The 288,358-nt window shown below is 40.7% G+C and overlaps 2 protein-coding genes and 1 long non-coding RNA gene across 14 annotated transcripts in view; 2 read left to right on the forward strand and 1 right to left on the reverse strand.

Annotated features, from left to right (window-relative positions):
- The first annotated feature begins 1,532 nt into the window (after window positions 1–1,532).
- MAP3K20 (mitogen-activated protein kinase kinase kinase 20) lies at window positions 1,533–169,301 on the forward strand. 5 transcript variants are annotated; one of them, XM_070580211.1, is made up of 20 exons: window positions 1,541–1,834; window positions 14,146–14,338; window positions 75,400–75,487; window positions 90,169–90,270; window positions 94,312–94,377; window positions 97,558–97,586; window positions 97,709–97,846; window positions 105,247–105,333; window positions 110,724–110,798; window positions 115,532–115,638; window positions 123,114–123,249; window positions 134,711–134,755; window positions 136,558–136,588; window positions 136,686–136,825; window positions 141,549–141,611; window positions 142,582–142,674; window positions 158,546–158,662; window positions 160,726–160,800; window positions 162,488–162,638; window positions 167,058–169,301. In XM_070580211.1, exons 2-20 carry the CDS (start codon window positions 14,180–14,182, stop codon window positions 167,756–167,758), a joined length of 2,403 nt encoding a protein of 800 aa, XP_070436312.1. In that variant the 5' UTR covers window positions 1,541–1,834; window positions 14,146–14,179; the 3' UTR covers window positions 167,759–169,301. The 5 variants fall into 5 exon arrangements, with proteins under 5 accessions (XP_070436315.1, XP_070436314.1, XP_070436312.1 ...); XM_008533255.2 differs by lacking the exon at window positions 1,541–1,834 and adding an exon at window positions 13,510–13,975; XM_070580214.1 differs by lacking the exons at window positions 134,711–134,755; window positions 136,558–136,588; window positions 136,686–136,825; ... (4 more) ...; window positions 162,488–162,638; window positions 167,058–169,301 and adding an exon at window positions 126,790–132,083 and having other exon boundaries at window positions 1,533–1,572; window positions 1,618–1,834.
- A 44,048-nt stretch (window positions 169,302–213,349) lies between these two features.
- On the forward strand, window positions 213,350–224,707 carry CDCA7 (cell division cycle associated 7). 8 transcript variants are annotated; one of them, XM_070581560.1, is made up of 10 exons: window positions 213,360–213,515; window positions 216,314–216,439; window positions 216,859–217,095; window positions 219,129–219,374; window positions 219,672–219,755; window positions 220,664–220,870; window positions 221,266–221,403; window positions 222,304–222,453; window positions 222,893–223,029; window positions 223,349–224,707. In XM_070581560.1, the coding sequence occupies exons 1-10, from the start codon at window positions 213,495–213,497 to the stop codon at window positions 223,377–223,379; spliced, it is 1,377 nt and encodes a 458-aa protein (XP_070437661.1). In that variant the 5' UTR covers window positions 213,360–213,494; the 3' UTR covers window positions 223,380–224,707. The 8 variants fall into 8 exon arrangements, with proteins under 8 accessions (XP_070437668.1, XP_070437661.1, XP_070437662.1 ...); XM_070581561.1 differs by having other exon boundaries at window positions 213,374–213,515; window positions 219,672–219,749; XM_070581563.1 differs by lacking the exon at window positions 213,360–213,515 and adding an exon at window positions 213,738–214,064.
- Window positions 224,708–282,611: 57,904 nt separating this feature from the next.
- LOC139076708 (uncharacterized) overlaps window positions 282,612–288,358 on the reverse strand; it is a 9,399-nt gene continuing 3,652 nt past the window's right edge. The window contains exons 2-3 of the long non-coding RNA XR_011528596.1: window positions 287,607–287,796; window positions 282,612–283,238 (exon numbers count right to left, since the gene is read on the reverse strand). This is a non-coding gene — a long non-coding RNA (uncharacterized lncRNA). The remainder of the gene's footprint in view (window positions 283,239–287,606; window positions 287,797–288,358) is intronic.

Here is a 288,358-nt window from a genome sequence, read left to right on the forward strand (position 1 = left end):
ATGTAGCTAAAAATATTAAGGCTCTTAGGCATGTGCTTTGAATTTAAAGCATTCATAGTTTTAAAGCTGGAACTTGTAGCTAAATATCTAATTGGGCCCTCTTATTTTGCAGAGGAGGAAACTGAGGCCTGTCTAGCAAAGTACCCCAGCTGATAAGAGGCAGGACTAAGACTAGAAGCCAGGTGCTCTGACTTCCTGTCCAGTGTCCTTGCCATCACAATCTAGTGCCTTTGAAGGTGAGGTGAAATGACTGGAGTTGCCTTACGCCTGGGTCTATATGCTAAAGTGCCTTAGCTATCCCTTTAATGGTTAGATGGTTTTTAGATTATTTGATTACCTCTACGAGGAATTTCTTTTTAGCATGACAGTTTTCATCAATCCTAATTTCTCAGTTCCCAGACTAGAAAGTTGGTTTTTTTTAAACCTATCTTCACCCATCCCTCCACTTTCATCTCTTTATATGAATGATTTACGGATTTTATATTTCCCTCCTGACCTCTTTTCTGAATCTGTTTCCTATTTCAACGGCTGCATCTCTACCTGTTTTACCTCCCATGACCTCAAACTCAACAGGAAGCCAGCTTCTTCTCAACATATCCTATTTCTGTCAATGACACCATCGTTCTTTCAGTCACCCAGATCTGAAATCTTGGCATCATCTCTGACTCTTCCTCTTCCACATGTAGCGGGTCATCAGTTTCTGTGGCCTCTTCCTGAACATGTCTTTGAATTCCATTTCTTCTTTTTTAATTCCATTTTGTACTCTCTAACTCAAGTCGTCACAATCCCATAACCAGGTAGTGAACAATATCTACCACTCATACTGCTTCCCAGTTTTCCCCTAGCAACTCATCCTGCTGCCGCTGTGGACTGCTCTCTCCAAATCACCATGAAAACAAAACCACAAACGCCTATTTTAGCCCCTTGATTCTAACTTTCCACAGCTCCCCAGTGTCCCTAGATGATGAAATTCAAACTCAAAGCCCTGGACAATGCTGCCCATCCCTTTGTAACCTCGTCTAGCTTTCCCTCCACAGAACCATCCTCCCCAGTCAATTACCTTTCTTCCCAGTGCCTAGTCCCACCTTTGGTCCCACCTAGAATGGATTCTAGTCTCCTCATCTGAATTTGGCTTTGTTAATGTCACCAACCAGGGCAGCAGACCACGACGCCTCCTCAAAATTCCGGAGGGATCTACTGATGGTTCCACTGAGGCAGCCTTCAGCCCTATCTCCGCAGAAATATCTTTACACTCCATCCCCTTCCCAACTAGATAATTCACTCCCATAGGGCTCGAAGCAGCCTCCCATCATTTTGTACCCACAGCGCCTAATTCAGAGTGTTTGTTGATAAGGATGAGTTGATGCAATAGGTGGTGGTAACCTGTTAAGAAGCTGTGAAGGTACAAAGGCGCAGAGCCGTACCGCCCTCTCCCCTGCCCCCGCGGGAGAGCAGGTGCCGTTTGAGGACAGGCGCGCCCCGCACAGCGCCCCCGGGCGGCGGCCTGGGTGGGTTCCGGGGCGCGGGGGCGCACGGGGCCCCTCGGCGGCGCCGGCCCGCTGGCCGGCTCGTGTGCGCCGCGGCGGGGCCGGCGGGCGTGCGGGCGCGGGCAGGCAGGCCCCGCCGTTCCGCGCTCGGAGGTAGGTGGTGCTGTTGCCGCGACTGTCTTCCTCATTGGCGCGGGGCGCAGAGGCGGAATGTTCAACTCCTGACTCGGCGGAAGCGTGGGAGCGCGCGGGCCGCCGTCCTCCTGACCCCCGCTCGCCGTCCCTGCCCTCGCCGCGCGCGGGGCCCCGGCGCCCCCGGCTGCTGCTCGCGCCCGGCCCGGAGCCAGGTAAGGGGCCAGGCCCGACGCCGCGGGGGGACGGGGGGACGGAGGGCCGCGCGCTCGCGAGGCGCCCGGCGTCTCGGGACCGAGGCCCCGCGGGGGCCGGAGCCCGGGAGCCCCGCCGGCCTGCGGAGGGGGCCCCGCTGGGCGCCCTCCCCGACCCGGGCCCTCCGGGCGGCGGAGGCCGGAGCGAGCGTCCGGGCTCCCGCGGAGCTCCGCGCCGGCCCTTGGCCGCGGCCCGGCCCGGCGCGGCTCGGCTTTTTGGGGCCGGTCCCGCGCAGCAGTTGGCGCCCGGAAGAGCGGGGCGCAGCCCGGACCGGCTCCGGCTTTCTGGGCCCCGGGCGGGCGGCGCGGGTGTGAGCGCCTCCCGGGCTGGGCCGCGCCGCTTCCCCTCCCCGGACGCGGGGCCCCCGCCGGCCGAGCCCGCGGCCCCGAGCACCGCTGGGGAGGCGAGCGCGAGTCTTCCAAATCAGGGCAGGGTGCCGGGCGCTTCCCAGCAGCGGGCTGCGCGTGCGAGTGGAAACCACGAACTTCTGCTTTCTGCCGCCCCGCGGCCGCGCCCTGCCCGGCTGGGGCGAGCGCCCCCCTGCCCCTTCCCCGGGAGCCTAGGGGTCCCCTTGGCCCTCCGGGTGGCGCTGCCCGGTGCGTGGGCTCTGAACCCTGGGCCAGGCCCCGAGGTGAGCGCTGGGGCCGCCGGCGCGCCTCGCTTTGCTCCTGACAGCTTGCGGAAAAACTTCGGTACAGAACTGGCGAGACGCTATGGAATTGGCAAAAAAAAAAAAAAAGGGGGGAGGGGGCAGTCATTGTCAGATTGTTGAAAATGCCTGTTTCTGATGCGCCTCGAGATCTTTCATAAGCACCGTTGATGGGGGAACTTAATTACTACTTTTGTTAGTTTCTTTGATAGTGAAAGCAGTACCGTGTAGTGCCCTTTCCACTGATATTACAATAAGCGGTTCTCTCCTTCGTAATGGTGCGTTCGAATCGGCTTACAGAATTATTTCGAGGATATTTGAGGCAAGATAGTTGTTAAAGGATAGTCTAAAGCCGTTTTAGGAGAGGCTTCTTGCTTTCCTGACCTCAGTGGAAGTGAACAGCCAGGATCCAGTGGATCCAAACCTACAAACACGTAGAAAGACAAAAAGAGTTGATGTCTTCTTGGTAGGAGGCCCATCTCCACAGCGAAATTTCTTGTCGGTTTTTGATTTTCAAAACAGTATGTGATGGCTGCATTTTAATTATGCTTTTGGTCATTTGAAGAGCCTTTGTTTTAAATTCCTGCTACAATAGTGAGAGATTTGAGAGATTGTAAATGAGTATGGATTTAGTTTGTTTGCAAAGAGAGAATTAAGAAAGAGAAAAATGGTCTTTTAGAGCAATGTGTACTGTTTATTTTAATCTTTCACAGCTTAATTCCTACTATAACTTTTTTGAGATTATTTTTGGAAGTTTTTTTTTTAAGTGGAAAATATTATTGTTTAAATAAAAAATTCAGTGGTAATGATTCCAGAGTAAATGACCAAAATGCAATGGCAAGGACATTTTTTCTTGTCTAGGAAAGCAAGTAGATGATTGATGGCTTTTTGTTATTCTTTTAGGGAACACATAAGGACACATTAAAAAGAGAGAGAGAGAAATATCCAAATATTAAGCACAAGGACTTGGATCTAAAAATGGATGGTCAAAGATCTTGGGAACTAAGGGACCTTCTTGCCAAATAAGGAAACTTGGCAAGTTGCACTGTGTATTTTAAGCTAGCACAAGAGTGAGTGTTATTGGCAATATATTGGCTGAGAGCCTATCTGGAACGAGCAGCAAAACTGACTTTGACAGGGGTGCAAAATTATAAACAGGAGTTATGAGGGGCGTGGAGTGAATAATCTAGTCATCAAAGAAAACGTGGAGAAATTACAGTGATGTTTTGTGAAAGGAGATCAACATAGAGTGAAGCTGATGGTGTGGAGTGAAAGAGAAAAATAGACAGTTGATTTTAGAAATTGATAGATTCAGAGAAAAGAGAGGAGAGAATCAATGATCTTTTTTTTAAAACCAGAAAAAGAGGTGTTTGTGGTGAAATAGTGCTTCTTGGAATAACATAGCCTTATGTTTGTATCCAGAGATGTTGGAATAAAAATCCATTTGGATCATTTGTTTTCCATTTTATTCTACCCAGGACGTATTGACAAGGGCGGGGGGGTGGGGGGGTGGGGGGGGGTGTCTCGTCTGTCTAAATGTAATGGGAACAGCTAAGGCACCGTTTGGTCTTACTGCCAGAAGGATTTAGGTTGCTTCTTTTGTGGCTATTAACCTTGCCCCACTACACACAAATAAGCAGAGTTCCAGCTGTGACCAGAAAACTGTACCTGTTAAGGAAAGAGAGCTCTAAATGCTAGAGCTTAGATTGGCTTCCCTGATACATGGGTGCTTTTGTGTCAGACGCTCCTGCGGACAGCTGAAGCATCGATTATGCCCTAAGAGCAGTTAAATAATCCCAACAGAGAAGAGGATTCTGTGGGAACAAAGCAGCCACACATTTGACACAATAACCCCTGTGTCACAACTGAGGAAATTAAAGCCTCCAATGGAACTGTAGGTGGATGGTAAGCCATCTAGTAATTACTATAATAAGAAAAGGATCTGTTTAAAGAAAAAAAAGGCAAATTAGAAGAAGGAGGCAGGATGATATAGTGGGAAAAAGACATACGATGTGGTGGAAAAAATGATATGACTGTGAGGTCAGACCTGGGTTTGAATCCCAGTTGTGTCACTTGTAAGTTAGGTAGTTGCCTTGGGCAACGTTCACACCCTTGATCCTGTTTCCTCACATGTAAATTGGGGACAGTAATACCTGCTTCATAAGCATATGAGACAGCACTTGGAAGTGCTGGAACCAGTGCCTGAAACTTTGGCCATCGCAACTGAATGATAGAGAAGGGCGTTTTTTTCATATTCTCACGTTAGACTAGGGGAAAGCTACTTGTCTCACCAGTATGTGGCCAGTGCTTGCCCTGGTCCTCTGCCCTGTTCCCAAGTCATCCTTAGGGGAGAATCTGAAAAGGAATGCATTTAAATATCTATATGAGGAACGTGAAGAATTTGGAAGTTGTATGATAGGGGAAGGTTGTGACCTAGAAGACCAAAACTGAAATTACTCGGAACCATTCTTACCCCTGATTTTGAGCCCAGGTTATTTTCAGGGACCAAGATCCTTCTTTCTGGACTCGTCTCTGGACTTCTTTATAGGAAAACTAAAAAGAGAAGACAAGAATCGCTGTCTGAAGGTCCTGGAGTGAATCTTCGCTTATTAAACTTTTCTACCAAAGTACCCCGTTGTGGGGAAGAGTGTATTCCTTCAGGGATCTGTACACATAGCCATAAATACCCCCAATGCGAGCACTTTCTGTAAAATCCTGTATTTTTTTTTTTTTTTGAAGCTTGGCACCTGGGCTCACAACTGTTGCCAATCTTTTTTTTTTTCCTTCTTCTCCCCAAAGCCCCCCAGCACATAGCTATATATTCTAGTTGTGAGTGCCTCCGGTTGTGCTATGTGGGATGCCGCCTCAGCGTGGCTTGATGAGTGGTGCCGTGTGCACAGCCAGGATCCGAACTGGCGAAACCCTGGGCCGCCCAGAGCGGAGCATGGGAACTTAACCACTCGGTCATGGGGCCAGCCCCCTAAAACCTTATATTTAATCTTAAAAATTCATGTGAATGTTGCACTCTTCTCTGTTTGACTTCATTGAACAAATCAATACAAACACACAGTAACAATGTTTATTCCCCCGAATCTTCAAGTCAAGTCGATGCTGTAGGAAGTGTGTTTATTCACACACCTTCTGCATAGTGCGGGGTACTCTGTCTACGGGAGTACCCACGTTTGTGGAGCATGGCCCTGGTTCTGATAGATGGTGTTTGCACCATTCAGCTTCGCAGCCCAGCCCACTGTATGGGGTACTGCGATTCCATTTTGCTGAGAAAAGGGTAGGGGTAGATAATCTTCCAAAGAGTTTTCATTTTCTGGAGTTATACTGTGGCTTTCAGGGTGAGCAGAGCTCTTTGCTTTGGAAGTAGAAGAGCAGGGAGGGGGGAGAGGTTAGTTGTAGGATAGAAATCTGGAATATGACTCTCACCTTCCCAGCCAGTTTAGGGGGAGAAATTTAGGAGGGTGGCCCAGTCATCTCCGTTATTCCTATCACTGACATTGATCACTGTGCTCCTCCGTAATGTCAGGAGCTCTTAGTGTCAGGTTCAAGACTGGATCCTCAAGAAGAGAAGAGAGACCATCCATTCTTTATAGTGGATTATTTAGTCATGCAGTACTCATAGCGTTAGAGGTGCTCTTCAAAAGCATTCATTCTGCTCTCCCTGCTATTGGGGGAGCCTCCTACTCCACGTGTCCGCCTCCCATTGAACACTCTCGGTGATGGGGAACTCACTGCTAAACAGGGTGGCGTAATAAGCAGGAATTCTTTCTGTGACTTTTGTCTGCAGATGGCTTTGCCTCTGGACCAGTGATGCGTAATAGAGGGTCTTCCTTTGGTCTTCTCTAGTTTGAACATCTCCCTTTCCTTTCATCTTACATTGAGGTGACCAGGTTTTAACCCTCTTATTTCCCCTTCTCAGGAACATTCATTCTGAGTAATTAGTCCAAAAGTGTAGCTGTTTCTTAGCAGCCAGGATGATCAGATACTTTCTGTTTGACAGCAATTCAAGGGTGGAAACAAGAGCTGAGAGCGGCAGGATCTAGGGGTGGGTGGGCCTGCTGCTTTCTCCCCCACCCGCACCCTCGCCCCACCCCCACACACCTGTGAATCCCTCTTCTGGCCAACCCATACAAGTGTGCCCTCTCAGTGCTCCTTTATTCAAATTCTGGCCCGCTTGCTGTCCTCCTGCCTCCAGTCGTGCAACACAGAAAGCCCCTGCAGTGACCCCTGTCATGGATTGTACCTACTTCTCTTTTCCTACTGTAAGCAGAGACACATTTCCACACAGCAGTTCTGCAGCATAAGTGCCTGTCTCCCCCCGATGTTCCTGTTCCTCCTGTGTTTTAGCCTCTGGTAACATTTCTGGCAAGGAAGTTTGTTGTGGAATTCTATTTCATTAATAGAAATATTAAAGTGCAAAGAAGAATGTTTCATTTAACTAGCTCGTTTTTATTTTAACCTTTGCTTTGACTAGAGAGTTATGTTACTTACATGGTAAAGCATAGAGAAAAAAGAAAAAGGAAACAATAGCTGTTCTATTTTTTAGAATCTTATTCCTGGCTTCTCTCAGCTATCCATGACTGAAGATCTTGTTCACTGAGCCCGACCTGTCCTATACAAGCTATGCTGCGTGCTAGGGGCAGCCTTGGAGGAAGGAAAGAATATCTATGGTAGACACAGGACTAGTTAGTTCTATTTGCCTACCTACTCTACTCTAGCTAGTCTTACAGATCTTATCTTTTTTGAGTGATTTAAAAACAAAAACATAGTAGAACAGCAGTGCTGTTCAGGAATAGAATCTTTGACCTTGGTGTGGGAACAAATACACCCAACCAGAGCTTTCCCCATTTTGTGAAGATAAGACTCATAGGAAAAAAAATAATTACAGACCCATAATCTAAGTGGTATTGTTTTAATACACATGATGATAAGGCACATTTTTGTTAGTTTATTCACTGATCTATGCTAAGGAGGCTGAAATAATACTAGCGTAAATAAATAGTAGGGCAGCAGGGTTGGCAAAAGAATTTTTGAGGGCTGTTTTCTAAAAGTTGTTTTTTGTCATATTCAGGTCATGATAAACAAATTAGTTTTTCTTCCCATATTGCATCAAAAATAAACTTGTAACTCTTGTGAAGAAGAGAAAAAGGAAAGTGTAAATCAAGGATAGACAAAGAGGGAAGATCTGAATTCAGAAATTATAGGCCCATGTAAACCTAAAAGATAGAAAAATCAGAAAAAGTCCAAAGACCTATTTCTAGTAAAGTTAATTCTTGTATAAAAAATTATGATTTGCAGTTATTTAATGAAGCTGGTTGCAGTATTTCCTGAGGCCATTTGATATGTAGTAGATATAATCTAGAAGAAGACAGTGGCTGCCATGGAGAGTAGGTACACTCCAGGACCCTACCAAAGGGAGGACCATAATTGGATAAATAGGTCCCAGAAACTCTAGTATCTAAAACGTGAAGGCAAAAAAAGTATTTTAATAACTTAAATATTCTCCTTATGAAAAAACATGTTTACAAGGAAATGATAATTATTACTAATAGGATAGATCTTTCAAAAATGGCCAAAACCAAAATCAGCAGAGTGAGAAAAAATTAAAACATATGCAAAGAAACACAGATAAAAAGGATTTAGAGGTCAGTAGTACATTTATCTATTAATAATTGCTCTGCAAAACTAATGAAGATGTAAAACAATTCTGAAAATGAGGAGAGGAAAGCTATCGAGGAAAGCATACTCAACCCTGAAGGCTGAGGAAGTAGATGGCTAAATGTAATACCAAGATTGTTAAATAATTAGACAACCATCATTTCCGTTCATTGAGTATTGGATACTAGGTGCTGGGCACTGTGCAGGGGACGTTCACAGCATCTCCCACTTCCCAACAACCACGCAGAATGGGTGCTATTGCCAGTGAGAAAACAGATCAGAGGCACGGTGCCTTGGCCAGGGTCTAACAGCTAGTAAGTTAGATTCGCTACTGGCTCTGTAACTGGAGTCCTTCCTCTGGCCCATGCTGCTGCTGTGTTGAAGTATCTGTTATTTGGAAGTAAAGACTTGTCAAAGAAGCTAAACTATACTGTGCAACTTCGGGCTGTCAACTTGTAGACTTTTGGTAACAGAATGGAAGAGATTTTAAATTTTTTATTTATTGGGTCTGGAAATGGCATAGTCTGAGAAAATGTGTTTGGTTCAAGGTTACCGAGCAGTAGAGGCAGAGTTCAAACTCCTATCCATCTAATTCTAAACTTTTTTTTTATGTTAGAACGTTAACAGGGTCTTTTTTGTTTTGTTGTTGTTTTTAATTCAGGACAAAAGTCCATTTTTTTGGACTAGAAGGCTGAAAACTTTAAGAAGTAAAGTAATACTCCCTTTATAGTTTTCTACCTCCATATGGTTTCATTTTTGATAATTAGCTGATGGTGCTAAATATATATATGTATATTTAAGGAAATTAAACTTTAAAAGGAATTGTTAACTATTAACTAAATTAAAAAAAATTAGCTTACTACTCAAGTACTCAAATGATTGGATTCAACCACCAATTTAGTGATTTTCAACATTTTCAGAGTTGTGGCTCCTTGTTCTGCTTTGATTTTTGTGATAGCACTGCTCTAGCCTGCCCTTCAGTGCTGTGTGGCAGATAGTTACCATTAATATTTAAGACAGCTTTGAAGAGTTTATGAAACAAAAGTTAGAATGTTACAAAATTAAGACTGGGAATTGTTGCATGGAGAAAAATTGCCTTTCTTGTGTAAAAGTAATTATTTTAACATGGTGGGATGAAAACATCGTTTGATTGGGTTTGCTATGTAAATATATTTATATAGAGGACTCATGTTAAGTTCTGGTGTATTCACTGGAGAACACGTCTGAAAAATTAGAACATAATTTGATCAGGTACCAGTCTCCTCCGGAATGCTCTAGTATGATTAATCAGCAACTGATATTTTCCATTCTTCTGATCGTAAGTTGATCCTCTTAGAATAATGATTTTTAAATTAAAGGAGAGAAAGCTGAAGGAGAAAAGGAAATCTGTATGGTCTGACACTCGTGTAGATGGCAGGGGGAATCTCAATCTGGTTTGTCAGCTAAGTCCATGATGCTTTGCCAAGCTTGCTGGAGTTAGAACCTGTACTTGTACACCCTAGAATTGTTAGTCTGTGTGGTAATCAGACGGGACTTAATTTTTTATGGTCTCAATAAAACATTCAAGTAATTACATAGTTCCATTCATACATAGCCAGTTTCCAAATGGCAGGATGTATCACAAAGTGAGTAACAGTGATTCTGGGAAGAATGTGACTAGTTGCCTCATCTCAAGGGACGAAGATCCTGGAGAATTCTGCTTCTCAGAGGTCAGCCTTCCTCTGGCGCCCTTAGGGCAGTTTCAGATGTGACTGATCTTGCCTCAGCTGTCCGTATTCCCTGGACTTGCTCTGCATCGGAGGGTTTAGATTTATTCATATATATATGTGTGTGTATATATATATATACACACATATTTTTTTTCCTCCTCCCCAAAGCCCCAGTACATAGTTGTATATCCTAGTTGTAAGTCATTCTAGTTCTTCTATGTGGGAAGCTGCCACAGCATGGCTTGATGAGCAGTGTGTGGGTCCACACCCAGGATCCGAACTGGTGAACCCTGAGCCAATGAAGTGGAGTGCACAAACTCAACCACTCGGCCCTGAGGCCAGCCCCCAGATTTATTCATACTATCTCATCCTGGTTCCCATTTCTACGTTTTTTTGGGAAAAGATTTCCCTCCTTTTCCTCCTATTCCTCTTCCTCTTCTTCTTCCTTTTCCTCCCCTTCCTTGTCTTCTTTTTCCTCTTCCGTTGGACTCAGAGACGCCCACTCCTGGAAGTCCCAGACTTGTTCTCCTCAGTCTCCGAAGAAGCCTAGGCAACAGTTTCCAAATCAGGATTTGCTTCAGAATCCTCTGGGGGCACTTGTAAAAACTACAAGTCTCGGATTTTACTTAATCTGATTGGACTCTTTCCAGCTGCAAAATGTATAATGGAAGAATAGCCAGATACTATTTATTCATTTATTTCTTCATTCATCCAACAAATATTTTTGAATGGAAAAGGTGCAATGTGCCTGGCTATGTACTAGGTGCTGAAGATCCGGATGTAAATAGAAATGAGTTTTGCCTTTTTGGAGTTTATAGTCTGATAGGAAGTAAGTGGGAAAGATGAGTGGGTAAAGAAAGGTGCTGTGGCACAGAAGAAAGAGAATTTAACTCTGCTCTTGAGGCTCAAAGGAGGTGGTCGGGGACAGGAGTGTGCTGAGCAGAGAGAGGCATTTGAAGCAGAGACAGTACCCCGTGCAAAGGTATGGAGATGTGAGAGAGGTCAGCAGGTACTGGGAGCTGTGAGTAGTTCCTTGCCTATGTGGGGGAGTCAGAAGATGAGAAGCTGTAAGTGGTAAAGGAATTTCCCAGAATTAAAGGAAATGAGTTATGACTGAGAGAGTTCACTGAGTGTCCTAGCAATGAATGAAAAGACTCATCCCTAAGCATAGTCTATTAATTTCAGGATTCCAGAGATGAATACAGGATCCTAAAAGCTTTCAGAGAGGAAAAAATAATGTGAAAAGGATTAGTAACCAGAGTAGCATCAGACTGCTTTACAGCCACATTAGAAACTAGGAGACTATTGGAGTAATTGTTTTGAAATTGTAAGGAAAATTATTTCCTACCTAGAATTGCATACCCAGGCAGGCTACCAATCAAGACATTTTAAGACACACAGATTTTCAGAAGAATTACATTCTAGGCACTCTGTTGAGGCGGCTAATGGGAGATGTGCACTGTCAGAACAAGGGAATGAATCAAGAAAGAGAGCCAGGAGATCCAAGGACAGGGGTTCCCTCAGAGGAAAGGTGAAGGAGAGTCTTAGGATGATGGTGAAGGGAAGTCCCAGTCCCAGTCAGGCCTGGAGGGCAGACGCTGCAGCTGCACTGAGTCAGACGAAGGGTGCAGGAGGAGTGTCTCCAAGGAGAAGAAATAGACACCCCCCCCCCCCATTATCTGATGTTTTTTACTTTGTTGAGAAGAGTTTTGCAGTTCTTGGAAGAGTTTGATGAGGTGAATAAGTGTTAGGTGTATAAAAAGCTAAGCAAACAAGAAAACAACAGCAGAGCAACTACTAACTGTAGGAGAAACAAAAAGTTATCCAAGAAAGGAAAAAGCCATTGAACACAGCACCCCTGGGAATAAAATTTATTTTGTCAGACTACTGTAAGCCCTGAATATTGACTTAACCAAATGTTACGATATAGTTGGAAGTTGGGAGGATTGAGCAAGTGTGACATGTTTGTGGGCAAGGAGGTAAAGGGTGGTATATGAGAATTAAATCTTTATCTTCCACAGGGAGAAGTTAACAGATAATATCTAAAATGGAGCCATCAAGAAATAGCAATATAAACACATTTTTTGGAAATATGGAAATAAATACCGGAAGAAATGCTAGAGGAGTTGAAATTAGTTCCCTCTGGAAAGAGAATTGGGTGTGAGGAGGGGGGCGGGAGCAGGGAAGTTCTATCTTTTATTATAAGCTTTGTAGTCCTATTTTATTTTTTGTGCCTTGATAAAAATAAAAAGGATTAATAAAAATATAGACCTAGCACCTGTATCCCTGAGGGAATCTTGCAAGTGGTGTTTTGCATTTTGTTGAGCAGACTTTTTAGCTTGCATATTCTATGTACCAACCTTTGGCACTTTTGTAAGTTTTAGCCAACCTGTCTTCTTTTCCATGATTAACTGAATATAAATTGAAGCAAAAGTTAGTAAGGTAGATTGTTGACTCAAATATGTGTGTAGCCTGTGCCTGGATACTAGAGTTTCCCCCCTGTATTTTTATGTAGACTCTAAACTTTAGAGGATAAACAAACAATCGTCTCTCTTGCCTTCTCCCCAAGTAGAGCAGAGTTTGACTTCGCGTAAGAAATCAGCATTCTTCAGTGACCTCCTGTTCCTGAAATGGGATTCCTTGTAGCTGCACATTAAGATCTCTGAGCTGACTGTGTACATCACTCAGCAAAGCTTCAAGTTGTTGATGAGGAAATTTTGTCAATTTAGGTAGATACAAACTGCCTCTCCACCTTTTTATTTTGAAAATAATCCAGCCCCACAGAAAAATGGAAAGAGTAGTGAAACACCCATGTAACTTTCACCTACATTGGCCAGTTCCTAACATTTTGCCACATTTGCTTTCTCTCTCTCTATACCTACTCCTGTTTTTGGGAGGGGGGTGGGGAATTGAACCATTTTAAATTAAGTTGTGGATAATCATACCTTAATACATCTCCCAATATATCTCCCAAGAACAAGGACATCCTCCTACAAAACCAAAATACCATTATTTGCCATGGATAAAATAATATTATCTAATATATAGTTAATATTCAGATTTCCCTGAAATCCCAGCAATACCTTCTATAGATTTGTTTTTGATCCAGAATCCAGTCAATGATCGTGCATTACATTTAGTCATCCTATTTCTTTAAAGCCTCCTTATGCTAGAATTTTCCCTGTTTTTTTTTTTTTTTTTCTCAGTTTTTTGTGACATTGACAATTATGAGGAGCCTGGGCCAGTTGTTTTGTAGAATGTCCTATGCATATGGATTTGCCTTTTTGTTCCCTCCGTATAAGATTCTGGCTTACAATTTTGGCAAGAAAACGTATACAAACCTTTTTATCCACCTGCTTTTTATGCAGTTCAAAATTTTAGTCCTTTGTCTTCTTGTTTGTTTTTGTTTTGTTTTTCCTGCTATTCCATGGTTTGGCATGGGGTTTGAAGAATGACCACTTACCTGGAGAATATTAAAACTCCTTAGACTGCAAAAAATATCACTATAATAATCTCTGGGAGGGGTAATCTGTTCCTCTGGAAACAAGCATAATATTTTTTCTAACATTCTTGGCAGAGTTCTTTGAATGACTTAATATATTGTAATCAAGGGCAAATTTTCTACTCTTTAATTAAGTTCTGCCACAGTATGCAGTCCAGGGAGCCACTTCTGGAAAACGGTCGGCCTGTTTCTGTCATCCTCGGGCTGAACGTTTGCTTTTGGAATCTAAACACTGAACGCGTGTTCAGTTTGCAGCATTTTGGCTCTCCTCGTGCCAGGATGCTCAGTTGCTTAGGTTATGTATATTTTGTGTGAAGTGAGCACAACATGGAGAGATGGCGTGCCTCAGATGCCAGAAGAGCTATGCAAGCTTGCTGTTGAAAGCACGCTTCCCGTTTGTCAGGGCTTTGTGATAGCAGACCTGGTGACACAGTAGCCTTTAGGCAGAGCTCCGCTGGATGTGCAGGAAGTGCTGCTACAGGTTTGTCCGGGGGAAACCCGAGCCATTTCTCTGTGGACAGCTGCCTTTCAAAGTCTGGACAAGTTGCTGCTCAATTTTGCACGGGCTGCCAGAGTAAGTGTTTTCATTTTGATTTGTTTATAGTCCTGCTTTTCTTGCTCCTAAGTCATCAAGGTTCTTTCTGGAAGTTTCACAGGACTTGTTACACATTCTCTAAAGTCAGATTCAGAGGATTCATTCTAATATGTTTATAATCAAACTTTCCTTTTTCTTTCTCTCTGCAGATTTTGTGGGAGTATAATACTTTGTCATTATGAGATGTCGTCTCTCGGTACCTCCTTTGTGCAAATTAAATTTGATGACTTGCAGTTTTTTGAAAACTGCGGTGGAGGAAGTTTTGGGAGTGTGTATCGAGCCAAATGGATATCACAGGACAAGGAGGTGGCTGTAAAGAAGCTACTCAAAATAGAGAAAGAGGTAAGGTCTTTTCCTGCTGTAAGAAATCACGATAGCACTTCTGTGAGCTTTTCAACCTAGAGTCGGAGGTCACAGGCTGCCAGAAACCTAGCAAGGCCTCTGGGGCCGTTTCCCAATTTCCATTCTGGGAACCCCATAAATAGAAATCATTGTCACGTGTGGTTTAGGGTTGAGTTTTACTAGGGGTCATCTGAACTGAGAGGATTTCTTTCCATGGTGTGAACGACCTAATGTTCTCTGAGCTCTCCTGGAAGGGAGGTGAGCTTTCAGACCTTCGCAGGCTCCAGACTTTTCTCTCCCCCAGGTCAGCCAAGAGGGGTCAGGTAAAGAGTAAAGTGTGACATTTTCACCCCCTTTGCATTTTCTGCCTGTGAATTTGTGGTCATCAAGAGTTGTCTTTTAAAAAATAGAAAAACATTACTTTTCTACCGAAATATAAGCAATACCACCTTCTTGGATTTCACCTCTACTTGAAGCCAGAAGTGCAGGACTTTGTTGAATGAAGGATTCACAGACACTGGACAGAGAGCTGCCCTGCTTGGTTTTCAGAGTCTGGGATTGGTGCTGGTCCTTGCTGAGCTCAAAACGCACACACTGGCCCTTCATCTCCCTTAGGAAGGTGACACAGCGTGTCCCCACATTCACTTTGGCCCCTGGAGAGTGAAGCTGATTGTGGGGCTGACCTGCAGGGCTCAGTGGCGTTGGCCACTTTTAATAGCTGCCCGCTGGAGCTTGTTTTGGTCATTTGTATTTATGGCCTGTTTTGCCTAATTACTGTTCTTTTCAATTTGTCTTTAAAGTGAACTTTTCCATAAATATCTTTTAATCTCCCTGAATGATTTGATTTTTTTCATTAACTGCTGCCGGTGAACTGTAGCAATTGGTTGGAGAAGGAAACCCGAGTGGCAGCACGTTGTGGCGTTGCCTCCCAGCAGTGCTTGTGATTGTGTGATCACCAGCTGTGTTTGCAGTTGTTGAAGCCAGGTTGAAGGACTAAGATAGCTCTGCCGAGCCGGCCCAGTGGTTAAGTTCCCACACTCCACTTCAGCAGCCCAGGGTTCATGGGTTCAGATCCCTGGTGCAGACTCACATACCACTTGTCAAGCCATGCTGTGGCAGGCATCCCACATATAAAGTAGAGGAAGATGGGCACGGATGTTAGCTCAGGGCTAATCTTCCTTGGAACGGAAAAAACAAGATAGCTTTTTTTTTTACTGCCTTGGGGTATCTGTAACTTGTGGAAAGCATTAAGAAGTGATAACTTTTAAAGCCAATGTGTGTGCAAAACAGAAGGTACTATGTAGAGAAAGTTTCCTCCTCCTCATTTCTTTGTCAACAAAATTTTTAATTGTAGCCAAATAATAAAACCATTTCTTACTCTGGACTGAACCCAGCTCCTTTCATGTAGCGAACTCCTAAGTCCTTTATAGGCAAGAATTATTGGACCCATTTTATAGATTGGGAAATAGAGCTTTGAGAAATGTATTAAGCTACCCGAGAGGGGCAAGTGAAATCCACATCAGACCCTCTGTTCTTTAGTTTTTAACTCTGAAACTTCTAATTGACCAGGTAAGAATAGGAAATAAACCAGTTCCATCAAATTTATATTCAAAATATGCTAATATTTCTGAGCTAAATTAGGTCATGCAACTTCAGTACAACCAATATATTCTTATATTATTGTTGGATGTGAGTAAGACTTTATGAGACATAAAACAGATTTTGATAGGAAAACAATAATTGCAACCCATTCACCCCACCCCCCACCCATACGTAATACATCTTTTACTGTCTAAGAGAGCAGGAAAGTGACACAGGACAGCGCAGGAGTGAAAGCAGGAATTGGAAACTGCCAAGTCCTCCTCTTGTAGATGTTTACCTGAGGGGTTATCATTCAGAAATTAAGTTGATTACAGTAAAATGCAGGAGCATAACTCATACACATGTAAGTCGGAAAAACAGAAGCTCAGTTTCTGCTTTGGGGCTTGATTTAGTCCGTGATTGTCAGTGATAAAGAGACGTGGTAAATTACTGCGAAGCAGCCCCGTACTTACTGAATCAACAGGAGTTTAAGATGTAAACAATTTTGGCTAGGAGTTGGCAATTGTTGGAAAGGAAATCTGTGTTTCTTCTGTACGTTTTTGTTAGACTTTATGAACTACATATTGGCTTGCTGGCTAGGTGTTTTCTAAGTGATAAGATAAAGGTAATAAGCTCTGGATTTTTTCCACTTTATAGATTCAGTCCTATGTCACTTGGTCATTTTTGTCAATGAGTGTTAGAAGCAATGGAACATTTAATAATATGTTTGTAGCTCACTCATGTAGCTCTTTAAGAATGACCTGATATCTGATTAAATATGTGCTTTTTGAACTTAGTGAAAGGTGGAGAAAATATACACCAAACTCTTTAACTTTGCTTATGTGAGAAGATAGAGGAAACCTTTATTTTCACTTTATTTGTAGACCTCTAGCTTAGTGAGTATGTATTACTTTCCTCTGCTTTCATGAGTATGTATTACTTTTTTGATTTAGGAAAATAGAAAAATGGCATTTAAAATCTCATTAGTTCTTTAAAACTTTATATTTTAAAAACTTCCACGGCTAGGGAAAAACTATAAGCGTAATACCATGGCCTCTGGCATATCCTTCCGCTAGAATCACCACTATTAACATTTTGCAAGTTTGCTTTCTCTATATTATTGATTTATATGTGTTCACACATATTGTATTATTTTTTACCAGCCATGAAAGTAAATCACTGATGCTGTGTACTTTATCCGTAAATACTTTAGCATCTTCCAAGAGTGCAACCGTAATGCAGCTATCAAATTCAGAAAATTTATCGTTGATACAATACTATTACCTGTTATATAGTCTATATTTGAATTTTGCCAGTTGTCTCAGTGATGGCTTTTTATGGCAATTTTTTCCTAGCCCAGGATCCAGTCGAGAATGACATATTGCATTTAGTTGATATATCTGTTTAGTCTGCTTTAATCTGTAATAGTTTCTCTGCCTTTGTCTTTTTTTTTAATGAGTTCAATTTCTTTTTAGATTCTAGTGTGCCTTTGTCTTTTAAATTTTGACGTGAGTGCAGGACAGTTTTGTAGAATGTCACTCATTTTGGGTTATCTGATTTTTCCTCCCTCTTGCCTTGTTTGAAGTTCTGTAGTTTGGTAGGAATGCTGCATAGGTCATGTGTTCTTGGCGTATCTTAATGGGAGACCTATGATGTCAGTTTGTCCCATTATTGGTGATACTAATTTTGAACCCTTGATTAAGAGGGGCTCACCCAGTTTCTCCTCAGTAAAAACACCTATTTTCACTTTGTAATTAATAATTAAGTTCTTGGTAGATACTTGGAGGCGATGTAAGTATCTTCCCTCAACAAACATTGCCCAATGTTTTTAGCATCAATTGATGATTCTTGTTTGAATCAAACATCATTATGACAGTTACTGTATATGAAGCAAAAAGTTCTAGTATAAATGAGAGTTTTTCTTCCTCCACTTATTTATTCATCCATTCCTTTATTCATAAATTATTTAATTATATCTAATATACAATATATTCATAGTATGAGTTTATACCAAGGAACACTTAGACCACTAATTTGACATACGATTAAAACTGCCTTGTGACTCTAGTAATACTGTAAGCTGTTGCCGCTTCACTTTTACTGTGCATATGCCATGCCTTCTCCTCTGGAAAGCGGGGCTAATCATAGTGCCTGCGTCACAGGGTTGTTGTGAGAGGACTCGATGAGATAATGCGTGTAAAATATCTGGAAGGGTGCTTGACACATAGGGGGTCTTGGAGAACTGGAACTCTCAGTTGTATCTTCACAACCGTAGTCCAAACTCAGGATAGCAGATAGGTGTCATCTTTTGTGAAAATTTTACTTTGTTGGTTCCTGGAAGCTTTGCTGAGAAGGGCTCAGAGGCCACGTTTACAGGCTGCAGGAAAGAGCCCTGGCAAGCTCAGCGTGACTGTGGAATGGCAAACACATATGCGGTCTATTTGACATCCCTGTTGTCAGCTCTCTGAGGGCAAAGACTTCCATTGCCTTTGTCGCTGATGCTGCCACCATCCTTGTCATCATCACTGTACCAAGTACAGCTCCTACTGTGAGCTGATCACTTGTTTAAGAGCTTTACATGATTGCCCTCTTCTTCTTCACAGTCGCTTTACAAGATTATAATCTTTTTTTGACAGATCAGAAATTAAGGCTCAGAGAGGTTAAGCAACCTGGTTAGTATAAACAGCACCATTCATGTGGATCTTCCTTGCCTGCCTCACAGCATCCAGCACTGGGCCTGGCTCACAGTAGGCATTAAAGTAGTTCTTCCTTCTTACTTGGTATCGTGTCACAATAGACTTCCCTCTCATTCACATCCAGGAAACACAACCCGTCTTGACGTACCTACATTTTCTTCATTTACGTTCTCTGAGCTGTGACAAGGAGAGAACACATCCGTCTTTCCTGTGTGGCTAGTTGTGACTCACATCCAGCTACATAGGAATGGAACCTTTAGTTGTTACCTTTGCTTTAAGGTGCCTGTGTTTGATTTTTGTAAATGCCCTTGCTTTTGTACCTTTTGGACTGGCATGCCATTTTTACTTGCATGTGGAGGTTATTTTTGATTTGCCATGTGAGAAACATTATGGCAACTGTTCTTTCAGTTTTTCATTAAGTATTATTGATCTTGGTGATATTAAGCAATAAACATTTCAGTTAGTTAATATTTGTTTTCCAGCCATGCTCTAAATATTGTGCTGAAATCAAACCAGTGAATGTATTCCAATAAAAATGTTATATCCTGATTAACTGGTGTTATACAAAGCTAGGCTCTTGCTACCAGAAGAAAATTAGTAAAAAGCATGAACTGAATTTCTGAGAAGCGCAAAGCCTAACAGAGAAGAACTGAAAAACTGGAGGAGAGGAAGAGCCATCCATGAGTATTTCAGATAGTTTCAAAATACATATGGTAGGCTCTCAGTCTTCAGAATGGAATTATCTCATTTGGTATTAAAAAGAGGCCTAGAATTTTCTTCTCAGCTTTCTAGTGAAGACAGGAAGTCACTGACATGAAATTACCCGAGATAGAGACCTTCTTATCAGTTTTTTTTTCCCATACTGCCATTGATAGCATGTGAGATGCAAGTTGTTCAGTTTTGGAGGAGTTTAATTCTTAGAAAGGTCTTTAAAATGTAACTTCCAGCCATTGATTCTTAGTCTCTGTCTCTGGGGCCACACAGAACGAATCTTAACTTCTTCCATATGTCAGCTTCTTGGGCACAGGTCTGTATCTTACTGATCTTTGTATTTTCTGAGCTCTGCTTAGTACTTGTCCCACTATAGGCAATCAGTAAATGCATAGGGCATAAATCAACAAAATACTAGACATAGTGATCACATCTCAGGTTTCTCTTCTTTTGTAAGATTTATAGAAAGATTTTGCTATTCCTGAATCTACACAAAATAACACAACTTGCCATTTGTAGTCTACTTCTTAGCCTTTTCTTCTCCGTGTTTGGCTGATTTTTTGAGTTCTTAATAAATTAGTTTGTCTTTGAATGAAAGGTTCTGTTCTATAGCAGCTAGAAAGGATTTTACTGGTGATGGTTCTTATCTGTTTGTTTTTTTAACGTTTTCAAAGAGGAATCCAAGATGCTTTTTCTTGGCTCTGTTCATATCAGATGTTCACTGATTCATGACCTGAGAAAAATGAAGGTGTCCTAAATGAAATGAGACTGCTGGAATCTTAGTGACTTGAAGCTATGATTCCTGTCCCTGATACTGTTCTTCAGGAAAATAGCGTGCAGTAGAATTAGCGACAGGAGAGCAGCCACACTGCTAAGGATGAAAATGGTAAGTGTTGGTGCAGGCTCTGTCACCGGAGGGGATTATATGGCTGCTCTGCTTTTGAAGAGAGATATTAAGCAGTTAATGAACAAAATCAGTTTAACTCACTAAATTTTAAAAACATGCCAGACAGTGCTTCCTTTAGTGGGAAAATGAATTGCTTCTGTTATCGGAACTACAGTCATAGAGTCTACCTTAAGAAATATGTATTCAGGGGCTGGCCCCGTGACCAAGTGGTTAAGTTGGCGCACTCCACTTGGGCAGCCCAAGGTTTTGCCAGTTCGGGTCCTGGGTGCGGACGTGGCACCGCTCATCAGGCCATGCTGAGGCGGCGTCCCACATGGCACAGCCAGAGGGACCTAGAACTAGAATATATAACTATGTACTGGGGGGCTTTGGGGAGAAGGTAAAAAAAAAGATTAGCAATAAATGTTAGCTTAGGGCCAATCCTTAAAAAAACAAAAAAGAAATATGTCTTCATTTTTATTTAATCATTGGATGGGTATTTTAAAATATAATACATAGTTTAGTTAGCATCTAAACTAACTTCCCTTAAACCAATTAGCTGCTGACCAAATCTTTAAAGTTGTGAGGGAGAACTTTTTCCTTTAGAATCTCAGGATAGTTTGGTAACCACAAAATAAGGCCCATAAGTGTAACCTACATTATTCTCTGGGAAAAACTTTATACTCAAAGAACCTGGGAAGTTGTGGCTAAGGCCAGGGTACCTCTCAGAACAGTGGGGATATGTGGAGAATTCTGATTCTGGATAGATTACTTCAAGAGCTGATCACACCAAGAACAGATTTTAGTAAGAGATCAAGAAATTAATGTTAACTGAATTTGGGGGTGTGGAGTGCTAAAAATTTATACTCTGCCTTATTTTGAAAATGATTTAAGGTTGTTAGCAGGTGAATAAGTATATTTTTGAGGTTCCAGGGAAGACCCTCTGTACCCCAGAATCTCTCTCATCTGAATGTAGGGTAAAGAAATAAAAGGAAATTAACATTTCTTGAGTTCCTGTTATTTGCAGCCACTGTTCTAAGCAGTTTACAGATATTCTCTATTTAATCCTCTTGCTAATGTCTCAAATTTTAGCATTGTAATTTCATTCTTTAGGATAGTTTCCCCTGATAAAACTGCAAATACCACTGAGAAAGGTAACTGCACATGTGAGTAACACCTCAGAGAGAAGGACAGATGTGATTTTTTTTTTTCCTACACACACATTTCTAGGTGGAGAGATGGGTAATTGATGCTGTAGGAGACTATGACCTGGACAGATTACTCAGAATCCTCCTCCTCTGTGTTCTCTCATCTAACAAATATTGAGTACTTGAGTACTTATTACATGCTGGCACTATTCTCGATACAGGAGCCAATCGGTAAATAAAACAGGCAAAAACTCGTGTCTTTTCAGAGCTCACTTTCAAATGTGGGAAATAAAAAAAATTAATTAAATAATACATTAAAACCTTGTAAAGACTCTTACCCCTCTTAAATTTGGGCTGAACTTAGTGACTCACTTCTAAAGATTATAGAAAAGGAAAAATCAGTAACTTTCCAGTAGATGAACCTGGCAGACGCTGCCTTAACCAGGTGATCAGGGCTAACATCACGAGTGATGTCATGTTGATAGCCTGTATCTCCAATATGAGGTGCTGAGAAACGCGCTTCATCTCTGTGGTCCTCTTCCCCACAACCCATAGCCCCAGTCTAGTCATGAGGAAAACATCGGATAAACCCAAATTGTTGGACATTCTACAAAACCCCTGGCTAGCACTCCTCAAGGGTATTAAGGTCTTGAGAAACAAAAAAGGACTGAGCACTGTCACAGTCCAGAGGACACTGAGGAGGCATGCTGACCAAACACAGTGTGGTATACTCAGTCGAATTTCAGAACAGAAAACAGGGACATTGGTGGAAAAAATGTGAAATCCAGATAGAGTCTGGAGTTTAGTTACTAGTAATGTACCAATGATGCTTTCTTAATTTTGACAGATTTACCTTGGTGATGCCACATATTGAAATTAGGGAAAACAGGGTGAGAGGAACTGTCTGTGTTATCTTTTCAACTTTTCTGTAAATCAAAAATTATTCCAAAATAAAAATGTTGTATAAAAAACATAAGGAAAAACATAGAGCAGAGTAAGGGAGATCAGGAGCGCCAGCGTGGGGCTCGAGTTGCAAATTTAAATGGGTTGGTCAGGGTGGGCCTCACTGAGAAGGTGACATTTGGGTAAAAACTTGAAGGCACTAAGGGAGGGAGCCATGTGTTTATCTGAGGGTAAAACATTCCAGGCAGAGGGGACCGGCAGCTGCCAGGCGGGAGCGTGCCTGGTGTGCTGGAGGAATAGCAGGGAGGCCATTGTGGTGGGAAGGGGAGTAGTGAGAGGAGGAGAAACGGGAAATGGGGCCAGAGAGGTACCAGGGCCAAGTGGTACAGGGCTGTAGACAATTGTAAGACCTTCTGATTTAAATTGAGAGGAAATGGTGAACAACTGAATGCTTTGGAGTAGAGAAGTGAAATTATTTGACTTAGGTTTGAATATGACTGCTCTGGATCCTCTGTTGAGAAAAGACTCTTTTCTGCAGGGGCAGAAAGACCAGTTAGGACTGTAATCCTGGTGAGCAGTGTTTGTAGCCAGGGCCGGGAAGGTTGCAATGGAGACAGTGAGAAGTGGTTGAATTCGGGGTGTACTTTAAAGGGATATCTAACCAGATTTGCTCCCTCATTGGACTTGCTGTGCTCAAAGGTTTTGCACCGAGGAGATGGAAAGATGTATTTGCCATCATGTGAGATGGGGAATATCATGGGTGGAGCAGGTTTGTGAGAGCAGATCAAGAGTTTATTTTTGGTACGAGCAATTAACAGTTGGAATTAGCCATCTAAGAAAATATTATGTGCAGTGCAACAAAAATATAAGATAGTTAGAAACAACCCAAATGTCCGTTAAAAGATGAGTGGATAGTGGCCAGTGCGGTGGCGTAGTGGTTAAGTTCATGTGCTCTGCTTTGGTGGCCCAGAGTTTGTGGATTTGGATCCTAGGCGTGGACCTACACACTGCTCATCAAGCCATGCTGACAAGGCATCCCACATATAAAATAGAGGAAGATGGGCACAGACATTAGCTCAGTGACAGTCTTCCTCAAGCAAAAAAAGGAAGATTGGTGACAGATATTAGCTCAGGGCCAATCTTCCTCACTAAAAAAAAAAAAAAAAAGATGATTGGATAAAATATATACACATACAGTGGAATAGTGTTCATTCTTTAAAAAGGAATGAAATTCTGATACACGTCCCAACATGGATCAGTCTTGAAAACAGTATGCTAAGTGAAAGAAACCAAACACAAGAGGACAAATATTGTATGATTTTACTTATATGAGGTACATAGAATAGGCAAATTCAGATACAGAAGTCAGAATAGTGGTTCCTAGGGGTTGAGGGGAAGGGGAGTTATTCAGTTGGCGCAGAGTTTCTGTTTGGGATGGTGAACAAATTGTGAAAATGGATAGTGGAGATGGTTGCGCAACAATGTGAATGTACTTAATGCTTTGTGCACTTAAAATGGTTAAAAGGGTAAGTTTTTTATTACGTACCACAACTAAAATAGAAAGTTCTATTTTTTAAAAAATATGAAATACTAAGGGATAAATTTAACAAAAGAACTGTGAGATCTTTACACTGAAAACTGTAACACGTTCCTGAGAGAAACGAAAAAAGCCATTAATAAATGGAGCGATATACTATGCTCCTAGGTCAGAATGTATGCTATTAAGATGTCAGTTCTGAAATTGATTTGTAGATTCAATACAGCCTCAATGATAACACCAGCCAATTTTTGGTAGAAATTGTTAAGCAGATTGTAAAACATATATGGAAATGCAAAGGACCTGGGATAGCCAAAACAATTTTGAAAAAGAACAACGTTAGAGGACTTATTACTACCTTATTCATTACTTACTATAAAGCTACAGTTGTCAAGATTGTGTGGTCTTCATGTCCAGATAGACCAGTGGAACAGAGCAGAGTCGAGAAATAGACCCACATGTATTTGGTTCATAGATTTTTGACAGAGGTACCCAGGCAGTTCAGTGAGGAAAGGATAATCTTTTCAACAAATGGTGCTGGAACAATTAGTGTCTACGTGCAAAAAACTGAGGACCCCTGCACTAGGGGAATGTGGTATGGCTGCTGAGCAGCGATCGTGGTGTGCGTTTTCTCCAGCCACACTCGGTTCAACACACGCTAGAGCAGACAGACAGATGGATTTATTCTGAGTCGTGGTTTTCCTGCGTGCAGTGAAGTAAAAGCAGAACGAAGGAGTTAAGGTGGGATGCAAGGGGAGGATTCTGTGATGTGCCGTGGAACGTGAGCCAGGTGAGGAGGGAAGGGAAGACCTCAGGGAAGGGAGTGGCACTAAAAAAGTATAGGGACTGGTGGTTGTGGGTCAAGGGCTTGTTGGAGTTCAGGTAGTGGGAGGAGGGAGCTGGAAATATGGGAAGTGGTGGGGGATGGATGGGGTTTAGGATTATGGAGGGGCACAGGGTCTGGCGTGTGACCAAAGGAATGCACAACTGAGGTGTGGGGAAGGATTAAATTGTTGCAGGGGAGTTCAGGGACTCCAGAGGACGAGTGTCAGAGGGTCATTTATGTGCATGTAAACACTCCCACACTATGAGACAGGAATAGTATTTGCAGAAAATGACAGTGAGCTAGGAGCTAAAATCATCAAGAAATAAAGGGGAGCTATCTAGAATTGGTATCTATTGGTAACTATGAAGGATAATGGGGGATGCAATCTAATGACATAGGATTTCGCTTTTAGGGAGGCGGGAGGGACAGCTGTCTGGAAATGGCAGTGAGGAGCAAGGAGGACACCTTACTCACCTCCAGGCCCAGTGGAGCAAGTGCTGAGACAGAGTAGCTGCCAGGGAGAGGCCTGCGTCTGTCACAGGAGAGGAGGGAAAGTTTAGGGGAGTTTAGACTTGCAGTGGAAGGGCAGTTTAGGAGGCTGAGAAAAAGCTTAAAAGGAAATGCCATTTGACCCATCACCCTCACTTTTAAGAATTTGTTCTAAGGAAATAATTGGAAAAGTTCTCATGCATATGCATTAAGAGTTGTGTATGGCCGTGAAAAATTGGAAACAGTGAGCATATGGTACTTTTATAGTCAGAAAAAAACAACAAAGCTAACCAAATGCATGGAATCTTACTTAGAGGATGGAGACGGAAAAACATCTTTATAATGTGTTTGTTTTGTACACATTGGCAATTCACCCCCATGTAGTTTTGGATCATGCAAAGTACCTTGGAAGTATACTCATGCGCTTTTGATATTTTCTGCTTCAACTCTCCTAGAATATTGTTGATGGCCCAGAATTTTAATCTCGTTATTTATCTTATTCTTTTCCCCAATTTCTTTGCTGTCATGAAGCTCTACATACATGTGGTATAAAGAAAACATGAATTCTCCTTAAGAGTGTCTCCAAGTCTTAGTTGAAAGCTGAAGAAACACTGCAGACATTTTCAGTTAAATGTAATTTGTGTTTATCTGGGCACTAGGCACCTTCTTGTAGTGTTCTTTAGGAATACAGATAGAATATTTGGTTAGTAACCAATAAGGCTTTAGAATTTTGCCTTTATTTCTAGCTTGCTGCAGAACTGGTAATTGTAAGGCGAGAAATCTGTATTTGCTCTGTAGGTGAAAACAGATCAAGCACACATAACCCAGTACTTGGGTGGTATTTGAAATACGTCTTTTCCTTTACTATGGTGAATTTTTTTTCCTTTTTGTTTCAGCAAACACATAAAGGTTCTGGAATGTTTACCCACAGCCATTTGTCAGGATGAGTTAGGAAGAAAATTTCCTTTTTAAGAACTGTATATAAACAGAGAAAAACACTTCACACCTGTTTATCTTAGCAGGGCCCACTGCCGGGGAGGGAGTAGGTTTTCCATTAACTCTTCCATTCAGAGAGGAGTTTAGAAAAGACACAGGGTATCCCGTGGTCTTGTCATCTTTGGATAAGAAGACTGAGAGCCAGATGGAGGGGCCCACCATTTGTGTCTACAAACAAAGACCTTTCCTGAATTTGTCATTTCTTTCTTTGAGCCCATCTGTACAGTTCTTTTAGTTCACCTTGCTGAATTGTCTATGTTCATAAGATAGTTGTTCAATATATTTTCAAAAACACACTTTAGGGTTTAGAATTTTTTTCTTAATGAAAACTGCCTTTCAGTTTTGATCCCCATTTGAGTCAATAAAAGTCTCTCGTCCTAGTATATCAGGAAATCTAGTTGAGGGGTGGGGAGTGACATATTTGTCTCCCTCAAAGGAATGTTCGATGATCCTCTTCCTTTGAAAATGTTATTAATTCAATTCAGTAATAAGTAAGACATAAAATTAATATCTTTTTAACTTTAAAAAGAAACAAAGTCCTTTTTTGTATAACTTCTAAATCAAAACGAGTAGTGTCCTCTTTGACTGAATCAGTTCATAAGTCATATAAGAAAAGTAGACTTCTTTCATTTGCTCCCGCCCCTCATCACTGACTTCCTTTCCACTCAACTCCTTAAACCACTTTGGCTGCAGCCTCATTTCTTCATCTTACAAACACTCCCAAATTCCCTGATTTCAGTAGCCGCCTCAGTCAGCGTCTCCATCCTGTCTTTGGCCATCATCCTGAGTGAATTTGCTATCCACTTTAAGGCCCTCTGAGCTGACTGCAGACTTCGATTACTGTGACTTCTATGACTTTCAGCTCCACTTCCTTTCACTCACTAACAGGTAAAACCTTCAACATCTCATAGCTTAGAACTGCTCTACCTTCAAAATAGCCAGCCTGAGCGTCCCTTCTCTGCCCACAATTTATCCTACCCACTCTTCCAACAGCTCTGCTTTTCTTCACCCTTATCGTGGCATCTAGCTTCTGTTCTCCAAACTCAGCTCTCCCTTTGGATTCACTTGCCTCCAAGCCTGCAGATTTCCTGCCATGCACTTATTTCAGTGCTCATCTCTTAACCCTGTTAAATCCCTTTCTGTCTCCTTGAGCTTCTACTCCTTGAAGACAAAGACAGTGGCTTCGTGTGTCTGTGCACCACCTCACTCAGTGTTCCTTATTTCCTTAATGGGCAAATGGATGTTAACGTATCTATTCGCAGGTTTAGTTTTAGTAACTTTTGGCTGTCTCAAAAATTAAACCTACCATCAAAGGACAAATGTTTGTAACACTGAGGAACCCAACTAATGGAATTGCAGGGTCTGTAGTTTTAAATCAGAGCTGCAGTCTTCCAGTGTCTACATACTATAATCGAAAGGAGTAAAGTCTGCCAGCTTCGCCCAATGGGAAGAGGCGAGCGCTGCGGGGAAGTGGAGAGGGCAGCCTCCGCTGTGTGTAGCTGTGTGCTGGTCCACTAGGATTGTCATTGTTTAAAACATGATGCAGACTGGTGGCTCATGGGTGTATCTGTCCTGCAGATACGTTCTGTTTGCTCCACACAGTATTTTAATAAAAAAAAATTGTTGTCAACATTTAAAACCTAGATGGTTTTACATAAAAGTCCAGATTTCTAGCTAGCTTGAAAAAGAAGCAAACTGAATCCCTGTGTTTGAGTGATGACACTGGTGACTTCAGTGATGAAGGCGAGGCTTATTTGGAAGTAGCAGTTCTAAAAGATTTAGTAAAGATCAGTACTATAATTTTATAATTGTCTCATATAACGATGCAGTTTTTCTTAGTATTTAACAATGCAGTCAATAAAATAAATAAAAGAATTTATCTTTAAAAAAACTTTATGTGTTAAGTATATCTGAAACACTAAGGAATGTCAAGCTGAAACTCTTAAGATGCCAAAGGTGTTCCTTTTATAAAGTAGGGATATGTTCTTGTAAACTTCTTCCTTAATTTTTTCTCTAATAAAACATGCTGAAATTTATTCTTGAAATGGGCTTTTAGCATAAAAATTTGAAGAACTAATACAAAAACACAAAACATATAAAACATGAGCTGAAATGTATGTTTAAGCAAGAAGCAGCTTTCTAAGCTACAATATCATGTCCATATTTCCTGCATTATTTCTGATTCTATAGCAGTACATTCCTCACCTCCATTCATTTTCCCAAACTATAGACACGGATGATTATTTTTATGTGGCAAAGTGTTAATGCAATGATTCTTTTGTTCCAGTCCTACAGTGGCGAAAAAGGAATGAGACAAAACCCAAGAACAGTGATAATGAAAAGATCACTGTCTCTTTCCCACATTAAGCTCTTTTCTTCTGTCCTCACTTTTCTCTGTGAGGAAGGCTACTCTAAAAAGAAAATCTTCCTTTGAATATTCTGGAATGATCAGACTGTGCATATTCCTCTTGTTTTTACTTCTTTTGCTTCTATAATAACGAAAGAAAGAAGACACATAACATTTTATACATAGTAGAATATTATATCAGCAGACATTTCCATTCCATTTAAAGGCTTCTCCCATCCCCATCTCTTTTGGAGGTTTTTCCAAAAATATAAGGAGTGTTAAGTGCATTGGTATATTTAATTTTTGTTTTATTGAAGAGAGAGTTTTTGAAAAATGATGATGATTGTAACAAAAACCAGAATTTTACGTGAATTGGCTCTTTGATGATTTACCCATGAATGAAAATAGTACCAAGTGTCTTAGACACCTCATCATTTTGCTATTTATTTTCTTAATAAAATTTCACTTTTCAGGTTGTAACCTAAATATCCTTAATTGCACAAGAAGAATTGGCTAATAATACCCAAGGTTACGCAATACTTAGTAGAACAGATATTAGGATAGTCTAGAGGAGTGTTCACCTAGAAAATGCATCTGAATGAGGCAAACTGACATAAATCATTTTATTACAGAAATTTTTGTTACTCTCTTCTGGCACCTGACACCAGAAACACTGTCCTCTTTCCCGCTGAGGTATATTAGAAAAATACCTAAGTTACATAAAGGCCTTCTCTGTTCAGTTAGAGTGATATACCTGCTGTTTGTCAAGGGTAAGGAGGGTGTGAAGGGGGTAGCGGATGCTTGGGAGTGTGGTCAATGGAGAGATATGACAAGAACACAGTATCTAAATCTCTGGTCTGGCAGGAGACTTGCCCCAAGGGAGTTTCTGTTCTTCATACACTTATGGTAAGAAAACTGGACCTGAAAGCATATTATGTGAGGCCAGCTATTTTTGCTTCCATTGTTTTACAAATGGAGAAATCTAGCCATTTAGTAGACCTTAAGATTAATTATGTTTCATCTCTTTTCTCTTTATAATTCCATTTTCCTCCAATAAAGTCAGATTATTTCTTAGTTTATTGTATTGTTTACATTTAAGGAGATAAGAATCTTTCTTTAAATAAATGTGCCCAAAAGAATGAGGTCTGAAGTTAGTCAGTCACGTTAACGAGTCTAGTTTGGGGAGTAAGAACTAACCACAGAGTTTTATGGACCCATTAATTTTTTGAAATTATTTCTGGATTCTTGTCTCTGTGTTATAGGTTTGTGGTGGGGAAGAAATTTGGAAAAGCAGCAGGTAAAAAATGTAACATATAAATATTTCATGTACTGGTTTCTTGGATTGATTGTCTAATTTTGATCTCTGTGGACGTGAACACTCAGAAGCCACAAGCGTATGCATATACATACAAACACACCCACACATTTTCCCCCTTAGGTTTTCACGAGACTCTGTTGTGGATAAAGTGATTTTACACTGTACAGCATGGAATGGAGAGTGTATTTGACAAAGAACCTGACTGGACTCCTTGAAGGTGAGAGAGTCCTTAATGGCAAGGCTTGACTCAGGAGTTGGTAGTAATTCTATCAGTTCACCATCATTTTTTGCATCTATAGCATCATGGTATATTGGACTTGATTTCAAACTATCTTCTTTCATTCAAGAAATTACACCTTTTCCCTGTTATTTACTTAAAATATTATCAAAATAATGGTTCTAGAAGTAGCCGTAATTAAGCTTTGAAAGTGTACAGTTTGTACAGTTAGTGTATCCCATCCATGGGTAATACCACGCTATGGGAGAGGCTTCATTGTGAAACAGTGGGTTATATCAGTCAGGGTCCAATCAGGGGACAGAAACCACATCAATAATGTGAACAGTGAAGCCTCAAGATTACCAACTAGCAAAAGATCAGCTATTATTTAACTAGTAAAAGCCTCCCAAGAATATAGGAACAACAAATGTAGGGGCAGCTACCACTCTAGAGCTTAGGGAGAACACCAAAGGAAGGAACAGACTTGGAAGAGGGCCCCCGCTGGCTGAAATTTAGACCCCCATTGGGGAGCGTGTGGCTGCAGCCTACTGGATGGTGAGGGGTTTGCTGTGGTGTCACAGACTGGAACAGGTTCCCAAGAAGCTGTCTGCTGGGTTTCCTGAGAAGTTCCTGTGGGTGCCATGGGCTGGTGCTGCCCTACAGGGAGCCACCTTCTGGGATGCTGGCAGGCTGAAGCTGGTCCACAAGAATCTTCCCACTGAGGTGCCAATAAAACGCTTGAGGGTGAGTAACATCGGGTCTCATACGTGCTTCTGGCAACCACAGATTCTGGCAGAAAAATCACCAAGGCAACAGGAAGAGAAGTCTCCTCCTCTGCTATGCTTTTTTTATTTTTTATTTTTTTTATTATTTTTTTTTTATTTTAAAGATTTTATTTTTTTCCTTTTTCTTCCCAAAGCCCCCCGGTACATAGTTGTATATTCTTAGTTGTGGGTCCTTCTAGTTGTGGCATGTGGGACACTGCCTCAGCGTGGTTTGATGAGCTGTGCCATGTCTGCGCCCAGGATTCGAACTAATGAAACGGAGCTCCAGCGGAGTGCAGGAACTTAACCACTCAGCCACGGGGCCAGCCCCTCCTCTGCTATGCTTTGAATGTCCCTCCAGTGTCCTTTGTTGACTTAGCCTGACATTGTGCCAGCTGGCAAAGGAAGGTGTTTATAGAGTCTAGCTCCAGTATCACAGGCAGGGCAAAAAACAGTAGACACAGTGCTGAGAGGCAATAAAATTGTTAACTAGTACAGTTCACCCCTTTGGCTACTCAGCTTCTATATACACCCTCTAAACACTTTGAACTTCCATATAATAAAGAAACAACTCTATATTTTTACTAATCAAGATCAGCTGTCCTTCATATAAGTGAAGAAGTTTTCATCTTTTCCCCAAAATAGAGAGACACACAGTCCCAACAGTCATTGGATCCATTGCTGGCTTTCTTAATTTCTCCTCAAATTCCGTCCCAGTCCCACTGAATATTCTGTTACCTGAAGACTAAATCATAAAGTTAACCTCAACTTGTGTATAAGATATGGGGAAATAGACATCTTTCCAAAGAAGACATGCAAATAGCCAACAGGTATATGAAAAGATGCTCAACATCACTAATCGTCAGGGAAATGCAAATCACAACCACAATGAGATATCATCTCATACCTGTTAGGATGGCTGTTATCATAAAGACTGGATAACAAGTCTTGGCAAAGTTGTGGAGAAAAGGGAACTCTTATACACTAATGTTGGAGATGTAGATTGGTGTGGCCACTATGCAAAACAGTATGGGGGCTCCTCAAAAAATTAAAAATAGAATTACTATATGACCCAGCAATCCCACCTCTGGGAGTATATCCAAAGGAAATAAAATCACTATCTCAAAGAGATATCTGCACTCCCATGCTCATTGCAGCATTATTCACAGTAGCTAAGGAGACAACCTGCGTGTCGATTGGCAGATGAATGGGTAAAGAAAATGTGTTGTGTAAGGTACAAACTTTTGGTTATCAGATGAATAAGTCCTGGAGACCTAATGTACAGCATGGTGACCATAGTTGATGATAATGTGAAATTTGGCTGAGAGAGTAGGTCTCGAGTGTGCTCATCACACACACAAAAGGGTAAGTAACTACGTGAGGTGATGTGATAAATGTTAATTAGCATGATTTTGGTAATCATTTCACAATATGTACGTATATCAAAACATGTTGTGTACCTTAAATATATACAATTCTTATTTGTCAATCATACCTAAATAAAGCTAGGAAAAAAATAAGAGGAGAGATACGAAATAAATAGTTGATGTACACAAATGAGTGTATATATATTATATAGATATAAATATATAGATATCAAGCAAAGGGAAAAATGCACAAAGCTACTACAGTTCTCATTTACAGTCCTCATTTCTATAATTAGTCATGACTTCTGGCTTCCTTCTTCCACTAATTATTCCATATTTCCTTTTTCCCTCAGCCAAAACCTCAGCTGGTCCGCACTCTTTACCTGGTAGGGTGACCTGAACTTTCATTCCTGAAGGTCTGAGTCCTCAGTAGTCTTCCTGTGATTAGTTGTCGTAGTGTTTCATTAACGTTTATTACTGGGCATGGAACTACTAGGATTCGTCCCACAGAATCCCCTGGGTTTCACACAGACTTCCTCGCCATCCTATTCTGCAACAACCCAGTTTTCCTTCGGTAATTGGGATCAACTGCTCCAGTCAGTAGAGGAACCTTTTTTTCTGCTTGTTGGTTCAGTAGCATAAAAAAACTAAAATAGCCAAGCGGCAGTCTCATATTCCAATTGAATTGAATCATTATTGTCTCCTCTGGTGGAAAAATTTCATCCTTGAGGACTAAGACCTCTAAACCAGCAGAGCTCAAACTTGCTGGGATGGGGAACCATAATTCTATGAGTAGATTATTAGATGTAATAGTGATGGGAGCCACTCCCACTTCTGTCTTGTGATTCCCAGACCTGTGTATTCTGTTATAGGGGAGACAGTGGTCTCTGATTCAAAGCATATACTTCATCCTCTAAGTCAGAAATGCTTTTAGGATGTTGTCTCTCAACTGATGACATACCTAAGACTTCTGTAAGCCATTCTACGTATCCATTAGGGTAGCTGCTTCTGAGTGAAGGGATATGTGGTGAGACCAGTTAATTCCATGGGGCTGAGCCTGTTGTGCACTTCCTTTGCTGTGAAATCTTCCTTCATCAGAAGCAATGCAGTATGGAATACTATAATGGTGAATAAAGCATGCCATAAGACAACTGATGAAGATGCTGTCAGAAACATTACAGGCATTACTGCTACTCAGCAGGAGCAGCAGACAGTTCAGCCGTGATAAGGGGAAGTCCATGTTGCCAAGCTCACATAGTTTCTGTCTCTGCCACCATAGCCACTTTGTTCGTGGCTCATTGAGCTAGCATTGAGGTGGCTGGGAAAGAGGCTGAATGACATCTACAGCACATATAATTTTGTTCATCTGATTATTGAGCACCTTCTCTGCAGCGGATGCCCTTTGGTGAACATTAACCTGGGACACAATCTGTGTCCTCTCTGAGAGGTCCGTATACATACCTCTTTCCCCAAATTCTTTGTCGTCAGTCTTCTAATCCTGTTCCTTTCAAGTCCATGAGCATCAGACAAACTGAAAGCAATTACCCATGAATTCGTGTAAATTCATACTTCTGGCCATCTCTCATTCCAGACAACGTCGATCACTAAATGTACTTACTGCCCAAGTCCTGCCCACTGGGAGGATTTTCCTTAAAAGTTGTTCTTTGGGGATCACCTCCGACTGGAACGGCAGGCATCTGCTTTTAGTTGGTACCAACGTATCACACAGAACTGTTTATGAATTGAGCTCATGTTTTTTCTCTCTCAGTCGTCTTGTTGTAGGGAACTTAGCATCGATTCAGAGCTGGTGTCTAGTAATCCCTGAAACTACTGGGACTGTGTCCTTTTCCCCAGTGCACTGTCTGTTTAGTAAGTGGCAGCAGGTCCCTTTGGTGAATGCTTGGAGGAGGATTTTCTATCCCTGTGGCAGTACTGCAGTTTTCCTCGAGGAAACCTGGCCTGCTGTTCAATCAGAGGATTCTGGGTCTGTAAACTGGCGTAGGCCTAGAAACTGGGTGTGATGCTGGGACGCTCCCTGGTGGTGACTTAATGGCCACCAGACCTAGAATTTTTTCTGTTTTGTAGATTGTGTAATATTCTAGTAGGCTACTTGCTGATTTCATTCCTAGGGACACCAAGATAAATTACCTACCACCAGAGATTCCTGTGGGCCAAAGCACTGCCTTTTATGGTAAATGCGCCAATCTCATCTTTGGCATTAGGTGCTGCTATTCGGCCTCTGTTGCTCTTGTATCCCTTCATCCTCAAGGAAATCAGAAAGCCTGTCTCACTGGTGGCATCGCCTGTGGTCAAACCCGGTCTACAAATGAGAATAACCACAGTTTTTCAGAGATGCAGTGTTCCGCTCACGAGTGTATTTTTCAATGTCCTAGTGAAGCGAGTGTCTCTGGTCCTTCTCAGGAGATGTAGTTGGGGTGGGTGGGTATGCAGTTTGCACTTGATAAATTCACTCCAACATTCCTTTCTCTATAAGCCTTTGGATTCCTTCCTCCATGTCATGCCAGGGAAGTTCTGGCGTCTCACCCTCATTAGATGTAGGCTACCTTTGGGTTCAAGTTTCAGTCAACCAACAAGTAAGCTATTAGAGATACTTCCGGCTTCATGGACTAACACCTTAAATCTGGAATCTCTAGTAAATGCACCCATACCTGTGAAATCAGCCTGATCTGTATATTCCCACCCTCCTCTATCTAACACCTTTGATATCTACACCCACGCACGTTCTCTGGGTTTTTCCAATACAAACAAAAATTTTGCAGTTTTTTGGCCTGTAAGCTGTTTCTTTCTGGGTGATACTGTGCACCCGACCCCCTGGAGCATGTTGAAATTTGGGGACAATGCATGCTTATGGTAGACCTTGAGGATGAGCATCCCCTTGCAAGGTATCTACTCCGGGTGAGGCTGTCCAGCAAGTTTCCAGCAAAAGAAGACGTCTCCTGAGACGCAGGAGTGCAGGCTACTTCCAGAGACAAGGGAGCCTCAGAGTGACTTTGAGGTTTGAAATCGTCAGTTTCATCTTGAATCCAACCAGATGTACCCCTTTCCAGGCTTCAGGTCCCGTTCTTTCCTAATCAGTACCCTAACTTTCACGGGAGGAACTTTGCAAAAGTTGTGAATTCAACTGATGTTGTAATTCAGCAACACACACAATAAATTTGGTTTTTGATTTTGGAAATATTAGCCCTGTGGCTACAGGAAATAAAAGGTCCTTTTAGAGCTGCTACGAAAGCTCTCTAGTTCTTAGACTGTGACTTGGGCTAGGGGTTAAAGGACTTGAACTTGTCGTTTTCTTTCTGTAAGCACCTCATTGCTCTCGAAAGAATCCGGCCCACCCTACAATCCTTATATTCATCATTACTGCCAGAATGGTCAAGGACAGCGGCCACTTTGACTTCGAGGCCTTATTTCAGATGTCACGTCACCACAATTAATCACAGATGATAACGTGATTAATTTTGATGCCACTTAATCACTTAATGCCATGGATCACTAACATCCCATTTGCCATTAACTGGGAACTTAGCACTGCACCCAGCCCAAGCTCATGACCAAACTAGCGATAAAATCCTATTTTTGAGGGTCTGTAACCTGGGACCACACCTGGTACTAATTCTGTATCAGTCAGGAAAATTAATGTAGAGACTTATGAACTAATAAAAGGTGGTTAACTACTAAATGGGATAAAAGAGACTTAGGAGTTCAGGAATAACAAATACAGAGAGCAGCTACCAACCCTGGAGCTGAGGGGAGAGTATTCAGGGAAGGAACAGTCTTGGAAGAGGGTCTGTCCCCCAGGCTGAGACTCAGACCCACTGGAGAGGCTGTAGCTGTGAACAGTGATAGACGAGTTTGTTGCGGTTCGGGGGGCTGGAGCTGGTTCACGAGAAGCTCCCTGCTGGGGTGCTGGTAAAGTTTTAGTGCCATAGGTTAGAGTTCTTCCATAGGCAGCCACTCTCTGGGCTACCTGTGGGCCGGAGCTGGTGGACATAAAGCCACCTACTTGGGTGCCAGTGGGCCAGAGCTGGCAGGCAGGAAGCTGCCCATGATGGTGTGGCAAGCCAGAGCTGGTTCACAAGAATCCAGCTGCTGGGGCACCAGAGACACTTGCTGCCGGATGAGCACCCCTGGATCTCCTCCTGCACACGACTGGCAGCCGTGTTGTAAGAGGAAGAAAAAGCACCAAGGAGCAAGAAAGAGAAGCCCCTTCCTCTGCTGTGCTTGGCAGTGACCCCCCAGTGCCTCTGTTAACAAAGCCTAAAATTCACCCGCTGACTAAGGAGAAACGTTCACAGGGTCCAGCTCAAGTATTACAAAGGAGGGAACAGTGTGGGTTGGGAACCGAGAGGCAATTCATTCATAACTGGCACATATTTATAAAGTATTATTCTGAGAAGAAATGGATAGACCATTTTTCCTTCCTCCGTTGAAAATCAACTCCTTAGTCATTAGTTTATATATTTTGTGGAAGATGTGTATGGTTAATTCGCCTTTAAATATATCCTTTGTAGAATCTCATGTATATTACCTCCTAAGAGAAAGCACTTTCTCAGTGCAATAAATTCTTGCTAATGTATTTCATTCTTAAGATCACTAATATTTCCATGAGTCCTGGAACTACAACTAAAACTGTGTATTGTTTTATGGCTTTTTAGCTTGGTGAGAGCTCTCCTCACAGCAAAACAAGGACCGTCGATTGCCTTTATAGCAACCTCACTTACATATGTTTTTCTGCTTAGAAGCCTCTACCTCATAGTTTGAAAATCGAAAATGAAGTTAAATTTCAGATATGTTCTTTGAAAATAGAACCTTACATTATTGAATATACTGGGTGTTTTGTCTAACACTAAAAATGTCAGTACCCTGGGAAACGGGAGAGAAGATGCATTTCATTCCAGGAGAAGTTTTCTCAGAAGGCTTTCTTTTCTTTATTTCCTTTTAATTTTCTAAATTGAGGGATGTATACTTTCCAATTTTGTTTTGCAGTAATCTGTACATTATAAATGAGCAGAAGATTATACCACTAGAATGATTAAAAACAAATGCTTTGAAGCAATGCAATTAAATTTCTTTATGGAACTTTAATATGTTTAATCCAAAGAATGAGACATTGTCTCTCTGTCTATATATATTAAAAGCACTTTGTGTGATGTTCTTGCCTGTGGCACTTTCATAGGTTTTATATAAATTAGAGGGGGTATAGAATTTGGGCTTTCACACTGTATAGTTGGGCAGGGAAAAGAATGACTGGCATGGGGCAAGAGGGAGATACTGCCCTAGTATTCCAGTGAGGGGATGGAGAGGAGGGTGGTGTCCAAAGTAACAAAACATGCTTCTTTACAGAAAGACCATTCATTTCCTATTTTTATTGTCAGTCCAGAAGGAAGGAGAGTGAGAACTGCCCGAATTACAGAAGCTCTCAGACATTCTGGCAGTAAGGTTTGCTTAGAAAGCAGGATAAATGTTCACATAGGCAGCATCCACACGTTTAACTCTGATGTTGGCCACTGCAACAAGTAGGAGGTTTCAGTTTTCTGGATTTTAGAAAATGAAATGGAGCCTGCAAGTATTGTTCACTTATGTGACAGCCGTGTGGTTTTGAAATGGTCATTTTATTTTCTCGCCAAACCACAATCCTGTCTGGGTTGGTTTTGTGGTTTTCTTCAAACATACAACAGGAAGTAGGGACTAGCATTATGACCACTCAGTAAACATCAGGATTTTGATCACAAAATGAATAAAACAAGGAGTAAGAAAGCAAACTTCCATCGGAGAGGACCACTCAATGGTCGTTTCTTTCCAATTACGTCAGTGAGTTTACGAAAGAATGAAAAGATGGATGGATGGACATACACTAAGTATAAAATCTCCTGAGCTTAGGCTCCCATTCCTCCATTCCATGTCCTTCCTCAATGAAACGTTCTATTAATATTTGATTTAAATAACTATTTACTACTCTTTCACCCCTTCTCTTAAGACTTGCTCTGCTATTCATAATGGAGGGAAGAGAAGAAAAATACTTCTATAAATAATTTGTTTAGAAACATAAATTTTTCTTTTCTGAGGATTCTGTTAAAAAGGTGATTTTTAGAATCAGCAGCATCTTTCAAATTTAGGATCCCAGCTCAAAACAAGAATGTTTACATTTTGAAGAGTTGTTGATGGAGAAGAAAGAAGTGGGGAACGGTATAAGATATTAGAAAAAGTTAAAATATACTACATTTTCAGTAAACAAACCAGACTTTCTTTCTTGGGGAAGCTTCTAAAACAATTGCCTGATTCCTAAATGAGATGAACATGGGGATGGGGAGGAAGCTGCTAATCTCAGAAATGTGTGTGTTGGTTTGGAATATAATATTAGTAAAATTTATCCTAAATTAGGGCAAAAGGAGTAAGAGACATATCAACTAATAATTATACCTGCAATCCTTTATTGCAGTCTTCTGGCATGCCAGTGCTCTGGGTGCATAGGTAGCACCCCAGGGAGTTAGGTATTAGCACCAATATACAGGTGAGAAACGGAGACACGTGAACTTACATGCTCAGAGACACATAGTTAGTAAGAGCTGTATCTAAAATTTGAATCCACACCTTCCTGGCTCCCATCTACACATTCTTTCACCTGTTCCTCTGTTAACTGAAGCTTACCTAGTTGAAGACTTCCCACACTTACAGATTTCTTTTTAACTCTGACAAGATAAATATAGTGAATTAATTTTGAGGCAAAACATTTATGAAACTTATTGAAATAACGAGAAAGAAAGGTATTTTTTCTCTAATCCTAGGTTTGTCTCACACTCCTCCTTGATGCCTTCTCCAGCATTTCTCATGGTGGTTTTCTAGTTGCAACTCCCAAGAAGCAGCATTGGTTTGGGTTTATGCATCTGCGACAGATCCTGTGACGGATCGGCAGATGGAAAACATTATGGTTGGGTTGACTTTAATGAAAAGTTTCCATTCTGTTCTTTGCATTATTTCTCTGTAGCTATTTGGAGACTTTGCTTAAGATCATGATTTTCGGATGTTATTGACCTGATTCTCTCCTGAAAGTGCAAAATAAGAGATCCCTTCCTGCTCGAATAGAACTTCATTGAAATTCCATTAAATGAGAACCTATTTTATCTGTGATAATTTTCAAAAGAAAAAATTTCAACTGTTAATAATAAAATATGCTTCAAGGAACTAAAACATTCTTCAGCTCCATTTTAGAAATCTTAAATGTTGAAAGCAAACTCACGTGTAACAGTCTATCAATAGTGAGTGCCATTCCTGGAGTGTGTACTGTGGTAAGCTCAAATGTGCGTGATTTCATTTCCTTCTCACCACAGCTGTGGTTTAAATGAGCCATTATTGTATGCATCACTAAGAAAGAAAAAATCCTGCCAGTGAAAATTACAAGATGCCACCAGTTGTAGTACAGCCCCAAATTCAGTCATACCTGATGAAATGTGCACCTTAGAATCCATGAAAAACAACACCATTATCAGTTTTACATGTGAGAAAACTGAGACAAAAAATTAAACAACTTGCGTAGGATCATCTAGCTTTTAGGTAGCAGAGCTGGGATGAGAGCCCGCGTCTCTGACCATGGGTTTTATGTTCCTAACTATTATGTTTGTGCTTCCACAGACGCTTTCATTAAGGGATTTGGCAGTGTTTAGAAGTGAGACTTCACTGGATCATCTATCTATATTTGAACTATTAAAACTAAGTTGAAATTACCTTTTCAAAATTTACGCATAATCAGAAATCATAATTGAAACCCATTCAACTAAAGCAGAGTCAAGAACTTAGAGCCAAACACTAGTAGAAAAAGGACACGAAGAGACATTTCACAAAAAAATAGACCATTTACTGTTGATAAAGATAAAAACTAATGCAAATATTCACTCTTGGTGAGGGCTGGGGGAATGGATATTCTTTTAAATTGTTGATAGTAAGTTGAAATACTTCTAACGTGCATCTTTGAATTGTATATCAAAATGTGCATACTTTTTGAGCCAAGCATTTCACAATGAAGAATATATCCTAAGGTTATGGGCAAATAAGTGCATCTGATAAATGTAAAGAGATGTTTTTATAGTCACGAATATTTAGAAACAACCTAAATGTTTAACAATAGAGGACTGGGTAAATAAATTCTGGTATCCCATTCAATGAAAATTAAGCTGTTATGGAAAACCATGATCTAAATCCATATTTATTGATGAGGAAAAATGTTCATAATGTGTCATTTTTAAAAAAAATAAAGCAGCTTATAGACAATATATACTTACTGAAGAACTGTTTTGAGATGATATCCACTTAATTTCTGTCACTATCAGAAACAAAAAGGGCTATGAGACTACCTCAGTATTTTTATGCTGTCAAGGAGAAAGTGGCATTCACATTTTTACTCTGGAATGAGGCCCTTCACCTCTCTGGTTCCCTCCTCTGTACAATGAGAAGATTAAAAATAGAATGATTAGAATCTTTCCAGTTCTAAAATTTAAATGCAAGTTCACTAAAGAGCAGAATTAAATATGACACGAAAATGTGTTGGATCCCATCCAAAGCATGCTAGCCAACTGAGGCGCCAACTCAGGGCGCAACGGGGCTGGGGCAGGGCTGACGCCTCGCTAGGAAGGTGCTCCCGTGCGACGTGCGATGGGCTTTGCGTTTCTGTTCCCGGGGAAGGACAGATCGTCTGTAGATAAAATGAGATCAGCAGTGAGAGAGAGGGAAAGGCTGGCTGATGCTTGGTATTGCTACGGGAGTATCATCACGTCAGTGTAAAACACAAACTTCAACTGCACCAGGGTTCAGAGTTTGACGAGATTTTAGAACCCACCAAAATTCTGCTGAAACGTGGCAATGACTAAAACAAGTAAAGTGCTTTCTAAAACAGATCTTGACTTGTCTATCAGCACCTTTGAAAACAATGTGCACGCAGTTTCTCAGGGATTATAATTACTTCACATAGTAACGGCGTTTGTGCGGAGTTTTGTCTGCGTGGATAAAACCCGTAGCTATGTCTTCTACTTGGTGAAAATAGCAGTACCAGCGGCAGCCCAAAGATCTTAATCATCCTTGTGCATACACTCATTTTGTTTTTCTGCTCTGGCTTTTACCCACTAGAGGGGATAATGCATTGTCTCCAGGGAATTCAGAGACGATCCTGTGTGCCTTATAGAATATAAAGGAGATTAAGTAATACGCACACATATAAAGTTACATGTATAGTACTTGACATTAGGTGCTCCATTAAACAATGAAATGCTACAGTGTACCAGTTCTTCAGGACATGTTGCCATGGATACCCAGTGTGATGGAGATGCGGAAAGAGTTGCTTAGGAATTCAACGATTTCATGTTGAGGCGGAGTGGAAAATAAACTGTCCAGAGATAGGATCCATTAAACCAGTTGTGTATACAAATAGTTGTTTTCAAAATTGTCAATTAAAAGGAAAACATTTCAAAGTGAATGTCAATTAATGACAGTTATTTTATATTGTTTGTTGTTTTGTAGGTCAAAAGACTGAGCAGAATTCTTCATTTCAGCTAGGAAATTATGTGGCATATAGGTATTCTTAAGAGAAAATATTTTAATCAGAGATTAATAAAATTCAAAAACTCAAGTGTAGACATACAGAAAGATGGCAGTAGGATAGCAGGAGGCAAGTTCTCCGGGGCTCTGCTCAGATGCGCTCAGTATTGTGAGCCCTCAGGCAGCCTTTGGATTGATTACAAAACAAAGATTTGGGAAAGGAGCAAGTTTTAAGAACTGATAAGATGCAATAGAAGTAGTAGTAAGGATGGCAGCTAATTAGTCTGGTGTGATTTCGTGTCCTCCCCTGTGTCTAAGAGTAGTTTGCAACCAGGACTAACTCTGATTCTTTGATTTCCTGAAGACATTCCTGATCTCACCCCCAACGCTTTCCAGTGGAATTCTTATGTCTAATCGAATGGATTCCAAAACAAGGTCTCTGGAATGAAGGGACAGGGCTCCTAAGGAAATAGGTCTTCATCTAGCTGTATTCTCAATCATATAAATGTTGTTGAAAATAGAAAAATGTTTTGGAATTGGTGCTCCCTTATCTCCAACTCTGCTTCCCTTGATTCAAGTCATTATTATCTCTCTTTCCAGCGTCTGGCTATTTTCCCTTTCTGATCCATCTGCCATATGGACACCAAATTAAACAAACAAACAAACAAAAGGAACAGATCAGATCATGTCATTTCTGCACCAGAAACTTTTGATGGTTCTCCATTACCAGTAGAGTAAATTCTAACTCCTTGATATGACGTTAGGCCCTTTAAAGAAATTCACCCCCAACAAAGGCTTTCAGTCTCTTCTGCTACCTTTCCCTCGTGTGCAGGCTGTATATCAGCTTCCTGAGAGGACTGAACGTTCTCCAAATGGGCAGTGCCACCATCCTGCCTGCAGCTGAAATGCATTTCTAGAGGCTCCCAGCCTGTCAGAAGCCTGTTGTCCTTAAAATACCCCTCCTTAAAAGCTCTCCCGCCCTCCTCCGCTCCCCGAGGTGGAGTTAAGTTTTCCCTGCGGGTTTGCCTAGAACTCTGTGCAGCTCTTGAGTTAGATTGCTTTTGTAGGACTTTCCCCTGCCCTCGGCAGGATGTGTAATGTGGTTAGAAGTACAGGCCCGGAAGTGGTCGTCCTGAGTTTGATTCTAACTCAGCTGTTCCACTTATTAGCTTTGTGACCCAGGGCAAGTTACTTAACCACCGGGTCTCACTTTCTTCGTTTGCAAGCTGGAGCTGACATTGGTAGCTCTCTCATAGGTTTCTTAAAGGAATTAAAAGAGTTAACGTGCAAGAAGCATTTAGCGCAGTGCTTAGCACATAGTAAGCATTAAACAAATGTTAGAAATGTACACTGTATGTATCTTTCTCTCTTTCCCACTTCCCGGCTCCCAGTGGTACTTTATGTATAGTAAGTATTCAAAAATATTTATTAATTACGAACTGGCTTATTTTTATGTAGTCCTTAAGTGTTTCTCTACTAAGCAGATGATGGAGACATAAAATTTAGGTATTAGTATTTTTAAATGCTTTACCTAAATATTTGTGTATTGAGGAGCGGCGGTATGGTGAAGAATACATGTTTCACCTGTAACTCCTAAATTTTAGAAGCCAGTGTAGTAGCAAAGCAGTATAAACTTTTCAGAGTGCTTTACCCGTAGAGCTGATGTCATTGTTTTTATCCAGGGTAATAAAAGCGGATGTGATCTGAAAACAGATTGGGTAACACATAAGAGATGACGCACAGTTTGGAAACTCCAAATTGCCATTACCTTCCTGGAAGAAGCTCTCTCACGATAACTGAGAGAGAGGGCATAGTGACGGGGGTGGGGGGGTGCCAGGGTTGGATGCAGAGAGTGGGCGTCGTTCAGGGACGACAGCATCCATAGTACTTTAGAATTTTAAATACCCTCATAATATGAGGAGACAGTTGAGAGCATACCTTCGTAAAACTGTAGAAACTTAAAGTTGAAAAACACCCCACAAGTCCAGTTTTTCTAGTTTTGGCTGCATGTCAGAATGACCTGGTGGGCTTGTTAAAATACGCATAGTTGGGCCCTACTCCAAGGATTCTGAGTCAGTAGTTCCAGAATAGAGCCTAGGCACCTGTGTACGTGTGTATTTTTTTTTAAGCTTTTATCCCTGATGTAGCAGGTCAATGGACTGGCATTTAGGAACCACTGATCTACCACAAACAGGCATTCTCAATGTGGGATTATTTCCTACATCATCTAGTTATCTGGACACTTTAAATAGCTCTGGTAATAGGAACCTTATATTAAGACACCCTTTCATCTTTTGCATTGCTCTCTTTTAAAGGCCTCAGTTGGTTTTAGTTGGAATTCGCTACCCTTTAACTCTGCCCATTGGTTCTAGGACTGTCCGCTGGAGCCGAGTAAACTGGGTCTGACGTCTCCTCCATCTGGCAACCGGCAGATATTTGGAGGCACCTATGATGCCCTTTTTACACTTTCTTTTATTTAGGCTGTAGAGCCTTCTCCATCCTTATCATGCTGTGGTTTCAACTTAATTCAGAAGCCATTTATTAGGTACCTGCTATATGCTAGAACTGTGCTGGAAGTTGGAAGACCCATAGGGATCTTACAGTTGAACTGAGAGAGAGAAACTTGTAAATAAATATCTCCGATGCAGAGGCAGTGGTGTGAGGCATGGGTTCTGGGTCAGGCCTGTGTTGGACTCCCCAGCTCAGCCACCTGGTTAGCTTAGTCTTTAGGCAAGCTCTTTATGCCCCGGTTTCCTCATTTCTAAAGTGAGGACATGAATAGGACCTGCCTCAGAGTACCTTTGAGGGAATTAAATGTTTTTAGTACAATGCTTGGCATATAGGAAGTGCTCAATACATTTTGGTTGAACAATATGCTAAAGGTTATAATAGTGATTGGAGCAAAGAGGGTGGATTACTATTTGGAAGGCAAAGTTTATATGACACTGAAATTAAAATATTAAAATAAAGTTTCCGTGTACAAATTAGATGAATTTGCACACACTTTTACAAGTACATAAAGAGCACTTAATCCTTGTGGAATTAAATGATTTTACTCATATCTATTCAACACTTACACTAATAATTTAGGTAGCATCTTACTCAGTTAATAAGATAGTAAGAAAAGTAGTTGACATGTTAAAAGGCACAACAGGAACCAGAACCTGAAAATATTTCAACAGATTTAGAGCAATGAGCTAACAGATGGAAATGAAAAATCTTATACATAGATTCTGGAAAGCTAAGTCCAGGTAGAAGATGAGGAAGACATGGCTTAACAGAAGGACATTTGGCTTATTATGAGTTAAAATGTGATACTTTTGCCAGAAAAGCTGGTGTCATTTTCAAACTGTGATAAGAGAAAGTTAGGATCCTGAATGATGGCAACCCTGCCCTGTTCTTTGTTTAAGGTTCTAGATCTGCTCCTGCTTTGCTCTTATTAACAGGGATGTTGGGCAAGTCAGCTAACCTCCCTGGAACTTAGCTTCTTCACCTATAAAATGGGGATAATTCCTGCCTAGTTATATTTCTGTTCAATTGTAAAGATCACCTATAATCAATACAAGTGGTGTTATTGTCACTTTAGAGAATTTTGTCACATTTTTATTCATATGCTTCATAACCCTTTTTCCTTGATGTGACTGACAACATCACTGGTTTTTATTACCCATCCAGAATTTTAACTGAAATTTAAACTAACTAAAATCTTAGCGATTGTAGCATATGTACATTATTGTTTGTCTTGCTTTACATTCAGTAGAAATATGGGCATCAAAGTAGTTGGGAAATGGCAAATTATTTTTTACCTCTTTTAGTTTGTGTGTTCACTGGCAAACCCGTGTGCTAAACTGACCAAAGGATTTTAGAATAAGTAGTGCTGAACACCTTAACAGCGTCAGCGCTAAGATCAGCTGTGGCAGATGCGGCATGCACCACCTCATTAAATAAGCCTGTGTTCCACTCTTAGGGGAAAAGGATACTCCAGGAATACAGCAAAAGAGTGGAGCGGTCGTTTCTTTTACACTATTTGCTGCTGGTGGCTTGCACTCTTTTGGGAGGGAGGAAGAAGGCTCCCTTTTCCAATTCTCTCTGTCTGTCTCTCCTTCTCTTATTCACCTGTTATAACAACAAAAATGCATGGTATGGAGATCAAGATCCTGCAGATTACAGTTCTTTCTAATCGTGTTTTAAACCCAAACATGAAAATTAGAATCCTTTTACACACAATGTGACAGTTTTCCGTTAGCCTTAAATTGGCATTTTGGATTGTGTTCTCCATAGCTGCTGAAGAGCCTCGGTGGAGAAGGAAAGAGACAGAGGGTGAGAAAGAAAGGAAGATTCTAAATGACAGTCTTTTGAATAGCGTAAGTTCAATCCCTAAAACAAAAAGCAAGATCTTTTTTTCGCCTAAATAATGTGCTCGCCAGCTTCACCTCTCATTCTGAGACACATGAAAGAGAAAGTAAAAGAGGTGACCCAAATCACAGAGTGCCTTTGATAGGAGAAATTCAGCTGTTTTGAACACTTACAATCAAAGGAAGTGGTTTCCCTAATTACATGAACTATGTGAAATCTCTCAGAATAGCTCTTCCACCCCAGGATTCCTTGCACTTTAGAAGTTTGCATAAAAGCTCACATGGAGAATCAGATGCAAAGTGTTTGATTCAGATTTTATTAGGCAGAAGAGGGCCACATCCATCCTGCAGTTTGCCAGCTGCCTGGGTTAGGACCACTCTACCTGGTTTTGATGTGGATTATCTTTCAGACCTGCCACTTTAAGATCTTTGTTCTATCCTTTTCTTGCAAGAGGCACCACTTTTCAGGAGCAGTAGCTATGAAAATATTCAGAAGACTGGTGTTCCAAATTTCTCTCACCCTACAAAGGATCCATGGCTGTGTGTGTAAACTTTGCATGGGAAAACATATTTCCTGTGTTTGTTGCTGGGGAACGTTCAAAGTGTTAGATTTTATTAAGCTCTTCATTATATTTTTTATATTTTAAATGTAATAATGATTTACCATAAAATTTGTATGCAAAATTCCCCATTTACTATCAGAATCTAGACTAGGAATCTGCCAAAACACTTGGCCTAAAGAATAATAGTGATTATGTCTTTATTAAATCTTTTGTATTTTGATAGTCACCTTGTTATTGAGGCTTACAGTGTGGATTGTGCAGGTGTGTAAGGAAGAGAATTATAAATATCCTCAGTTCTCTGTTTGGGGAGGCAGGCATCAGTACGAAGGCACAAGGCAGACGCATCCATTTTAATTAAAATGTCAGCTCGAGAAGATTTTTTTTCTGAACAAGTAATTTTATGTGTAAGGGAGATTATCTAGTAATCATATATAACAATAAAAAAGAAGTCTGTATGGTTTTCTTTTGTCTCTTTCTTTCATTTCTTTCAGTGAATAAGTATGTTGCTATTACTTTATTTTATAGTCTGTTGAAAATTTGTAGGCCCTAAGGAAGAAATAGGAGTCCATGAACAGAAATAGAAGAAATTTTATTTTGTCCAGTGTTTAACGTACAGGCTTTAATTGTAAGCCACATGAAATTTCCTAATGCTAGGACTGTTGGCTCTTGGGCAGCAAGATTTTAGTAAAAGAAAATAAAAATGTTCTTCAACCAACCAACCCACAAAATTTAAACAATTACCTAGCAGTTTCTCTCTGCTTCAACAATCCTTATTTATTCCAGATAAATACCTTATTTGAAAAGATACCTAGCTGAATAAATATTTGTAATTTTAGAATATTTAAAATGTGGAAGTATTCATGGCCATGAACTGTGAGACTTCTTTTGTGTGTTGTGAACTCCTAATTATGTGTGGGTCAGGACTGGGCTATTTTGTGCATAGTCACATCAATATAAGAAGAGAAAGGGGATTTGAAATATGATGAAAGATTGATACTGTGGTAGGTGTTTTGCTTAATGGGTAGGTTTGCACATAATTGTGAAAAGGTCTATTATCTTAGAAATCTAATACAATGCTCCAACTGAAATATTAATAGCTATTTTAGTCCGACAATCCCAAACCCTCATTTTAAAAATCAGCGATTTGAAGTTGAGAACGGTTACGCTGGGTGGCTGTGATTTCAGTTGTAGGACCCAGGTCTTTGGTCTGCCAGTTCGGAGCTCTTGTCGGGAGCACACTGTCAAGTTCCTACTGCGTCTGTTATTTTTAAAATGACATTCAGCTGCCTACCTTATGCTTGTTACAAGAGAGAAGGTTGCATATGCTTGAATGATAGGCGTTTGATAACACTCTAACATTAGCAGGAAAAGGTCCTGCTTTTCTTCTTCATAGTATTTCTAGCAGCTAGGGAAAGAGTGCCACATAAATTACAATTCAGCTTCTTGTTCTAGATCAAGATTATATCTAAATCATCCCAGATGCTGAGAAATATATATCTTTTCTTAAAATTCTACATCCTTTCTGGAAAAACGGGTTCTATAATCCTTACCATTCAGAAGTCTGCTTAATGACTGGTTTAAATAACTTCTCTTAAGGTTTTAACCCAGTATCCCTTGCATTATCCTCAACTGATAATAAATAATACTGTTCAGCTAGTGCTTTTACCGTTGACAAAACACTGTTACTTATGCTGTTTCCTTTACAAATGATGAAACAGGTTCAGTATGATTCCCAAAATTATACTAGAGAAACCAGAGCTTAATCTTAGGTTTTCTGGCTCTGGATCCAGTTCTCTTTACCCTTGACAGAATCTCAGCTTTGGAAAAGACCTTAATTGACCATATTTCTGATCCCTGAATCTCCTCTGCAGCATTCCTGCCAAAAATGGGCATTTAGCTTCTGTTTGAATTCTGATTACTAATGATGGAGAACTCACTAACCTCCTGGGACAAATATGTTTCACCTCTGGAAAACTATGACCATCAGAAAATTCTTCTCTGAGTTATTCTGAGTCTATACCACATGCTAACAGTACATCTTTGGCCAAGCATAAAAGGAATAATGTAATACTGTAATGTGATTTTAAAAAACATCATTAAAATTATACTCCTCAGGAAACTCTTACCAAATGACATTTATTAAGTGCCTAATTGTCCCCTACTCTTATCTTATTTATAAGTAATGTAACTCCATTTATAGTAGCTTTTTAGTTTTCTGTGAACTTTTAAAAAGTTTTTTCTTGCTTTTTGGAATCTTTTCCTAGTATTAAAAAGTGACCAGTTCTTACTTAAGTAAAGGAACCCAATTTGGATATATATACTAATAATAGAAAAGTAGATTCCTAAATATTATACTTTGTACACTTCTTTTTTAAGTTTCTGCTTTTGTCTGCTTGTTCACTGTGACCCTGCAATGCTTACAACCAGATGTTTTCATGTTGTATTTATTTTCCAGATTTTGTTTTTTATATTAAAAAGAGATATATGTTCATTGTAAAAAAAATCAAAAATTACAGCAGTGTGTAAATTAAAAAAGCAAAAATTTTCTCCTCCCTGCAATCCTATACTCTAAAACTTACCAGTTTGTGAATAACTTTCCAGATTGATTTTTTCTCTGCATTTATAACTATACTAATACTTTTTCCCCCGTGAAAAATGGATCATATGAAAATGGGTAAGCTCAGGGAAATTTGTGGTGGAAGTATCTGTATCTTGCCCGTGGTGATTATCACTTGAATACACGTATGATAAAACTGTGTAGAACTAGGCACACACAACGGCATGTAAAGCTGGTGAAATCTAAATAAAGTCTGTGGGTTATATCAATGTCAATTTCCTGGTTATGATATTGTATTATAGTTATTAAGATGTTACCATTAGGGTGAACTGGCTGAAGAATATATGGGATCTGTCTGTATTATTTCTTTTTTTTTTGAGGACCATTATCCCTGAGCTAACATCTGCCGCCAATCTTCCTCTTTTTGCTGAGGGAGACTGGCCCTGAGCTAACATCCATGCCCATCTTCCTCTACTTTATATGGGGGACACCTGCCACAGCATGATTTGACAAGCAGTGCCATGTCCACACCCAGGATCCGAACCAGCAAACCCGGGGCTGCTTCAGCCCAGAGTTGCAGGCTGAAGAACATGCAAGTTTAACTGCTGCAACACTGGGCCAGCCCCTGTATTATTTCTTATAGTTGCATGTAAATCTATAATTATCTCAAAATAAGTTAAAAAATTGGATCCTGCTGTTTTTTATATATATACTGTCTTGTGACTTGAGTTTTTAGCTTAGTATATTAAAGTACCATGTGATTACAGGTAGAACTGCCTCATTCCTTTTAATACTTTTATATTTTGTGTTTAAGTAGTATTTATTTGTTCACTTTACTCTTACTTTATTATGCTAAATTATATTCTTGGCCAGGTACAATAAAAAATTCCTGGACAAGTGAAAAACATGAAAATAAATAACTCTGAGATGACCCAGAAATAAACTCTGAGATGACCCAGATGTTGTAATTAGCAGGCAAAGACTTTAAAGCAACTTTTATAAACATGTTCAAGAACTTAAGGGAAAACATGGCCATAATGAGAGAACAGAATGGGAAATTCAGCAGAGAGATGGACACTAAAAATTCTAGACCTGTGAAAGTGCCGTGAAATGTGAACTTTGCTAGATGGGGCTGAACAGCAGATTGGGGAAGGCAAAAGGAAGAGTCAGTATATGTGAAGACAGACTAATAGAATTTATCAAATCTGAGGAACACAAGGAAAAAAGGCTGTAAAAAATTGAACACTTAGTAATATGAGACAATATCAATCTGTCTAATACATATAATGGGAGTTCCACAAGGAAAGGAAAGGATAGAGAGAAAAAAATGTGAAGAAATGTTGATTTAAAATTCCCCAACTTTGGTGAAAAGTGTATAATTATAGCTCCCCAAAGCTCAGCAAACCCCAAGCAGAGTAAATTAAGAACAAAAATCAAAAACAAAAACACTGCCCCCAGTCACATCATAGCTAAACTGATGAACGTCAAAGGTGAAGAGAAAAATATCAAGGACAGCCATAGAAAAATGATGCATTCCATAAAGGGGAACAGCAGTAAAAATTTCTGATAACTTTTCATCAGAAACAATGGAGGCCAAAGGCATCTTTAAAGTGCTAAAGGGACAAAAAAGGAACTGTGAACTTAGAATGCTGTATCCAGTTAAAATATTCTTTAAAACTGAACGTGAAATAGAGACATTCTTAGATAAACAAAAATTGAGACAAGTAATTGCCAGCAGATCTATACTACAAGAAGTGATAAAATAATGGTTAACATGATGGTAAATATAAAAGTCCATTGTTTTATTCTGTTACTTTATTCAAAAGACAACTGTTTAAAGTAGAAGTTGTATTGTTATATTATGGATTTTATAATGTATGTACATTAAAATAGATAACACAGTGGCACACAGGACGGTGACATGAGCATACTTCTTGCATTTTATGTGTAGCACAAAATTAAATCTAAGTAGACTGTGATAAAGGTACATATTGGAGTCCTAGAGCAACACTTAAAAAAAAACGGTATAGCTAAAAAGCCAATGGAGAAATGAAAATGAAATACTGAAAAAACAGAAAATAAAAAACATTAATCAAAATAAAGACAAGGAAGGAGAAAAAGAGGACCAAAAAAACAAATGGAACAAATGTAAAAAAATAACAAGATAGTAAACTTAAACCGAACAACATGCATAATAATATTAAGCATAAAAGAATTAAGCACCCCAATTAAATGACAGAGATTGTCACACTGGACAAAAAAACAAGACCCAACTATATGCTGTCTACTAGAGATGTATTTTAAATATAAGACACAGATCTATTGAAAGTAAAAAGATGAAAAAAGATATTTTATGCAACTGGAAAGCTTAATAAGGGTGATGTCGTTATATTAATATCAGATGAAGTATAGACTTCAGGAACAAAGAGTATTACCAGAGAAGAAGATATTGATTTAATAAGGATTAAAAGTCGATTTCTTAAAAGAGATAACAATCATAAATGAGTATATAACTAATACTCGAGCTTCAAAATACATGAAACAAAACTAACAGAAGTAAAGACAGAAGTAGACAAATCCATCATTATATTTGTAAATTTTAACATCCCCCTCTGAGTAACTGAGAACACTATACTTAACTATAAAATATGTATATTCTCTTCAGGAGCACATGGAACATTTTCCAAGATAAACCATATGCTTGACCATAACATAAGTTTCAATAGTTTTCAGTCCTATAAAGGACTTCTACCAAAAACCCAGAGCTAACATCATAACTCAACAGTGAATAGTAAATGTTTTTCTCTCCAAGATCAGGAATAAGGCGAGCATGTCTGCTTTTACCATTTCTGTTCAGTGTTGTACTGGAGGTCCTAGTCAGAGCAGTAGGACAAGAAAAAGAAACAAGAGGCATTAAGATTGGAAAGGAAGAAGTAAAACTGCTTTTATTTGCAGATGAAATGATTATTTACATAGAAAATCTTAAGAAAGCTTCAAAACAATTAATAGAATTGATTAATTTAGCAATGTTTGAGGAAACAAGTTGATTATATTTCTATATACTAGCAGCAAACAATTGAAACAAAATTTAGAAAATAATTTTATTTACAAAGCATGAAACACAAAAATACTAAAATAAATTTAGCAAAAGCTATGAAAAAACCTCTATGCTGAAAGCTACAAAACATTGCTGAGAAAAATTAAAGAAGATCTAAATAACGGAGAGATCTGTCATGTCCGTGGATTGTAAGACACTGTTGGTAAGATGTCACTTTCCCCTAGAAATTGATTTGTGGAAGAATATAGTTGGAGGATTCACACTGCTTGATTTCAAAACTCATTACAAAGGGGCTGCAATTGAGACAGTATGGTATCGGCATCAACACAGAAATATAGATTCATGCAACAGCATTTCAGATGTAGACCACACATATTACAATCAATTGAATTTTAACAAACGTGCTAATGGAATTAAGTGCAGAAAGGAAAATATTTTTAATAAATAGTTCTGGAACAGTAGAATATACATATAAAACAATTAAGCTTGAATCCTACTTTACACCATGCACAAAGATTACTTCAAGATCAATTATAAACCTAAATGTAAAAGTTAGAACTATAAAGCTTCTATAAAAAAAATGAAATATTTTACAACCTTATGGTAGCCAGATATTTCCTAGACAGACCACAAAAAGTGCTAATAATTAAAGTAAAAATTGATAACTAAAGCTTCATCAAATTTAAAACTTCTGCTTGTAAAAGGAAATAATTTAAAAAATAAAGACCCAGGCCACAGACTGGGAAAAAATGTTTATAATAAATACATCTGTTGAAGAACTTGTATCCAGAATATTTAAAGAACTCCTACAAATCAATATTAGAAAGATAAATAACAAAATTTAAAAATAGAAGATTTGAACAGTCATCTCACAAAAGAATATATATATGGATAATCAGTAAGTATGTGTGAAGGGCTCAACAGCATTAGTTGTTAGGGAAATGCAAATTAAAACCACAGAGAGATCCATTTCACACCCACTTAGAATGGCTAAAATTTTAAAAACCAGCACCACCAATTGTTGGTGAGAGTGTGAATCAGCAGTTCTCGTACATGATTTAGGGGAGTGAAAATGGTATGAACCACTTTGGGATGTTTTTTGGCTCTTTCTTCAAAAACTAAACACCTACCCTAGGATCTAGCAATTCAACATATAAGTATTTACCCAAATGGAATAAAAACGTATGTTCAAAAAGACTAGTATAAAAATATTTATAGCAGCTTTATCCATAATAGCCAAAAATTGAGAACAACCTAAATGTTCATTAACAGGGAAGTGGACAAACGAACAACATTATATTGATAAAATTCAATTCTAATTAGCAATAAAAAGAATGAACTACTGATAAATGCAACAACATAGATGAATCTCAAGAACACAATGTTGAGTAAAAAATCATACATACAGAATGATTCCATTTGTGTGAAGTTCAAGAAAAGGCAAAACTAATCTATGCTGATAGAAAAAGAGCAGGGCCTCTGAAGGGTGGTAATGACAAGAAAGGCACATGGATGGAAATACTCTGTGTCTTGATTGGGATGATACACAAGTGTGCACATTTATCAAAACTCTTTACATTATTCACTTGAGATCTGTTTATTTTATGACGTATAAATTTTACCTCAATTAAAAAACAAAGTTCAGTTTTTTAAAAAAGGCAAAGGAACAAACCAGCCAAGTCTATTGCCTTTTAAAGAGCTTCTCCCAAAGCACCAATCAGTAATTTCATATATATATATATATACGTATATATTCATGTATGTAAAATTGAATGTGGGGGCCAGCCCCGTGGCTGAGTGGTTAAGTTCACACTCTCTGCTTCGGCGGCCCAGGGTTTTGCCGGTTTGGATCCTGGGCACGGACTTAGCACCGCTCATCAGGCCGTGCTGAGGCAGCATCCCACATGTCACAACTAGAAGGACCCACAGCTAAAATATACAACTATATACTGGGGGGCTTTGGGGAGAAGAAGGGAAAGTAAAAAATAAAAATAATTAAAAATAAAATAAAATAAAATTGTGAAATCAAATATAATTCTCATACATATAATTTGTCCATTTAAAGTGTACAATTAAATGGTTTTTAGTACATTCACAGTTATGCAACTATCACCACAATCACTTTTAGAATATTTTCATTACCTCAAAAAGAAATCAGTACCCATTTGCAATCATTTTCCATTTTCCCTCAACTCCTGCTCACTCCAGCCCTAAACAACCACTAATTTACTTTCTTTCTCTACAGATTTTGCCTTTTCATATAAATAGAATCATACAATATGATGTTTTGTGACTGGCTTCTTTCACTTAGCATGTTTTCAAAGTTCATCCATGTTATAGCGTGTATATGCTTGAATGGGTTCCTGGACCCGGTTGCAGTGTGGGGAGTGGGTTCCCTACACATACAACAAGCAATTCTTGGATGCCAGCAGGGTATCCTACTATGCAACTCACTTCAATTCAATTCTAACACTATCCACCTGGAGATAGCATCAGATTCCACAGGTTAAGAGTTCAGTCTACAAGACTGTCCCTCATCCCCCAGATGCCAGTTGCAAGCCAAAGCTGTTGCCTGTGCTGCTGACCCACCAGCTACACACTGGAGATTCCAACGACCTCCTCCAACTCAGAATGCCAATTGCAAGTCCAGGCTAACTGTATTTCTGATGGACTGGCTATAAATCAGAGGTTCCCATGACCCTCTCTTTGGGTTCAATTAATTTGCTAGAGCAGCTCACAGAACTTAGAGAAATACTTTTCCTTACTAGATCACTGGTTTATTATAAAAGGGTATAACTAGGAACAGCCAGATTAGAAGCGATGCATAGGGCAAGGGATGTGAGAAGGGACGTGCAGCTTCCATGCCCTTTCTTGGTACACCATTCTAGTACTCCATGTGTTCACCAACCCAGAAGCTCTCTGAACCCTATCCTTTTGGGTTTTTATGGAGGCTTCATTACATAGACATGACGTTAAATCATTGGCCTTTGGCAGTTGATTCAACCTCCAGTCCCCTCTCCCCTCCCAGCAGGTCAGGGGGTGGGGACAGAAAGTTCTAGCCCTCCAATCACATGGTTGGTTCTCCTGGCAACCAGCCCCCATCCTTAGATGCTTTTCTTTTCTTTTCTTTTTGAGGAAGATTAGCCCTGAGCTAACATCTGCCACCAATCCTCCTATTTTTGCTGAGGAAGACTGGCCCTGAGCTAACATCCATGCCCATCTTCTTCTACTTTATATGTGGGATGCCTACCACAGCATGGCTTGACAAGCGGTGCCATGTTTGCACCCGGGATCCGAACTGGCAAACCACAGGCCATTGAAGTGGAATGTGCAAACTTAACTGCTGCACCATCAGGGTGGCCCGCCTTAGATGCTCTTCAAAAGTTACCTCATTAACATAGCAAAATACACCTTTATCCCTCTATCACTTAGGAAATTCCAAGGATTTTAGGAGCTTTGTGCTAGCAATAGGACGAAGACCAAATATATATTTCTTATTATAAATCACAATTTCACATACTTTATTCCTTTTTATTGCCAAATAATATTCCATTATATGGATATACCGCATTTTATTTACCAATTCATCAGTTGATAGATATTTGGATTGTTTCTACTTTTTGGCTATTATAAATAATGCTGTTATGAACATTTATGTACAGTCATACAGGGTATATACCTAAGAGTAGAATTGCTGAGTCACATTATTGTTTGAGTAACTATCAGATTATTTTCCAAAGTGGCTGTACCACTTAACATTCCCATCAGAAGCATTCTCATTTCTCCACATCCTCACCAATACTTGTTATTCTCTGTTTGTTTGTTTATCCTGGTGGGTGTGAAATGGCATCTCATTGTGCTTTTGACTTGCATTTTCCTAATGATTGATGATGTTGAGCCTTTTTTCATGTGCTTATTGGCCATTTATATATCTTCTTTGTGGAACTGTTATTCAGATTCTTTGCCTATTTTTAACTGAGTTACTGTCTTTTTATTATTGAGTTATAAGAGTTTTTATATATTCTAGATGCAATACCTTTATCAGATATATGATTTACAAGTATGTTCTCCCATTCTGTTAGTTGTCTTTTCTATTTTCTTTATGGTGTTTCTTGAAGCACAAATGTTTTTTTTTTTTTTTTTTTTTTTTTTAAAGATTTTATTTTTTCCTTTTTCTCCCCAAAGCCCCCTGGTACATAGTTGTATATTCTTCGTTGTGGGTCCTTCTAGTTGTGGCATGTGGGACGCTGCCTCAGCGTGGTTTGATGAGCAGTGCCATGTCCGCACCCAGGATTCGAACCAACGAAACACTGGGCCACCTGCAGCAGAGCGCGCGAACTTAACCACTCGGCCACGGGGCCAGCCCCTAAGCACAAATGTTTTTAATTTTGAAAAGGTCTAATTTACCTATTTTTTCTTTTATTGCTTGTACTTTTGGTGTCATATCTAAGAAGGCTTTGCTTAACCCAGCGTCATGAAGATTTGTTCCTCTCTTTTCTTCTAACAGTTTTACAATTTGTTTGTCTATGATTACTTATATCTGTGATCCATTTTGAGTTAGTTTTTGTGTATGGTATGAGGAAGGGGTCCAACTTCCCCTTTTTTTTTAAATGTGAATAATAACTTCTTATACTTACTAGGCAGAGTTGTGTCATGTGGCCACATTTAGCTACAACAAAATATAATGCAACCAGCAGCAACTGCCACAGCATACACTGTTTTCACTTTTGACTCAAAATAGTATACCACCAAACTTCATGAAGAATTAGCCTAACATCTCTGAAATATGAATTTGATCAAGAAGCATTCTATAACTGGCTTCAAAAAGAGTAAAAAAAAAAGTTTTCTGTATTTTATTTGTTAATACGGTTTTCCTGAAAATAATGCTGAAAGCTGACAAGGATTGCTAGTTATTACAATTAAAGAATTTATTTCACTTTTTCTTATGCCTTCACTCAGCTGTTTGCCCACCATCATACACATACACATACATGTTGTAGTTCTTGTCTGCTAAAATTACATTATATTTAATGGATTTGTCCCTTAAGTGGACGTGTTGTGGACCTTTCTACTAAGAAACAACTCTCGGTATTCTCCCTGGCGCTCAGGTCATGAAAACTTCTGAACACTTCTTAGTAAATTGTTATGTGTGAGAGGCAGAATGTTTAGTGGCTTTTAATACAGGTTCAGCTCCAGAGCGTTTCCTTCATTTTATTCTTCTAAAGCAACTTGGAATTTATTCACTATTTCCTGATATTGTTCAGATGAGTTGCATGAGTAACGTGGATCCTGGTTGAGCTTTCTCTCAGGCTGGTCAGCAAGCTCAGGGCACTGAGGGATGAAGAAGAGCATCACTTCCCTGTCCCCACCCCCCCCCCCCACAGGTCATCTTTTCTAATCTCCTAAGGTGTTGGAAGCTGTGTGCAGATGGTTTAACGGGAAATCTGTAGGTATTGGTTACTTTGCAGATTTCTATGCAATGTTCCCTCTTGAATTCCATGGCTTCTTTGGCTTTGTAGCTCTGGGACACAAGATTGATATTTGATGATGAAGTGAAACCTCAGTGGCTTCTGAGGTTCCATTAATGCCTCTGCATCCACTGTGTCTCTTCTTATCTTTCCTGCTCTCCTAGATCGGGCTGCTTTTGCTAACTCAGTTGGTTAGAGCAAGGTATTTTTGAAGACTTGGTCAAGGGCTAACTACGTAAAGCTGACTTCTTGTAGAGAAAATAAAAGCTGTGGTCCTAGAGGAATTCTGAATCCCAAGTAATTGTTGAAGATGTAGAATTGATCACAATGTAGGATAGGTATAAATACTTATAATAATAATGCTAATATGCAATATTTGGAGCTTAATATGTTCCAGGCAGTTTTCTTGGTGCTTTACGTGCATGAACTCATTTAACGCATAACAATAGTAAGTTGTATTCTAATGCTCATTTTCATTTTACGAAGTGTTTTCACATTTACTTGATCGTTAAAGAAACCCTGTGTGTGAGGCCAGAGGAGACTAGGGAGCCATCACAACTAAATGTCATGTGACCCTGGAGGTGATCCTAGAACACAAAGAGGACGTTAATGGAGAAACGGGTGAAATCCAAACAGTCTGGAGCTTAGTTAATAGTACTGTACCATGGTAACACAAGATGGTACCTGGGCCACAGCTATACAGGGACTCTACTGTCGTTTTCTCTAAATCTAAACGTATAAAACACAGCTTTGCTCTGAATCTAAAAATTATTCCAAAATAAAGAGGTTATTTTGAAAAAGTTTATTTAAAAATTTTTTTTATCCCCCATTGCACAGATTTCTACTATTTGAAAGGCTAACTCGCTGTATAGCATACAGGGAAGTTGGTGAAAAACCAGGACCTGAACCACTAGTCCTTGTGCTCCCGGTTCAGTGTCTGTATTCAGCACCGCCTCAGAAAGAATGCCGTGTCCTCCGTGTCATCCTCCCAGCGGCCTTTGCAGAGCTGGAAGACAATATCCTCATTTTACAGATAATGGATCCTTGTGACCCATGTTCACTACTGGAAAAATAACTCAGAAATAGTTTTCCCATTGACTTCAAGTTAGTAGTCCTTCCATATGTGAAGGGAGAACACAGTACATATTTTTGGGCTCATTTGATTACACCAATACAACAGAAACCTCATTATGATGAATGATAGCCAGAGCCAAAGACAGTTGCATTGAAAAAGAATGATGGTATAAGGTGGTCTTCCTTGACCTCTGACACAGAAATCTGAGAAGGGGCAGAAAATGGAAACATAAGAATTGCCCCCGTCAAATTCAGATTCGTTCTGCAAATACAGTAATTGTGAAGCTAATGATGGTAAGCCAGATTCCTTACCCTGTAAGTGAAAAAGAGAAGTAACGTTCAGTTTCTTTCAGCTTGGCACTTTATTTTAAAAATAGTAGGGGACTTCAAGAGATTTATTTAGAAGTCTGAAGAACCAGGCTTAACAGCTTGCGGTCATTTTGGTATATTTTATTTTTGAATTTAGACATCTTCCGCCAGATGTGGAATTACCTGAGCATGCAGGGTGACATATGCCTTCACTCTTTTCTGATGCTGTATTCACTAGACATTCTCTAGTCTGTGGTCAGTGTCCTGCCCAGACCCCTGTTTTGACTTCTCTCCTTTATGAGTTTCATTGTGTTGTTGCTGTCAGTCTTTGGGTCTGTTTTTCCAGCAATTCATATTTCTAGCTGATGTTCTGTATATCTGAGTTCAGTTCTGGAGATCTTTTTCAAAAATTTTTCTTTGCTCACTCTAGGTACAATTTCTGGCAGCTAACCTTTTGTGAGGAAAACCATGTGCCTAGCATGTACTTTCCATGTGAATTTGGTCCTCACAGCTGTTTTAAATAGATACTGGTTTTCTTATTTTACAAATGAAGAGCCAGCTCAGTGACATTAAGACACTTGCAGGGCCACACAGCTCATAGATGCTAGAGCTGAAATTCAGCCCCAGGGTTTTCTGACTCTAAAGCAGCTAGGCTGTGGTTGAGCTTGCGACAGAACCACTCTGTAGGCCAGTGGGTCTAAATCCTGGCTGCACATTAGACTCACTTGGGGAGCTTTGAAGAAACACCCATGCCTGGGCTCCACCCCATACCAGTTAAATCAGATTTAAGTCAGAATGTTAGAGTTGAAGAGACTTAGATCATTCATTGTGTCCTTTTTACCTCCACATTTTAATTTTATTAGTAGGTAAGCTGAGGCCCTAAATCACACAGCCATGAAGTGTCAAAACCAAGACTAGAACATAGGTCTCTCAATACTAATTCTAGAGTTCTTTCCATACTGAGATCAAATAAATATGTTAGAGTATGTACGAAGTCCTAAGCATATGTCTAGTCACAGGTGAGTTGGTTTATCCATATGTCATATATAGAAATGTGTATGCGTGTCAAAATCTGTGTGATTTTGAAAAGTGATATTCATTTGTGAGAGAGGCAGTATTCTGTCAAGGTCAAAATCATAGGCTTTACAGCCTCACTGCCTGGTTTGAATCTTGGCTTCACTGCTGCTTAGCTAGCTAACCAAGGGCAAGTTACTTAACCTCTCTGTTCTTTAGTTTCTTAGAGATAAACCGGGGATAACAGTAATACTTACTTCATGGATTAAATGAGCTAATGTGCGTAAAGTGAGGAGACAGTGGTGATACATAGGAAGCAGCCCCTAAGTATTAGCTGTAGGAATGTGTGAGTGAGGTGTAATTGGCTTACAACTTCTGAAACTCAAGTTATTGCATTCATTGATTGCAAAAGAATTATAATAATGATACTGTTTATGTGATCTGGTTCATCTGTATCAAATCCCTTTCTCCCAGACTTAAAGAAATTTGTACGCCTTTCTGTAGGCCCTTGACAAGGTCTATACTTTCATGCTTCATAGCCCACACACGGTCTTCTGTCCATCTCTTGGAAAACATACTGATGTTCTCGTTTATTTTGTTCTTTATTTCTGGGCTCACTCTTGGACCTCACTGTTTAGTGAGACCCTTTATCTCTGGGCTCACTATTACATCTCAGCTGTATTCAGCAATGACTTTCTGTGTGTTTTGTTAATAAATGTCTTGGGCTGCCAGAAGTGTTCCTGTGATGCAGGTTGGTATATGATGTTGGTCAGGTTTGTATTTGTTTATGTTCAGAATGGTTCTTATCTCTTGAGAGTCATATGCAGTTGATAAGCAGTATTACACAAAATAACTTGAGTTATTTTCTCTGGAATTTTTAGCGATGGTAATAGTCTGTTGCATGGGAAGAGTTCCACCTAGAGAACTCAAAATGTAAACTGAGGCCTGTGTCTGATCTCTTCAGGGTTCTAAGCATTATTGCATGAAATGAAAGGAATCTGTTACACAAAAAGGACTTCAATCAACAGGCATGGAAGAATGGATCCAGTTACAGTTAACTACCATTTATCAAATGCCTTTAAAGGAGCTCTTTTTCTTTCTTTCTGCTTAGAGATAGTAAGGTGTTAAATAGAGTCACAATCAGATTAAGGATACCAGTTGACTCTTTAAGCAAAGACAAAAATCAGAATTTGGGGTGAGGTGGTGTTTGGAAATGAGATAAAAATCTGGGCTGAAATGGATATAGCATAGCAAGCAAGATCAATTCAGGAACACAGCAGGTTACATAGGTCAACTCTAGTCATCTGAGTCTTGAAAAGTAGTTTCCTACTGTGGGAGATCTGAGGCTCCCAAGGATATCGTGAAGCCACCTCCTAGGGAAAGCTGGCAGTCACCCAACAGTCCCTGGTGGGGTAGCTTCTGCTTTATGTGTTCAGAAATTTAATCTCGAGTGCAGAGTTGAGTTGACTCAGGATGCTTTCGCGCTAACATATTTGACTGAGACTGAAGAATAAAATCAACTTGCTAATTTTTAAGTTTTCTATTTGCAGGTGAGTTATATGGGAAACAAACTTACAAAGTTATATGACTGTGGATTCAGAATAAAAGGAGTTAGTAATGAGATCTGAATATATTCTGATCCTACATTCTGCTGATAATCCAATTTATCCACCCTTCAACAGGAGGACCTACCTCACTGGGGAAGTTACACCGTCCAACCTCCTCCTCCAATCTCTTCCTCCTGCCAGTGCTGATTATCTCTTTAACTTTTTCCTAGGCCATTATGGCTGACCATGTCTAACTACCATTAAATACACACATATGCATGCACTTGCACACACACACAAATTTATTAAATACGTTAATATTTGCAATCAAGTTATCTCCCCTCATCCTGGCCTGGAAAGAGCTTTCACTTTAGGGTGACTTGACCTATCTCTGCTCTCATCTATTTAGGTCAGTCATTTCCAAATTCCCAGCAGTGCAGCACTGTTTCCCTGGTGTTAACCTGTCATTGGGAGTGTTCAACCAGAAGAGGGATAACTATTCCTTAGAATATTACTAATGAGATTACTGCATTCGGAGGACAACTGGAGCAGATGACCCTAAAGTTCCAACTGGTGGTAAAATAATAATGCTTCTACCTCTGTAGGCCTTGTTGATCCTGGAAGTTCTCTTTGAAACCTAATGTTTTCTCACTTTTTAGGAGTCTCTGCTACTGAAATTCAATATGAAAATCAGCTTGGCATATGTTGTCAGTTGCTGTGTGTTAGCAGTTCCATTGCCTACCTCTGTTTCCTTGTGTATATTCCACATTCCAACCAAACAAAAGTGCTACTGTTTCTCAGATATGCCGCCCCATGCTGCCTCTCCACGAAAGCTCTCCCGGCTAATAATCAAAATCTAATCCATTCTTCATTGGCCAGTTGAAGCTTTCCGTTATCCTCCAGCTTCACCTAATCTCCACAGCACTTTGGATCCTCCACAGCACTTTGCACTTCTGATGGCCGTTGTGTTGCATCTTGTTATTATGCACTTTTATTTTCCTGCTGACATTGTATAAGTCCTTGATGGTAAGGGTTTATTTATTTTTATATGGCTTACAATGCCTGTCTCATCCTTGTTTTCATTCATATCAGGATATAGCACAAGTATAGGTGCTAAGGACAGTATCAGAATGTTAAGGGGAGGCATGGTTATATTTAATGTAAAAACTCAGAACCTATATAGGATATTAAAGGAAAGATCAGAATTTGGAGTTAGGGAAACTTTAACAGTAGAATAAAAATCTGGCCAAATATGATGGGATTAAGGACTAAATAGAAAGCAAGGAAATAGAATTCAGTGTAAAGTAGCATTTCATGTTTTGAGGTTTTGATGTTCATGAAAGTAGTTTGAGAAGGAAATGAGGGTCAAGAAAAGTTGTTTGTTTCTTGGAGAGGTGAAACTCACGCATTTTTTAGGCCTAGAGGATAGAACTGGAAAGAGATTAAAGATTCCAGAAAGGATATAATTGATGGAGCATAATATCCTGAGGGAAGAAGGGGAAGTAAGAAGAGCACAGGTGTCAGGGTGAGGTCTGGGGGAAGGAAGAGTACCGTTTCCTCTGAGACAGAGAGAAAGGCAGTCAGTGTCAGGTAGGAATGCCGAGGGTGGGCATACCTGTTTCTCCAACATGAGAGGGCTCATCATCTGAGAACAAAAAAGGCACCAGTAGCTAAAGGGCGTGAGAAGAGTTGAGGTTTATTGCAGCTGACTAATGAGAATTGTTTATTTCTTGATGTCATCATTGTCTGTCCTCCCCCACCAGATTGTAAACTGCATGAAGGCAAAGATTTTGCTCTCTTGTTCATCACTATCCTCAGCACCAAAAAATAGTGCCTGGCACATTGTTAGACACTCAGTAAATATTTATTGGGTGAATGGAGAGTGGAAAGGGGAGCTAATTGCAGATACTTAAAATAATTGCTACTGTCTTTTAGCTTTTAATAAATTTACAGACCGTATATAGACTATGTTAATTGTCTCAGGACAGCTGTGTCATAAAAACTTGTCTAGAGGTGGTGACAAGCATAGAACGGTAATTATTGGATTTTTCCATACTTAGCAGTTGGTAGAATGGGGACTAGGGCTTTAGAGTTTTGGCAATATTTGACCAAGGAGTGTAAAGTGGTATGTAGTACCCTAAAGATCCTTTCATTAAACGGAATCTTGATCACGGATAGCTTGGTAGATATGGCATTAAGTATTAGTTGCCTACCCTATATATATTCTCCTTGTCTTCCTTAAGATTTATGTATTGTTAGATGTGCCACTGTAACCAGCTTAAAAATACATTGCCCAGCCCTCCCTGAAAATAGGACTCACTAGTGAAATATAATCAGAACCCGTTGGATGAGATTGCTGAGAAAGCTTTAAAGGAGGCTGACCTAAGAGAACAGGCACCCTTATGCATTTTCCTCCTTCCTGCTCCCTGGGATGTGAATATAATGGCTTGGAAACTCAGGGGTTATATGTGACCATCAGGTAACCATCAGGATGCAAGCCAGTGCTAAGGATGCTGGTACAGAATATAATCGTGGAGCTGCCATATTAGGCTTCCTGCAGCCTTCATATTTTGAGGCAATATAAACTATTTTGTTTAAACTACTGTTATTTGGGGTCTCTGTTTCTTTCAGTAAAACCCGGTTGATTAGAAAGGAAAAGCTGGAAGGAATTAAGAGACTAGAGACCTCAATGTGGTCACCTGAAGAGTAGGTTTATTGGGAATAAGGATAAGAGGTTGAGGTCAGAGAGGGGTTCCTAAGTTTGAGATGGGTGAGTAATGAAAGAGTCTAAGGGATGGTCATAGGTTGCTAAAGTAGAATGCTGGTGACACTCCCGGAGGAGAGAAAGTTGAGGAAATTGTGTACCCAGATAGGTGAGCAAGAGGTAACCCTTCAGTTAGACCATTGTTTGAGTTTTGACTTCATGGGCCACCAAGGATCTATCTGTGGATCTATCTTAAGGACTCCAATTTGAGATACACTAGTACATTTTAACGTATGGCCTTGTTATCAAAATGATTTAAGGCAGCTAATAAAGATACAAACAAATTGTGAGATTAAAAAAATTAAAAATAGGAAAATAGGGCAAAGGGAAAATTTGGTAGAAAAACAAAATGAAAGCAAGAATGAAGTTAGTATGATAAAAACACACCCAGGAGATTCTCTATACTTTCTAGACATAGGCAACAAATTTGGGTCAAAGCTTGCTAGCAATCAGCTTGAAAAATGTAACATGATAGGTTGTTACCATAATCAGGAGCAACGGGATAAAAACAAACCAGTTGTTCAGGAAAATCACAAATAGTCCTTTTACTAAGACTATTTTACTTAAATTATAACTTTATATGACTGAATTAAAGAACATACGAAATCTTTCGTATGAGAGGAGTATAAAGACAATTCTGAGGAAAACCACAATAACCAAGTTTACATCTTACCCCAATATCGGGGTGAAAGATGAATATGTCAGTCAGGTAGCTCTACCTAATACCAGTTATTTGAATATGTTTTCAGAATGACTGATGTCTTTGCATAGACGTAGGTAAAATAACCAAAAGACTGAAAAGTAAGATGTGAAAAAAATTGATAAGAATTAGAATTTTTAGGCTTAGGAAAAACTATAATGTAATGTAAAAATTAGCCTTTAGATATTATCTTCCAGTATCTCCACCAAACACAAATAAAGACTTAGATCTCAGCATGAAGGCTAGTGAAAAGAAAGATTATCATGGTTGGTGGTGATGGTTGTAGGTATCGGAGGGTTCATGTAAGTGGAGGCTGTGTTTTCATCAGAACTTTAGGGAAGAACTGTCTTTGTCTTTAAGAGTGGAATTGCTTTAAGGTGGAGCTGTAGATGGGGGCTAGGAAGGAAAAGATTGGAAGACTTCAGATCCCTTCCATTCTTACGACAGTCATTCCGGATTATTTTTACTGTATATTTGTGAGGGTTTGGTACTTTTTTTAATCAGTAGTCTGGCAGATGTCACACACTTGCCTTTGCCGTTAGTTATTGTTTGTATATGCTGACAGAACCCAGAAATAGTAAAATCGTTAATTTAGCTGAAGAATCCAGGTATTCAAGATACTGTCTAATTGGAGTCTACAGGACTCCAGACTTTTCTGACTATTTTAAAATTAAATTTGCCTGAATTCTTCTAAATGATTTTGCAGATTTCCATAATAAATGTGGCAAACATTTCTCTTATGGGATGTAAATAATCAAACTCTGTTGCACTGTAGAGTAATATTATAAAGCACTTAGCTAATCAGATTGTGAGAGTCGCTCAAAATTCCTAACCATGTAATTTTTGCATAGAGAGAGGGTGCTTCATGCTGTGCAATTAACTGGTTTTATTAGCCATAAATTTGGTTGTTGCTAGCTAGCCTGATGGCCTAGTGCCTGTGGGGAATTAGATCTTGGTTCTTGACGTGATCCCGCACAATGGAGTGTCGGGAAGGCCTGGAGATCTGAAAGTGGGGGCAGCAGCTGAGGCCCTGCCTGAGGGAGGGAACTGAGGAGGAATTGTTTCTCACTGTTTTGTAACCAACTGCAGAGAGCTTTGGAATTTTCTAGGCCTTTGTAATTTTTGGAGGTTCTGTAAACTAATGTTCTGCTCTGTATTCAAATTAGGTTTGTAAAGTAAAGTGGGATGGTCAGTGATTAGAAGCAGGGCTTTGACATCAGACTACCTGTGTTGACAACCTGGCTGTGCTGTTCTCGGGTCTCTCGGTGCCCAGGTTTCTTCCCCTGTGACAGGGCGGTAATAGCAGGCCCTCATCTCCTGTGTGCTGTGAGGCTGTAAAGTTCAGTCTGCAGCAACTGCTTGGCCGAGCTCACAGTAGGCACTCAATAAGTTAGCTGTTATTATAGAGGAGTCTGCAAATTGGAATCTCTTTGAGCAAGGGCAGCTTTTAATAAAAAAATGTGTAGATGAAAGGACTGATTTTTTATTGGACTTTTTTTTTTTAAAGGGGGGGAATATATAAAAAAGGCAGATGGAGGAGGCCTAGATTCAGATTTTATCACTGACGTTCACTAGGCTCCTGGAGAGGGAGCGTGGACAAATCGTATCCAAGACCCAGTTCTCTTAACTCTTAAATACGGTAAAATAGCTAACTTATTTGTGAGGGTCACATAAGCTAAGTGCTTTGGAAATGTGAAAATGCTATATCTAGGTAAAAATGTGGATAAATATGGAAAGTCGAATATGGTAAATGTATGAAGCTAATTAAAACAAGCAAAATATAAAAGTAGAATGCACTGCTGGAAGAGATCTGAATTTGCCCATAAGCTTGACTTGGCTGGATGATGAATTGATTATAAAGGAAGGGAAAAGTTGTCAGAGGAAGGAATTAGCGTTGGTTGAGCACCAGGCCTTTGCTGGGCTCTGGGGTCGGATCACTGTCCCCATTTTACAGATGAGGAGACTGTGGCCCAGAGAGGTTAAATAACTTCCTCAAAGTCACCGAGCTTGTGAGTAACAGAGCAAGATTCATGCTCAATCCTGTTTGACTCCAGAGGATGTCCTAGAACACCTTGGTTAATTACCTCAGGTCAAATACAGAAATAGATAGAAGTTTAAAGCATGAAGGAATCTGGAAGATAATCTTGTCCAACCATGTCATTTTCTAGGAAGAAAACAAGGTCCGGAGTGACCAGGTGGCTTTAGGGCCATCCATTTTGGAACTAGAATTTAAATTCCCACTCACCTAGTCCAGTGTTTGATTAAATTATATTGCTTTTCAGTTTTTAGGAAGCCTAATCCTTCATTAGTTCATATTTCAAGGCTTATTCAAGGGCTTTCTTTGGGGAGGTTTCTGTATAATTTTAGCACCAAATGATCTCTTTGACCAAGTTACATACGTCGTTTGGTGGAAAGCTGGGTGCTTGTGCTTGCTTTTGTCACCCAGACTGAATACAGGTTGTTTACAACATGATTTGACTTTTTCATGTCATCCAGTGACATTCTGTTGTGAGCACGAAGAATGTAAAATCTCTTAGTTTTTAAAGAGGTATCTCTTAAATCCCTGTTCTTAAAGCTTCACTATTTGCTGCATTCAGTTTCAGCCACCCTGCCCTCCTGCCGGGTTAGTCTGCCCTCAGTTGGGTGTGTGCTTAACAGGGAGCAGCCTGATCCTTGGAGGGGAGCTCAGCCTGCTGTCCAAGTGGCTGCATGTGGTGAGTCTGCTGCAGCCCACCAGGAAAACCATTGAGCAACAGAGATTGCCCGGCACTCACATGTTTGTAATAAACACCTCCGCTCTCCATCTTGGTTGTTCATGAACAGTGAGCAGAATGGTGGTTTATTTTTCACTCTTAGTATTTCTAGCTTTTTTCCTTCCAAAGAAAATTCTTCATGACTTCAAATATCATTAGGAATATAGGTTATATTCTATTATGGAAGCTGAATTCAGTTCATTTATCTTTCTTTAGTTCCCTGAATTCCTAAAGGGCAGCATTTGAAAGAGAACCTACAGAACTGTGAGGTTTGCTGCTTGTCATGTGACTTTGTTATTGACTGGGCCTCATTAAGCCTAAAGTGGCTCAAAGAGTGTGACCTGTGTATAGCACTCCAGCAATGACATACAGGATTGAAAATCATCTAAGCCTACTTTTTAAGTTGTTCTTGTAGTGCTACAATTTTAGGAGGAATGGGGCTGGTTTTCCATCTTGCCACACATGTAAGAATCGAGTCTTTATTTTAGGAAAATGCCCCTAGCCATGATACTCTTGGGGTAAAAATGCAGTGAATTAAACAGGATTTTCTTGGTTTTGACCCCAGTTTTTGTGATCTGATGCATATAAATCTTTTGATTACTGAGATTGAGCGTTCTGCCTCAGTTATCTTTATAATCAGAGCCTGAAACAGAAGGAAAGGGAAGTTCTACCTGTGTCTTGCCTGAAAGAGCTAGATGATTTGACCTTACAGTTTTGTAAATACTGTTTTGGGAGTCTTTAAATCAAGAATTTCCCCTTGTCTCTTACCTGTCTGCTGCTAAGTACAATAGTTCTGGGCTCTGTGTGATAAAGATAAGAGGCCTGCTGTACTGAGAGACGAGTGGCTGTGTGTTTTTGAACCCATCCTGTTCATTAGAGACCTGGTTCAATTGCTGTGGACTTTTATGACGCGGCCCAAGCCTAAGAAGAGGAGTGTTGTGGTTCTTTCAGGCTGCTGAAACAGGATACCAAAGATGGGGTAGGGTATAAACAATGAACATTGGTTTCTCACAGGTCTGGAGGCTGGGAAGTCTGAGAGGTCAGGGCATTAGCAGATTCAGTTTCTGCTGAGAACCTGCTTCCTGGTTCATAGATGGCCATCTTCTGGCTGTATCCTCAGAGAAAGGGGCAAGAGAGCTCTCTGGGGTCTCTTCTGTAAGGGCACGAATCCCATTCATGAGGGATCCACCCTTTTAACTTAGTCATCTCCCGAAGGCCTCACCTCCAAATACCGTCACACTGGGGATTAGATTTCAACTTGGGGGGATTTGGGGAGATTTTGGGGAATACAAACATTCGGTCTACAGCAGGGAGCCTGCTTACAGGAAAGCCTCATCCTGAGAATCAGGACCCATCTGTCACTGCACAATAGAGAAGCGTCTGCCACAGCATTCCGGTAGAACAGTGGATGTGGAAGGTGCTGCCTTGACAAAAGGCTGGCTTACCTGCAGAGGTGATTTTGGAAATATATGGTAAATGTATTGGGTAGAAAATTGGAAATGGAAGGTTTAAGACTAAGCAAGCCTCTGCATTCTGAATCTGAAGAAGTACAATGCCAAGGCAAGGGCATGCTTGGAGAACAGCCAAGCAGGAAAGGGCTCTCAAGACATTGCTCATTTGACTGCCTTGGATTGCAGAGCCTGCGGGAGGCAAAGTGTAGTCATCCAAGGCTTCACTCTGCAGTTTAAATCAACAACGAGCTGGTGAACATAAATTTCAGATGTGGCTTCTACTGTGGTTATATAATTGATTGACTGTCATTCTTAGGAAATAATCTCCTTAGTAACCCTTATGCGTGTGAAAGAACAGAGTGAATACTGAAGCAAGTCCACACCCTCTGGCCATTTTTCTCTTCTCACTGTGCTATTCAGCGTAAACATTTACTAATGTGGACTCTGTATAGCAGTTAAACACACTAGCTATCACTATCATCAAGTACTGTTTGTTGGCTCATCCCTCAAGTATTATAGAGCGTTTCCTGTATGTAAAGTGTCTGACCTCTGTCCTCGTGTGGTGTTCTACTGGATGGTTTACAAGATGAGCACAGTCGGGAAGCCTTCCCTGAAGGGCAGCAGGCCACAGGCGCGCATGTAGGAGAGGAGGATTGTCTCCTAAAATGCTGAGCCAGATCCTGGGTAGGCTGCGATCGCTCTAGAGTGCGCTCAGTGTCCAGTCCCCACGTGTTTGGTCTCAGGGCCTCTCAGAACCTACGACCTTCTTCAGGAGTGACCCAGGCAAACGCTAGTTAGTTCCGGAGGCATGTCAGGAGAAACAGCTCAGAGGTTAACTAAACTAGTTTTTATGTGCCTAGGGTAATCGTGGGAAGGTGAAGAAAGTTTTACTTCTTCCTGATGCAATCCTAGGGAAAATCAGAATTTCTCTGCAAATAAATATTTTTTATTTTATATGTTCTATATATTACATGCATGTGTTGCTTTTTCTGATTAAAAATATATAGGCATGCACAACCAGAAGGGTCTACAAGTAGGATATACAACTGTTTATTAGTGGGCTTTGGGGAGAAGAAGAAGAAGAAAAAAAAGAAAAAAAGAAAAAAGAAGAAGATTGGCAACAGAAGATTGGCTCTGGTGCCAGTCTTTTAAAAAAAGAAGACACCAGAGTAACTGACATTTGCTTTTAAAATATATATATATATATATATATAGCTGATGGTAAGGAATTTGGCAAATAGGTAAAAACTTAAAATTATTTATGATTCTTTCTACTATCTAGAGATAATCATAATTAATATTTTGGTTTATTTCTTCTCAGTCTCTCTTCTGTATATATAATTTTTATTTTTTTAAAATGTGGGATCGTACATCTTCTTGAACTTTGGGGGAATATCCTAAACCTGGATCATAGTGGAACCTGGAGACAGAGCTGTCTTTGGATAAAGCCTTTGACCTTGAATGCTCAGTGTAGTAAGGAGACTGCTTCCTCTGAATGATTGAACGAGCCGTTTTTCTTTCTTTTACCACATGTACCAGAGGGAAAGGATGAGCAGTTGACGCTCTGGACAGTAGGAGTGTACCATGGATTTTTTAATACCTACTGTCCTTGTTGTCAGTACCACATCACAGGCAGAAGGATGGACCCTGTGCATAATCCTGCTGCTATGTGGAGGGAATAGCTGTTGACAACCAGGGAGGAAGACCTGTTCCTAATGTAAGGTGTAAATAGGGCCTGCCAGCCTAATGATGTGGGTCTTCATAACTATTGCTTTCATTAGAATGCTGTCTGTAGACCATAGACAATAGATTAATAGAATGCTGTCAGTACCTTTACTTTCACAAAAGGAAGTGAACTAATTTTTATTTATAATTTATTTATTACATAAATACATATAGGCTACATCAATGGAATGTAAAATAAGCTTTAAAAACACAGAATCCTTAAGGGTTCTATGGCAGCACTCCACAAGTAAAGAAACAAATTTAAATTTGGGATTGGCTTGAAAAAACTGCCGGTTATAAAATAAATAAGTCATGGGGATATAATGTGCAGCATGGTGATTACAGTTAATAATACTGTAGTGTATAGTTGAAAGTTGCTAAGAGAGTAGATCTTAAAAGTTCTCATCACAAGAAAAGACAGTTTGTAACTATGTAGGTGACAGATGTTAACTAGGCTTATTGTGGTGATCATTTTGCAATATATACAAATATTGAATCATTATGTCATACACCTGAAACTAATATAATATGTCAGTTATATCTCAGTTTCTGTCAAAACAGAAAAAAAAAGTTTTGAATTGCAGGAAAGGGATTGCTCTGAAATGAAGATATAAATTATTTTAAAATGTTATTTTAAAGCTGTTGAAAGTACTTTAAAAGAAGGAGATTAAAACTTAAATTCCCTTAACTTAAATTTAGTTAAATTATGACATTTAACTTCTGCTCCCTGATTGAATCAGCTCTTTGGAACCTGTGTGGTGGTCGACTTCTGGAAACATGGCAAACTGAGCTAATGGCTCATCTCCTCATAGAAATGCATAGAAATGCCAGACAAAATAAAACTAACAAAATACCCACCTCCTCCCCAGCCCTATTAACAAACTAAAACCTCTGTCATTTTTCCTATAAAGAAAGAAGAAAAGAAATGGGAAGGGAGGAAAAGAGAGAGGGAGGGAGGAAGGAACCGGTCCCCGCTGGAAGCAGTCGGAGCTGTCACGTATCTTACTGAAACTCTGATAAGGACGTGACTGTTAGACGTTTTTATGGACAGACCTGTGTTTACTCCACTTCTCACATTGGGACTCCTTGTTTTATGGAGAGTCTCCGAGCCTGAGGTGAAACTGCTGTAGTCTGTCAGTCTTTCCCTAGATCCTCTAGTCCTACTCTGGAAAACTACTTATTTATCCCAAGGATATTTAGACCTTGGGTTGTGTAACTTTGGGATGATTATTGTATATGTGTGTATGTGTGTGTGTATATATATGTCATCATTCATTTCTGCCAAAGTCTAGAAGAGCATTTAAAGAATTTTTTTCATTGTGGTCAAATAAAATGTAGAATCAATATGACTGAAGTGATCAATTTTCATCAAATTTTGTTGAAAATAAATGACTTTTTTTGTTTTCAATAGTGTTAAAAGATATATTTACTTTTTTTTTTTTGCGCAGTGGACCATTATTTTAGCCTTCCTCATTATTATGTTTCCTTTCTTAACAGGCAGGACTTTTTTAAACCACTAATCCATTATTTGAATGGGCAGTCTATGTGCTAGAGTATCCCAGAGTTTAAATCAGGACAACAACAATTTAAGGAGAAGTTATTTACTGCATGTTTATTACAACCGTTTCATTCATGAACTGTTGGCAAGCAGGTGCCGATAAAGGCAAATCTACAGAATACATCTGCTTGCCATCAGATGCTGACTGCTCAGCTCAGGTTTTAGTAATGTGACTAATCCCACAGTTATTTCTATGGGAGCTTGTTTGAATTGCTAACATCGTGATATCTCTTGGCCTTCATTTATTGCAAATACCACTTATTTATTTAGTCTGTTTCTGTTTATTATTAGCCCATTTCCACAAAACTAGAACAGCACCCTAAAATAGTATGTTGTTTTCATGATGTTAAATCAAATTCTTAGTTTATTAAATTAGAACCTAAAGTCTAATTCCATAGAAATGTCTTTCACTTGCAAATTATACTGCAAGAGTATAGTTTCCGTAACCGTAAAAAATTTTAAAAATGAGCACAACAATAAGACACAAAGATAATGGTTGTTATTTTGATATTAGTATATGCCTACCCATGAGCTGTTAGACATGCTTACCAACGCTTGGAAAGATAAATCGTCTCTCCAAGGTACCACTTGATAGTATCTTAAAGGTAAATATGAAAATTAGCTGGAACACTGAAAATCCATGTCATGCTGAATTATAAAATGGTCATCCAGGATTCAGAATGTTCTTGTATTTATTCTTTATTAATACAAACTTTCTTTTTGCTGAGGAAGGTTCTCTCTGTGCTAACATCTGATGCCAGTCTTCCTCTAATTTGTATGTGGGTCGCCACCACAGCCTGGCCACCGACAAGTGGTGTAGGTCTGCACCCAGAAACCGAACCTGGGCTGCCAAAGCAGAGCACACTGGACTTAACCATTAGGCCATGGGGCTGGCCCCCAGTACAAACATTTTAATGGTCACAGAATTTAGATACCCCAAGGAATATACCAAAACGTACCAAAGAATAAAAAATAACACTCCTTTCTTTTGCAAATACTGGTCCAAACATTAATGCTCTAATCACATTGAACTCCATGCTTTACTCACAAAGGGTTCATCTGCCACTTAAAAATAGGGGAGGCGTATGCTTTCCAAACTTCACATGAACTCTGTTTTTACAACAAAGTTCATTTATTTCTCAATGAGTAGAATTGCCATATGGTTGAATAATTGTATCACCCAATTAGTGCATTTTCTTCCTACTTGGAAATCTATGCTATTAGAAGAAGGTTGCTTGATGAACACAGAACTCCTGCATGCAGTAGGCACTCAGTGAATGTGAGGGAGTTGTTCTAATAGCCCCTTCAATACCTATATTACCAAAAGAAAAACATTGTCAAAACAATCTTGATAAATGCCTCATCCCATCAATGATAATTTTATTTTTCAAACCATAGATTGTTTCTTTTTTTTAAGATTGGCCCTTAGGTAACATCTGTTGCCAATCTTTTTTCTTCTTCTTCTCCCCAAAGCCCCCCAGCACATAGTTGTATATTCTAATTGTAGGTCTTTCTAGTTGTGCTATGTGGGATGCCACCTCAGCATGGCCTGATGAGTGGTGCCATGTCCATGCCCAGGATCCAAACCAGCGAAACCCTGGGCTGCCAAAGCGGAGAGCACGAACTTAACCACTTGGCCACTGGGCTGGCTCCCATCAATGATAATTTTCCTTTCTCTTGGTTCTGTATTGACCCAATGCGAACCCTCAAAATTCTGTTTTCTACCTAGCTAGTTATTTGAACTTCAAAGCAAATTTCACAGTGTTTTTAATGAAATCTCAAATCTTTCTGTGAAAAAAATTATAACAACACATTCATAGTGTGCAGATTCCCAAAGGGGAGTCCCCTTTCTGACCAAGGCATCTCCATTTATCCTCAATTGCTGACATTCTTCTTCATGATCCCCTTTCTAGGATGAGGACTTATAAATCTTTATTTACTTACTGCCAATAACATGCCTTTCATTTAAAAATATTAAACATTTTTTGTATTTAACTTACACGATTGTGTACCTAATTGTATTTATAATTCTTGGTTAGCTGTATTTTATCTCCACAAAAGTAATAAAATTTTAGTGCCTACATGTGATTTAGTTAATCTAGAGAACATCCTTCTATAGACATTAGCAGAGATACTCTGTAGTATCTCTGTTTTTTCACTTTAAAAATTGTCTAGTAAATATAATCTATTTTTTACCACTTGACTCTGTAGTACAGTTTTCTAGTATTTAATACATTTCAAAGTGTAAAGTATGGTTTCCCTATGAAATCACCACTGGAGGTCAAGAATCCACCTTTATATCCTTTCCAGTACCTTGCATACAATATGAGAGCAGTAATATATTTTGAATGAATGATTGGATAAATAATATAAATGGGTGTCACCTGAATCTATTCAAGTACTAGTTAGGAAACCCCAGCTTAATTTTGTCATGACTATTCATCCAACTGATAGAAGTTCAGTCTTGCTGCAGTCTCCTAGAAGAGACATTGTGCAGAAAAAGTCTATGTGACTATTAGGAAGAGGGCTTTTAGAGTAAATAAATATGTCGTCTCCCCTATTGCGTCATCTTCCTTCATTGTCTCATGCTGGCTCACCAGTAAGCACCTCTTGTGGCCGCTTCAACCCCATTTCCTTTTTAAATTTTCAGCAAGCTTCAGTAGAAATTCTTCAACTTTCAAGAATGCTGCCAAAGGCAGTTTTCTCAGCATCACCTACTTGTTGAGCACATATATATCTTTGTAAATGTATGCAAAAGAAAATTGAATGGAAATCTATTTGTAAAACTTTTATAAATGTGAACTTTTATGCAGTTTTGTATTTGATTTTTGTACAGGCAGAAATACTCAGTGTCCTCAGTCACAGAAACATCATCCAGTTTTATGGAGTAATTCTTGAACCTCCCAACTATGGTATCGTCACAGGTAGGAACTCATTATTTGACTTCTTTCTTTCCCCAATTACCTGGCTTTAGAGTCCTTAATATGCTAAAATGCTTAATATTAGGTTCAGTCATGAATTGTGTGCTACTGTCAGATGTCACTTTTGTTGCTATAAAGCATTAATAAAACTGATTATATCAATATAATTAAGAATAGTGTTTCTACTTCTACCCATGTTTAATTGTGCTAATTATATCTGCATAAATGCTATTTAAATGCACTTGCAGCTGCAATACCAATATTTAAGGTGCCATTTAACTAAAATTTCATTTAATTAGTTGAAATGAGCGATGTTTTTTGTAACTCTGTGACCTTTCACAAATTAAGATTTCTTGAGCTATTCGTGTTGTAATTCTTTGCCAGCCATCTTAATCCCATTAGAGCGTTCTTTCTTCAAGGTCTCTGACATGAGAACAGTATTTTTCAGGTTGGTCATCTGGGTTGGTAATGACCTTGATCTAAATTATCACGTAATTTGGAGCAGCAGTTTATAACTGATGAGAATACCCTTTCCAAAAAGGAGCACACAGAAAATTTTGCCATATAAAAAGAGAAAGACATATTTTTAATACTTTATACTCATATTTCTATAATCCAGTGAGTAGCATTGGGTCTATAAGTATAATGTTCAATTTTACAATAAATAACTTTGATCAGTTCTTTATCATGGTAGTTCTTTGATTAAAACAAGACAAACAAGAAAACCTGAAAAGATTAGTCCTGTGTTCTTCTACTGTAGTGCTAAGAACCTGGATTGTCTTTGTAGAAAATAACAACAAAACACCCTCAATAAAAAGGATTGGATTGGATACTTGCTAATAAATTATCTCATCTAATACTTACAATAACCCTGTGAGATAGGTAAAATAGTTTCTATTTTACAAATAAGAAACTAAAACTCTAACTTAAGTAACTTTCCCAAGGTCACCCAGCTGGTGCTAGAACCAAGAGTGGTATAAATTCCTCAGATTGATTTTATACAGAAACTCCTCTGGTATGCAAGCCAGGTTCTGCAAGCTGTGCGCACACTGCTTCTTAAGCTCAGAAGGACATGGTTGCTGTTATTTATATCTTCCAATGCAGGCAGTTTAAAGTGCTTTTATTCTGATAGATAGCATTTTTACCTAAGTTCTTAAGTGGAGGGAGTTTTATTCCCAATTAGCTGTCTTTAGATCTATGCTTAAAATAAGGTTTGTGGCAGTTTTTATCTGGAGCTTATACATTTCCTATTAACTTAAATACCCAAGAATGGGTTATATTGTTAGGGTGTAAACCATGCTTAACGTTTTAAATCATATTTCTGGTTAAAGTTAAACTCTGCCTCTGACCCAGTTACTAGCTTGCTCCTTCTTTCCTAGTCCATTGTATTTACTTTTTACTAGTTATGTTTATCTTATAAATCTGAATCCAGTTTTCTGATCCTTGTTTGTGACTTGTTATTTTTATCAGGCAGATGAAAGTGTGATGCTCCAAAGAGACTGGAAACTCTGCTTCTTGTCTTGTACCCTTGATGTTTAATGCTTTTGCAGGGAAGATTTTAGGTTTAACTAACTCAGTGGTGAGGTGAGGATGAGGAGTAGAAAAAGGGACTTGAGTCATGGTGTGAATCCCTCTTTCCAAGAGTTTACTCTCAGTCCCATGGAGGATGTGAAACCCATTCATTCTTAGCCAGCATATTCAACCCAGTCTTCTCACCCGAAAGAGGGAAAAAGAATCCAAGTAGCTGGATGAGTAAGTTTGATTTTATTTAGTTTTTTTATAGGCTAGGCAGTTTTTTATGTCATGCCACCCCTCTAGCATTCCCTGCTCATACCTATACCTACCCAAAATCTTTGGTTGTAATTGATTGGTTCTTGTTAGATCTATATCTACTAAGTAAGCAACTGTTAACATTAAACATTTCTTTAAAACTTCACAAGTTTCAGAATTGTGAGGTAGCAGTAACTTGTGTATTTATAGCTCTTTTATTGACCTATGAGATTGATTATTAAAAACACCTCTTAGCCAAGTTTTGGTGTTTTAAGATGTATTAATTTGATAAGATTCTCTTTGTTCCTAGAGATACTAGTTTTAATTAAGTGTTTGTTTATAGGTATCTACCAAAGAAATATGTGAACTTTTCAGACAGCCTTCTGCAGCATTGGGATCAAGGCACGCTCTGTGCAGGGGTGGCAGTACATATGCCAACTCAGCCAATTGTGGGAGATCACATGGGTGGGGAATGAGAGCACTCATCCTGCCTCTTGAAATGAACACAAATAAGTCTTAGTATGGGGAGGTTAACAGAGCAAGAGAGCCAGGCAGGCACACTGACCTTGATCACCCAGCCTAGCTAGCCCCCTCTCTTTAGCACCCTGTCATCTTTCTCGGATGTTGGGGTTTTGGGGGGGGGGGGGAGACTTGAGTGACTTGAATCCATTCCAAGTTGAGTTTCTTTGTTATAGAAAAGGTTATTGCAGCAGGCAGCTGTTGTCACTCATAGTGAGGACTTGAAAGAATGATTTATCAGAGTGATGAAATGGAATGAACAGCGGAATGGGAATTGGAAGATGTGAGATCATGTCTGGATTCTACCAAAGCTGCATAGATGGGTCCCTGATTATCCATGTCTTAGTTTTCTTATATGTGAACGAAAGGACTAGAAATAGATGATTTCTGGGTGAGAGAGTGTATGAGTATGTGTGCACTTGTGCATGTGTGTTTGCTGAAACTTTTCATCAGACTTATAAAACCTGCTTATAAGGGGACCTGGGGTAGAGGCCAAGAGGCAGCTGCCACTTTATTTCTCTTGGAAGGGAAGTGAACATCTTTCTCACAGATCCACAAGGAAATGGAGTGACTAGAACCTCAAACTCCAAAGTCAAAAGAAAAGATAGAAGAATGGATCATATTTTCTTTGATCTTTGAAAACTTCCTACTTCTGTACTGCTCCCATTCTTCCCTGGGAGGAGAAGGAAGGGTCGTTAGACACTAAATCATGTAGCTCCCTTGTAACAAGCCAGATTGGAGAGGAAGCCTGCATCTGTCCCTGGGGCACACTGGGTCCCAGGCTTCCAGAGAAGGTGGTGTAGGAGCTCCGAGGCCTGGACATCACATCTTTGTGCCCTGGGGCTGCTATCACTTCAAGTTTATAACCCATTCTACATTACTTCTTATCATAGTCTAAGAGAAAATACTAGTTCTTCACGATTCTTTAACAGGCCCAAATTCTCATTAAGTTCAACCTTGGAAGACATATTTATGTTTAAGTGCCCAATCTCATTTCCTTTAACTTGATTGTGATGTATTTTAAGCACAGATACATCTAGTTTGCATGCTTTGATATTGTGTTGGTCTTTTCTTATTAGTCAGTTAGAAACAAGTGTCTTGTTGTAACAAATTCCAGACATTTGCCCAAATTCATTTGTCGTCTTAGTTATAATCCAAACTAAGTTTGGCCTTGGTGCTATTTTATTACAAACAGATTTCATGGGCGGCTGGCCCTGTGGCATAGTGATTAAGTTTGGCATGTTCTGCTTTGGTGGCCTGGGTTCACAGGTTCAGATCCCAGGCGGGACCTGCACCACTCATCAGCCACACTGTAGCAGCAACCCACAAATAAAAAGTAGAGGAAGATTGGCACAGATGTCAGCTCAGGGCTAATCTTCCTCAAGAAAAAAACAAGATTGGCAACAGATGTTAGCTCAGGGCTAATCTTCCTCAGCAAAAAAAAAGAGAGAGAGAGAGATTTCATGGTAATGGTATTTGTTTCAACAATACTGACTATATGTTTACGTTTTTCAAAGCCAGTTATTGTTGCTGTAAGACTCAAAGGGAAAAATTATCTTAGAAATCAAAAGGGAATGTTTAATTAATGTGGTTCTTTTTTTTTTAAGATTTTATTTTTCCTTTTTTCTCCCCAAAGCCCCCCAGTACATAGTTGTGCATTTTTAGTTGTGGGTCCTTCTAGTTGTGGCATGTGGGACGCCGCCTCAGCATGGCTTGATGAGCGGTACCATGTCCGTGCCCAGGATCTGAACTGGTGAAACCCTGGGCCACCAAAGTGGAGCTCGCGAACTCAACCACTCAGCCATGGGGCCGGCCCCCTAATGTGGTTCTCAATGACTCTTTTTTTAAAGAATTAAAACAAATACTTTATACTGAAGTCCAATAAACTACTTTCTAGGGACAAATTAAGTGATTCGAAAAGTATAGCCATGTGTGTATATGGTGAGTCCTTAATTTCTAATGAGAAGACCAAAAGGATGAAAGAATTAAATGCCTTTCTAAAATACTTTATCTACCCACATATTTAAAGATCACATTTTATATGAAATAATGTAATAATATTGTCTTTCTTGCACCCTCACATTCATGAAACAATTTCATTTAATAATGTATCTTCTACATCCATGTTTTTTTCATCATCAGAATCAGTTTCTAAGTTATCTTAACATGGTTTTCAGAGTACATCTCTTACGGAAAAACACAATGCTGTGTGTCTCCTCTACTCTCAACCCTCTGCTTCACTTCAGGCCCTTGAGATCACCAAGCATGTGGTACTTTTTCCCACATTGATTCGGCAACACCAGCCCGGTGTCCTACAGTTTAACGCATTTCTAACATGATCTGCCTGGAGATGGCATCACATGCCGCAGGTGAAAGTTCAGTCCCACAAGACTGCCCTCTCCCTGAGGACAGATGCCAATCACACGTCCATGTGGTCACCTGTGCTTTTGACCCGCTGGCTAAAAATGGGAGGTCCCAGGATGCCCTCTTTGGATTTGATTAAATGTTGGAGCAGCTCACAGAACCCAGGAAAACAGTTTACTTACTAGATTGCTGGTTTTATTACAAAGGATATTAAAGGATAAAACTGAACAGCCAGATGAAGGATACACAGGGGGAGTCCGAGCACAGGAGCGTCTGTCCCCTTGGAGTTTGGGGTTAGCCATCCCCCCAGCATATGGATGCATTCTTGTCCACCAATCTGGAAGCTCTCTGAACCCCACCCTTTTTGGATTTTTATAGAGGCTTCATTATGTAGGCATGACTGATTAAATCTTTGGCCTTTGGTGATTTTTAACCTCCATCCTTCTTTCTTCCCCAAAGGGTGGGGAAAGGGGGTGCTGAAAGTTCCAACCCTCTAATCAAGTGTTGGTTCCCCTGGCAACTAGCTACATCGTTAGGGGCTTTCCAAAAGTCACTTTATTAACATAAACTCAGATGTGGTCGAAAGGGGTTTGTTATGAATAACGAGACACTCCTTTCACCTTTATGGCTCTGGAGCTATTTCAGGAACTGAGGACAAAGAACAAATATTCTAACAAAGATGCTCCCGTCACTCTTATTGCTTAGGAAATTCCAAGGATATTAGGAGCTCTGTACCAGAAACAAGATGAAGACAAATATATATTTCTTAATATAAATCACAATGTTACAAATCATCTTCACTGTAGTCTAAGATGTTCAAGATATAATAGTTTTTGGATCTCTGTATGATCTGTCTCTGGATATTTATCCCAGGCTACAAGTACTCAATGGCATAATGTTAGGATTTTTGGATATTTGAGTCCCATAAGGTATAATTGTAACCATAGCCATATTTCTTTTTAAAGTGATCTTTAGAAGATTTGTTTTCAATGACATCCCGCTCTTGCAATTGAGAGCTTATAGGTCCAGAAATACTTACTCTATGTGTGTTACATTTAGTTGCCTCTTTTTTTTGTTTGTTTCTTATTCATACAGGTGACCTCTGTTAGACTTTAAAAACTAGCTTTGATTAATGTAATCTCAGGCTCATGTATTTCTCTTCAAATATGTTTTGTTGTTTAAAATAAAGTAGTTGAGACAGCATCCTATAATAGGAGAGATTTTAGAAGTATCTCAATATAAAGTGACTCACTCTCTTCTGAGGGATAATTTTTTTGGTGATAGAGGTAAACTTCACTTCATGTTGGGCATCTGCACTAACTCTTAAAGGTCATGAGACAGTCTTCTACCAAATGCTGTTTTAGTAACCAAAAGCTATTCCAAATGGTATATCACCAGAGATGCTTTTATTTATAGAAGGCAGCTTAATTGTCTGGAGTATATGATAGTACAGGCCACTAATGCCTTTTTTCTTACATTGGACCAACTATTTCATAGTAAAACTTAAAGTTCTTCTCTTCTTTGCCATTTCTTTATTCATCTAAGGTTATCATTGCAATTTTATGCTATTTGACTGATAGCCATTATATAACTTTGATGTCAAAGTAAAAGTTACACAAAAAACAAAAAATATGAGTCTTATCCACCGAGATAATTAATGTTTTACTAGGAATATTAGTATTCCCAAGGAATAATTTCTCATGATAACATACATTTAATTGCATGAATCGAATTTGCTTTCAGAATATTGTTCCTACTTTATGTCTTTACAGAGAAGAAATTTTAAAAAGCTACTTTTTGAAATTATTAGACGTTGTCATTACAATGTTGATAATTATTATAAATCATTGAAGTTGGAATGGAGTAATTATCAGCCTCCCAAAATGAGGATCAGCCTTTCTCCAAATTGGCGTTTAATATAAAAAGTAATTTTCAAGGAAGGATTTCCAGCTATGGATGAATTAGGAGATCGGCAAATGCTCTCCCCCAAAGCATCTATAAATCTGGACAGAACTTTTGGCACTCTGGAAATTGACCAAACGCATACACAATCTGAGAAGATTTTGTGCTTGAAAAACTGCTGAATTTGGATTCACTTGCCTGATGCACATAAACAGCCAGTTAATTACAGCATCAGCCTTTGGGAAAAGAGATCAGCTTTATTCTGTGAGGTCTGCAGGGAGACAGGGGTGTGCCCTCAGATCTTTCTCCCCAATGCAGGATTTGGGATGAAACTTAAGAGGTTAGGGAGAACAGCCTGGCCCAGGGACAGGTTTTGATGGGTAGACTTCAAGCATTTATGGTTTTAAACATTTATGACATGGTTCTAAACATTTATGATGAGATTCTAAACTTTTATGATAGAGTTCTAAACATTTTTGATGAGGTGGGGAAGGAATTTTAACACTGGATCTTCCTGGATGAGAGACCCCTTGCTTCTGATAAGAGTCTGACTTCCAAGTTCTGGCCCTGTCCCCCATTCTTGGGTTCCATGGGAAGAAGGATCTTTGGTTCCACAGTCATTTCAGGTCAAGATTTCTTCTTTTGTGCATGCTCTGGCTACGTGGCTTTGCAGATTTTCTGAAAGGCACTTCTTAGTCACTCTGTTGATAAGAGGTGGGGTCAGTTGAACTGGTCCTGGAGGGCCCGTGGTTACAGTAACAGTGGGACTGAGCAGTGCTTTTGCCTGGGGTTGTTCTCATTCTTCTTACCCCACCCCTGCCCCAGCTCAATCAGCACAAAGGGCAGGCCATGAGGATTGGCAGCTTTGTTGCCATAGCCAAAGTGTGACCTGAACAAAGGGTTGTGACTGGGGTAAATGTATTCCTGGCTGAGGCCATACATGTGCAGAAAAGAATGGACAGGGCTCAAGCTATCCACATACCCTTGTCAGTCTTGAGGCTACATGAATATGAAAAGGAGACTAAAAAGGCCTGGTGGAAAGTAAAAGCTAGGGTGAATTTTGAATGTGCTCCCACTACTTATACACAGATCCATCAGCCCAGGGTTTTTAAGCACAACTTCTGTCTAATCATTGACTGATCATTAACCTCTGCAGATATAGGACAGCTCCTATAAAAGAACAGGCTTAGAAATAAAAGAAAGATTTAAAAAACCCAGAAAACTGAGCACAGACATCACTGGGGGGCACACTGTAAATTTCATCAATTTAGCCCAAGCAAGTTAGTAAAGAAGCAAACAGAAACCATCAAGAACAACTTTCAGGGCTGGCCCAGTGGTGCAGCGGTTAAGTTCGCACCTTCTGCTTCGGCAGCTCAGGGTTCGCTGGTTTGGATCCCAGGTGCGGACATGGCACCACTTGGCAAGGCATCCTTGGCAGGCATCCCACATATAAGGTAGAGAAAGATGGGCACAGATGTTAGCTCAGGGCCAGTCTTCCTCAGCAAAAAAGAGGAGGATTGGCAGCAGATGTTAATTAGTTCAGGGCTAATCTTCCCTTAAAAAAAGAAAAAGAAAAAAATGACAACTTTCAAGGAGAAAGTCAGAATTCAGACTTGCTACAGTACATTATCTAAACTGTCCAAATTTTTTTAAAAAATTACAAGAAATGTAAAGAAACAGAGATGTTTAACCTATATTCAGGAAGAAAAACCATCAATGGAAGTAGTTTCTAAGTGTCCCCACATATCAGATTTAACATAGAAAGATTTCAAAGCATCAATATGTTCAGAGACCTCAAGGAAACTGTGTTTAAAGAATTAAAGGAAAGTATGAAAACAATGAATCAAACAATACAGAATCTCATCAAGTAAATAGAAATATATGTATTTTTTTTTTTTTTTTGAGGAAGATTAGCCCTGAGCTAACATCCATGCCCATCTTCCTCTATTTTATATGTGGGACTCCTGCCACAGCATGGCTTTATAAGCACTGTGTAGGTCCATGCCTGGGATCCAAACCAGCAAACCCTGGGCCGCTGAAGCAGACCATGCAAACTTAACCACTATGCCACTGGGCCAACCCCAATATATATATATATATATTTTAAAAGAACACCATAGAAATTCTGAAGCTGAAAAGACAATAATTCAAATGAAAGATTTTCTAGCGTGACTTAACAGAGATTTGAGATAGCAGAAGAAAAAAATCAGTGAACTTAAAACAGGATCAACAGAAATTATCCAGTCTGAAAAAGAGAAAAAATTTGAAAAAAAGATGAAAAGAACCTCAGAGACATATGGGACAACACCAAGTATACCAATTAACGTATGATAGCAAGAAGAGGAGAAAAGAGGTGTAGAAACACATAAAAATAGAGAATAGAAACATATTTGAAGAAATAATGGCCAAAGATAACTTCCTGAATTTGATAAAATACATTAATCTATATACTTGAGAACTCAGTGAACTCCGAGTAGGATAAATGCAAAAGAAACCTACACCTAGGGGCCAGCCCAGTGGCATAATGGTTAAGTTCATGTGCTCTGCTTTGGTGGGCTGGGGTTCACAGGTCTCGATCCTGGGCACAGACCTAAACACCACGCATCAAGCCATGCTGTGGTGGTGTCCCACATACAAAATGGAGGAAGATTTGCACAGATGTTAGCTCAGGGCCAATCTTCCTCACACACACACACACACACAAAAGATGCACACCTAGATACATCATGGTCAAACTGTTGATCATGACAAAGTGAAAATCTTGAAAGCAGTAAGAGAAAGATAACTTCTCATGTACAAGAGAACAGCAATATGATTAATGGCTAATTTCAACAATGACCAGCTAACAACAGTAGAGGCCAAAAGGCAGTAGATAATTAAAGTGCTGAAGGAAAAAACTGTATTCAGCAAAATTATCTTTTAGAAATGTAAGCAAAGTAAAGATGTTCTTGGATAAAAGGATGAGAGAATCTGTTGCTAGCAGTCCTGCTTCCAAGAAATACTAAAGGAAGTCCTTCAGGCTAAAACAAAATGACAACAGATAGTAATTCAAATCCATGGGAAGAAATAAAGGATACTGGAAATGATAAATATATGAGTGAAAAAAAGATTTCATAAATGTACTTCTTCTCATTTCTTCTCTTAACATCTTTAAAAATGTAAGATTGTATAAAGCAATAATTATAGCACTGTTTTGCTGACTTAAAACATATGTCACATATAGATTACAGTAATAGCATAAAGGATGAGGGAAGGAATGGAGCTATGTTGGAGAAAAGTTTCTGTGTTTTACTATAAATTAATCTGAAGTAGATTGTGTAAAAAGATGCATTTTATAATCCCTTGAGCCACTACTAAGAAAGTCCACTCAAGAAATGTAGAAAGAAGTCAACAGAAGAATTAAAATGATAATAAAATCATTAACACAGAAGAGGGCAGCATAGGAGAAACAGAGGACTGAGAAGGACAGGAGACATGTAGAAAACAAGATGCCAAAAATAACTCTAACCACATCAATAATTAAATTAAGTGTCAGTGGTCTAGGGGACCAGCCCGTGCATAGCAGTTAAGTTTGTGCACTCTGCTTCAGCGGCCCAGGGTTTGCCGGTTCGGATCCCAGGTGTGCACCAGACACCACTGATCAAGCCATGCTGTGGCAGGCATCCCACGTATAAAGTGGAGGAAGATGGGCACGGATGTTAGCTCAGGGCCAGGCTTACACACACACACACACACACACACACACACACACACACAAACACAAAGAAAGTGTCAATGATTTAAACACCCCAGTCAAAAGACAGAAATTGTCAGACTGGATAAAAAAAGCAAGATCCAACTGTATACTGTGTACAAGAGACACATCTTAGATTCAAAGACACAAATAGATTGAAAGTAAAAGGATGGAGAAAGACATACCATGCAAACAAACCATGAGAGAACTGAAGTAACTATGTTAATTTTAGACAAAATAGACAAGAATATTACTAGAGATAAATAGAGTCATTTCATAATTATAAAAGGATCGATACATCAGAAAGATCTAGCAATTGTAAATGTATACACACCTAACAACAGGTCCTCACAGTACGTGAAGCAAAGACTGACAGAATTTAAAGGAGAACTAGGCAATTCAACAATAACCGATTTAGTATCTCACTCCCGATAATTGATAGAACAGCTAGACGGAAAATCAGCAAGGATATAGAAACTTGATAAACACTCTCAACCAACTCTACCTAACTCACATCTGTAGAACACTCCACCTAGCAAAGAATACATATTCAAGTGCACATGGAACATTCTCCAGAATACATGAGTTAGGTCACAAAAAGCCTCAGTATGTCTAAAAGAATTGAAATAATGCAATGTATGTTCTCCAGCTACAGTAGAATTAAGTTAGAAATCAATGCCAGAAATAAATCTTGGAAAGCCCCAAATATTTGGAAATTAAACAGCACACATTTAAATACCGAATGAGCCACAGAGGGAATCACAGTGGATTTTAAAGTATTTTTAGACAGAGAGAAAATTAAAATGCAACATATCAAAATTATAGAAGACAGATAAAGTAATACTTAGAAGGAAATTTATGATTTTAAACATCCATAGCCAAAAAAAAAAAAAAGTCTGAAATTGGTAATCTAAGCTTCAACCTTAATACTCTACAACGAGAACAAAATAAACCCAAAGCAATCCAATGAAAGGTAATAATAAAGATTAGAGCAGAATGCAGTAAAATAGAAAACAGAAAAATAATTGAGAAAATCAATGAAACTAAAAATCTGATCTTTGAAAAGATCCGTAAAACGGATAAACCTTTAGGTAGATTGACCAAGAAAAAAGAGAGAAGATACAAATTAGCAAACTGAGGGATGAAGGAGAAGACAGCACTAACGGCCCCTACAGAAGTTTAGAAGAATTGAAGGGAATGTTGTGACTAACTTTATGCCAACAAATCAGACAACTTAGATGCAATGAGCAAATTCCTAAAAAGATACAAGTGATCCAAACTGACTTAAGAAACAGAAATTCTGAACAGCCCTATAACAAGTAAGAAATTTGAGTTAGCAATTTAAAATATTTCCATAATGAGAAGCCCAGACCTAGATGATGATGGTGAATTCTATCAAATGTTTGTAGAAAAATAGCACCAATCCTTCCCATACTCTTTCAGAAAATATAGGAGCGGGGCTGACCTCATGGCTGAGTGGTTAGGTTCATGCGCTCTGCTTCAGTGGCCTGGGGTTTCGCAGGTTCGAATCCTGAGCGTGGACGTGGCACCGCTCATCAAGCCACGCTGAGGTGGCATGCCACATGCCGCAACTAGAAGGACCCACAACTGAAAATGTATACAACTATGTACTGGGGGGCTTTGGGGAGAAAAAGGAAAAATAAAATCTTTAAAAAAAAAAAAGAAAGAAAATATAGGAGGAAGGAACACTTATCAACTTACTCCATAAGGCTAGTATTATCTTAATACCAAAGCCAAACAAAAATATAATAAGAAAACTATAGACCAATATCCCTCATGAGCATGGATGCAAAAATCCTTAATTGCATATTGGTAGACTAAATTCAGCCACCCCTAGAAAGGATAATATGCTTTGACCAAATGGAATTTATCCCAGAATTGCAAGGTTGGTTTAACATCTGGAATCAATTAATGTAAAATACCGTAATAGATAATTGGATAAAAGACAAAAACTTTTGGACATACTACAGCACTCATTTATAATGATAATTCTCAACAGACTGGAATAGAAGGGAATTTTCTCAACTTGATAAATAGCATCTCCAAAAATCCACAGCTATTATCATACTTAGTGGTGAAAAATGGAATGTTTTTCCCTTAAGATTGGGAATAAGGCAATGAGGTTCGCTCTTGCCAAATCTATTCAACATTGTACTGGAGGTTCTAGCCAGTGCAATACAAGAAAAAGAAAATAGGGGCCGGCTCCATGGCCAAGTGGTTAAGTTCACGTGCTCCGCTGCGGCGGCTCAGGGTTCGGATCCTGGGCGCAGACATGGCACCGCTCGTCAGGCCGTGTTGAGGCGGCGTCCCACATCCCACAACTAGAAGGACGTGCAACTAAGATATACAACTGTGTACGGTGGGGGGAGGGTTTTGGGAAGATAAAGCAGAAGAAAAAAAAAAGATTGGCGACAGTTGTTAGCCCAGCTGCCAATCTTTAAGAAAAAAAAAAGAAAAAGAAAATAAAAGGCATCCAGATTGAAAAGGTAGAAGTAAAACTGTCTTATATAACATAATCCTGTATGTAGAAAATCCCAAGAAATCCACAAAAAACTACTAAAACTAATAAACATGTTTAGCAAGGTCACAAGGATCCAAGATCAATATACAGAAATCAACTGTATTTCTATATACTGGGCATGAAAAATCTAAAAATGAAATTAAGAAACAATTCTATTCACAGTAGTTATAAAAAAGAAAATGGGAATAAATTTAACAAAAGAAGTGTAATACTTTTTACAATGAAAAGTACAAAATTTTGCTGAGAGAAAATAAAGATGTAGATAAATGCAGAGACATTATGTGTTTGTAAGACTCAGTATTGTCAAGATAGACAGTTTGACTAAGAATATATACAAGGAACTAATAGGCATGTGAAAAGATGCCCAACTTCATTAGTCCCCAGGAAAATGCAAATTAAAAATACGAGATACCACTAGAATTATACCCACTACAACGGCTGTAATCAAAAACACAGACAATGCCAAGTGTTGGTGAGGATGTGGAGAAACTGAAACCCTCCCAGCCTGCTGGTGGGAACATAAAACGGTACAGCCTCTTTGGAAAGCAGTTTAACAGTTTTTTAAAAAGTTAAATGTAAACTTACCATATGACCCAGCAGTTCCACGCCTAGAAACCTACCCAAGAGAAATGAAGACATATTTCCACACAAAGACAGGTCCACAGATGTTTATAAGAACATTATCGTAGTAGCCAAAAACTGGGAACAAACCAAATGTCTATCAACTGATAAATGAGTAACCAAATGTGGCAGATCCATCCAATGGAATATTATCTGCAATGAAAAGGAATGAAGTACCTATACGTGCTACAGCATGAAAGAGCCTGGGAAACATTATGCAAAGAGAAAGAAGTCAGACACTCAGGCCTCATGTTGTGTGATTCTATTTCTGTGCAATATCCAGAAAAGGCACAATTGTAGATTGAGAAAGCTGGGTTAAGAGGGGTGATTAACTGTAAATAGGCACAAGGGAACTGTTTGGGATGATGGAAAGCTTCTGAAATTGGATTGCGGTGGTGGTCGCCCAACTCTATAAACTTACTAAAAATCATCAAATATAGCCACTTATAGTGGCTAACTTTTATGGTACTTAATTTATATCTCAAAGTCGTTTTTATTTTCTCATTTAATCTTTATCTGTCCATCTACTTATCTATTTATTTTTTGGTGAGGAAGATTGGCCCTGAGCTAACATCTGTTGCCAATTTTCCCCTTTTTTACTTGAGGAAGAGTGGCCCTGAGCTAACATCTGTGCAAATCTTCCTCCATTTTGTATGTGGGAGGCTGCCACAGCGTGGCTTGATGAGTGGTGTGTAAGTCCACACCTGGGATCTGAACCTGCAAACCCTGGGCTGCCAAAGCAGAGGGTGCAGACTGAACTGCTACACCACCAGCTGGCCCCTCAAAGTCATTTTTAAAGGCATTTTCTCATATCTTGGCCTTTTGTGCTTGAATTTTGAGGGCTTTTCAAAATCTTGGTGCAACAAGGATTGATTTGTTTACATTGTCACATAAACCTTCTGACTTGTGTGTTTAATCTTAGCTATTTACATGCCTGCCTCTGTTTCAAATACCTTCTTCCACCACCTCCTTGTGTTTTGCAGTTCCATCTGAATGGCTTTTGATTTCATCCTCAGCTAAAGTTCTACTCTTCATTCTGTTAGCAGTCTTGTCTTGGACAGATTTCTTTCCAAGATCATATTAACTTTTAGAAACCACAGTATGGAACAAATTTTATATGCTTTTAATATCTTTTGTTAAATTCTTTAACACATTTTCCAATGAAAATATAAAGTCTTATTTCCGAAATGCACCTTGGTTTTAATTATATGCTTATCTTTCCTTTAAAAATAGAATATGCTTCTCTGGGATCACTCTATGATTACATTAACAGTAATAGAAGTGAAGAGATGGACATGGATCACATTATGACCTGGGCCACTGATGTAGCCAAAGGTAATAAAGCTTTGTGTATTCTTAGAGAATTGGTGGGAAGCACGTTCCTGTCCTGACATGGTGACTTAAATCGGATTTGTTGTTCTGTGTCTTTAGATGTTCTTCTTTTTTCAGACCAAAAGTAGCAAGAATTCTGCAACTTATTGTACAGATAATATTTTAGGTCATTGCCTTTCCACTCCTGCTTGCCTTTTCTCTCTCTTTTCTTTCTTTCCATAAAACCAGGTCCCAAGAAAATAAATGGCTCCATTTTTGCCACATTTTGTGACATTGTAATTGACCAACTTGCTTGATGTATTAAATGGAAACGTCGTAATTCTGTTCTTGTTCTGCAAGTCTCTCCTGAGACTCAGCATTCAGAAAATGTGATTTATTGCAGGATTAGTTCTACTCATTTTGTATACATAATAATATACTAAAAATAGTAACTACTTGTAAAAAAAAATATTTTGTTTGTTTTTCCATGTAAAAGCAATTCGGATTTTATTTTATATTTAATGTAAACTTGGAAATCACCCTTGGAAATAAAATATTTTTAATACACAAAATCCCTAAACAAAGTGCCCAGTTCTTTTTCTCTCATAAATTCCTGCATAGCCTAATGCTTTCTAAAGCAATTTAAATTCCATTTATTTTTATCTTTTTTTTTCCATTTTCCTAACTGAATGTTTCTGAGTTTTATTTATAACTGTCAAAGTTGCTTTGGAAACAACTTAATCTAAATAATGAACACTGATAGTTACATTTGTATTCTAGCAACCCCTAGAAAGCAAGTGCGTCCACATTTTACTGGGGTAATTAACTCCTTTACATTTTGCTGCTCCAGTCTCTAGAGCATCTCTTTACAAAGCAAATAAGAGGATATTTAGCACTCAATAAGGAGAGCAAGTCACAGTTTGCTTTCACTGGGAAGTCACACAATGACTTCCAAAAGTAATGGTCTTTCCTTTGCAGAATTATCTTTCCTGTTTTAAATTTCGTCAACACCTGCCAAATTCCTCAAGTAGGGAAAATGAAAATTAAAAAAAAAGTTTGATGCTAAATGATACTGCTGAATGATATTTCATTACCTTATAAGAATAATAAGCTCTGTGTTTAGGATGGTGTACTTAAGGCTTTGGCTATGTTAATTAACTTAATTGTGTATTCATGCGTCAGGCGCTTCAAATCAGCCTTAAAAGTTCACATTCTTCAAGACATTTTCATTTAATATCATAGTCACTTCTCTGCCTGTCAGTAGTACACAGGGACCACCTGTTTGTAGCAGGGTGATATGCTATTATCAGGAGCTGCCTGAAGCATTGTGGAAATACACTTACATTAATGTAAATACTTTTACAAGCAGTCTTTGACTTAAAGCACTTCACCTTACAGACATTTGCATTTGAGGTGCTCAGCCAATTACACCCATGTTATTACTTAATGGCACTTAGGATGGATAGACAGCAAACAAATCAACTGACATCAGTCACTGTGCTTCCTGCTGTGCACACTCCACTTAAGCTTCCCTGGCCCCCAGCCTGTAAAGCTTGGCCCTCCCTGCCTCTTCCCCTGCATAGTCCCTGTCTGAGGGGCAGGTCCCTTGGCTCCCCCGGGGTTTCTCAAGGCTGCTGGCACTCTGTATTAGAAGGACAAAGAAGAGAAGGAACAGAACTAAGTAGCAAACTGGAACCAGAGGTAAAGGATAGGGATGGAGAGAATGGGAGTGGACCACGCGACAGTGTCCAAAACTGCAAAGTGCTAAAATAACTTTTTTGTGGCTGGTGAATTGATCTGAAAGGCAAGTTCTAGTGTGTTTGGCCTCAGGTGAGAAGAGTGAGGCAGAGAAGAGACTTGTTTCTTTAAAGTATCAAGAAATACTTAATATTTAAAATGGCCTATAAAAGGAAGAAGAAATCGACGCTTTTGGAATAACTTCAACCTCTCTGGTAAAGCTATGTGGAGAACTTGGAGATTATATAGGAAGGCTTGATTTTGTTGATTTCACTTCAGATTCAGCTATGTACCTTTCAGTTTGACCATGATTGAAGCCACTAAAGCAACAAGATGTTGAGAAATTATAGCATGAATAATTCATTTCAAGTAAGAGTTGATTCATGCATTTTGAAATAGGCATTGCTTAACATCACTGCTGAGAGAATATCTCCACAAAGCCAAAAAAAGATTCTCTTCTTTTTGGGTGGAAAGAGGAGTGGAGGGCAGACCAGCAAGTATATCTGAAATTGCGGCAAGTCAGTCAACAGTGCGTAAAAGGAACAATTAAAGCAGATAAACCTGGATCCAGTCTCAAAACCATCATCATTGATTCCAAATCTCCTCCCAAATGTCACCTGTCAAATCTTTTTTAGGAAATCTGGAGTCTTAACTGATGAAGGTATTTTTCAGCCTTCTTAATTGTTTACATGAAAATAAGACAGAATATAAATGGCTCTATAAAAACAAATTAAATAGAATTTTATGATTGTGATTATTACTGTGTTTATGTACACTAAATGTTCTATAAATGTATACTATACATTAAACACAAGTAATTTACGGTACTTTTTCTCATAATATCCGCCATGAGGAAGAAAAGTGCCTATTTTAAAGCTTTTGTACGTGAGTGTTGTTTTTGGAGATCCCTACATGTCAGCAAGTGTGTAAACTATCTGGTTCCACCTCTAATAGTAATTAAACAAATTCTACCTAAAAATTATTCAGGAACTTGATAATTAAAACAAGAGAGACGTAACTATGAAATTCAATTATAAAAATTATTAAAAGTTACCCAAGTTGTAGCTATTGAATTTTCACAGTTTGTAGTATATAGAACTTAATATTGGAAGAAAGATTTCCTTTATTCCAATTACATCTTGTTTAAAATCATTTTAATTACTAATACTTTTATTAACCTGATTCTCTTTAGTAATATTTTTATATACAGGAGTTTAAATTTTTTTATTCTATGTTCTTTCATGATTCTTCAATATATATTAATCAAAATAGAAGAAAAGTAATAGTTTATTTTAAAAATTAAACTTTATCAAATCAAAATTTTCTGAAAGTTTAAAAAAAAAGAACCAAAGCTTAATTATTAAATTATGTTTAATGGATAGTTAATTAACAAAAGGACCCTGTTTGATTTGGGGGGCCTATTTCTTCCATTATTTAGAAAAGACAACTTGAGAAATACAGGGAGAGGAAATATGTCAGTAGGAAATGTCCTTCTTTATTCTAAGGGGGTAGACAATACATAAATACAGAAAAAGAGTCAGACACTACTAAGAGGGTGATTGTGAAATGTGTCCTTTAAAGTATCATTTTTAGTTCAAAATAATAAAACTCTACTTAGTTTATAGACACCCAATTTACTGAAGTAACTTGATTTACATTCTAAATGTGTTGGAGAGAATTTTGGCGTGCATTTAAATGTACATATCTCAAAGATTTGTCCGTGTAAAAAACAATAAAATATTTTGTAACTACTATATATTTTTCTATCTGAGGAGCCTAAAATCCTTTACCAACTATGACTAATGCATCCAACCAGTGCTCCCCTCCCTACCCCACCTCCACTCCCAGGTCTTACTGGAAGGAGTACTGAGGAAACAGACCGAGCTGCGATTGGGCAACTGCAGACATCCAAATGAAAACTGAAGTTTTCTTGGTCAGAACTTTGGCTGGTTTAGAAGGCAGTTGGTAGTGGAATACCTTAGTCATTGGAGCACTTCTTCCAGTTGTGACTGTGCTATTTTTGTGCAGACTCCAGAAAATTAAGGTGTCCTTATTAGGTATTGTAAGAAGCTAGCTTTACCCACAATCAAATTCCAACTTCTAAGAGATTAAAGCACATAAATTTCCCTTAGCATATAAATTTTCCTAATGTAGACATAGCCTGTCTCTATTTGATCAATCATGTAAGAACAGAACACACGACTTTACTTTCTTCTATTGAATCTTTTGCAAAAATATGAAAGGTAATACTGATGGTTGAAATAGAAAGGTAATACTGAGACATTGTTGAAAAATGATATTAATAGTCCTTTCTTCTCGTATGAAAAGGAATGCACTATTTACATATGGAGGCTCCTGTCAAGGTGATTCACAGAGATCTCAAGTCAAGAAATGGTAATGTAGTCATATGTTTTTATTTTACTATAAAATAAATGTGCCTGTGTCTAGAAATGAGCATCATGCTTTCCATGTCTTTTGTAACTTGCTGTTTTGACCCATTGCTGATAACTATGAAAATCTTTCCATTGTTAATAAATGTTAGAATTCTCCATATGATTTCAAGAGGCTGCACAGTATTCCACTGTGTGAATAGCACAGAATGTGGACATTTGAGTTGTTTACATTTTTTTCTGTGGTAAGAAATGATGACCTTAATACTTTTCAGCACAGTTTTTCAACACATCCTTAATTATTTCTCTAGAATCATATTCTAAAAGAAGTGGTGTTGGATCAAAGCCTGTGGTCATGTAATTCTAGTCTCCTATTTTTGGATGTTTCTCTGGACCAGCAGTTTTGAGTTTTGTTCTTGTTACTTCTGAATTGTATGGTGTAAATTTTTTATATCAGTCCTATTACCTGGAATAGTACCCAAAATGATTAGCACGTTTAGGAGTTTGGACAGTAAAGGCTTTGTTTTCCTTCTTTCACTTCTTCTGTACTTCGTGAAGTTTATTTATGATCCTGTATTTTACCATTTGGAGAGCGAGCATTTTAAAATGACTTGCAGGATTAGATGTTACCTTCAAGTAGGAGTGGCAGCAGAATGCTTCTTCCATTATGTCACTGGAAAGTTAACAAGAAAGACAGTGGGACTATTTAGCTAGCCAGCACTAGCTAAGTAAAATCGGAGTTTCCTATTTTTAAAAAAGCTTCTATCAATTATTTAACATGCTTAACTTAATTATTTACATGCTGTCTAAGTGATTCTTCTGAGTAAAGGAGGAGGACTATTTATTTCTAGAAAATCTTTAAATCACTGCAGTTAAAACGAGTATATACTAATAGTGCGATCCTTAGAATGAGTAGTCCCGGTAGGTGGAGTAGGAGGAGTAGGGAATAGGCCAGCTGCCCCTCGTCGTGCTCCAGGACTGTGAGGTTTGTGGACCTGGAGAGAGGGAAGTTGTTGATAGCTGCCACTCATCAGTAGTCCAGGGTGGACCACCAGCTTGGCCCTGCCAGTCAACTCTGGCTGATTGTTCTTTCCTTTTCTAGGTCATCACTTTTCCTTTGGCTCTTCCTAGGCATAAGCTTCCTGAGCTAAACACTACTGATATATAGTTGGCTAACAGGAAGTCACTAGGAAATAATCTAGAATCTAATAAGAAGTAACAGAGTTTTATAACTTTGTAAACTTTCAGTTCTTGCTCATAATTTCAGTCTAAACAAGTTATTTGACTTCTCTCCTTTTAATCTACTTTGTCAGTATATTCCTATATCTCATGAGAGGAGAATGATTAAATTATGGGTATATTCTTGCTGTCATTATGAAAACGAAATAACAGTGGAGACTGCCCCCATTTTTCAAAATTACAAATTGTATAGTTACTTGATGGGAAAACACATACATCAGTGAAACAATATAAACATAACTTTTAGCAATTTTTTTTCTGGGAGAGGGAATGACAAGAATCTTTTATTTTCTATATTATATATTTTTATAATGTTAGATCTTTTTAACAAGCATTTGTTAATCTTATGAGAAATAACTGAATATAGTATTAACAACATTTTTATTTGAAAATTTATAGCATATTATATACAGAATCACATTTAGCCTTAGGCTATTTCATGCAAAGATTATTCTTTCCACTTATCAAGGTCATTAATAACAGCTAATAAATATTGATCATCTGCCATGTTCAAGGCACTGTATGGCTTTCAAAAGAAATGCCAGAAACAGTCCTTCAGGATTCTGTCCTTGGCCTCCTCTCCCCTTATGCTCGTACTCACCCACTCCCATGAAAGCCCCGTCTTCAAACGCTCTCCACCAGGTCTCAACTTTAAAACTGTGTCTGTCCGCTTGTTGGACATGGCCAGATAGGTATTTTGTATGACCCTAAAATGTATTGTGTCCACCTCGATCTTTCATCTTCTCTCCACCTCCTAAAAAATTACTCCGGCATTCACTTTCTCAGTGAGTGGCAATACCGGAACTCTTGTTCTAACCATTACGTTATTGCCTCTGTATTTGACGTGTCCTTGAGTCTTCCTCCTTCTCACCCTCCATATTCCAATTATTCAAGCCCAGTTGATTCTGCCTCCTAAATACCTCTTTCTTGGTCCACTCCTCTCCTGTCCTTTACCGCAGCCTCAGTATAGGCATCCTCATCTCTCTCTCGGACTGTGGCTTGTGTGCACAGTGATCTCCTTGCCTCCAGTTCTGTTCTTCTCTGATATCCTCTCCCCTCTGCACATTTGACCATTTCATTACTCCACTTAAAATTGTTCATTGGCTTTCTGTTTCTCACAAAGGCTCCTCTGGACCTGGCCCCTGCCTTCCAAAATCACATGCCTTTTCCTCTGCTCCTTTGCAAGGCTCACCTCTGCCTAGAAAACTGCTTTCCTCCCCCACCTCTCTTCTTTCTGGTTAATCCCAATTTGTCCTTCAGGGCTTAGCATAAGCACCCTTTCCTCCAGGAAACTTCCTCTGGCCTCCTTAGACTTAGATATCCCTGCTCTTTGATTCTGTGGCAATCTCTGTGTCTCTCGTCGTGGAATTTATTTCACTTTACTACAGATGTTTGTCCATTATCTCTCCCATGAGGCTGTAAGCTCCATGAGAGTCGAAACAGTGCCAGTCTTGCTCACCTTCCTCTTCCAGAGCATAGTACATGGCCTTGCACATAGTAGGTGCTCAGCAAATATTTAAGTAAGTGAATGGATGAATATTGTCCCTGCCTTCAAAAAAAATTACTCTTCAATTGGGAAGAAAAACCATATATACTATGAAGTACTAATGCTAATGACTTCCTGTATATCATGTTGGCAGTCTAGTGGCAGAACCCAAGTAAAAATTTGCTTCTCTTGACTATACTAATCTATGCCTTTCTTATTGGACAGTAGTACTACGTTTGATTTAAACAAATGTCTTGAAAGCCTTTTTAATCAACACCTCATGGAATTAGTTTTTTGTTTTAATGTTAGCTCCTTTGTGCAAAATCTTCAATGTAGTAAATACTTTGATTTTACCTTTCGTAATTCTATATGGAAGATTGAAATAGAAGTTTATGATTTCTTTCACTATAACTCGGACAAACTAGATAATTGTCATAATTTATCTTTTTTTCTTTTTAGTTGTTATAGCTGCTGATGGGGTATTGAAGGTAGGACTATTTTTAAAATTTTTTTAAAAAATATTTGTTAATTTCAGATGTAGGTTTTTATGACTGATAATTCTTTTATTCGTCAATTAGTAGAAAGTTGGTAACTGGTCCTCTTTTCTCAGATCTGTGATTTCGGCGCCTCTCGGTTCCATAACCATACAACGCACATGTCCTTGGTTGGAACTTTCCCTTGGATGGCTCCAGAAGTTATCCAGAGTCTCCCTGTGTCTGAAACTTGTGACACATATTCCTATGGTGTGGTGAGTTCATTTCTCACTTTTTGTTGCTAAAGGAAATACACAAAGCAAGCAACCTACAGAATCGGGATACAACAATATAAGTTTTAAGACAGTGATGCTGTTTTTGGTGGAATGCCCAGAGCAGTGGCAAGAGAGACAACTCTTTCTACTTGCTAGAATGTTTACTTTAATCACTTTTGCACACCTGAGTTACTTTCTCCTGTGTTGAGAAGAAACCAATGCCACTTCCAAGAAGCAAATTAGATGGAACCTAAAATAGTGTTGGGCCTGATGCAGTCCTCTGCAGAGTGCTTGCCTCGGTGGGCCTGTGACTGCAGAATATCTCTGCAAGTCAGTGGAAACGTGAAGCATCTGGAACAGGACTTCATGGTAATGAGTTGTTCAAAAACCACCAATAAATCTGCCACGTGAGTTAATTAACCTCAAATTTTTGAGTGTCAACTATTAAATTGATTAGTGAGTTTCTGGAGAGTACAGAAGAAAATGTACTTAGCCTTTAGCACATGGCCTTGCCCATGTCTCCTGCCAGTCTTATAAAGTAGTAGTGGCGCTCTGGAACGTGAACCTAAAGTACCATATAGGAATAACAACAGAACAACACAGCTACGAGACTAGGATAATGTGGGGGGAGGGGATACTCAAGGAATAGAGACCTCGGGGATGAATCAGGTAAGGAGCAGAAGCTTCTGCAGCAGTTGTTTTGCGACGGATCGTTCCTGAGGAATAAGTTCTATCTGAATTAGGAGAGAGAAAGGAGTGGGGGGAGTGGGAGGAGGAGTGGGGTGGGAGGGGAAGATGGGCAGGGCAGTTCTTCAATGGTGGAAGGAATTCATTTCTTGCTCTTTCTTTTTTAAGATTTTATTTTTCCTTTTTCTCCCCAAAGCCCCCGGTACATAGTTGTATATTTTTAGTTGTGGGTCCCTTTAGTTGTGGCATGTGGGATGCCGCCTCAGCATGGCTTGATGAGCAGTGCCATGACCGCGCCCAGGATTCGAACCAAGGAACCCTGGGCCACCAAAGCAGAGCGCATGAACTTAACTGCTCAGCCACGGGGCCAGCTCCTGTTGCTCTTTTTTGAGGATAAGTTTTTTTATCCCTAAAAATGCTGTATATCCTTTAAAAAGTCCAAAATAGTATTTGGAACTCGCTGTCTTCATGTCTTATCTCCCAATCATACTGCCTCTCTATTTATATTATTACTCCTTAAAAGGACATTTTCATAATAATGGGAAGAGAAGCAGACTAATTTGGATCCAAATCAACATGCCTCTTCTTCCTAAACTTCTCATGTTTTCAACTGAAGGTGATAGCTGCTGGCACAAGAGGACACCAATGTTATAAACCCATTCCTTTTTCTTTAGAGTTCATCAGTCTCTAGGTATTTACTGCTGGCTTCATTACTTAAGTTTTGGTCTTGTTTCAATTGGCTAACTTTTTCTGAATCATAACACATCTTATGTCTACCAAATCAATTTAATATAATAGCGATGAATTTTGTTGACTATTGAAAAAAATCATTTTAAGAATGAAATATACACTTTTGGTGAGAGGCTCGAATTTTAAAGGTTGGAAGACAACCGTAGCATAAGGCTAAATATCTAATCTCCCTTAATTCTGTGTGTTTCTAAGAGTAAAGGTTATAAACTGTTATAGACAGTGATCAAATAATTCTCATTGAAAAAAGGGAAAAAAATCCGTAAGTTCCTGAAGGACTAGATTCTAAAGTTGGTCCTGTCTGTCAAAAGTTACTACATTCTAACCATCCCACAAATCATCTGCTGGGGATCCTGAAAACGGGGGGATTTGTTGTAATTTCAGACGTTTTGTGAGATTATTTTCTCTTATAAAGTTATGTTCCTTCATTTTTAAGCAAAAATCTATTTATTGTGTCAGACACTGTTCTGGACACCAAATTAGGGTAGTTTAAATTTTACTTTGCCTGCTTGTTGGGACCAGGGTCTCTTTTTATCCTGTGGGACAGGAGCCAGCAAACTTTTTCTGTAAAGGACCAGATGGTAAATATTTTAGACTTTGAGGGCCACTTATAGTCTCTATTGCATGTTCTTTTGTTTTTTGGTTTTTTTTACAACCCTTTAAAAATGTTGAAACCACTCTGCATTCTGCATTCATTCGGCCGTAGTCTGCAGACCCCTCTGTGGACAAGAGAGATGAGAAGACGAGCACATGCAGAACAGCTCACAGCGATCCAGCCAGGGACCACGGTTCCTGCTCCTTTTGCTTGCATGTGTGCATAAATATATAAACATACTTGGATGGTTATAGTTTGTAAATTATTTTGGCCATTTATATGAATTAGAAGACTTTTGAGGCTCATTTTAGCACTCTACCAGTTCTCATACAGCGCTTTTACTTTTTTTTTTTTTTAAAGATTTTATTTTTTCCTTTTTCTCCCCAAAGCCCCCTCCCCGGTATATAGTTGTATATTCTTCGTTGTGGGTCCGCGCCCAGGATTCGAACCAACGAAACACTGGGCCTCCTGCAGTGGAGCGCACAAACTTAACCACTCGGCCTTGGGGCCAGCCCCAGCACTTTTACTTTAAAATTTCTCCCTGTCTTGGAATTTCCCTATCTCAGAAATCTTTGACCTGAAAGATACAATTATGAGTTATGTGTGGAGTGAACTTTTGGTTTCAATATTATCATTTATGAAAACAAACTTCACACTGCCTTCTTCCAAAACCTTACAGTGACCAGGGACTTTTGAGCAACATGCACCCATCTGTGTTTCTGTAGCTGAAGTAGAATCTGCGTTCTAGTAACCAAGAACGAATCCTTTCCCACCTGTAGACTACAAAAGATGTTAGGAGGTGACCTCTGCTTGTGGAGCTTAGGACTTTTTCTGTATCTTTTTAAAATCCCTTTTATTCATTCCACATCGACCCTTCATGTTAAACAGTTTCCATCAACCTTTCTGAAGCTGCAGATGTTCGGTTTATTTTATTGAAAAGCTTTTCCTTCGAGTGACCGTGCGCTACTTTTCAGTAGATGGGCCCAAACATTTCTTTTAGCGCATTAGGTGTTCTCTCTGCTTGTTTACTGGCCCTACCTTTGTTTTGCTTTGAGGGATTTAACAAACGCTTAACAAATCATCCCATCAAGTAATTTCACTGACTGCAGCAAACTTCACAGCCAGTCGCTGAATGTTTCCAGTGCCGCTCTGTATTTATGCACCAGATGTTGCTCTTCAGAACCTGTTTGCCCCCGTCACACGCTTTTGAATATCAACTCTACATTGGTGTTAGAGGCTTTTTTTACCTGGTGAGAACAAAAATGACTTTTCAGTGAGTCTGTTTAGTTTAAAATAAGAGTTTATTTTAAAATCGAGTCTGCTATTGTATTATCTTAAAGAGAAAGGTTGACTCGGATGCTGGTTCTCCTAACCCCATGGCTGTTTCAGCAGAATTCCATGCAGAAAAGTGCCCATATGCTAATTTAATTATAAGTGAAAATTCAGGATTTTATTTAATTCTGACCCCTTCCTTTCTGTTTTAGAAAATCACCATTAGTGAAAGAAAAAGTACCAGACATGCTTTCCAGAGCCTTTTTGTTTAAACAATCATAAATTTTTAAAAATTAAGAAAGCATTACATGTTCAAAGTAGGAGCAGGGGGAGACAGTTGTTAAGGTAGGGCCATCTTAGTTTTAGGAGTTTGTAGTCCATACTTTAAAAATGACACCTATCTGGGAAAGAAAGGTGGTTATGTAGACTTTCTGATGTCCTTTCAAAAACAGGTGAATAGGCAGGACTCCTTTGTCAGTAGGAGCATCTCTTTGCATAACACATCTCACAGTTCAGGGCCAGGCCAGTGGCAGAGCAGTTGGGTTCGCGCACTCTGCGTCAGCAGCCTGGGGTTTGCCGGTTCGGATCCTGGGTGTGGACCTATGCACTGCATGTCAAGCCATGCTGTGGCAGTCGTCCCACATATAGAGTAGAGGAAGATGGACATAGGTGTTAGCTCAGGGCCAATCTTCTTCAGCAAAAAGAGGAGGATTGGCAGATGTTAGCTCACGGCTAATCTTCCTCAAGAAAAAGGCTCCCATAGTTCACTAAAAGTCTATTCTGTTAATTGAGCCCCCACACATAGCAGTCACATACAGATGAATAAGACCATGAAAAAGAGTTACTCTTTTTTAAACCCACCCCCTCAAAAAGAACCAGTTTATTTTTTCCTTTTATTTTTCTGTTTTTTCAGACTTGCTCTGAGAATTTAGGCCCTAATATTATCAAAGTCCCTAGCCCTCCCCAGCTTGATAAACCTGTGTTGCTTCTTAACACATAGCAAGACTAACCAGCCTTATAAAACCTTGAAATAAATGTGCTGCAAATGCCAGAGGTGGATCCTGTGATCCTTGCTTCTAGGCTGGTGAACTTTGCTAGGCAGACAACTGTTTCTCTCTCCATTTTATAAGAAAGGAGATTTTTCTACCCTCTTATGATAACTTCTCTTGAAGGGCCAAACCAGAGGAGTGATTAGTATGTTATCCACAAAAAAGAAAACACTTAGGGAAAGCAAAAAGCATTGCAAGAATAAGCCTTCTGAGAACACAAGGCCTAGCCACTCTTTAAAAACAAAGCTATCCTAATGACAATGCAGAAAGGGTTACCTTCTTAGAAGTTCCTCGGCCAAAACCAGCTTTGGAAATAGAGTGGCTTAAGAGAGCGCATCACTGCCTCATGTGTCTGCGAGCCCTGTTCCAGAACGAGCCTGGCTCAGGTACTGGCTTTCCATTGTTTGTAAAAGAAAAGGCAGGAGAAGTACCCAGGCTTGTCCAAGTTTCTCTTCTGTAAACTGAAAATAGAAATTTTCCTTGTGAGCACAGTTTAAACGTGAGGACATCTCAATATAAAATGAGTTGGAAAGTACTTTTAAGGTGAGAGATCACAATAATGTTTGGCCTGCATCCCCACAACGGATATTTTCAGGCATAGTTTAATATATTTTTAGACCTCCAAATGACTTCCTCAACGAAGTTATTTTTTTGTGCCAAATGTCATTGTGTTTAGTGTAGAAAAAGCTGTTGTCCAATCTCATACCACCTACTTTTTGATACATTCCTGAATCTGGCAAATTAATAATAGGAAATCATGAGATGTGCTGATGCTGGAATTAAACTGAAGACCTCATTCGGGCCTCGGAGCCCAGCGTTGATGACGCCATCCCAGACCGTTTTACAGCCATCAGACAGCTCGGGGCCCTCGGCGCTAGCAGCTCTTCAGAGACACAGAGAGGGAGCAAAATGAAACTGTCTCACTTCTCCAGGGTTGGAACTCTTAGAGAAATAAAGCTCGGGTCTTATTAGATTTGGGACATTTTCCAACGGAATATTTTGGAGTAAAGAATGACATAAATCTTTTTCTGGTGTTATTCCCCAAGCTCTTGGTTTTGCATTTCACCTCACAAAACCCAGTCAGTCTTCGTGTGCACGTGTGTGCACTGTATTGTGCCTGCAGGCCAAGCCCTGAAAGGAAGGGACGCGAGGCTGCTGTCTGAACGGTCTGAGGGCTGGAGCACCTGATTTGTTTGAGGCTGAGTCACTGTGCCCATGCTCCTTAGGAACGCTGGATCATTCATCTGCTTGCTCTTCGTTTCCTAGCCCCTCCCCGGCCCCAACACCAGAGGAGTGGTCACTGCAGCAAATAGAGGGGCTTCATTCCGTGCCCAGCCCGCATGCCGCCCCTCCCCTTCCCTGGGCTGCGGAGTCGGGTGATCACATACCTGTTTTGGGGCCCACCCACCCTTTACGTCCGGTGTTCACTAGAGTCGGCCCCTTCTGGAGGCCCCTTCCCTCCCTAATCACTTCTGTGACTCCAACAGAATTATTCAGTAGCTCTTCTAAAGAAGTACCTTACACACTTGATTAAAAGCCCAAAGAGGCTTCAGTGAATTTTTTTGCTCCTGCTTGAGCAGCATCTGCCAATTTCCCTGATTTTCCTGCTAATTATCTTTGTATTCGCCAGAATTCATTTAACGTGTTATGGCTCAAATAAAACTGAGCACTGGCTGAGGAAATAGTGGCTACAGAACTAACGGTTTATAGGATCTGCCTGAAGAGTATATGTCCTCAATCTACATTCTTATTTAGAAATTGTTTGTGTTTTTGTTTTTAGAGCAAGAGAAATCTAAATCTGAGTTTAGATTGCCAAGTTTGCTTCTCACTTCTGCCATGGCTCCATACCCAAAATATGGCATGTCGCATTCTCTTTCTACTGCCCTCGTCCTTCTCTAGAGTTACATGGGGTTAAGAGCTTGACCTTCAGGGTGAGACAGCAAGTTCATCTTCTGGCTCTGCCACTCGATAACTGAGCATCCTTGGGCAAGTTGATTAATTATCTTAAGTCTTAGTTTCCTCATCTATAAAATGAGGATACTCTCTATCCGATGGGATTGATATTAATCATGATAGCATGCGTAAAGAGTGTAACACAGTACCTGAAACATAATAAGCACTCAATAAATGACAGTGGTTGTTATGATTATTATTGATGATATTAGAATTGGTTTTGCACTTCACAAAGTATGGGTAGACTCAAATTTTTGATGCCATTTGTATAAATAAAGTAACTGGGTGCACAAATCTTCATTACTAAGTATTTAAAGAAAAAACAAAATCATTGACTGTTTTCAGCATTCCCAGCATCACTTTGCTTTCTTTGGGCATTCGGTGCAGATTTATTAATCATGCTGACCTCAGGGTTTGCAGAGAGGTGAACACACACATATCCTCACACACACACCTTCAGCGCATATGTACATAAAGTGTTTACTACATTTTAGAATATAGTATAATAAATTATGCTATAGGTGGATGAAAATGAATCCTGTAGACTGACTCATTTTGAGAGAGATTTCTCCAAAACACAAACACTAAATGTTACAGTTTGGCAAGGACCTACCATTTTGGTGTAAGTGGTTTGGATTTGGGGCTCAATTTTTTTTTTTGATGAGACTATTATTAAACCTTTAAAAATATTGTTGAATTCCCTGCTACTATCTTGCAGAGAAATTTATCAGAGATCGAAGGTGGAAAGAGTTTGACTAACAAAATATAAAATTGAATTTGTGGGAATATGTGAGAATTTTAATAGCTTATGAGCTAAAGTTAAATCATTTAGGCCCTTTTGGTTTCATAAAATGTGAAGTCTGGCTCTGGATGTTCTAATTTCTAAACCAGGTTTTTTCTTTATTAAAAAAAAACAAAAAGTGTATACGATATATGGGAGAAGTCCTGCTCATGAATATATATGTTTTGCCCATGTTTCTACAGATGGAGTTGGTTGTGTCTGATAATTGGATACAGTTAAATATTAGGTAAAGTTTCAGTAATATACCAAAAAAATAAAGTACAAGAATAAAAATTCCATTTTCTTTTTGTTCCAGGTTCTCTGGGAGATGCTAACAAGGGAGGTCCCCTTTAAAGGTTTGGAAGGATTACAAGTAGCTTGGCTTGTAGTGGAAAAAAACGAGGTAAGACTACGATTCTCCATTCAGGTACATAGATCAGAAAACAGTATTGGGGTTTTGCAAAAGACTTTTTCATCTTCTTCAAATTGAAAGTAAGTTCACGCTTATGGAAAGATTAGCAGTAGGAGCTAACACAAAGGGTCAAAGTGATGTTATTCCTCATGAATGGACCCTTTACATCTAATTGTTGCAGCTTCACGTCGTGATGCTGTAGATCAAAAATTGTACAAGTACTGTACTAGTTTCTCAGTCTCAATTGTAAAACCTAGGGGTTTGTTCTTAGTGATGAAAGAAGCCATTGCGTCCAAGGTAGGGGAACAGTTGAACTCCATCTCCTGCGTTTAGGACATCTTTTTTACTGGCCGGGAGTTGATATATCTGTAAGAGACCTTCAGCTACTTCAACTTACCTCTCCCAGCAGGAGTCACTATAGTACAAGAAACTGTCGCTTAGATGAGAATTTCAAAAATAAAAGAAGAAAAAATAGTTTCAAAAAAGGGAAAAATTACAGTTTTGCCACCTACGTTGAACACTACATTGAAGATGAGCTCCTCACTGGAATTGGCGAGGCAGTGGCATAACTGTTCGCTTCTTCATGCAGAGCCTTTCCATTTCAAAAGAACTTCAGTGGCGTAAACACCGTTTGTGCTGTGTCCCCAGCCTCGCTTTTCTTCTTCCCACAAATTGAGGCTTTCAGTTAGTTGGACCTATGAGCCTACATCAGAGAACATGGTCCATTCATATCAAAGAGAGCAACTACATTTTGAAAGGTTTAAAATTGTGACTGAAACGCACAGCCATGGAAATTCTCAGCATAAGGATGAAGCATCCAATATCAAGGTATTATGAGAACTTAGATCAAGTAATGGAAGCACGCAGTTGTCTTTGCAATGCAAAACAACTTTATTTCACAAAACTTCTTCATTTCCAAATCTTATCTGTGCCCTCCACAAAAGGTAAGAGTGCAACCTGAGGATAAATAATTTGTAAAAAAGGGGAATATATAGAGATATTCCCTTTTTAATGCTTTAAAAGAATTACATTGATCTGCTCCCCATGTGAGTGCAAGAACAAACTAGATTAATCAAAAAGCTGCTATTGACTAAGGGAAACCAAGTCTCCATATTTTAGATCATATAATCCAGAGTTACCTTATTAATATTTCCTCCTGAGCCACTGAGAATAGATGAAATGTTCATGATAGCTGAACTTGATGGGAGAGAGCTGGCAATTTAAGAAAAATGAAAAGGAGTTACATTCAAGAATGTGTCTTACTCATTGTTTCACAGGAGCTGTTCTGTTTTAATTAAATGTGATAGTTATTCCTGGTGTGCTATTAAATCAGACCTCACACACAGGATAACTGATATTTTCGTGCTATGAGAACCCACTTGTTTCTGTTCTGTTTCTTTTGCCAGTGAGATGATTAGATGTTTGGTTCTGAGTTTACAAATGAGAGTGGAGAAAATTATTGACCTTCTGTTGACTTTGGAGCAGAGCACTCAATGTAATTTTTTCCCTCCACCTCTCTTCAAGATGAACTAGAAGAAAGGTTTTTTAAAAGCTAACTGAACCCTCCCAATATGTATAAGAGACTAATTAATGATTTAAAATAATATTTCATCTAAACGATGGAAGAATAGGTGTGAATCTAAAGCACTTTCAGAACGTTGGCATATCCATCAAGGATTTTTAAAGCAGAAGAGAAAAATGAATTTAGAAACTGCCTTTGGATAGTTGACTTGAGGTTTGGGGATCCCCCATAAATAACCTTCAGAACCTCCTCAACATGTATGTGAGTAGGCTATCTCCCCATTTCTCCCCAGGGATCCCCTAAAGTAAAGTGCACTGTTTTATCCATGGTGTGATCTGATGATCAGCTAATAACTGATGGAGACTACTCAAATACCTCCCATACTGTATCTGTTAAATATAATAGTAATTTGAAAGAAACCCATATGGTAAAATAAATTTTCTCAACTTTTTAATGAATTTAAGGAAAATTGGATATTACAAGGATATTTGTGTATTCTCATTCTTCACAATATTTATCTGTCAATAATATGGAAATTAGGTTTAAACGTATTGTCCATTGTCATCATTCAAGAAGGTGTCATTTCACCTCATAAATGGAGGTACTTATTACCAAAACAAATTCTTTTGACCAAACATTAAAATAAATTCCCAAGGATTTATTTCATTTCATAATAAAATTGATACTTTGACTTAAATATAGTTACAAGATCCCTTCAATTTCTAATTATTTTATGTTATTTATTTTTACTTTGAAATACTTGGGTTATTGAGTTGAAAAGAGAAAGCTGTATTTTTTTTTAATAGGCTTCATTTAAATAAAGAATGATGTGTTTAAACTTTCAGGGAGACCTTTTAAATGTGAGCTTGTCACCCTAGAATGTACCTATATCCAAATATTAGGCTTACCTTTTCTCTTTAACATTTTATTCTGAAATAATTGTAGACTCACAGGAAGTTGCAAAAATTACAAAGAATTCTGTGCGCCCTTCACCCAGCTTCCCCCACTGGTGAGATACGGGTATAGTGTAATAACAGAAAGTTGACATTGACACATTACTCTTAACTAGACTCTAGACCTTGTTCAGTTTCACCATTTAGGATTGCTTTTTGCATCTATAGGAAGATCAATACTTGAAAAAAATTAAATCTGAGGGTCTTTGCTTCTAAACCTATAATAATGAAATAAGGCCTTCAAAGAATGCTTTTCCTAATATTAAATCCTATTAAAACTAGATCCATAAAGCCTTGTTAAACTTGACAAAGGAAACAATGAACCGTATAGAAGTCGTGAAACTAAGAGGGTATTACTAATAAATTTTTTAAATCTTACAGATAAGTATATCTGCCTTTGGAATTTCCTCAGAACTCAATTAGTGGTCTTTCAGACCATTCTGGCTGCATAATTTCTATCTTTATAAATACTTAGATTCTCATATAAAATGTGTTTTGTTCTAAGTAGCAAAACTACTATTCTTGATTAACATAGAAATCCTCAAAAAACTTAATCCATTTTTCTTGATGATGATTTAGAAAAAGATGATAAACTTGACTTAAAAATAATTTTTGCATCTTATGTAGAAAATGATGCAAAAAAGAATATGGTCTTTAAAAAATGTCATCACTAATTCAGTGGTTGTGAAATATTTTAATTTTAAATTTGAAACTGTTTTATTTTAAAATATTTAAGTTTTAAGTAGTGTTGCAAACATGATGCTAACATCTGTTATTTCAGAATGTTTTAATGCATTAGGAATGCCCATAGTTGTGTAATTGGGACTTAAATATTTTGGATTCTCTTTTAAAGTACTTTTTAATGCACCAAAATAATCCCTTACAAAAAGTGTCTGAGTCTGGATTTAACTGATATATGACCATGTCAGATAATTTAAAATAATTATGCCTCCTTTTATAATGTCTCAGACGTGATATCTAAAAAAAATCAACATCCATATTCATCTAGTTCACATGTTAGTTCTTGGAAAAATGTTGAGACAAAGTTATATTGAAAATGTTACCCTTTATGAAAAATTATTTTTCATTACACATGGAGTACATTCAGTTGCATAATTGCAATTATTTTCTGTTTTTATTAGTTGCCACCCCCAACGATCTTATATTTTTTTTAGAAAGTAAACACCTAATTTTCCTTTTGATCATCAAAAGGTTTCCAGCTTACATTACAGGAAAATAATGGTACGGTTTACTACATCTTGTTCTGTTGTATGAAATCACGAGACTAGAAGTTAAAAAATGCTTAGCATAGCTTCCAACTTGGAGAGGGTTGTTTTGTTTTGTTTTTGTACTTTGTTTTAAGGTTTTATTTATTTTGGTTTACTTTGATTTTAAAGTTATTTGTAATTCCAAGTATAGATTGTCTGTTTTCTTGCCAAGGAGACTATTTTTCTAGTTTTACACGTAGCCTCCCCCACAGTCCAACTAAGTTCAGCTTTAAGTTTTTTATTTGAAAAATTTCTTTGGCAAACAATACTGTAGAAGAAATCTCCCTCGTCCTTCTGAGTGCGGTGGTTGTCAGCTCTGTCTCACCCAGCGCTCTTTTCATAACAGCTGTGTTGACGCTCTCTCTTCCTCCCTGAAGTGAAATTTAGAGGGAGTACAACCTACCTACACACATTGTGTTTTAAGTCAACATAATGCTCCGACTGTAATAGAAAGAAGAAATAAATGAAATATGTATCGCAAGGTATAAACGCTCAGCATGACCACAGAGGAGATAACGGGACAGTTTTAGATGGATAAAAGGAAGTCACCAGCTACACATGCAGAGTAGAATGGGGTTGTAATAATGATTCCGGTACCATAGGCAACACTGTTGTAGGTGACATTTTCCAAAAATCTTGGTAAGGTTATGAATAATGTAAAAACCAATCTGCCCTTGATTTATTTTATTTGGTAGTTGCATTCTTAGAAAGTTCAGTGCATTTTAAAACTGTTCAAAAAATACTTTGTGTTTATTTATAAACCAGAGTTAAGTTCTAGGCTCAGAATATTATAAGCCTCATTGTTCCCTTGTTTTACTTACATGAATGCACATGGAGCATTTGAAGTTTGGTGGAATGCAAGAGAGTTCTTAATCAGGGCTTTCTGATACACTGAAGGATGTCTCACATTCTTGACCTGCTCCAGGTGCAACCCTCCAGTCTTTGAAACAAACACAAATGCCTCCGTAGATTTCTAAGCAGCCTCGAGGGGTACTGCGTGGTCTGCGAGAAACACTACTGTAGAGTGTTAGAACAGGACTGAGCCTCACGTTATAGTCTTTGTTGTACCAAGTCCTTACAGTTTATGAGTTTGACCAAAACTAAGCCATAGTGAGTCATACATTCAGAATGTCTTACTTGCCGATGAGAAAATGCACAGTTCTTTGAAATTATCTTTCTGATCGCCTGTACTGAAGATGTTCTCAGACTTGTACACCTACTGCCAACGCTGAACTCCTTTCCTAGTTGCCAGGCCTGTTTGCATATTTCAGAGTTGCCTATAAAAGCACAGTGGTAGATTTGTGGTTTTAGATTTAGTATTTAAGTTCCAACTTGCCCCTTTCCTACTGTAGTTTCTTTTAGAATTGCTTCTAGATTTTGTTCCATTTGCTGTGCTGAACCTGATTTCTCCACCACGGTGATTCCTCTTGGGAGGAAAAGTATATGTGTCTTTAGAGATCAGATATTACGAATCTAAGCAAAATTCTCACCTGTCATGTATTAATCAATGGAAGCTTTAAATTTAATGTCTCGTTTGTGCTCTTAACTCTTTTATGACTTTTCAATTCGTATTTACTTACGGTCATGAGTAAATCCTTGTTTTATTTCGTTTTGGTGTGTCTTCTTTCTCTATTGTAGAGATTAACCATTCCAAGCAGTTGCCCGAGAAGCTTTGCTGAACTGTTGCGCCAGTGTTGGGAAGCTGATGCCAAGGTTTGTGCACATATGTTCTTCTTGTTGTTAGAATTCTTAATTTCACTTGTTTGTTTGGCTTTGAGTTTTTAAAATTTGGGGTAATAAAATTCATCCCAAAGCAAAGCCAGCCTGCTCCTCCTGTGAGCCCCAGACTGGCTGTTGAGGCTTTCTCTTGACATCTGCTTATCTTGATCCTGAGAAACTCACCATGGGCTTTTGTACAGCACTCTGGCGTTCTTGATTCAATAAAAGGAATTCTGTTCCTTTGTTTTTAATCTTTAATAATAACTGTTGCACTTTCATGTTATAAAAATGGCTAGCACACAGTGCTTATTATATGCCAGGCACTGCTCCAAGCACTTTATGTACATTACCTCATTTATTCCTCAGACTTTCTCTGTGAAATAGGTACTGGTATTATCCTCATTTTACAGATGAAGAACCAGGCACACGGAGGTTAAATAATGAGCTCAAGGCCACACAGCTAGTAAGTGGTGGGGCTGGAGAATGAACCCAAGCAGTGTGATATGTGTCCCTGCTGCTAACCACTACACTATATTGCCTTTCTGACCAAAGGTCAGGCAAAAGCGGCACTTCTGGAGAATCTTGCTATGTTCTCCCTGTCCACTTTCAGTGATGTTTTTTAAACTATGACAATAGAGTTGGAGAAATTCCAAAATTTAGGCTTTCATGTGGTTATCACATTCGAGCATGAATGGCCCATTTCCTTTCCCTGCAAAGATCATTTTAAAAGATCCTCACGTACATACAGAAATATTTATAGATAAAATGATAGGCGAGTCTTGGATTTGCTTTAAAATAAAGTGAAAGGAAACAGATGATAGTATAAACAAGATTGGCCATGACAGTTTTTGAAGCTGAGTGGTATTAGTATGTGGAGGTTCATTGTATTGTTCTCTCTACTTCTGTGAATCTTTGGAAATTTCCAAAATAAAAAGGTAAAAGATAAAGACGATCCTCAGATTCAGCATTAGAATAAGAGAGAGACACTCAAGAAAGGAACTAAAATTTTACACTTAGATTTGTCCAGCTTTTCGTGGAAATTGATGGATTACAAACTGACCTTTTAAATAGAGATCTGAAAAGAAAGACTTAAGAATGGAATTTCATCCTTAATTTAAGCCCAGCTCCAACCTGACCCCCAAGAAGAAGGAATGATGATAACATATAGTCTGTTCTTCTACACGTTTCTCTAGTGGGAATAACTCAAAAACAATTGGTGAGTATGGGAATTGTGTTAATATAATACCGAATTCACACTGAACGATGCAGAATGTTTCCCAGCACGTCCTTCCGCACCACTAAGTGAGGGCAGCTGTGCACCCAGGACAGTAGTGTGCCCAGGACTGCAGCAGGAGACCCCTCCATCCGCGGGCTCCCTGTCGGCCCCGCTGACCCGTGCTTTGTCTCGGAAGAGTTTATTCTTGCTTCTCCGCAGCCTTGTGCGGTTCACCTTTGCCCTGATAACCAGCAGCCTCAATCTTTGCTTTCACTCCTGTTCATCTAACTACCTTCACCCTTTTTTAGAGAGTCCTATATTTACTTAGTATTGGTTTTTTATTAAAGAATTTTATATTGTTTTAAACTGCGTTAGTATTTTTATTTAGGTTTATTATTGTTTTTATTAGTATTCTATAACAGAGTTGCATAGGTTTTGAATGTTCTGCCCTGTCCCTGTTTATGCCCTATTATTTTAGTGTGTGATTTTGCAGAATATGGAGATTTTTAAGCATTAAGAGAAAAGCCTGCACTTTGTGACTAATCCAGTAGAAACTATAAGTGGCTATTTGTAAGCTTGCTCTAGAACATTTACTTTATACTGTTAAAATGATATCAGACTACCCTTTCCATACTCCTTCTACCAGTTATATGTCCATTTGGCATATATAGTAATTTGGCAATGTTTTTCCTCTCTGATACTTAAATAGAAATTTCACCTGAAATTATTTGCATTGAATTAGATTAATGCAACTAGATCTCTCTAATTGTAATTATATTTTAGTATGTAAAGCAGGTTTTGAATTTCTTAATTGGAAACTGTACATTAATTAAAATTCTAAGAATATATATTTATGGTGCATTAATTAAATGATAGTGTAAACGCCTAACACAACATTAGGCCCAGCCGTGAAGGCGGTGTGTCTGTAACATGTAGTAAGGGGACCCTTCTTTAGGACCATAGGAAACTTGGGTTCTAGCCTGGTGAAGTATAAAGAAAGTGTGATTTTTATTTCCTAGATTCATGGCATTTTATTCTGATACAAGTAACACATGCCCCTGTGTTTGATTTGACTATCCACCCAGCCGCAGCCCCCATTCCAGCTCTCACGGTTGATCTCTAGACACACCTTACACACCTTCGTTCCCGGAATGCGCTCTCTTCCTGCTTTCCTCTCTCCCTGCATTACTTCGTCATCAAGCCTCTGCTGGTTATTCTGTTTATCCCAGCCCACACTTAGTACTCCTTTCCCTAAACTACAATCCGGGCTACTTCCTTACCTCGTACTGTTGTATTTTTTTAAATTATCTTTTCTTCATAGATGGGTTGCAGGCTTTCTGAGGGAAGAGAGCTAGTTTTTATATGTTTCTCTAGAGCACCTTACATAAATTTACTAAGTAGATGCCCAATTCGCTGTTGACTCAAGTAGCCAGTCCTGTGCACATATATAGAGCAACAGGTGGTGAAAACATTGTATTTCTTTTTTTTTCAGCCCTTAGACTTTAGAGTATTAACACATAGATTAAAATATTCAGCTCACCTGTAGAAATATGTTCTTTTGCAAGGAGGAGGGGAAATGTATTCAAGAGAAAGCTGACATTAAGTAAATGTCGGGTCATTCCACTGGCACCCTCAGGTGCTCAAAATATTTTATTAAAGAAAAGGAAGTACAGATGGATATTGTTTCAAGTTCTAAAGTCACATTTTTAAATAAGGAAAAAAATAATAGTTAAAACCCTGAGTTTGATCAGAAGTAATATCTTACCCTCACGTGATAAAATATTTTGAAGGATTTAAGAACGTGGTCCCTGGTTCTGTGACTTGTTTCCTGTGTGATACTGGGCAATTTATACTTTTCTGAGACTGATTTTCCTTATCCATAAAATGAAGATAAGAAATAAAGAAATACTCTATGTAGAGGCTTAATAAATGGTCCTAGTTGTGACTTTTTACATAAGCGAAGCCTACATAACACCAAAGGGAGCCTAAGTCCCTCAGAGGAACTTACAGAAGATCCTAGACTAAATGTTGTATCCTGTGACCATAATACTCATAAAATATTATTACCACAAAATTCTGCCTTGTCATTGCTTTTTAATGTCCACTTTGATAATTTCCATCTGAGAGCATAATCTAACTATAAAATTAAGACTTTTCTAGGGATACTTGTCATCCAGTTGCAAAAGAATTTCATCTTTATTTCAAGAATGATTAAATGTTGGGAAAAAATGATTCTTTAAAAATTAATTAGCTCCTCCTGCTGCTTTTCCATGCAAAATGAAAATCCTATATTTGTTACATAATTAGTCCCTGTGAAAACAATTACATTTTTCCTTTTGCAGCCTGACAAATGGTGGGACAAATTAAAATGTGAACAAAGTCAAAAGAAGACAGCATCTTTTTCAAATATCCTACTTAAGGCATTTTCTTTGCTGATCAGAAGGCTTGCTGTACGTCAGTGACATTCAGCTACTCGTGCGCTCTTCTTAAAACACACACACATGGGCACACACACTCCCATGTCCTTAAAATAGCACGGTAATGACAGAACTCAGAATTAATATCCCAGTTTTATATTCCTGAGAAATGAAAAATTTGCCCTTCTTAATGTAGGAAACACTCAAGTCCAGAGAGCAAACTACCTCGACATTCTTCCTTCTTGGTTTTCTTGCTCCTAAATTAAAATGCATGTTTTAATAGCTGCAACTGTAATTTATTCAGGAATGGTATAATTATGAGGCGTGATGAGGAGAGCCTGTGCATCATCCTTTTGTTATCTTTCTCCATTTTTAACCTTTTGTCTCGGCCTTGGCTAGAGCCTAAAGAGACAGACGAGTGTAGTTACTGCTAGCTAAAGAAATACACCTTAACCACTGCCTTGTCCATTTCTAGTAAACAGAACCTTAGGCTTTCCCAGCAACGCAGCTAGTTATGACGTGGAATAAACATTGAGAACATGAGGTTATGATAGCTTTGTAATTGGGAATTTGTCTCTGAGCAACTGGTTCAGGAAATGGTATTAGTTCTGATAGATTGATAAGTAGATTTTCCCCCAACATTTTGTTGTAAAAATTTTCAAACATACAGAAGAGTTGACAGAATTTTACGGTGAAAACTGGCATACCTACCACCCAGCTCTACCATTAACTTTCACTAGACTTGTTTTATCACACAGATTTTTAAAGGACTTCACTTTTGCCTTTTAGGAGTTCTTAATCATACCCAAAAGAGAATTAGTACTTCCCTTACCTAGAGAAAAACTAATTATTCCAACCTTAGGCCACACGATAGAAAAATGACATCTGAGTCTATTCTTATGAATAGCTGGTTGAAAATACGGAATACAGTTCCCCAAACCTGAGCGGTCTGCCCATTGTAAAATAACTAAATCAGGACGTTGCATCATATTGTATTTTGTTATGGTGAGTTGAACTTATTACTATGTGGATTTTCTCTTAAAGTTCTACTTTCTTAAGTCCTAACAAGTGATTATTTATTTTCTCTTCTTCAGAAACGGCCATCTTTCAAGCAGATCATTTCGATTCTGGAGTCTATGTCAAATGACACTAAGCTTTCTGACCAGTGTAACTCCTTCTTGCACAACAAGGCAGAGTGGAGGTAGGTAGGCCTCATCCCCGTGTCCCATCCTCTGGCTTTTAAGGAGCGTGACTGGCTTCAGCAAAGAGGAGAAGCAGAGAACCTGACGGCAGTCCTGATTCACAGCTTAGAAATTGGGGCTTTTGTTTTTGTTTTTGTGTGTGAAAAATTTCTGGAGATCTAATAAGTACCTCCATTTCATATGCAAGAAAAAAGAGTGTTCCTTTAAGCTTGTTGTTTTATCATATGTCTAAGTATTTGGAAAGAATATTGAAATCCTATCTTCTGAGACAAAAGACAGTTACCAGACGTTTCTCTGCGTGCACTCTGTGTTAGGAAGCTTTGGCCTCTGTCCAGTGAGAAATAAAGATACTGTTTGCCTAGAAATTTGCAGAGCACTGTATCTGTTGATGGAGGTGGTAGAGAGACTATAAAAACACTTTTTAAAGAAAACTTTTGATGTTATAAAGCCTATTAAATTTTGTCAAGTGTAAAGCAAATTTAGTAATGAGAAAATTGCATTGTGTGAGTGGAAGAAGTAAGCCGGGGTGAGACATTTCAGCCAGGTCACATGATGCACGAATATAAATAGCATGTTTGGGAGCTCACATTATTCCTCCCTGACTCAGCAGAGAGCTAAGTAACTTCATCTCTCCTCCTGATAGCCAGGGCCGTTAACGTGACGCCTTACGCCACCTGCTGATGCCGGAGGAACACTGCATGCACTCTGAAAATGACGGAGTTGTTTACGCCTATAGACATTTCTTTGGGCTTTCTGGTTGACTGGTGTTTTACCATAACCTTATTTATTTTTATTCTTTTGAAAGCTCTATCTAGGGCCAGAGAGTTAAGTGAATTTTTATTTAGGGATACAAAAGTAATACTGTCTGCTCGGGTCTAGGTGTGAGGGACTTTGTTCTGGGCTGAAATGATAGAAAACCAAACATGTAAGTGATATTTGTTTCCTACAGTAAGAGATCAGCACCCATCTAATCAGATCACTCCCCTTTAAAATCCATTTAAGGGGTTCTTATTACTCAAAGACAAAGACCCATGAGACCCTCTGGACATCTTAAGATGCACCCTTTACATCTTAAGAACATCACTCTGCCCCATAATTTCTGGCTCTCAGTCCCTCAACAAATGCTTATTTCCTCCTCATTCAGAGTCCTTGCAAATGTAGTTTCTTCTGTTTAAATCTCATCCCATTTCAGCAGTGTACCACCCCTGACACCCACACCCGACTACTGGTTATTCAGCTAGCAGCTGAAGCATGTCTCTAAGTGTTTCCTGGCCCCAGTCTAGGTGAGGTCCCATTTTATGTGCTTGGAGAGCTTCTCTCTCGTAGCTGGTACTGCTATGGGAATTAATAAGTAATTCTGCAATTTGTTGTTTACTGTGTGTCTCACTGGCTAAAATGTAAGAGGGTCAGATAATCTCTTTTTTTCGTCACTGTACCTATGGCATCTAGAATGTGCCTTGACCACAGCAATTGCTCAATAAATATTTGGGGAAGGAAATACCATGGGGGTGATACTGTAAAAAGACAATATGATATTACACAAGAGAATATAAATATGTAAGTTAATTTGTTTGCATGACAAGTGTCCTTCTTACATTCATTCACTCAGATATTCATTGAACCTCTGCCTGGGCGAGGTGCCCTTCTAGGCATAGGGGTGTGGTGATGAGCAGAGCAGTCCCGCTTCACATGGATTGTCCAGTATTAACCTATTAAATATAAACATGCAAATAACTATTTCATTACTATTTTGATAAGTATTATGACAGAGAAGTACTGGACATCTGAGAGTATGTAACCATGAAATCTAATCTTGTCTGAGGATATAATAAAAGGATTCCCTGAGGAAATGCTGTTTGATCTGTTATCCGAAGAATTAGTAGGATTTTAACACTCCTAATAACACCCTCGAGATAGGGAGTCCTTAAAAGTATGTCAGCAAAATCAGGAAACGGGGAAAGTTGATAAATTTTCTATATAAAAATGTAAAACCTCCATATGGCCAAAAGCAATACCTATCATAAATAAATTTCCAAAACAAATGCCATACCGTTAGAACTTTTTCTTTTCCCTGTATGACAGATCAGCAGTTTGAAAAGTTTTTGCTCTCAGGACGCCATTACACTCTGAAAATTATTGAGGACTCCAAAGAGCTTCTGTTTAATGAGTTATATCTGTCAGTATTTGTCACATTCAAAATTAGAACTGAGAAAAAATTTAAATATGTATTTATTGTTCATTTAAAAATAATAAATCCTGCTTCTGCATTCAGCCTATGGCACTATCACATGTCATGAAGCCTCTAGAAAAGTCTGTACACTTGTGAGGGAATGAGAGAAGAGAAGGCAAATCATGTCTTAATGTTATTCTGAAAACCAGCTTAACCTCCTCAGTCGTTTGAAAGCTCTCGTGGGTGCCCAGACCACACTTTGAAAACCGTCGTGGTAGACAGAGTTACTGTCTTTAAAATACCATTTTAATTAAAATACCATACTAAAGGACATGAAAAGGCATTTCACAAAAGGAGAAATCAAATGGCCAGTAAACATATGAAACATACTCAGCCTCACTTAGCAATCAAATAAATATGAGGGAATGTAATTCTTTTATCAGATTGGCAAAAATTTGTATTATGAAAATATCCAGTGTTATAAACTCCCTCCCATGTTGCTAGTGGGAAAATACTAGCTTTCCAGAGGACAGTCTGGCAATAAACATCAGACACCTCTACCACAACCACCTCATTCCTAAGAAAATAAATGAGAAGGTTGTCTGGCAATAAACATCAGACACCTCTACCACAACCACCTCATTCCTAAGAAAATAAATGAGAAGGTTGTGCAAGAATGTGTGGACACGTATTTATCACAGCAGTGTTTAGAATTTTAAAGCTGGAAATGGCATAAAGTGTAATAAAAGATTTATTTTTGTTTTTATTTGTTTTTATGGTTTTAAAAAATTATATCCTCATTTACAGAATGATATAGAGCCATTTAGGATAATGCAGATCTGATGAATGATTTAAAAAGAGGCTACAGTCCAGTATGTTTAGAATGATTCCATTTTTTGTAAAATAAACATTTATTTGTGTGTACATCTATGTGTACATAGAGAAAAGTATCAAAAGGTCACTGTTATCATTGGGTAATGAGATTACGGGAGAGTGCTTTATATTTGTATATCTTTATTTTCTACAATAAATCTGGATTGCTGAATAATTAATTTATTAAATGCTTCAAGATGAAAAGATATAGGGAATAAAATTGGTACTACATTAATGTATTTTAGTAAAAGGCGCACGGTTGCCCTGGGGGCTCCCTCATTGTCTCTCTTTCAGGAACTAATGAATCCTGAGGGCTGGAGAGAGAATATAGATCTTTGCCTGAACCACTAAACCACAGTTGGAGAAGCCTCAGAACTGTTTTAACTGAACTTGGCAATTGGTTAAAAACATGGAGAATAATATTAATTAGAATAACAATAATACACAGCTGTCATGTATTACATTCTTACCAGATGCTTGTGCTTTATTTGGATTATCTTTTTTAATCCACATAGCAACCCTAATTTATATCACAGATGAAAAAACCGAGGCCTGGACAGGTTGGGGAACCTGCCCAAGATGATACTGTGCGAGACAGAGCCAGCAGTGGAACCCAGGTGGTCCGATTCCATAGGCCTGCTGTGACACGCATGCTGTGCCGTGCTGTTCCTGGACTTGTGGCCAGTGTGACAATGTCATGCCTTCCACTCGTTAGCATCCCATGCTCACTTGACTAGATTTCTTTTTAGCAAAGAGAAGTATTGCAGGGCATCATCATTTTAGGTTATGATTAAGGCAAAACAACTGTCTCACTCCATATACCAAGTGCCAAAAAGAATTAAATGTTCTGTCAGATCACCTGAGTATGTCAAAGGACAACACATTGAGACCACCCTTCCCTTCCCCCAACTTCTTTCTGGGGCCTGAGACCATGTGACTAGAGTCCAAAGCGCGTGTAGTAAATTCGAGTCACAGTGAAGTCTGATTCCAGTCCTACTCTGGTGTTTCTGGCAAATGCCTGTTTTCTGGTAGAACTCCCTCTACACACAGAGCGGATGGAACTCTAGTTTCAGAATATGAAGTGATTATTCTGAAAATTCTTTTTAAAACTAGCTTAATAAAAACCACATAAAGTATCTTCTTTCCTTTGACCTAATAAGAAAGAAATCTAGTGTCAGACGTTGCCTCTTCATCACATCTTCAGCTTGTTTCTCCTCCCATTGACTTATTAGCAATAATGGCAGTGAGCCTTAAGAACAGAAAATGTGGCATCCAGTTGGTCATGTTTTCAGCTTTCCTTACCCCATAGGAGTGTCCACAGACCCATGGGAACCTGCACTGAGCAAACTTTGTGGTGCTGTGATGGAGCATTCGGATCTGTGTCTCTTGGCAAAACCCTTAGGCGGTTGTCTTCTTCCTTGGTGATCAGAATACTCTCACTGTGGCACACTGTCTTAAAAAGAAAAAACAGAGAGCAAAAAAATTTAATCTTTGCCATTTGGATATTAGCACAAATCATTTAACACATAACACTAAATTTAATATACATCTTGTATATTTATCATGTAATAAATATAATACTGCTGTTTTGACAAATTGACCTTTTATTTCAAAATAAGTTTCTGTCTAATAAAAGAAGTTGATTACAGTTCACTGCCTGTTTTTGGCATATGGAGAATTGATACTAGCTGAAGTCAACCTTAGTTGGATTTGGTTTAGGAGAAAAACCATAATTTTCGTCAACTGAAACACTTAAACTATATTTTTAGAACAGGAAGGTTACATAAGGGCATCAGCAGATGCATTTAGCACAAAACAACGCAGCAGCAAAAACAAAGCGGACAGCCAGGGCAGCAGCTGTCTTTACGCAGCCCTCTGGGTTTGGGGACTCTCATGGCATAACCTCCACCACTGCTGTCAGATCCCTGGGTCTGGGGGAGCAGCGCTGGGAAGCCGGGCCTGAAGAGAGAGATTGAGCAAGCCTATTTACCCCGGCAGTGTTTGTTTTCCTGTGTCGGCCTTCAGCTTACTTAGCTGTTGACCTGTTGTCCAGAAGGGCTCAGACTCACAGTGGGCTCCCAGAACTGGAACTTGAGATGAATCGTTGGCCTAAATTACAAGTGCTATTGAACGTGTTGGCCGTTTACCCTGATCAGAAAGAACATCGGTGAGATTGGCCTCCCTGGCAGGAGAGCCGGGACTGGCTTGGCAGAAGCACTGCCGAGACAACAGCCCAGGCCGCTGCCATCTGGCCGCTGAGCGTGACCAGCCCTGCTGCCTCCTTGTCACCCTCTGACTCTCTCATTTACTGAAGAAGGCTCAGTCTTTCTTTTTTGTTACAAAAGTTTAACCTGAGGTTTTTCCATATTAATTTTTTTCTTCATCCTCCATTTGAAAAATAAAAACTAACTTATTTACAAATGGGCATAATATTTTTGCCAGAAATAGCAGGAATAAAATTTGGATTTTATGATACAGTCATAATTCTGAAAGATTGCTGATTGGGTGCCTTTCTTTAGGGACTTTAGAGTGACTTTGTTTATATTGTTTTATAATTTTCAAATGGTACCAGTGAAAGGGACAGTTGACAGCAGATGCTTTTCCATTTGATTGCTCCCCTCCTTGCTCTGAGGTAATTTTCAGATAACCAGAAAAGGAAAGTGTTGGGCCCAAATCCAGACCCACCTCAGTGGCTGTTCCCTGGGCTGGCTTTTGCCAATTAATACCCAGAACCTTTTTGTTTCCCTTCACTTAGTTCTCATCTCAAAGGACCTTAGAATAAGCTGTCCGCTTAACTGATTTTCCCTGGAAATAAAAAAGACAGATTTTGGTTGCATATATTCACTCACTGAGATCTGGGGGCTCCTACCTTCCATGGTCAAGGTCTCAACCAGGATTACAGTCTGTAATGCAGGTTTGTCCCGGTGGCATCTGGAAGCAGCTGTTGGCAGCACTCAACAGCGAATTGACGGTAGTCACCGATTTCCAGTCTCTTCCTTCTGCATCCTCCGCTCTGTGTACCTTTTCCAGCCCTTCCTTCACTTGCGCTCTCCTTCCCTCCCTCCTTCTTTCTCCCATTACTGTTGCTTTGCTCACAGGCTCTTTCGAAACTCAAGGGAAAGAGCTTCCAGCTCTCAGAGCGTAAACGTGGACTTGAACATTCTGATAGCCCTGAAGGAGAAAACAGTTTGCACTGAGCCATCTTCCCAGTCTCGGTTTCTGTAAAGGACAGGTTTCTGTAACTGGACATATTGTTCCAAGTGGTGGGGCTGGTCAGCCGTTAGAGCCTAAGGAGGGAACTTTCTTTTAAAATTATAAAGATTAAAAAGAACCTCAGAGTTCATCTGGTCCAGGATTTCCCATACTTGCCTGATTGTAAAAATTACCTGGCTTTTTTATTAAATAATGGAAATTCCTAGGCCCCACCCAGCCCTATTAAATCATGAGCTCTTAAGGAATCTGTGTTTTGTTGGTTTTTTTTTTTTTTAACAAGCTGCCCAGGTAAATTATTAGGATGAGGCAAGTTGGGAAGCCCTGATGTAATATAACCACCACCACTCACAACAGGGAAACTGAGTCAGGTGAATCAGTCGATTGTTCAAGTTCCTCAGCCCAGTGAATAGGCTAACCTGAGTATCATTTTCCCATCTCTCTATGAGATTAGTACCTGTTTCTTGGAGCTGTTATGAGAATAAGATGAAATAATATATAACAGTGCTGTGTAAAGAGCTAGATGAACATAAGCATTTATTAAATGGCTAAACCAGGACACCAGTTCCATAGCTTGGTCCCGGTCCCAGTGGTTCTTCAATGCTTTGTTGAAGTATTTTGAGCTTATTGTTCCAAACTAGAAACTACCTGTTGATTTTGAAAGATATGAAAGATTTCTTATTCTCTAATAGTTTACTGTTTGGTTCAAAAGCACAAGTTTTACCAAACTTACAGAAAAATGGATCAGATCTGTGGTTACTGAAGACGGGTTGGGGAGGGGTGGGATAGGAGAAAGGTGGTTAAAAGGTACAAACTTCCAGTTAAAAAAGTACTAAAGATGTAATGTATAGCATGATGACGATAGTTAACACTGCTGGATGGTACATAAGAAAATTGTTGAGAGTAAATCCTAAGAGTTTTCATCTCAAGGAAAAAACCTTTTTCCTTTTCTTTCTTTGCTTTCTCTTCTTATTGTAACTATTTGAGATGATGGATGATAACTAAACCTAATGTGGGTATCATTTCACAATATATATGTCAAACCATCATACTGTACACCATAAACTTATATAGTGATGTATATCAATTATATCTCAATAAAACTGGAGCATAAATAAGCACAAGTTTTAGCCTTTTACTTTGATGAGCATTCTGATGGACCCACTAAGCATTTAATACCTTTGGGCAAAGTTGAGACTTAAACCAGTTCTCCCTGTGCAGGTGCGAAATTGAAGCAACTCTGGAGAGGCTGAAGAAACTAGAGCGGGATCTCAGCTTTAAAGAGCAGGAGCTCAAAGAGCGAGAGAGACGCCTGAAGATGTGGGAGCAAAAGCTGACGGAGCAGTCCAACACCCCGGTGAGTGTTCCCCACAGGGCCAGCGATCCCCCCACGGAGAAGGCTGGGCTGAGCATGGCAGCATGGCGACTCTCCTCCCCCCTCGCTCCTCCCTCCCTGCCTGCCTTGCACCTGGATGTTAAAGGACCCGCATGTGCACCAAGTAGTGCTCAGATCTCATTTCAATTAACAAAACACCAGACATTTAGAAGAAAAGCTTGTTCCATTTCTGGTTCTTTCCCTAAGAACTGTTATCCTGTCAGTGTGTTTGTATATAAGAATTACAAAAGTAAAATCCATTATATTTTCACATCATCTGTTAGAACCCCAGAACATGAGCCTAAATGCTGATTAACTCTTTAGAGTCCAGCAGTAATTAATAAATGTAACCCCAGGGCAGCTAGCAGTCTACGAAAGGCTTTGATGTCTCAGAACTTAACTGAGTTTTCCTTCTAAAAGAGAGCTAACTTAATGACATACAAGTAACAAGCCCCTTACTCAATTCAGTATTATGAAAGGACGTCTCCCAGGACAAGCTTCCAATATTTACTGCCCCTAGGAAATATCTTGGGTTTTTTCCCCAAGTCTTATATTTAAAGTAAGATAAAAATTATTCTTAAGGGTTTCGCTATTTATACGCTTACCTTGAGCTTATGCTGATATGATATATTGAGATCTAATTAAATTTCAGCATTCTTCCCTATTTTGAATGATTTATCATTTCGGGAATTAAGTATAAATTTATCCTTGCTTTTTCCAGGGTTTTTAACGGGCAATATTTGTCCACTTTAAAATCACAGGTAATAATAAGATTAAAAGTAAACTTGTAATATATTTTAAATTCATTTTTGACAGTTGCTATGGCAATTCTATAAAAAAGAAAATACTTAAATGCCCTTCATTTTGTCTTCAAAAAGCTTTCCAACTTTTAAAAGTCTTCATCTCCCCTGAGCAACCAATGCCCAATTGCAAAGTATTTTCCAGTATCTGAAGAATGAATTACTTTGCCTCTTTTCCAGTTTATGTGGAGAAGCAACCTGATATCCAAAAAAAGGGAAATATAGTGAAGTTAGATATTTATGATCGGATTTACCTTTTCCAAAAGTGACTTAGGTCATCCAGGGAATCTCAAAGAAGAACTGAATTGCTATATATAAGGCTATCATGGGACATTAAAAAGGTACCACATTTTCTAAGTTCAGTGAATTTAGCTTGACTCTCCAGAAAGACGTTGAGGGGAAGTTTCCTGTTCTGATTCCAACAGGCAGACTCAGAATGCATTACCTTACGGGTCTGCAAGGGAACACTGATTCTCCCAGAGCTGATGAGAGGCAAAAATATAACCAGCTTCTGAAGTCAGAGAGTTTTTTGTTTTTTTTTTTTTAAGCACACTGAAATCTTAAGCTCTAAAGCACTGCATGACTTGACTCTTTGTAAATGTAGCATTGTAGGAAAAACTTTAAACGACCTAGTGGAGTATGTATGCTTTAGAACCTTTCTTTGGTTTAGTGGCATTAGTTTTGCTCAGAAATTATGGGCTGCCTTGCACACATTATTGCTGTTACTAACACAGTTGTGTAATAAATAATGAAACCCTCTGAGTGCTCAGTAGGTTGTATGCTTGCGTTTTAACTCCAGAAAACTTTCTGTAAAGGAACTGCTCTGAGGGCTCCCATCTAACAATGGACAGCATGAAGCATGATCTCAGTGAGATTTTCTTGCTTTTTCTGCTTATGAGGCCTAAGTTTTCTTTCTTTACAGTACTAGCTTTTCATGTCTCCTCTGCTTAGAGCTCGTTTTTCTGAAGGAAAGAAAGTTTGTGCTCAGGTATTTTCTAAGTCGGTGTTTGCTTTTATCCTCACATCAGTTTCTAGTTGACTTTAAATGAGTTTTCTGAGAGAAAGATAAAATAAACCTTTTTAAAAGGAAGTGGCTGAAGGTTTAGGTTTTCTGTATGTAGCCTCATCTTAATTATAAAAGTCTAACATTTATGTAACTTCATAGAAAATGGTATTATTGGATTTGTTTCAAGGAAGGACACTATTTTCTTTCCTGAAATTAAAACGTTAGTTAAAGATATTTGGCAAGATGAATTCTCCATACATGTAAATGGACAGTGTTTATTTTTTAATTAATGTTGTAGCTTCATGTAAAATTGTATTTCTTTTAAAAATAAAAGCTTATTTGAGAGACATTTGTTGAGATCTGAACATAATGTGAGGAAGGACCCATGACATAATAAAATCAATAAGCAGCAGAGTTCCCCCACAGTACCTACCAATTGAAAACAAATTTGAGAAGCTGGGAAATTTGACTGCAAGGAAAATGATACCTGTTTCCAGTGGTAAAGGATCTAAAGTAATTTTTTTCTTCCATATGACTGGTACTTTTTAGCTGAATTATGTGAAGTTCTTACTGAACTAACAACTCCAGAAGTCTTTTACTAATAGATTAAAACTACGTAATTTTTTAAACTTGGCTCCAATTTCAATTTAAAAATTAGGAAATTGGCCCTAAAAGGTACCTTTACACCCAGATTGTAAAGGTCATCCCAGTTATATTATTTGCACATCGTTCATCATAAATTTACCCATATTTAAACAACACCAAAAATATAAGCCTTAATTTGCTTATTTCTCAAAAGAAGAGCCACAAACACTTTGCAGATCCTAATGGTTTTACCCCGAAACGAATATGACCAACATTTATGGGACTAGGTTGGCTGTTCAAAATAATTACATAAGGCAGAAAATAAATGTCTGTATCCACTGTGAGAAGAATTTGTAGGAAAAAATTCTGCTAAAAGACGGAAAGTTTTATAGTAGAGAATAGAGAAAGGTAACGATCTAAATTAATAATTTTCTTTCCTCAATTTTCATATTTCACAATTTCATATGTCCTTGTTTATAACTTAAATGATGGAATCTAGAATTTGTTGATAAGTGAATTACTTCATAAATTGAATAACTAGTATTATATCTGGCTGTAATAAATCATAAACGGAAACAAGTGAATTCTAGACTCAGTTTATAGTCAGATACTAACCTAGCTAAAAAGGTAGTTAATGACCCCAATTTCTCCAGAGCTATACTGACTGCTGAACTGTTTTTGCTCTTCCTCTAAGCTTTTCTTCTTTTGTACAAGCTTTCTTGATTTTTACTTGAGATTTAATCTCTACTTAATTTCTTTTTAAATATAATAGTTAACGAAATGTTTCTATGTGAAAGTGAAATTGGGAAAAATTAAGAGAAATCCTAAAAATATTTTGTTTTAAGCAAAATGAGGGCTTAAAACTTGTGACTTCCCTCCCATTTGAAATTTGGCTTGCTCTGCTGCTTTGCAAATTTTGGTTGTGATTTACTCTGTTATTTATCAATTATGGCATATACGCTGGAGCTATAACAACCATTAAGTAAATTCTCACATAATGCCCTGCCTTCATTTATTTCACTAATCATTTACCTTCTGTGCAGCACCCACTAATTTTGTGGTATCTGTTTCCTTTATTTAAATTGGTCCTAATTTCTCTTTTTACTTCTGTCCTCTCTTCCCTTGTGATAGCTTCTCTTGCCTCTTGCTGCAAGAATGTCTGAGGAGTCTTACTTTGAATCTAAGACAGAGGAGTCAAAAAGTGCAGAGATGTCATGTCAGATCACAGCAGCAAGTAACGGGGAGGGCCATGGCATGAACCAGAGTCTGCGGGCCATGATGCTGATGGGCTTTGGGGATATCTTCTCAATGAACAAAGCAGGAGCTGTGCTGCATTCGGGGATGCAGATAAGCATGCAAGCCAAGCAGAATTCTTCCAAAACCACATCTAAGAGAAAGGGGAAGAGGGTCAACATGGCCTTGGGGTTCAGTGATTTGTCAGAAGGTGACGATGATGACGGTGATGACGGTGATGACGGTGATGAGGAGGAAAATGACATGGATAATAATAGTGAATGAAAGCAGAAAGCAAAGTAATAAAATTGAAAATGTTTGGAAAAACAAACTTGTTATCTCAGTCTGTACGAAAACCAGTAAGGAAGTAGGAAACCAAGCACTGCATTTTTAGGCCGATCACATTCGTATGGCAGTCATTTCTTGATCGATTTTACTTTTGACTTGTTTTTGCTTACAGAAAAATGGGGGAAAAATTAAGCCAGAAAGGTGTATTTAATGAACCAGCAAATATGGTGCCTGATTATAGAAATTTGTGATTCTCTATACAATGTGGTATTTTTTTAACCAATGACATTCTGGCTTTTTTTTAAGTGAATACTTTATATTTGATTTGATTTCGTTTATTCAATTTCTTAAGAAAACTTACATTTTGAACAAGCACTCTTAACTCCTAAATCTTCTCTAACACTTGATTTTCTCGTAACATACTACATTTTTTTTCTTATGGCAGTACACTGTACTGTCAGAAATAATTGATAGTGACTACAAAATCCAACAGTAAAAAAATTGAGATGACAGAAGGTTATAACAAATACTTCTTCAGAAATACCTAAATGCCAAGAATTGTCAATACTTAAATAGCACAACTACTCAAAATAAAGCCTGAGAGAGGTTGTCAGTGGTGCGTTTGAAGGAGAAAGACTCTAATTTGAAACCAAAAGCAGACGTGGCAGGCTTTCCGACCAGTGCTAGCCGTGGAAGTTTCTCAGCAACACACTGTCATCCAAGGCTCAGCTTACACTTCATACAAAGAGAAAGAGATGGTCTTCAAGGGACCCTTCCAGGCAGTGGGAGTGGAACCCGGGCCTGCTTCCACTGAGAGGATACGCGTGTTCGTTTGTTTTCTAGAGGGGCGTGATAATCCTGGGTTCCAAACATATGTATAGAGATTTTAAAGAGAGAACTAAATATTATAAAAGGAATAGCAAAGATAAGTTATCTTTATTTAAGCAGAAGTGCAGGATGAAGGGTCCTTTCTGTATCAAATCTGGCCTTCCAGAGCTGTCCTTTTTCTAACCCTAACTCAGCCACGTTGGTGTTAAAGAGAAGTAAATGTAGGTGCTGATGGGGAAACCTACTAGCCAGAGAGAGATTCCCAGAATGTTACCACATATTCGTCAAAACTTGTTTAAACATAGAACACTGTTAAAAAAAAAAAAACTACAGGACATTTGTTGTTACATATATACAGAAAGGCAAAAGAATAAAGACTCTTTTTCAGCCTAAATTAGAAAGCAGGACCGTTCATTTGACTATTAAACTAAAGTACTTTTGGTGGTGGTTTTTATGGAGGATTAAGAAAGGATGTCATCATAGATATTATCCAATACTACTTCCAAGTATATTTAACATGGGAATGAGAATGGCACCTCCTTCACAGGACTGTCGTGAGGATTAAAGGAAACAATACGTGTAAAGGACTTGGCTCAGCACCAGGCGGGCCAGTGAACGTTAACTCTAGTCATTATGCCCTTGAAAAGACACTGAAAAAGAAGTGCTTCCAGTAACCTTCTGGAAGACTAAATTATCACTTTCAAGTGATATCTGTTGAGTAGTATGAGATGAAAGTTAAAGTGAATAGCCTTCAGGAACGCTAAAGAGAACATTCTTAGAGTGTAAGCTCTCTTCAGACATTTAATCTGTTGCTCTTTGAAGCCTGCAGAGGGGCTGGGTTTGCCTGGTCTGAGGTGTTTGCAGGCCCTGCTACCACCCACAGACTCAGTAAACACAGAAAGAACAGGTAAACCTTTCCCCAAGAGGACGAGTTCCCCACCCATCCACTCTGATGCACTTTCTAGTTCTGTGCAAACACGGATACAGATAGATACACGCCCACCATCACAGAGTGCTGGTGACAGACGGGCACAAACAGCGGCACATCCTGTCTGCGCCCAGACACACAGAAGTGCTCCTTGAGCTCAGTCTCTCAAGCACAAACAAGATCTTGCCCTGGGGCACAAGGGACGGTTTTCAACTCTGGGCTTCCCAGCACGCCCTGGGGCCCCGCGGCCTATGCGCCTGAAGGAGAGAGCCCGAGAGGGCAGTAGAAAAGCCTCTTGCCATCTTCCCAGGCAAAGGTCAAGTCATCCATCCCACATCTGTTCACTGAGCCCCTCCTCTGTGCCAGGGTGTGTTCTAGGGAACAGCTAGACACAAAGCCCTTGCGCTCGCGGGGCTTACGTGCCAGCAGTGGAGATGGACAGGGAACACACACCCATCCCTGGCATGTAAACGTTTGGTGAGAATGAAGCTGGGGAGGGATATGGCACGTGGGAGCGCTGCGGTTTTTAACGTGTCCTCAGGAAAGGCCTCCCTGATACAGGATCTCTGTGGGCTAATTTTGGGATCTGTGCGGTTTATGTAAGAATAGAAACCTTGCCTCTCATTGAAGAATAATCAACAATACATTTAGAACATATGAACTGAATGAAACTGATATTTTTTTCTAAATTTACATATCAGTCTGTTAGGATTATACATAAAGTTTGGTGCATTAATAAACGCAGCTAAGTAGGGTCAAAAGAGAAAGGTAATCAGACTGTATACCCAGACGTAGGATTGTTATTAATTAGGTAATATTGCTCTCACTCTCAACTGCTGCCTTTCCTTCCCTGTTTCCAGAGCTGGTCATAGCTCACAGTGCTTGATCATCAAACAACTGCAGAGATTCAGGACACAGCAGAATTGATGAGCTCAGGGATAACTTGATGTTGTTCTCCACCTAGAATTGGACTGCGGATAATTATCATATGGCATCAGCTGTTGTACTTTCTGTTCCAAATCAGTGTCTTTCTGGGGTTTTGAACATCCCTGAAATCTGAATCATATAAACAAAATTTTTAAATGGTCTCCCTCTATCTGTGAAGATTATTTAGAAGACTTTAGATTCTATTCGTTTTATTAATTTTAAAAAGAAACATTTATTAGCTATATGCAGAATTCCTAACGATGATGTTAATTGTGCAGTTTCTAATTCACTTTTCAGATCAGTTTTTGAAAAGGCCAGTTATTGGTGTTGGGTTGGTTTCCACTTCCTTGACTTACAAAAAACTTCGTTATAAAGAGTTGAAGAAACACTGAGAAATTTAAAGATTCAGAATGAGAATTGAAAGTGAATTGTGGTAATAATTCTCACAGCTATACAACTGAAAATATAACTCCTCTTTCATCCTTTTTCCTTTGTTCATGAAGTTGATCATGTGGAATTTGATGGCAGCCTACTAGTGGTTCTCAACTGAGTAGTGCTGTCACCCAATGGTGTCTCAGAGTGCTGGGCATATTTTTGGTTGTCATGGTGACTGGGGATGTATTTAATGGCCGGTGCCAAAAATGGTACATCCCACATGACAGGGACAGTCCCACCCGATAAAGAATCCCACCCAAAGTACCCACAGCATTGTCTCTTCCCTCCTTGAGAAACTTGCTAAACCTGGCAGTTTTAGAGTTCTAATGTTTTTTCCCTAAACAAAATCACATAAGTCAAAAGATGTATTTTCAGAATTATAACTACTACACAATCTGAATTTTGTAGGTCTGTGACATTTATCTCAAATCCCCAGTTGTGGAAATGGTTTCTTTCTCACTCAAGAATGCTGATAGAAACTTCATGAAACAGCTAAATTTACCCGGGGGTAGCTCTCCTATTACACTGATTCCACAATAGATATAAAAGAAAAACGTCATTGAGGCAGCTGCAATTCTGCAAAGTGGCCAGGTTAATTTAAAAGGACTCTTTTCCTAACAGTCTTTTTTTTTTTTTTTTTTTTTTTTTGCAAAACCACATTTTAATCATTTACGTAAATAGCCAATGGGAAGAGGTTGAAGGCACATAGCATGCTTCTTTTGGATGCTCTGGAAATGTTGAGGGTCAGGTTTTTTCACATGCAGTAGATTTGTTACTTTAACACCAGCGGATGTATTCAAACTTGATCTCCATTAAAACCAAGGAATTAGGGGTGGGGGAAGATTCGAGAGAGATCCAGAATGACTTCTGTGAGCACTATGATGCAAATAACTTTATTTTTTGGGGTTTTCATTGGAGTGGTAAGAATTTCATGAAAGATAATTTTAAAACTTATTCTGAGTTAAATATTGATAGTTTTTTAAAATTTTTGATACACTAGACTTGCAGCCTTTTGAAACTAGCAGAGTCCCACCATACCATATATATAATGGAGCATAATTTTTCTATAATCAGGCACCTTTCGCTGCTTTTGAGTAAGACTGTTTTCCTGTTGCGATTTTAAGTGTTGCCAGAGAGAAGAACCTGTTCTCTTCTTTTGGTTGTAGCACAGCCTGATAGCTCTAGATGTAGCATTTCTGTGATGAAATGAGTGTCTACAGGAAATCTGGAGGACTAGCCATGATTCCTCGGATCCCAACTTAGTTCGCACTCTATTGCCTGTGACAAGCTTTCTGGCATGTGATTATTTACTTCAAAACTAGAGTTTCAAGCACCTACATTAATAATTTTATATCGTGTGCAGAACAGCATATCTTTTAATGTCAGATACATACACTGCACAAATTGCTTCTGCACTTTTAAAAAATTTTTGTACTAAATAATAGAAAATATTTATATTCTTTGAGTGTGAGCTTTGAATAGATGGCATTATCACTTTGTTTTTTTTTTAACAAAAACTTTTTCTCAACAATTCTATTGCAATGTTATTCTGAGCAAGTCCTATGCCAAATATCTTGTATAATGTTTGTATGGAAGATTAAATTTTACTCTTGTGTGGTAAGACTACTAGTTATTGACTTCATCGTTGGAATTTGATATTCCAGCACAAAGTGCACAATGTATTCAGAAATCCAAGTTGGTGTCATACATTTCATTTTGATGTGAACTTTTCTTTGCTTTCCTTTGTTCTAAGACTCCATTTTGCAATAAACGTTTTGACAGTAAATCCCTTTGTTATGTGTTGCTGTGTATATCAGATCCTTGTTAGATTGGATTCCCAACATCCTTTGAAGGAATCATTGTCACACGCATGCACATGAGTGTGAGCTTTTCTCTCCTGAAGTCAGTTGGAGTGTAAATAATGAATTTCTGAAGTGATGGGGCAGCCACAAGGTAGATTTTTTTTTTAATCCCCAAAGACAGAAAGACTTAGAACTTACCCTACAGCAGATACACTGATATGTTAACAAGGGACAGAAAACATAAGGAAATGGTAAGCTGCTCTGTGGCTGGAGATCATTAACTCTTATCCCCTGTCTTGCCAAATTCAAACCGTCTCGAAGCAGTGCCTGGCTCCAGCCTTCCTCTCACTGATCTTTGCAAGCATCCTGCAAGAATCCTGCGCGAACGGCTATCAAACTGAGTCCAGTGCTTCCCTTGGCGTCATCTTGATGAGCCATCCTCAGAGCATGAGAGAACTCTTCTCTCCTTTTGACATTAAAACCAAAGATGCTGGTTTTGATTAGTTATTTCACTTACGACCTTTATTCTATGCAAGAATTACTTATTGATCAATTTTGGTAGGCACAACATTTTGGAAGTGTCTAAAAATCAAAACGCTACACATCCCCCTACTCGCCATAAAAACCAGCCTTGATGCAGGGAGATATTTCTGTAGCTCAGTCTATTATTTCTTGAACTAGTCAAAAAAGTTCCTTATTTCACATTTGTTTTTGTGATGGGAAAAGGGAATGACATGTTTCTCAGCTGTAGCCAGCTGTCCTGTGAAGAAATAAAGCTTGTCATGTATTTTCTCTGATCAAGTTCAGTTTTAGATTCTATTCCTCAAGTCATTCTCCTCTCTGCATTATTAAAGCAGGTGAGTGCGTGTGACGATTCCTACATACCTCAGGCATTTCACAGGAGGGAAGGGACAATCCTCAGGGACTGGAGCACATGGGGTAGCAGAGTTTATATAGAATAGTGGTGATTTATGCCCTTGCAACTTGTCTATAATACTCAAACACAATCAAATTTATTGTAACAATGGGTTTTTAAAAAATTCTGCTTGGCCCCCTAGAGTAGGCCTCATTTCCCTTTATCCATGGACATGCACACGCTGCATATAGTACTCCAGTTAGGCAACCGTGCCATGCCCATCCCTCTGTCGTCTCCCCGCCCCTGTCCAATGCCGGTGTTTTGCCTTGTTGCTTCTCCTCACCCAGAATCACTTCTCTTCTCCTTGCCCTGCAGTACCCAGCTCTTCCCCCATCTTAATCTTTCATAGACTAAGAAGAGTTTCATAGAAACCCTTCCTTCTCCCTGGTATACCCATAGACATTGAACTCTATACCAGAGAATTTAGCATTTTAGTAAATGTACCCTTCAATTGTATTCATTCAATAAATTGTTGAACAAAAATTTATTGCAAGGTGTTGTGTACCAGGACTCTGCTGGTCACTGAGTAAACCAAGATAAAGGTGGCCTCGAACTCCTCCGTTTATAATCCATATCTGTTTCACCCCCAATTAAATTAAAAGCTCCTTCAAGTCAGGGACATGCCTTTCCTAGCAGGGTTTTGAGCATGTGAGTTCAAAATACCCGCAGATTGGAAGGATTAATTCACCCACCCTCTGATTTTACACTCAACAGAAAAAGCAACCAAATTCAGCTTCAGTTTTTCAACTCATACACGAAAAAATATTGTTTGTAACAGAGGTTGATTGACATTTTGCCACGTTACCTCATGAGCAATCTAACCATTTTGTCAAGTTAAGTTATTTAAAGCTAATGGATTTAACCAACCAATGGCTTTGGTATAAGGGTTATACCAAATTCCGATTCAACTCACAGGACACACAGATTTTTTCCAAGTACGTAGGCATTTGTCATTTGGTCTGTGGCTGTGGGGCATATTCTGAAGTGAGGAGCCCTTTGGCTGTGACAGTGCTGCAGGCTGAAGTCCTCTTGCAAAGTCGTCTTTCATGCCATGTACCTGACAGGGAGGGAGCTTAGTTTAGTTTAGTTTTAGTTAGAGCAACTCAGCAACCTGGACAGTTCCTTAGGACAGTTCCCATTTCCCTTGTCTTTCATCCATGGGTCCTAATATTTGGTTTTAAAAACATAATGCAAGTGAGTCATTTAGTTAAACACTTAGACATACTCCTGTAAGAATAAGCATGTAAGTCATCCGGTTACCGAGTGGTTGCTGTGGAATTTTCATTAATAACCAAACGATCCTCATGTTGACTGAGAATTCTGAGGAAGGTTCCGGGATCTGACAAATGTCAGAAATTCCTTGACTGCCAAGCCCTGTTGTGGAATGGAAAACTACTCTTGGTGCCAAAGACCAAGAGAGGACAATCCCAAGATGTGCAGAGTCCCGCTCACAAAGAGCAGTGAATGGTTACTGAGAGGCTGATGCATGTCACTGGCTTCTGGGGGCCGAATCCTTGGAACACTGAGAAATTCCTCTTAAGGTCAGGAGAATTGTTTTCCATTCAACCTAACCTGCAGGGGGAACCAAGCCAGAGCAGCAGCCAAGAGCTAAAATGGTGAGACAAGGGGATAAACCAAAAAGACAATGATAATATTCCTTTTTTTTTCTTCATTTTATTCATATTTCCCATGCAGCTGCTGCCTTCTTTTGAGATTGGCTCGTGGACGGAAGATGACGTGGTAAGCTGCTTCTGTTAATGCCTGATTTGACCTGGGCAGGTATTTCCTAAATTTGTTTACAAGTTAAAAATGATGCTAGAGGGGTTTGGGCCTTAGGAAAGTCTAACTAGGAGAAGTTGACAAATTCCATGTTTTTCTATTTTTAATGCAGTAATGATTTAAAATAAGGCCTCAAGAACAAAGCAAGTAGCTCTTCAAATCTTAGAATAGGATTCCACCCCCTCTTTGCTCTGAAAGGTATTCTAGAATACGATAATGAATACCAGTGAGAAAATTAAAGAGGTGATCCAGGGTACAAAATGAATATACTTCAAAAAAAAATGATCTTAAGTTTTCCTTAAATACCAGAGATGGACTTGAACCACAGTAGAGAAAGATCTGGTACAGGCAGTGCTAGGCTGGGACTCCGCTAAACTGGGCTCCCTTCCCACCTTAGGCCTGTTCAAAAGTGACAGTGCATATTTGCCATCTCTACTCTGGCCTCCCAAGGAGGAATGGATATGACCTCCCAGACGGTCTCTGCCGCTGGAGCCTGAGAAGCCCCAGGTTTTTAAGAGGATGGAGACAGACTTTAAGTCCTACACCCTTCTCTCTGGGTAGAGACCCTGAGGAACAATCCTGCTCAGGCTGTTGCATCTCTATCTGTTTCCTTAGTGAGAAGCAGGTCTGAGAATTCTTGATTAGAGACCTGTCCAGGTCCATTTTATAAGCTCAAATATCATTTAAATGAAAAAGAATAAAAAGCTGTAATGCCAGCCTTAGCAGGTCCCCACCCCAGGGAACAGACCAGGTGCCACAAGGTCCAAACTCAGTACTAGAAACTCTTGGGAAGGTGTGTTTACCTACCTCACCCTGGTTTCTGGGCCAGGGCATCTCCGTCCCTGCTCTTTGTATTCTGGTGAAGTCAAACCGCCTGCATTATTAGCTGACCTCTTCGGCTTCTCCAGGGTAAGGAAACCTGGCACCGGTTGCCTCTGCTGCTTCTCATTCACTGAGCCCCAGTGATTCTAAATTTCCTGCCAGCCCTGCTTAACAGGGAAAAAGGACTTAGGATCTCCTTTATTCACAGGCCTGGATATAAATCCTTTTATCCCTGGCTCCAAAGTTGGCTCATCTCATTGAAGAAGAAATTTTTTAAAAGACACTCAGCTCTAACAGCTATTTTTAGTCTTTCCTCAGAGATTGAGTGGTTTTCAAGCTATTTAAATAAAATTCCAGGGTCAAGGGCTCCCCAGAGAATTGGTGGGACTGGATCTGGCCTCCCTTCCCCCGGGGAATGTGAGAGGCTAGCAGTAAACATGGGCCAAGGGAAATTCAAGGACTGAGGGTCACTGGGTGCGACCTCATTCTATAGAGGAGGCTCCATGCTGTAACTTATCTTTGGCCACATAGCTACTTCACAACCAAGCCTAGAACAGAGGACGCGGTGCGCCCATTTCTCTGTCCACCACTGCGTGCTCCCTGTTCCTCATATAGCTCCTGGGTAAGCCAGTGGCCCTGAAGAACCCAGGGAACCACCGGCTCATAACTGGAAAAATCATTATAAGAAACTTCTTGAAAGGATTTTTAAGTATCTCCCAAATAAGGAGGAAAACCGATGGTTCCTCAAGTGTCCCAGACCCCCAAAGGGAGGGATAGCTCCAATTTGAAAGCTTGAAGTTTTAAAACTATAAAGAGGAAATCTTCCACTTGTGGTTGAGCCAAGAATTAAAGATATTTTAATCTATTAAAATGTTTATTGTTAAGTCTGGCCACTGACCATGTATGAATCTTCAAAACCATATATGTCCTCTCTTTCACAGTATTTTTGGGTTCAGCAGCTCGTCAGAAAAGGCAAGTGGAATAACTTAGCTTCTTAATTCATGGAGTTAACTTTGCTTTGGATATGATTTAGCCTAATTTTATTCTGCCTTCTAATCCCTTCCTTCAGGTGACTCTTCAGCAGAGATGAGCGTATATGCAAGCTTGTTTAAGGAAAACAATATTACAGGAAAGCGACTGCTTCTCCTGGAGGAAGAAGACTTGAAAGACATGGGCATTGTCTCCAAGGGGCACATCATTCATTTAAAGGTACCTCCGAAAGGGAGAACATTCAGTCAACAAATCTGTATTGAGCACTTACTACGTAGCAGATATCACTGCTGTATCTGCTGCCCCCATGGGCACACCCCCTACTCCCTCCCCCTAACCCAACATCCAAAGTGTTAATACCTGGTACAGCAGGTGGCACCTGGATACACCTGAGAATCACCCCCATGCCCTCAGGAAGTCTCTTGTCTAGTGGAGAAGACAGATATTAATCAGACCATAATGGTAAAATGACAGTTGTAAGAAACGCCACAAAGGAGAGGTGAGGTTGGGGTGAGAAAAGGCTTCTGTGAAGAAGTTATGAAGGAACTGGGAGCTGAAGGACAAGTAGGTGTTGACCAGGTGAAGGGTCGGGGGATGAGGTATTCCAAGGGGGGACTGCCCCTGGAAAGGCCTTGGGGTGGGACAAAGCTTAGTTTGCCAGAGACCTAGATATAAGGCCATGCGTGTGGCACCTGGAGAACTGCCATCCAAGCCAGGAATAGCAGGAGGGGACCGGAGAGGCTAGATGTTCGTTAGGAATCTCGAAGGATGCCAGAACTGGTCCATGGCTTGAGTGCACCCTGAGCCCCTGCAGTCCCACAATCGTGGGATTGTGTTGAATTTGGAGTCTTCGTAATTGTGACCTGGGACAGACACCACCATGTGTGTATTCTAATCCCCCATATTCTCGGGAAATCCTAACATTTCCCCCAAAATTTCAGTCTTGAACAGCTTCAAAGCTAAACCTCTGTTTTTGTTGTTGTCGCTTTTTCTGCATTTTAGCAACCAGATCGGTTTTTTGTTTGTTTGTTTAAAGATTAAAGATTTTAAAGATTGGCACCTGAGCTAACAACTGTTGCCAATCTTTTTTTTTTCTTTCTGCTTTTTCTCCCCAAATCCCCCCAGTATATAGTTGTATATTTTAGTTGTGGGTCCTTCTAGTTGTGGCATATAGGACACCACTTCAGCATGGCTTGATGAGCAGTGCCATGTCCGCGCCCAGGATCCGAACCGGCGAAACCCTGGGCTGCCAAGCAGAGCGCGTGACCTTAACCACTCAGCCACTGGGCCGGCCCCTGTTTTGTTTTTTAGTTACTCAAACCAAGTAAGAATTGCTGGCATCTGTGTGATCATTGTTATTAATCAGAGGTCTGTTTCAAGAGAGATCTTAGGATAAAATCAAGTTTGCTCCCCAAACCTCCTCAACCCCAGTCTGGGTGGATGGAGGAGTGGGCACAGGTTAGAAAGAAGAGAAACAGAATAATGAAGGAAATGTAGGAAAAGCAGCTTCCTATCAAAATCCACAGCTTCACAAAGACTCTGCCAGTATGCCAGCTGCTTTTCCCTTCATTTCAGTTAGAGCCACTGGCACTTGCCTTTCTAGGGAAATTCCCCGAGATCCAGAGAACCAGTCCACTTCTGTGGGCCCTGGATCCATGTAAGGAGCATCCTTACAGCCCCTCAGCACTCCTTGGATGATGACTTAGCCTTAACCCACTAGACACCATCTCCAAGACAGACATTATCTTTGCCTCACCATCTTTTCCCTCTCAAAAGATGGATGGGAAACCTCATGCATAAACATTCATCTCAAAGGCAGACAAAGAATTTAATCTTGACCTCTGGGTGTGGGCAAGTCCATGAGAAGCTATGCTGCTTTACATGGGCGACAGTAGGAAACATTATTTTCCCTAGTATAGAGAAATTTCAGAGTCCCAAGAGAGAAATTTGCTAAATCTTGTCCTATTTGGCAGATGCCAAATAAGATACTCCCACCTCCCCTTCCTCTGCTGTCTTTGATAAAGGACCCACATTCCTTACAGAGCAGTCGAGAAAAGGGTGATCCCTCCCCAAAAGCCATAGCGACTTAAATATTCCCAGACTTTGGCTGGGACAAGGTGCCCCCTGTATGCTGGCTGGTATCAGTAAGGCAAGAGCGTCCAAATTGATTGATCATTGTCCAGCAAATTCAGTGAATGCGTACAAATTGCAAGACTGGGCCTGCGACAATACCAAAAAGAATCCTGCCCTTAAGGAATTTATGTCCCAGAGAAGACATAAAACATGCACACACAACTTCACATAATAGAGAGTCTTGGCAGTTCAGAGGAAAGGAGCTATTCATCACCTCTGCTTGAGGGGCTGGAGGAGGAGACGGGGAGGGAACCCTTCATGGAGCGGGTGGCTCTTGAGCTGGATGTTGGAGGAAGCACAGAATTTGGAATGTAGCCAGGAGCTGGAAAGGAAAGAACATTAATCTAGACAGAGAATAAGGAGTTAAGAGAGAAAGAGAAGAGAATGTAAAGGAACAGAAAAAAATGGTCCTGATACAAGGAACAGTAAGTAGCTCCGTATGATGGGAGCACAGGCGGGAGCGCACTTCGTGATGCACAAAGCAGAAGGGAGGTGGGGCCAGATCCTGATGGCTTACGCCTTCCGGTGAACCTTCAGCTGGAACCTGACCAGCTGTAGGGAGTTCTGGAAGTTCTGAGAATTAGCATGTTTAAAACTTTGCTGCTGGAAGTTCTCAAGTAGATTAGAAAGGAGAGGCTGGATTTTGAAAGAACAGTTCAGAGGTTATAATAAGGGAGTAATAAGGCCGAGCTGGTGTGAAATGTGAACCGAGAGAAGGGGAGGGTACCACGGGTGAGAGAGCTGTCTGCAGGTTCAAGAAGGAAAGCACAGTGAAGACACGCTACAACACAGACGAACCTTGAGAACATCCTGCTAAGTGAAAGAAACCAGACACGAAAGGTCACAGATCATATGATTCTATTTATATGAAATGTCCAGAATCGGTAAATCTAGAGAGACAGAAAACAGATTAGCGGTTGCCAGGAGCTGAGGGAGGAGGGAATGGGGAGTGACCATGAATTCACAGGGTCCCCTCTGAGGGTGATGAAAATATTTTGGAAGTAGATAGAGGCAGCGATTGCACGACACTGTGAGGGTGCTAAATGCCCCTGAATTGCATGCTTTAAAATGGTTAATTTTATGGGATGTGAATTTCGTCTCAATAAATAAATAAAAAGAAAGAAAGCACAGCTACGTGCACGTGCCTGACCACGAGCAGTCTTCTTCCAGCTGGGAAGCTTTCTCTCTTTGATGGATGAGGTACCTTCAGAAAAGATGCATGAGGCCAGGAGAGGTCAGAGAGCCCAGGCAGGAGACAGAGGAGGAAGAGAGGAGTGCCCACCCAGGAAGGAGGAAAAGGGGGAGAGAATGGTCTCACAGAAGCCAGAGGTTGAAAAAGCTGTATAAAAACTGGGTCTAATGCTGCAGAGAAGCCAAGAAACACATGCACCAAGAAAAAGCCTTTGCTGGAAGTAGCCAGTTGGGAGCAGCCAGTGCAGTGTCCTCTGCTCCTGACGCAGAGCATCTGCCCTGAGCTCCAAAAGAGGCTAGTAGCCAGGGTCTGGTGGGGCGGGGGGCGATGGGGGGTACCCAAGACTTCCCTGACGCTCCTGGATGAGTCTGCGTGTGCTCACAAAGACGGTTCCCAGAAGGGCAAGTCTGACAGTCAGGGCTGTGAACCCTCCACCTGACTGTCAGAGCCAGGGCTGAATCAGTGACACCTGGGGGGTTCGGCCGGCAGGTGACACTCTCTTAAACTCAACTGGGTCATGGGTATTTCTAACAAATAAGCTAATGTGAGAGGGAAAGATGAAGGGGAAAGGGTCATGGAAACTGGCTCTGGGAGGGTCCTGCATGCACTCTTGGGGCAGTGAGGATAAATAATGCTTCAAGCTGGGCGTTTCAGGGCGGAACCTCCAGACCAGAGGAGCCCTCCTGGAACTTGTCAGAAGTGTTTCACTCACACACACACACCCTGATGGTGAGAATGTGCCCTCCATTCTCTGCTCTTCGCTGAGGAAGGCACCATCATTGTTGTATACCTTCTCAAAGCGTCTCTCAGCCCTTAAATGATAGGTCATAAATCTGGAAACTGGAGCCGTCTTTCCAGCTACCCTTTTGCTCCTCAGTTGTCCCTTTAAGCCTGTCTTGGTTCCTTTTCCTGCGTGCCTGGAAGCCCTCATGTGGAGGGGCCGTGTAGAAGGAATAGGGCCGAACATCCATAAGTGTTCATTATATTGTCAAGTGTCAACAGCTTTTATTTCACTTTAAAAAAATGCATCTAATTTTTCTCGCATTGGCACTTTTTTACTCTCTACGTGATACGTTCAGTTCACAGAAAAGCTGGATTATACCTGATGAGTATTAAAAAAATCATAATTTAAATTGTCCTCCTTTCCTTTCAGCGTTTCTTTGTGCTTCCTTGGGGGGGAGTGTGGGACACATACCCACAGAAAAGCCGTTACAATGCAATAAACCCTTTAGTGAGATTTCAGCCTTAATGAAAGTCTCTGGTGATATATTCATGTTCTTTGATGTTTTTCCCACGGTTACTCAGGGTGACAACTGCATTCTGTACACTAGAACATTAACTTGTCACTACTCTGCTCTACCGGTGTTTGAAAAATGGTTTTATTTATTGTTTGCTCTGAGATTTAATGTCTTTAAAATATCTTCCTGTTCCATTAAATAATTAAAAACTACCTATAATACTTTGAACAATCAGGTTTATTCTCAATAGATGTTGGATGTTAACATCCCCAAGATATTTTATGAACTCACTAAAGAATGCCTTGATATGTGCACAATAATTTTAATCCTCTCTTGGCATTATGGGATCATTAATAAACGTGTGATTTTTTTTTTACAGTTAGCCATTGAGAAATTAACCTATGATTACCTAAACCTGTTTCACTTCCCACCACTAATTAAGGTAAGTAAGCGTTTTTCTTACTGAGAATACACTACTTTTATTGACGTATGCACCTGCCACATCCACACCTAAATTTGCCCATGTCGGGAACTGCTGTTTGAAGTAAAGAATAACCATATCTGTCCAACAAAAGGCTCTTTGAGTGAAGCTTAGGATGTGCATAAATTGAACACCCTTGTTCCCTGCAAGTTGAAATATTAACAATATATTCATGATAAGAACACATGTCACTGTGGTCGCTAGGGGATGTAAGTGCTAACGTTGCAGGTGAGGGCCTCTGGCCTCCACCTGGCCCTGGAGACCTTTGTCCGACACATAAGCCACTGAAGGAATTCACACACAAGAGCTCTGGATTAGCCCCTGCATTGGGGGATGGGAGATCAACTGTTTGATTAATATATTAGTATATTTAACGTGTTATTTTGAAAATCGTCTAATGGTATATGGCATACTTTGTTATAAAATTAGTAGATGCTTGCAGTTAATACACAGGACTCTTATTCACTAACAACCGTGGTTTTCCATCTTTAAGCCCTTGAAGGTTCGTTTTGTTTCTCTGCTTGGTCCTCCTTCCACATCCACTCTAGGAACTGCATAATTCCTCTTTGGGAACAGCTTGTAAATATCTTGAGCGCTGTGAAATTCTCAAGGGGAAGTCTCACAGTGCATCTCTGGGGCTCAGTGCATTTCTGGGGTAAAACGGCACAATGCAGGATGCATTGTGAAAAATGTGAGACGGTGAGATTTAATTTGTGGTGCATAAGATAAACCATTGGGAAAAGTTCTGAAAGGCTTAAGATGTCATTTCTCTTGCTTTAAATAATTGCAATTTGTAGTTTAATCCAAAATAACCAGAAGTTAAACAATAGATTAGAATAGAAAAACTAGTGCTGAGAAATCATCTCCCCTAGATGAGAAGTAAGAGTACAAACTCTATCTAGAATAAATGGCGTTTGGTTTTCTGTTTTAGGACTCAGGAGGTGAACCTGAAGAAAATGAGGAAAAAATAGTGAACCTTGAACTTGTTTTTGGTTTTCACTTGAAACCAGGAACTGGCCCACAGGTAAATCACATTTTAAAGTCTTTGGAGAAATTTCAATCTAATTTGCTCTTTTTCTCTCCTGGAACTCCATGGTTTTATACACCCCCCTACCAGCTGGTAACTCGATTCTGAGTAAATTTATAGACTTTATAAAATAGAATTTAGTTGAAAGGCTGCCAGCTGCCTCCATAATCCAATCTAGGAATCTTACTCTTGAAGAGTCCTGGGCGAGGCCACCCAAACGCTCAAGGAAGCTCACCGTAAACCACGGACAGGGTTGGGGGTGGCGGGCGCTGGATACCCAAGTGATCGTTCGTGCTGCTGGCGTCACAGCTTCCTGGTTCCTGTTTCTTGAGGGGGATCAGGGTTATAATACGGGGTGTAAAACAGCACCGAGAATGGAACTGCAGGCAACGTGGAAACCCAAATTAACAGCTCTGAACAGGACGGCAGGGCATTGACCAGCACTCCTTCCATCAGGCTTTCACTTTATGTTATTTTTAGAGGACGGAGAAGTGATTTGACCTAGGTGGCATATGAATTGGAATCCTAATAAGTTGTGTTACTTTGGATTACCGTGAATAGCTAGTGATAATGATAACTTCTATTAATTGCCCACTTATTGTGTTCCAGGCGTACAGGATTGAGGTGTAGATGCTATTTTCCCCCATTTTACAAGTGAGGAAGCTGAGGCTCGGAAAGGTTAAGTAACTTGCCCAAGGGTTACATGGCTGGCAGGTAGCAGAGTAAGGATTTGAGCGCAGGCCTCTCTGACCCCAGAACCAAGCTCCTAACTGCTGCACTATTTGGACCTTTCCTTTCAGGCAGCCAGGAGACCTGGTAAACACAGCTCCTCACAACCTGCAGCCAGTAGCTCTGAAGGGCTGGTGTAGACTCAGCTGGCCCACCGGCCCTTCACTAATTAAACCCTGCTTACCCCAGGGTGTTCCTGGAACCAGAGCTTTGGAATGACTGGAAATTGTTGCAAGGGGTTGAGTTTCACCTGGGGCTAGAAAGATGCTCTTTCTAGGCACCGGACAGAGGGTCCTGCCTGTGCCGCTGCAGGAATGTCGGTGCTTTTGCTGAAAGGAAATCTTTACCTCCCTTGTTTTGGCTGCATAACTTGGTTGAGTGAAAGCTGTTCTGACTCGAGGTTTCTAGTGTATGCATACTCTTCTTTTCCCTCTGCAAATGGTCACTGTCTATTCGTTCCTGTTGTTAGAAGCAGCTACAGAAAGGGAGCGAGAGTATAAGTTCCTCTCTCTCCAACAACAACCAAGGGCCCTTCTAACCCTGAGATTCTGCGGCTGTGGGCACCCCCAAGTCCATCTGATGGTAAACAAATTGAATATTTTCACTTGCCTTGTTTAGTATCCTGGACTCTATGACACTTAATTTATGAGTACCCTGTGTTTAAACTTTTTCATGGCTTGTGGGTGGTAAAAGAGGGAAGAATTTCCTGGAAAGAGTAGTTTCCACCAAGAAAATAATTTTCAGTTAAAAAATACATGATTTAATGTGGAAAACTGAAAAATATATTTTTTAATAAAAATCAGAAACTATAAATGATATTTGACAACAAATACTGGTCGTTTTTCTTTTTACCATAATTGTGTAGACTTCTTGAATCATTGGCTATCCGCAAGGCCTAAAGTCACCATTTTTGATATTCTGCTCATCCTTAGTCACCCATGCAAAGTAATAATTTCATCCATTCATTCAGCAAACATTTACGAAGGACCTACTGTGTGCCCAGCTCTATGCCAGATACTCAGAATACAGAGTCAAAAAGCAGTCCCTGCTTGCAAGGGACCCATAGCTTATCAGGAGAAATAGATAAGATCAGTGAACAGTTATAATACGGAATGATGCATTTTTACAGCATCATGCACATCGTTCAGTGGAAGCATACTGGATGAGCATTGCAAGCAGATGCAGAAAGGGGTCAGAGGAGGATCTTGAAGTGTTCTTGGTAGAAGTGATACTTGAACTAAAATTTGAAAACCTTTAGCAATTATTAGGTAGGGAGAGGACATTGAAGGCAACAGGAACAGCATGTGCAAAAGCTCAGAAGCATGAAGCCAGGAAAACACAGGGAGCTCCTCCTTGGGCATGTTTCTATGAGACCTCACAACTCAACTCAAGCATTACTCTCTGTGGGATGACTTAGCATGGAGCAGGTGGAACAGTGTCATGAGACTTAAGGCCAGGGAGGTGACTGGCGACTAGAAAAAGAACTGTCTTATGTGCTAAGCTAAGGAGTTTGAAGAGTTTTAAGGAGGGAGTGGATAGGACCCGATTTATGTTTTTCAAAGATCTCTCAAAGCACAGAGGAGGATGAATTAGAAAGGGGCTGAGCTAGAGTAAGAAAGACCTGTGAGCAGGTAGTACAGATAACCAGGTGAAAAGGGACTCGGAGCTGAGGCTGTGGCAGTGCCATGGGAGTGCCAGTAGGTCCAAAGACACTCTGAGATGGAACTGATCACCTGTGTCACAAGCTGGAGATGGGGTGAGTGAGAGGGAGGAGCCAGGATGGTGCTGAGTCTCTAGTGTAGGCAGTTGGATAGACGATGTTATAATGTAATAGATCAAGAGTGAAACATGCAATGGGGATGTAAGGCCAAGGAGCTAAAAGTATAAAGTGACTGGAATGGGTGAAGTTAATCAGAAAAAGCTTTTTTAGAAGGAATGAGTTTTGAAATGGGGCTTGAAGAGGTTCGTGGTCATTTGCAAATAATTTTCCAAATGTAAAATTTAAAGCTTATGCTTAGAGGGTACTTCTTTCTAAAGAGCTCAAGTTATTTCATAAATGTCATCTGATTTATCTCCTTGGCATTTCTGGGAGATGCATGAGGCACAGTATTATCATCCCTGATTAGGAAACAGATACCAAGAGAAAGTGTGTCATCAGTCTAGGGTGAGGCGAGGACAGAACTGAGACCAGAAATTACATCTTTATTATTGCCTTTGTATTAACATGTGCCAGTGCGCATACCTGACCCAAGATTTTTGAGCCATCTGTAAACGTTCATAAAATAATCCTAGAATAAATTACTATCCAGTTCTAAAGAAGTTATGCCAGCCTATACACCTTTGCCTTATGAAATGTTTTCTCACAAATGTCCTTCAAATTGCTGTTCCAGTTCCCCTCATGAACACCTTGTTACCTTGACCCTTAAAGGTACAACCCAAGAGAAAAAGACTTCCTCAAAATTCCAATGAACTGAGTTCTCATAAACCCATCTTCACGGAAAAGGTGACGCCTTTACCCTGTCTCCATGACCAGAATGACTTACGAAAACACACTGGAGCTTTGGAAGTTCCCTCCAGACCTGAGTTTGCATGGCGGGGAGATTTGCCTGACCACTTCACCTCTTCTATTACAAATAAAATGAAGCATGTGTTCTAATGGTAGCCGTTGGGAATAATGTGTGACAGTGACTTTATGATGAAAATAGTAGCTACATTTTCCCATTGCTACTGAGAAGGACCACCAGCTCACTGCCACTTACGATTGGTATGCCATTTCACTCACTGGCCTACTAAGAGGAAACAATGAAATTATGACCTTATATACAAATATATGTGGAGGAAAAAGCCTCTCATCACCAGACCTGTCAACCTTTTGGGCTTAAGAACTCAGATTAAATTCTTTTTTTTTAGCCTCATTTACAGCCAGATGGATTATGGCACAAAAGTGAGGTTGATTCACCCAACTGAGGAAAGCCATTCACGTTTGAGAGCCGGTGCCTGCTACCGTGGTCAAGAGCCGTTGCCTGACGCCTTGCCCAGGAACTTAGTCTTACTGCCACACGCCTCTGGATAACCAGGCCCCACCAGGCTCTAGTATGACATACACTTTGAGAATTCTTCCACTAATTAAGTGTCCTTTTTCCTTCCGTTTTTTGAGACACACTGGCAGGGAAAATGATTGGACCAAAGGCTTCACTGACATTTCAATTAATAATAAGTGAGAATGGGTTTTACCTGTTTATTTGACCTAGTTCTAAAGAGTAAAATTAATTATTAATTTAAATAACATTGTATGTTGAGGCAGCTTTGAAATTATGACACTGGAATTGCAGAAAGTGGGTCTTTCTCAGCTCAAAATTTTCCCATGCTGGGGCTTGAAATGATTATGATAATTATTATTATTTCATACCTCTGCCAGACACTGTAGTAAGTACGTTGCAAGCATTTTTCTTATGTTATTGTTAGAATCCACCATCGTAGGGGGCATTCTCCCTGTGTCATCAACAAGAAGAAAGGGAGGAGGGGAGAGGTATAGTTCCGTACCCCGAGTCCCCACCTAGTAAGGCACAGATCGGGTCCAAGGCCCCAGTGATGGTGTGACACTGCCTCTTTTTGAAAGTATCATCATCCCCCAAGATAGGTATATTGGTAATAAAAAAGGCAAATTTTTTTGGTCAGTTAGTACTAAATTACCACTATTTTTGTTTTGTGTAGAAAGTGCCTAGTGTTTTGTAATCTAAGGCCTTTGACTTGGCACAAAAGAAAGGGGCTTCCAGCATCTCAGGCAGCTTCATGCACTCCCCAGGGTGGCAACCACCCTTTTTAATTGAAATATTCAGTCACATAGGGTTTATTATTATATCTCTTATAAACTCACCAGTTAGGAATATTGATTCTCAAATTGCCAAGGAATAAACTATCAAATCACCCAGCAGTTTTCTCATAAAAACCTTTGAGACTTTGTGACCTAAAAATTCAAAAGCAGAGTGATGAAGGAACTATTTGGGAGGCCATCCTTTCCTCGTGAGTGCTGGACAGCCACATACTTTGTCCCTCGCGTCCTTATTCCTGCCTCTCCCCAATGAGGCAAGGAACCCTGATTGCAGCTGGGCTCCTGTGGGACTAAGTTGATTTCCTGTGGCCAAGAAGAGACTGGGGTTAGAGAGAAGCCTCGGAAACTGCTCCCTGGCTCCCCCAGTGCCCTGGCTACAGTGGACCCTTAATAGAGACTGGCTTCTGGACTCTAGTACCTCCCTCCAGATCACCATCACTTCCGATTGCCTTTTGAGAGGGATTTTGAAGGGGCAAGCGAACCAGGAAGAGAAAATAAGAGGAATGTTTTGAAGAGGTGGGAGCAGAACTAACTGCTTCCATCAGAGCGGAAAGCTTTTCCTGTCCACCTTCTCTCTCCTCCTTCCACCCGTCATTGTTGGCACCTGGCCCCCTTCTGCCACTCCCCACCGCAAGAAATTCAGTCAAGAGGTCTGCTTCTCCAGTTGTTTCATCTATAGGTTAAAAACGCTGCTTTTTACAATTACTTCCCACTTATTATTGTGCTTTTAGGCCTTTATTAGACTGCTTATAAAATGTTGCATTTAATAAATTTAATTGAATCTCCAGGCCCTTTCTCAGAGCACTATAAATATCAAAAACTGTCAAATAGGGCTTTTTTTCCTTTTGTGTAATTTTATGAATGGATAGATAAACATGAATAAAATAACAGGGCACTAACAAAGGGATTTTGTAAGGAAGTAAAAAGCCAATACCTTTTGTAAATTTCAGAACAGCTAAAAGCAGCACTTTTCTTTACTTTGATAAAGTGTCTTTATGTCTTGTGTTTATTAAAAACAGTGTAGGGAAGTTTATTTCCCATGATCAACTATTTTTCGTGGGAACAATGCATGTACATACACATGTGTTTTTGTGTGCCTAAGTATATGAGCTTGCAGGGATAGTGTTCTATAAGAAATACAAGTTTTAGCTGACAGCAAAGGAGCAGATGCAGTGCAGAATTTGACTTCAAGACTTGCCGCTCATTTCTAATTGGAAGGTGACAATAGACTTTGCCTAGCAGGTTGGGCAACCTCCTATAGAATGAGAGCAAAACTGGGAGAGGTGTTCAGTACGTACTTGCTGATGGATTGATAGTCACGTGTAGAAATGGCTTGCTAGAAAATGGCTAACAACTGCTGAAAACCCCCCTAACTTGCCGTGTTTGCAGATTTCCATGGTATAAATACTCCCACCATGGCTGGTTTCAAGTTACCCATTGACATCACTGAACTTAAAGTTGGAAAGAGATGCGAGCAATCACCCCATGGGAGCTGGCTCCAGCACACTATTGGGTCACTCTTAATCTCCTTAATCAAGATTATGAATTCCTTTTAAAACAATGGAGAGTGACGAAGTATACATGATAAAACATAGGTTTGAATAAGTTCTAAACACATTACTGCTAGTTTCTAGCTATTATGATACGTGTAGTCAGCTCAAAGAGAGCTCCAGTCTCCCAATGAATCCATTGTTGGCTTAGATCTCCTTGGGTCACCATTGGCTCGTATAGACACACTGACCATATTGTATGAATCAAAAATTAGGATTTGAGTTTGTAAAAAGTAAGAATATACTTACGAAATAGAGAAACAAAATTTAAATTTGTGACTGTCTTTTAAAAATGTTGGAACAGTCATAGTTGTTGACTCCATGATGACAGACACAGTTGTTGATAATAATAGAAAAGATGGTTGCTTTTAGAAACAGATTTTTGCAAGCCTCTGGGGATCACTGTGAATTTTGCAGAGAGAAGACCTTGATAACCCACAGTGACTTGTGTTTTCTGAAGCAAAAATTAGGTCTTGAGAATAATTAATTATAAAAGGGACAGATTATTTGAAATGAAATTAAAATCACTATGTTAGAAAAGCAATGTTTGATGCCATATCAATCCTGGACATTAGGATTTGGACTGAAACAGCTTACCTGGTAAACAGTGCCTACTAACTAGGCAGTCTTTTTTCAAAAATCATATTTCTTGGAGACATGGGAGGTGGGAGGAGAACTTAGTAGGTACAAGAGCTGTTTTCATATTTTGAGGGTCCTGGGTAAAAGTTTATTTGCAGCCCATTTCTCAGTATTAGAAAAATTGTAAGCAGTAATTCGGCAAGCCAGACCACCTTCTCTATTGGTTAAGAAGCCCAGTCTGTGATAGAATAGGTTCGTGGTTATTTGGAAATCAATAGCAAGACTTACTATTCTTTTTTACCAGGATGAATACCTAGTACCTTCCAATTTCAAATGCAGTTTTAAAGAAATGAAGAAGCACTTTCCAGACATGTCAGCTAACACCTGAACCATCTCAGGTAGTCAAGGGTGTAATGCATCACATGAAAGTGTGTCTCACTTGATTTGTTGCACTTTATTTTAACATCATCCTAAAGTCCCTTTTTCATACATAACTCAAATAACAACCCCAAAAAAGGCAACATAACAACCTTATCTCCACTGGTGTCTCGTTGGCACCAATCTGCCCTGACCTTAGACACAAGCCATTGTTAAGGGTATAACGCATTTACATATTTTGCAATAAAACATCAGTTATTTGCATTACTGTGTCAAGTTTTATTTGATTCTTTCACCTAAAAATGACTCATTTTCCTTTCTTGTATTTTAAAAACCAACTACTCTAAGCTTGTTTGAGAATAATCAAAAATTGCCCATTTAGCTAGAAGTCATTTTCTTTTCAAAAGGCAAATGTTATTTAATCTTTCAGCTGTTCATTGTGCCATCATAAATACTTTCTTTTCAGCACAGTTGTGGGGACTGAAATGAGCCCACTAATTGCCTCCCATTTCGACTGACATGTGGTGGTTTAGTGGAAAGAGAACACAGCAGGAGAAGGAAATAGGAGGCTGAGAAAATGAGAGCTAATTATTTTCACTGCCTCATGTCAGGCTCTGTGTCAGCCTTGTTTTTACAAACTGGAAGGTTTAGCACTAAATAAAACAAACTGGCGTCATGTTTTTATATACTGGCAGTGTCACGGAAGCAGCTGCACATCTCAAAGACAATATAATGCCTGCGTTCGCATGGACACCATCTGACAGACACTGTGAGCCACGGCTAATGAGGACATCACAGTGGTGCCAAGTGAAAGGTGCTGAATTATGTATGATTCTTCATCAGTACAGCAATAGTCCTGTACATCATTATGAGACATTGTTTTGCTGAAGAGATTAAAACATTCTTAGTTCCAGACCCTGCAACCTATATGCGCTGAAAGAGGTTATTAATGGAATTTTTAGGGAGAGTTTCTTGTGGATTTCTTTTTGGTTGAAAAACAAATCTCACGGGACAAAGCCGCGATGGGTCACGACACTGTGTAGATAAAGAAGAGAAGCAAATTAACCATACTTGCATTATCTTCCTTTTAAAGGCAGCATAATAAAATAGAGTGTAGCGGGGTTAGACATAATGATAAATAACCCAGGTGCTGTCACGGGATGTTCCACTCTCCTGCCTTTAAAACAGCAGGTTCCAGCAGCTGAGCTAGATAATAGCAACGCACGCAAAGGAGCCTTCGGAGGCCTAAATCAACATCTTACTAGTTTGAATACCAGCATGACCAGCGTTTCTATCGTACTTTTATTTCATCTTGCGTTACTTCTTACATTTCACAACAGTCGCCTGGTATGAGACTGTGTCCCTCTTTTCCCCCTCTTCAATCTTAAAAAGTTTATTCCGACCTCTATTTCGTATTTTAAAATGTTTCCTCAGTACAGGCCATTTTGAGGTGGAGGGGCCTCTATGCTAGAATCCTGAGGTTCTCTGGTGATTTTCCCTTTTCTCTATTCATGGGGTAGGGTGGTGCTGGGCGTTTTGAAAACTAGTGTCTCTCTCAGTAGACTGGGCACGCCCAGGGCTTAAATTCCAGTCCCAGCGCAGCTAAGTGAACTGGCTGCAAATCTCAACATATGCCGAGCCTCAGTCTGCTCATCTGTAAGATGGGGCCAGTGCTATCCATAACAGGGTAAGGCTGTGAGCATTAAGTAACGTGGATTAATCTCAAAAACATTATGCTGAGTGAAAGGAGCTGAACATACACAAACACCTGCTGTAAAATTCCAATTCTGTGAAGTTCTAGAGCAGGCAGAATTAATCTATGGTCATGGACATTGGAACCATGGGTGCCTCTGGTTGTGCAGGGAGATCAACTGGGAAAGAGGAGGAAGGAACTTTCTAAAGTAGTGGAAATATCTTGCTTGTTTGGGTGGTTACGCTGGTATATACATTTGTCAAAATTCATTGAACTGTGCGCTTAAAAATCTGTGCATTTTATTATATCCAAATTATACCTCAAAAAAAAATACACCAAAAAAAGTTTTGTCTGCAGCCTTCAGGTAAAGGTGTTGTGTAGGAGCCTGAAAGCCTAATCTGGGGGTTTTTCCCTCTGAAATGTCCTGAATGAGCTTAGCCCTAGATTTTTAAAGATTTATCTGTAGTGTTCATATTTGCAATGAACTTTGGTAGGAAAAAAAGTAGACAGGCAGAGATTGTTGTCTCTGAATTGCCCAGAACTTAAAATGATATTTAAAGTTTAATTTCTGTGCTACCTTCAATCTGTTTTTCTATTTGGAAAATTTACCTCTGTCTTGATTATTTCTTTTTATTCCCTCTCTCTCTCCTTCCCTTCCTTCCCTCTTTCCTCTCTTCCATCCTTTTGGCAGAAGGGAGACAGGATATCTATGTTTGGTGTCACTTGTACCAGCTCAGAACTCCAAAGAATTTTAAACAGCTTGCAAAGAATGTAATAGTGATTTCTCACAAAGAGATACTTAATTTAGCATTAACTGAGTGTTGTTTAGGATTTTATCTTCACAGTGTTAACAGTTTCTGTTTTAGTTGGCCGGTAATCTTAATTCAGAAAATTTTTTCACATAATTGGCGATGCTGGAGCAGATCACAGGAATGCCTTCTCATCCTCCATTAACCACATACTTGCTCCTAAAATCATCCAGATATTTCTGTGGCTGCCCAGATAGATAGTACATATCCTGGGCACCCAACAGAATTGTTGTTTTCCTCACTTTCAAATGCAAAAATTCCCCTCTCCCCAGTACAATTCCATCCATTTCTTTTCTTTTCTTTTTTTTTTTTTGAGGAAGATTAGCCCTGAGCTAACTGCTGCCAATCCTCCTCTTTTTGCTGAGGAAGACTGGCCCTGAGCTAACATCCATGCCCATCTTCCTCTACTGTATAAGTGGAATGCCTACCACAGCATGGCTTCTGCCAATCTGTGCCATGTCCACACCTGGGATCCGAACCGGTGAACCCGGGGCCACCAAAGCGGAATGTGCGAACTTAACTGCTGTGCCACCGGGCCGGCCCCTCCATCCGTTTCTTATAGATTTGCACTGAGAGGCAGAATTGCTAGTAGTAAGGTTTGGATAACTGTTTTTTTGCTTTTCAAAGCTCTAACAAAGAACTTCCCAGTGACCCACTCTGCTCCTGTGTCAGTGGCTTTTGTTTATTGATTAGTAATTGCACACCCTAGAAATGTGCATCAAGATACAAATTTGAACAGTGGGAATGTCCTCCTGGGTGAGAATCTAGTTATGAAATAAAAACCCATGGTAGTCAGGACCTGTCCTATGATTTGCTTGCACAACAAGGTGGGAGCGGGCTGTTTCTCGTTTGGAGAGTGGAAGTTGTGCCTAGCCACAAAGCCTAAGCCAGGGCCAGAGGAAAGTGTTTGTGATTCCAGATCCTGGCCAGATCAGTCAAGAAAAGGAGCATACAGAAAGTGTGAGCCATATGATTTAACAATGATCTTTTTCAACAAAGGAGGGAAAGATTGGCTATGTTGGACTTGTTAGAGACTCAGTATTTCAATCTCTGCCATGGAGACATATAAAGGAATTCACCAAGATAATTTGGACCATTTGCTGACTTTGGAAGATGGGACTTCTCTGTAGTGTAATTCTTTTGTTAACCCATAACAAGGAATAGTTCAGGATTCAGAAAAGACTGTGGGGACCCTGCTCTTCATAGCACGAATAGACCACCTTGATTCAGTTCTGAACTCCACCACATGCTGTGTGATCTTGATCAGATTACCTCATCTCTCTGTGCTTCAGTTTCCTCATCCAAGACAAGGCTTTCTGGCTGTCAGTCACATTTCATAGCCACTGTATCTCCAGACTTCTGATGGTACCTATTGGTAGGGCCACATCAGGATCTGTGGAAGCAGGAAAGGGCAGAATTGGTGTTAGGTAATCCATCTATGTAAGAAGATGCAAGTTTATTCCTTCTATTTATTTCATAAAACCAGTTGTTGTTATGTTGCCACTTGGCTGCACCTTCTTTTTATCAACCCTGGTCATTCCCTGGCACCAGAGTTATTCAGTGCCCTCTGGATCCCCAGACTCCTGCCACGTGAGATGCTCTGACGCAGACTGCCTGCTCTGGCCAGATCCTACTCTAGATACTCTTTGTACCTTCCTGCCTGTCAAAGCTCCCTCACCTTCTGACCCATTCCTTGGATCGCTGCTAGATCATGGGCCCTTAGTCTAATGGGAGCTGTGTTGGTGACCAGTATTGGTAACAATAATAATTTCTCCTTTTTGAGCTCCTAATTTGACTCTGGCACAGAGCTGGGTACTTTATTTACGTTATCTCATTTAATCCTCACACAACACAACAACCCATTCGTGAAGAAGGAACAATGAGGTTCAGGCAGGTTACATAACTTGGCTGAGGTTGAGGGGAAAGAGAAAACTGAGATTCAAGCTCGGGCAGTTGGACCTTAAACTTGTGATCTTCCCCTCGCCCCCTGCTGCTCCCCCAGTAATGGCTTAATGTGTGCTCCTTGTCTATATTGTTTTCATTTTACAGGACTCATCAGTGCCTTAAGCCAAATGAGGGAATGACAGGGCCCTTTCAGACTGCCAGGGGTGAAGTGGTTTTGGAAAAAGAACGCTTTGAGGCCGCCATGGGCTCTCAGAATACAGAGTTGTCTGCTTTTGAATTCTGCCCATCAGGATTGAGAATTGGTCACAGACATCCAAAGTGACTCTTGAATGTTTCCGATTCAAAAATCAATACCCACATTTCTGTCACTCATATCAAGCCAAGATCAATAGTTCACCCTGGGAAAAGTAAATGGTTTTTAAATCAGAGCCCACATTCCCACTACCTGGTCCTCATCATACCAAGAAACTGAAAAGGTACAATTGTGGATGTAAAATTCTATGTGAGGCTCATAAACATGTGCAGTTGTTACTTTTAGTGATATTATTGATGATTTAATTCAACTTCTTTGTTATGAAAATCTTTCCAATGATCAGTTGGTTAGGAACTCGTTACCCATCTGCAGTTGGGTCCTGAGGATTTCAATAACTTGTTTAAATCCTGGTAGTTGTGAACGATGCCCACTGACAACTTATGACTCCTTGTGTAGCAAAAACGCCAGGGTGTCACCTCAGGGTAATTTGAAGTTGAGCAGAATTTAAAGAATTCCATGACTTTATTTGTGGATTACTTTTGTTAACTAGGCAACAATGAAATCATAGATGCCCTGAAAATTCCTAGGAGGTATGTCAGGGCATTGACAGATTAAGTTAACAATTTAGGTGAACGCTGCATATTCTCTTTCTCACTCAGCTTTGTAACAACCAGTACCTACGTTTTAATGAATGGATAATGCCCCCTTTGTCTTATAACTTCTTTGATTATAGTTTTATTGCTTCTGTAGCTATCTTCTTTTATGGTTCAGGTAAAAGGATTTCTTTCAGATAAGAGAAAAAGAGAATTTAAAAAGTAAAAGGTCTGGGGGCCAGCCCAGTGGCACAGCAATTAAGTTCACACGTTCTGCTTTGGTGACCCAGGGTTCACCCGTTTGGATCCCAGGTGTGGACCTACGTACCGCTTGGCAAGCCATGCTGTGGCAGGCATCCCACATATAAGGCAGAGGAATATGGCCACGGATGTTAGCTCAGGGCCAGTCTTCCTCAGCAAAAAGAGGAGGATTGGTGGCAGTTGTTAGCTCAGGGCTAATCTTCCTCAAAAAAAAACCCCAAAAAACTAAAAGGTCTGTAACCCTATCATGTATATACTTGTTTCTCCAAGTTGAACTTTGGGGAACAAAGAAGCAGTTGCTGCAGGAGACGACCTTTGGCCACTTGATTTTTGGTTATAGGAGCAAAATCTTCTCTGGCCCTTCTCCCTCCTGCCTGTTGTCAATAGCTGGTCCCATTATGGAGCTCTAAAAACCATCCAGTGAGTCCATCCTGCCACCCCTCCCAATCTCCCTTCCTGATTGGTATCTCCTCCAACTTTGGAGCCAGGCAGCCTTCTGCTGTACAATCCCACCTCCACCACTTATTGGCCAGAAACCCTAGGAAAATTCCTTAATCCATCTGAGCTTCATTTTTCTCACTCTCCTAATGAGAAAAATAAACATAACTTGCAAGTTTATTATGAATATCAAATAAAATAGCATAGTGGAAGTACCCAGCAACATGCCCAGAGCCCAGTAAGCACTCCACAGGCGTGAATTCTCTCCTGCAGCAGCCCCTTCTCAACATAGAGCTCCTCTGAGCATGCGCAGCATAGCTGCTCCGAGCACGTGCCCCAGATCGCATCTGAGCATGCGCATAGGAGGGTCTGCTTCCAGGACGTGAGGTCATGGAGGAGAGCTCAGCGTTGTGAGATGGGAGAGCAAAGCAGAGGGAATCAGGCATATGCCCAATGCTCAAGGTCTTTTAACTGTCCTTCTGACTAACTTAATTCCAAAACTTGACAGGCCAAAGAAACAGAACTAAGTAAACTCGTGTTTTCTAAGGTTTTTTATTCCAGCTGCTGCCTTGAGGAGGCTCTTGCAGTTTCGGAGAAGAGCAATCATGACTCCAAACGGTCTTTATCCTGCCCAGTTATCTCAGGCCCATGTTGCCAGGGTAGCAGTGGCTGCCAAACAAAGAAATACTGAGAGATTTGTCAGTTCTGAGCCACTAATTTGACTTCCGTTAGCCAAGAGCTAGGTTTTCACCTTATTGAATAGACCTTTTCCTCACTCATTGGCTCTCTGTCTTGGGAATGCGGCTGGGCGAAGAGGGTCAATCCCCTCAGGCATGGGCCCTGCCTGGTTCTACAGTTCGTCGTGACGCCCTCCTAAGACATCAGGCTCCCCCAGCTTCCTGTTGAAGCCAACAGGTTTTCAACAGCCTCTTTGTTAGTGCTCTTCCATAATAATTTTGTCTGAGCTTGCTCAGGAAGCGTTCCAGGTCCCCTCCTATGACAGCATTTTCTAGTTTCTGCATGTAGGTGCTCAGTACATTATTTAATCTCTCAACATCCTTCATTCTTCAAATAACGTAAGAGAGAAGGTGAATTTATGGTCCAAGGGTCAAATTTGGTACAAAGACCTGCCTTTCTTTTTCCTTTTAATTGTAAACACAGTGTTTATCCCTCAACATTTTTATTATTAAATTTTTCATACAGCAAAGTTAAAAAATTTTAGAGTGAACCCTCGTATACTCACCTCCTGGGTTTGACCATTAATATTTGCTCTACTTGCCTTATCACATATCTGTCCATCTATGTAGCCCATTAGCCATCTATCAATCCCTGTTTTTTTATGCATTTCAAAGTCATTTGCAGACATCAGTACACTTCCTCCTAAATACTTCAGTGTGTTAGAGTTCAGTAAGAAATGCACACATCTCGGCATACATTCGCTGAGTCTTGACAAATGCATACACCTGTGTAACCCAAACCCCTACCTACCAATAGAGGATTAGCACTCCCAGAAAGTCCCCTCACGCCCCTTCCCAGTCAATCCCCATCGGCAGAAGCAACCACTCTTCTGAATTTTTTCCACCATCGATTAGTTTTGTCTGTTCTAGAATATCATATGAATGGAATCCTTAGATTGTTCTTTTTTGTGAGAGTTTATCCATGTTGCTGCATGCATCACTAATTTTTTCCTTTTTATTGCTGACTGACATTCCATTCTATGAATACACCACAGTTCTTCCATTCTGTTGATGAACTCTTGGCCTGTTTCCAGTTTTTTGGCTAATATGATAAATCTGCTACAAACATTTCTGTATAAGTCTTTTTTTCATTTCTCTTGGGTAAATACCTAGGAATAGGTGTATGTTTCGTTTTATAATCAACTGTCAAAAGTTTTCCCAAAGCGATTGTACTATTTACACTCCCACCAACAATCTAGTGGCTCCAAATTCTGGCCAACATTTGATGTTATCAGCCTTAGCCATCTGATGGGCATAGAGTGGTATCTCATTTTGGTTTTAATTGACATCCCCCTGATGACTAATGGTGTAGAGCACTTTTTCATTACATGGTGGTTTCACTGAAAATTTAATTAGTATGCCATTGTTTAAAAAATCAAGAAGTTTCACATAAGAATCCAGATATCCAGCTTTTCGTGAAACATTAAAGGACCTAGCAAGACTGGGCTCATATTCCCACATGGGTACAATCAACAGAAGCTGAATGGTGGCTGTCCCTTTAGGTCAGTTACCCTTTAGATCTCCAGAGTCCCCAGTACTCTCCCCATAACTCCCCAATACTTAAGCCAATTATCAATTGCCATACATCACATTTGCAGTGTCGTTTTCCTTCCTGTTAAGAGGAAAGTGAGCTATTTCTTGAACCCATGTCATTATCAATACTGGAAAAGTGAAAGGTAGGTCAAGAGGGCCTTATATTTCAAAAAAAGTGAGAAGACCGTATTTCTTTGTGTCATTGAAAAAATCTTTCTACAATGTTTAATGTGTAAATTAAACATGTCTATTTTGAAAGATTACAATTTACGGCTCTGTAATGAAACTGCCTGGCTTTTCTCCTTTTTAGTATCTGCCTGGCCCCTTTCGGAGTTTGAGTTTGCAAGGCCTATAATAGAACACTTAAACTGATCACTTATGTCTGAAGACTGCGCTAACTGGGAGTTATTTAGATACATAAAGAGATCTAATTTTGTGTCCTTTTATTGAAAAAAGGAAAAAAAAAAAAACCCACTGCAATAATACTTCATTTAGAATACTTCATGTGTTATAAAACATTGAGACTAAAAAAATTTGTTTCGCTGTCTCAAATTCTACAATTTTGCTTTTAATTCCAGGATTGTAAGTGGAAAATGTATATGGAGATGGATGGGGATGAAATTGCAATAACCTACATCAAAGATGTGACATTCAACACTAACCTACCTGATGCGGAGATGTTAAAGATGACAAAGGTAGGGTTCTATTTATGGCTTAAAAGCTTTTTTGAATTCACGGATATCAAACAAAGACATTAAAATACCCCAGCAGTGTGCTTTTGTGCTTGTCGGTGTTCACATCAGCTCAGCCTCAAACTGGCTGTTGGAAGGCACATTTTATTTAGCAGATTGAGATCATAATAGTTTTTTGTTAAAATTCCTCTCATGTTGTGTGAACTAAAAAGTACTACAGAAAAAGTGTCGTTTAATTTTTTTTATTTTCTTCCATATTTCTTTTATGCTTAGTCTGTCATTTATTAAAGGAAAGAAAATGCTAAGGATGAGAATATTTACCTCGAATTTTGGGTCATTTTAAACTTTGAAAAATTTGTAAGGAGGAAGGCTTCCTTGGTTGTGTTCAGTTTCTTGAAGGACTGAGATGAGGTTATCCATGAGGCACATGTTGAAGTCTTGATGGCTTCCTTGAGGTCACGCCTCTGAATTCCTGGAGTGGCCAGAGGACATGTTGCTACTTCCGGGTCAATGGTAGAAGCATGCCCATTAAAACACTGAAGAAAGAGTTAGAGAAATGCTTAGCTTCTCCTCAAAATGGAAAAAAAGTCAATTCTGTTCCAATCATACTGAAAAAATACATATGAGACTTCAGTTGTGGAAGGTCAACAACTCAAGTAAATTACCACGACTTCAATAGGACAGTCACCCTAAACTTCACATAAGCCATTAACTCTAGTACACTATTAATGGTGTATTTGGTTTCATTGAAGAAGATGGGGCTGGTAGCAAAGAAGAAGCAGGGGACATTCACAAGTGGGGAAGTAAAGAGTCTTCAAAGCCACAGTATTAGACTTGCAAATATGTTCCCTTCCCAGGCATAACATTGCTCAGCACCCAAGTCCTTTTCATTTACAGGTATATTCATCAGGTAGATAGAGTTGATATTCATTGTTGGAGTCCCCTGAGTAACTGGGAGTTATTTCAGTGGGCTTACTTATCTGTAAAGGTTATGATCTAGTTTCAACTTTCCTTTATTTTGTGGGGACATACTATGTTTTGATGTCTTGAAGACTGGACAGATGCTTTGTCTTTCCTCCCTACCTGTGCTGTCATGGGTTGCAGGTGTTCATTGCTTCAGTGTCATTTAGAAGCAAGATCCAAGTCATTGCTTGCTGACAGAAGGAAGTTCCTCACAGCACAGATAACAGGGTGGAGTTGTGAAACCGAGTACAGGTGTTTCTGCTGTGACGCCGCGTCCGCGTTCCTGAGGAGCTGCGTCTGCCGCAAAATCATGCAGCTCCATTAACGGGGCCTTTCGGAAAGCTGGATTGGGGCGGACCACTCAGAATCTGCAGAACTTTACAGCACCAACAGAAACAATACCAGTCCTAATTAAAAAAACAAAAAGCCCAGTTAAATCTCTACTGCATTTGCTTTGTACCCATCTCACGGTCAGTCAGTCATTTGCAGCCTTAAACCTGGAAGGAAGGGTGAGGGGTGGGAAGAGAGTGGAGAATCACTTCTAATAAACACCACTTTCATCCGAGTTAAAGTAGGATCCAAGGCATAGTCTTTTTAATTAATCCTTTGTTTTAATATAGTGGGGAAATGTCCCCACAGTTTCATTTGCACGCACTGCTTTGCCGGATAGCCCTTGGTAGTGGAAAGCAAAATGGTGTTGAAGCCACTAAACCAACCACTGCTTGCACTCAAGGAAGGCACTTCTGGGTCTTCTTATATTGTTAAAACTTCCTCTTAATTATGAGAAAGGTTTCTGCTGATACTTAAAAATATTAGCATGAATTAATGACTTGATAGGATTGAGTGATATATGAGAAAAGAGAAGATTGTGGGAGAGCGGGGCTAGCTGTTTACAAATATATGAAAGGATGTATTATGAAAACGAAAACCCCAAACATTAGCATGTTGTGAGTCGTCACATGTGAACCAACATGCCTTTCACGATAATCTGACATCGTGCCCTGTTTGCCAATTGTGTATGGGGCACTGGCCTCCAAGAATCGTGTGGTGTAGCAGGGCAGGCTGTGTAATGGCTCTCCGCCATCCTGACTTTTGTTTTTCAGCCCCCATTTGTAATGGAGAGGTGGATTGTAGGAATAATGGAAGATCAGACTGTAGAATGCACTGTCACATACGAGGTAAGCTGGGACGGGGGCTGCTGGTGGCTTCACCATCAGTTACTCAGTAGCGATTTATTTGTTTAAAAATTGTTGGAAGAGAAACTATTTAACCAACATGAATATGGGAAGATCAATAATAATAATTGTTCTAACAAAGTGTTGGGAAGGAAAGAGACTAGGATACACTTACCTGGATAAAGATTGAGGTAGTGATTCATTCATTCATCAGTTAATGGTTGAGCACCTTCTGCATGCCACGTACGTAACGTGTTCGGTACTGGGGATACCAAACAGTGATGAAAGCAGAGCTTTCCTTCTTGGTGCTAAGGGTTTAGGGGTAAAGGTAGATCAGTGATTCTCCACCAGGACAGAGCCCACCTTCTACTACGTGGCGGGGGGACAGTGGTTTCTATCATCAAAAACATATTCCATGTATTTTATATATGGAAAAATAGAAAAACTTACACTTTAAAAAATATGCTATTCAAATTCATTCATTTAGCAAATACCTATTGACAGGTACTGTGCTGTGATTGGGATAGACTAAATCTGTGCTCTCTTGAGGCTGATATTCTAATGGGGGGAGATAGATAACTAATAGGTGACAAATAAGTACTGTCAGAGAATGAGAAGTGGTAACTAGAAAATAGGCTACTGGGACATTAGATTGGGTGGTCAGCCAAGGCCTGTCTCTGAGGAGGAGGCAGCAAGAAATGGCAGAGGAAAGTCAGATGCTAGTTCCTGAGGCACAGAGAACAATGACAAGGCTAGGGAGGTGGGCGGGGCCAGATCAGAGAGCCTCATGGCCACCGTGAGGAGTTTGGATTTACGGTAAGCACAATGGGAAGGAAGCCAATGGGGTGTTTCACACCGTCTTGTAAAAAGCGCTCTTTTTAGTAACTGCACAGTTGTAACAGCCAGTTTTCATCTCTGCCTGCCTTAGTTCTGGACACACACCACCCCAAATTCTTTTCTTCTTCTCCTTCTCTTTCCCCTTCCTCTTCCTCCATTTCCTGCCCCTCCTTCTTCTTGGACTCCATGATGATATGCTACTTGTGTCTGTAATGGTCACTTCAGGGTTTTTAAAACATATTTTCATAACCTTATTGAATCCTGAAAGGCTCTTTAATCTGATTTGTGACACCTGGTGATGAAGGGGTTTCGGGACAAGAAGGTGGGGTGTCTCAATCTGGTGCCTTCTCCTCTCTCTAATCCTTATTCTTAACTCTCTAGCCCATCTCGCTGTGGCATCTGTGCCCCTGCACCCTCCGTGGGGTAATTAGTCCCACCAAGCTACGCACACTCACCCTGATGGGCAGAGGTAGTCCTGGACGGAACAGCGGTCAGATTTTTATTTATTCAACAAAGTATCTGTTTTTAAGTACTATAAACAGAAGAAATTGGTTTTCATTTCTTATTAAACAAAGAGTTAAGCTGATATTTGCCAAGTATAATAACTTCTGAGAGAAGACAACCACATTTTTTACTACTGTAATTCACTAAGGAATAAAGTGATTAAAATTTTCCTTTTAGTCAAATTACCATATTTAAATCTCTGTGCAAACTGTACACATATTTCACCTAATGTGCATGATAGTGTTCTAAGGAGTCAAATTGAAGTGAAATGAGAACCTGGTTTTCTTTCCTTCCTATTTTATAAACGTGTATGTTTGGTCCTGGGTTTGTCTTTTTTTTTTTTTTACAGAGTGATGTTAGAGCTCCAAAAAGCACTAAACATGTCCATTCAATTCAGTGGAGTAGAACGAAACCTCAGGATGAAGTGAAAGCCGTCCAACTTGCCATTCAGACGTTGTTCCTCAACTCAGAGGGCAACCCTCGGAGCAGGTCTGACTCAAGTAAGTGAGATGTGTGCAGACTAGGTTCCAAGAATTCTCATACCAGGGGTGTGTGCCAGTCTGGGAGTAGACGTGGATTTCTAGTAGAATGCGTCCTTCTATTTTTAGAATATTGGTTTTATAAACAGATTATATGGAGAGGAGTATTTATGGACTTATAAATATGAGCATATTATAATAAATTTCAATATTTGGAGAACTGATTAAAGATGAAAATTAATCATTATGTTATATTGGTAAATAAAAATATATATGTATATTTATACACATATATATTTAATTTCCAAAATTGTAGATTAAAATATGAATCTTCTTCTGTGTCCAGCAAACATTCCTGTGAAGCCACTGCTACACTGGGGCAACTTCTTGGGTCCTGAACACCACGGATACATCAGAGCATAGGAGTGATAGGGGAGGGGAGAGGGAAGGAGAGGGGAAAGAAAGAGAAAATGTGAAATACATATGATGGCTGGCGGTGATAGTGATTACAGATGACATACAGAAACAACTTAGAAGTAATACAGAGGAAGGCCAGCTGACTGACTGTTAAATCGCCATTATGTAGAAGCTTCAGGGAAGAGGTCCTGACGTTCACCTTTGCAGGTCCGCTCTAACAGCACCCACAGTTGGGCTCTGCGGGACTGCGACAAGCTGGGAAACACATGGGTGATGGATGCGTAAATCCCCATGCAACTCACTTTTTACCATGAGAAATATACCTGCCAAATAAACCAAAACGCGTGTTTTCTGATCAGTGCATTTTCTTTCTCAATAAAAAAATACACCTGAGAAGCCATATCAGGAGGTTCTTTGGTGGCATGGAAACAAAGTACCCGGATGGCTAGTGTCACGGAGTTATGAGAGCCTAGCTTAGATGTCCTCCATTGTGAGGACTGGCTTGCCAAGCAGACCAGATGTTTTTAAATGTCCACCACCCCAGGGGCCCAGAATCCTGAGTGGTACTGAAAGCCCACCAGCAAATTCTTTGACAGCATGCTGGACCTGCCTTCCTGTGTCAACACAGTTGATTTGGTTATTTTCTTTCACAGTCATGAGAAGACATTCTGACCATCAGGATTGGGCTTGAGTTTTTACCATGTCTTCTCAGCCACAAACACATTTTCAAACATCTCTTAGAACGTGCTGTTTCTGCACAGGACTAACCGTATAATAGATGTTGATTCTCACTAGCTTCCCTCTCAGAAGGCACTCTCTTCAGTTCTTTTATTTGCTAATTCAACAGTCTTGTCTTGCGTGCATACTGGCATGCCTTTAAGAACTTCCTACTATAGTAATTTTTCCCCTCCTAAATAATTAATATTTATAGGGCACATTTTACTTCTGTAGGGCTTTCGTAGCCATGATCCCATTTGATCCCTGTAACACCCTCGTGATATCTGTGGGAGTCTTCTCTTTCCACTTCTGCTGTATTTTTCTCTTTTACTAAAAATTAGTTTTCTTTCTTTTTTTTCTGCTTTTGTTAATTCTATTTTATTTTGGTTTTTATTGAGGTAACGTTGATTTATAACATCATATACATTTCAGTTGTACATCATTATATTTCAACTTGTGTATAGACTACATCGTGTTCACCACTAAAAGTCTAGTTGCCATCTCTCACCATATACATGTGCCCGTTTGCCCCTTTTGCCTTCCTCGACCCCTTTCCCCTCTGGTAACCACCAATCTGTTCTCTGTATCTATCTGTTTGTTTGTTGTTGTTATTTTATCTTCCACGTATGAGTGAAATCATACAGTATTTGGCTTTTCCCCTCTTACTTATTTCACTTAGCATAATACCCTCAAGGTCCATCTGTGTTGTCACAAAAAAGTTTGTTTTCTGTTTCCCAACTCATATGACATAAAACAGCTGCCACCCACTTCCAAGTTTTATATAGTTCAAATTCCAGCACTCTGAGAATCATCAAATACATAGGCACATTATCAGTCCTAATTCCGGATTCCCTGGGGTAAGACTTTTCGGTGCTATTTTTTTCATGCGTTCTCCTCTAGACCAGTTAACTGTATCAAGAGGGGGAGGTGGTGGTGGGTGGCAGTGCCCATGAGGTGAGGTTGGTGGTGAGGACATACTGTGTGGCATACTGTAACCACACGTGTGGAGACAGGCTAAAGACGTCCCCAAAAGAGGGCAACAGGCGGACATCTAATAGTTGTCCTCTGCTTCTCTTAAATCTAAATATTTGGGGAGAAAACAAATTATTTTCTCTTTCTCTAAGAGTGTACACAGGTATAGTCAGCACCCTTCGATCTCCCACTTGAATGGCTCTGGATAAACCTTTCCTTCTGGAAGGTTGACTTTAACTGGAGAGGTTGCAGGCTAGGAGGAATTGACCTCCCTTTGGCTTACTCCAGTTTTAGCTACTTTGCCTCCATTCTTTCCTCCTTGTCTTTCTCTTTCCCTTTCCACGTGAAAGCTCAGAGGATACCGCCTGAATCAGGATATATTTTTCTGATGCAAGTAACAGCAAATCCAACTTCAGCTGGCTTCCTCCCAATGGACCAAAGTGTGGTCTCAGGACCAGCAGCCTCAGGACCACCTGGCAACCTGATAGAAATGCAAATTCAGTCCTGCTGAATCAGAAACTGGCAGTGGGACCCAGCAGTCTGCATTTTAATAAGCACTCCAGGTGATTCAGAGGCATTCTAAAGTTCTCAAACCATGGGTTTTAACTATAATAAAATTTATTATTTTCCAAAACGAGCAGTCCAGAGGCAGGCCAGGCTCCAGGTGCAGTAAGATGAGCCAGCTCAACCACTCTAAAGACAGGGAATGAAGGTTTCCTTCTCTCCTTTGCCCCCACTGTGTTTCCGTCATCACATAAAGACCAGGCAATGTGCAGGGGAAACGGGAGGTCAATCTCCTCCCTGTTCTCATGCTTAGGAGTGAGAAAGACCTGCCCAGAAACCCCCAGCAGACTAACCCTCAGGTTTCTTTGGCCAGACCTTAGCAACTTGCCCATTTCTTTTTTTTTTTTTTTTAAAGATTTTATTTTTTTCCTTTTTCTCCCCAAAGCCCCCCGGTACATAGTTGTGTATTCTTCGTTGTGGGTTCCTCTAGTTGTGGCATGTGGGACGCTGCCTCAGCGTGGTCTGACGAGCAGTGCCATGTCCGCGCCCAGGATTCGAACCAACGAAACACTGGGCCGCCTGCAGCGGAGCACGCGAACTTAACCACTCGGCCACGGGGCCAGCCCCAGCAACTTGCCCATTTCTAAACCTGCCATCCCTCCGTCTGGCTTGGACTAATGAAAGTCTGTCCCTGGTGCCAGAATGTGGTCATCTTCCCCCGACGCACATGGCTCCACGGAGGGGGTTGGACACCAAACAAAATCAGGGCTCTGTTGAAAGCTAAAATTTCAGAGAAGTCAGGGTGAAGGAAAGGTGGCATTGTGGTTGAATGAAGCCTGTGAGGAGTGTCTGGATGCAAGAGGTCACCTGTACCAGGAAGAGTCACTCGCCTCAGAGGTGTGGCTCACCTGTGCAGAGCAGTGATGAAGGCTGCTCGCTGGCAGAGAGAAAGGAGCACGCTCTGTCCCTCTCCAGAAGTGCCGTCTGACAAGCAGGGCCGGATAGCTCAGAGAGGACCACCAGGGAACCGGACTGTGGGCAACATGGGTCAGGCCTGGGGGAAGACAGGAAAGTTCCAAGGCCTGGGGAACTGCTTATTCACCGAATTATAGTTTACTAAATGGTTCTTGTTGTTGTTTACTTTTACCTTAACTTCTTCCTGTTTGACATGAAGCTTCATTTTTCATGCAGAAAATGCTTCTTATTCCTGAACCTCAGGAATCTCTCCTCTGGAAATATGAACTGTCTTTCTTCCAAACAGTCTCGGGCTGTCCCAGCCATTGGAAGCCGATTTCTTTTATCTGCATTTAGGGATCTTGAGGATTTAAAAGTGCTGGTTGACAGAAAGACTTTTGTTTACTAAACATGCCCCTGCCATCCAAACACACCTAAACAGCAATTTCTAGAAGTAACAACACCGCTAAGTGGGAAGAAGATGGGATTTAGGTGCAGAGGGACCTGGGATTATTAGCCGAGTAACCTAGGCAAGTTACTTGACCTCCCAAGCTGCAGCCTCCTCATTTATAGAGTCAGGTTATTAGTATGTACCTGAGAGGGTTATTGGGAGGATTAAATGAGATGATGTAAGTAAACCCTATGGAACAATGCCAAGCACAGGGCATGTACTCAGTAAGTGCAAATGCCCTTATTTTTTTTAAAAAAAGTGTTTATAATAATAAAGGAAACGTCCTTATACCTAGACTAGAATTTCTATGAATGGGAAAGCTTACAGCATCCCAAACAGGCTTGAATTATCTGGGGATAGGCTTATTAATTAGACATGCAGCTTTGCTGTGGCTTAAAAGATGCTCACTTCCATTTCTTCTGCAGGTGCTGATTGCCAGTGGTTGGATACTCTCAGGATGCGACAGATTGCATCCAACACCTCTTTACAGCGCTCGCAGAGCAATCCTATCCTGGGGTCGCAATTCTTCCCATACTTCAACGACCAGGATTCCTACGCTGCTGCTGTGAGGCGGACCCCGGTGCCCATTAAGTATCAACAGATTACACCTATAAACCAATCCAGAAGCTCCTCTCCTACTCAGTACGGACTGACCAAAAACTTCTCTTCCCTACATCTCAACTCCAGGGACAGTGGCTTTTCCAGTCTCACTACTGACAACTCTTCAGAGAGGGGTCGATACTCAGGTCGAAACCGGGACAAATACGGTCGTGGTAGTGTATCACTCAATTCTTCTCCTAGAGGAAGATACAGTGGAAAAAGTCAGCATTCCGCTCCTTCAAGAGAAAGATATTCTGGAAAATTCTACAGGGTTTCTCAGTCAGCACTCAATAGTTACCAGTCACCTGACTTCAAGAGAAGCCCGAATGACCGCCATCAACCCAGGACCATACCAGGAATGCCTTTGCACACTGACACTAACTCAAGAGCCAGTGAAGAGGAGAGCAAAGGCAGCGAAGGAGGATGGACCAAAGTGGAATACCGTAAGAAGCCCCACAGGCCCTCTCCTGCCAAGACCAACCGAGAAAGAGCCAGAGGGAACTACCGTGGAAGGAGGACCGTTTGAGAAATTGAACTAGATGACTTTTTCTAAGCAGGCTTTTGTGTTTTTTTTAATGCAATGAATTTTGACAGTATGATGCCTTCAGAAAGAATTAACAGGACAACTTTTCTATTTTTGGATTTTGGGAATACCTTTTAATTGAGACTTCAGCCAAACCAGGGCCAAAATTATGGATGTTGGTTGCCCAATGATGGCAACTGGACTTCAACATAAGTATCCATATTTCCCCCCCTGAATTAACATTTTTAGAGGAGGGGATATGCCATCTTTTTACCCTAACCGCTGACGTTCTGGTTAGCAGGGCCTGGACGAGGGTGAGGTGATGTGGAGCATGTGTTTTGGGTACAAAATGTAAGGGGGCACCAAAACCCTCAGTAATCAAGATAAATAATATTCTAATGCAATATTTAAATAAATGAAAATTAATGCAAAAGATTTTGTGATAAACAAAAAATCAAAATTCTAGATAAAGACAGGATCAATGTTACTGATTTTTCTTTTTGCCTAAGGCTCCACTATGGCTTGGCAAGGCACTGTTACTGATCCTGTCTTTATTTAAAATTTTAATATTTTGTTCATCATGAATTTTTGCATTGATTTTCTCTTTTAAAATATTGCATTAAGGGGCTGGCCTCATAGCTGAGTGGTTAAAGTTCTGCACGCCCCACTTCGGCGGCCCAGGTTCTCGGGTTTAGATCCTGGCGCAGACCTACTCCACTCATGCTGAGGAGGCATCCCACATACAAAAGTTGGAGGAGGATTGGCACAGATGTTAGTTCAGGGCCGATCTTCCTCAAGCAAAAAATGAGGAGGATTGGCAACAGGTGTTAGTTCAGGGAAAATCTTCCTCAAAAAAAATTGCATTAAAATATCATTTATCTTGATTAACTGCGGTGGTGTTTTTGTTTGTTTGTTTGTTTTTTGATGCTTCCTTAAATTGTGTGCTCATGGCCAGTGCCTCACCTGCCTTTTTCTAGTCTCAACGCTGCTGGTTAGTATTTATCTTAGTAAGATATTTGGGTTTTTATCATAGTCCAAGCTGAACTGATTTGACTTGTCGTTTTTAGGCAATAAAAAAGATTATTGAACTTAATGTGGATTATGATGCATATCTCATTTATTAACACTCATCAGAAACCAAAGATCTAAATTACCTAGGAGATTTGTGGTTATTTCTTTCCCAAAGCTCCCAGGGACTGCCTTTGAATATTATTTTCCACATTTTACCAAAGGAGGAGCAAAGAGGGGAAATCAACAGTGCATAAGGACTTCATGGGATGGCAGAAATCTAAAATCTAAAAGAAAACAGACACAGAGCAGGATATAAACATCACAAGCTAAAAGCCAGAGAAACTTAAAATTACCAGCATCCTTGTTAGAACCAGACAGTAAATACCATCTTTGCAGCAAGAAAGCTCTAAGCAGCTGGGGGTAAAGAGGTAAATGGTGCGGGTGGGAGGACAGGCGTTGTGGGATCCAGCTTGTGAAATCCTTCCTATTTTACAAATCAAAAAGTCTATGTCCAATAAACAAATGTTACTTTCAATAGAGTCTGAGATTCTGTTCAAGTTTCACTGACCCTGAATGTCCTGTGTCCTTTGCCCTGCATAGGATTCTCAGGGTTCTGGGGAAACCCAAGTGGCACCTGAATTCTGTGAGGTTGAGTTGTCTTTTAATAGAAACCGGTCATCGAGTATATGTGTGTGTCCCCAGAGTAGCTGCCCTGCTGTCATCAAATGCTCGGGGTCTGTTGGGGAAAACTGCATTTGGGGAGCATTAAAGTCAAGTTTGTAGGGAATAACCTTCTTATATGAGAGAAGACGTAACCTAACATCGTGGATTCAACGAGCCTTATTGTCTGCCATCTGCATTTACAAGCAAAAGCAATGGGAAATGGTGAAATCAGGGCGGGAGGGGGAATCTTTTCCATCACAGATAACTGACTCCTCTAAGGTGTTAAGCCCCACTGTGACCCTTTTCCACAAAGCTCATCACTCACAGTCTGTTTCCAAGTGTTTTTTCCCCCTGTCCTTTGTTCATGTTTAAACTGAGAGAAAAGTGGACTAAGTCTGCTGTCTTGATACCATGCTGCTTGCAAATGAGCATTGACGTATTCTCTTTGGTTAGAATTTTTGGACAAGTAGCTGAACAGGGAGTCTTAACTGAGTCACTCTGAAAGGAACACTAAGGATGGCTTTAATTATTAAAAAAAAGTGTACATTCTGGGGAATTATTTAAGACACTCGTTTAAAAAGTGTTTTGCAAATGATTGTTCATTTCATGCTATCTTCCCCTTCTGGTTTTCTTGGGCCGTGGGTTAGAGAATCCAAGCTGGTAGTAAATTGACTTAATGACTTCAGCCCTATTTAGTAGAGTAGCTGATCACAAAGAGGTTATTCCAACAGTCTACAAAACTGACCACTTGGTAATATCTCATGGGAAAATACTTGTCAGCATCAATGCTACCAGTCAAAACCAAAATGAGAACATCTGGAGTCTGCTTCTTGGTTGTAAAGAAATAGTAAGAGTTGGATGTTCTTTTTTTTTTTTCCCCCTAATTATGCTTATTCACCAAAAGTTGCTTGCCAGATTGAAAGATGAATGTAAGTCAAGAACAGAGCAAGGATTAACAGGATGGTTTTTTCCATCAAGCTAAATCAGTTGCCAACAAGAGGAACTATTTAACCTGGAGGAGACTGGGGTTAATACCAAAAAAACAAAAAAGGATATTTTAGGAGAAAAAAATTATGCAGTCATGCATCACTTAGCAGGGATACATTCTGAGAAATGCATTGTTAGGCGATTTTGTCATTGTGCAAACATCATAAAGCATACCAAAGGGGAACAAAATTTGACACCCCAAAATGTGTCTCTTTAACATGAGAATTACTTTAGCATGATTATTTTTAAAAAACAACAGACTCAAAAAGTTTTTCTGGTTACCTCTCCCTTAACTGCCTAAAAGAATTCAAATTAAAAAAAAACTGTCTCAGGAAGCAAGCTATCACCTTAGCATGACATGAACTAGGTACTGGGACACTGGGGGAGCGCCTAGAAAAGCCTGTTTGTTGGGCTCCCTTCTGTGTTCTTCTGTTTCTTTTTTTTAAGATTGGCACCTGGCCTAATATCTATTGACAGTCTTTTTTTCCCTTTCTCCCCAAAGCCCCCCAGTACATAGTTGTATATTCTAGTTGTGAGTGCCTCTGGTTGTGCTATGTGGGACGCTGCCTCAGTGTGGCCTGATGAGCAGTGCCATCTCTGGGCCCAGGATCCGAACTGGCAAAACCCCGGGCCGCCAAAGCAGAGCGTGCAAACTTAACCACTCGGCCACAGGGCTAGCCCCCTGTTCTTCTGTTTCTGTGTGGCCAAACACTTGTTTTCCAAACATTTGCTCCTTTTCACCTACCTGTGAGAACTGCCTTCCCCTTCCCTCTGAAGTCCCTGACTATCCCTACCCCCCACATCTTCTTCTGTCTTTAGCTGAGGATGGCATTTAAGGTGAGGGCTTTGGCCATTTTGGCAAATTACTCAGTTTTCCTAGGTCTCTCCCATGTATACATATTATTAAACTTCTGTTTGTTTTTCTCCTGTTAATCTGTCTCATGTCAATTTAATTCTTAGACCAGCCAGAAGAACCTAGAAGGGTAGAGGAAAATTTCTTCCTCCCCTACAATACTTACACAAACCCAGATGGTATAGCCTGCTACACACCTAGGCATGTGGTACTGATCTTATGGGACCACCATCACATATGTGGTCCATTGTTGACCGAAACATCATTATGCAGTGCATGACTGTAGTAGGAACAAATTAAGAAAGAATACCTTGGGTTGGGCACCTCCAAATGTGGGGATTTGGTGGACCCTAAGTAGGCTTCTGATCCAGTCTGGAACTGCTAAATCTACATAGGATGCTACCATGGAGGCAGTCATTATTCCAGGCATAGCCCAGACAAAGCAAGATGTTCTGCTCCTTGCACGAAGTCCCTGGATTAGCAATTCTATAGAACTAACCTGAATAATCTAATAACCCCAAATATGTAAAGGAGAACTGAAGATAATTTATCAAGGACTACTTTAGAAATAAATATAAACTGCCAATTGTTTTCAACCAATTTATGAACATAGTTCATAAAAATAATAAAAATTAAACTGCAATGTTTAAAACTACTTAAAGTAGGGGGCTGGCCCCATGGCTAAGTGGTTAGGTTTGTGCGCTCCACTTCAGCAGCCCAGGGTTTTGCTGGTTTGAATCCTGGGCGTGGACATGGCACCACTCATCAAGCCATGCTGAGGTGGTGTCCCACATGCCCCAACTGGAAGGACCCACAACTAAAGATACACAACTATGTACTGGGGGGGCTTTGGGGAGAAAAAGGAAAAAATAAAATCTTTAAAAAAAAAATCTATTTATAGTAAAATTTGAACTGGGAAAATTAAGAAACAATGGCCACAAAAGAAAATTCGAAGTGGCGAAAGCAATGATGGGTAAAATTTGATATGAACAAAACAAAAATTTGATATATAAAATCTTCAGTGTAAAATTTAGATTGAAAAGAACTCATCCTATGGAAAGAAAATCAGTACAATAAATTTAATACAAAAATGGGAAACAATTTTATGATGTTGGATTTTTGATTAAGAAATTAAATCGACATAATGACGTTCACTCTGTAAATTCTCTCTTGACAAAAACACTTCTCAATAGTTATATGGTTTTGACCAAAATATTTTATCCATAAATATAGAGTCAAAATGTTTTAGGGTCTGGGGCCGGCCTGGTGGTGTGGTGGTTGGGTTCGTGTGCTCCACTTCGGCAGCCTGGGGTCCGTGGGTTTGGATCCTAGGTGTGGACCTATATACCGCTCATCAAGCCATGCTGCGGTGGCATCCCACATACAAAATAGAGGAAGATTGGCACAGATGTTAGCTCAGGGCCAATCTTCCTCACCAAAAAAAAAAAAAAAAGTTTTAGGGTCAAAGCAGCAAGATCAGAATGTCTCGTAGTTCAAAATAGCAGGGTCAAAACATTCTGGATGCAGCTCAGAGCATTCTGACTTGACTGCAGTTCAGAAGTACCTAATATTTTATAAACCTTGTAAGTACCTTCTCTGTGATTTATCATCTCCCCTCGACAAGTCGGTACACATATGGCATGCTCCTAAAACTGGCTTTCAGAAGCTGCTCAGTTACAAGATGCCATGATTTGGTTGTGCCAAACTGTTCAGGGTGCAGCATCATTGAAATTTTAAATTATGGACAGTGTATTTAGGAGGCTTATAAAATCTCTTGTCATCACTGGATTTAAGAAGCTCCTGTTAAGCCAGGATGCCCTGCAGAAGTCAGAGCTTAAGACTTAGGCCCAGCTCTGTCTGTTTGCTATTACTGGAACTGGTTTAGGAGACTCTCCAAGGTGGAGAAAGTGCCAGATCCACGGTTGAAATGGTCCAGGCTTTAGTGTGGCAGGCACCAGTGACTTCTTCCTCAACTGCCCTTTCCTTTTGACTAGCCAGCTGGCCAAATAATGCATGAGCAAATCAAGAAAGCCAAAAAGTGAAGATGACTTGTGACTCATAGTTCATTCAAAACTAAAATCAAGATTTACTCTCCATAACCATGTTCCATTTACTCTGCTCTCCCACAGAAATTCCTTGCCTAGGCCTGGAGAAAACTCAGCCCTCAGGTCCTGCTTCCCCAAGGCCTCCCTGCATAGTCCCTTCCACTTGCCCATTCTGTGCTCCCCTTGGGGGCCTTTCCTCACACCCTCCCTTGCACCACATGCAGCGTGCATGCAGTGCCGCTCCCCTGAAGGTGCTCTGGGAGGACGGCACAGCGCTATCCCAGGACTTGACGATGGGGACATGAGACTGACCTAGGACAATTAATCCCTGGGATGGCCACAAATGCAACACCTCCCAGGCCTGGAAAATGTGTTCCTAAACCAGATGGTGGCATGAAGAATCCAAAGACAGCGTGAGTCTTTCAGAGGCGGTGGGAGGGTTAGGAGGCGGGTGTGGGGACAGCCAGAGGCGGTCAGCCTTGGGAACACGGAACAAGGTGATCCACAAAGGGAAAGCTGAGCTGTGCTGTCCACGCCAGGCCTTCGTGCGGGGCACAATCGGCCCGGTCACTCGTGCAGGCCCATGAGAAGGGCAGTATTGTCCAGCAGAGTCCCTCCCAAACTGACTTGTGGAGATGGTCATTCAGTTAGGCTCCTGCCGACCTTTTCTGCATCACCATTTGCCTCTCCACACAGCAATCAAATACCACACTACTGCTACACTGAATTGCCGCCATGCTCTCTCTTGTCTTCAAAACTTGTCCTGCCTCCGTCCAGCCTCCCCTGCACTGTCCAGCTGAATCCTTCAGCTCTCTGCTGATACATCACCACCTCCAGGAAGCCCTCCCTGGTGCGCAGGTCTGGGTCAGGCCCTTCCTTATATGTTCACAAAGGACCATTTGGGTATTCAGTCATTTTTATCCCCCTTTGTTATAATTGCCCCCAAATTTGCTTGTCTGTCTTCCTCACTAGACTATCTGCTCTTTGAAGGCAGGGCTGTGCCTGTCTTGATCACCGGTGTATCTCTAACACGTAGTTGGTACTCAACCTATTTGCTGAATGAATGCATTGATTGATTAATTTATTAATCAGGCTAAGAAACCATCAAATCATCTAAATTCTTGTTCTGATCTCATGCTCATTAAGTGACCTTAACAGAAGTCTCCAATCCACTTTGCTGTTTTATTTCTACTGTCAGAATAATTGTTGTTCTGATTTTATACAACAGTCTCTTGTGAGCTTTGCCACTGTGAATTGGCCCCCGAGCACAACTCTGAGACACAGATTAAGTTTTTGGTCTTATCACTGACAGCAGATTCTGGATGTGCCAAGGCCCCTCAAGGGAAAGGCCAGTCTGTTTTTCCCAAGAAGCAACCCGTTGCATCACAGTGAATTGTGCTCATTTTCCGTTTTGAGTTTCTACACCTAGTATGGCACTACAAATGGAGGCTCTCAATAAACACTTGTGACAGGAATAAAAAAGAATAGAAATACTATGTATATTCAAGAAATTCACACAGAGACGTTGTCCTTTTAGATGTTTATAGAATCTCACTATATGGCTTTCCTTTCCAGAGGCCCAAAGTACTGTGTTTTTTATGAATATGTGGGAGGAGGAAAAATAATTTTCCCTCTACCCATCTAGGTTCTTGGCTGAACCCTGGCCGTAATAAAGGACAGAGTAACAGGAAAAAAACAGAAGTTTAATAACATGCATACCTCCTGTATACAGGGGATTTACCCAGGAAAACTGAGTAACTCCTGAAACGGCCTAAGCCATCACCTTAAATACTATCTCCTGCTAAAGACAGAAGAAGATGTTGGGGGTGAGGAGAGTCAGTTATGGGAGGTTTATCAGGAAAAGCACAGTGAACAAGGGTAAGGTTGTTATATGGATTTTAGTCGGTGTCCTCTCCATTGACAAGAGTTTGTAGAGATTTGGTCATCCTCCTCTTCCTGGCACAGAGAAGGAGACACTCTCACAAATGGAGAGTTTGCTTATAAATGTAAATATCTCTTACAAAAGGGTAGCTTTTACTCATTTTCAGAGCTTAACCTGTATCTGAAGTTTCTTAAAAATAATCAGCCTACAAAAACATAATCCACCAACTGGGAAAAAATATGTACAAATCATATATCTGACAAAGGCTTAATCTCCATCATATATAAAGAACTCACACAATTCAACAACAAAAAATCAAACAATCCAATCAAAAAAATGGGCAGGGGATATGAACAGACATTTCTCCAAAGAAGATATACAGATGGCCAACAGTCACATGAAAAGATGCTCATCATCACTGATCACCAGGGAAATGCAAACCAAAACTACACTAAGATATCACCTTATTCCCATTAGAATGGCTAAAATAACCAAAACAAAAAATAACAAATGTTGGAGAGGTTGTGGAGAAAAGAGAACCCTCATACACTGCTAGTAGGAATGCAAACTGGTGCAGCCACTATGGAAAACAGTACGGAGATTTCTGAAAAAATTAAAAATAGAGATACCATATGACCCAGCCATCTCACTACTGGGTATTTATCCAAAGAACTTGAAATCAACAATGTGAAGTGCCTTATGCACCCCAATGTTCATTGCAGCATTATTTACAATAGCCAAGACATGGAAGCAACCCAAGTGCCCATCAACTGATGATTAGATAAAGAAGATATGGTGTATATACACAATGGAATACTACTCAGCCATAAAAAAGGATAAAATCATCCCATTCACAACAACATGGATGGTCCTTGAGGGTATTACGTTAAGCGAAATAAGCCAGATAGAGAAAGACAAACTCTGTATGACTCCACTCATAGGTGGAAGATAAACAAACACTTGGACAAAGAGAACAGATTAGTGGTTACCAGGGGAAAGGTGGGTGGGAGGTGGGCACAAAGGGTGAAGTGGTGCACCTACAATATGACTGACAAATAATGATGTACAACTGAAATTTCACAAGGTTGTAAACTATCATAACCTCAATAAAAAAAAATAATCAGCCTAAAATAATCCTTATGCCAAAGGTTCATATTTCGGGGTGATGAATTTTTCCCTTTGAGTATCAACTGTTCCCAATCCTTGGCCTCTGCAGTCCTGCTGTGACTGCTCCACGAGCGCACAGAGCTTTACTGGAAGCCTGACCTGGTAGTCTTCCTTCCTAGTGCCCAAGGCACCAGGCACGCTCCCAATGCCAGATGATGCCATGCTGGCTGAGACTGGGGGAGGCTCAGTGTTGGCACAGGAACAATTCAAGATTTGTCAGCTGGTTCTGGCTGATTATCAAGATGTCCAAACTGGCTCCTCTGCTATGTGTAAGCAATTTAATTTTGTGCCTAATTTTAATCTGCAGTGTACTGTATGTCTGCATCTGCTGTGTTAAAGCGTTCATTAGCATTTAAAGGGGGAGCTGATGGTATTGATCAGTCTTATAAAACCAAAAACAATCATGCGGCAGTAACTGATGAGCATTCTCTTCCACCGCTGAAGTCACAGCCAAAGTTTACGTACTCAAAACACTGGCAGAAAAGAAAATGCGATATTAAAGCAGGGATATCAAATTGGCATCTGTTATAAGCATTTACCCACGCTGCCCCCAGCTTCCCAGACTATGAGCTCCTTGAAGATATGAACTTTATGTTCTTCCTGAATTTCTACCACATGTTTAGCACAGAATAGGTGTCCTCAAAACATTTTCTGATGAGTCAATAAATTAAGAAATGAAGGTGAAACAACCAGTGCATAGGTTATACAAACACTCTACAAGAATTATATTTTTCTTATAGACATTGTAACAGCTACGTATTGCCATGTAACAAATCACCCGAAATTTACTGGCTTAAAATAAGAATAAATATTTGTTACCTCACACAGTTTCTGTGGTTCAGGAGGACGGGAATGGCTTAGCAGGCTGGCTCTGGCTTGGGTTTCTGATGACGTGTCAGTCAAGGTGTTCACTGGAGCTGCATTCATCTGAAGGCTTGACTGGTGCCAGAGGGTCTGCTCCCCAGACAGTTCTTTCACATGGTGCTGGTTGTTGGCAGGAGGCCTCAGTTCCTCCTCATATGGATCTTTCCACATGCTTAAGTATCCTCACGACATGGGGGCTGGATTCCCCCAGAGAGAGTGATCCAAGAAGATAAGGTGAAAGCCACAATGTCTTTTATGATCCAGCCTCAGAAGTCACTCACAATCACTTCTATATTATCCTATAGTCTACACAGTCAGCCCTATTCAGAACGGGAGGGGATTACCCAAGGGGGTGAATACCAGGGGGTGAGAATCACTGGGGGGTCATCTTGTAGGCTGGCTACCACAGACACCATTAAAATCTCTGTACCCCCGAACTGTCATTTGGAGTCTTCTATCTTGAGCTTTGCATTTCCCGCTTGTTTGACATTTTCCCACAATCTGGATTTTGAACCTGAGTGTACTTCAGTTGAGTGTTAGAGCCAGAAGCGATCTTGAAGACCATGTCCAGAAGTTCATTGTCCTCATTTTACAGATGAAGAAGCCAAAGCCTGTGTGGGTGCAGTACCTGCCCAGTCACTCAGCCAGCTACCAGCAAAGGCGGAGCTGAAGGCCACCCAGCCCAGTCTCTTCCCTACGCCGTTCTCACGGAGCCCGCGCTTTGTGAAATGTTCAATCACATGTGAAATTGGTGTTCATGAGGTCCAGCAGCTCTAAATTAACGCTTATTTTATTTTGGTACAGTTGAGCCTTCTTGGGTCTCCATAGAGATTGGGAGAGTCTTTGTGGCTTAGTGGGTGTGACTAAATGCTTCTAAAAAGAAAACATTAAGGCAATTACATTTCCTCTTTCTTTCATCAGGCCTGTGTTGGTTTCCTCTGGATTTTGTGGTGCTTTAGAGAGAACATTTGTTTTACTGGAATAAGTACTTCTAATAAAGTTGCCTGTAAAGTACATTTTAATGCTCAGTGCAGTCAAGCAAACATTTGCTGAGCTCCTACCATGTGCGAGGCACTGGCCCTGTGTTCTCTCTGATTTCCATTGTTCATTCAGAAACAAGTCTCAGAGGCAGAGGGTACAATTTCCCTAGAGACTAAATTAGAATCTTGGAAAGAAAGAGATTGAAACATAAAATGGAAAAAGAAAATTCATTCATTTTGTGGGACAGGAATGATTCTTCCTCCACTCATTTGCCAGTTCTTTGGTTCTTTCTGTGTACTCCCCCTGCCCCCCCCCCCCACACACACACACTGCTCCCCTTCCTCTGACTGTATGCATTTCATCCTTGCCTGGGGGACCCGTGGCTCTGAACCTGAAGTTCTCAGAACTTAGTTTACCCAATTATTCTTTGTCTTTGTCTAAAAGATGTCTAAAAATCACTAGTTCCTGCATTTAATGTAATACATTCAATAATGACCTTTCTTTAAATTTGAACCATTATAACAAATCACTGTCTTATTTCATCAAAAAGTCAAAATGAGTTTATTGAAAATGAGGAATCCAATGCTACAATGGAAAATTTTCACGAATTCTTACCAACACAGATGACATTCTAAGGAGACTCAAGAGGAAAGCTACAACCCCTGCTTGTTCCACTGAGGCTTTGCTACAAGAAACAAGATTCCCTTTCTAGCTAGATCAAACACAATTACATTTATTGTAATGTCATATAAAATATGTCATGGGAGAAATCATGATGATTGGAGTTAACATTTATTGAGTGATCGCTATATGCCAAGCCTGGTTCTAAGCCCTTCCCTGTTTAATCTTCACAACCAGCACAATGAGGCAGATTCTATTATTATATCCATTTTACAGTTGAGGAAACTGAGGCATAGAGTTAGCTTTTTGACCAAGGTAATTTAAGAAGCGGCACTGTAACGGAGTAGGACCCCACAATGACTGGTGTTGGAGGGCTGCTCAGAATTCAAGGTGGCTCCAAGGGCCTTGGTGGGGTTGCTGGATCCTTGCCCCCATGCTCCACCATTAATGGGACAGCTACCCCCAGGTGCTTTCCATGCCACCGGCATCTGATTTGCTGCCCTCCCATATTTCAGCACCAACAGGCTCCCATCCCTGATGCTCCCTCATGAACTTTCAGCTGCAGCTCCCACCTTTAGCTGGTAGACTCCTTCTGTAGCCCTTGTTTCAAAGTCCCAAAAGAGAGAGAACTGACTTGGCCCAGCTCACACTTGGAGACAGACCAGCGAAGACTCAGACCCTGGGTTGGGTAGGTGTCTTCTCTGGCCTTGTGGCCTATGAAGAGAAGAGTGTGAGGGTGGCGTATGACAGGAAGCATGGCCATCCAGGCTGCAAGAGCTTGCAGCTGCAATAATTTTTCTTAGAACACGGTATAGGAAAATCTTTCCAGCACGTGGTTATTCTCTAATGTCTAATCTACACTGTTTGCTAGAAGTGCATATTCAAACAAATTTGGTGACTTTATATGTATTTTTATGTGACATTTATAAGAACTGTACCAAGAAAATTATGCAGATCAAAATTTCCGTTTTTAAAAATGATTGGCTTGTGGGTAGAACCCTCCACTACTCCTGTGTTTCCCTGTACTCTCACGTTACTATCACACTCCTAACACTTCTACTAGCACACTCATAACACTTCTGCTATCACACTTACAACATTCTGACACTAGATGTGTGGGGGTTTTTCCCCACACTGAGCGATTTGGCGACATCAGCTGGTAGTCTTATAATTTAGCTCAATTCTGACACTATCTACCTTGAGTAGTGTCAGATCCCACGGGTTAATGGCTCAGTCCCACCCCCTACACTTCAGATGCCAATTGAAAGTCCAGGTTGTCACCTGTGCTTCTGATCAATTGACTATAAATCAGAGGTTCCCGTGACTCCCTCCTTGGGTTCGACTAATTTGCTAGAGCGGCTCACAGAACTCAGGAAAGAGTTTAGCTATTGTTTACCGGTTTATTACAAAAGAATATGATAAAGGGTACAGATGAACATCCAGGTGGAAGAGATGCATAAGGCAAGGTATGTGGGAAGGGGCGTGGAGCTTCCATGCCCTCTCCGGGCTCACCATTCTCCCAGCACCTCCATGTGTTCACCAACCTGGAAGTTCTCCAAACCCCATACAATTGGGATTTTTATCAAAGCTTCATCACATAGGCATGATCAGTCATTAACTCTATTTCCAGCCCCTTTCCCCTCTTGGAGAATCTGGGTGAGGCTGAAATTTCCAAGCTTCTAATCACAGCTTGGTCTTTCTTGTAACTGGCCCCCACAGAGGAGCCCACCAAGAGTCTCCTGGTTAGAACAAAAGACATTCCCATCACCTAGGAAATTCCAAGGGATTTAGGATCTTGGTGTCAGGAACCAGAGTCAAAGATCAATATTAGAACAAAAGATGCTCCCAGTGCTCTTATCACTTAGGAAAATACAAGAGTTTTAGGAGCTCTGTGCCAGGAACTGGGGCAGAGGCCAATATATATATATTTTCTATTATTTCACAGACTGGATAATGTTATATACCAAAGTGTAATCAACTTACACTAATATTTAAGAGAGCACCTACTCTGAGTAACACCAAGAACAAACTTCATAAGAGTAGGAATGTAACCATGGGCCCTCTGAGACCGGTTCAGCTGACCCCATCTTATCAAGAGAGTCACAAAGAGTGGCTTTTCTGGAACTGAGAAATGACCCCTTGTCCAGTTCAGGCTGGTTGAGACCACCAACCCATACTGGGCCTGCGCAAATGCCTGACAAGTGACCCTTTTGACATCAAGGGACTGAAAATTCCACTCTCAGATCATAGTACCACCACCATTTTTTGAACTTGCGTTCTGTGAAGAGCCAGGAAACTTGACTACACTTGCAAAGATCATTGATTACCTCACCTCCAATCATCTATCTCTGCACTTCAGACCACCCTGCCCTTCATCCCACTATTTTACTCTCTGTTTCTACGAGTTTGGCCTTTTTAGATTCTACAGATAAGTGATATCATACAGTGTTTGTGCCCCAAGCCCTGGATCGGGGAGACAGATTTGAGAGCATTGCCTCCTGTCTCCTTGCAGACCAATCTTGAAATAAAGCTTATTTCTTTTCTCAAAAGCTGATGCCATAATAATTGGCTCTTCATGCACATTTGGCAGGAGAACCCCAATTTTGTGCACTAACAGGATCAGAGTTTGTAGAATCTGAGAACTAGGAAAGACTTAAGGATCACTTAGTCTTCCTCAAACTGGAGTCAGATGTACTCTAGAGGTCACGCATTCTTTAAGAAATTTTTTTAAGTTTTGTGTTTGTATTCCTATAATAATCTAAAAAAAATATAGGACTGTATTTTGGATCATCTGTATGGCCACCTCAGACACATGTACCGCCATGTTATTTCAGTGTTTGAGCATGTGTTTTTGTCGATGATAAATAGCATCAGCGTTAATTTTGGTTGGCTACTGATAAAAGAGGAAAACTTAGTAATACACATGAAGTGCATTTGTGACAAAACTCATTACATGCTGTCGTTTGGTTTCCCAGTAGTTTGAACAGAGAAGACGGTAACAGAATTGGGTAGGCAAAGACGCTATATTCATCACGGGAAGAGCAACTTTACTTTAAAAAACATCATTCTTCATATCTGATTAGTGTTCTCAAGTTCGATTTTGTTTGTATTTAGTTTGTAACTTTGTTTGGGTTGTAAAGTAGAGTGATACCTATAGGGTAAGGAGTTTATGCTTCTTTGGAGGGTAGTGTTTATTTTTCAGGTCGCATTATAACCAAAATAATTTAGTAATACTGGCAGAATTTAATAATTCCTTTCCTTTAAAAGGATGCCATACATCACTCAAGTTTGAGGGACACTGATTTAGGTCAACCCGACTAAATTTCAGACGGTAGGCACAAGGCCCTGAAATACAAAAAAACCTGTGAGCTACTTAAAACAGGATCTGTGACTTACCATCCTGAGTGCCCCAAACACAGATCCTCAGTTAACTGTTAGGAATTCAAGTGCCCAAGACCGCAGCAAGATGGTGACAGAGCCAGAACTAGCTTATACCTGTCTTCTTTCCTAGACCCCATCTTTGGAGTTTGTCAGTCCTGGCTCACCTAGATCACCTTACTGTGCCTTTCCAACCCCTTTTTTTTACTTGAAATATATTTGACATATAACACTGTAAATTTAAAGTGTACGACATGTTGATTTGATACATTTATATATTAAAATATGATTGTCATTGTAATGATAATTAGCACCGTTGTCATATCACATAATTATCATTTCTTTTTAGTGGTTGGAGTAATTAAGATCTAGTCTCTTAGCAAATTTGAGGATTATAACACAATATTGTTGTCTATATTCACTATACTGCGAATTAGATCTGTAGGACTTATTTTCTACTTGTTGCAAGTCTGTACCCCTAGACAACGTCTCTCCTACGCAGCGCCCCTCCCCCTCCGCCAGCCCCTGGTAACCACTGTTTTACTCTGTTTTTATGAGTTTGTTTTTTTAGATTCTACATATAAGTGAGATCATACAGTGTTTGTCTTTCTCTGTCTGACTTATCTCACTTAGCATTACGTCCTCAAGGTCCGTCCATGTTGTTGCAAATGGCAGGATTTCCTTCTTTCTGATAGCTGAATAACATCCCTCTGTATATATCTATACACCACATTTTTACCCATTTATCAGTTGGTAGGCACTTAGGCCGTTTCCATATCTTGGCCGTTGTGAATAACGTTGCAATAAACATGGAAGTGCCTACATCTCTTGATATCCTGTTTTCATTTCCTTTGGGTGTATACCCAGAAGTGGAATTGCTGGATCATATGGTAGTTCTATTTTTAACTTTTTGAGGAACCTCATATTGTTTTCCAACTTCTTTTTCCTGCCTTTTTTCTCTCTCCCATTCTCAGTAGTAGCAGTAATTACAACTACAATTTAACTATGGTTTACCACGTGCCCAGTGCTTTATAAACATTACCTTGTTTAATGTTTGACTCCTCAAATCTTGAATTGTCTTCAGCTTTGTTTTGTTTGCCATTTTGTTTTCCCCATGTCTTTCGTCTTGTGGAACAAGTTTCTTGGTAGCAAGGCAGCTTTTCGAGAAGAATGGCTGCTGAGTGTTCCTGACGGGTGGCACTTGCAACCTGAACCAGGCTATTGTGTCTATTACTGGAATCGTGAATTAATGAGACTTGTCCAGTCATTATCTTGAGAGCTTTTTGTTGTCCTTAAAGAGAGACAGTTCATTTTGCTTGAGATATGACTGTGGTGATTTGGTTCTCAATAAAAGAGTTTCCACGCGAGCGGAAACCTTTGTATTGTAGAGTGTTCGGCTGTGAGCTGCTTCCCTAAGCCAGCTTCTCTGAAAGAAAACACCCGCCCTCTTTTCCTGTCAATCCATCAATTTTACGTGGACAGGTTTCTCAAACACAGACAGGAAAAGTATCAAACGTAACAATGCTCTTCCTCTATGCAGCGCTCACAGCCAAACCACACGCGCTGAGTCTCATGGCCGGCAACACCACAGCGTCGAACACCCTCATCTCTGCTCTATAGAGGGGAAAAGATATTCCTAGTGGTGTCAAAAAAATCGAGACTGCTGTCCAAATTTGAAAGCAGAAGAACTTAAGTTTAGTCTTTAATTCAGACCGCTGTAGTCCCGTTCACAACACTGTCATCGCAAGACTGATTCCAATCACAGCTACAGGAAAAAAGACCGGACATTGCAGGGCAGGAAAAAGCTTCCTCGACACTCTTAGGGTCCCTGGTTGGGTCTGAAAATTAAACTGGCAAAGACAGATTAACAGGAGAAAAGCAAACACTTTATAATAACAGAAAAATGTCCCTCTTTAATTTTATGGGTATCTTAAAAGAGGATTTCTCAGAAGCTAGCTAGTCCCCACCCCCACGGCCAATCGCTCTGTTATATGGGATGAGTAGCTCAAATTTTGTTAACAAGTTATTTTACTAAACAGGTGTCTAGGCATATCTAAAAGATATATTTGTTCTGCAGCTCCCTAGCATTGATGTTATATCAAGATTGAAAAGAGTGACTTAATATTGATTCTAGCTGAAAAACAAATGACTAAGAACACAAAAACATACAAAATAAAGCACTGGTTATCAGCACACACACTCTGTCTTTTTCAAATCATTGTTCCTGTGTTTGCTGATTGCAGCATTTGAAAACCAACAGATTACATTAAGAGGAAAGGGAAGGGAAATAAACCCCACCTCTTTCTGCCCTGCCTGGGTTTGACCTGTAACATTGGGCAAATTTGTGCATTTGCCAAAGTCCAGCTGGCTTGAGGGTCAGGAGAAACCCACCTTGGCTCGGCTAGTTGTTGGACCCACCACAGAAAGTCCTGGCTCATTTACCAAAGTAAATGAACTGAAAAGACTAAAACCAAACAAAATAAAGATCTCCGACATTTTAAGGTCATTCTGGGGATATTTTTTCTTCTCTTTACTGACAGGTAGCCGAATGTGCCACGCCTCTTTGCAATAAGGATTATTTTGAGCTGATTATTTCTAAGTAACTGCAGATGCAGGAGAAGCTCTGAAAACAGAGAAGTTACCCTTTGGTAAGGGAAATCTACGTCTATACGGGAAATTTATGTAGAAAGGAGGCCTGTACCAGGAAGAGAGAACTTTTCACCTGAGGGACCTACCTTGTGGAGGGGTAACCTCTGTTCACCAAACGTTCCTCTTCTCACCTTTGCCCTGAACTGCATCCCCCTTTGAAGACCACGCCCCTGTCCCTGTCTTAGCTCAGGATGGTATTTAAGTCTCAATCATCTGGCTGCCTTTTGAGTCTCATATCTTTGTGGCGCTCCGGTAGGAATGTCCATAATTAAAATTGTTTTATTTTTCTCCTGTTAGCTCTGTCTTTTGTTACAGGGTGGGGGTGGGGAGGGTGTATTAAGCCAAGAACTCAGAAGGACAGAGGGAAGATTGCGCTGCCTCCCCTCTGTCACCTTGGAAAGCAGAGTGCTTATGTTACCAAACCAAAGTGGGTTTGCTTCTTGGCGAGTTGCAATCGGTCTCCACCAGAAGTAGTCATCATACAAAGTATAGTTTATTTGCAGCAAATAAAGGAGACCACCGGGAACCACTTCCAAAGCTGTGGCTCCCTGAGCAAGGGAAAACAGATGCCTTCTATTTCAGATGGGGAATGAATATTCAAAAGGGAAGTTTCATCATCACACGTAGAGGTGGGTACTTGCTTGTGCAGGTGCAGTTTGAAAACATGCTTCCACATACATTGCATGTTATGGTAATAAGGCCTAACCTCCTCCTGGGGTGGAACAAAGGTAACTTTTGGACAAATCTTGGCCCATCTGCATAGGTGTCACTCTTGCAATGGGGTTTGGACCAGTTCAGGGCAGTTGGTGATTGCACCTCTTAACACAACTGAAAAAACAACTTTGAGAAACAGCTAAGTACCATCAAAACCTGCTTTGAGTTACTCGGGGTAGTTAGTCGGTAACACTTAGCCCTGATTTCACTATCGTAACTCCAAAACAGAGTGAAGTAAGCATTTTTAAAAGATAAACGGATATATATGTAAAGCAATCAGAGCACACCTGGCTCCTGCTTGATAAATTATAGCTATTCTCATTGCTGTTAGTAGTATTTTACTATATCTGAAAACTCAAATTAAAATGGCCAGGCCTGAGCTGGAAACAGCAAAGCTCTACCCAGCTATCACCCAGGTAAGCACTTAGGTACTTGTTTTAGTCTTTTTGTTAATCTTCTCTGTTTAAACTATTCACCCCAGCCCTTTTCTTCATTTTTATATTGCTTTAAAGACACTGTGTTAGTACGGGATCAATTTTTTAATTGCTTAAAATTTTATAACCTAATCCATTCCACCCCCATTGCCACCATCCCTTGGCTATTTTAAAGGATTGTATGGGGCTGGCCCTAGGGCTGAGTGGTTAAGTTCACACGCTCTGCTTCTGCGGCCCAGGGTTTCGCCGGTTCGGATCCTGGGTGCGGACATGGCACCGCTCATCAGGCCATGCTGAGGTGGCATCCCATGTACCACAACTAGAAGGACCCGCAACTAAAATAGACAACTATATACTGGGGGGCTTTGTGGAGAAAAAGCAGAATAAATAAATAAATACAGGACTGTAGGTCAGCGGCTTGGTTGTACAAATTTGCATGTTCCTAAACACTAAATCCTATGGTGGCTTGGCAAATTGAATAAAACTCTATAAATTCTTAATAGATCCCCAAGATTCCAATCTGATATTATTACATGAAAAAATCAAGGTTAAAAAATAAACCCACTTTTGTGTGTGTGCCTATAAAAGCAAAGTCTAGAAAGATATACAATAAAATATTACCTTATCTCTGTGTGGTGGGATAGCAGGTGGTTTGTATTTTCTCCTTGTTTTACTTATTTGTTTAATATCTCAAAAATGAGGGTAAATTACTTGTATCATTTTTTAGTAAAAATGTACTTATATAAATATTATAATCTAATATCTTTAGATAAACCTTATGAGAGAGCTTTCTATCTCCTCGGCCCAGTGGGTTCTTTTTGCACCTCACTAGGCTCTGAAGGAATCTCACCAGTAATCCATGATGTGCATGCTTAATTCCAGCCGGGCATTGTCAAGGGGCAACCAACAAACTTTAGCGCAAATCAATACCACTGCTCCCGGAAAAGATCCGTGAGTTCTTGTTCCATCAGATGTGAGCTGACAATTTCATTTTTGGGACTGAGACAGCCCTAAATTTTAATCCATCCCTTAGGAGCTGTATCATGTTGTACACATGTTCCCAATCTATAAAATGGGTACAAGGATTCTGACTTCACAGGAGAGCTGTAAGTGACAGGGATGAGTGTACAACTCTGAACGAAATGCCTGGCAAGAGCCAGCATTCAACACAGGTAGCCATTCTCATCATTCTTCTGGTAGGTTTCTACCACCTCCCAAGCGTGGATATCCCCAAAAGTCAGCCCCTCCTACAAAACCTTCCCAGTGAAAGGGAACCAGCCTGTGCTCCTTTGGGGTTGAAATGATGAACATGCATGTATCTCTTGAGACAATACTATTTCACATATCTATGTATCCACATATCTGTATCTATATAGATATCTATATATCTACATAGATATCTAAAATCTGTATTTAGTTAAGCTGTGTACAGTGATTTAGCAGCTAATTAAATGACTACCAAATCATAAATGTTAAGGCTAATCCCTGAAGGATATAGCTTTTGTTCTGCCCACTCTTCTAATTTATTAACCACCTGGATTCTTTTTTTTAATAGTTTTAAAGATTGGCACCTGAGCTAACAACTGTTGCCAATCTTTTTTTTTTTTCTGCTTTTTCTCCCCAAATCTCCCCAGTACATAGTTGTATATTTTAGTTGTGTGTCCTTCTAGTTGTGGCATGTGGGATGCCACTTCAGCATGACCTGACCAGCGGTGCCATGTCCTCTCCCAGGATTTGAACCAGTGAAACCCTGGACTGGCAAAGCAGAGCGCGCAAACTTAACCACTCAGCCACGGGGCCGGCTCCCCACCTGGATTCTTAAAGAGCTTCTCCCTCTCTAAATAACTAAGTTGATAAAATGCTTCTTGGGCAGCATTCATTTTCAGATTCCTTAAGATCTCCGAATCTTTTTCCCCCCCACAGTTATCGTCTAAGTCTGTATCTCTAAAACTCTCAAGACTAAAACGAGAGGTCTCTCAAATCAGACTGCCTCAGCTCAGATTCCACGTTACCATTTTCAAACTGTGTAACAAGCTACTTAACCCCACTGTGTTTCAGTTTCCTCAACAGTGTGATAAGATAATAATAGCACTATCCTATCTCATAAGGCAAAGTGCTTAGAATGGTGAGAGCCCAGCATATAGTGAGTAGCTATTGCTATATGTGATCAACAGTATACAAATGAAATATATTCCACCACCATTTGAACTCCATCAGTCCACCAGAACGGCAAGCTGCCTGGATGCGTGATTCTGTTTCAAATGACAACCGTTGTCAGAAAATCATTAAATGCGCATACAATTGTCATAGCGAAGAGAACAGGACGTACACAGTCACTAAATAATTTCTGCATGACTGATGTTACTGGAAGTTGAGTGGCAGAACATTATTCTCTCTCATGGAGAAACTTGGTTTGGAGATTTCCAATACACTACAGTAATAACTAGTTGGCTTTGCCTCCAGTCAAGTTCCTTCATCTCAGATGTGTTTGGATGCCGAGTCCCTTATTACTTGCTTAATCCCCTGTTTCCTCTCCTTTATCCCCGTTTCCCTTGGTAGATGTCTCTGTTAGTGCCACCTAAATAGCTAAGATAAATACAGCCAGTGGTCAACATAGGTTAGCCTAAGGGAAGCCATCTTAGGGAGGGGAACCATGTTAGGACTAGAAATGACCCTGATCCACGAAACACTCCCTTTTCCTTGTCAGCAATGCTTTAACTTGCACGTAGCTTAGGTAAGTACACATGTGCTTGTGAGAAATATGCATACTCTCTCTTTTCGTAGACTTGGCTTATACATAGCCCTCCCTATTCCAATAAGGCAATAACTTTGTTCTCTAAGTTTTTCCAGGGATGTAATGAACTTTGGGGAAAAAAAGCCCTCTGCTGTTATCTGTCACCGGCAACGAGAGAAATGGAGTCTCAAGGACTACAACACCAGATGGTTAACATTCTAAGACTGCCCCCACCCTTCAGCCCATTTGCCCTGTATACCTGCTTCAAAATTTTGTAGTTTTAAGATGGTTCTTCAGGACACTAGTCTGCCATCTTCCCCCTTGCTGGCAAGCTGTAATAAAAAGACCCTTTCTCTCCTCCCACCTTGCCTCTTGACTGTTGGCTTCTCTTACAGTGAGTAGAAGACTCCCTTTCGTGGTTACATCTCCACACACGTCAAAGTACTTGAAGAAGACCAGCAGAAGCACACCCCACAAGGGGACATGTCCAAACTATTCCCTGACCATTATCAAGAAGCTTGCTGAGCTCACTGAGGGGCATAAAGTTTCTCAGACATTCTTTGTTTCTCCATCCTGGGCGGAGTCACTCAAAACAAGGGTCTCTGTGTGAGCCAGCACCCACGTGACTCTGTTACCAGGTTTAAGTGTTAGTGTTGAGGATCAAACCTTTGTCTTTTGAGCCTATGTTTTCCACAAATCTGACTCTCAAGGATACCGAGGATGGGCTTCAAAGATGCTCATTTGAATTTTTACTTCCATAACGAAATGCCCTCTGACATAATTACCATTATTACTCTGAGCCAGAAAAGACAAGTGGGTTTATTTGGTAACTGAGAGGGAAAAACCTGAGCCAGAAAACCTCCTGACATTTCATATAATTGCAAGAAAAAAACCAAACTCCCCTGAAGAAGATGGAGATCAACAGAAATACTTTGTGAGGGGCTGTGTGCACTGTGGAAGCACTCTTGTCTAATTGTTTATCCTAATAAACTTCCAGAGTTCGAGAATCCCATCGTTCGTTGTGACAGCTTCGAGATTATGTAGGAGCTTCACGTGTCTAAAGTTAATAACAGTCCATGAAGATGATATTTACCCATGTATAAACATTTGGTGTGGAAAAACAGAAAGGACCCAATGTTAGACCCAGCTGGGAAGTACAAGAATGGTTCAGCTAAAGACAGCAGGGGCAGCCCAATGTCCGTCTGCCCCTTCTGTGGTGGATTGCCAGGGTAGGTGAGATCTCCACGTGACGTTCTGGCCTTCCCTGAGGATCCAGGCTCACAGAGTTTGATTTTCCTGTCTCAAAATTCTAATACTACTTATAGTCTGACATTTACATTCTATCACTTGATTTTAACACGGAATATGTAATAAAGGGTTAAAATGGTCTAATAGTTTCTGTAGATTGGTCTTTTCTCACACACAGTAACTCTCTCTTCATCAGGGTCATTGATAATATCCTTTGAATATCCAATAACTCCACAAAAATAATAGGTACAGAGCAGCTGACACTATCAACTTGACTGAAGTGATGATGATTCGAGATAAAAATATCAGAGTTCAAATGTCACACCAGCTCAACCTACCACAAGTCAAAAGGCAAACACAACATGTGCTTCACAACACAAAGTACATTTAAGTATTTAGAGATTTATTGCATTATTCTGGCATAGTAGAAAGATTTATTAGCCAGGTGACCTGGTTTACAAAACTGGCTTTGCAAAAAATCTGTGTGACCTTGGGTGAATCACTTCACTTCTCTATGTTATAGTCATGAGTTCAGTGAGTCAGACATTTAACAAGTCTTTCATTATCATTTGATTTGTGCAGAACATGGTGTTAGAAAAAGGCACAAAGGTGAATCAGGTTTCCTCAAGTCTATCTTCCAACACTTATATTGTTTTCTATTTCTGCAATTTTTTTTATTTTGAAAAGCTTTCCTTTTGTTGTTCTCTGAATATTCCCTCTTTATAGCACTCTGTTCTTGTTTAATATCTTCTCATGTCTCTGAGGATATGTAGTTTTTTTGCATTTGTGTGAGGAATATTGGCCTTGAGCTAACATCTGTGCCAGTCTTCCTCTATTTTGTATGTGGGACACCACCGCAGCATGGCTCCATGAGCAGTATGTAGGTCCGTGCCTGGGATCCGAACCTGCGAACCCTGGGCTGCTGAAGTAGAGAGCACAAGCTTAACCACTATGTTACTGGGCCGGCCCCTAGTCTTTTATTTTTTGATGTCTGTTTTCCCCTGCAGAATCTCTGCTTTCTCCGGGTTGCTTTTTCTCTACTTTTTGTTGTTTGTTTCCTGTCTCTCTCTCTCTCATATTGCATGCTCTTCTCTGATGTCATCTTCAAGAGTCGGGAAGAAAAGCTGGTAGGAAGCTCTCAACACTCGAGTGTAGCTTGTCAACTGATGCCATCATGGAACAGGGGCTTTCAAAATATTTTGATCAAGTAAACAGTAAGAAATGCATTTTACGTAATAACCTTGTGTATGTCTTAAATAAAAGTTTCACAATACTTCAGCAACACTTTCCTTTGTTGTGTGAGACATTTTCATATTTTCTTCTTTATTTTATGGACACAACCTACTAAATCGATTTCATGACACTGTAATATGTTGTCACCATAAATTGAAAAGCACTGGTAGAGGTGATCTGGCTGGCTGTTTCCTTGGGGAAGCCCCGTCAGATCTTCTCTCCTGGACTTGTCAGACAAGACCCAGAAGGTACTTTTCCGTTTTCCTACATGGAGAGTTCAGGCCTCGTGGCCAGAGGTCTGGGAGCCAAATAGGGGTAGAAGCTGGGGGCCTTGATCTTCGACATGTGAACTGTCATTAATCACCTGCTCTCAGGTGTGGAGTCCCTCACTGCAGAGGCCCTTTACGTCGCCCTCTGCAGATGCTAAACCTCCAGTCTCGGGGGAGGGGCAGCCATTTAGCGCTCCAGTGGGGGAGGGGCCTGGGGCTCTAACAGTTCCCCACACTGGAATTTCAACCATCCCTCCCGTTTGCAGCTCACCTGTACCTCTGTTCACAAGGGTATGCAATGTTGCCAGTTCCTGAGTCTTTGGGGAATTCTGCCCTGTGAAATGGGTTTGTTTCTTGGCATTCCTCGCTGCTGGCTAGGGAATCCATTTCCTAAATTGGTTACCATTCCACTCTCTCTTTTCCAGCTTCCAAAATGTTATTGCTTTTGTCTACTCTCCGAACCTTTTTAATCTTGTGGTTTTCTGTTTTAAAAACAAACAAACAACACAGGAGACCCCTGTTACTGTGGGTTTAGTGGGGCTTGGGAAGGGAGCATAGCTAATTGCTGGTATTAAAACCAACATTTTAAACTAGACTTTATACACAATTTCGTATTTCCTTTAAAATTTTTAAAATTTGATAATATGACATAATAATTTCCCTGTGATTAAAAACTGAATAAATGTCACTTTAATTCCTGCTTATATGCCACTCTCTTTTCTTAACAATTTCTCCCATCATGGACATTGGGCTTGTTTCTAATTTGTCCCAGTTATAAATAATACTGCAAGAACCATGTCTTCATTTTAGATTATTTCCTTAGAATAAATTCCCAGAAGGGGGAATATTACGTGAAAAAAGAGAGAACGCAGGTGGATGAAGGAACAAGCAAATCCTCAGGAAAGAGGTCTAAACCAGCGATTCCCAAATTTGATTCCCAAATTTTCGTTGCCTCGGAATAGCCTGGAGGGCTTGTGGAAACAGCCTGCTGACCCATCCCCGGAGTGAATGATTCAGCAGATCTGGGGTGGGGCCAGTGATAATTTGCATTTTTAACGAGTTTCAAGGCCTTTGCTAAAGCTACTGTCGTCTGTTGGTGGGGAACCACACTTGGAGAACGCTGATCTAAGCCATAGACAGCGGAAAACCAGTCTCGAACAGAAGATAAAGAAGGGAGTTAAAACTAGATGAAATTGCAGAGGCACTCGTTCGGTGAAACCTAGGTGAGAAACTACATCTTTATTTCTGACTGAAGGAGGAGGTGGAGTCTTCAGCCAGGAGCGAAGGTAAGAGTCACGTGAGTGGTGTGGCGAAAGGAGTCAAAGGTTTGGGTGAGCCTTGGTGAGGTCTCACGAAGGAGCTGACCTGGGACCCTAGAAACCATTGACTAGCAGAATTGAGAGTCCAGCTTAAATTAGACATCATAAATTTAGAATGATTCTAGTTTTCATTGTTATATGATCTTTCCCCACAGTGCTCAGCTGCCGGAGAAGCCCTAAAGGGTGGGTAGGGCAGCTGCCCAAGGGGACTAAGGAGCTGAGCGGCCAGTGGTGAGAGAGAGATTGAAGCAATGGACCCCAGGGTCTAGGCTAGAGATAAAACTGTAAGCATGCTGACTGAGCTGCCACAGGGCAAGAAAAGACACGGCAGGTTTTGATAAAATACAAAGCAGGCCTGTGGAAGTAAGCAAGTAAGACAGCTGGAGACGGGCTAGAGTATTCTTGAGCCGGGCTGTTAGAGCTGACCATTCTGCAAACAGAGCTGTCCTGAGGCGTGAGAAGAATTTGGAGGCCCTTAGAATCAGACTGAGGGAGTCTGAAGGTAAGCCGTTAGGTGGGTCATTTGCAGGGACGCTAAAATTCCTGTGGACAATGACAAGTCCAGGGTCACCTGGAGGTTGGTAAATGAGAGCAGCTCAAGGGGATCCTTGAATTGAAGGCAGAGGTGGTGGGAACGTCAAAAGGTTTTCCATCAAATTTGGTGACGAATGAACTGCGATGAGCCACGGAGAGCTGGGAGAATCCGTGCTCTGTCTTCTCGTTGGTGGGAGGTGCGGTGTGGGACGCTGATGGGTATGTCTCAAGACTCTGGACTTGGCCAGGTGGTTGTAATGAGGGACCGGGCCTGACAGCATTTACAGGTGCTAAAAGCTGCGCTAAGAGTCATTCCCTAGGGCCTGGAGGGTAGCAAGAGTTCCCGCAGAAAAGCCTGAGGTCTACGGGGTTATTTTGGTACACAGGACACTCAGACGTGTCTCAGCCAGGATGAAGGCTCGCAGGGAGAACTTGATGCACTATTGTGACCATTCGTTCGTTCGTTCTTATCAAGCTAGAGGAGGGTGCTGCTGCCCTCGATGCCCCAGGACCACAATCGCTGTCAGTGCTCCAGGCAACTACCACCAACGGGTCAGAGTTTGTACTCAGAAATGAAACTCCCTTGCCATTCTTATGCCAGGCTTCGGGAACACTAAGTCCCCATTCTCAAGGCTCTTAATGACGGGGCTGAGGACAGTCTAAGAGACAAGACACTCTTGATGGGGGCTCACAGAGGGACCATCTAAGTCTGGAAAGTCTGATAGAAAATGCCCTGTCAAAGGACATTTCCTTTGTGAGGCAAAAGCTCTTTGAGGCAGGTATTTCCTAGGAAGGAAGTCCTCAAAAATGCAGATAAACCACTTAAGACAAAGAGTACCCATTGTTTCTCACTGGCTGCCGTTTCTGGCCCACTTTCTGAGAAGAGGAGTTAGCTTGGCCTTGTGAAAGGAGTAGTGGGGCAGAGGGAGACATTGTCGCTGGGCTCTAATTTATGGGCCTCACCACAAAGATGGGAGCAAATTCTAGGGCGCCCCAGCTTGTAGAGAGAGAGGGTATAAACAAATCTGCTCCTCTTGGGTATCATTTACCCTCACTCTGCCTTTGGAATTATCAGCCTTTCTTTTAAAGAGAAAGACACACCCTAAACTCTAAAGACTTGGCCCAAAGAAGGGGTAAGGGAGGAACGGGAAAGGAGAGAAAGCAGGCAGGAATGTTGGATGTGGCCACCCAGTGTGCAGCTAAAGGAGAGCGCCTAGAACAAAATCCCCAAGAACATCCACATCTTAGGGTGGGCAGAAGAAGTGAAACGTGCAGAGGAAACTGAAAGGTTTGCCTGTAAAGGTGGGCCTATGTGGGTTTCTGGGGAAATAGGACCCATTCCATAGCCAGTCTAGGGAAAGAAAAAAAGGACAAATGATACAGTGGACAGTGGATGGTGGTGTTTTAAGAAGAAATAAAAACCAGGCTGAGTCATTGGAGAGGACAAAGAAATAAAGACCCATAAGTAACCGGGCTGGGCTGAAATTCTTGAATTTTTATGCAGTAGCAGATGGAAAGCCACTGAGGAGTTTGCAAATAGGGAAATTCTAGAGGGGTGTGTGTTTAAAACGCTTGCTGGCTGGGAAGAAACTGGGAGAGTGGGTTGGTGGTGGTGAGACCAGAGGCAGGGAGATGATTCCGCCTCTCTGCACCGCGCCTTCAGTCTTTGTCCACCATTTTCTCTCTTCCTCTCCCTATCCATAGGGGCCTAGGAAGGCCGAGCCCAGAGACATTTTCCCTCCCAGGCTCTGTGGGTCGATTCTTCCTTCTTATGGATGTCAGAAATGAAAGTGATAAGCCTAGCCTCTTTCTCACTCAAAGAAAAGAATACTGTTAGAACAGGAATGTTTTAAGTACTGTAACCAAGAAATTCTGGCTGTCCTGGCGTCCCCAGGAATTCTTCATCTTAATTCATTCAACGTTTACTATATGTCAGTGTGGGGGAGGAAAAACAATTTTCCCCCTCCTCTTCTAGGTTCTTGGTTGAGTGCCGCCTGCTCCCCTCCCCTGATAATAAAAAGACAGATTAACAGGATGAAAACAAATTCAACATACATACATTCCTACACACGGGAGTCCCACAAACATGGCACTGAAAGAAGTGACCAGAGCAGGAAACTTTTACAGCTTTTAGACAAAGAAACAAGAAATTTGTGAAGAATTGACAAGACAAAGGGGTTTGGGCTTGGGGTAGTAAAATGCTAAAGTAACAAGGTTTGTTTATACAGCATTCTTGGCCCTAAATTCCTGTCTCTAGTGATAAGGATGCCTTCTAACCTCTTGGTCCAGGGAGGGTACCTCTCACAGCGGAGATTTATCTCCTGCTTTCAGGGGGACAAAGGAGGGTCAGAGGGTACTTCTTGCACTGAATGTTTCTCAAGTATCTTTAGTTCAAAATAATTAATATGCTGAAGTGGCATATTTTGGGGTGACATTCTGAACCCCTACACCAGCCACAGTACTAAGATGAGAACCCTGAACAAGACAGGCCAGGTCTTTGCTCTCCTAGAGTTTACATTCTAGGTAGGGTGCGTGTGCATTGGGAGTAGTGGGTGAGACACATTGTAAACAAATAACATGAAATTTTAGATGAAATTTTCATGGAAAATTCCATGAATTTCAGATTCTGAGAAGAGCTGTGAAGAAAACAAATAGGCTCCTGAGACAGAACGTCACACTGTTTAGGAGAGGCTTCTCTGAAAGTAACCTAGGGCCTAGGGGAGGTGACGTTTAAATTCAGAGAGATTTGAAAGCTGAGAAGGAACCAGAGTACAAAGATCTCTTCACACAGACAGAATAGCACAGGCAACAGCCTCGAGGTGGTTACGAGTCTGAGGTTCCTGTGGCGAGATCACATTGAGCCAGGGCGCCTTTGGTGTAGGATGAGATGGAGGCGGTAGGCAGGGGCTGGAGCATGCAGGACCTGGAGCAGTGGAAAGCTAATGAAGGACTTTTTAAAGAGGAGAATAATCCAAGTTACTTTTTCAAAAAACTGCTCTGGCTCCTATGTAGACATAATTTAGGAAGTCACTGGATCACCCAGAGAGCTGATGGTAATTTAGATAGAATGATGCGGTGGAGATGGAGAGAAGTGGATGGGTTGGTGATACACTTGTGGAAGCAGAGTCAACAGTATTTGGTGTGAGAAATAAGGGACAGAGGAATCAAGAATAACACTTGGGTTTTGGGCTTGGGTAGATGATGATGCCGTTTACTGAGGTGGGAAGATTTGGAGATGAATGGATTTTGGGGAGAGAATCAGGAGATCCATTACTGATATATTATATTAAAAATAACATCAAGTAGCTGGTTTAATACATGATTTGAGTTCAGAGGAAAAGTCTTGGCTGGAGATATGATATTGGGAGTTAAAGGATATAACGGCACCACTGCCCATGGGTTCTGATTATCCGTTTCTCAAAAACAGTCTGATAAAGTCACACCTTTGCTAATTTCAGAACATGTCATCCCTCGTGCCATCTTTCAATTAATCCGCACATTCCACAGACAATCGCTGTTTTGATTTCTATTGCCATAGTTTCGTTTTGCCTGTTCTAATATTGTACTTTCATCGTCATCCAGTTCACAATATTTTTTTCCCTTGTGATTTCTTCTTCGACTCATGGATTATTTAGACGTGTGCTGTTTAATTTCCAAATATTTGAGGCTTTTCTAGATGTCCTAATGTTGATTTCTAATTTAATTTTCTTGTGGTCAGGGAACATGCTACGTACAATTGCAATCTTTTTTGAAATTTATTGTGACTATTTCATGACCTATAATAAAGTGTATCTTGATGCATGCTCCATTTGTACTTCAAAAGAATGTGTATTTTGCCACTCTACAGTTGCTGGATGAAATGTTTTATAAATATCAGTCAAATAATTGGGTAAACTTGCTTAATGATGTTTTTCAAGGTTTTCATATCCTGGTTTTTGTTTTGTCTTTTTTTTTTTTTTTTTTGGTCTAATTCTATCAGTTTTTGAGATGGGGTGTTAAAATCTCCAACTATCATTGTGAATTTCTCTATTTCTCCCTTTAGGTTTGTCAGATGTTTCTGAATGTTTTTTGACGTTCTGCTATTAGGTTCATATATATTTAGAATTGCTATGTCTTCCTGGTGAAATAATCTCTTTATTATTATAGAGTATTCCTCTTTATCTCTGATAATACATTCTGTTTTGAAGTCTAATTTGTTTCATATTAAAATAGCCACTCCTAAAGTGGGTCTCTTGTAGACAGCACATAGTTAGGTCTTCGTTTTTTGATTCTGTCTGACAATCCCAGCCTTTTAATTGGTGTGTTAGGTTTATTTACATTTGATGTAATTATTGGTATGTTGAATTCAATTCTACTATTTTGCTGTTTGTTTTCTATCTGTTTCAACTATTTCTTGTTCTTCTGTTTCTCCTTTCCATCCTACTTCTTCAATTAAATATTTTTAGTATTCAATCTTAGTGCCTCTGTTAGCTTTTTAGCTCTGACACCTCAAGCCAATAAGACTGCAGATTTCTGCTTGAGCTCTAGCTGCCCCGTGCTGCGTGGGCATACGAACATCTGTGTAAACATGGATCTCATCCAGTGAGTGTAGCTCCCTTCTTTCAAGGCTTAAAGTCTCCTCCAGTTTCTGGCTGCTTTTGGCCTCTTTCCTGTGTCTTCGAATGCTTACTCGTCACATTTTGTCCAGAGTTTATAATTATCTATGGGAGAATTATTCTAGTACTGGCTACTCTGCCATTATCAAGAATTATCAATAGTTCTCTTTTAATTCTTTAAAAATCTTTCTTCTTATATCAAGGAGAGACCTTGATATGAAAATGTTAAATAACATTAACGTCAGACACTTTTTGTTTTATCCAAGAGGGAACAGGTCTCAGACTTTGGAAGACAACATCATGTAAATAGAATTTAATAATCATGTTTTATATTTTATCCATCATCTATCATTTTATTGATGGTTAATTATATTGCTTTTCCAATGGTAGCTATGATTTCAAGTTTTATACAAGTAAAAAATGTGAGTAAATGTAAAGAAAACGAATAAGAACTATAGTACAAGGGTTATACAGTTACGGTAAAACCTGAGACAACAGGGCTGGGATAACTGAAGTTAGGAATATACTGTTCAGTTACATACTTGCTCTGGCCAGGAGACAGTGGTGAATGACTGTCTAGAGATAGGAAGAGAAGTCAGGACCGGAAACAGAGATTAGAGAATTCAAAGGCTTGAGACCTTCAGTCCAGTGCCATTGTTAGACTCAGGTGTTATAACTTTAATGTAAAAGCTTGTTGAGAATACAGCCATTCTAAGAGGTTCTATCTTTGGTTCCCTGAGATGTTTTTATCCTTACAGGTTGTTAAATTTTGTGAGAATCAGTTCAATTCCACTTCTGATTTATGTTTTTTATTTGATTTTTGCTTTCTACTTCCAACCATTGTGAAAGTAGCTTTAAAATACCTCTGTAAGTTCATTTGTTTGAATGTCTGTGATGAAACTTCAATTTCAGAAATATCCGTTGTTACCTTTCTCTTTTTCTACATTGATCTTGATCCTGAGGAGAGGTGTAAAATTTTCTTTTAAGTCATCTGACTCTAGTCCTGGATCAGGTCAATATCACCTGAAAAGTAACACTTCTGTTATCCAAAGAATATAAAGAAAATAAACCCCCAGGGAGACAGTATTGACTAGAGATTAGAAGAAGGGGCTGTCAGGATGATAATCCAGTTTAATCAGCTATCCTTTTTCTGAACTCTCTGCTACCAGTCCTTTCTACCCTGGCTTTTTAAGGGTTGGTATGACAACTTCGTGCTAATATTTATTTATATAATGAAGGCACAATTTTATTTTCTTAAGTAACTAGGTTTTAGTCAGTCAACTGTGGAGTAACTGGTTCTTTGATCTATTTTGAAGGATAGGACTGAAGAAAAAATTCCCAATAATTCTGTTAAGGGCCTGGTATCATGGTCATGTGTCCTACTTTCTTTTCTGGCTGGTAGTATGCTAAAATTGAATTACACTAAAATGTAGACTTTAGAATCCTTAAATAACAAATACTTTTGATGAGAAGTAAGTGGTCATTTGTATTGTATTCTCTTATATGTAATGTATTATTTTTTTAATTGCTTTTAAGATTTTTCTCTTCATCTTTGGTTTTCAGAAACCTTACTAAGGATATCACAGATGTGGTTTTCTTTGTATTTATCCTACTTGGGATTTGCTGAGCTTCTTGAATCTATAAATTCAGGAAATTTTAACCTGTTCGTTCAAATATTTTTTCTGCTCCATTCTCTTTCTGCTTTCCTTCTAGGACTCCAATTACTTGCACTAGAATTTTTTATATTTTCCCATAGGTCACTAAGTCCCTACTCTATTCGTTTCCTTTTTTCTCCTCAGACTTGTTTCCTTTGTTCTTCAGATTGGATAATTTCTAATCACCTATCTTCATGTTTGTTTATTCTTTTATATCATCTCCAATCTTCTGTTAAGCCCATCCATTAGATGTTTCATTTAGGTTATTTCATTTTTCAGCTCTAGAATTTCCATTTGGTTCTTTTTTTATACTTTTGATTTTTCTGCTGGTGTGTCTTGTTTTTTAATTACAACGTATTTTCCCTTATGTCCTCGAGCATCATTCTAATAGCTGTTTTACAATCTTTGTTTGCTAACTTCAACATCTGGGGAATCTTGAGGTCAGTCTGCATTGGTTGCCTATGAGTCATGTTTTCTTTTTTTTCCCCTATGTCTAATGATTTTGGATTTTATTCAAGACATTATAATCATTTTAGAGACTCTGGATTCTGTTTTATTTCTTCCAAAAGGTCTTGATTGTTTGTTTTAGTAAGAAGTTAACTAGGCCTGCTTCAAACTCCAAACTCATACTCCGCTGCAGTTGGCAGCAGCTGAAATCTCTGTTTAGTACTTTTAGCCACGGATGAACTTCTTGGACCTGTCCCTCCACGTATGTAGCTTAGGAATCAGGCAAAGATTTGGGCAGAACTTATGTGCAGAATTTGAGGCTGCCCCTCTATGACTCTCTTCTTTCTGAGATTTCCCCTTGGTTTCCAGTTCCTGTGGCTACTTCCAACTCTGTTCTTCAAGGCAGTACAACTGTAGGTTTCTATTGGAGTTTTAGCCAACTTGTGTGGTGCCAACTAAGGACCGCTCTGAGGTGAAAAGTCATAAAAATAGGAAACTCACACAGAGCTATTCCCTTCTCCCAACTCTGCAGTTCCTCCTTGCTTTTGGCCACTCTCTAGTGTCTTCAGGCAACCAATTTTTATATTTTGTCCAAGAGTGTTGGTCCTATAGGACCTTCTACACCATTATTGGAGCAGAACCTCACAATCGCTTTTCTTTCTTATGATATTTGATTTAAGTTGTCTTTATGTCTTTGCAAAAAAAAACATTAATTGGCTTGCTTTAGGAACAATATCTTTACTTTAGACCTTTACTTTATAGATAACTGTTCAATATTATTTATGCTTAACACAGCTTTACTTTTTTAGTTAAACTTTTGACTTTTGAGATAATTGTAGATTCACATGCAGTTATAAAAAATAATAGAGACCCCATGTACCCTTTACCCAATTTCCCCCAATGGTAACTTCTTGCAAAATTATAGTACAATATGACAACCAGGATACAGTGATACAGTCAAGATACAGAACATTTCCGTCTTCACAAGGATTCCTCATGTTGCCTTTTTATAGCCACACCAACTTCCCTTCTACCCTCATCTCCTCTTAACCCCTGGCATCCACTAATCTGTTCTCCATTCCTATAATTTTGTCATTTCAAGAATGTTATATAAATGGAATCACACAGCATGTAACCTTTTGGGACTGGCTTTTTTCACACAGCATAATTCTCATAATTTATCCAGGTTGTTGCATGTATCAGTAGTTTGTTCCTTTTTATTGCTGAGTAGTATTCCAAAGTACAGATATACCATAATTTGTTTAACCATTCAGCCATTGAAGGACATCTGGATTTTTTCCAGTTTTTCACTATTATGAATAAAGTTCCTATGAAAATTCATGTACAGGTTTTTGTATGAACCTACGTCTTCAGTTCTCTAGAATAAATGCCCAGGAGTGCTAGTGCTGGGCCATATGATATTTGCACGTTTTGTTTCTTAAGAAACTGTCAAATTGTTTCCCAGAGTGGCTGTGTCATTTTATATTCCCACTAGCAATATATGAGTGATCCAGTTTCTTTCCATCCTCACCATCATTGAATTGTATTACTATTTTTATTTTAACCACTTTGATAGATTAGAGGAATAATGTCATTGTGGTTTTGATTGGAATTTCCCTAATAGCTAAGGATATCAAACACCTTCTCATGTGCTTATTTACTATCTGTTTGAATGTGCATATATATGTGTGTATATATATCTGTGAAATGTCTGCATTGTTTACTTTTTTACTGTTTTGAAAGTTCTTTATATATTTTAGACACCAGTCCTTTCTCAGATATGTGGTTTGCAAATATTTTCTCCCAAACTGTCTTAATTAAACTTAATGAATTAAGCTTGTCTTAATTCTTTAAATGTTTGCTGGAATCTCCAGTGAAACCACATGGGCTTGGATATGTCTTTTGTGGGGAGTTTAAAATTACACATTCAATTTCATTAATAGTTACAGGGCAATTCAAATGATCTATCTCATATTGAGTGAGTTGTAGTTTATTCAGTGTTAAAAGGAATGAAATTCTGGTTCATGCTACAACATGGATGAACCTTGAAAGCATTATGTTAAGTTAAATAAGCCAGACAGAAAAGGACAAATATTGTATGATTCTACTTATGTGAAGTACCTAGAAAAGGCAAATTCACACGGACAAAAAACAGAATAGAAGTTACCAGGGCCTGTGTAAGAGATGGGAGTGGGTAATTATTTTTAATGGGTACAGAGTTTCTGTTGGGATGATGAAAAAGTTCTGGAAATGGACAGTGGTCATAGTTGAACAACACTGTGAATGTAGTTAATGCCACTGTATTGTACAGTTAAAAATGGTTAAAATGATACTGTTCATGTATATTTTAATGCAATAAAACAACCACCACACACACACACAAACCTAGCCCACCAGAAATCTTTATTCCATGAGGACTCATGAGGTGAGGTTAAAGGTGGTGGGAGTGAGAGGGGGAACCACGTTCCCACCCCATCCTCTCCCAGATTTCCAGAGAGGAGAAGAAATTACTGTTAGAAACGTGATTGAATTATTAATAGCCCATAAAATCATCATAATTCACAGCTCCTCTTTGCTATCACAGTGTTTAAAGATTGCAATTTTAAAAAATCAAAAATTTAAAAAATAATTTTCACTATGATGGCACATAATCTCTATACCCACAAACATGTACCCACTTCATGGGCCATTAGGTAGAAATGAGAAGAAAAGGTCCAGAATTGTCACTCTGGCCCAGGTGTACAGAGATCCAGCCTAGGAAGAACTGGTGTCTCTGTCCCTTCGTGAGTGTCACCCAGTGTGAAAGGAAATGACTGTACTAGGATACTCAGGCTAAGTTAGGTATCTCCTGGAACACTTACAGATGTTTGGCCCAAAGAGATGTTTTAGAGTGGGATGATTCCACTCAAATGGTCACCAAGCAGGCCTGGTGAAACTTGTCTCTCCTGGGTTGTAACTCAGAAAGGGGTACTCTCATTCAGATTTAATGAAAGAATTGTAAAAATGGGGGGAAGACTTTTTGTGTCTCAACAAGACCAGCATCTGCAACTACCAGTGTCACCAAGCCTCCACATTAGTGACTGAGATGACGATGAGGTGGCGTGAGTAATAGCAGGTGCTTTGCTGAACAGGACCACCAGGCAGTGTGGCAGAAAAGAGGTACTGAGAGGTGCTACAGGGACGATTTCATGGCCACCTGGAGACCACAGGAGCGTCTTGGGCTAGAATTGGACAGGCCTACTGAGTTTGGGTTGTATCCTGAAGGCAATAGGGTTTTGAGCAAAGGATTGATATAATAAAATTTGCATTTTAGAAAAATCACTCTGGCAGCAGGATGAAGTGTGTACAGGAATGGGGCAAGGAAGCTGGATGCTGGGGAAACAGGAAGCTGTTCCATCTATCTGGAATAAAATGATGAGGGCCTAAATTACTATTGTTTGGGTGGGATTAGAGGGAGGGGTGAGCATAAAACTGGATAGAAGAGAGATTTAGGAGGTCAGAGAGAGCAAGAACACAACCAGTGGGAGAGGAGTATAATATGGCAGGATTAAGAAAGAGATTTAGAGTGCTTCGGTTAAAAGAAAGAAAATCTCATTGGTGTCCTCAAAAACAAGCCAATGAACTACATTCATAATGCTACATAAATTTGGAGATATATTTTGAAAACTGAAAAACTAAAACTAAAACCCATGACTCCAATAATCAAATAGAAGTTAGAATTAAAAGTACAACATTGGTCTCCAGTTGGAATTATATAATTACTAGGGTGCTAACAATGAGAGAGACCTCACATTAGTGTACTTGCTCTGTCTGTGGATATCCACCATGTGCCCAGCGCCACACTAACATATAGTAACATAAGGCCGGAAAACAGGGGATCTGGTTTTCTTGGGGGCAAGGCTCATAGCAAGCTGAGCTCATCCCCACAATTACTTCAATTCTTAGAAATTTTGTTTGTTAAATTTCCTCGCTTATTTAATAGGTACTTATATAGTAATATACTTAAATAGTTTAATTAAAAATTTTTTTTAATTCTCTCATTTATTTCATAGATACTTACACACAATAATATCCTTAAATACTTTCATATACTTTAATATGTATGTAAATATTATAGTCAATATTTGAATGCTGTATCAACAATGTTGATGGTGGTTAAAGGTACCATTTATTCCATAGGTTGTAAAAAGGCGAGGCGGGATTGTAGCAGAACTAGAGATGGGATGGATATTGCCAGGAGGTTGTGAACTCTAAGGCTGAGAAGCACCTTTAATATTGCCTCATGATAGCATCTCTAGGTACAGTAACTGGATATGGTTTTAAGAGCCTTTTTTTTCTTTCAGGAACAGGAATATGAATTTAGAGTTAGAAAAGTTGTATTTGAATCAGCTTAGCTTAGGACATCTTTGGAACTGTAGAATAGGAAAAGTTCTGTGCTTATTAAGCTCAATAATAATAGCTTGAACTTGTGAAATGAAAACACCAGTAGATTGTGATTTAAGTTAAGTATGGTAATGTGATACCTAAAGCAAACACTAGTAAAGATGGACAAAGAGGGGGCCAGCCCCGTGGTGTAGTAGTTAAGTTCAGCATGCTCCGCTTTGATGGTCCAGGTTCACAGGTTCAGATCCCAGGTGTGGACCTACACCACTCGTCAACCGTGCTGTGGTGCCGAGCCACATACAAAGTGGAGGAAGATTAGCACAGATGTTAGCTTAGGGCTAATCTTCCTCACGCCAAAAAAAAAAAAAAAAAGATACACAAAGAGATACACTAAAAAGTATTATAAATAAATCAAAATGGAATCAAAAAAATGTTCAATTAACCTACAGGAAGGCAGAAAAAAATAAAAGACAGAAATAAAAAGCCAAGAGAAAAAAACAAAACAAAAAATTAAATGGCAGATTAAGCCCTAATCAATAATAGTGGAAATGTATTGAGCACTTGCCGTATGCCAGACATGTACTCATTGAACCCTCACGCCAACCCTACGAGGCAGGCTTGGATTTTTATCTCCATTTTATAGATAAGATAATAAAACTGAGCAAAGAGAGATTAATCTGCCCAAGGTCATAAAACATGTGGTGGGTGTGGCAGAGGTACTATGTGAACTCAGGCAGAGCCCACTCTCTGCCATTACACTGTCCTGACAGCATCTGAATACCCAACCCCAGCTGCTTAAGCAGCAGGTTTGATACCAGGTGAAAAGGCTTCTCTGCTCCCAGCCACCGCAGAGTGGACGCCTGACATGGGGGCCGCCTGACACGGAGGCCACTGATCCATAATATCTTAGAGGCCCTGTATACACATACGTACGATGAACTTAAGCCAATCACTTTCTTTCTCTTGGTTTAGTTACTCTCTCATTAGTACCAAGAGATAATGCTGGTCAAGGATAAGATTGAAGGCAAAACGACGGTCTGAGTCCACAGCAGACCAAAGCTTGCTGTGAGCCAATGTTATGAGAAAGCAGAAGAGACCAAATGGGAGTAAGAAAGTTGAGTGGCTTAGGAAAGTATTAAGAATTATCCAAAACTTGGAAAAATTAGAAACTGTAAAAACTGGCCATTTAGGCTACTATTACAATATACCATAGACTGAGTGGCTTAAACAACAAACATTTATTTCACACAGTTGTGGAGGCTGCGAAGTCCACGACGAAGGTGCCAGCAGATCTGGTATCTGCTGAGGGTCTGCTCCCTGGTTCGCAGGTGCCTGTCTTTACCTTGTACCCTCACATAACGGACAGCAGAGAGGAAGCAAGCCTCTTCTTATAAGGCTCCACCCTCATGACCTAATTACCTGCAAAAGCCCCACCTCCAGATACCATCACATTGGGGATTAGACATCAACGTATGAATCTGGGGGGGACACAGACATCCAGCCCATAGCACTGGCTCCGTAAGTCATGAATGCCAGCCGGAAATTGATACAGTCTAGCTATTCTAGTTACTGTCTTTCATGGTAAGAGTCTGAAAGATCTAGTCTAGCTTCTCACCAGAGTTTGATGGCAATCCCATCTCTAGGATGGTCCAGCTGCTTCTGTTTGGACTCCTTTTTCAGATTAGAGACTGGAAGCCAACGGTGTTGCATTAGTTTTCTGTGGCTGCCATAAAAAATCGCCACAAACTGGGTGGCATTTCTACTACGAAATTCATTTTCTCGCATTCCTGGAGATCAGAAGTCTGAAATCAAGGTATCGGCAGGACTGTTCTCCTTCCAGAAGCTCAAGGAGACATTCTCTTCCTTGCTTCTTCCAGCCTTTCTGATAGCTGTCTTCATTCCTTGGCTTGTGGCTGCTCACTCCAATCTCTGCCTCCATCTTCACATGACCTTTTCCTCCGTGTCTGACTTCTCCTCCTGTGTGTCTTATAAGGACGCTTATCATTGGGTTTAGGGCCTGCTTGGGTAATCCAGGATGGTCTCATCTCAAGATCCTTAACTTAATTAAATCTGCAAAGACCTTTTTTCCAAATAAGGTAAATTTACAGAGTTTGGGTATTAGGACAAGGACATGTATTTTGATGGGGCCACCAGTCAACCCACTGCAGGTGTCCTTGGTGTGGTACCAAGTGCTTTTCTGAAAGCCTAAGGAAAGGGAAAGTAGAGGAATAAGCTTTCTTCTGGTTTCTGTCAGTGCTCCTTTTGTTTAATGAATTCTGCGGGTTAGGATACAGGAAATTCCAAAGTGACTGGTAGAGAAACTATCAGCCCACAGCCGTCTCTATGCTTTATATTTGAAGACTGGAGAAAGTTGCTTTTAAAAATAATTAGATTAGGATGAGCCATTAGTATTCACAGGCTTACTTTTGGGGACTCCCAGAAAGACAAGACAAAGAGAAAAAGCTGAAATTCTGCCATTTGAGCAATGGAATTGATGGATTCTATGGTAATTCTGTGTGTACTTTTTTTCTTTTGAGGAAGATTAGCCCTGAGCTAACATCTACCACTAATCCTCCTCTTTTTGCTGAGGAAGACTGGCCCTGAGCTAACATCCGTGCCCATCTTCCTCTACTTTGTATGTGGGATGCCTGCCACAGCATGGCTTGACAAGTGATGCTAGGTCTGCACCCAGGATCTGAACTGGCAAACCCTGGGCCACCAAAATGGAGAGTGTGAACTTAATCGCTGCACCACGGAGCTGGCCCCTATGTGTGACTTTTTGAGGACCGCTGGTGGGCTGGTTCTCAATTCTATCAGTCAGTGTGCAGAGCCGACTCTTCCCTGGAGCCCCCACCAACATCTTGAATTTTGTCTGCTCGAGAAATTAACCAATCTACAGACAATCTCTAAGTTTCCTTCTCGCTAACAGGGAAACTTTCTGTCTCCGCAACAATTCTCTTTCCAAAGAGCTGTTTAAAGGAACAGATCTAAAGAAGAAATGAGTGACCTGGAAAATTCACAACTAGGACAGTTCAGAATAACTTGCCTATGCAATGAACAGAGATTTTTCATACCTCTTCTGGTACACCCTAGTTATTTCTAGAAGGGAAGATGATCAAACTAAAGACAAACAAAAAGCTCTCGAGTGAAAACAAACAAAAATCTTGCCAGATGCCTTTGAGCCAGACGCTGCTCAGCAAGACTTCTCTGCTGCCTCCCTGAGAGCATTGGAGCATTGGAGCATCAGAGCATCCACGCATCGGAGCATCAGAGCATCTGGGAGAGCTGCTGCTCAGGTGAGCCCCCAGGATGACTGGGAAGCACTTCAGAGCTGGCTGCCCCCAACAACAGGCCTCGCTTCCCTTGACCCCTCTTTCCCCTTTGCACCCTCACCCGCTGCCCTCCCACCCACTGCTCCCCCTACTCTCTCTTCCTCTCCAAGTCACCCTAACTGCTCAGCCTCTCTTCCTTTGCGTTGTTTTTGTTATTTCGAGGACAGGAAGCCACTCTTGAATTTTCTTCCTGTGATTCTCAAAATCATTTGTGCTCATTCTAGATAATTTGGAAAGAACAGAAAAGTGAAAAGAAACAAAAAGAAAAGTCACCCATAGCTCCCCCATCCCAGAAGAAATCTTTCTAACATTTTGCCATATATCTTTCTAGTCATTTTTCCTACTTTCATTGTGTTTTTTAAAGTTATCATGACATGGCTGTCATCAAAAAGACAAGAGATGAGCCAACCCTGCAGGCCTAGTGGTTAAAGTTTGGTGCGCTCCACTTCAGCAGCCTGGGTTTGGTTCCTCAGCCTGGAACCACACCACTTGCCTGTCAGTAGCCATGCTGTGGCAGCGGCTCACATAGAAGAACCAGATGGACTTACAACGAGAAAATACAACTATGTGCTGGGTCTTTGGGAAGGAAAGAAAAAAAAAGAGGAAGACTAGCAACAGATGTTAGTGTAGGGCAAATCTTTCCCAGCAAAAAAAAAAAAAAAAAGACAAGTGATAACAAGTGTTGGTGAGGATGTGGAGAAAAGGGAACCCTTGTGCACTGTTGGTGGGAATATAAATTGGTGCACCAGTTATGGAAAACAGTATGAAGCTTCCTTAAAAAAATTGAAAATAGAATTACCATATGATCCAGCAATCCCACTTCTGGGTATATATCCAAAGGAAACAAAATCACTATCTCGAAGAGATATCTGCATCCTCATACAAAAAATTTTGCCAGGTGCAAATTAAAAAAAAAAGTTATGGAAGGGAGAACAGGTTAGAGGGGAGATGTGGATGGTAAAATGTAGGCAGAGTTAGGTTATAGTTATAATTCAGTTTCCATAATGTTCAGTAATTAAAACTTGACTTTATCTCATCCTGTGTTTAATAATGCTTCAACACTAGAGGTTAAATATTTCACAATGAACAAAGCTTAGCCAGGAAAAAACATATATTTCCTCTCTCTAAAAATGGCCACGTTTGCATTCATGTTTCCATATTCCTTTCTCTAACCAGGTATCAGATGTCAGCAAACTGACCTACTTAAAACAGTGTGGACATAGGATCAAAAGCAAACATACCAGTACAGTCTGGAGCGGTAGGATTTGTGGACTAAACTAAACCACAGTGGGAATGGGCTGGGCCGTCCCACGGAGTGGCTTCTGGCAGTGGAAGGGTAACTTTAGGCCTTTTAGGTTTCTTGCCTTTGTGCATCCTGAAAGCAGGCACTGGGGAGGTAAATCTATAATTAGGGGGTGACTGAAAATAGATATTTGTGACCTGACAGACTGCACCTGTCTGTATCCACAAACACTGAAAACTCTTTCCAGTCCTTTGTCTCGGGCTGTGGATGGTGTATCGAAGGTCTCGACTCTGCAGAGCCGCTGTGGTTCAGGTTCCGCCGCCAGAGAGGAGGAAAGGTGTGTGGCACTCAGAGCAGCACCTCCCTTGGGACATTAGCTTTATTTTGAAATTGCATCTAAAAATGATACATCTTAATAGCTGTAGCCTTCTTTGTCCTAAAAGCAATCATCTTGGATTCAATTTGACTTCGGCTCACCTTCTTACACAAGTGCTGAGTGTTCAGAACCTCAGGGTCAAGTTTCCAACTTAACAATAGGAAGTGGAATTCTTTGTGCAAAGTGAATAAAAGCTACAGGACAACACTCAACAGTCCTTAAAGTTCATAATAGCCCAGAAAAGTCAAAGCTCTTTAACAGGAGACTGGTATTTGGGAGTGTGTTACAGATTTAAAATTCCATCTACTGGGGCCGGCCCCGTGGCTAAATGGTTAAGTTCGCGCACTCTGCATCAGAGGTCCAGGGTTTCGCCAGTTCGGATCCTGGGCGTGGACATGGCTCTGCTCATCAGGCCATGCTGAGGTGGCATCCCACATAACACAACCAGAGGCACTCACAACTCGAATATACAACTATGTGCTGGGGGGCTTTGGTGAGAAGAAGAAAAAATAAAATAAAATTCCACCTACAGTCATTCTAGGTGGTAGTCAGTATTGACTGTATTTACAGCCCTCACAGCAGACAGTGTCTGCAAATGTCAGGTGTGTGCTTAGGAAATGTCATTCTCTTACCTGCTGCTGTGGGGTGGGCCCTCATCATGCTCTGCACACCGAATTTCCACTCTTAGCCATTTTGAGTCTTTCATTCAAAATGAACATAGGTACCAGTATATGACTAACTTAGTGACTTAAAACCTTTATGAGGCACCTAAAATTGCAAGAGGAACTTGCATTCCCATTTATGGGACCCTGAAAAGGGACTGCATATTTAACACTACAAATATATCTCTTGATTGACAGGATAAATGTTTCAAAATTAAATTTTTTTTATTATAAAATGTTTCAGATACCAAAAAAAGCCCCCAAAGAAAGTAAAAGTATAAAAGACACTCATGTACTCACCCCTCACATTTAACACACTGAACACTTTGCCATAGTGTTTGCTGCATACCATTTCTTTTTAAAGAAAGCATTCATGATAGAGTCGAAGGCTTCACTCTCCCCTTTCCTCCTTCTTTCCTTCCTCAGAGTGTTACTCTATCCCATTATGCTCGTCCATTATATTTTCACAACTTAGGTATGTTTTGTTTTTAAAATGTGCATAAAGGATATACCTTACGGAACATTTGCAGTTAGCTTTTTCATTCAACATTAAGATCTCTCTACATCAACAAATGCCGTTCATTTGTTCCACTGTATGAATATACCACTGTTCATGTACCCATTTCCCTTCGGAGGGGCATTTAGGTTGTTTGCAATACTTTACTGTGATACACAATGCTAATAGGAATGAACCATCCATCCCTCAGGTCTGATAGCGCTTCCTTCAAAATCATATATCTTAAATCTGACCACTTCTCCTCATCTCACGACTACCCCTGTCCAAGCCATCATTTTCTCCTCCAGAGGTTTCCAAGTGTCTCCACCTTCCACCTTGCTCCCCTTCACTTTACAGTTCACACAGCCCATGGGGTCACATTGGGTCTTTCCTTCATCAAATTCCTTCCCATCATACCTGGGATAAAATCTAAAGCTCTTCCTGTGGCCAGGAAGGTCCCACGTGATCTGGCCCCTCTCCCTCTCTTTCCCTAGCACTCCACAGTCCAGCGGATTGGGCTGCTTCTGCTCTCTGCCTTAGAGCCTCTGAACCAGCTGTTCGTTCTGTCTTGCAGCCAGCACTCTCTTCATCTTCCTTTGGCTTCCTCCCTTACTTTATTCAGGTTCCTGACCAGATGACACCTCCTGGGAGAAGCCTTTCCTGTTTCTCTTATCTAAATTAGTCCCTCATTCATTTCCTATCCTTTTATCTTCCTTTTATTTTTCTTCTCAGAAGTTATCACACCTGAAATGATCTTATTTGTTTACTTCTGTTCCTCCACTAGAATGTAAACTCCCTGGGCTTTGTGTCTCCAGTACTCAGGATAGTGCCTGGTGTAACAGGCATTGGCAATCCTTCACTGAACGAATAAATGAGAGCGCATCAGTACAAGATCCATCACACACATTCTCCAGGACAGGATCTTGAAAACTTTGTTGATGGTGAAGCACAATATGAAATACACATTTTATACAGCACACGTGAAAGTGACACAAAAGTTTCAGGAAACAATACTCACATTTACTACACTTATTTTTAAAATTCTGTTCCAAAAAGAAAGATAGAAGAAAAAAATATGCTAGTTGCAACCACTAAATTGATTTCACAATTCACCAATGGGTTCTAACCTGCAGTGTGAAAAACTTTGTTTTAGAGTATATATCTGGAAGTGGTTTTGCTGGGTTTTACTAACTATTCTTGAATTGCCCTCTGGAGTAAAAATTTACACTACTGACGTCACTGCAGGGATTTCCTCATATCCTTACCAGCACCTGATATTATCACGCTTTTTAATTTTTGCCAGTCTAAGTGAAACTGTACTCTTTGTTTTAATTTGCATTTTCCTGATGATTAAAAAGACTGACAGACCAGAGATCTTAACCTTAAAAAATATGTAAACTAAATTATTTTCTAATGCCCCAGGAGAACTAAGAATTTTCCTAACAGAAGCTCTCATAAGCAAAGTGACTTAATCTTCCCCTACTTTATGTTTCACAATTCCAAATTGTCATATATTTAATTTTAGTGGCACAAGATTGTATTCCCCAGGACACAGCACTAAGGACAATTTCAGTTCATTCACCATTCATATCGTTGTTTATTTACTCAACAAATATTTATGGAGGGTCCCCGCTCCTGCCAGGAATTTCGCCAGACAGACCAACAGGCTCTTCTCCCGGCGCCTACCTTCCAGACCGTGAGTTCTTTGTCCCTTGCACTATGGCAGTGACCGTGGGCAGGCGTGTTTTAGAAAGGCTCAAAGGCTCAGACCAAGCCCCTTCCAATTCCTGCAATCCATTGTTCTCGTGCATCATTACTTGCTCACAAGTTTTTGTATTCAGCACATCTGAAGAGGAACGCAGTGTGTCCACGCATGCTCTCTTACTGCTAAGGAATCATTCCGGAGAGAAAAGTTTTGAAGGAGGAAAATTCGAATGTTGTCGTTTCAAGCGCTTGTCTTAAATGTAAGATTATAATTAAGGTCTTTTAAAACAACGCCGTTTATTTGACTTTTTCTTCTAAAAGCAACTTTCCCCCCTGCTCTTCATAAGAAATAAAAAAGCCTCACTTTATTTCGTCGTAATGTCAGGTTTGATTAAGAGGGCGACGAAAAATATCTCACGTTCGTTGTGGTTTAGGTAATTATAAATTCCGACGGGAGAAAGGATCGCCAAAACGTTTTAACACAGATAATCTCTAAAGACTTCATTATCCCATAGATAAGTCTTAACCAAGCAGTGCCGTTTTCTCTAATTTAAAAACCACAAGTCTTATGCAAAATAACAGCTCAGCTTCATGAGCTTTCTGGAAAGAAAGATCAGGATTTAACTCACGTTATTGCTTCAGATAATGGTCTGGTTACCAGATAAGAGGTGCTACACCCAGGGACAGTGACAGGGCTAATCAAGGGGAGAGTTCGTGCTCGATTCTTTGATTTTTAAATTAACTTTTAATACTGTAAACCGCACGCCACAGTGAGAGTGCTGGGTGCCAAGCCGGGCGGGACTCGCGCCGCTCTCCATCCCCCATCTCCACTTTTCCTCTCCCAGCCCCGGAATTCATGCAAATCAGCCTGCTAACCCCGGAGCAATACGAACCACTTTCGCGCCATTCGCTCAGGACCGTGCAGCCACGTAAAGAGAGGGTCTCTGGAGCCCTAAAACCGCCAGTCTTGCAAGGCGGATTTTAGGAGACTCCAAGGCGATCGCTCAGTTCAGAATATCTGGGGGGCCGGTTTCTGCCCCGGGGCCACGCGGGCCTCGCGCCCGGGCGGGCTGTTAGCACAGCTTGCAGGACCTGCGCCCCGACGCGGGAAAGCCGGCCGGGCCCCGCCCCTCGGGCCCGGGTCTGCGCGCCCCGCCCGCCGGCCGCGCGGCGCCGGCTCCTCCTGCTCGGTGGGACGCGGCGCGCGCGGCTGCTCCGCTCTCCGCGCTCCGAGCGCCGACCTGGGCGCTCGCCGCCAGCATGGACGCTCGCCGCCGGCCGGTGAGGGCTGGGCGGCCGAACCCGAGGGGCGGGCGCGGGGGTGCCGGGCGCGGGCCGACTCCCTGCAGCTCCGCCGGCGGAGTGCTGCTTATCAACTGGTGGCCGTCCTGGGCGGCGCCCGTTTAGGCGAGCCCCAGATTTTGTGCACTTGGTGTAATGCGGGGCCGGGGGCCGTGCCCGCTAGGCGTGCGCACCCGGCGCGCGGGCGGTTCGGAGATTTGAGCCGTTTGCAGGATGGCTGGCAGCGCAGGGGAGCTCGAGGCCACGTGTGCCCGAGGGGCACGTGCGCCGGGGCCGGACAGCGGCGAGGGCTGGCCGGTCCCCCATTGTGTCCACTGGCCCGAGCCCGGCGGGTGGGGCGCGGAGGGGAGCATCGCCCTCCCTGCTCTTTGGAGTTTGTTCTGCAGCCGCCCAGCCCTTTCCTGCGCGCAGCTCCGGGCGGATGGGTGGCTCGCCGCGGCTCCTCCCGCGCGCTCTGGGGGGCCCTTGGGTGCGCTCCCCACCCGCTTTGGCCCCAACCACGCCGGCCGCCGCTTCTAACCGCTGAGGGTCGGTGGGTTTGAAGTTTAAAGGTCTCGCAAACCAGTCTCTTTAGAACTTGGGTTGTGCACATCGCGGGAGGCGTCTTTAGTCCCAGTTGGTGATTAAGCGCCACTGAAGGACCTGGGGGTCCAAAATGTTCGCCGACAATTTGCTCCTTTGCCACTCCCTGCCCCACCCCCAGCCTTACTCGCAGCTGCAGGACGTTGCCCTGAAGGGAACGTTACTTTTTGCTTTAACGGAAACCGGAACGTAGAGTCTGCCCCAGGAGAGGTTAGAAGGTGGGGGCTGGGTGAAAAGGAAGAAAGTGACACGCTTAAAACAAACATCAGGGGTAAGGGACACACGTGGGGAGGCTGGGGTTCTGGGGTGCGCGAGGGCGTGGTTTCAGAGACACATCTCGTCCCGGGTGGAACTGGGCGTTGGCCTTCAGGATGAGGAAAGCCGTGTGTGGCTGTGCTTGAAATCTGCCTTGGCTGGGTTCAAAGTTGGGCCATCGTGTGACTTGAGTAATGCATTTCACGTCTCTGAGCCTCAGTTTCCCCATTTGTTAAGTGGGAATAGTTATAGCACCTTTGTGGCGAGGAATTAAACATGGTAATGTGAAAGCACAGCTAGCGCCTGGCACAAAAAAACACACCTACTAAATGACGGAATTAGTTATTACCTGCCTTCCAGAAAAGTTCGTCTCAACCGTGACCGTTTTCCTTGCTTCTTTCTATGTATCCGGCAGGCATAGGTTTGCCCGATGACTAACTCTTGGCATGTGCTGACTTGTATTTCTCTGACAGCTTCCAGGAGAATGCCTGGCTTGAGGCTATCTTGGGTCCCTGCTTGGAGGTAGATTCGTGAGTAGATGGCAATAATTCCTGCAGTAATGCAAGGCAGTGCTGTTTTAGGAGATTGCAGTCTTGGGTTCTCCTTCTGGCCCTGGGATCTTATGCAGTCTGTTTCACCTTCCTGGGTCCTTGAATTTATCTGAAAAAATGGAGAGTTTCTGAGATCCCTTTTAGTAGATAGTATCTCCACCTATTGTATCACACTTTCCTGCCTTTCTAAAAGGAGAAAAGACAAAGATGATTGAATGGAGTCTACTTAGGAGCATAGGATGGTTGGGTACCATCATCCTGAAAATAATTTTATTTGCAAGAGACGAAAGTGCATAATGTTAGGTGTAGAAAGAAGGTCAAGAGTGTTCTGTTCACCTGGCACCTCACATCCTGGAATTATTTTGTGGGACTCAAAGCAGAGCTTGCCCTTTCAAAGTTTTCAGTGTAAGGAGCCGCTTCTGCTATTCCATGGCCATATTTAAGGAGGTAAAAATACGGGAACTAATACAACATTTAAGAAACTTCATTAAATATTAAGAAATGGCAGAAACTGCTGTCTTTTTTACATGAGGTAGATGCCAATTGCGTTTTCTGATGAGCAGTGCCAGGTTGTTCAGTGTTGATGAATGAAGAAACCATTTTCATATTTACAAGTAATTTGTGCCTTATGAAAGGACTTTTAAAAACTGAAGACTTGTCCAGCGAAGGGGCCTGCAGAGAGAGCTGAATGTCAGGCCAGGCTGAGAGCACAGAGGGAGAATCGGGCATTCTCCCTGGCTTTGGAGTGCTGTTTGACCTTTAACTTGGCTCCTTGTACAAAATTTGTTCACTGGGTTGATATATTCGATTTGTAAGGACTTGTGCCGAAATCACTGGACCCCTCCTGCTTGGAAAGCCTGCCATCTTGAAGTGGCAGTGCTGCCCGGTTCTTGTAGTTTGGGGCAATTAGCATCACAGTACAGAGCCCAAAAGCTTACATAAAAAGACCTCATTAGCTTGATTTTGGCTGAGGGAGGGAAATCACTCTACCATTTTGTACTTTTGAAATGTCCTTTTATAAGTACAGTCTAATTTTTTTTAAAAGGGGCAGATTTTAGGAGCTTAGCATTAAACTCCTTGGGAGCTCAGTATCATGCATGCTAAGAGCTTGGGAGCTCTTAAAGTGGGTAGACGGGTAGCTCTACAGATGTTTGAATAAATGGATAAATACCATTACAGTTTTCCTTCAGAAGGATCCCTTTTTAGGATTTTACCTAGTTTTGAAAAAATAATTTGTAACAATTACAAATCCTGCTTTTTTTACATAGGGTACAAGAAATGGACATATCTACTCTGTGCTGTTTGAACCTACTAAACTCAGAAATGATGTCTTTAGTTGGATACTGGAGTAAGCAGCCCACTTAACAGTGTTGCCATTTCCATTTGCAGCAAAAGGATCGCAGAGCAAAGAAGAACTTCAAGAAATTCAGATATGTGAAGTTGATTTCCATGGAAACCTCGTCATCCTCTGATGACAGTTGTGACAGTTTTGCTTCTGATAATTTTGCAAACACGGTAAGTGCTGCCTGAGAATAAACAGAATTGAGTCTGCAGTGCTCAAAATGCCCCAAATGCTTTGTGCGTGATTAAAACTGCTTGCTTTTTGCCTACATTTCTATACAGCCGTTATGAAAATACAGTATGCACTGTAATTTCATTTCACTTTTTGCTGTGGTTCTAGGTAGTAATTGTTGGAGGTAGATTAGCTACTTATTCTATCCTTTTGAAATGTCGCCTAACCTAACATGCTTGATGATTTGCCATAACAACTCAGAAATCATTTGTAAACCTCTGAACCATTTTTCTTTGTAACAAAAGCTTTTCTCTTGTAGTGCACTTGTAAATGTGATTTGCTCTCTGCACGGTTTGTGGAAAATTGGTTCTTGAAAAAGGAAAAAAAAATGCACAACCACATTTATTTATTTATTTTACAGAAACCTAAATTCAGGTCAGATATCAGTGAAGAACTGGCAAATGTTTTTTATGAGGACTCTGATAATGAATCTTTCTGCGGCTTTTCAGAAAGTGAGGTGCAAGATGTGTTAGACCATTGTGGATTTTTACAGAAACCAAGGCCAGATGTCACTAACGAGCTGGCCAGTATTTTTCATGCCGACTCTGACGATGAATCATTTTGCGGTTTCTCAGAGAGTGAGATACAAGATGGAATGGTGAGTTTGTGAATTTCACCAATATCGAGAGTAAGGTACATTTAGAGGCATGACACACTTGCTTTAAAAAAAATTTTTTTCTTGTAATTTTTGTTTTAGTCGTGCCAGAAGATTTTGTTGATCTTTTTAACATTCTAAGAGTATTTCCTTCATGTTTCAAAGTAGTTTTTGCTAATGTAGTCCTACTTGTAAAGCCCGAACATTTTGTAGGCTCTGAAAATCTTGGAAACTGGTGAGATAAAATCGGCCAACCTCCAGATTTCCCTTGCCACGGAAATCCAGCCTAATCAAAGGAAGCACGTGTGGCCTTAGGATGAGCTGCGTTTGGATTTAAGTCAAAGTGCGCAGCCTGGTGCCTGGCGTAGAGCAGGCCTTTGGTAAATGTTGGTTCCCATGGTGGATCCATGCCTGCATCTGGAAAACTTGTGGGAACTCAGGTATAGCAGCTTGAGTGTGAATAATAACAATCAGGGCCCTTCCTGCTTCCACCTTTGCTCCTCGGTCGGCTTTTCTTGTGCATGCTGGCTTACCTTTAACCTCTGTCGTCCTGCACAGGCTGCTGCTGCTGCTGCTGCACCTTGGTCCCACCTTCCCTGAGCATACTGTTTAGTTCTGCAGCTATTTTCTTGTTAGCAGGCCTTTCTCATTAAAGGAAGCAGTGTGTTGCTTTACAGTGAGAGGCATGCTCCTCAGCTCACTGTGGTCTGACACTGGTCCACTGCCTGGGACCACACTTGAGTGACACAGACATAAGTGAGAGCGCCTGACCAAGGAGTGTTTTGTCACTCTCTTACTTCATGATAGTGTAGTATTTCCTCTAATAACTGATGTTGGTCTAAAGCAGTGTGTGTTGGAGTTATGGCGGGCTCGTGTGCAAATCTGGATGGGACCCCAACATTGAATAGAGAAGCCTGAATCATTTCTGGGCAGTGTTTCAGTTCTTTGTAGATGTTATTTGTTGCCATTAATAACATTAAAAGTCATAAGAATTCATAAAAGTTTTTGTCCCTTTACATTCTCTCAATTCGTGCGCACTGAAAGTACATGGAAAGTACTAAAAGCTGTGGGGATTTAAGAAAGTTTTGAATGTTAAAAAACGAGTCTTCCATTTCTGGGACTTTATGAGTAATATGTTTTCTTCTCTCTCTCGTTTTTTGTGTGTTTGTTTTTCCCCAACCATTACCACAGTCAATTTTAGAATATTTTCATTACCCCACCAAGAAACCCTGCACCCATTAATGGTCACTTTGCATTCCTTTCCCAACACCCTCAGTCCCTGACGACCACCAGTCTATTTTCTATCATTGTAGTTTTGCCTATTCTGGACATTTTGTATAAATGGCACCATATAATGTGTGGTCTTCTGTGACTGGCTTCTTTAGCTTAGCTTACTGTTTTTAAGGTTCTTCCATGTTGTGGTGGGAGCCAGTACTCCGTCCCTTTTTATTGCTGCATAGTATTCCATCGAGATGGATAGTGGTGATTGTTGACAACAGTGTGACTATGTTTAATGCCACTGAACTGTCCACTTAAAAATAGTTAAAATGGTACATTTTATGTTACGTATATTTTACCACAGTGTTTTTTAAAAAGTAGATTAGGGCATTGACATCTTTAGTAAAGTTTAATATTGCCATAAGCATCAAAACCATGTTTATGGGAGAACACATATTTGTACGTATAGGAATTCTTTTAAAATGCATAAAGATAGAAAGATCTACTGTTAAAGAAATTAAAAAGGGAGCTGGATTTTCTGCATTTAAAAAGTTAGCTCCGAACCACTGGGCTAGGGGCTGTGAAGATAACTGTGTGTCCCAGATAGGCTACATTAGTTCGGCTGCACTCAGATTGTTGTATTTGTAATTCCTGATTTTGTTACCCAGAGCTGTCAATTAAAATTGACAAAGAAAGTGTTCAATTAAAATTTATTTGCTGGAAGTGTCTTTTGTCCAGAAGGGATTTTGTAGTCGTGCGGGGGTAGCCTGTCCAACCATCAACAAGTCATTAATGACTCGATTGTTCTGATTGACTAGAGACTGCAGGCGGTGCAGTCAGACCGTGCGGGCTGCAGGACCCGCAGCCAGTGTAGACGGGCCGGGCCTCTCCGGGTGGCGATGAAATTTCCAACGCGAAACACCAGGGGGGCACCCAACAAAAGAGCAGCGCCCCCCGAACCCTCGGAGAATTCTGTGACCGATTCCAGTTCGGATTCAGAAGATGAAAATGGCATGAATTTTTTGGAGAAAAGGGCTTTAAATATAAAGCAAAACAAAGCCATGGTAGGTATCTGACTTTGAGTGTGTTAGAACTAACTCTTCCCGGCTCTTCTCTAAGCCACTTGTTGCTTGTATCTGTGTCCTAAGAATTATTTTCACCGTAGCTGTGAAGTCTTCATAACATGTGCTTTAAAATGGATTTCTTTCCCTAAACTAACTTGTCTCTTTTTTAATCTGTTAAAGTCTTGGTAAGTGTATAGGGGAAATGAGAAACTCTTTGAGATGTGCTACTGTCATTTCCAGAGGTGGTTCATTTTCAGCAGCGGTTCTGTACCCATCATTTCTGTCCTCCCTTTTCAGCTTGCAAAACTGATGTCAGAATTAGACAGCTTCCCCGGCGCGCTCCCTGGACGGCGTTCCCTCCCGGGCCCCCGTGCAGTAAGTGTAAGTGCTTGTTCGTGTGGGAGGATTTTGCGCGGGTCTAAGGTAGATTTGTTAGGATATTTTAGAATCCAGTTTCCTTATTTTGTGTGGTCTTATAGACGGACTAAGAGGAAATAGAGGACACCTCTGACAGATCTCTGGGAGTTCTTCCTTGCCTCCTGGGGCAGGTGTGGCCTCGTGTGAACTCCTGTAGTACTCAAACCCGTTTTGATTGGTTATTTTTCTCCTTCCCAAGTAGACTAAGCCTCTCAAGGGCAGGGAGTCAAGATTGTAAAGAAATTTTTTCTGTATTCCCAGCATTAGCACATTCCTCCCACATGGTAGATGGATGCCATGGAATCGATGTTTTTAAAATCTGAGAATGAGAAAAAAGAAGGAAAAAACAATTTTCTTAACCAAGTCATGGCCTAATATATGTGATTATGTTCTGAGGAACTAAGCTGGTGCCACTCAGGGGAATGTGGTGTGTCTGCTGTGGTTACAAAAGATAAGACTTCCTTTCCCCACCTCTCCCTGAGAAGAAAGGGAAAAAGCACACAAGGAATGGAAGAAGGAAAACCATACATACATTTCTCTCTTGTGCAATATAGAAACAGTGAGTATGTTTCAGGGCCCAAGAGATGTCGTGGAAAAGCTTTCTTTGGAAAACGAGATCCATTCTTGCGCCTTTATTAAGTAGAAAAGCGAGTAGATCATCTCTCATTTGAGAGAAACCAGGCTAGATGTTACAAAAGCAGAATTACAATGGCTGTATTGTTTTTGGGCTCATTTTTGATGCATTATAGAAAGGACAAAGAAAATGAGAAAATGGAGCTGTCCTTTTACTTAAATGAAAACATACTTAAGGAGGAGGTGCCACTTCTCTTTGTTCTGGAATAAATGAATTCCGTCCTGTGTGTTTTGTTTAGCAATCAAAGACACCCCGAAGGCGTACGTTCCCAGGTGTTGCTTGCAGAAGAAACCCTGAGCGGAGAGCGCGTCCTCTTACCAGGTCGAGGTCCCGGATCCTTGGGTCCCTTAGTGCTCTACCCACAGAGGAGGAGGAGGAGGAGGAGGAGGAGGATGATAAGTACATGCTGGTGAGGAAGAGGAAGGCCGTGGATGGCTACATGAACGTGAGTGCTCCGCATTTGTGCCTGCTCTTCTGTTTTTCCTCTTCTGTAGGCCCAGCATCATGCACACAGCACAGGTACACACATAGCCTCCACACCAGATGATCCGTATTAAATGTTGTTGTCAAACCATTCAGAATGTGAATGTCACATAAACTTATTTGATGATCTTTTTGGAGTAGGTGAGAGAGTGTTTTCTTCAGCTTTTATTAACTGTAGGAATCATCTCCATAATGTCATCCTATTGTCCTTAGTAGACTTATGACTTGCCCCCTCTCCATAAGCTCTAAGAAGGGTTTCCAGGTCGAATTCTCTGTGCAGGAATTACAGTCAACTATCTGAGATTCAGAGCTGGGGAGAGCCAGTAAGGACACTGTTCCATGCTTCTTCTTGTGCAGGGAGATGACGTGCCCCGAGGTCGCCGCCCCGGGTCCATGACCCTCCCACACGTAATTCGACCCGTGGAGGAAATCACAGAGGAAGACTTGGAGAACATCTGCAACAACTCTCGAGAGAAGATATACAACCGTTCATTGGTGAGAGCCTCTGAATTAGGTCCAAAAATGCAAACATCCGTGAGAGAGGAAGGATAGCTTCCGTTCGAGTTTTGCTGATGTTCTAAAGATCCTAACGTGTGGGATGTGTGCCTGTGTGTTTTGTTCATATAAGAGAAGAGTCTTGAAGCATCCTTGGATTTAGCCCTCTTGGTAAATCTTCAGTAGCGTTACATCTTTTCTCTTAATGTAGAAATTGATTCATTCAACCTGTATTTACTATGTATCGATTACGTGTGTCTACATAGATAGGTGCTAGCGATATGGTGGTGTGCTCAAGCCAAAAAAGGATGTGGGCAGGGGTTTTTTTGCATGATGAGGTCTTGTCTTAAAGAAAAGTAGTTTTCATAATACAGTCATCTCTTGGTACTCGGTATGCATGGTGCATTGGCGCTAGGACACTCCCCCCGTACCAAAATCCACGGATGCTCAAGTCCCATATATAAAATGGCATAGTGTTTGCATATAACCTGCGAACATCTTCCCATACACTTTAAGTCATCTCTAGGTTATTTATAATACTTAATACAATGTAAATGCTCTGTAAATAGTTGTGATACTGTGTTGTTTAGGGAATAATGACAAGAAAAAGAAGTCTGTACATATTCAGTTACAGACACATTGTAAGCCTTTCGATCCTCGTTCCGTTGAACCTGTGGATGGAGAAGCTACAGATATGAGGGCTGACTGCATTAATATTTGAATGAAACCGCCATCCTTGTAGATACTTTGCATGCCCTGGCAAATAGTTGTGTATGTAGATGTGAAATAGGATTCAGAGACAAAATGTCAGACCTTCCACACAAAGAAGGACATTCTTTACACCATTTTTCTCTACAAAAAGCGGTGATTTTTTTCTTCTTATTTACCTGTTATTCGTAGGGATCTACTTGTCATCAATGCCGCCAGAAAACTATTGATACCAAAACAAACTGCAGAAACCCAGAGTGCTGGGGCGTTCGAGGTCAATTCTGCGGTCCCTGCCTTCGAAACCGTTATGGTGAAGAGGTCAAGGAAGCTCTGCTGGATCCAGTAGGTGCCTTAAGGGATGGTCCTATGGGCTTGAAGGTCAGCTGCCAGCTAACAGGGCCAGAAAGAAGGCATCAGGGAAAGGACTGAGCCCTCAGTGTTGTGGGAGCATTCCTTTCAGGGGACGCAGGTGAATTCGTTGTGTTGGTGCTGGGAGGGTGTGAGCCACTTCCAGAGGGCTTGGGACCGGCCGTTCAGGGGAAGCTGATTCTCCATTTACCCCTGGTAGTTGCTGTGTAACTCCTGCTGGATTTCCTAGGGAACATTTGGCATGACTAATGGATATTAACCATGTTAAGGTTTTTTTTTTTTTTAATCCATGAAAAGATAAAAGAGTTAAATGCAATTGATAATACCCACTTTAGAGGTTAAATAGGAGTAGATAAGTAAGGGGGGAAAGTAAGATTTGATTTAATCGTACCTTTTCACAATTCTCCTTCAGAACTGGCATTGCCCACCTTGTCGTGGAATCTGCAACTGCAGTTTCTGTCGGCAGCGAGACGGGCGGTGTGCAACCGGGGTCCTTGTGTATTTAGCCAAATACCATGGCTTTGGGAATGTGCATGCTTACTTGAAAAGGTAATGGCTGGTTTATTTTCTCTTTTTCACACCCAAATCTTACATTCATTTATGTGTCTTAATAAAAAGACGATGTGTGGTCTTTATCTTGGGGCTGGGGTGCAGGTATTGACTGGAAAGGGGCACATTGGGAGTCTTTTGGAGTGTTGGAAACATTTTATATCTTTATCTGGATGGCAGTGACCTGAGTGCATGTGTGTGGATAAAAGTTCAAGTTTTACACTTTGAAATGTGTGCACTCGACCATACGTATAAATCAATAATAACATTTTTCTTGGGTTGAAAACTATATCGTGACGTGTTTCCTTGTCTTTTTCAGTCTGAAACAGGAGTTTGAAATGCAAGCATGATATCTGGAAGATCCACTACCTGCCTTCCACTGCGCATATCTTCCTTGTTAATGTTTTCAATTTTGTCATGCGATTGAAACCCAAGTTAACAATTTTGATGATCAGTCTTTTTTATAGGAAACTCAAATCAAGTTAATCTCACTAGATGTCCTAGTGTTTCTGAGTATCACAGAGGTATATTGCTAGCTCTACTTTGCCCTCTTGCAATTTCTCCTTTGCTTTCCCCCACCCCTCACCCCATACCACCCGCCTCTCTCTATTTCCAGTGGTCTCTCCCACCATTTAGTTTCTGGATTCTTCTTACATGACAATTTTATGAACACATGTTTGATTTAATTGGTGTTGAAATAGCCCTGGAATCCACCCATAAAACCAAGCACTTAGGTAGAAACACAGTTATTGGTGTTAACTAACTACATCTATTGAATTCCAGACAACAGCCCTAACTAGTTTACACAAAAACGAGTGTGGTTTAATGTTCATACTAGTTGACATGTTTTTTTTTTTAAAGAATCAAGGCACAAAAGTCTTAAAACCATGTGGAAAAATTAGGTAACTGTTGGAAAGTGGAGTCTCTTACTTTAGATGCCTCTCCTGAGAATATTCCATGTTTTATGCTTATAATATTTGTCACAGTTGAGACTTAGGTGCTGCTATTTACTTCCACCATGAGATTACGCGTGGCATGTGGCACACACAGTCAGGACCACGAGGGTTGTGGGCAGTGCTGGACTTGAAATCATTGTATAGAAAAGACATCTTGGGGAATTAGGATGATGAGGCTTCACCTTCCTAGGGGAAGAGAAGAGGCTGATTTGAGTTCATGGCGTAAGACCTCAGTATCATGGTAGTTTGCCAAGTTTATTTCAGTTGACCATGTAAAGTTTTTCAAATTCTTGATCATTTTGCATGGAAAATTGATAGTAATTCCAGCCTACAATTTGCAGTGTTTGCTTTCTTGAAGAAATTAGAAGCTAGGCGCAGGGTTCGTGTTCAGGTTTTAAGCACTTTTAGAACAATGAGAAGTGCCTTTTTGGAGATGGGTGACCTTCGGCAGTTTGTTAACTTGACGTCTCTGCCAGCTGAGTTTCTGGGCAGATTTCCTGTGTTGTCTCCCCTCCTCTCTTTTTTGCATTAATCAATCGTGTGGTAGAGGTGGACTCTGAGTGCCTGTGTGTCTCTTTTGCTTTGCATGTGCACCCTGTTGGCTGTGCCTGTTCTGGGTTTGATGCATAATTGGACCTTGAATCAATAAATGTAAATAGAGCTTTTGATCTGTAATGCTTTTATACAAAGTTTTTTATTTTAATAATAAAACGTTTCTTCTAGCTTGTGTGCCTTTTTTTTTTGTCTTTACTACTCAATCTTACTGCCCTGAATCCTAATTTGTTTTCTCATATTTAAACAGAAGACCATTTCTCCCTTTTCTGGAGTCTCCGTTTTGGCTCAAGTTTCTGGAGGTCAAGGGTGAGCTCTTGTGAACAAGGCCTGGCTTGGTGATAGGACTAATAGCTGTGGTCAGAAAATCAGCTAAGGGGCCGGCCCTGGGGCCGAGTGGTTAAGTTTGCACGCTCCGATTCGGGGACCCAGGGTTTTGCCGCTTTGGATCCTGGGCGCAGACATGGCACCGCTCATCAAGCGATGCTGAGGCGGCGTCCCACATGCCACTAGAAGGACCCACAACTAAAACAAATACACATCTATACACTGGGGGGATTTGCAGAGAAAAAGCAGAAAAAAAAAAAGATTGGCAACACTCGTTAGCTCAGGTGCCAATCTTTAAAAAACAAAGAAAATCAGCTAAGATGGCTCCATCGCCAGACAGACAGTGATATGGGCCCAGGAACTTTTACAGTGTTGTTTTCTTCTCCTTTAACATTTGCCAACCCAAGAAATAACAGCAATTTCACAATACCTGGCTTGCTTTTATCAGCCGTTTGAATACTTATTAAAGGCACAATGTGCCTTGAGGCCTGTTCTGGGATTTGAGAGAATCAAAATACAAAAAGGGCAAAGTTTAAAAGCTCTCAACCCAATTCTTTAGACCAAAGTCGGCAAACTACAGCCTGTGGGTCAGATCCTACTACGGCCTATATTCATATGGCTCGTGAACTAAGTATATTTTTTTACATTTTTACAGGGTTGTAAAAAAACGCATGTGACAGTATGGCCCACAAAGCCTAAAATGTCTACAATCTGGCACTTCACAGAAAGTTTGTTTGCTCTAGACTTATATGAGAAACTACGTTTAGCCCATACAAATTCACGTGGGGAGAAAATGAAGCTAAATGAAGTCGTACAACTAGTATTCTGTATAGATCTGAAAGAAACAGGTATTTCTTTCATAAACTCTTAGAATCTTAAGAACCCAAATGTCATTCAACCCTTTTAGGTGTGTAATTGGGAAGCTTAAGCTTTTAGAGTTAATCAAAATTGGTGGTTTGGAACATTTCTGGTGTTACCATGTTTTAATATTATGAAGTGGAACTAATGTGGTTTTCATGAAAAACATTGACCAGTAACAGTTGATTCTGAGGTCTTACCCTTAAAGGATTTACAATCTAGTGGAGGAACTGAGACAAAAACCTAGAAATAACGTCCTGAGTAGGAATGAAGAGAGGACAAGTAGCTGGCACTTCTCGTTCCTGGACATTTTCTGGCATTGATGGGCCCGTGAATGTTGTATGGCTGCCATCTTATGAGAAGGAAACATCAGTTGCTAAGCCTCAGCCTTCACTTTGTGGGAGCCCTGTCCTTTCTCCCACACACCCCACTGCCAAGTCCACACACCATCCTTAACGTTGAGAGAACTTGGGTTTTGACGATTAGACGTGAAAAGTATCGTGGCAGTCATGGTACAGGAATTATTTTTGTCTCTCCAGCCTGGGTTCCTTGAGGTGGAGATGGTATCCACCTTTAACTCCACCTACTAAGGGGCTGATAAATGAAATAGAAACTAGACTTGGCTTCAGTAGTTTCATAATGAGGAGAGGCAAAGGCGCTCGTTAGAGAGTGCTGCAGGAGGGGTCTACTTGTGTTTTATTTTGCTTTCAGAAGAAAAAGTGAGAGGGAGCTCCTGATAGCTCAAGGTCAGGTAGAAAATTGAGTTATTTGCATACCAGGGGGATGGAGTATGAGATCGGTGCTTGGAGCCGGCCGGAGAGTATTAAATTCTGAGAAGAAGGTGATAGCAAGTCCTGAGGGGAATGAAAGATGAGCAAATGTTATTTTATGTTAATGCTAACCATACATTTGTGGGGTAGTATCTCTAGGATGAGGAAGTAAATCCAGCCAAGTTGAGAAAAATGCCCGATGACACATAGCTAAGGGGGCAGAGCTAGACTGGAATATTCTAGGGAGAACCCTTTTTTTTTTTTAAACTAAAGCTGAGCTTGCCTGTCTTAGGACTCAGAAAGGTACAAGAGGGAGCTGTTAATCAGGTCCTGTCAGTGAGAACAAGGGCATCTTGCGTGTGGGACAAGTCTGCTTGACATGGTTTATATGGAAACCCTGTTGAGTAGGGAGACAGGCGGGGCTGGGTGGGGTGAGGGCTTGTGTGGTCAGGAGAGATGGAGGGTAGTAGGAAGCCCAGTAGGAAGCCCGGGTTTGGGACCATTCAGCACAGATGCTGGAAACCCTGAGGCTTTTAGCTTCAAGGCATTGACGTCCTGTGGGTAGGAGAAGACTCTCCAACTACAAGATTGGGGAAGGAGCTGAGGAGGAGGGCAAGAACTTCAGAGGCGGTGTCGCTAGGAGACAATGGAGGATGGACTAAAGCTTGGAGCCGCGGTAAGGGAGCTGGGGATCTTTGCTTGGGAATGTGTAAGGAATTGGTCTTGTGGTTGGAGAGAAATTGGCATGGCATTTATGTTATAATACCCAGGTGATGAAAGACTTGCTGGAGGAAAAGAGCGAGAAGCAAAGAAAACACCACTCAAGGCTAAAAGTCACTAACATTTTGGTTTTTTCAATCTCCCTTGCATTTTGTTTGATATGGTAGCATTTATCCCTGAAATACAACTTCTTTAGCATTAAGAATGTCAAAATATCTTAAATGGCTTTACAGTATTTGTTTATATGGATGGCCCTTATTAAACAATTTCCAGTCTTGGGGTATCTGGATTGTTAACAACCTTTTGCTATTATGAGCAATGCTGTAATTAGATTGTTATGCCTAAATCTTGGGTTAAAATAGATTTCTAGAAACTGCAGCAATTCTTAATTACAGGCATGGAGGAAGGTAGGAGATTGGGAATTTTGGAGAGCGTGGGGCTGCTCTGTAGACCTAAGCTGCCCAGAGTTCTGGTGAACTTAGGTGCAGCCCAACAATGGGGGAGAGGAGGTGAGCTGCTTGACTAGACACCAAAATGAGAGGCATGGCTCACTACAGGTGAACTCAGCCTGTAGGATTGCAAATGTGCATAGCTGGTCAAATAAGTTAAAAATACATTGTTTTATGTAATCCTGTGCCTTGGATTTAAGGAATTTTGTTGGAAGTGTTGTCAGATGAAAGTACCCGCTGATAATGCATGATTGCAACAACCCAACATTAAAAATATTTGCCAAAAGTGGGAAACTAGAGTTAGTAAGCACCTCCTAGGTGCCAGGCACAGTGCTCAGTGCAGTATGTATCTTGGCTATTCATAGCAGGTATTTTAGAATTTAACAGATTCAACGAGGTTAAGTAACTTATGAAGACGCAAGAGCCATGCATGCTTTCCTGGCCTGGGAAGAGATGTTCGAACCAGTCTTCTGAGGACTTCTGATAGACCTGGCTACATACCCCGATCATAATACATAATACCTCCCCCCATAGGTATATGTTTTAGTTTTTCCCCTCATAAGACCATGACGTCCTTCAGAGCAAAATCGTTCCTGATCCAAATACCCTTATCATGTAGTAGGTACTCAACAAATATTTATTAAATATTTATCAAAGGATGAGTGTCATGGGCAGGAAAGTCCCTGAGATTTGGGTAGAAAGAACTAAAATTATGGTAGAGAAGAAATATTGGGTAGAAAGCATGAAATTCTGTGAGGTTTAACGTTCCTTTGTGATATAATGCTTAGCCTGCTATGAAGTTGCCATGGTCAATTCATTAAAAGTTATGTGTTTCTAATAATGTATTTTTCTACAGAAAAATACAATTTACTTCTTCATACTAACTTTAAAGGAATACCTCTATCCTATTGAGTAAAGACGTATTGTTGAGCTACAAATGAGCTACAAATTTAGGTACCAAAGGATAATTTTAGATATGGTAGCTGTAAGTGTTATCCATTTGTCGGGGGGAAACATTTGGTGGCAAAAATTGAGTGTATAGAAGAACTTTTTTTTTTAAGAGAGAAGAGACCCCCCCCGCATCATATGCCCATCACTAACTTCAGCAATGATCAACTCATGGTCCATCCTGTTAAATCCATACTCCTTTACTGCCCCCCCCAACCTACTGAATTATCTTGAAGCAAAGCCCAGAGATTATATGACATTCATACACACTTCAGTATTTCTAAAAGATAATGACTCTTTAAAACCATAACCAAACTATAATTATTACACCTACATAAAATTAACGAGTTCTTAATATCAAATACCCAGTCAGTAATTCAAATTTTCACTATTCCGCCCACACCCCCTGTTTATACGGTTGGTCTATTTGAATTTAGGAGTCTTAACTTATTTATGTATGTATGTATGTAAGCATGTGTGTCCCTTTTAATTAATGTTTCCCCTCCCTTTTTTCCCCTTGCAGTTTATTTGTTGAGAAAAACATTTTTTCCCGTAGAGTTTCCCACGTTTTACTAATTGCAACCCCATGATTCATTTAACGTCTTCGTCTGTCTTCTCTATCAGATCTAGAAGCTTGATCTGATTCAGAGGCAGGGACAGCACCTTATAGACAGTGTTGTGGACGGACATCAGAAGACTCACCATCCCGTTGTCTCCCTTTTTTATTGTTAGTGGCCATGATGAACATTCCTGTAAATTCTCTTTGTCTTTCTTCATTAATCAATGGGAAACTTCCCCTCATCAACTATTTAATTATCCTAGGTAGAGTTGGTACAGAAAAGCCTATTAAGGACTTTTTTTTTTTTTTTACCAGTTTCATAGTCTAAAATTAGTTCTCTAGTATCCTCCAGTGCTGCCTACCAAGAATTTTTTTTAAGTGTCATACGAACTCTTGGATTTTTCAAATATTTGATGTGTTTCAGTCCACTGAAGTTATTATTCTTATTGATGCCCAATTTTGACCCAATGGGAGCCTCTTCATGTAGGCTCCTGCATCCTTCTGATATGGCCCCAGTGGTCTTTGATATTTTCCTTTGTATTCTGGTAAGGAAACGTGCCAGGTTCACCTTATGCATTTTCTGCCCTAAGCCTAGAATCAACTATTTCTCCAAAATGTTTTGTTTTCAAAATACATTTCTTTCATATCTATTATCTATCTGTATATTATATGTATACATATATATAAAACTTATATTAATATGCTTATATATAAGCAATTATATGTTAGTATTTACATATAAATATATTGGTAATATCATCATATATATATACATACATGGTTCAGAATATTATTGCTAAAATATTAATATTACTGAAAACAGTTTAAGATTTTTTTGTTTTAGTTTTTAGTGTAAGTCCTTTGGTACAAATTACTGTTTTTAAAATCATTTCAAACTCTTCCTCTTTTTTGGTTAAGCCACCAACTTGATACATTATTAGATTCATTTGTTTTATTTTGCTTTTGATTTTAAGGACTGCTTTTTTAAAAATTAGGATTTAAAATTTTGTTTTATAATGATGTAAAACAGTTACATATTTCCAAATTCAAGCTTACAAAATAAGACATTTTCAGAGAAGTCTAGATTATTTCCCTATGCTTCCACCCTGATCCTTCTTTCCCTCAATTGGTAAACATTTTAAAAAATTTTATGTCTTATACTTTGATTTTCAAAGATAAAAGCAAATAGGTATATATATTTGTACCCTCCTCTTGCCTTCTCATATAAATGGCAGCATACTAGTCACTACATACTTTTCTCTAGCTTGCCTTTTTTACTTTATATATGGGAGAGAGAAACACAATTAATTTTATCATATAAAAAGTATTATCTGAAGAATTCTGAAATATACTCACATATATAAACCTGAAGTTTTAAAGTTTCAGAGAAAAACATAGAGAGTGCTTTTTTCTCCTACCCAAGTACCCAAGGACAGACTGTTCTGTGAGCTTATGCTACGGATGTCAAATTCTCTTTTCTCACATGCTTAGCAGGCAAGCTGTATCGGCAGGAACCAGTATTTCAGTTTTCTCTTATTTTTATTTGATTTCGCGTTCTTCAATAGACTGATCCTCAAGCTTGTCTTCTAAATTGAATAGCCGTAAATGTTTCACATTTCTTAAAGACCGTCCAGTATGGCTTTTAAAAAACTAATGATTCCCCACTGGAGCTTGCCTGAATTTCCAAGACATGACCATTTTGAGTATCCTAGTGCTTAAGGAGGAAAAATATGTAAATAAAATTCCTTTATGCAAATGCTTCCTGCAAGTCTCATTGCCAGCCAAGTTCTTGTAAATCATGATAAACAGATGCTACTGAACTAAATGACTAAGTAAAATTATGGAGATAGATTCTATTTATCTTATTTTTCAGTGTTGGGGAGGGAGAGAAGGTTATTAACTAGATTTTGTCTGTCTGCATGATTAGGGCAGACACCAAGAACTCTATTAATTGATTTCGATGAGGCAAGAATCGGGCCGCTTAAGAACTGGAGAGCTGCCCCTGGTAAGGGAGAGGTCCTATTGCAACTTACTTGGCTTCACCCCAAGAACTGGGTTTTGGAAACAATCCCATATCGAGCCTGCTGGGGTTTTGCCTACTGTTCAGCTTTTTTCACTTTTTCTCTTAACTTAAAAAAAAAATGAAGTAAAATTCACATAACATAAAATTTGCCATTTTAACTATTTTAAAACATACAATTTGGTGGCTTCCACTACATTCACAATGTTGTGTGGCCACTATGTAACTCCAGAACATTTTCATCGCCCTCAAAAGAAACTAGGTGCTCATTAAGCAGTCACTTCTCTTTTTCTCTCTCCTTCACAGCCCACGGCAACCCATCTGCTTTCTGTCTCTATGGATCTGCTTGTCCTGGACATTTGGCAACATACAATTTGTGGCTTTTCATGTCTGGCTTCTTTGACTTAGCATAATGTTTTCAAGGTTTATCCTTGTAGTGGGTATCAGCACTTCATTCCTTTTTATGACCAAATAACATTCCATTGTGTGGATATACCACAATTTATCCATTCATCAGTTGATAGATATTTTGGTTGTTTTCACTTTGGGCTATTGTAAATAGCCCTGCTATGAACATTCATTTATAAGTTTTTCTTGGAACACCTGATTTCAGTTCTTTTGGGTATATACCTAGGAGTGGAATTGCTTGGTTATATAGCAACTACTTTTAATTGTTTGGGTAACTACCAGGCTGTCTTTTCACTTGCTCGATCGTGTTCTTTGATGCACAAAAGTTTTCATTTCAATAGATTATCTACTTTTTCTTTTGTTGCTTGTGTGTTTGGTGTTATAGCTATAATCAAAATCTAACGTCATGAAGATTTCTGCCTATGTTTTTCTTCTAAGAGTTTTATAGTTTTAACTTTTACATTTAGGTCTGTGATCCATTTTGAGTCAATTTTTTGCACATGGTGTGAGGTAAGGGCTCAACTTCACTCTTTCGCATATGGATCCAATTATCCCACCAGCATTTATTGAAAAGACTCTTTTTTCCCACTGAATGATCTTGGCATCCTTGTTAAAAATCAGTTAACCATAGGTGTATGGGTTTACTTCTGGACTCTCAATTCTATTCCATTGATCTTTGTGTCTTATGCCATAAAGTCTTATGCCTTATGCCAGTACCACACTGTTTTGATTACTGCAATTTTTTAGTAAGTTGTGAAATTGGGAAGTGTAGTCCTTCCAACTTTATTCTTTTACAAGATTGTTTGTTTGCTTTTTTTTTTTTTTAAATATTTTAGTTTTTATTTTTCTCCCCGAAGCCCCCTGGTACATAGTTGTATATTTTTAGTTTTTCAGCTCTGGGTCCTTCTAGTTGTGGCGTGTGGGATGCTGCCTTAGCATGGCCTGATGAGCAGTGCCATGTCCGTGCCCAGGATCCAAACTGGTGAAACCCTGGGCTGCCAAAGCGGAGCATGCAAACTTAACCACTCAGCCATGGGGCCGGCCCCTGAAATTATTTTCTTAATTTTACTTTCAGATTGTTTATTGCCATTATATAGAGGTACAACTCATTTTTGTACATTGAGTTACCATTATTTTTAAGGGAACTGTTTTCCTACCAGTGCATTCTTGAGAACTTTTGCTAATTCTTTGGGTTTAATAGTCACCCTCTGACCTTCAGTCTTTCTAAATGCTGGAGGATATTAACACCCTCCTTAGTTTTACCCACCTTGATATGAGCATTTCAGCACTGCCTTATTAACAACAAGTTCCAGCTCTTAAGTTAATCACAGATAATGTTTCATTTGAACATGCTGACTAAGGGCCAGCCTGGTGGTGTAATGGTTAAGTTCACGTACTCCAGTTCAGTGTCCCGGGGTTTGCCAGCTTGGATCCTGGGTATGGACCTACACATCACTCACCAAGCCATGCTGTTGTGGCATCCCACATACAAAATAGAGGAAGATTGGCACAGATGTTAGCTCAGGGCCAATCTTCTTCACCAAAAAAAGGAAAGAGAATGCTGAGTGAAATGTTGGGGAGGAAAAAAGAGATATGGGAAATAAACATATTCATTATATTTTTAATTTTATTCTTACTTACTTTGCTTTTTGTTCAATATGTTTTGATGGTTATAAAAATATCTTTTGATTACTTAGTATAAAAAATTGGAATTTCATAATTAAAATTACCCATAATCTTGCCACTCACACGTAACTGCAGTTAAGAATTGGGTTATGTTAGGGCTGGCCCCGTGGCCGAGTGGTTGGGTTTGCTGGGTTCTCGAGCTCCGCTTTGGTGGCCCAGGGTTTTGCCAGTTCGAATCCTGGGCATGGACATGGCACCGCTCATCAGGTCATGCTGAGGCAGCGTCCCACGTGCCACAACTAGAAGGACCCACAACTAAGTCCTGGGGGGCTTTGGGGAGAAAAAGAAAAAACAAAATCTTTAAAAAAAAAAATTCAGTTATGCATAAGTGCTGACCATGAGTATTGTTAACATTACTAAGAGCATATTCTCCATATAATTTTTATTCTTCCATTTTTTTACATCTAAATTATGTAATAATGACTCACACTTAGGAAATATCAACTTAAATACAGCTTAAAAATAAGAAGTAATAGTAATTTCTTTACATTTATTTGGAACAGCCACTTTTGGCTTGTCTTTTTCATGGGTCGTTCTTTTTCTTTTCTTTTCTTTTTTCTTAAAGATTGGCACCTAAGCTAACAATTGTTGCCAGTCTTTTTTTTTCTGCTTTATCTCCCCAAATCCCCCCTGGTATGTAGTTGTATATCTTAGTTACAGGTCTTTCTAGTTGTGGCATGTGGGATGCCGCCTCAATGTGGCCTGACGAGTGGTGCCATGTCTGCGCCCAGGATCTGAACAAGCGAAACCCTGGGCAGTGGAGCATGCAAACTTAACCACTCGGCCATGGGGCTGGCCCCTCTTTTTTAAAATTAAAATAACACATGCATTTGGCATTAAAACAATCAAATAGTTCTGAAAGATTCATCATGAAAAGCAACAATGCCTTTCCCCACTTCTCCACAACCCTGGTCCTACTCTCCAGGAGGCAAACACCTTTACTCCAGGGGGCAAAGTTGTAACTTTGGAGGGATAACCTCTGTATTGAGAATAATATTTCTTTGTTTTTTTTTTAACATTGGCACCTGAGCTAACATCTGTTGCCAATCTTCTTTTTGTTGTTGTTGTTGTTTTCTTCTTCTCCCCAAAGCCCCCCAGTCCATAGTTGTATATTCTAGTTGTGGGTCCTGGCTCTGCTATGTGGGATGCCGCCTCAGCATGGCTTGATGAGCAGTGCTAGGTCCGCGCCCAGGATCTGAACCAGCAAAACCCTGGGCCGCTGAAGCAGAGCGTGCAAACTTAACCAGTCGGCCACGAGGCTGGTCCCCCTGATATTTCTTGATTTATCAATGTTAGACACTATCCACTGACCTCCTGACTCTTTTTCCCCACTTCCTCATCCTTCCTTAAGTCCTGACCAAGATAAGTACATTGGTCCCAGATATTAAGAGCAACTAGAACTTCCTAAGCACTTAGCTCTGTGCCAGGCACTCTGCTTTAAAGCTGCCATTCTAATCCTTACAACAACCAAATGAGTCAGTTTACATTATGCTAATTTAAGGATGAGGAAACAGGAGTTGAAAGAGGTGAAGAAACTTGTCCAAGTGTGGCAGATTGCATTTTCTAAAAAAGTGGCCACAACAATATTTCTGGTCCCACCTGCTTTTCCAGAACACTGCCACTTCCCCTTGTCTTGGAGTCTGTTTCCTCTCTCCTTGAACCTGGGCAAGCCTTTGTGACTGCCTTGATGAACAGAGTGCTGTGGAAATATCGCTGCTCCCTGACTTACAAGGCTGGGTTTAAAAAGGTAGAACAGCTTCTCACTCTCTCTCGCTGTGGATTCTCACCCTCGGAACCCACCACCGTGTTGTGAGGAAGCCCAGGTTCCATGATGAAGTCACATGTAGGTTTTCTGGCTAATAGTGCCAACTTAGGTCCCAGGAAACTGCTGGCATCAATCACCAGACATGTGAGAAAACACGCCTTCAGATGATTCTAGACTCCAGCTGTTGAGTCGTTGTCATCCTTCTAGTTAGTCTTTAGTTGAGGCCCCAGAACATTGTAGAATGGAGGCAAATTGCTCCCACTATGCCCTGTCCAAATTCTTGACCCACAGAATCCATGAGTGTGACAGAGAGTGGTTTTATGACACTAAGTTTTTAGATAATTTGATATACAGCCATAGACACATCAAGGCACATCCATCTGGTAAATGATAGACCTTGGGTTTGAACCTAGCTCCGTCCACCTCCAGAATCTCTGCTCTTAGCCGCTAGTCTCCACAATCTGTGAAGACTACTCTATTAGTTTGCTAGGGCTGCCATAACAAAGTATTACAGACTGGGTGTTTAAACAACAGAAATGTATTTTCTCGCAATTCTGGAGGCTGGAAGTCCGAGATTAAGGTGCCAGCAGGGTTGGTTTCTCCTGAAGCCTCTCTCCTTGGCTTGCAGATGGCCATCTTCTCACTCTATCTTCACAGGGTCTTCCCTCTCTGAGTATCTGTGTCCTAAACCCTTCTTAAAAGGACCCCAGTGATATTGGAGTAGAGCCCACATATATGACCTCATTATACCTTAATTACCTCTTGAAAGGCCCTGTCTCCGAAGACACTCATATTCTGAGGTACTGGGGTTATGACTTCGACATAACATATGAATTTTGGGAGGGCACAATTCAGCCCAGAACAACTACCCACAGGGCATTCTGAGCATCTCTGGGGCTGGAGCTCTGGCTCCCATTTCACACTTAGCTACCTCCTGCCATCATCTACCTACCTCCCAGGGCAGTGGTTTTAGATCCTGGCCGCACATCAGAATCGTGAGTTCAAAGAACAAAAGTGATCTCCGGGCCCTACCCCAGACCAGTTAAATCAGAACCTGTGGGGCAGAGCCTGGGCATCAGAGTCTTTTAAAATTTCCTCTGTGATTCTAACGTGCAGCCAGGGTTGAGGGTGACTGCTCTGGGGTGGAAGGGAAGTCTGGTGAGAGCAATGAGCCAGGAGAAACGAGGGTCACCTGGGGCAGCAAATTGTTGCTTTCGTTAGAGGAAGAGAAATAAAAATCACAGAGAATCCCGACACATTTCACAGTAGCTTCGATATGAAGAGGATGGGGTATTAAGCAGAATAAAAAACAGAAGACGTAGGGAAATATCCATCCCACTAGTTAAGATGTGATATTCCATTACATAACATTAGAAACCAGAAAAGGAAAAGCAGGAAAGCACAAGGTATGTAGTGGAAGTGAAGAGACACGGATGAATAACTAGGGTCTGGTGTGGGTCTCCTCTCTCATAGCCTGGTTTTCACGTTTTACTTTGGCAATTTGTAACTGATCAGAATTTATTGGCTCTATTTTATAGAATGCAAAAGTCAACTGCCAGCATTATTGTTCAGCCAGGGAGCTCTGCCACCCACATGTCAGAAATCACAAGTTTGATCTTCACTCCCAATCGAAAGTCAGAGCAGCCCCGGGCGTCCCTCCCTAACCTTGCCTCGGCCGCAAACACTCTGCAGACCTGAATTCTGGACAGAATTGTTTTTCCTTCTGACTCCCAGCCTTCCCCTTTGGCTGTTTCTAGGGCTGTCTGTTGCTTGCAAACTGACACGGGAGATGTTGCTTATTCCTGCAGTCATTTATATTGGTATTACTACAGTAAATTCTTTATGAAATAAAAATCAATAGTCACCGACATCCTGAGTAGTGAGGAAAATAATTGTTTATGGCACTCAGCTTAAGCTGTTCTGGTAATCACGTTGAAAAATACAATATTTATTCATTAGATCAAATTTAATGAGGCCTCCTGGCAGTAATTATAAAAATTACTGTAGCAGTAAATTACTAATGAGTTGTGATGTGCTTCCTACCTGTGAAGAAGGACTGGGGGTTGAAAAGCCTGCTACCCAGATGAGGATGCGAGGGAGGGAGCCTCCCGCCCCGCGCTGCTCTCTCGCCCAGGCAGGGAAGGAGCAGTGTACCCAGACCACAAAAGCAAACAAGAAAAAAAGACCAAGGACATGCAACCAGGGTGGGGGGGGGGGGGCGATTCTTGCAGCCGTTGGAACAGGATCAAGATTAGAACATTCTTTTCCCCAAAGGTGAGCGTCATCTCAGAGACTTCGAGTTGCCGGCGTGCTGGGGTCACAGAGGAGCACTAATCTGATGCCTGGGAAGGACAGAGCTTCTTATTAAGGCCGGGAAATGATTCCAGACACACCACCCTTCAAGTGTGGGGCCTCGACTCTGACCACTGAGGTGCAGGTTCGGCTAGGCACTTTCAAAACCAGATGCTGAGCGTGGCGCCTGCTCTAATGCAGGAGCGTTGATGGTTTTTACAAGCTCCTGGGGGTTTCTTCCTCCTCTAAAGGCTCCAAACTAGCTAGAATTTTTGCTCTTCTATTTATAGCATGGAGCTAAGTTGTTTTTTGTTTTGTTTTTTTAAAGGATGCAAGTAATTAATTTTGATTGAGAGCCTATCTGTAAAAAAACCAGACAATATGTTGATCAGAGGGCAGGCACAGTTTAAAAAAAATACACCAGCAGAGTTAAATGGGAACACGAAACCGTGACAAGGTATGGTCTGACACAGCTTTGTGCTGCCATTTTCTGGATTAATATGGATGGTGGATACTAGCCTTACCCCAGAACACTGCTACTCTGTCAGTTCTCAAAGGTAGCCTTTGTTCCCTAGACACACAGCCGCGGCCTGCCGATGAGGGACCAGCCACGCCAGGTGAGGGCCCCTACCCACAAGCAGCTGGAATCTGTAACCAGCAGAAACGCCCCTGAAGCCTCAGCATAGCGTCCCCCTCCAAAGCACAGTGTCTGAATAGCAGGCAGGCTGTCGTCTGGAGTGACAGCTATCTATTCAGGTAGTGGCTGCTATTGTCTTCTCACTTGTAACACCAAGAGGATTTTTGTTTAACTTTAAGAATTCTGACAGCATCTCAGAATGTCGTACTCCCAGTGGGTTCAGCCCCTCCTCTCGTGGGGAGGGAGCAGTGACATGAGAGTGTACGTTTTTTTCTTTAAATTGCAGATGCCTTAAAATGAGATTGTCAGGTTTGTTGGCTTGTCAGACTAAAGTATCAAGATTGTCACAGTGTATTATATCACTATAATATGATCATTGTACACGAAACTAATGAGTAATATTGTACTTAGTGGTGGGACTGAGTCACATTAACATTAAAAATGGTGAGCAGCCTTGCGTTTTACCAGAGAATCTAGGAAAGATGGCTACCCCGTGGGATTCGAGGCCGGAATTTCCTCATCCAGGGAAGGTCAGGGAGCCCTCTTTGAAAAGGGAGGTGTAGCAGAGGCCAGCCCAGGGCTTTGCTGGGGAGACCAGAGCAGAAGGGAGCCACGGGCTCCGCAGGGAGGCTGACGGAAGCTCCCGGCAGGTACTCAGAAAATGGTTTTTGAAGGAAGGAGTCAATGTCAGTTGTGAGTTTTCTTCCCAGTTAGAATCACATGCAGCTAAACTAGAAGCAATTTGAAGAGGAGTATTGTTTCAGTGTCTGCCTTGCTTACATCCTCCTTGGCCATTCATTCATTCATCAGATGTTAATAAGCCCTACTCCATGCCAGGCATGAGGCCCACCATGGCATGGATAACAGGCACAGGCCTGCCTTTCACAGAACAGGTACAAGGACAAACTAACACCCGGTATCCGTGGGAGTCCGTGCTGGGGAGGCCTAACTTATTTTGAGGAAGTGATATTGAAGCTGAGAACTCAAAGGATGAGGAAGAGCGAGGATGGAAAAGCTGTTGGGGGATCATTGTCCAGAAAACAACATTCCTGGGAGGGAGAGTGCTGGGAGCCTGTAGGAACTGACGGAAGGTCAGAGGGACTGGAGAGAAGCCGTGGCCCCAGGGTCACGGTATGAAGAACGTAGGGTCAGACCTGAGTTTGAATTTGGGCCTTGACCTCTCTGAGTTGTGAGAGACCAAATAACATTATTTGTGAAGCCCTCAGCACAGGCCCTGGCATGGAGTAGAAATTCAGTGCACGGAAACAATCAGTATCGTTTCTGAGGGGCAGGCTGTGAGCTTATTGTATGTGGCAGTGTGAAGACACTCAGCTACTCATTCCGTGGGACGGGGACTTTGGGGGAGGTTGGGTAGACAAAGGTGATGGCACATGAAAGCGTGGACTGCCATTATACTTGAGTTAGGAGGCAGAAGAGAACTGAAGAGCAAGTGCTTATACTGATTCAGGATAACAGTATCCCAAAGTAAACATTCATCACTGTCGTTGTTAAGCAACACCTCCACAGAAGGTATATTAGCTTGCACATCATAGTTTTTTTGAGTGGTGCCCACTGGATTTGTTCAATAGACAAACTGCACAACCATACCCAGAAGCCCTGAATCCAATACATCGTTCTTTGAGTGCCTACAAAGTGGTAAATTTGAAGTCTGCATTTTTTTCCAAGGCAGACGGCTCTTGTGCCTACTATTACAGAAAGTCTGTTTCCTAAAACTGATAGGATTTACAGGGTTTATCTTCTCCAAAAGATACAGGTACATTCCTCTCCCTGTTATTGCAAACAGCATTCACATTTGAAGAAGGAACTTTTCCCACAAGAACTGCAACAGAGGTTAAAAATTTGTACCCAGAGCCCTCCCAGAAGTGAAAGACGTCAATGTTTAGAGTATATAGAGCTGGCTCTTCGACACCCCTGAACCCCACTTCTCCAAACTCAGGAGCAGCGTGGTGCGACGAAGTGTGCGTGAGCTCCCTCACAGTTCCTACCCCAGCAGCACATCACGGGCTGGGCGAGATTCACTCCGCATGGGTGAGTTGTGAACATATTTATAAAGGAGTAACCTGGGCTTAGTATTCCAGGAAAGCGATTTGGTTAAACACATATTTTATTCCATTTGTCGTCTTCATCGATAACTTCCCCTAGTTATTTTTGATATTAGTCATTGTCGTTGAGGGTATCATGTACATCATTAGTATTCCTGCTGGGTAAGATATAGCTTGTTCCAACCTGTACTTCCAGAAGATTATAAAGCTCTTGTTTTCTGAGAATTTTTGTCTAGAGGAAAAGCATTCACCGATGGGTTGACGGAGCTTTGTAACCAAAATGGCTGAACAGATGAGATGTGGGAATTCTAAACTGGCTTATCGCTTCAAAATGCATAAAGCTGGGAGTTCTGGGGAGGGGAGAATGGGGAAGAAGCGGGAGGAGAGCAGAAACAGGCTGGAGACTCACCAGTCCTGCCAGGTGCAGCTTTGTTTGGCCCGGACTGTCTCTGGTATGCGAGGGCACACGCACATTCTCACGCAGCTCCACTCTCCCTTGCCTGCAAGCCTGCTGCCCCTGAACTCTTTTTAGAGTGCCAGGTCTGAGTGTGGCTTAAAGAGCATCTGCACAGCCTGCCACATGCACATGGTCAGCTCTTTGTGGAAGCTGCTTATTGGGGGTACCTTAGAACTCAGCCTCTTTGTCCCACAAACAGCATACTTCTGTTGGTTTTTTCCCCCTAAATTGAACCACTCCTGTCCCTAATTGTGTCACTCCTGCTGTCACCTCCTAGCCATCAGAGCCTGTGGCATGGTTCTGATTGTGTTGCAATGTGTCCTTGAAGCATTCTTTTTGTTGTGTTCAATGGCTCTCCTTCAGCTCACAACACAGTGGTTGCAATGATTTCCTAGGGTCACCCATTCTCCACTGAGGACCAGCCCAGAAAAGCTCAGTCGTAATGAACGGGGCTTCAGACGGACAGACACACACACACGGGCTTGAGAGCCCTCCTGGCTTCGGCCACTCTAACAAGATTTTGTCATTTGTGGCTTTTGCACATTGGAAAAACTTTCATCTCTGAGTTTCTATGGGCTATAAATACTTGGTAGGTTAAAAAGGAATCATTCAGAACATGAAATAAACATAACCTGGCACGTACACAGCAACACACCTCAACGGAGCCCTTCAACTTGTAGGCTAGAGCTGCGGGAATCTGAGACAGGGTTTCCTTCATCTCTTCTCTCATTCACTTCCCTCCCGGGCTGGACACTGCTCTGGTTTATGACCTCTTTTGGTTGGATATTTTCCTAATGAGGCAGGAGGATTAGGTCTCCATGTTACTTACACCTTTTAACCATGAAGTGAAAACTGTTGATTTAGTTGGGATTGGGGAAAATTTTTACAAAGTATGGAAAATGTGAGTTGGATAACATATTTCTACCACAAATCGACAAAGGAGTCTGGCAGAAGGATACTGTATCTTGATTCTGAAAAATCACTACGATCCTGGTTTTTATGACTTTATTCATTTCCTAAGTAACCACTTTACTATTTTTTTTCAGATTATAAAAGAAGTAAGGGATTGTTGTAAAAAATGTAATAATAGAGAAAGATAGATTAAGAGAAATTAAAAAGTCAACCATATTTTCCAAAGACATTATCATTAATATCTTGGTCCTATGCTTTTCCTTTTTTTTTTTTTAAATTGAGGTATAAAATACACACAGAAAAGTGCAAAAATCATAAGTATACATCTCAACATTTAAAAAAAACTTTAACAATAGTGTACATCCACATTCCTACCACCTTGATCAAAATATTTCTTGTTCCATGGCAAACTCTGTCGTGTCCCCTCCTAGCCACTGTCCTCCCAGAGGTCTCTCCCCCAGCATATATAAGATACGTATCGCATCTTTATACTTTGTTCTCTCTATATTATACCTTTTGCACTTTGTTTTATGTATATCAAACATTTTATAAAAAATGGATTGAACTCTTCATAAAATATTGCAAACTGATGGCACTTTAAGAAAAATGTAAATTTTTATCTGACATTTACATGACAAAATATTTGTATATCACTTTATATAATATCAATAAAATCTCATTTTTATTATGTACAAATACATAATTTATATAATTATCACTTTATATAGTATCTTTCTATGTCAATAAATATAAAAGTAAGCCATCATTAGTAATGGTTACATCCCATTATTAGATGTACCATCATTTGTAAATTACTTTCCTACAGAAGGACATTTAGCATTGTTCCCTTGTGATTATTTAAAAATTACCATTAGGGCAACATCCATAAGCAAACTTATACAAAAGTCTTTGTAATCATAATTTACTGTCATTAAGTATGAGTATTCTTAAATACTTCTACATTTTTATATTCTCCATCTCTTTTGTTCCACAGTTGTTCTTTCTGTAGCCTGTAGTCATCTTTTAGCACGTTGCTGAAGGACAGTGTGTGCGTGTGTGTGTGTGTGTGTGTGTGTGTGTGTTCTGTTACTGTAACTCAGTCATCCCATTCCAGCCCAGTCTTGGAGCTGGAGATAGAAGTTATGTTTGGGTCTACGCCTCATGTCATGAGTGTTTTCTTCCCCCTTATGTTTTTATTGAGGTGAAATTCACGTAACATAAAATTAGCCTATTTAAAATGTACAATTCAGTGGCATTTAGTTTGTCATTTACCAGGTTTTATAACCACCAGCTCTATCTAGTTCCAGAACATTTCTATCACCCCAAAAGGAAACCCCATACCCATTGGCAGTCACTCCCCATTCCCTCTCTCCCAACCAGGTCATGAGATTTTAGAAGTCACTTAAAAATTCTCATCAGATTTCATTTCATTTCTTCACAGATCATTCTAGTCTTTCAATTCACAGGGGCAAAAAAATAAACGTAAGCGCTCCGATGCCATCAGTTGTTGTAAACCCAGCCCTTCCCCTGCCTGGAAAGCAGCTCCACGAACACACACGGTGGGTGCCTTTCTTTCTGCTCTAATCCGTGAGTCTCATTGCCCTTGTTTCTCTGCCCCAACCCCTGGCTTTTGGTTAACACTCCATTGTTTTTATTAGGAGTCAGATTCCCTCACACAAAACTCCAGTGCTGTGGGTTGGCATGTTTGCTGAACTTGCAAATCAGGGGTTTGTTTCCCTGGTCAGTTATTTAATTTATTTTTTAAAGACATCTTTTATTTTCAGTCAAAAAGACAAGTAAAAATCATTCTCAGAATGATGTGTTTAAAGTAAAAAGGTTTTTTATTAGGATGTTTGTTTACATCGACTCTACAGAATTCTTTTTAGTCGAGAAGCCACAGGAATTGTTATTTCTTTGTCACGGAATCCCTAGATCTTTGTGGGAGGCCTGGAAGAACCAGTTTCTCTTCCATTTAAACAAATTCAACTCAATTCGCTTGCATTGGCAGAGCAATCCGAAAATCTTAATTTTCTCAGCCAAGGAGAGCAAAATCTGCCTGGGAGTTCTTAAAATACGGATATTTTTTATCCTTTTTTTTTTTTTTTTAAAGACTGGCACCTGAGCTAACAACTATTGCCAATCTTTTTTTTTTCTGCTTTTCCTCCCCAAATCCCCCCAGTATATAGTTCTATATTTTTTTAGTTGTGGGTCCTTCTAGTTGTGGCATATGGGATGCCACCTCAACATGGCCTGATGAGCAGTGTCATGTCCACGCCCAGGATCCAAACTGGTGAAACCCTGGGCTGCCAGAGCAGAGTGCACAAACGTAACCACTCGGCCACGGGGCCGGCCCCCTTATATATTTTTTTTTGTCCAGAAAAAAATATATATACCCTCTCCTCCAAAGCAATGAAGGCACATGAAGCTTCTCTCCTAAAATCTAAAACAGGAAATTATCTGTAAATTTTTTTTTATTGACGTGAAAGAAATAGCCAAGCAAATAAATACTTGTTTTAAAAAATTCAAACAAACATCTGAAAAGTAAAAAATAAATTTTGGTCTCTCGTGGTCCCATTACCTCAGGGTTAATCGTTGTTAATAGTTGGCATTTGTATCACACTTCAGAAATAAAATAAAATAGAGATTGCACTATTCATATCATAACACTAAACACTGTTTTCACTCCATGCTATATTAGACACTGCTCTGTGGCAGAACGCAAAGATCTCCCTCATTCTTGAAGGGCAGCAGAAGATTCCATAGTATGAATCTCTGTAATTTTTTTAACCCATTTTCTATCAATGCACATCTAAGTTTCCTACAGATTTTTCTATTTAAAATCCTATATATTGAATCTAAATGTCTCACATGTCCAGTTATAATTCTAGCCACAGATCTTGGCAAGCCTCGGGGACACTCACAATTGGTGGTTGGTGGTTGTTATTATCCATTTCTATTCCCAGAAAAGAAGGAATGGGGCAATCCACAGCCAGTGATTGGTCTGCCTATCTGGTGCACAAATGTAAATAGTAAACTTCTTCTTCCCTTTTTCCATCCCAGCCTCCAGAAGCTCCTTCCTCCCGCATGCCTTCAGATGAGGCAAGAAAAAACGGTTCCAAGAGAAAGTTTTGGGCTTGAACTACCCTGATGTATACAAACTCATTTGGAGAAATGAAAGCATTATATTGTTCTGGCTCCATATTCCTAGGTTTCTCCTACAAGTTCTCTGGATTGTTCTGAATTTGGGAAATGATGAGTGTTGTCTATGAGAGGATGTCCAGCAGCTGGAGGTTTATAGTTGATGATGAAGGAGGACAAAATTTGCCACCCCAAAATGTTTCTCTTTAACATGAAGATTATTTTAAGCTGATTATTTTTAAGAAACAAAAGACTTGGAAAATTTTTCTTGTTACCTCCCTCTTAACTGCTTAAAAGGATTTAGATAAATGGCCTGTAACTAGAGCTGTCACTAGAGATGTCTACAAAGAACACGGGCTAAGTGTGGTGGAGGAGACTACATCAGAGTCTCTCCATGTCCCATCATCTCTGTGTGGCCTGGCAAACATTTGTTTACCCAACATCTGCTTTTCCATCTCCATATGAATTAACATCCTTCCCTTTGGAGTTCCAAACCGTTACTCTGGACATCCTCTTTTGTCTTTAGCTGAAGATGGTATTTAAGGTGGTGGCTTTGGCCATTTTGGCAAGTTACTCAGTTTTCCTGGGTCTCTCCCATACATACATGTTATTAAGCTTTGTTTGATTTTCTCCTGTTTATCGGTCTCATGTCAATTTAATTCTTAGACCAGTCAGAAGGACCTAGAAGGTAGAGGAAAATTTCTTACTCTCCTACAATGATGCAACTTAGCAGCAATTTCACACCAAACCCAGCATTTCTAATTCTAACAAGATGCTCTTGAGCCAAACCTTTGGCATTTTGACTCTTCGTGTTTGTGCTCCCCCTCCTTCGTCATCAAAAATAACAGGGGACATCAATAAGCTGAAAACTGCACAAAGAACACAGCTTTCAGACTTGCATGTTAAAAGGGCAGAGTTCTGTGTGTTGTGTTTCTACTGTCAGCCAACGAAAAACAGACAAGATTTAGGAAAAAAGGAAGGCTATTTACTAGAACAAAATACATGATAGTTCACATTACATATTTTCTTGATGGACACAAAGTGACATCTATACTGATTGACTGTCGGCATGTGCCTCTCCACTGAGCCAGGCTCTCTGTGATGGATCAGCCAGGCTCAGGCAAGTGTCAGGAAGATTATCAAAAGAAAGAGCTGTCTGTACTTGTTCCTTTCCTGAAGAGATTGACAACTCACCCTAACAAAAGGAAACATTAGTGTGCTATTTGCGTCTCTGAACAAGACTGTGATAAGATGACGTGATAAATGGTGGGGTGGGGTGGGAGGGAGGTTGCCATAAAAACACATAAGGTAGCTACATCGTGAAGGGCAAAGAAAACCTCAGCTCCCAGAATTGATGAGGCTTCTTTATTTTAGGAAGGCGAGCTGATCTGAACCACAAAGGTGCCTGCAGATATCTTAGATGACAGCACAAGTTCTCTAACCAGCGTTGTCAACAGCTTCGAGAGAAATCGCAGATATCGCATGCCTTCCCTCGCTTTTGTATTTTTTCCCTAGTTGCTTGGCTATGACCACTGATGGCTTATACAAGAAGATACAGTGTACCATGGAGCAAATAGGAATCAGGCAAAATCTACCCCCTCCACAACATCCATGGGGTCTGGGTCTGGCAGAGCCCCAGGAACAGGGGTTTGTAGATTGGATTCACAGAGGGCATTTATTATGATTCTGAAACAAACCAGATGAACTTGAGTGTATCCAAAAGGGAAATTGTCCCCGAGAGAGGCTTTACTCACAACTGTAGCCATTGTTACCCCTCATTAATTGTGAGGATGGCACCATTTTCAAGTGTTTTCAGATCATCTTGGCAGGCTTGCATCTGGATAGGTCTGGGGAATTTATGCTCAACGAACAGGTTGCATTTGGAGATGAAAAAACTTTGACAGACGGCTCAAGTCCACACAGCACCTGCAGGAAGCAGCTATTTTTCTCCTTGCTGACCCTGTGTTCTCACAGCATTCCTAGGCACGCCAAGTGCTCCTGGAGGTCTCCTGTCCATGGCCAACAGGACCACATATGCAGGTAGGAGGGCTCCTCTGGCCTAGGCACAGGGGGTTCTGGATCTCAAGGGCTTGCTGCAGGAGCTCAGCCTTGGGTCAGGCTGTCTCCTCTGGGTGTCCTCAACAGTGCTTGCTGCACTTGGCTGATCTAGAGGAGCTGAGGGCTCCGGAGAGTTTGGTTTAGCACGGATCTCGAGAACAAGGTCCTCACTGAGCCTGGGTCTCTGCTCTGTATGCCCCAGTCAAGTCCAAGGATCGCTGCCACCACTTCCCACTTGCACAAGCTAACTCTGGCTTTTGGAGCTCATGATGGATGCTACCCAGAGAATCAAGACAGGTTCTTATATGTGCAGCTGAAAGGCCGGATACTGGCAGAGGTGGAGAAGAAAGTCTTCTGAGCTCTGTGCACTGTCAGCTATGTAAGCACCGACTAGGTGGGAAATAACATTCTGTTCACAATCTGGTGTTGGTAGAAAACATGGTCAGTATCAAATACCGGTAATGACAATGGGGGAGAAGGGCTTTCTGATTTCTTACACAGTGTTTCCTTCTGCTCTGTGGGTGCTGGTCTCTACTAGTACATCCTATTTGATGACCTACTTCACTATGTTTTTTAAATGCCATACTTTCTCCCTACACTTAAAGCAGTTTGAGTCTTGGTGTGATTAACATTTAATCCTGGTGTGGTTGACAGTTCATTCAAAGCTGTTGTATTAAGAATGGCTGGATGGGAGGCTGTGATGACCCTTCCACTCATGGTGATGGGAAGGTTACCATGAACAACAAGGCAAGCTCCTTTAGTGTGTCTTTGCTGGTCAATGGGGATGATGTGATCAGGTTAGGCCAGCCACTAATTTGGGGCCTTCAAAGACATTGAGAAGCCCTGAGCCTGCCCACAGAGGAGGCCAAATACAGGTCTGGGTCTTTCTACATTTTGGTGACCTCTGGGAGGGAAACTGCCTCCTTCTCCCTGGGGCCAATCTTTATCTTCTGAAGGCTTCTTGGACTTGTTTGAGCCCCCAGAGAACCCACATCACAATTATATCTTTTTGTCTTCTCTTGATCTTCTTCCTCTTTGTGACCATGAACAACCATTCTTTTTTTGTGTGTGTAAGGAAGCTTGGCCCTGACCTAACATCTGTTGCCAATCATCCTCTTTTTGCTTGAGGAAGATTGTCCTTGAGCTACATCTGTACCAATATTCCTCTATTTTGTATCTGGGTCGCCGCCACAGCATGGCTTGATGAGCAGTGTGTAGGTCCACGCCTGGGATCTGAACCCATGAACCCTGGCTGCCAAAGTGGAGAGTGTGAACTTAACTGCTACACCACTGGGCTGGCCCCACAACCACATTCTTTAAACAAAATCCAACTCTACCTTTTCTACCCTAGGCAGCCTTTGATTCCATTACAGGTTATGGGTCCCTCTAACCCCTGGGAGTGTTGAAGCAAACCAGGAAATGCTCAGGAGGGCCTAGATTGAAAGTGATTTAGAAACAAGTAGTTAAGGGAAATGGTGAATAAGCAAAAAGTCCAAGAAGGAAGCTCCTATAAGGATGGGGAGAAGAAGGGAAGCAAGCAAGCAGGTTAGAAAGAGGAATCAGGGATATCGGTAGGAAGAGAGAGAGATTGTACGTGTGTTAGAGACACAGAGAGAGAGAGAGCAATCAGAAGGCCAAGGAAAGAAATCAAATTAGTTGAGCGAAAAACAATAAAAAAAAGGCAACAACTAAAACCAAACAACAACATCAAAACTCAGAGAAGAGCATCCTGCCCCAAATTCTCTAAGGTCAGCAGCACCCACCAGGTGATCTGACAGTGACACCACGTGGTTGAGGAGACCACACAGAGGAGTTAGCTCAAATTATTTTCCCCTAAAAAGCCAAGCTTTGCTTTATAAAACAACCCTTAAATGGAAACAGAATTGTAAAACAGCTAGAGATCATGTAATCCAATGTCTTCATTTTATAACTGAGGACACTGGGTCCTCAAATGATCAAAACCAACCCACCAAACAAACAAAAAATACAATCCAGGAGTGCGGACACAGCATCTCATTTCAGCCAACTCCATGACTTGAGCTTTTGTGGTTACTAATCTTTAAAAAGTAAAATGTATCTTCTGGTCAATAATGAGCAGCTAATATAAAAACAAATTGCAATGATCTGGGCATTATATTTAATCAATTCAGATGTACACGAGAGATTACTGTAGAACGTTAATTATGAGGAAAATCATCACAAACACCTGCACAGTACTTTTTGACTTAAAACAGATATTATTGAAGAGAAAGTATAATTTGACGAGTATTGTCTTATTTTTCTGGAAAGTTACAGAGCGCCATCTGCTATTGTAGCAGTGATATCAGATATAGACATGTGATTTTGGCAGTTTTTAAAGAATATTATGCAATAGAATCATCAAGTGTAAGAGAAAACAGAAGAATTCTAGATATTTTTGGTGTTTTATGCAGTAAATTACAGTGCAGGAGTCTATTTGTCCTAGTTGTCTCTGAATATAGTTTCATCTAAATTATACACCAAATGAAGCGTTTGGATTAAAAAAAAGCCATGTTCAATATTAGAATGTAAATCAGCAAATATTGGGCATGTTGAATATTACCCTGGACCTTTATAAAGCAATTTGACTCTTGGAAAGAAACAAAAAATATTCATACGGGGAGGAAAATGAAGAAATGAAAATATTTGGGGGTAATTACAACTGATACGGTATATTGAGAACTGGTTCTCTATCTTAAACAAAATTTCTTACATGGCTAAGTCTTATAAATTATTGAAAATACAGGAAAAATCTTTATGATTTCAAAGAGTGGTTTATGTAGTTTGATTTGTTTTATTGGCTATTTTTTTTTAAGCTGTAGAGCCATTTCCTGCTTTGCTTTGGTCAAATTAAAGGGAAAAGAAAAATCAAACAAGAAAATAGCTATGCTAAGTGAAATCGATGACCATACTGAAGAACACACACGCTTTGCCACTTTTGTGAACAATTTTCCATCTCTGCGTTTCTACAGACCTTTCTCTCTGAGCATCTCTGTATCTACTAACTGCCGGAGATGTCCCCTCATCAATCATGGGCACCCAGGCTGCAGAACAGGCTGCCCAATCTCACATCAGGAAGTCACTCTCTCCCTGAGGGTACAAGGCCCACAGGGTCAGGCCCTCCGGAGGTGGTCTTTCTTGCCTGCATCTAGGTCAGCCCCAGGAATCCCTGAGAGAAGCCACCACAAATCAGGGTGGGGAGGGCAAGAACACATTGCGTGTCTGGCTTGCCTAGCAAAAGCCCAGTTCTTTTCATCACTGCTTGCAGTGGGTGCCCTTATCAGATGCGCAAGCCAATGATTCTGTTGTAGCAGTCACGTTGATAATGACCCAACACTTCTAATGCGTCCTTGCATGCCTAAATGAATCCATATCTTTAAAACAACATGCACAGAACACAGTTACGGATTCTTCATTGACAAACGTTCTGGGCTGCTGCTGGTTCTCTGAACCATCTTTTAGCTGAATTGTTATTAAATATAAGCACTGCCTTTTTTTTTTTTTAAAGGGAGGCACATGTTCCCTCTCTAATTTTTGAAGCACTGTCTCATGGCAAAACATTATTATTCCATTTGTCCCAAATTAAACAATTTAATATTTTAGAAAAATACTTTCCCTTATTTAAATGAAAACAAGTAATGTAGTTTGCAAAGTAAAAGGCAGGGTTTCATCTTTTAGACAAAAAAAAAATTAAAAGAGAGAGCAAGAAAGACATGTATTGTCTATTTAACAATCAAAACACTCCAATAAAATAAAATAAAATCGTGGTATCATAATAATGAGTTCTCTTTCAAATGGTTTGCTCTGAACTAAATTGTGTTCTTTATGTAATAGAATGACAAATGGTTTAATTCAGTAGCAAATATTCATGAGCTGTAAATGTGCTGCATCACCAGAACGGGTGCAAAATCATCAGCAAATACTGTAGCATGAACAGAGATGGAAGCTGACGGAAGTGGACGTCTGCACTGGTTTTCAATGTTATTGTGGCTTTGAGTCTATGAGAGAGAGAGCGAGAGAAAGAGAGAGAGAGAACACTCCCGTTCCTAACCAAACTGAAGTGCTGCTGTGGTGAGAATAACAGGGTGAGAAAGGAAGCTGGATACAGATTCTTAGAGCTCTTTCTTGGATCAGAGTGCTAAAAGCCGATCAGGGAGGAGAACACAATGTGACAGACATTCCTAGACATTTCAGGATAGAGCCGGTGTTTGTTTATTAGAAAAGACTGTATGTGAATTGAGTCTTTTTTCCTTTAAGGTTAGAATGGCTAATTATCCTGAATCTAAATTTAAAGATGAAGTGGATTCTGACCACTCAGGGAGCTGAATGAGAGAGCATCCTCCACATCTAGCTGGCCACACCATTTGCCCTTTACATGGCAGGACTTCGTGGGAAGACAGGCTTGTGAAAATGATGGAAATTGCAAGTAGAAACTCCAGCTCTATTTGCAGGCTCTGAGACCTCCCTGGAACAAATTGATTAATTTAGAATAACAGATTTCTTCTTTTAGCCCTCAGCCAAATGCTCTCAATGCCACACAGATTTCTTTCTCTCTCTCTCTCTCTCTCTCTCTCTCTCTCTCTCCTGACAGTGTTTTGCCTCACAGCAATGGAGGGACAACAGAAGGAGAGGGGAGTATGTCAGTGGTCAAGGACAATTGCAGATTCCCTCTGCCTCCAAGAGGGCCAAACCCCACCATTTCCCAGCTGCCATGTTCAGACTTTTCTAGAACTCACGAGTTCAGAAAAGGTTGAACATCACCCAGTGTGTGAGGCAGTCCAGTAGAGGAATTCTATTCTCATTCCTGTAAGCAGTCTTTTGGAGTTGCCTAAGGAATCTCTAAGAACTCCACAAAATTGAAATCAACTCTCCCAAGTGGCATCAAGAGTTTTTGGTTATTAACTCTACCATCTCCTGTTAGCTAGGCTCATTTGTTTTCCCTCCTGAGAGAAGAGCTCTTGCGTCTAATCATATCTAATCTTTCTGCAAAGATGTTTTCCTAAAAAACTGTGTAAATCAAGGTTTTGTAAATCTAATCATATGTTTTATGCATCAGGAGAACTTGGAATGTAAAGGAATCCCATGGTGCATCCTTCTGTAAAATGAAGATTTGCTCCCTTATTATTCATTTTTGTAAATCTGAATAATTATGCATTGGGTTGAAGGAGGTATGCCTTTTTTTAGGTTTTTGCATTTGGTGTCTTTCCACTTCTTATTTTCAATGAGCCCCAAAATGAGCACACGTTTCACCTGTAGAGGAAGGAAACACAGCAAACACACTCTCTGATTCTAAGGTCATAAAGAGCCTCCAAATTGTGTGCCAATGAATTGTAAAGAGTCATCATCTGATTGAAAAAACCAGCAGAAAACGTTGCCCCTATCCTGCACCGTAAAGCCAGACATCCATTTCAGGCTGTCTCAGTTCTATCCCTTCCTTCTTTCCCTTCGGCTACCCCTTTGGAAAATAAAAAGGTGTACAGAGTTCTCAATTTTAAATAGGATGGTGTCTATCAAAGCTTTATCTAGCAGGAATTCCCCAAATTGAGGGACATGAAATTACTTAGCCGCTAAGCATCCAGGAGAGTCCGGTCTCTGAAGATGAAGCTGGAAGCGAGGGAAGCTTTACTCTTCATTCTTCTACTCGGCAGAAACCACAGGGACCTACAGCAAGGAAAGGCGCAGCAATCAGAGCGGAGCGAAACCGGCTTCCCAGCGCCTGTGTGTAGACCTCACCCCAAAGGAGAACTCTCTTGAGGTGTTTTCCACCCTCCATCCCCTGGATCCCAATTCAGGGAGCAGTTTCTTTCTTTCTCTCTCTCTTTCCTTTCTTTCTTTCTTCCTTCCTTCCTTTCTCTCTCTCTCTCTCTCTTTCTTTCTTTCTCTCTCTTTCTTTCTCTTTCTTTCTTTCTTTCTTTCTTTCTTTCTTTCTTTCTTTCTTTCTTTCTTTCTTTCTCTCTCTCTCTCTCTCTCTCTCTTTCTCTCTTTCTTTCTCTTTCTTCTTTTTTCTTTCTTTCTCTCCTTCTCTTTCTCTCTCTTTCTTTCTTCCCTCCTTCCTTCCTTTCTTCCTTCATTCTTTTCTTTGTTTCTTCCTTCCTTCTTTCCCTCCCTCCTTTCTTTCTCCCTTCCTTCTTTTTCCCTTCCTTTCCCTCTCTCTCTCTCTTTTTTTCTTCTTCCTTCCATCTAGATGGGCAATGCAAAGCCTCTGATATTTGAGAAATGTAATTTTATTGGTGAGAAATGTCCTACAAGGACCTTCCATGTTTTAGTTTAGGAAATTCCCCAAACCTAAATTCCCAGGACAGAGGAGTGCAATTTGATCTGGGCTGAGCAAACTGGAGTATCTTTCACTAAAGGGGAAACAGCCAAGGGGAAGTAAGAATCGCAAATGCTGAACACGTATGTTAGGTCAAGTCCTTGGAAAAAGCCACCATAAAGTGGCTGACTGAAAGCTCACTCGATTCAGGGCTTCACGGCACTCTTGCAGGAATAATTCCCTACAGGGTTACAAATTACTTTGGAGACCAGCAGGGGGAGCTCTAACTCCGGAAACCCGTCAGTGGTCACGGAAAACCATTTCCCGGGTCTAGACCTTCCCAAGTAGTTCAGCGCTCTGTGGTCCTAGAAGTCAGTAGCGGGACCCACAGCTGATGTCGCTGAACCGGAAACAGAAGTCTCCCTTTGCACGGTCACTGGACGAGGAAAGCAGTTAATACCTTTGTAGAAACAGAGCTGACTCCTTGGCAGGATTAAAGAGGCATTTTACAGAGGATGACCAAAGTCTTCAAAGACAACCAAGAAAAAGCCCCTTCTTCCTCCTCTGTTCCCTTCCTTTGCCCCAAGGCACCACTCTGCTTCTCTCTCAGGGACTATGAAGAGCCACCTCATGTTGGACAAGCTGCCTGTGGTTAGGATGCACCAGGTTTCTCGATGCCATCAGTCATCTCTGGGCCACTGCCTGTCCCCGCTGCTCTCGCTTGGGTTCCTAGGAAGGAAAAATAGAAAACCCTTATGCTGTAACTATGTCAGGGCTGAGAGACTCAACCTCCCGTGTCTTCTCTGCTTGGTGCAGAAGGTTCTGCAGAGGGGAAGGAAGCCCCACAAAATACAGACACGTAATATAAAGACCGTTCCAGCCCACGAAACATCTGAAAAGCAGTGTGGCTGAAAGCGGCATTTTCCAGGCTGTGTTGTGTGGAGCATTGCTGTCCCTAGAGAGTTCCCAGATATTTCGGGGACAAAACAATTCTGTGTTCATATGGTTTAGGAAAGACCGTGCACACTATCCATTCATGTCCCCTCCCCTACCTTTGTGGCAAGAAAGCTTGTTACAAGTCCTACGAATCCTACAGTTCAAGTGAATAAATGAAAAACCCAATTAATTTTCTTTAATCTGGCATTTCCATAATCTATGTGACCATGAAACACTTTTTCCTCTCCAGAGAGTATCTATACCCCAGGCGCTTGTGTTCTATGGAGAACGCTTTGAGAAATGCTGAGTATGGGTAAAAGAGCAAAGTTCTAGGAGGGAAGAAACTTGTGCATCTGTGCAGATAGGCTCTGAATCTAATGGTTGCTATGATTTTTGACAAGTCACCTCTTCTCTCTGGGCCTCAGTTTCCTCTTCTGTAACGCGATGATTCCTCCAGTTCTGCCTATCTGTGTGGCTCCCGGCTGGAAAGGACATACCAGATGTTCCAATACACTCAGAGATCCTAAAACTCGTGCTTCCGAAGATGGAAATTGATCACACATTTATGTTGAGAGCAAATTGTAGGTTTCTGTCTAGGAACAGACGAAATGGACAGAATCATACGACAAGAGGAGGCAATATCCCTCTCACGTTGTATTTGGTTTGTGTGCCACACTAGTCCTGTGGTTGCTTCTCGTCTTTGCCCACTTCACTTAGTCTATGGAATAGCCGCATGAATCGTTCTCTTTGCTTTTCATGTGCAAGACTGCAAGGATTTTGTTTTGTTTTAATTCATGTAATGAATGAATTTTAATTGTTGAGAACGTTTGTCCAGAATTTTAGCACGATTCCACAGATTCCAAGGACTTGCAGGCTCGTCTGAACAACAGCGTGAACCAGAGTGCCTGCCGGTGGCAGTTAGGAACTGATGTTAATGAAATGTGCAAGTTGGAAAATGTACACCTGAAGGTTTATTCCTAAGTAGCTATAAGGGACCATGGTTGGAATGATCTGTGCTGAAAAGATCTTTCTGCTCTTTCCCCACATCCCTGCCTCTCCTTCACGTGGGAGTGGGGTATTACCTTGAATGCATTTCCTTGGGGCTGTTGATCAGGTGTATCAGAAGGAAGACAAGGAAACAGAGTATGAAGTAGGATGTTACTACTGAACATCCATCTTGCTCATGCCCATCTCCCTGTCCTTGTTCAACAAAGTTGGAAAAAATCCAACAAATACTGATTGTGCACCTACTAGCGACTGAGTGCTGATTCCCATCAAGGGGAGGGTCTTCTCTTCCAAGCTGTGGCTCAAGTTCTGGCTCCTCTCTGGAGCCTTCCCTGATATTGGCCAAATGCTAAACTCTTATTATTGGTGCCACACAATTTAGCACCCAGTATGTTATGTCCTGGCTTGTTGCTGTGGTTTCCTGTGAATCCCTAACTGGGACACAAGCTTCATGAGAGCAGGGGCTACGTCCTAACACTCTTTTCCTTGGCGTGGTGGCTCTATAAACACAATTCACCAATTCACAGCAAATCACAGCAGAACCTAGGGAATCCTTCAGACAACAGATCTCGCGCCTCAAAGTCATAAAATGTGTTTTTGAGCCCATGGTGTATGTTGTGTGGTATCACTCACAACGATCTGATGTGTTTCCTTTCTTTGTTTCAGTTGGTTTATGTTAGTTTCAGAATCAGAGAGTCTGATTTTGGGCTTACTTCTCGCTATTTGTTATTGATAATGTCGTGCACTAAGATTTGTTGAACTCTGCAGAATTAAGTGCCTTTCTGGGTGGTCTGAATTCATCTCCAAAGGCAACTTCCATTGATGTGGTCCTTTCTCTGGCTTTCTGTTTTCCTAGTTTGTGGCTAATTATGAGGGTTTCAGTCAGTTCGATGTAGCCACAGATGGCACCAGCACCCCAGGGGGCCCAGAAGAGGATTTGTGGGGCTGGGCTCCTTCAGAGACACTCATAGGGAAACTTGTGACATGGTTGAGGACATTTGTCTCTGCCCCTCTCACACCCCTCTTCCTGGGGTCCTCGCCCCACCTTCTGGAGTCTACCTATGCTGGAGTCTAACTCAGATGTTCCCTGCCGTGAGGTTATTGCCTAAGTGAGGTGGGGGCTCGTGAGTGTTTACAGTGGGATCCATCCTAAGAGTCTACTTGCATGAAAAATGGATCTCAAATATCCAAAGTCCTTCACAAAGCCTAACTTGGCTGGCCTTTCCCAATTCTTTCAAGTTGTAACCTTTGTACAACATTTTTCCAGTCTAAAAAATGCTTTCATGCACAGTATCAGTTGAGCATAAAACAACGAGGCGAAGTGGGGGGAGTGATAGAGAGGCAGGGGGCATACGATTGTCACAGAGTGTGGAAGAGGTGGCAGGGCTGGAACCCGTTCTTCTGACTCCCCCTGCCCTGTGTTCTGCTTGCATTGTGGGGATTGGTAGACATGTCCCTCATCCTCATAGCCTGTAATGCAGTGTAGTGGACAAGTATTCAGTCTAAAAACATGGGACTGAAACTAGGCTACCCCTCACAAGCTAGTGGACAGTAGTGATGATGGTAATAACATCGCCCATGTATTCAGTACTTGCCGTGTATGAGGAATTGTACGCTTATTACCTCAGTGTCTTAGTCCCTTTGGGATGTTATAACAAAATAGACTGGGTGGCTTATATGCAACAGAAATTTACTTTTCACAGTAAATTCGGACTTGGGAAGTCCAAGATCAAGGCACTGGCAGATTCCACGTCTGGTGACAGCCACTTCCTAGTTCCCAGAGGGCCATCTTCTCAGCTGTGTCCTCACACGGCCCAAAGGGAGAGGGAGCTCTCTGGGATCCCTTTTATAAGGGTACCAATCCCGTTTATTAGGGCTCCACCCTCATGACTTAATCACCTCCCAAATGCCCCACCTCCAAATACCATCATATTGGGAGTTAAGCTTCAACATGTGAATTTGATGGTGGGGGCACGAACGTTCAGTCCATAGCACATATTTAATACTCCCCACAGCCCCAGATGCAGATATTACTATTCTGTTCTACAATAGAGCTTAGAGCAAGGTTTCACAATCACCAAATGATGCTGTTCAGACTGGAAGTTATGTTTTGTTTGTTTTTAGCTGGTGATCGTTTATAGTTTCTGCATTGGTTGTTGAGAGATTGAAATAAGATAACTTAAACAAGTGTCCAGCATGGTGCCAGACTAACCCATGGAAAGCTCACGATAAACACCAGGACACTAGGTCTTTCTCTCCTTTCCCTTGAGTCTAGAGACAAAATCACGCCCCTCCTTCTCCCCATTCGATATTCCCTATGATATAGTGCTTCACATAAGTTGGTCCTCAAGAACCGTTCAGGGAGTTCAGTGGAAATCAAAGCTGAGAGTCAGGAAATCAATCTGCGTTCCTAAGCAGGTGGAGGAAATAAATGAAGACCCAAGCCGCCATACTGCAAAGGTGCCTGGCATCTGGGATGGAGCATAATGAGACCAGAGATGTGGCTGCAGTCCCCAACCACTGTCTCTTCATTCTTCACTCACTTCTCTGGCTGCCCCTGCTTGTTCTCCTTTGTAGGCTTCTCTTTCTGTGTTCATTCTCATGTGACTGTCTAAGGGTTCTGCCCCCATTGGTAACTCACTAATCCCTCTCACAGCACTGACTCCCTTCCCGCAGGTGCATTTACACCCCCAACACCTACTCAGCTCGGGGCCCCACCCTCAGACGTAGCACATCTTGTGTTGAATTCATTATTCCCTTCTCCCCCTTACCTGCTTTTCTATTTCAGCTCATTTGAGTCATTTCAAGTAATGATGGTTTTATTGTAAGGATGTCTATGGGAGAGAACCTGTTAAGGGGGAGAAAACAGAAAAACAAAACCAGGTCTCGGGAGAATAGAAACAATAGTGGATCAGGAAAAATGGGACCCCAGAGCAGCTCTTGGAATGTTAACAGTAGGAACTGGCGGGCTTTCTGTCTGGCTGCCATTGCTAAACTTACTCAGCTGTCCTCCAGGGGCTGCCCCACTTCATACTTGCTACCGAGTGGCTGGTCCATCTTGCAGGCTGCGCTTCTTCACTTCATAGCTTCTGCTAACTTTCCGCTTCCTCACCTTGCCCACAGTGTCTGCTTCTGTATAACTTCGGTTTACCTTGACCCTCACAGCCCAGCTGTAGCTCCCACTAAATGCCGCTGAATCCCACTGAATCATTCTCTCAGTATTTTTGCAGTTCAAATTTGAGAGAATCTGATTGCCAAGCACATCTTTTCTTGCCAGAACACCTTATTGGTTGTTGACTGGCATATGGGTTGGAAACCATTCGGTAGGACCCCTGGGCTACCTTTCTTCAAGAGTGTTTCTACAACACAAATCTCCTATGCTCAGTCAAAAAGCCAGTCGTAAAGGATCACATATTGTATGATTCCACTTATGTGAAATGTCTAGATGAGGCAAATCTATAAGGACAGAAAGTAGATTAATGGTTGCCTAGGACTGGGAGGGTGAGGGCAGCGAACTGGAGGTTGACAGCTAAGGGGTATGTTGTTTCTTTTTGGGGTGATGAAAATGTTCTAAAACTGATTGTGGTGATGGTTGTAAAATTCTGTGACTAGACTAAAAGCCATCGAAGGGTACACTTTAAATGAGTGAATTGTATGGTAAGTGAGTTATATCTGAATAAAACAGTTTTTTAAAAAAGACTTCGACAGAGCAGTTTTCTGGAGGAGGGGCTGAGGACATGGCAGACACCAAATCCTCCTTAATTGTTTATTTTAAGAAATGTCACCATTTTTTACCCATTTGCCAAACTCCAACTCTGGAATTCATCCTGACATCCCCGCTCTTTCAGGTCAATGGTTCCCTCCTTCCCTGCTTCCGACTATCAGTTCAGCAGTTGGGCCTCAGTCTGGCTCAGGTGCCCCTCCTCTGTACTCCAAAAGCACCTCGCACGTGAGCATCTCATTTATTGTTTCATGTTATAATTGGTGCCCTGCTAGCGAGTCTCTGGGGCCCTTTCACCTCCCTTCCTGGCATGCTGCCTGACACGCTGGGTACATAAGAGGGGTTCTTGAATGGATGGGATGTATGGAGGGGGTGGAATGAGGGGATGGATGAAAGGAAAGGACCAGTTATCATCTCTGCCTGTGACTACTGCCTGTTCTTAGGAATCCTACCAATTTCCTAAAATATCATGCCAATGGGAGAATGAATGAGGCCTGGGTGTATCAGTACAGCTCCACCATTGTTATCTACTGGAGAATCCAACATAAAGGGTGTTGGTGCAGTTTAGTCCATCACGTTGGAGGAGTTATCTGGGCAACTGGCAAGCTTCCAAGGACTCAGTTTCTGCTCTCTGTGATTTGGGTTGAGTGTCCAATGTGCCCTGTGGCATGATATGCTCCGTAGGGTAAGGGCAGACCCAGTGCTAGCAACACAATATGGACCCGACGTTTCCAGTCATTTCTCTTCTGTGCCAAGCTCCTTGGCTGAAAGATTTGGGGCAGGGTGGAAAGGCAGGAGGGCGGGAGAAGGAGGAGAAAGGGGGAGTGGGATGGCCTTCTCAGAGAACAACGATTGATTTGAAACATGAAACATCTTATTGATAAAAGCAAAGCCTAGACGGAAGGAAGCGGTTTGATATAGCACGCTATTTGAAAAAAATCCTGTGCATCTGTTTAGCACAATATACAACATAATGACAGCAATCTTCCCTGTTTGTATCCATTCATCTGATTATACAAAGTAACAATTCTTTTAGTTACACATTTATTTACCCAGAGATTTTTTTAATGGATAATAAGTTAGTAAATCAGATAGCATGTGTTCTGGATAATACTTTAGTAAACTGTCTACCACATAAGACAGTTGCAATTCACATTTTCTATAATATCCAATGTTCCATTAATACACATAGCACAATGTGAAGCTCTGAGCAGCTATGCAAGGAGGACAAAGCAGATTTTAATGATTATTTAATACTGTTTTATCTAGACACATATTATGTTGAAAAGCTACAGATTTCAGTCCTGCAAGGCTGCAGATGTAATGACAACTGTGGACTTATTTGAAGTAGAATCCAGTGGCCTTTTCCTGATGCAGTTGCGAATGCTGTTTGTGCTGAAGTTTCCTGTCTTTGACCCAAGGATACACTATGAGCTTTTTCTAATTGGTGAAAATTCAACCTTGAACCTCAAAACGTATATATTGTTTCATGGCAAAATAATAAACACTAAGGAAGAGAGGATAGTAGTTAACTTAGAACGTTGAAATATGATAATAAAAATAATTCTTTCTCTCTTTCTGAGTGAACACAGAGGTCAACAAAATTTCTGGCCCTTTCCTGAATGCTGAGTGGGCCAGAAGTCTTACTCTTTAAGGCTTGAGTTGAAGATGGAAAAAGAGCATTGCTGAGAAGAAAGGCTCCACACTCCTTACCTCCCCACCACTGGCTCAGGCTGCCAGGAAAGGGCAGTGGCCACTGTTTCAAGACCTGCAACACACAAGGACAACCTCCAACTTATCCAGCAATGCCCACTTGCAAACATTCACTTCCTCTGTGCCTCCTCACAAAGCTCCTGGGGCCTGTCAAGGTCATTAAGATGAGATCGAGTTCTCTCCTGCAGAGTCCTAACTGTGAAGGAGGAATTGAAAGACATCAATGCTCATTACTGCCTTCTCTGTGATAATATGGCAATATCACCACCAACAAATACAAAATAATTATCGAGCCCTTACTACCTTCTAGTGACTGTGCTAAGGTCTTTACAAGCATTCACTTATTTAATTTAATTCTTACAATTGCCTTTAAAGGTGGAAGCTATTGTTATCATTTGAATTTTATACATGAAGAATAGAAAAGTTAAATAATCTCCACAAGGTCCCTCAACAAATAAGTAAATAACTGTAGTGGAGTCAGGAGTGGATCTTCGGTTGGTGGACTCCAGAGGTCATGCCACTAACCACTAGGCTGTACTGCGATATGTGGCGTTCAATGTGCTGTCATGAAACTTACAGAATCAGTAAACGCAGAGTTGGGTAGAAGCTTGGAGATTTTTCGAAATCCTCTGCTTTATTTTATGGATGAGAAGACAAAATCCCAAAAAGATGAAGTGATTTGGTCCAGGTCATTGTGCAAGTTTCTGGCAGTGATAAAATTAGGATCCATGATTCCCCAGAAAATGTACTTATAGCTCCACATTTTAAAAATTTCTTACATCTTGGGTTATTATCTATAAAACCCAAGTTCAGGGAGTGTTTTCATGTTCCAACACATATGCAGAATGATTAGCTTAGTGCCCGGTACACAGCGGGTGCTCAAAAAATATTAGTATCTCCCTAAGAAAAAAAAGTTAAGATCTGCTGTGGTCTAAGGCCACATTATATATTTTATTTTATTTTATTTTATTTTATGTGTGTGTGTGTGTGTGTGTGTGAGGAAGATTTGCCTTAAGCTAGCATCCGTTGTCAATCTTCCTCTTTTTTTGCTGAGGAAGATTAGCCATGAGCTAACATCTGTGCCCATCTTTCTCTATTTTGTATGTAGGATGCCTCCACAGCATGGCTGATGAGCAGAGTAGTGCCTGGGATCCACACCCGTGAACCTGGGCCACCAAAACAGAGCATGCGGAACTTTAACCACCTAGCCACAGGGCCGGCCCCTATCTATCGTATTTTAAAGAAAATTTCTTTGGTGAGAGTCCCATTGCACGCCAGGTTTGTAGGGTATCATTGGTAATGGATACTAGAACCCTTATGACTCAACAATTCATGGAACAGGGAGCATTTGCACACACCCTCTGGGCTGCTTCAAGGAGTCGTTTCCCAAAAGGGGAAGAATCTAGACATTAAATCTCATCAGGTACAGACAACAGCAAGACCTCTCTGTTCCTCCTATGGTGCAGCATGCGACATTAGTATTGAGTATAGACCCATGGCTCCCAAAGGTCTGAGTTCACACTTGGCTTGTTCTTGCACAATCCTACCTGACAAGCTCCTTAGAGAGGGACTCCACAACTTTGAAAAGTCAGTTCCTTGGGATAGAATGAAAAGGCATTGGATATCTGAGCTACTTTCCTGAAATAATTTGGGAAAATTAGATTTGTTTTGAGTATGAAAAAATTTGGAGGTATGTGAGAAAAGAACCTGGCATTAATGAGTATCTACTATTTACTGAGCATTTTCCACACATTTTCTCATCTAATAGCTACTACGGCCTTATGAGGTAGGTATTATCTCCCTTTTCCACACAAGCAAACGAGATTCAAATTTGCACAGTTAACCAGGGGCAGGGCTGGTCTCTGAACCCAATACCAGCTGGCCCCAAAGCCTGTGCAGTTTCTCTGTACCAGTGTGCCTCGAACCTGGTTACACCTAGTAACCTCTGGGAGTTAAAACTACACCATTGCCCCTGTTCCACATCCTGAGATTCTGGAGAAACTGGTCTGGGCTGGGCCAGAAACTCACCCAGTGAGTCTACCAAGCATCCGGGGTCAAGAACCACTGGGTTACACCATACCACCCACAAAGTCACAACACCACTATTAGTCACATACATTTACCTGAACTACATAGGTCACGAATGACAAATGTCATGCCATCTACAGTGAGGGACAGCCAAGAAAAAGTGGATGCCCCTGACTACCCTTAATTATCAATCCTTCGTATGAACTTCTCATGCATTAGGCTTTCCACAGGTAGATTTCAGACTCTACTGGCCTCTTTTTTTGTTTTCCTTCATTCCAATTCGACAAGCATCTTAAGATGTTTCAAATGAGTTCATTGAGCTATATTCTGGTAGCGGTTGTATTGTACCAAACCCATTCAAGGAACTGAAGACAGGAACTGATCAAATGAAGCTGTATCTTTGACCACAGGGTCAAAAATTGTGTTAAGCTTAAAACTTAGACATTTCGAATGGTTAATTTCTTTTGTTCATTTTTATGATCTCAAAACTCTTATTTGATTGAATTTTTGTTTGTTTCAATTACTAGAATCTAGTTGTTCTGGTGCTGCAGAGGTCCATTCTGTGGGTGAGGAATAGTAAAACCTAAAAGATATTAAATGCGGACTTATACTTAAATCAAAACTAACTTCTTCATGGAACTTTTTGTTTTTTTGATGCTGTGGGTGCTTTTTTTGATACATTAATAGCATTATTTTCCCCCAAGGCTATGGGGGCTATTTATAAGGCACAAAAATTCTCCAAAAAACCCAAAACCCAAAAAACACCCCACTTAAAATGTAAGAGTTAAATTATATAAGAAATATGGTTGTGGTTAAAAATATTAATGCTTACTGGAGGAAATGCTCCAAAATGCTAACAATGGCCATCCCTGTTGATTAGAGCAATGTATGTATATGTAAAAAAATCCAAACTAAACCCAAAAACTGGTTTGAGGTTTTTAAAACTGTGGTCCTATTTATTATTTTCTTCCAAGACTATGACTCAATCATTTTCAGGAGTCTTCTTTTTTTAAAAAAATAGTATATTTTATTTAACCCTAAATATCAAAATTATTGTCATTTCAACATGCAATTGAGATAAAACCATTCATTAGATATTTTACATTTTTAAAAAATTTTTACTAAATCTCCAAAATCTCGTGTGTATTTTACCCTTGCAGCACATAACAATTGCTAGATTTTTCAATGGTTAAAGTAGAATGTAGTCTTATCAAAACAATAAAGCTGTGTTTAATGGAAAAAGTATTTTGTATGGCTACAGTTTTATTTACATTGAAATGAATTAAAATGAAATACAATGACTAGTTCAGTTCCTGTCACACTAGCCACATTTCAGGCACTCGCTATCCACGTGTGGCAAGGAGCTACCATATTGGAATGCATAGCTCTAGAACATAATCACACACAAGGGTGTCGTAGCCAAATTACTCAAGTCGTTCTTTATAAGATCCATTCATCAACAAGGTGGTCAAGGCAGGAGATGGGGTATATTTTGGACTAAACAATTTCTTTAAGAACACAGGCTTGTGATCGCATATTTCAACTGCTTTAAGAAAGAAGGGTAATGTTGAGTAACTGAAGTACTTAAAATTTAGGGAGAAAAATTCAATTTCATGCCAACTAATCAACAAACTATTTCAATTCATTTTTGCGTATCAAGATCTTGTAGCTATTTAAAGAAATAGTATAAAACTTAATTCAATTCTTTTAAACTTTTTATTGAGATTATGATAGTTTACAACCTTGTGAAATTTCAGTTGTACATTATTGTTTGTCATTCGTGTTGTAGGTGCACCACTTCACCCTTTGTGCCCACCCCCCACCCCACCTTCCCCTGGTAACCACTAATCTGTTTTCTTTGTCTATATGTTTAACTTCCACCTATGAGTGGAGTCATACAGAGATTGTCTTTCTCTATCTGGCTTGTTTCACTTAACTAATACCCTCAAGGTCCATCCATGTTGTTGTGAATGGGACGATTTTATCCTTTTTTATGGCTGAGTAGTATTCCATTGTATATATACACCAAATCTGCTTTATCCAATCATCAGTTGATATGGGCACTTAGGTTACTTCCATGTCTTGGCTATTGTAAATAATGCTGCAATGAACATAGGGGTGCATGGGACATTTGGAATTGCTGATTTCAAGTTCTTTGGGTAGATACCCAGTAGTGGGATGGCTGGGTCATATGGTATTTGTATTTTTAATGTTTTGAGAAATCTCCATACTGTTTTCCCTAGTGGCTGCACCAGTTTGCATTCCCACCAGCAGTGTTTGAGGGTTCCCTTTTCTCCACAACTTCTCCAACATTTGTCACGTTTTGTTTTGGTTACTTTTGCCATTCTAACAGGTGTAAGGTGATATCTTAGTGTAGTTTTGATTTGCATTTCCCTGATGATCAGTGATGCTGAGCATCTTTTCATGTGCTTATTGGCCATCTGTATATCTTCTTTGGAGAAATGTCTGTTCATATCCCCCGCCCATTTTTTGATTGGGTTGTTTGATTTTTTTGTTGTTGAGTTGTGTGAGTTCTTTATATAGTATGGAGATTAACCCTTTGTTAATCTCCCCAGGAGAATCAGTCCCAGGAACTGAACTAGTTGTTGTATTTCATTTTAACTCATTTTGATGTAAATAAGGGTATATGACTTGCAAATATTTTTTCCTAATTGGTGGGTTGTTTTTTGTTTCAATCCTGGTTTCTCTTGCCTTGAAGAAGCTCTTTAGCCTGATGAAGTCCCATTTGTTTATTCTTTCTATTGTTTCCCTTGTCTGAGAAGGCATGGTGTCCGAAAAGATCCTTTTGATACTGATGTCAAAGAGTGTACTGCCTATGTTTTTTTCTAGAAGCCTTATGGTTTCAGGTCTTACCTTTAGGTCTTTGATCCATTTTGAGTTTATTTTGGTGAATGGTGAAAAAGAATGGTCAATTTTCATTCTTTTACATGTGGCTGTCCAGTTTTCCCAGCACCATTTGTTGAAGAGACTTTCTTTTCTCCATTGTATGTCCTCAGCTCCTTTGTCAAAGATTAGCTGTCTATAGATATGTGGTTTTTCTCTGGGCTTTCAATTGTGTTCCATTGATCTGTGCACCTGTTTTTGTACCAGTACCATGCTGTTTTGATTACTGTAGCTTTGTAGTATGTTTTGAAGTCAGGGATTGTGATGCCTGCAGCTTTGTTCTTTTTTCTCAGGATTTCTTTAGCAATTCGGGGTCTTTTGTTGCCCCATATGAATTTGAGGATTCTTTGTTCTATTTCTGTAAAGAATGTCATTGGGATTCTGATTGGGATTGCATTGACTCTGTAGATTGCTTTAGGTAGTATGGACATCTTAACTATGTTTATTCTTCCAATCCATGTGCATGGCATGTCTTTCCATCTCTTTATGTCGTCATCCATTTCTTTCAGGAAAGTCTTGTAGTTTTCGTTGTATAGGTCTTTCACTTCCTCAGTTAAATTCACCCCGAGGTATTTTATTCTTTTTGTTGTGATTGTGAATGGGATTGTGTTCTCAAGTTCTTTATCTGTTAGTTTGTTATTGGAGTATAGTTTATATCTGTGGTCCTATTTATTATTTTCTTCCAAGACTGTGATTTGGTCACTTTCAGGAGTTTTCTTTTTTTTAAAAAAGAAAATTTGCATCCCAGTACAATGACTTGCTCTAATAAAAGCATTTTAGGGGCCGGCCCAATGGTGTAGTGGTTAAGTTCCCACATTCCACTTCAGCGACCCAGGGTTTGCAGGTTTGCAGGATCCCGGGCACAGGCCATGCTGTGGCAGCGTCCCATATACAAAGTGGAGGAAGATTGGTGTGGATGTTAGCTCAGGGCCAATCTTCCTCACATAAACATAAAAAGCCTTTTATTTTAAACATATGGGAGTAGAGATTAAAAATGCTAGCGTTTTTGCTGAAAATCCTTTAAAATGAACAAATATACTTCCAAAGCCTTCTTAGACATGAATTTCTTTGAACCACTCTGTTTCAATATCTATTTACATTTTTTTTATCTGATTCTGATTCCAGGTTTCATTGAATAAGTGCAAGGAGAAGCGTCATGTGTGGTGTAACAAGGACGAAGATAAGTGAAAATACAGAAGCTTAATTCCTGCCAAAAGCTTTCAGCATCTCACAGTGTCAGGATTAAGAAAACAGACACTGCAGCCAGAATGCCTGTGGTTGATCCTGCTCGTGTGACCTGGGCAAGTCACTTCACCTCATTTGCCTCAATTTCTCCATCTGCAAAATGGGCCTAATATTTGGCAACTTGCCAATGGCGTTGCTGTGAAGATTAAATAAGTTAATATATGTAAAGTGCTTAGAACACCACCTGGCACTTGGTAAGTGCTCAATAGGTGATAGATACTATTATTAATTTTTGTTATTATTTTAGATGGAATAGACACTTAGATCAATGGCAGAGTTAGTAAAATTGTGTAAAGTCTAATGTGGATAGCCTACGTTTTTTCTCTTTTTGTTGAGTCTTTCTAAGCCAGGAGGGGGCTCCTGGGAGGTAGGGCGTGGGGAGTAGGAGTAGCAGAGTGACTATTTCCTTGCTTCAGTGCCACACAGAAACTGGGTTGTTCTGTGTTTAATTCCTGGATGCTGCCCTGGGACATTCAACAGAGCCCGAAGACAAGTTTAGAATTATGTCCTGGGGAGCAGCAGTTGGCTCTCCCGGCCAGGGCCATAGCCCAGGCTTTTAGCAAGAAACCATACGCTGAGGCGAGACTTGGAAAATACAAAGATTTTTTATGCAGGGGAACAGAGGGGCTGCAGCACGGTTGGGGCGTCAGGGGCGGGGGGCAGGGGCGTGCCGAGGGGGAAGTTACTGGCTCTTCTGCCTAGGATTTCTCGTCCTGCCCCAGCTTGCAGGGCCCCTCAGAGCCCCTGGCTCTGAAAGAACGCAATTCTTATATCTGTCAGCTTTTACGGAACTACTGACTTAGCTTACAACACTCTTTCCAGCAAAATTAAATATTAGAATAAAAATTGCTTTCAGAAACACTCCTCCTGCCTCCTCTTATAACTTGGACTGCATGCAGTTAACTACAAGGCATTCTTTCTTTGACTATAAGTTCCCGTGTCTTGTCTTCATCTTAGAACAGCCCTGTGCAAGCCCCGAATGGCTCATATTTCACTTTTATGTCTCTAGATTCACTTAGTATATTATTCTTAAATCATCTATTCAAATTCTTGACTGAGTTTCCTTTAGTTTTGCCTCTACACCTTGGCATCCACTTTGCCCTAAAGCTAATACTCATTTTCTCCTTCAAGAAACGGAATAGGCCCAAATGATCTTGTTTCTGCATATATTCCCCCACTCTAGATTGTTCTTTTAGTGACTTCTAGTTCTGGGCTTGCCGCCTACCAGAAGATAGAGAAACTTAAACGTCATTGACCACGTTGGTGTAGAAGACTGGTAAATCCAATTAGTTACAATTAAGTCATCAAACAGGAACCAAGAAAAAGAGCTTAAAAAGTTGGATGAAGCCCTCTTTTGTTAGAATATAGATTTTTGGGGTCTGGATGGATCTCAGAAATCAATTAGGTCTGTCCAGACATTTTCTAATGAAGAAACCAAAGACCCTGAGGGTTACTTTTCTTGGCCAACTGCCCCATGACTAGTTGGTGGTAAAGTTAGAACTGAAGTCTGACTGACACTTCCTGGGGTAGCACTTTCATTCATTCGTTCATTCATTCAATCTTCCTTCCTTTCTTTCCCTAGTGTTGATTCGTGTCAACTATGTACTTGTTTCATAATAAACAAGGGACTGGCAGGGATTTATTTTTGGAATAAAAAACCTGGGCAACATATGGTCTGATAAGTTGGAAAGTGCTGACAGACACACAGAAACAGAAGGTTTGAAATAGGAACTACCCTGGAAAATCTGATTTGTGTGGTCATTGTCACTGCAGCATAACGCTCTCATTGTAACACATACCACGCCACTTTTACCTAACACCATAGAATCCTGATCCAGAACAAGGCAAAACCAAAGGACAAAAGGAGGTACGCATACACTTTCAAACCCATGCATTGATTTGGAGCTGCCTCAGATGCAATTCAGCAGACAATTAGTACACTGACATTTTGGCAACATTTCCAGGCATTTCCATAAATCCTTTTTAGATTCTTCTGGCCTCTAGCTCAGCAAGACCGTCACATTTTTCCGGGCCTCAGACAAACAATAGCGTCCAAATGATATTTAAGAACAACCCCCCAGCAGGACCACGGAGGCTCAACCCGGCTTGGAGAAAGGAAGGTCACCATGTGCCCCGGGCTCTTTGTGCATGGCCTCGCTGTCATTTTACAGCTGCTTTGCCTCTTTATTTTACTTTGGGAGACAAGGCTCGACTAGAACATACAAAGGGGATTTAGGATTAAGCATCATCTTCTCTCTCTCTAACCTGTAACGTCTTTCATCCTAACAAAGGTGGGAGGAGCCAAAGGGAAAGAAGGGGCTAATGGGAGGACGTCCAGGAGGAAGCCAGGCAGAGGATGGGGGAAGGGGAGACAGCAATCTTTTTTAAACTTGCTGTCCCCCTGGCCCTCAGTTTTTCTTCACCATACAGAAGCACCATCTGTTCACAGACTCAATGTGCTTGCATTTGTTTTCCTTTCAGTAACAGCTTATGTAGGAAGCAGATTATGAGGTGAAATATGCCACCGACTGGATCCGTCACTGTACTTTGTTCATCCCCTTGAAACTTTACAGAAACAGCAGAGCGCGCTCCACGCAGGTTCTGATCCATTCCCAAGTACGCCTTGAGGAGCCTTTTATGCTAAAGTCTCTCAGTGTTTATGCATTTCATTTCTACTCTATTTTAAAGTGCCCTTCAACGATGTTTTCAAAATTTTTTTCTGGTGTGCTAGCCTAACAAGAGCATAAACAATTCAAGCATAGGGAATTTTCTGTCCATTTCTTGCTGTAGTCCCTTTTTTCTGGTCAACCAGAGTTAACACCATAATATGATGCATGTGGGCAAAATTTGCAGGCGTTCTGTTAAATATGTAGACTTACTTGATCATGCTTTCAGAACTAACAGGTGGGAGTGAGTCACAGGAGATGTGGTTGTAAATGTCAAAATATCATCTTTTGCTATCTGAAAAAAAAAATTCGTGTCTTTGACCTTTTTACACATACTTGAAGAAATGATCCAGATACCATGATTTTCACCCTAGGTCATGACACGTCCCAGTTATGTGGCTCTGATACACAAAAAGGCCACATGTCATGCCATGGAGCTGATATACTCAAGATTACATTTCCAGGGGTGGCCCTGTGGCCCAATGGTTAAGTTCCCACACTGCCCTGCAGCAGCGGGGTTTTCACTGGTTCAGATCCTGGGCGCAGACCTAGCATCCCTTATCAGGCCATGCTGAGGCGGCGTCCCGCATAGCAGAGCCAGAAGTATTGACAACTAGAGTATACATCTATGTGCTGGGGGGCTTTGGGGAGAAGAAGAAGAAAAAAAGAAGATTGGCAACAGATGTTAGCTCAGGTGTCAATATTTAAAAAAAAAAAGATGACAGCTCCATTCTGCTATCATTGGACATTTTAGTTATTTTTAAATGATCAATTATAAATAATGTTGTGTCAACATCTTTGAGCATGAAACTTGCATTTTTAGAATTATTTTCTTAGACATTGTGAGAAGTAGAATTACGAAATCAAATGAGCGATATTTTGAATTTAATCTTCAAACTCTACCATTTAAGAAATTTTACTGTTATGAGTAGGGACATTGCTTTATATGCTTGCTTTTTATAAGCATCTTTATATCGCTTGCTTTTACTCAACTCCTCCACCTCATCTGTACACTTTCGGGGGGTCATAATGGTAGACAGAAGTGGAAAACAGAGCAAAACAGGAATTCCTCTGACTCCTGCCTTTGCAAATGGCACATGAACATTGGTGTGGGGTGACTCTTTGGGGAATGCGTCCTCTGTAGAGGACAGCTGGAGCTACCATCTTGCGGGAAGGCCCTCTTCATTGTCTGCAGCCTGCAATCCTCCCTTCCACTGGTCCACCTGTGCAGAATCTGGATGTTGTCCAGTGGTGTGCCGGCACCTGTTTGACAGCCACCTCTTCAGAAAAAAGAAGCCCTGTTATGCAGCATTTGCCCGTTACCATGGTGTAACTATTCCCACCATAGCTGATTTTTTTTTTTTTAAGATTTTATTTTTTTCTTTTTCTCCCCAAAGCCCCCCGGTACATAGTTCTATATTCTTCGTTGTGGCATGTGGGACGCCGCCTCAGCGTGGTTTGATGAGCAGTGCCACGTCCGCGTCCAGGATTTCAACCAACAAAACACTGGGCCGCCTGCAGCGGAGCGCGCGAACTTAACCACTCGGCCACGGGGCCGGCCCCACCATAGCTGATTTTTTAAGCTACCAGTGTGATTTCACTGACGTGGAGTCAGGAAGACATGTGCAAAATGGACTCTTGTGAGCTGGTGTGAACTGGCTCCAGTACAATTTCATCTCCCTCAAGACCATGAGCCTTCTCCTTTCATCCAGCTGGTGAACCCCCTCCTGGACATCTCAGAGTCTCTATCCAATCTGGACTCCATCATCAACCGATCCCTCCCTCTGTCTTTTCTCCATCCTCAGCCATTTATTGCATGTTTACCATCTGCCAGACACAGCACGGCTACCAGGTCAACTGAGACAGGGTCCCCTTCTCAAGGAGTTTACTGTCTCCTGTGGACACAGATAAGCTCTCAGGCTAACCAGGGATATCAGTTCAGAGTGTAAATGCCGTGATACAGGAAGGCCCAGGGTGTTATGAAAGCCCAGAATCCTCTCTTGGAGTCATTCACAAACCCCCAGACTTCTTTCACTTTTCCAGAAGTTTGGAGAAACAGGACCTACTCTTCACTACATCCATCCTGGACTGGAGAGCGTTGCCAGTGAGAGCATGAAGTCCCGCTGTTGATCTTCACAGGCAAAGCACCTCCTCCTCCTCTTTTGATGATGCCTCCCGGAAGGTATTCCAGACTTCTCTATTCTCCTTACGCCCCCAGTCTCTTCTATCTCAGCAAAATACTTCACCTGCTCTTTTCCAATGAGTTGGAGGCCAACCAGAAGGATTCCCACATGTACCCTCCCCTCAGGGGTGTTCCTTCTCTCCAATCATCCCTCAGTTTTGCTCACAGTCTCAGGCAAAGAGCTGTCTGTTCACCTCACGGAGGCTAACCCACCTATGCCCTCAACCTCACAGTCTCGCCCTACCTCTCAGGAACCCCTTTTTTTTCTCAATTTTCTCCTTTTCCACTTGGCTTTTTCAGTCTTTTCTTCTCACCTGGCATCTTCCCCTTGACTCCAAGTACTTACGAGTCACTCCTCTGCTTGCCTCCCCGCTCCTCATCATCGTGATTACTGGTTCGGACCACTGGAGAGCCTGAACACCTTACTGAAGTCTCTAAATCTCCATTTCCTCTTCTGTAAAGTGCCGACGCCTCACAGTACTGTGGTGAGTGAAATAATGAAATAGTAATTAAATGAGATAATCAGGTAATGTATTTGCTGATCCTTTACTCTGGAGGTTCTAGAATGTTCTTGTAGTAACCAAAGGTAGATGACTCGTTCCCTACAAAACTCCTTTTTTCACAGGGGGAGCTAGGAAAGAGGGAGCCCAACGACAAAGCCCCACTCCTCCACGTCCCTCCTCCTGCATTTGTCCATCGTTGTGATAATGTGTGTGACGTAAGGCAGGAGAGGGCACTTGGAAAACTGTAGAGCCTTATGGACTTGTAGGGTATCCCTGGTAATCTGTTACAGGGTAGATTCTAGTCTCCCCTGACCTGCACGCAAAGCTGCTTTGCTCCCCCTGGAGTCACCGCACCTCACTTCCTCAAACTGTTTCCCAGAAATAATTCTCTACTTCAGCCAAGCTGATGCCCTGCTGTGCCACCAAGAGGCCTTTTCTCGTACTTTTTGGGGAATGCTTTCACCTTCCGGATTGTCTTCTTGTCTAGACTCTTAGGCCTAGATAAAGTTCCAGTTCCAACAGAAAACGTCTCACAATCCCATTAGCTCACAGTGCCATCATACCCTCTGCTAAACTCCAACAGAGCTGTCCCTTTTATTTCTGCAAGTGGACTTTATTCAATACTGCCTTAGAGCAGGGTTTCCCAAAGTGTGTTCCTAGTGCTACCGTGTCAAAACAAGGTCTTTCTCTGAGCTGTTACTATGGTGATGAGCATCTTGAATCTCCAAGAGGGGGATGTAATATGCAGCGTTTCCCCAAACGTATTTGACCATAGAACCATTTTTTGTAAATATGGAGAATTTAAAAAGTCTATTGTTCTATTGTATACTCTGTATATTAAGTAATAATCTAGATTATTACTTAAGTGGATGACGTATGTTTGGTTATTTGAGGTCACAAATTCCTTGAGGTTAAGATCATAGTCTTTGTTTTTACCATAATAACCACATGGTATTTATTCAAAAATCTAAGAAGCCACGGACCTTGAACCAAAAGACATTGATTTCGAACTCTAGTTCTTCCTCCTTTAAATAGAGGGATTATGAACAGATTATTGAGTCTTTATAGGCTTCACCTTTCTTATGAGGCTAATAATACCCACCCGTTGAATCGTTGTGAGGACTAAATAAGATACTATGTGTAAGGTACTGAGCATAGGACCTAGAATATATAAGAAGTTCAATTAATTGTGGTTTTCTTCTCCTTTCTAGCCCCAGATAGTTCATTTTGATAAATTACCCTGGTCTAGGCGTTCATTATTATTATTTTTTGTAAATAGATTTCTAAGAAAACCCCCTAAATCATCCAAACGTCTTTTCAAATTGAATGTTGTAAATCTGGTTACCATACATCAACAATCTTTACCATCAGAAGAAAAGAAACGAGCCACAATAAAATCAGCTCAGGGTTTGTTTGTACCTCTGATCTCCACATCGTTAGATTGCAAGCAACTGTCAAATTGATACATCGTTGGTATTGCCTTTAATGTTTTATGTATTCATATTTCTCAATTTTTCTATTTCTTTTTGTGTACCCATTATCTTTGATTTTGACAGTTTAAACCAGAAAGGCACAAAGACAATAGGAGGCTTTGGCTCAGAGATTCATAGAGCCACATCCAGGCAGACTAGAGAGAGACCAAAAGCTGAGCTGGTTCTCTCTCAGGTACACGCTCCCAGGCACTGATTGAGGCCATGGAGGTAGTGATCCAGGCATGCAAACGCCAGAACAGTCACAGTAATGCAAATATACGGCAGGTTCACTAGGCATTTTTGTGCCAGAGAATGACAGGTTGGCCAGCCAGTATATAGTTGTCTCCAGGTGATCTGCCCTTAGGGCCTAATTTCTTTTAACAGTGGCAATTGGGGTGTAATTACTTCCTTCTTTTGAAAGCCTGCAAGAAAAACAAGGAAACTTCTTCTGGTCTGAGGGTGACTGACAAGTACTTTGTGGATGAGAAAGAGGGGCCCTTGGCAGCCTCATCCTTGGGAAGTAATTCGGGCACAAGGCAGGTACTTTAAGACTTGAAGAAGTGACCAATAAAATTGGCTGATCGTGGGCAGCTCCTGCTCCTGCTCCATGGGTCAGTGTGCTAAGGTAATGTGTTATGCCCATTGGGCAGATCAGTTAACTGAGGCTCCGAATTGTTAAAACATTTGCTTGAGATTACAGAGTCAGGGAGGAGTGGTGGTGGGGCCTGTCTCCAAGTGCTGCTCTTTCCAATGCACCCAGATAAAGGGCATTTTCTCGCTAGGCCTTCAGTCAGGCAATCTTTGAACACACTAAGTCTGGTGTTCATATAGGAAAGTAAACCCTTAGAGGGGCATGCGTATTTGTTTGCTGGGCTGCCGTAACAAAATGGACACAGACTGGGGGGCTTAAACAACAGAAATTTAATTTCTCACAGTTCTGGAGGCTGGAAGTTCAAGATCAAGGTGTCAATAGGTTTGGTTTCTCCTGAGACCTGTCCCCATGGCTTGTTTATGACCACCTTCTTGCTGTGGCCTTTCCTTTGTACATTTACATCCCTGGTGTCTGTTCCTCTTCCTTTTTGTAAGCTTAGAAGAGGTTTTTGGTGAGGAACAGTGGCCCTGAGCTAACATCTGTTGCCAATCTTCCTCTTTTTTTTCCTCCCCAAAGCCCCAGTACATAGTCGTACAGCCCAGCTGTACATCATCCTAGTTCTTCTATGTGGGATGCTGCCACAGCATGGCTGGATGAGCGGTGTGTAGGTCTGTGCCCAGGATCTGAACTGGTGAACTCCGGGCCGCCAAAGCAGAGTGTACAAACTTAACCCCTCAGCCACGGGGACAGCCCCTGTTCCTCTTCTTGTAAGGACACCAGTTATATTGGATGAGGGCCTCACCCTCATTACCTTCTTTAACCTTAGTTACCTCTTTAAAGGTCCTAATCTTCAAATAGAGTCACATTCTAAGGTCCTGGGGGTTAGGATTTCAACATGTGAATTTGGGGAGGACATAATTTAGGGCGTAACAGTGTGGGAGAAGGAGAACCAGAACCTTAAAAAAAAGAGAAAAGAAAAGTATGACTCTTATGACATTCACTGCAGAAATCTAAGCCTTAGCATTTGAGGCAATGCTTAAAGACAACTGGACCTTCTCTGGGGCGAAGAGAAGCCACCAGCCAGCTAATCCTTCTCCACTCCTCCTCAGAGATGGGGGGGTGTGGGGGGGGAATCTAGAAACCCATCTCAAGGGATTGGCATCTTCTATACTTACAGTGCGGAGGCAAGAAGCATTCTCCTTGACCCATGTGAATTTGAGTGCATGTGGTGTCACTTGGGTGTTCTCTTCTCTGTCACTCACTTTCCCCTTTCCAGGCCTAACATCAAAATATCCCCTTACCAGCCTCCCTCCCCACTGCATCTTGTAGCTAATTTGCTGTTGTTGTTATACCCAGCATCACAAAACGGGAGGATGGTGTGTCAATTGACTCTGTGGTGCCCACACAGATCCCACTTCAGGACCCAGAAACTGATGCTGCTGACTCTCATCTGAGTCCTTCCCAGGAAACTGCCCCTGGCAAAGGTCATACCCTCTGCCTAAGGCTGCCTGCATCCAACGACTGGTCAAGGAGAAGAAGAAGGACATAGGCCCACCAGCCTAAGCCAGCTCCAGAGCCCCCTGTGTAATTGGCTGCGGCTGCTACTGCATCGCAGTTCAACTTCTCCCCCGCCCAGGCTGCTCCCCTCACTCCTTCACAGGTGGTTGCTTCTGAGAGCATTCCGCCAAAAACCTCTTGCTTGCAAATCTAAATCTTAAGATGTGTTTCACAGGGCGTCTGACCTGCAACAGGGCATAACTTGGGTGGCGCCATATGCTACTTTGTAAGAAGTCCGTTTTCACTAATTATGCCATTAATAGATGGTGCTAGAACTCAACAGGGACCAATAAGCAGTTCTGAACCACTAGAGAAATAAGACAAAAGAGTAGACAAGTCTGGGAAATATCACCTTTATGACTAATAAAGCTGATATTGGGAATAGGACCTATGTCTGTGGGAATTCAATGGAAGAGCCTCTGTGCCAGCTGGCAGTGCTGGACCACAAGCCCATCGCAGGGAACACACACAGGTAAGAGCAGAGCAGAAGGTGTGCTTCCTGCAGGCAGTTTCTTCCTGAGGATGACTGGAGGCACTGTTTTTGTCCCAAATGCACCAATTAGTACATCATTCCACCCTCCCAGAGGAGGAACGAATTGGAGAGGAGAACCCAGGAATGTTATATGACATCGTTTCCTACACGTGGAAGAAAACATGAACGGGAAAAAACTACTCTCCCCGACAGATGGTAATCTCTCTTTTGAGACAGTGTCTCTTTCTTGGAAATTCAGTCCTTCAACAAATTAATTTCACAAATATGACTAGTGCCTATTATATGACAGGCACTGTTTTAGGGGATTCCGATGTGAACAAAACAGGCAAAAATCTCTGTCCTCGCGGAGGTTACAAGCTAGTGGGGGACACGAAGAATAAACAAGGGAAATAAGGAAAATGTATAGTGGGAAGGACAATTCTGAGTGATGAAGAAAACCACAGAATAAGGGAGGCGAATGAGGGATTGTGAGGAATGATGCTGAAAAGGGACGTGGAGAAAGCCTCCCTTCTATCTGGGGACAGTGGGGATAGGGGGGTTAAGATTTGCCACTGCGACTGTGCTGCCCATCCCCTCGACACCTCTGACGCTCTCTTCTCTCACAGCCCCACCCCCATCCCCAGCCCCACGGGATTCTTATTGCTTTTGGAACATAAGCGCTCAATGCAACCCTCTGGCCCATCATCCTCGGCGTCAGCTACAGCCAGTGGCCTTGACCACAGCCTTGAAGATATGGCCATTTTAGGTGTTCACCCCTGGCGGAAGCTCAACATCCTTTGTCATCTGCAGTTTTGCTCTTTGTCCTGCTCCGGGGCCGATCTAGCTGTGACTCACACCAGACCAGAGGGAAGGTTCACCGTCTGAATCCAGTTAGGCACCGATTCGCGCAGCTAGGTTTGTAGTCAGCTTGGCTGCTATAATATGAACCCTGGAACAAGAGATTCTGTTGACACTTGGAAATTAGAAATGGTTTGGAGGTGTCCTGGCATGGTGGATGTTTATTCTTTTGTGTTCCTGGTACTCCTTCTGCCTTCTGGGAATAGCATCCCCTTTCTTTGGGGGAGCTGTCTCTCTACCCCACATGGGTCAAATGGGGAGTTCATTAAAAAGGCAGGCCACTGGCCAAGCTGAGCTAATCATGGTAGCCTCTGGCTTGGCCGCGGTGACATGTCCTTAATGGATGACTTAAGAAACCAATCAGAAACCCCCCTAGGGTTTCAGTAACTAAGCCCGGGGCGACAGAGATTTTTTTCTCTTGAGGAAAAGCTGGGAGATGTAAGCCCATAGCTGTCACAGCCATGTCGCCATTTTGTGGAGAAAACCAGGCCGTGGTAGGAGAGAAAGAAGCCAATCTACAGAGAGAGGCAGAGATGAGTCTGGTTAGGCAGAGTCCCTGACTCCGGGCATCTCCAGCCACACTCCTGCCCTTCAGGCACTGAGCTGGGACCTTCCCATTCTCTCCTTAGCTGGGTCAGGTTGGGTCTCAGGCCTTTGGAGTTAGTAGAGTCATGACTACTATACTTGGGAAAGCCCGAAGGGTTCAGGTTAGCTTCCCCTCATTTTCTGCCTGCCCATCTTTGGAGGATTACTTCTTCCAGGAAGCTTTTTCTGACTGCCCCAAGTAGAAGTGACTCCTCCTCTTTCCTTTGTGCCCACACAGCTCTCCATTTCTTCATTCTCCTCTCTTCTCTCGTGGTACTGGTAATCCTTAGTGTACTTACTGGTTTACCCATCTGTCCTCACCTAGATGGTGGAGGTTGGGTGTTCCTCCTATTTCTGTTCCCAGAGTTGGCACATAGGTGATTAGTACATGTTTGCTGATTGAATGAATAAATGGATAGACAGATGGATAAGTTCCACTACCATTCAGCCGGTGCCTCTCTTTGTCAATCTTTTAATCAAGATTTCAAAGTCCAGAGATTCTCTGAGGACCGAATTAGCTCTGGGACTTCGGAGAGGTTTTGAGAAGGTCTGGGAAAAATGGCAGTCCCTTGGCACTACTCTGGAGTCACCACAGTGGGACTAGGAGCTGGTTCAAGGCTGCACAGGATACTTAATGGCCGTGAGCTTCCCTGGTTTGCACAGGGCACGAGAGGGTAATATGTCCTCTGAGGTTTAGAAGGCCAGATTGGGCTGCGAGCTCCCACTTGAGCACAATGCGGTGGCAAAGCACCTTGATCCACAGAGAATCCCAACCTTGCCGGGGCAAGTTAGAGCTAGCAGAGAAGATTTGGCTCTCCCTGATTGGCTGTTGAGTTTTCTCTTTGTTCTACGAACTTCCAGGAAGGGGCTGAGGCTCCCATGCCCTGGGGTCACTCACTCCCTCTCCATGAGCATTTTTTCTTAGCCAAGTCATTCTTACTGGGATGTTTGTTTCCCCAAACTGCTTCCTTAATCTCAATAGCTTCTCTCTCTCTCTCGCTCACACACACACACATCTCTTTTATGGCATTTGCTTCTTTCTGCCTCATATTTTAGCCAGTCTTTTGCATAGAGACCATGTGCTTTTTAAGAGCAAAGGCCATATTTTGTTCATCTTTGCATCCCCCAGGGCACCCAGCACAGCACCCGGGAGAAGCAGAGTTAAATGTTCTTTGAGTAAATTCTCTGTTCCCACCTTTGAGTTTCTTTAATTTTTTTCAATTCAGGTCATTTACATGGGTTTCTCCAAAGGGAGTCACCTGGCAAGTCATTGACGTCTTCATTTCCAGATAAATTATATGTAATAGCATTAATGAAAATTGCCAAGAGAAAAGGAATCTATGCATGGTGCCACAGTATCGTGTCCAGTGTATGTGTGCGCACTCCCTGTGGAGGGGCGGCTGTCCAGAAACATCAATTGGTGGGACGATTCTTCCATGTGTGGACTGTCCGGCATAGTGACTCCTCCTTCCAAAAGCCAGCAGCTCTTAGTCCTTGTCGCAAATCAAAAACACCAGTATAGTTAAGTTTTAAAAATATTAACTGTAAATAAATCTTCCAGGTTAAAAAAACTACCTTCATGAGGTGCTTATTTTTTTTAGTATTTAAAATGTTTGCCCCCCATTATTGCAAAAGTAATATATGGTCATTACAGAAAAGTCTGAAAAGACAAAGAGAAATAAAAATATCCTTTCTTCCATTCTCTCCAAATTAACCATTTTAACACTTTGATGCGTATAATTCCATTTTTCAATACATCTATAATACATATGTTTAAATAAAAATGGTATTGTGCTGTATGTTCTGATTTGTAAAGTGCATTTTCTCTTAAGAATTTATTGTGAACAGCTCTCTATTGTCGACAAAGGTATTTCTCCAACATTATTTTTAATGACTGGCAGATTATTTTACTGTCTGAATGTACTATAATTTATTTTCTCAATCTCCTATTGCTGGAACTCTTGGTTGCTTCCAATGTTTATAATCACGAACAGTGCTGCAATGAAGCTCCTTGTTACGTCTTTGCACAATCCATCATTGTTTTCTCATGATAACCTCCTACAGGGAAATGTGCATTTTAAAGTCTTTTGACACATACGACAAATGCCCTTCCCCATAGCCTGCAATTTGGGATATTGTCTAGCTTTCCTTGGAGCCATTATTCAATCAAGGGGTGCCATTGGTAGACTTCAGTGGATGAGATCTTCTATTTCTTTATTCTGATTCTTCCTCAGAGTGTTTTGTGGTTTAAGGGAATAGTTGAAAACACAAAGACAGCAGAAATTTTTTAAAAGTCGGGAAAAGTGGAAAAACTCATAGAGAGCCTCACAGGCTCGTGCAGACAATGTAGGTGACCATCACTTCTCCTTAAACGCTATTTTGAATATGTTCACTATGTCTCTTTAAAATGCTATTTTGAAATGCTACTTATTACTACTTAAGATGTAGATAACTCATTTCAGGCTAAAAACTGTATGGTTAGTGGGCTTCAAACATAATGCTCTGTATACTGCTTTTGAAATATGGGACACCATCGCTATTCACATAGGTCCCTTGCTGGTAAGGCTGAGGCAGCCAATACAATCAGAAGCTGATCGCGCATGTACCTCCCATGGAAGCTTCTAGAGCACAACTGTGTAAAGCAAGCCTTGGACTCAAAGTTCTTATGCTCAGTTGACTCACAGCCCTACTTATCTCTACATGAGGTGAAAATACAAATGCCAAAATTTGACTTTCCCCAATTTTCTATTTTTGCTAATTGCATTTACCTTGCTCTTTTCCTTTATATCCTACACACGTTTGACATTTAAAAAAGGTGTTTTAGCCTCTGAATTTAAGCAAATTGGTCCACAGAACTCCCCAGTGAGTTGTGAACTCTGAGTTAATATTCATAATGTTCTAAATGTTAACACCACCATTGAAGCAGCTTGGTTTTGCCTTGGCTCCAGCTAATTTTAAACTGTATTTATAGAGTTATTTGCTTTTTTCTTTCAAGATTCAGAATATCCAGTTCAGTCTGGTCGGCTGTTTCACTACTCTTCTTTACATAGGTTGGTTAAATTATAACGTTAATTTTAAAAGCAGAGAATCCTTGGTCGTTTTGTGTTTGGAGAGAGAACGATTTTCTGCAAGAAGTGGGAATCTGTGGGCCTTAACGTTCTACAACGCCTTCTTTAGTAAAGAAGAGAAAACAAATCTCTGGAACTGTTAGTGAGAAGGCATAGAGGACTGTCAATCAAAATGGACAGAATTGATCACAAAGTGTGGAGCATGCTATTGATTTTAAAGTGATGCTGAAAAACAAGATCATGATGCCTTATTAATAGGACAAAGGCAGTTATCTCCAAGTATGTGTGGGGTTAAAATACTGTCCTTTACACATTTATATATTTTTGCTCTTGATCTCTTCTTTGGAGTTCCCCCAGCACACTCAGAAATACCCACTACCATTCATATTGTCACCCTTGGCCATGAGGAATAACAGACATTTCTACCAAAATGATATTGTCATTAGAACCATTGCTGTTTCCTTATTTGTCAGAAAAATATATGAGCAATGTCTTGTATTGACTGTGTATGCCAAAGGTTCCAGATTCATCACTCTGGTCTTTCTATCACAATCATCTAACCCCCATTCTGTTCAACCAGTCTTGTTATTTCCATGTATCTCTTCTGGTTGTTTGTTGCCTGATCCAGTTGTCTGGCTCTGGACCTCTGCTCTGCTTGTCCCTCATTTTGTGGCCAATTTCCTGCTCTGTTGTTTTGCTGTATCTTACATCATGCTGAGTGTGAACATAGCTCCTTCTCCAGTGGAAGGTGAGATCAGACTGTAACTGCTGAAGGTTTGGGAGTATGGGAAGTGAATTAAATCCCAGAGGCCACTGCTGCAGACCGATTGCTCTCAACATCCATCACCCCATCCATCAAGGGGTACCCACCTGGACATCTTTCTTTCTAGACTCTCAACAAGCATGTTGCAGGACCTACTTATGTTCCTTGAGTGGGAGGCAGCTCTCCCTCCCCCCACATAATGAGTCTATGTGTCTGTGTTCACTGGAGTCCAGACTCAACCTCTTACAGGTCCAGGAAAAGGAAACGATTCTTCCTGTAACTAGATTTCTCTCTTCTGTCCTTGCGTAAGAATTGTTCCCTTCCCAAGGTTGTGGTTACTTAAGTATGTTTATTTCTTTTAGGGGCAGCCCCATTCCTGTGACCTTGCCCTTGGACATATAAAAGACTTGAGAATTTAATTGTCTGATGCCATATATTCCCCAAAGTTTGGCTTAGTGGCTCAGGTTTGGTGCTTTTGCAGAGGGGGCAAGGTTGAGCTTTGGCAATTCCAGTCTTCCAGCGTGAGGGCACTTCCTATGGCTTATCTGGAGTCTATGTTGCCTGAATCCATATTTAGTAAGGAAACATTTTTCTTAAAGGAAACTTAATCTGCAGAAGCATAGGTCCCATTAAAAGCCACAACCAACTGGTCATTATTGAAAAATACACTTAGCTTCCCAGTCAGAATCATGTGCATTCTGGTCTTTTCCAAGAACTGCAAGAGTACTTGCTTTACATACACACATTTCTGAGTGACGGATCTGGAAGTGTGTGGAGATAGTCCTGGAAAAGAGGCTATATTGTCCATCACTCTGTAGCAATGTTTCCCCAAATGCAAACCAAAGAAGTTTCTGCGAATCAAGTAACTGTGAAAAATACTAGGTGAAAAGATATTTTTCAATCAAGTATGTCTCAAGACCATTTGCTGTGTCCATGATGCATTCTCCAGTATGAGTATAATGTTTTTCTCAAACTTTTTGATCATATTTTTTTTCCCCAAAACGGGTTACTTTTCTGAAGTTCTAGTCAAGATTGGATGGATACAGACAAGATCCTTAGCCTTCCTTAGGTAAGGACACACAGTTTGCATGCCATTACTAGGATATGCTTGGAATTAAATTTCCATCTGCCCCAGGGAATAGAGAGAAATCCCAGAAACTCTGTGATCTGGCAGCTTTAACAGCCTGAAATAATCTGTTCCACTCCAGGTGACTTTTGTCGGGTGAGCCCATACGGCATGGCAAGCATCAGGGATCTCTGGTTACCTATCTTGTTCTCTCTTTCTCTCCTTTTTACCTCATCTTGAAAAGTTCAGGCACATACACTTGAGAACTTTTTTCCCCCTCTTACCTATTACTTCAGAACCTTTCTTGATGGTTTCACTGCATTAAAAAAAAATTTCCAGAATGTTTTTGAGAGACAACTCTGCCACTACTTATCAAACTTGAGAAGATTTGAATTTTTTTGGTGGGTCAACAATCATGTAATTTCTGATTTCTGGTAACAATCACACAGTAATTTATTAGTAGTCAATGATTCATTCCTGCAAAATATAAAAATTGTCGTACTATAAATGTTAATATATAATACCTGCTTTAGGATTTCCCCAACCATCCTTCATCTTTAAATGATGAATCTTGTGTTGTGACCATAAACTCTTTCTGGCTAAAAAGCAAAAATTTCATTAGATAAGTCAAGTTTATTCCATTTCAAGAAGGCATGTAGTACTCAAAGTGCTATTGCTCATCATAGCTGTTTTCCTTTAACGTCTTGGAGATCTGTAGAATGAGTGGTCCTTAAGAAATACGAATGAATGAGTAATGTGAGAGAATCTGTCTATGCAAATAAAAGTGTTGGGGTGTAGCATCCCAGTTTACTCTAATGAATGTGGTCCTGTTCGTCACAAGTATTTTCTATAAAGATGCGGGAAAACAAGATACCCGCTGAGTGGGATGTATTTGTCTAGGTAGACGAAATTGGACAAAAATGAAAGTCAGCTGGATAACTTGTCAGTCAGGTTAACGGTCTTCTCTCTCGCAATGTTGAAGAGTTCCATCTGCAGTCTCGTCTGCTGTGCAATTAAGGAGGAAGAGCTGTTTTGGGGAAGAAAGAGAGAGACAAGTTGTAGGAAAGTCAGTGAATAGAGTAAATTAGCTGTCCACACAAACACTTTGATCTGCTTGTATATGGTCAACTTGAAGGAGGACTAATTCTTTTGTCTTGAGTTTATAAAGTCCATCCATGAGGAAATAGAACAAAACTTTATTTTGCGTACTTGTCATTTCCTTGGTGATATTATTTCTAAAACTTTCCAGTGACAGAGACCTAGTGAGAACAAGAGAGTTTAGCTTCCACTGTCAGAAGGCAACAGCAAGTGGCAGGAGACCAAGGAGGGTGAGGGCTTCCCCGTTGCTGAAAATAGGGACTGTAACACGTTTAAGATTGCTCTGTTTTAGTAGTAGTTATTTATTTATTTTTCTTTTGGTGCTCTCAGAACACTTCCTCAAAAACTTCAACATAGCACATAAGAAATTGCATTAAAATCTTTAATTTGTAGTCCTTAGATAGATTTGTGAACAACAACTAGGTCGCATCAAAAAACTTAATGTAGAAGTTTATAGGCTGGGGCCAGCCCGGTGCGCAGCCATTAGGTTCACATGTTCTGCTTCTCGGCGGCCCGGGGTTTGCCCGTTCGGATCCCGGGTGCGGACATGGCACCACTTGGCACGCCATGCTGTGGTAGGCATCCCACATAGAAAGTAGAGGAAGATGGGCACGATGTTAGCTCAGGGCCAGGCTTCCTCAGCAAAAAGAGGAGGAGTGGCAGTAGTTAGCCCAGGGCTAATCTTCCTCAAAAAAAAAAAAAAAAGAAATTTATAGGCCTAGAAAATCTCCAGTTTTCTCCTCCATAGGACTGGGAAGTCTCACAATATTATGGAGATGCACCACGGGAGAGTGTGGCTGAACTCAGTAAATGGTAAGGAGGCAACAGTGAAAACAACATGATCCATGTATTGCTTAGGATGCTTTTGGCTCAAGTAACAGAGCAACCTGACTAACAGTGATTTAAATCAAGAGAGATTTGCTTTTTTCACATAGCAAAAAGTCTGGAAATGGATGGATGCTGGATGTTGGTTCAGCAGCCCGATATATATCTAGGATGATCAGCCTTTCCTTCACTGTGGCAAGATGGCTTCTGCGGCACCAGCCACCACATCCACATTCAAGGTAGTGCCGGGCAAGGTAGAGCAATTGTTGCCCCAGGTACTCATTCATTCAACAAATATTTACTGAGCATCTGTTATGTACCAACACTAAACTAGGCACTGGGAAGAGAAAGATGCTGAAGGCAAGGAGCAGAAAGAGGAATGTCAGATGTTTCTGTTCTTTTTGTCAGGAAAGCAAATGCCTTCCTAGGAACCTTCCAGAGGCTTCTCTTATGTTTTATGGGCAAGAAATGGATACAAGCCCCCTCCTAGATCAATCACTGTAAAGAGTTGTCAAAAGATTGCAGCCTTACACCATCATAATTCTTTTTCCGAGGCTAGGAAAGGGGCTATTCTTCCCTGAGAACATGTGACAGTCCTAATTCCTAGATTTTATATGCAATTGCTGCCTCAAGTACTCATTTATTAATTCATTTATTCAACAAATATCTATTGAGCACCTGTTATGTACCAGACACAAGTTAGGTACTGGGAATTGAGAGATACATAAGACAAGGAGTTCCTAAGTTTTTAGAAAATGAAAACAACGCAAACCAATACTTGTAATGCAATGTGCTAAGATGAATTAAGGTGGTATTGGGAGTGGAGAAAAGTCCAGAAAGAGTTAGGAATTTTTCAAGCAGAGAACAGAGGAAGGAACTGAGATAAATGAAGACTTCCGAGAAGGGGGATATTAGAGGGGATAAATGGGGTTCCAAAGAGCGTGGAAGGTTTGAAGGTGGAAGAGAGGCCGTGAGGGACTCAGCAGGCCCCGAGCTAGTCGTGTGATCATCAGGTGCTCGGAGTCTATTTCCCCACAGAATCCAGCCTTTTGCCCAGGTGTGTATGTTGACAGTTCATACCACTGGTTCCAGGAGTGTGAAGCAAAGAGCAGCGGGTGAGGAGGAAGCCTGATTCTGCTGTGGAGGCCTCTCTCCGGACACAAAAGTCTTCTATTAACGTTGTAATCTCTTTAAACTTTTCCTTCTCCTGCCAAGCTAAGAGACAGGAAAGTTAAAGTTCTCCATTTGCCGCAGAAAGATCAAACCTTTAAAAAAGTCAGAGGGAGGGGGCGCCATTCCCCTCGTTGTTCCTGATACGTTTCTAACCTGTCACCCTCACTCCAGCAACTTTATTGGCATGACAAAGCATCCAAGGAGCACAGTCTGTCCCCACAAAGAGCTCTCCAGTGCAAGCTCCACTGCTCAGAAGAAAGGGAGGGCCCGAGGTGCCCATTATATTCACGAGGGGGCTTCAGAGTAGGAAGGGGCCCAGCATCTGTCTCCATTTCAGGGAAGCCCAAACAGTGCGAGACAAGGAAGACTTCCGAGTTCCCCCAACTGTTAATGCACAAAAGACCTGGCTGGTCTTCTTTATGAGCCTAATCCTTCTGTCAATAGCAGTCAGGGGTCTGAGCCACGCCGCTTCAGAAGCACTGGGTTGTACTGGCCCCTCTCGGGATTAGCCGCAGAGCAAGTACACAGCAAGCCCTTTAGAAAGCATGGGGTTATGACATCTGACCTTAGAGAAACCGAGTGACATAATCGAACTCTACACGACTCTATTTTGGGTCTGACTAATGAAAATCCTCTATTGAGAGAGAAGAAGGATCCCCAGTTTTAGGATGTATCTGAAGGCGTAGGAAGAGATTACCTCTGACAGTTTCATTTTGACCTAAAGATGTTGTAGCTTAAAAATATTCTTGATCCTTTTAAAGGTTAATTAAATGTGGTTTTGGGAGAGTGTCTTGAACTCGAGCAAATAATGAATGCTGTAACCTGGTAGGATGATGCCAAAGCTCAGATTCCCCACATGATTTCTCTGGACTGAAAGAAGAGATGCCAAGTTCACCAGTAATGGTTCTCAGCATCAGAGGTCGTAGATGCCTGGCAACCTAATAGGCAAGAGGTTTCCTTGGAAATCAGAGAATCGAGAGGGACCAACTTTTCCCTCCACCACATGTCTGCACAAGGCCACGTTCTCCTCCAGTGCACTGGTCACGATCTTGGAAACTCGGCTCATAAGGGAGGCAGAAAGAGGATTGAGCAGATAGGGAGACTGCAAATATTTCTTCCTTGAGAGAGTGAACAATATTTAAAGGGATTTTTAAATGGTAGGATCAGACCAAGTTTTGAATGCGTAAAACAAGAAGTTATTCTTCCCGCCAACCAGAAAGTGAGAGGTCAAAAGGAAGATTCGCTAGAGAAAAAGGACAAAATGATGCTCTTTGCACAGATATCCCGTGAGTTGTATTTGCAAATGGATACGAAAAGACGAACAAAATCCTATACAGTTCCAAATTCTACAGAGCAGTTTTCGAAATTCTAAATAGGCAGACTGAGAATAACAATGAATGAACATTTCTAAAAACCCAGTTTTGTAAATCATAGACAATGAAGAACATTCTTTATTATAAAAAAAGTTTTTTTGTGTAAGTTAAGCTATTTTATACTCTAAATATTTCTTTCCATTTTATTGTTTAATTATACATATTTAACATATTATTGAGTATTTTTTTTTAAAGATTTTATTTTTTCCTTTTTCTCCCCAAAGCCCCCCAGTACATAGTTGTATATTCTTCGTTGTGGGTCCTTCTAGTTGTGGCATGTGGGACGCTGCCTCAGCGTGGTTTGATGAGCAGTGCCATGTCCGCGCCCAGGACTCGAACCAACGAAACACTGGGCCGCCTGCAGCGGAGTGCGCAAACTTAACCACTCAGCCACGGGGCCAGCCCCTATTACTGAGTATTTTTTAAGTAATTCTTTTACGTTAGAATAGTTTTAGATTTGCAAAATAGTTGCAAAGCTGGTACAGAGGTTTCCTGTATACCCCTCACCAATTTCCCCTATTATTAATATCTTACATTACTATTGTATATTTGTCATGACTAATGAACCGATATTGGTATTTTATTATTAACGGGAGTCTATATTCTCTTCAGATTTCCTTAGTTTTTATTTAAGGTCCTTTTTCTCTTCCAGGATCCCACACAGGACACCACCTTACATTCAGTCGTCATGTCTCCTTACGCTCCTCTAGACTGAGATAGTTTCTCAGACTTTCCTTGTTTTTGATGGCCTTGAAAGTTTTGAGGAATACTGGTGAGGTATTCTGTAGAACGCCCCTCATCTTGGGTTTGTTTGATGTCTTTCTCATGACTAGACTGGGGTTATGGGGTTTTTTTGGGAAGACACAGAGGAAGAGCGCCAGTCTCGTTATGTCACATCAAGGGCGTATGGTACCAACACGACCTACCTCTGTTGATGTTGACCTTGATTGTCCGGCTGAGGAAGCATTTGTGAGACTTCTCCACGGTAATGTTGCCTTTCCCTCTTCTTTGCATACTGCTCTCTTTGGGAAGGAATGTTCTTTTGATAATCATTCTCGTAGGTTTTGTCTCACTCTTGTCATTTTATTTCTCCTCTTCCTTCTCTTCAGTGGGAACCTGGCATTCAGTACACAAATAAGAGAAATCTTCCTAGTATGCTCTTCTACTTAGAAGTTAGAAAAAAGTGAATAAAACTTTTTTGTCACTTTCTAGTTTCTATTTAGAAAAATTCTTTTTAGGGAAATATTAAAAAAAATTTCTCTGCACATGTAATAGGACACATGGAATTTACTATATGGCTGGTAATTGGATCACCATGAGGGTTAATGGAAGTGACAGTGGACCAGGTGATGAGGTCATTACCTCTTCCTACAAGAGCGTGGACCTTGAGGACAGTGCTGGGGTGATATTTTATTGTGCTCTCCCACCATTTGACCATCTGTATAAACCAATATTTGGTCCCCACTTTTCCAAGAACCAACTGTAAGACTTTGGGCCAAATCATTTCACCTTTTAACCCCTCAGTTCCACATTGTCATAATGGGATGCTATTACCTGTCTTACCCACCTGAGTGCATCTTTGATAGATTCTCATGAAATTTGTGTGTGATCCTGCACTGAAAAGGATAATACAGGGGTATAATCCCTTAGCCACAATTTTGAAATTAAAAACATTTTC

This window comes from Equus przewalskii, chromosome 17 (assembly GCF_037783145.1).
Source record: "Equus przewalskii isolate Varuska chromosome 17, EquPr2, whole genome shotgun sequence".
In the NCBI taxonomy this organism is placed as follows: domain Eukaryota; kingdom Metazoa; phylum Chordata; class Mammalia; order Perissodactyla; family Equidae; genus Equus; species Equus przewalskii.

Coding starts and splice junctions, on each gene's coding strand:
- MAP3K20 (XM_008533255.2), top strand. CDS start 13,860: ATGTGCAGGAAGTGCTGCTACAGGTTTGTCCGGGGGAAACCCGAGCCA. Junction 90,271..94,311: donor GGCCACTGATGTAGCCAAAG/GTAATAAAGCTT, acceptor TCGTATGAAAAG/GAATGCACTATTTACATATG. Junction 136,589..136,685: donor TCAGCAGCTCGTCAGAAAAG/GCAAGTGGAATA, acceptor CCCTTCCTTCAG/GTGACTCTTCAGCAGAGATG.
- CDCA7 (XM_070581560.1), top strand. CDS start 213,495: ATGGACGCTCGCCGCCGGCCG. Junction 219,756..220,663: donor CGGGCCCCCGTGCAGTAAGT/GTAAGTGCTTGT, acceptor TGTTTTGTTTAG/CAATCAAAGACACCCCGAAG. Junction 223,030..223,348: donor GTGCATGCTTACTTGAAAAG/GTAATGGCTGGT, acceptor TGTCTTTTTCAG/TCTGAAACAGGAGTTTGAAA.